Source organism: Microcaecilia unicolor, unplaced genomic scaffold, assembly GCF_901765095.1.
Source record: "Microcaecilia unicolor unplaced genomic scaffold, aMicUni1.1, whole genome shotgun sequence".
NCBI lineage: Eukaryota > Metazoa > Chordata > Amphibia > Gymnophiona > Siphonopidae > Microcaecilia > Microcaecilia unicolor.
Window position 1 is genome coordinate 19,241 of NW_021963046.1, and position 264,417 is coordinate 283,657.

The window sequence follows — 264,417 nt, forward strand, 5'->3', positions numbered from 1 at the left end:
GACAGATGCTGGATGGAAGGAAGACAGTGAAAGAAGATGAGGAGGAAAGCAGAAACCAGAGACAACAAACTGTAAATAAAATATATATTTTTATTTTTTGCTTTAGGATAAAGTATTATTGTAGTTGTGTTAATAAATGTTTATAAATAGAACATGTAAATAAGGTAATCTTTTTATTGGACTAATTTTAATACATTTTGACTAACTTTCGGAGAACAAAACCCCCTTCCTCAGGTCAGGATAGGATACTGTAACAGCACTATACTGTACTGACCCAAGGACGGAGGTTTTGGCCTCTGAAAGCTAAATGTATTAGTCCAATAAAATGGTATTATTTTATTTTCTGTATTTGTTTTATTTCTATTTGTTAATTTATAAAGTGGTGATTGGTATTTACTATTAGTTTTTTCAAATTTACATCCACTGTCTTTATATTTTGCACAGTACTAGGGGACAGTTTCTGTTTCTGTGGTGTTGCATTGTCTGCAGAGTCTGGCATCGGGGGTTCAGTTTAATTTTTGTCTAAATAGAAAGTTTATGATTACTTATTCTATAGTGGATTAGGGTGTATCTGTGTTTGAAAAAGACATGGCTTTCAATTGGCATTGACTGTGCAGGATTGACGATCTGTACTATTCTGTCTGGTTTCGCTTGGGGGGGGGGGGGGGGGGGGTGGTAAAAAAAGGTCGGGCCCGGGAGTCAAGTATGCTAGCTACGCCACTGGCAGGAGCAGCCAATGAAGGTTAGAGCTGGGTATGTGAGGAGCCAATGAGGGTTAGCGGTGGGTGTGTGATAAGCTAATGAGAAGTGTTTGCTCATGTTTATTAATGTGTCTCCTCTCTGCAGTAAATGTGACTCTGGATCCTGAAACTGCTGGTCCTGGTCTCGTCCTGTCTGAAGATCGGAAAAGTGTCAGAATGGGATACACAGGACAGAATGTGCCGGGACACTCCTCAGAGATTTAATAATGATCCCTGTGTGCTGGGGAGTGAGGGCTTCACCTCAGGGAGACATTACTGGGAGGTGGGGGTGGAGGTGGATTCTTTCTGGATATTGGGAGTGTGTAAAAACTCTGTGAGGAGGAAGGGGGGGATCACACTGTCACCTGGGGAAGGATTCTGGACTGTGAAGCTGTCCTATGTACATGGATACCTTGCCCTCACCTCGCCTGAGACCCAGCTCCCCCTGAGAAAGAGACTCCGGGCAGTGGGGATTCTGCTGGACTACGAGGCAGGAAAGGTCTCGTTTTATGATGCAGAGAATAAATCTCATCTCTTCACCTTCACCGACACCTTCACAGGGAAACTCCGACCCATCTTTGGGACTAATTCTAAATTTCCTCTGAGAATCCGCCTGGTACCAGATTAACGTTCCCAGAGTCTCTCTCTCTCCTACACACCTGTAAGAAATACTGGTCTTCAAAATAAAAATAATTCTTCAAAATTACTTGTCTTGCTATCTGATTGAGAAGGAGCACTGACAGCTCACAGGCTTGTAGATGCTTGTCTATCAGGTGTACTACTACTTAACATTTCTAGAGCGCTACTAGGGTTACGCAGCGCTGTACAGTTTAACAAAGAAGGACAGTCCCTGCTCAAAGGAGCTTACAATCTAAAGGACGAAATGTCAAGTTGGGGCAGTCTAGATTTCCTGAATAGAGGTAAAGTGGTTAGGTGCCGAAGGCAACATTGAAGAGGTGAGTTTTGAGTAAGGATTTGAAGATGGGCAGAGAGGGGGCCTGGCGTATGGGCTCAGGGAGTTTATTCCAAGCATGGGGTGAGGCGAGGCAGAAAGGGTGGAGCCTGGAGTTGGCGGTGGTGGAGAAGGGTACTGAAAGGATGGATTTGTCTTGAGAGCGGAAGTTACGGGTAGGAACGTAAGGGGAGATGAGAGTAGAGAGGTAAGGAGGGGCTGCAGATCGAGTGCATTTGTAGGTTAGTAGGAGAAGCTTGAACTGTATGCGGTACCTTACGGAAACCAGTGAAGTGACTTGAGGAGAGGGGTGATATGAGTATATCGGTCCAGGCGGGAAGATAAGGCGCGCAGCAGAGTTCTGAACGGATTGAAGGGGGGGGGATAGATGGCTAAGTAGGAGGCCAGTGAGGAGTAGGTTGCAGTAGTCAAGGCGAGAGGTAATGAGAGAGTGGATGAGAGTTCGGGTGGTGTGCTCAGAGAGGAAAGGGCGAATTTTGCTAATGTTATAGAGGAAGAAGCGACAAGTCTTGGCTATCTGCTGAATATGTGCAGAGAAGGAGAGGGAGGAGTCGAAGATGACTCCGAGGTTGCGGGCAGATGAGACGGGGACAATGAGGGTGTTATCAACTGAGATGGAGAGTGGAGGGAGAGGAGAAGTGGGTTTGGGAGGGAAGACAATAAGCTCGGTCTTGGCCATGTTCAGTTTCAGGTGGTGGTTGGACATCCAGGCAGCAATGTCGGATAAGCAGGCCAATACTTTGGCCTGGGTTTCCGTAGTGATGTGTGGTGTGGAGAGATAAAGCTGGGTGTTGTCAGCATAAAGATGATATTGGAAACCATGAGATGAGATCAGGGAGCCCAGGGAAGAGGTGTAGATTGAGAAGAGAAGGGGTCCAAGAACAGATCCCTGAGGAACTCCAACAGAGAGCGGGATGGGGGTGGAGGAAGAACCATGAGAATGTACTCTGAAGGTACGGTGGGAGAGATAAGAGGAGAACCAGGAGAGGACAGAGCCCTGGAACCCAGTGTGGCAAGAAGTAAATTGTGATTGACAGTGTCAAAAGCGGCGGATAGGTCGAGGAGGATGAGGATGGAATAGTGACCTTTGGATTTGGCAAGGAACAGGTCATTGCAGACTTTAGATAGTGCCGTTTCTGTCGCGTGTAGGGGGCGAAAGCCGGATTGAAGCGGATCGAGGATGGCATGAGAGGAGAGAAAATCAAGGCAACGGCTGTGAACGGCGCATTCAAGTATCTTGGAGAGGAAGGGTAGGAGGGAGATGGAGCGGTAGTTGGAGGGACAAGTAGGGACAAGTGGTGGTTTTTTGAGGAGTGTTGTGACAACAGCATGCTTGAAGGTGTCAGGGACAGTTGCAGTGGAGAGAGAGAGGTTGAGGATATGACAGATGGGGGGGGGGGAGGGTGACAGTAGGAGAGATGGTGTTAAGTAAGTTGGTGGGGATGGGGTCAGAGGGACAGGTGGTGCATTTCGAGGAGGAAAGAAGGTAGGTGGTTTCCTCTTCGGTGATGTCAGGAAAAGAGGAGAAGGAGGCCTGGGTTGGTTGATTGAGGGAGTGGGTTATAGGGTGAAGAGGAGGAGAAGTTTGGTGGTGAATTCGAGGTTGATCTTCTGCACCTTGTCGCGGAAGTAGTCAGACAGTGATTGAGGAGAGAGTGAGGGGGGGGGGTGCGAGCGGAGAGCACTTTGAGGAGGGAGTTAAGGGTGGCGAAGAGACGACGAGGGTTAGAGCTGAGGGAATTAGTCAATTGGGTGTAATAGTCCTGTTTGGCGAGAAATAGGGAGGACTGGAAGGAGGATAGCATGAATTTGTAATGAATGAAATCGGTATGGGTGCGAGATTTCCTCCAGAGGCGTTCAGCCGATCGGGCGCAGGAGCGAAGGTATCGGGTGCAAGTGGTTAGCCAGGGCTGGGGATTAGTACGCCTTGTGGGACGGGAGATAGATGGTGCAAGGGTGTCCAGAGCAGAGGAGAGAGTGGCATTGTAAGTGGAGACGGCTTTGTCGACAGACTCGGAGAACATGATGGAAGGGAGGAGATTAGAAATACTACAGGATAAAGTGGGAGAGTCGACAGCCTGGAGATTCCTGGAAGTAGTGGTTAGTGTTGGGCGGGACTGAGGGGGAGGGTGATGAAGTGTGAAGGTGATCAGGTGATGGTCAGAGAGAGGAAGAGCTGAGGCGCAGAAATTGGAGGGAGAGCAGGTAGAGGAGAGGACGAGGTCTAGACAGTGGCCAGATTGGTGAGTGGGGATGGTGGAACTCAGTTGGAGGTTGAAGGAGGAGGTTAGAGTGAGGAACTGAGAAGAGTATGAGTCGGATGGGTTATCAGTGTGTATGTTAAAGTCTCCAAGAATGAGGGATGGGGATGAGGGCTGAAGAAAAACGGAGAGCCAGGCATCGAAGTTGGTAAAGAAGGAAGCGAGAGACTTATCAGGGGGGCGGTAAATGACTGCAACTCTGAGTGGTAGCGGGTAGAATAGACGGATGGAGTGAACTTCAAAGGATGGGAAGCAGTGAGACTGCGGTAGGAGGAGAGGTTGAAAACTGCAGGAGGGCAAAAGTAGTAACCCGACGCCGCCACCACGGCCAGTTGGATGGGGAGAATGGGAGAAAAGATAACCTCCATTGCATAGGGCTGCGACTGAGGCAGAGTCATCAGGGGTGAGCCAGGTTTCAGTTAGGGCGAGCAGTTGAAGGGAACGGGAGATGAAGAGATCATGGGTGAAGGAAAGTTCGTTGCAGACCGAGCGGGCATTCCACAGGGCACACGAGAAGGGGAGGGAGGAGGGGAATAGAGATGAGATTGGAGACATCGTGGAAACGTTTGCATGGATAGGACGAGGACAGGTGTGGGGGACCTGGATTGGGATTGATGTCTCCGGCGGATAGCAGGAGAAGGAGCAGGAGGGTGCGGAGGAGGGTGGGGGAGGTAGGGCAATGAAGGCGACGAAGACGGGATGAGCTTAGTAGGAATGGGGATGGACTAATGGCAGGAAGGAAGTGTTGAAGGTTGAGGGCTAGGAGGCAGGGGGGGAGGTGAGATGGTGAGGGACGGGGGTGGGTAGGGTAATGCAATAGTGAGCAGAATGGGAGAGGACATGGATGGGCAATGAGTTCCTGCGGTAGACAGAGGTAGGGGGAGGGAGAAAAGATTAGGAAGGGACAGGGCAATGAAGAGAATGTGTATAGGGACCATGGTCAGGAGGCAGGCAGGTGATGGGTGGGTTGGTAGGCAGATGGGTTAATGGGCTGGTAGGCAGGCAAGCAGGTAGGCGGGGAGGGAGTTAGGTAGTTGTGCAGGCTAGAGGGCAAGCGGCAGGTGGGAGGGTAACTTACGTCAGAGGAGGGCGGGCCCAGGAAGAACAGAGGGACGTCGGAGAAGGCAGCACTGATCGCCGATCAGCAGTTCTTGCCCGTGCAGCGCCTTCACACAGAGGTGAGAGGTGCTGCGTGGGCCGGTAAAGCGGAGAGGGGTCCGGTAGAGGGGGGAGCGGCAGTGACAAGCTCAGGGGGCGGGGCACGGGGGCGGAGGATGGTGGGAGGCGGAGCTGTGGGAGAAGGAGAAAAACAGAGAGAGGAAGGGAGGGGGACCGGGCCTGCTAAACTTTGTTTTTTTTGTTTTTATTTATTATTTAATACGTGCATAAGAAGGGAGCAGCGGCGACCTCGGGGGGAGGGGGGGGCGGGGCAAGGCCGTCCATACAGGACGCTCCTGACGAGCGCCCGTGCCCCCTCCCAGTCCTTTTTTGATTTTGTTTTCATTTCATTTCTATTGTTTGCAGAGGGAAGCGGGGAGCCACATGTTTGTGTTCTTTATTTTGTTTTTCAACATGCCAGCTTGGAATTTTAAGGTGCAGGGGGAAGCGGGGAGATGAGAGCTCAGGCCTTTACGATTGCTCTGACCATACGTTTAATATGTCGCGGTAAATGATTCGGTGTAATCGTCGGTATTGTTAGTGCATCCCGAATCGTCCACATTACAATAGTAGTTACTCGTTTGTATTCCGTTTTCGTTAGCTGCCTGCTTCGTCGGAAAAAGGCCTTTAATGCAAGCAACGGTTAGGAATTTCTTCGTTAAAGAGTCGTTAAAGGGTTGTTTAGGTTTAGTGCATCTGGGCCTGAATCTGATATATAACTAATTATTCCAAACTATCAAATCCACTAATGTGTCCTTTGACTGTGATCTCGCTATACAGACACCTACTGTCAGTGTTAGGGGTCATTTTCATCCCTGTGATAGAGGAGACAATGTGTGTTTCCCCTGATCAGGGTCAGGGAGTGATCCCTCTGGTTCAGACCTGGCAAGTTTCCCACATTCCCAGGACTTTTCACCAAATAATACAGTACAGTTTGCTTCTGGAAACAGTCACCAAGAGGGGCATTTTCGAAAGGGACATCCAAGGTTTTATTTGGATATCCTTGCAAAATGTCCCCACCCGTATTTTCAAAACAAGATGGACGTTTGTTTCGATAATACGGTCAGGGATGTCCAAATCCTTAAATTTAGTCGTCCCTAGACTTGGTCATTTGTGATTTTCGGCGATAATGGAAACCAAGGACATTCATCTCAGAAATGACCAAATGCAAGCCATTTTGCGGCATCGCAAGAAGAGGAGGGAGACAGGCTACCCTCTCTCCTCCAACCCACAAGGTAGGGGGGAAGGGGAGACTGGATCACTGGACCATCAGGGACGCTTTGCTGGGGGACTATGGGGGCTGGAGACTTGAGGAGAGGGGTGATATTGTTGGAATGTATTGTATTTTACATGCATTGCCTGTCACCTATTATTTCTCTGTGATTACTCTGTGACCTCTGATGTGAATTACTTAGAGAGGTCACAGCTATGCAACTTCCTGTGGGGGTTAGACACAGCACATGGAGCTCATGATCTCTCCTAGCTGAGAGGATCTATGGTGGTGTGAGCATCCATTACCATCTAAGCACATGGAAAGAGCTGATAATCCAAATGTATAGTATTATGTATATATAAGCCTGTCTGAATATAATCTAACTACAAACTGTGAGTAAACAGATGTTTTGTTACTTCAACTTTAAAGTGACTCAGCAGTGAATTATTCTGGGGTGTATGAGAGAGATGAAGAAAAGAAATTAACATTTCTAAAGCTGAAGCTGTGTGTATAAAATCTGCTAATTATTTACTACAAATAATCCAACAAAAGGGTTATGGGCCCAGGGTCCAGGAATTGAAAAAGAAGAGAAATATTACCAGGCAGTAAAAAAGCCACATTTTTCTCTTAAGTTTTAAAAGAAAGATTCAGTCTGTCTCTCTCTCCCCCCACACACCAAACAGAAGGCTAAGAAAATGGCTGAGGGAGGAAATTCACCATTTTTCCACTCTCTCAAGGTGCCTAAATTAACTGAGTTTAATTATCAGCAGTGGGAACTAAGATTCATATGTCTCCTTCAAGCAAAGAAACTAAATATATGCTTAGACCAAAACAGAACAGCTGAAAATATGGCTGAGTGGGACAATGCAAACTATTATGTGAAGTGCATGTTTTTGGAAGCTCTCTCAGAGAAACAAGCCATATTAGTGGAGGGAAAAGATACACCAAAGGACATTTTATATAAACTGAGAACTATGTATGCAATGTTTAAATGCCCCCTCTTTTAGACCTCCTTCTGACTCTTTCCCACGGGGGGCTAAAGGTACTTATTTCATATAACAGGTTCTGTATAGTTTCTCTGACCTCCATTGTCACCCAATCACAAGGGGGTCTGTTCTGGGGTGACATTAGGAGCCGTAATTGAAAACTAATTCCCATAACTACTGCTTTCTGTCTTTCTGGATCTAGGTATACTCTGGGCCATTTATGTTCCCATATAAGACCTATTAAAAATCTGTCTAAGTTTCTCCAAAGACTGAGTGTCACTTGTATGTGATCTGCCTTGTAGGCTAAATAAATGTAAGGTAAAGAGAAGATAGAATCAATAAAAATAGAGGCAGAGATAGGTTTAGATAGATAGGTACATTTTATTTCTTACCCAAAGACAAGTCTTCAAGTTAGTACAAATACAGACATCAAACAGATTCTGGGTTCATCTGCACAGGGCCCTGCCGTCTGAGAGAAGCGTTGGGGAAGACTCCTACACTAAGGCAAAATCTCCCCTCTTTTATACACAAACCTCTCCATAGAAGTAAATGGTGAGATACCTTGCTCTCAATTTCTGAGATGATACTTTCCCACGCGGTCTTATCAGCATGTTTTGGGAACAAGTTCTTTTTCTCATCTCACGGTCGAGATGCCAGTTTCACATCTCCCTGTCGCAATACTTTTCACACCATCTTATGAACTCTGTATGACCTCTGTATTATTTTATACAAAAATTATAAGCTCCATTTTATTCATCTGATCCATCATTCTTTCATTACAAGTGCTGTATTTGATTTAAAAATTGTACCAATTTGTGGCAGGACTCATTGTTCAGACCTGCTTTTTTCAGATTCTCAAATATTAAATCATTTACTTGTTGTTTGGCCTAGTCAGTACTTTTTCAGTTGTTTTAGGCTGCATAGCTTTGGCCATCACTATTCCAGTGGTAGCCTTAAAGCCAGGCCATATATTAACAGCAACTACATATGCAAAACAGCAACCAATTTGGTTGGCAGAGTTGAATGAAACCAAATTAAGGGATAAAAGTAAATGTAATGATCACATTATGCATCTTATGTCTTCATTTCAAAAGTTAGAACTTTCTGGAATTCCCATGTGTGATGCATTGAAAAGAGCATTTCTTTTTACCTCACTATCAAAGAAGTTTGATGTTTTTAGGTCTGTGAATGAAGCCATTGAAGGGCAATCGTTTGAACAGGCAGCATCAAAACTGAGGCAGGAATGCATAATTAATGATTCTGAGGAGATGTGTTCTCAAAGACAGTCAGAGAGAAATGAAACAAATTTCTTGGCAAAGAATAGAGGAAGGCGGAGCTATGGGAAAACTCCACCCAAGGGCAAGCTGATTTGCTACTCATGTGGAAAGGAGGGACATGTATCTAAATGGTGTAAGGAAACACAAAACACTCCCTCTAGCTCACCTAAGCCAATGGAACTAAAGAATTTTCAAACCAGGAAATGTATGAAGGACAATAATAAACATAAGGGCTTTCTAATGGCAGAAAAATCTTTGACTATGGTAAATAATAATTCAAATGAAAGTACTTGGATTTTGGATTCGGGGAGCACATGCCATTTAACCAATTCTAAGGATTTCTTTCAGGAAATGTGTCCAGAAGAAGGTATTCTTATTCTCCGAGGACAAGCAGGCTGCTTGTTCTCACGACTGGGTTGACGTCCGCGGCAGCCCCCACCAACCGGAAGAAGCTTCGCGGGACGGTCGGCACGCAGGCCACGCCCACCGCGCATGCGCGGCCGCCTTCCCGCCCGTGCGCGACCGCTCCCGCCAGTTACTTTTTTTCCACGACTGAGAGAGTGGTGCGTTTGACCTCTCTCTCTGTTCAGCCGCCGGATTTTCGACCGCGTTTACGCGGATCGTCGCTTGGACCGTTCGGTTCCTTCTGTTTTTGTTTGTATTGTTTAAAAAAAAAAAAAAAAAAAAAAAAAAGAATTTTTTTTTGCGCGTGCTCCCCTTTTTCCCTCGCTTTCTAGCGGGGACGCCATGTTGCGGCCTAGTGGCCGCTCGGTCGGTTGATTTTTTCGTGGTGTGATTTTAGCCACCATTGCCGACTTTGACTTCGCCGACGCGATTTTTCCGTCGATGTCCTCGAAGGTCCCGAGTGGATTTAAGAAGTGTGGTCGCTGCGGCCGGCCGATCTCGCAGACCGACACCCACGCTTGGTGCCTCCAGTGCCTCGGGCCGGAGCACAATCTCAAGTCGTGCGCTTTGTGTCTCGGTCTCCGGAAACGGACTCAGGTTGCGAGGCAAGTTCTGCGGGACCGTCTTTTTGGAACTTGCGCCGGCCCCTCGACGTCGACCTCGACGGCATCGGTATCGAAGGCCGGTTCTTCGGTACCGGTATCGATGCCCGAGACATCGGCACCGATGGCAGCGACCCCAGGAGAACAGGTCCCGTTGGCCCGCCGGTCCGCCGGTGAGAGTGGTGAGAGGCCGCGTGGGCAGTCGGCCCCGGTCACTCCCTCAACTCGTGAGCCACGGGACCGAACCCTGTCGGACCCGGTACCTCGAGACCGAGGGGGATCGACCTCCTCCTCCTCCATGCCCTCCGGCACCGGTGACGTGCACCGGAAAAAAGATAAGAAGCGCCGTCACCGGGAGCCCTCGGTGCACCCTGAAGAGGAGTCGACGCCGAAGCGTCATCGCAGAGAGGAGAGATCTCCGTCGGTGGTGGAGGTACCGACGCGTCGGGGTTCCGGCACCTCGGTGCCGTCTCCTGGCCCCCAGCAGCTTCTGGCACCGACACCCTTACCGGCCCCACCGCCTTTCCCGGCAGCGGGCCTGGACGAGTGCCTCAGAGCCATCCTTCCGGGGATCCTGGAAGGGCTGATGCGCCAGGCTGTGCCGGCGTCGGGGGTGCTTGCGCCCCCGGCGCCGATGACTGTGGCGCCGGCGAGCTCTAGCCCGGCGCCGGGGCTGTCGACACCGCCGCCGCTTGCGGTGCCGGTCTCGACCGCCACGCAGGTGGAGTCCCCGTCGACGTCGATGGAGGGAGCTCCGTCCCCGCCGGCGCGGGAGTCCACCGCTCGACGACACCGAGACCTTGGTGCCTCGACGTCGAGCCGGGCCCGGTACCGGACTCAGCTACATGAGCTGCTCATGGTCCAGCTCCAAATGCTCCAGGCGCTGGGTTAGCGCCAGTTTCTGTTGGATGGCCATGCGGAGCAAAGAGTTGAGGGTCTTCTTCTCGTCTTCAGCTGCCGCCAGCTGTCGCTGCATTTCATCCAGTTGTGTGACGTACTCATCACATCTTGTAGCAAACATGGCTCTGAGTGAAGAGAATGTAGCAGCATCTTCTTTCAAGGCCTTCAGTTCATTGCGCAGCTTCATCATGGTCTCCGTCACCATCGCCTTCTCATTCTAATGTCCGATACCGAGGATGAGGACTCGTGGGGGGAAGAGGAGGACCCGAGATATTTCTCCTCAGAGGAGTCTACGGGCCTTCCCTCGGACCCCACGCCGTCACCGGAGAGGAAGCTCTCACCTCCTGAGAGTCTCTCCTTTGCCTCCTTTGTGCGGGATATGTCTATAAGCATTCCCTTTCCCGTGGTCTCTGTGGAAGAGCCGAGGGCCGAGATGCTCGAGGTCCTCGACTATCCATCACCACCTAGAGAGTCCTCCACGGTACCGCTGCACAATGTCCTGAAGGAGACGCTGCTTCGGAACTGGGTGCGACCACTAACTAACCCCACCATTCCCAAGAAAGCAGAGTCCCAGTACAGGATCCACTCTGACCCAGAGCTCATGCGGCCCCAGTTGCCCCATGACTCAGCGGTCGTGGATTCTGCTCTCAAGAGGGCACGGAGTTCGAGGGATACCGCCTCGGCGCCCCCGGGGCGGGAGTCTCGCACTCTGGACTCATTTGGGAGGAAGGCCTACCAATCCTCCATGCTCGTGACCCGCATCCAATCTTACCTGCTCTATATGAGCATCCACATGCGGACCAATGTGCAACAGCTGGCGGACCTGGTCGATAAGCTCCCGCCGGAGCAGTCCAGGCCTTATCAGGAGGTGGTCAGGCAGCTGAAGGCGTGCAGAAAGTTCCTGTCCAGGGGGATTTTTGACACCTGTGACGTGGCATCTCGTGCTGCGGCCCAAGGTATAGTGATGCGCAGGCTCTCATGGCTGCGCGCCTCTGACCTGGACAACCGCACCCAGCAGAGACTGGCTGACGTCCCTTGCCGGGGGGATAATATTTTTGGCGAGAAGGTCGAGCAGATGGTTGACCAACTGCATCAGCGGGAAACCGCTCTCGACAAGCTCTCCCACCGGGCGCCTTCAGCACCCGCCCCCGCGGGTGGGCGTTTTTCCCGGGCTCGGCAGGCTGCACCCTATTCTTTTGCGAAGCGTAGGTACAACCAGCCGGCCCGAAGGCCTCGTCAGGCACAGGGACAGCCCCAGCGCGCTCGTTCCCGTCAACAGCGTGCGCCTAAGCAGCCCCCTGCGCCTCCACAGCAAAAGCCGGGGACGGGCTTTTGACTGGATCCATGGGAACATAGCCGCCCTACAAGTGTCCGTACCGGACGACCTGCCGGTCGGAGGGAGGTTAAAAGTCTTTCACCAAAGGTGGCCTCTCATAACCTCCGACCAGTGGGTTCTCCAAATAGTGCGGTACGGATACGCCCTGAATTTGGCCTCCCTGCCTCCAAATTGTCCTCCGGGAGCTCAGTCTTTCAGCTCCCATCACAAGCAGGTACTTGCAGAGGAACTCTCCGCCCTTCTCAGCGCCAATGCGGTCGAGCCCGTACCACCCGGGCAGGAAGGGCAGGGATTCTATTCCAGGTACTTCCTTGTGGAAAAGAAAACAGGGGGGATGCGTCCCATCCTAGACCTGAGAGGCCTGAACAAATTCCTGGTCAAAGAAAAGTTCAGGATGCTTTCCTTGGGCACCCTTCTGCCAATGATTCAGAAAAACGATTGGCTATGTTCCCTGGATTTAAAGGACGCATACACTCACATCCCGATACTGCCAGCTCACAGACAGTATCTCAGATTCCGTCTGGGCGCACGGCACTTTCAGTATTGTGTGCTGCCCTTTGGGCTCGCCTCTGCCCCACGGGTGTTTACAAAGTGCCTCGTGGTGGTAGCGGCCTACCTACGCAAGCTGGGAGTGCACGTGTTCCCATATCTCGACGATTGGCTGGTCAAGAACACCTCGGAGGCCGGAGCCCTCCGGTCCATGCAGTGCACTATTCAACTTCTGGAGCTGCTGGGGTTTGTGATAAATTACCCAAAGTCCCATCTCCAGCCAACTCAGTCTCTGGAATTCATAGGAGCGCTGCTGAATTCCCAGACGGCTCAGGCCTACCTTCCCGAAGCGAGGGCCACCAATCTCTTGGCCCTGGCTTCGCAGACCAGAGCGTCTCAGCAGATCACAGCTCGGCAGATGTTGAGACTTCTGGGTCATATGGCCTCCACAGTTCATGTGACTCCCATGGCTCGTCTTCACATGAGATCTGCTCAATGGACCCTAGCTTCCCAGTGGTCCCAAGCCACCGGGAATCTAGAGGATGTCATCCGCCTCTCCACCAGTTGCCGCACTTCACTGCTCTGGTGGACCATACGGACCAATTTGACCCTGGGACGTCCATTCCAAATTCCGCAGCCCACGAAAGTGCTGACGACGGATGCATCTCGCCTGGGGTGGGGAGCCCATGTCGATGGGCTTCACACCCAGGGTCTGTGGTCCCTCCAGGAAAAGGATCTGCAGATCAACCTCCTGGAGCTCCGAGCGATCTGGAACGCACTGAAGGCTTTCAGAGATCGGCTGTCCTGCCAAATTATCCAAATTCGGACAGACAATCAGGTTGCAATGTATTACGTCAACAAGCAGGGGGGCACCGGATCTCGCCCCCTGTGTCAGGAAGCCGTCGGGATGTGGCGTTGGGCGTGTCGGTTCGGCATGCTTCTCCAAGCCACGTACCTGGCAGGCGTAAACAACAGTCTGGCTGACAGACTGAGCAGAGTCATGCAACCGCACGAGTGGTCGCTCCATTCCAGAGTGGTACGCAAGATCTTCCGAGAGTGGGGCACTCCCTCGGTGGACCTTTTCGCCTCTCAGACCAACCACAAGCTGCCTCTGTTCTGTTCCAGACTACAGGCACACGGCAGACTAGCGTCGGATGCCTTTCTCCTCCATTGGGGGACCGGCCTCCTGTATGCTTATCCTCCCATACCTTTGGTGGGGAAGACCTTACTGAAGCTCAAGCAAGACCGCGGCACCATGATTCTGATAGCGCCCTTTTGGCCCCGTCAGATCTGGTTCCCTCTTCTTCTGGAGTTGTCCTCCGAAGAACCGTGGAGATTGGAGTGTTTTCCGACTCTCATTTCGCAGAACGACGGAGCGTTGCTGCACCCCAACCTTCAATCCCTGGCTCTCACGGCCTGGATGTTGAGGGCGTAGACTTCGCTGCGTTGGGTTTGTCTGAGGGTGTCTCCCGGGTCTTGCTTGCCTCTAGGAAGGATTCCACTAAAAAGAGTTACTTTTTCAAGTGGAGGAGGTTTGTCGTTTGGTGTGAGAGCAAGGCCCTAGAACCTCGTTCTTGCCCTGCACAGAACCTGCTTGAATACCTTCTGCATTTATCAGAGTCTGGCCTCAAGACCAACTCAGTAAGGAATCACCTTAGTGCGATTAGTGCTTACCATTATCGTGTGGAAGGTAAAGCCATCTCTGGAGAGCCTTTAGTCGTTCGATTCATGAGAGGCTTGCTTTTGTCAAAGCCCCCTATCAAGCCTCCTACAGTGTCATGGGATCTCAACGTCATCCTCACCCAGCTGATGAAACCTCCTTTTGAGCCACTGAATACCTGCCATCTGAAGTACTTGACCTGGAAGGTCATTTTCTTGGTGGCAGTTACTTCAGCTCGTAGGGTCAGTGAGCTTCAAGCCCTAGTAGCTCATGCTCCATATACCAAATTTCATCACAACAGAGTAGTGCTCCGCACCCACCCAAAGTTCCTGCCGAAGGTGGTGTCGGAGTTCCATCTTAACCAGTCAATTGTCTTGCCAACATTCTTCCCCAGGCCGCATACCCGCCCTGCTGAACGTCAGTTGCACACATTGGACTGCAAGAGAGCATTGGCCTTCTACTTGGAGCGGACACAGCCCACCAGACAGTCCGCCCAATTGTTTGTTTCTTTCGACCCTAACAGGCTAGGGGTCGCTGTCAGGAAACGCACCATTTCTAATTGGCTAGCAGATTGCATTTCCTTCACTTACGCCCAGGCTGGGCTGACTCTTGAGGGTCATGTCACGGCTCATAGTGTTAGAGCCATGGCAGCGTCAGTGGCCCACTTGAAGTCAGCCACTATTGAAGAGATTTGCAAGGCTGCGACGTGGTCATCTGTCCACACATTCACATCACATTACTGCCTCCAGCAGGATACCCGACGCGACAGTCGGTTCGGGCAGTCGGTGCTGCAGAATCTGTTTGGGGTGTAAATCCAACTCCACCCTCCAGGACCCGAATTTATTCTGGTCAGGCTGCACTCTCAGTTAGTTGTTCTTCGTAGGTCAATTTCTGTTGTTTCCTCGCCGTTGCGAGGTTCAATTGACCTGGGTTATTGTTTTGAGTGAGCCTGAGAGCTAGGGATACCCCAGTCGTGAGAACAAGCAGCCTGCTTGTCCTCGGAGAAAGGGTATGATACATACCTGTAGCAGTTGTTCTCCGAGGACAGCAGGCTGATTGTTCTCACCTACCCTCCCTCCTCCCCTTTGGAGTTGTGTGTTTCATCTTTTGCTAGTCATTCAACTGGCGGGAGCGGTCGCGCACGGGCGGGAAGGCGGCCGCGCATGCGCGGTGGGCGTGGCCTGCGTGCCGACCGTCCCGCGAAGCTTCTTCCGGTTGGTGGGGGCTGCCGCGGACGTCAACCCAGTCGTGAGAACAATCAGCCTGCTGTCCTCAGAGAACAACTGCTACAGGTATGTATCATACCCTATACTGCAAACGCAGGGACTGCTAAGATCCAAGCAAAAGGCATTGGATTCTTAAAATGCAAAGTGTCTAATGAAGTTAAAGAAATTCCTGTAAGTGATGTCTTGTATATTCCCCAAGCAGTTTGCAATATGCTTAGTGTATCTACATTAGATAAGAAGGGATTTGTGATTCATTTTGAAAACAGTAAGTGCACAATCTCTAAAAATGATGAAGTGTATGCTGAAGCTTTTATGCATAATGATGTTTATAAACTGAGCATTTCAGGTGAAGCCTCACATATGGCGCAAGTAAGGAAGAATGATGGTAAATGTAGTCTGGAAATCTGGCATCGCCGCCTGGGACATCGTGATTTTAAGGTGATCCAGGATCTTCACAGTGGGCAACTAGCCACTGGCATTCAGATAAGTGCAGGTACTGGTAAAATGGAGAAATGCATAGACTGTGTTACTCAAAAAGGTGTAAGACCCTCATTTCCTGCATACACAGGAAATAGGAGTAATAAAGTACTGGACTTAATACACAGTGACTTATGTGGACCGTTTAATATCCCATCATTGGGAAATAACAGATTTGTGCTAATATTCTTGGATGATTTCTCTAGATACTGTGTGGCCTATTTGCTGAAAGAAAAAAGTCAAGTCACAGACATGCTGAAGAAATACGTAGCCATGGTGAGCAATAAATTTGAAAGAAAACCAAAGGTTCTTCAGACCGACAATGGTGGTGAGTTCACTTCACAAAGCATGCGCACATTTCTAGAACAAGAAGGCATTCAGCATATCACAACAGTAGCTTATACACCAGAGCAAAATTCTGTTGCAGAGAGAAAATTTAGGTCACTTGTGGAAATGACCAGGTGTATGCTGTCAGATAGCAATCTCCCTAAAAGACTATGGGGGGAAGCCATTCTCACAGCAGTGTACCTACAAAACAGAATGCCAACTAAAGGCGCTGAGCGCACACCACATGAGACATGGCATGGTAGGAAGCCAAACCTGTCACACATAAGAACATTTGGAAGTACAGCATATGCTCATGTACCAAAGCAAAGAAGGCATAAGCTGGATTCCACAACAGAAAGGGGCATTTTAGTTGGCTATGCTCCAAGACACAAAGGATATAGAATTTTGAATCTGAAAACTGGCATTGTTGGCATAAGACATGTTACATATTTTGATGAAAACAAAAGGGTTGATAAAGGCTGGATTATCCCAGATGAGCCTTATCATCCAGAATATGAAACTAGAACCATAATAGACATGCCAGTGTATATAAATGCCATACCAAGGCAGATGTCTGAAAGCAACTCATCTGTATCTAACGAGGAACAGGCAGAGGAAGCAGACACAGAAAGGATCATCGCAGGAGACAGTACAGTTGGAGAAGGGGAATCAATTGGAGAAGGACTCTCAGATTTAGAGGATGCAGAAAGGTCGGACCAACCTGTTGTCAGACGCTCATCCAGGGAAAACAAAGGTGTTCCACCCCCAAGACTGTCTTACCTAACAAAGTCAGCAGAAGCTCAAGAGCCCTTAACATGGGATGAGATTGAGAAAATGCCAGCAGAAGAAGCTGCTGAATGGCGTAAAGCTGCACAAGAAGAAATTGATGCATTGGATAAAAATAATACTTGGATTCTTACAAAATTACCTCCTGGCAAGAAAGCTATAGGATGCAAATGGGTATTCAAGTTAAAAAGGAATGCACAAGGAAAAGTGGAAAGGTATAAAGCCAGATTAGTCGCAAAGGGATATCTTCAAAAATATGGAGAAGATTTTGATGAAGTGTTTGCACCTGTAGTGAAACACACGACAATTAGAACACTTCTGAGCATTGCAGTCTCAAAAGGCATGCAAGTCAACCACATTGATGTGAAAACAGCGTTTCTTCATGGAGATATAACTGAAGACTTGTACATGGAACAGCCAACAGGTTTCATAAATACAAAACAAAGACAGCTAGTGTGTAAATTAAACAAAGGTCTTTATGGATTAAAGCAAAGTGCAAAATGTTGGAATGACAAATTGCATGAAATATTGACAAATTTAGGATTTAAGCAAGGTGAAGCAGATAAATGCTTGTACACTAGGTGCAGAAATGGACAATATGCATACATTTTAGCTTTTGTTGATGATCTGCTCATTGCAAGCGAAAGTGAGCAAGAGTACAAGGACATTGTAAAATATTTAAACCTGAATGTTGAGATAAAAGAACTTGGTAATGTGTCATACTATCTTGGTATAGAAATTGAGAAACAAAATGATGGTTCTTATCTTCTAAGCCAGAAGCAGAAAATAAATGAGCTTATTGAAAGTTTAGGTATGCAAGATGCCCAAGTTGTAAGCACTCCCATGATCACTGATTTTCTGAAGGATGAAACAGTAAGAGAACCTTTACCAGATAACATCCAATATAGATCAGCCATAGGTAAGCTTTTATATCTGACTACCACATACAGGGCTGATATAGCAAATGCAGTAGGAATTTTGAGCAGAAGGGTCAGCTCACCTACCAAATCAGATTGGACTGCAGTTAAAAGGATGGTAAGGTATTTAAAAGGTACCATTGATTGTAAATTAAAGATTTCAGCCAATAGTAATCCAAAACTAATATGTTACTGTGATTCAGATTGGGCAGGGGATCATTCTGATTATAAATCCACAAGTGGATATGTGTTTATGTATGGAAATGTACAAATTTCATGGGCCAGTCATAAACAAAGTATTGTGAGTCTGTCTTCTACAGAAGCTGAATATGTGGCCGTATCGGAAGCATGCAGAGAACTGATGTGGATTGAAAAACTTTTGCTAGATTTTGGAATAGCTGAACAGAGACCAATCCAGATAATGGAAGATAATCAGAGCTGCATCCGACTGTCACAGAATGACAAGGTTCAGTCACGCACCAAGCACATCGCAACGAAATACCACAACGTGCGAGAGCTGGCGAAAGAAGGGGTCATCAGTCTACACTATTGTCACACCAGTGAGATGACAGCTGACATCATGACCAAACCGTTACCCAGAGAACATTTTGTGAATCTGCGAATAAAGCTTGGACTTTGTATGAATAAATAATTGCATGACAGTTATGCATGAGAAGGGGTTTGTTGGAATGTATTGTATTTTACATGCATTGCCTGTCACCTATTATTTCTCTGTGATTACTCTGTGACTTCTGATGTGAATTACTTAGAGAGGTCACAGCTATGCAACTTCCTGTGGGGGTTAGACACAGCACATGGAGCTCATGATCTCTCCTAGCTGAGAGGATCTATGGTGGTGTGAGCATCCATTACCATCTAAGCACATGGAAAGAGCTGATAATCCAAATGTATAGTATTATGTATATATAAGCCTGTCTGATTATAATCTAACTACAAACTGTGAGTAAACAGATGTTTTGTTACTTCAACTTTAAAGTGACTCAGCAGTGAATTATTCTGGGGTATATGAGAGAGAGATGAAGAAAAGAAATTAACATTTCTAAAGCTGAAGCTGTGTGTATAAAATCTGCTAATTATTTACTACAAATAATCCAACAGATATGAGCATATCGGTCCAGGCGGAATATAAGATGTGCAGCAGAGTTCTGCACAGATTGAAGGGGGGATAGATGGTTAAGTGGGAGGCCAGTGAGGAGTAGGTTGCAGTAGTCAAGGCAAGAGGTAATGAGAGAGTGGACGAGAGTTCTGGTGGTGTGCTCAGAGAGGAAAGGGCGAATTTTGCTGATGTTAAAGAGAAAGAAGCGACAGGTCTTGGTTATCTGCTGGATATGCGCAGAGAAGGAGAGGGAGGAGTCGAAGATGACTCCGAGGTTGCAGGTAGATGAGACTGGGAGGATGAGGGTGTTATCGACTGAGATAGAGAGTGGAGGGAGAGGAGAAGTGGGTTTTGGTGGAAAGACGATAAGCTCGGTCTTGGCCATGTTCAGTTTTAGGTGGCGGTTGGACAACGAGGCAGCAATGTCGGATAAGCAGGCCGATACTTTGGCCTGGGTTTCCGCAGTGATGTCTGGTGTGGATAGATAAAGCTTACAGTTTCCCCAAACCCCCAGTTGTTGGCAGGTGGCTCCAGTGGACTTCATGGTAGTAAGTTATAGATTATTTTCTGTTCAGAGATTCACATGGTTTCGTTCCTTCCCATTTTCTTTCAAATTTTTGTTTTGCTGCTGTCTCTAGAGCTGACTTTGTAATACCATGCTATTTACTTCCCTTCAGTTAAGGGAAAGAAGCAATTAATGCTCTTCAGGTAGCTAGATTTTGGAAGGCCCTGTACAGATGGAAAAGGGTACCCTGGATGTTGTAGCAGAAACACAAACTGACCTCCTGCCCTTTCTTTTAGGATTTAGTAGGGGTGGACAGGTTTCTTGTCCACTAAAACAAGGCAGCAACTGTTCTACTTCTGTTTGTTGTCTTTCGTCCTTGCTCCTGTAGCAAGTGCCTTTAATGGTCAACCTGTGAAGGTATGAACCGGCTGATTCTTTCAGTTATGCTGCTGCTTCAGGCATATGTGAAGGGAACTCCCTGTAGTTGCAAGGTCAGAGGCGGAGAGATGGACCTAAAACAAAGTGGGATAGCATGGAGTGGGCTTATGTACTCAGAGTACTCCACTGTACTCCACTACTACTAGAACCTTCTCTCCCAATATGGCAAGGCCCTCCCAGGCTTCTATCAACTTCCAGCACCTTCTAAACTGTCTGTTCCAGAGATTTCCTATACTGGAACCTTCCTTAGACTAGCTGGAGCCATTGTGCAGGATGTACAGAGTTTAGCAAAAGTCCACAGCTTGAATAGCATAGTAACATAGTAGATGACGGCAGAAAAAGACCTGCATGGTCCATCCAGTCTGCCCAACAAGATAACTCATATTAGCTGCTTTTTGTGTATACCCTACTTTGATTTGTTCCTGTGCTCTTCAGGGCACAGACCGTAAAAGTCTGCCCAGCACTATCCCCGCCTCCCAACCACCAGCCCTGCCTCCCAACCACCAGCTCTGGCACAGACCGTACAAGTCTGTCCAGCACTATCCCTGCCTCCCAACCACCAGTTCCGCTGCCCACCACCGGCTCTGGCACAGACCGTATAAGTCTGCCCAGCACTATCCCCGCCTCCCAACCACCAGCCCCTCCTGCCAACCACCGGCTCTGGCACAGACCGTATAAGTCTGTCCAGCACTATCCCCGCCTCCCAACCACCAGCCCCGCCTCCCGATCTTGACTAAGCTCCTGAGGATCCATTCCTTCGGCACAGGATTCCTTTATGCTTATCCCACGCATGTTTGAATTCCGTTACCGTTTTCATTTCCACCACCTCCCGCGGGAGGGCATTCCAAGCATCCACTACTCTCTCCGTGAAAAAATACTTCCTGACATTTTTCTTGAGTCTGCCCCCCTTCAATCTCATTTCATGTCCTCTCGTTCTACCACCTTCCCATCTCCGGAAAAGGTTCGTTTGCGGATTAATACCTTTCAAATATTTGAACCTCTGTATCATATCACCCCTGTTTCTCCTTTCCTCCAGAGTATACATGGCCTCAGGAATGTGCTGGAATAAATTGCAGGTACCTCTCTCCTATTGGCTGGCTTATCTCTCCTTAGAACACTGACACCTAATGGACTTTTAAGGAACAGCAGTGAGAATTCAGGCAGATTTACCCTGCTGAATATCTCATAATGTTATACCGGCATAACTCAGGATTTCAAAGTTAAAGATTCCCATAAAACCAAGAGTATTTTCACGTTTTTTTCCAGCTCCCTTTTCTACCCTCCTTTCTCTCTACCCTCACCTAATCTCCTTCTCTCTACCCTTACCTAATCTCTGAACATTACTAATTGTAAATGATATCATGGATTAACTATGTCAGAATCCAAACTCTGTAAGCCACATTGAGTCTGCAAATAGGTGGGAAAATGTGGGATATAAGTACATAAGTACATAAGTAGTGCCATACTGGGAAAGACCAAAGGTCCATCTAGCCCAGCATCCTGTCACCGACAGTGGCCAATCCAGGTCAAGGGCACCTGGCACGCTCCCCCAACGTAAAAACATTCCAGACAAGTTATACCTAAAAATGCGGAATTTTTCCAAGTCCATTTAATAACGGTCTATGGACTTGTCCTTTAGGAATCTATCTAACCCCTTTTTAAACTCCGTCAAGCTAACCGCCCGTACCACGTTCTCCGGCAACGAATTCCAGAGTCTAATTACACGTTGGGTGAAGAAACATTTTCTCCGATTCGTTTTAAATTTACCACACTGTAGCTTCAACTCATGCCCTCTAGTCCTAGTATTTTTGGATAGCGTGAACAGTCGCTTCACATCCACCCGATCCATTCCACTCATTATTTTATACACTTCTATCATATCTCCCCTCAGCCGTCTCTTCTCCAAGCTGAAAAGCCCTAGCCTTCTCAGCCTCTCTTCATAGGAAAGTCGTCCCATCCCCACTATCATTTTCGTCGCCCTTCGCTGTACCTTTTCCAATTCTACTATATCTTTTTTGAGATACAGAGACCAGTACTGAACACAGTACAAATGCAATAAATAAATAAATAAATAAATAAATAGAGGTAAATAAAAACTGACAGACTGCAAATTGCCAGATTTTGGGGTCCTTTAACTGAAATGTGTTAGATTTTGCAGTTACTCTTGCTTAATGTAGAAATTTAACCCAGGGTAGCTGCTAAACTAAGGCAGCATATTTTTGTAGAGGACATGGGTTAAAATGGGAATCAGAACGTGGTCCTAAGGTGTTGCAGTTAGTGTGGAACCACTTAACACCTTCTATTTAATGGTCCGAAGTGCTGCAAAATGTCTTCCACGTCCATTCTCCACCGATCCCTGAGTAAAGGTAAAGTGAGCTGGAAGTGAAAGGAGTGGGATTTGTTCAAGAAAAATCTGAACACTAATTTCTTATTACTTGTGTGCTTTTTGAATGTTTTGCAATTAAGACTGTGTGAAACAGAATTATGTAGGATTGGACATTTATCATTTATTTTATCAGCTAGAAAGCCCCAGTACTCCCTGTGTGCTAGCTAGGGCTGTTCCTGATGTTAGACAGGAAGAAAGTTTCTCTTACCTCCTACCCTTCCTCTCCAAGATACTTGAACGCGCCGTTCACAGCCGCTGCCTTGATTTTCTCTCCTCTCATGCCATCCTCAATCCACTTCAATCCGGTTTTCGCCCTCTACACGCGATAGAAACGGCACTCTCTAAAGTCTGTAATGACCTGTTCCTTGCCAAATACAAAGGTCATTACTCCATCCTCATCCTCCTCGACCTATCCGCCGCTTTTGACACTGTCAATCATAATTTACTTCTTGGTACACTATCCTCATTTGGGTTCCAGGGCTCTGTCCTCTCCTGGTTCTCCTCTTATCTCTCCCACCGTACCTTCAGAGTACATTCTCATGGATCTTCCTCCACCCCATCCTGCTCTCTGTTGGAGTTCCTCAGGGATCAGTCCTTGGACCCCTTCTTTTTTCTATCTACACCTCTTCCCTGGGCTCGCTGATCTCATCGCATGGTTTCCAATATCATCTTTATGCTGATGACACCCAGAAAGAATCAATTCTTAAGACACACAATACAAAAGAAAGTTATAGCTATAGAGTAAGAGAAAGAAAATAAGATAATTTAGTCAATACTGATCTGATAGTTTCACTGTTGTTCCAGAACAGTATTATTGTACCTGTTAAAGAGATTATAACTGCTGGTTAATTTTCCACAACAAGAATTCTTTGAATATATGCTTATACAACAAAAGAACCAATTTTGTTAACACCATGTTTACTATACCCCAAATTGGGTTTAAAGTTTTTTAAAAAGTAACTTATTTTATTTATTTATTGCACTTGTATCCCACATTTTCCCACCTATTTGCAGGCTCAATGTAGCTTACAAAGATCTGTTATGGCAGCGCCGTAGCAGGGAAGAAATACAATTGGTGTTGCAAAGAGATGAAAGAACCAAGAGGATCTGGTTATGCATCTGTGCCGTGAGACCTTCTGAATGAAGGAGTGTAAGGGTTGTGTTCAAGTAGTTATGGGTTCTCATGGTAGGCTTTGCTAAAGAGAGTTGTTTTCAAAGCTTTGCGGAAGCTAATTAATTCGTTGATCATTTTCAGGTTAGTTGGTAGTGCATTACACATCTTCGTACTCATGTAGGAAAAGCTGGACGCATGTGTTAGTTTGTATTTGACCCCTTTACAGTTGGTAGGTTATACTTACCATCTGTCTGGTTACTGGGTCTTAAAATCCTTTTAGTTTCGATTCCTCTCCATAGTTTAGAACTTTGGAGACAAAGTTAGTTTAATTGTCTCTGAGCTCAGAGGTGAACTGTGAGCTTCAGGTATTTGATCTCTGAACTAAACACGAAGGGACTCGTCTTTCCTGACATAAGTACATAAGTACATAAGTAGTGCCATACTGGGAAAGACCAAAGGTCCATCTAGCCCAGCATCCTGTCACCGACAGTGGCCAATCCAGGTCAAGGGCACCTGGCACGCTCCCTAAACGTAAAAACATTCCAGACAAGTTATACCTAAAAATGCGGAATTTTTCCAAGTCCATTTAATAGCGGTCTATGGACTTGTCCTTTAGGAATCTATCTAACCCCTTTTTAAACTCCGTCAAGCTAACCGCCCGTACCACGTTCTCCGGCAACGAATTCCAGAGTCTAATTACACGTTGGGTGAAGAAAAATTTTCTCCGATTCGTTTTAAATTTACCACACTGTAGCTTCAACTCATGCCCTCTAGTCCTAGTATTTTTGGATAGCGTGAACAGTCGCTTCACATCCACCCGATCCATTCCACTCATTATTTTATACACTTCTATCATATCTCCCCTCAGCCGTCTCTTCTCCAAGCTGAAAAGCCCTAGCCTTCTCAGCCTCTCTTCATAGGAAAGTCGTCCCATCCCCACTATCATTTTCGTCGCCCTTCGCTGTACCTTTTCCAATTCTACTATATCTTTTTTGAGTTACGGAGACCAGTACTGAACACAATACTCCAGGTGCGGTCGCACCATGGAGCGATACAACGGCATTATAACATCCGCACACCTGGACTCCATACCCTTCCTAATAACACCCAACATTCTATTCGCTTTCCTAGTCGCAGCAGCACACTGAGCAGAAGGTTTCAGCGTATCATCGACGACGACACCCAGATCCCTTTCTTGATCCGTAACTCCTAACGTGGAACCTTGCAAGACGTAGCTATAATTCGGGTTCCTCTTACCCACATGCATCACTTTGCACTTGTCAACATTGAACTTCATCTGCCACTTGCACGCCCATTCTCCCAGTCTCGCAAGGTCCTCCTGTAATCGTTCACATTCCTCCTGCGACTTGACGACCCTGAATAATTTTGTGTCATCGGCGAATTTAATTACCTCACTAGTTATTCCCATCTCTAGGTCATTTATAAATACATTAAAAAGCAACGGACCCAGCACAGACCCCTGCGGGACCCCACTAACTACCCTCCTCCACTGAGAATACTGGCCACGCAATCCTACTCTCTGCTTCCTATCTTTCAACCAGTTCTTAATCCATAATAGTACCCTACCTCCGATTCCATGACTCTGCAATTTCTTCAGGAGTCTTTCGTGCACATATCGAGCACAACTTGCTTTGAACTTATACGGATTGCTATCCTATTTGATAGGAAAAGAAGTTTCGGTCTTGAAAAATACTAGACCCCCGACGCAGGTGCTAGGCGCCGAAACACAGCCCGTGTTGGGTCTATCTTGGAATATCAACAGTTGTTAATAAAGAATTGTGTCCCATTTTCTAAAGCTCTTGATGCTTTTGTGGTTTTCTGAGCTTGAGGTAATAATGCAATGCGGGGAGAGGGGGTGTAGAACAGTTGGACATATGTTCATGTAATGCACTCTTACAGGGCGCTTCTGGATTCAGAGCCTGACCTAACTGGAGCCTCCTGAGGGCAGTCTCTGTCTGTCCCTTATTCACTTGGCAACAGTGTCTAGGAAAGTGAAACCTGCTGATCTGGAAAGAGGTGTCTCTGTTCTAATGACTGTTCCGATTGTGCCCCTATGGCAATAATTCACTTGGCAAAATTCTTTCAGAACTTTCCAAACGTATATGGCAATCCAACTCTGACTCCTGATGAAGGTTTTAATGCTGAAACATGGCTTGTGTTGAGTCCTCTTGCCTGTCTACAACCCATTTTCTTGAACGTATGTGAATTGTGCATGACTGCTCAATAAAGGACATCTTTTGATAAATTCCTGGTTCACCCGTTTGGTCATTCACACTATGTTTTCTCTGCTTGCATTGGAGGCCATATTTTTTTGAAGTTCCCATGCAAGTATATGACCACATTTCAGAGTAATGAATGTATTCAGAGCTTCAACAATCTTCTTCCCCAAGGACTCCTGAGCTGTCCTTAGAAACAGGTCCCATCAGAGACCTGTGCAGCCAATCATAAGTACATAAGTAATGCCACACTGGGCAAAGACCAAGGGTCCATCGAGCCCAGCATTCTGTCCTCGACAAGGGCACCTGGCAAGCTTCCCAAATGTACAAACATTCTATACATGTTATTCCTGGAATTGTGGATTTTTCCCAAGTCCATTTAGTAGTGGTTTATGGACTTGTCCTTTAGGAAACCGTCCAACCCCTTTTTAAACTCTGCCAAGCTAACTGCCTTCACCATGTTCTCCGGCAACGAATTCCAGAGTTTAATTATGCGTTGGGTGAAGAAGTTTTTCTCCGATTTGTATTAAATTTACTACACTGTAGTTTCATCGCATGCCTCCTAGTCCTAGTATTTTTGGAAAGCATGAACAGACGCTTCACGTCCACCTGTTCCACTCCACTCATTATTTTATATATCTCTATCATGTCTCCCCTCAGCCGTCTCTTCTCCAAGCTGAAAAGCCCTAGCCTCCTTAGTCTTTCTTCATAGGGAAGTCGTACAATCCCAGCTATCATTTTGGTCGCCCTTCGCTGCACCTTTTCCAATTCTACTATATCTTTCCTGAGATGCGGCGACCAGAATTGAACACAATACTCAAGGTGCGGTCGCACCATGGAGCGATACAACGGCATTATAACATCCTCACACCTGTTTTCCATACCTTTCCTAATAATACCCAACATTCTATTCGCTTTCCTAGTCGCAGCAGCACACTGAGCAGAAGGTTTCAGTGTATTATCGACGACGACACCCAGATCCCTTTCTTGGTCCATAACTCCTAACGTGGAACCTTGCATGACGTAGCTATAATTCAGGTTCTTTTTTTCCACATGCATCACCTTGCACTTGCTCACATTAAACGTCATCTGCCATTTAGCCTCCCTGTCTCCCAGCCTCGTAAGGTCCTTCTGTAATTTTTCACAATCCTCTCGCGAGTTAATGACTTTGAATAACTTTGTGTCATCAGCAAATTTAATTACCTCGCTAGTTACTCCCATCTCTAAATCATTTATAATTATATTAAAAAGCAGCGGTCCTAGCATAGACCCCTGAGAAACCCCACTAGCTACCGTTCTCCATTGTGAATACTGCCCATTTAATCCCACTCTCTGTTTCCTATCCTTCAGCCAGTTTTTAATCCACAATAGGACATTTCCTCATATCCCATGACCCTCCAATTTCCTCTGTAACCTTTTATGAGGTACCTTGTCAAACGCATTTTGAAAATCCAGATACACAATATCAACCGGCTCCCCTTTGTCCACATGTTTGTTTATTCCTTCAAAGAATTGAAGTAAATTGGTCAGGCAAGATTTCCCCACACAAAAGCCATGCTGACTTGGTCTCAGTAATCCATGTCCTTGGATGTGCTCTGTAATTTTGTTTTTAATAATAGCCTCTACCATTTTCCCCGGCACCAACGTCAGACTCACCGGTCTATAATTTCCCGGATCTCCCCTGGAACCTTTTTTGAAAATTGGCGTTACATTGGCCACCCTCCAATCTTCTGGTACCACGCTCGATTTTTAAGGATAAATTACATATCACTGACAGTAGCTCTGCAAGCTCATTTTTCAGTTCTATCAGTACTCTAGGATGAATACCATCCAGTCAAGGAGATTTGCTACTCTTCAGTTTGCTGAACTGCCCCATTACATCCTCCTGGTTTACCATGAAGTCAGTAAGTTTCTCCGACTCGTCCACTTGAAATACCATTTCCGACACCAGTATCCCACCCAAATCTTCCTCAGTGAAGACCGAAGCAAAGAATTCATTCAATCTCTCCGCTACGTCTTTGTCTTCTTTGATTGCCCCTTTTACCCCTCGGTCATCCAGCGGCCCAACCGATTCTTTTGCCAGCTTCCTGCTTTTAATATACCGAAAAAAATTTTTACTATGTTTTTTTGCCTCTAATGCTATCTTTTTTTCGTAATCCCTCTTGACCTTCTTTATCTGCGCCTTGCATTTGCTTTGACACTCCTTATGCTTCTTCTTGTTATTTTCAGACGGTTCCTTCTTCCATTTTCTGAAGGCGTTTCTTTTAGCCCTAATAGCTTCCTTCACCTCACTTTTCAACCGCGCCGGCTGTCTTTTGGACTTCCGTCTTTCTTTTCTAATTTGCGGAATATGTTTGGCCCGGGCCTCCAGGATGGTATTTTTCAACAATGTCCATGCCTGTTGTACAGTTTTTACCCTCTCAGTTGCCCCCCTAAGTTTTTTTTTCACCGTTCTTCTCATTTTTTCATAGTCTCCTTTTTTAAATTTAAACGCTAACGTATTTGACTTCCTGTGTATAGTTACTTCAAGGTTGATATCAAAACTGATCATATTATGATCACTGTTATCAAGCGGCCCCAGTACCATAACGTCCCTCACGAGATCATGCGCTCCACTAAGGACCAAGTCTAGAATTTTTCCTTCTCTCGTTGGTTCCTGCACCAGCTGCTCCATAAAGCTGTCCTTGATTTCATCAAGGAATTGTACCTCTCTTGCATGTCCCGATGTTACATTTACCCAGTCTATATTTGGATATTTGAAGTCACACTGTGTCGAGGCACATGGCAGTGCTTATATGAAAGTTGTTATAGTGGAGGTTTTTTTCGAAGACGCATGATTGCAATGGTTCCCTCATTATACCAAAGGCGTGTCCTTTAAGAACGAGGAGGTTCCACATTTTCTGAAGTCTTTTTTTCTCCACTTTGTTCATTCTTTGCCTGCCATAGTTGCCCTCAAACACATTGTATATTGGGTAGGATAATTGAAGTCACCCATTATTATCACATTGCCCATTTTGTTTGCGTCTCTGATTTCTTTTATCATTTCTGTGTCTACCTGCTCATCCTGACAAGGCGGACGGTAGTACACTCCTATCACCATCCTTTTCCCTTTTATACATGGAATTTCGACCCACAATGATTCAAAGGTGTGATTTGTGTCCTGCTGAATTTGTAATCTATCTGAGTCAAGGCTCTCGTTAATATACAATGCTACCCCTCCACCAGACCGATCCACCCTATCACTATGATATACTTTGTACCCCGGCATGACAGTGTCCCACTGGTTATCCTCCTTCCACCAGGTCTCAGAAATGCCTATTATATCCAATTTTTCGTTAACTGCAATATATTCCAACTCTCCCATCTTATTTCTTAGACTCCTAGTATTTGCATATAGACATTTCAGAGTATGTTTGTTGTTCCTATTTGCATGATGCTTAGTACTTGACACTACTGATTTGCCATCTTTTGTCTGATCTTTAGTTGTATTTAAGGGCACCTGACCTACCACGGTCTGTTGTGCAATCTCACTATCCAGAAACCCTATTTTCCCTGTTTGTGAGGTATCCTTGCAAGATACCTTATCCTGAACTACGCGCTTTTGAGCAACTGTCGGCCTTCCCCCATTTCTAGTTTAAAACTGCTCTATCTCCTTTTTAAATGCCGACGCCAGCAGCCTGGTCCCACCCTGGTTAAGGTGGAGACCATCCTTTCTGAATAGGCTCCCCCTTCACCAGAATGTTGGCCAGTTCCTAACAAATCTAAAACCCTCCTCCCTGCACCATCATCTCATCCACGCATTGAGACTCTGGAGCTCTGTCTGTCTCTTGGGCACTGCGCGTGGAACAGGTAGAATTTCAGGAAATGCTACCCTAGAGGATCTGGATTTGAGCTTTCTACCTAAGAGCCTAAATTTGGCTTCCAGAACCTCTCTCCCACATTTTCCTATGTCATTGGTACCCACATGTACCAAGACAGCGGACTCCTCCCCAGCACTTTCTAAAATCCTATCTAGGTGACGTGTGAGGTCCGCCACCTTCACACCAGGCAGGCAAGTCACCAGGCGATCCTCACGTCCACCAGCCATCCAGCTATCTATATGCCTAATATATATAGTAACATAGTAGATGACGGCAGAAAAAGACCTGCACGGTCCATCCAGTCTGCCCAAGAAGATAAATTCATATGTGCTACTTTTTTTATTTGTACTGTCCTCTTCAGGGCACAGACCATATAAATCTGTCCAGCCCTATCCCCGCCTCCCAACCACCAACCCCGCCTCCCACCACCAGCTCTGGCACAGACCGTATAAATCTGCCCAGCACTAGCCCCGCTTCCCAACCACCAGCCCCGGCACAGACCGTATAAGTCTGCCCAGCACTAGCCCCGCCTCCCAACCACCAGCTCTGCCACCCATTCTAGGCTAAGCTCCTGAGGATCCCTTCCTTCTGCACAGGATTCCTTTTTGTTTATCCCACGCATGTTTGAATTCCGTTACCGTTTTCATCTCCACCACCTCCCGCGGGAGGGCATTCCAAGCATCCACCACCCTCTCCATGAAATAATACTTCCTGACATTCTTCTTGAGTCTCACCTTCTACCCCATTATCCTTGCTGTGATATTCTGAAAGGCTTGACGTCACCGCAAAATCTTAACTAGGAGGCCCAGACACACAAATAAAGGCACTCCAATCTGCAATATAGGAGGAGTGGCCTAGTGGTTAGGGTGGTGGACTCTGGTCCTGAGGAACTAAGTTCAATTCCCACTTCAGGCACAGGTATGTTTACCTTTTGGTTTTGTCTTCCATGTTGGATTTGGCCGACTGCATGCCTTGTTGTTTTCTAATTCTAATTCTTAAGAATTGTTTAGAAAATGCCTCTAATGATCGAATCACCAACTACAACAGCTGTCCTAACCTTTCCCTCCCGGGCAACACTCGGAGACATATCCTCGGTGCGAGAGGATAGTACATCCCCTGATGGGCAGGTCCTGTCTACAGGAGTACTTCCTACTTCACCAGGGTGATGCTCTCCTTCTAGGAGACCTCCCTCCTCCAAGGTAGCACAAGGGCTACCAGACTGGAAGTGGGACTTCTCTACAACATCCCTGTAGGTCTCCTCTATGTACCTCTCTGTCTCCCTGAGCTCCACTGGAATTCCATGACTGTACCTTGCCTGCACAAACCTCTGCATAGCTCAAAGCATTTATAAATTATACATTTTTCATATTAAAAAACCTCTCATCCTCCATCATGTTCCAGGGATGAGCTAAGAGGAATTATGTGAAAATTCAAATTTAAAATCCCAAATTACCCCAAAATGGGTAACCAACATTTTTCAGCTCAAACTAAACAGACACAAGACACAGTTCCTAGTTGTAACAGCTCCACATAACCACACAGTCTTCCCCAATATCACCATAGACGGTACCATAATTTTTGACGATGCTCTAGCATATATTTCGGCCCTGATTAATCTACCACTGAAGAACACAAAGAAGCGAGGAACTTCCTGACACTCCATTACCCCAGATGTCACAAACTCATCTATAAGTCGGTGCATGCAGTGAGTTTACATTACCAAAGCAAGTGGTGGAACTCAGTGCCCAGGTCAATAAGAACCCTGATCCCTTACATCAACTTTCAAAAACAACTCAAGACCTATTTGTTCAGGAAATTCTATCTCAAAGACGATAAAGGTAACAAAACACACCCATAACGATCCAACAACCGACCCTACTCGAAGTACCGACCGTCTCACCTTTAACCTTTATGCCATTTCACTGTTTCTTAACTTATCATCATATCTTGGCTCTCAAGTCCTCTGACCTAATCCCCTCATTGTATTATCTGTCCCCTATGCCACCCCCCTCTCGCTGTAAATCCACTAAGCCAAATCGTTTGTGATCAACAGAGACATACAGCTTTATGGTTTATAATGGGCTAGGAACCCCAGATTGAATATTTTAACACCCAACAGAAAGAACTTAACAAGGATCTGGGGTTCCTAACCCATTATAAACCATAAAGCTGTATTTCTCTGTTGATCACCCCACCCCTCACCTATCCACACCCATCCTGTTAGAATATCAATGATATGCTTTGATGTCCCCACGCATACCTCCTACCCACCCCCATCCTCCCACCCTGCCAGACTGTCATAGTAATGCTTGAATGTTTTCACTTATATACACTGTCAGCTAGCACATTTGCTTATTTCCGATCTGAGGAAGAAGGACAACCTTCGAAAGCTAATCAAGAAATGTATTAAGTTATGTCCAATAAAAAAGGTATCATCTTATTTTCTTTTCCATGTTTTATTTTGTTTGATTTCTATTGATAACCTTAAGAGTGGACTAACACGGCTACCACACTCCTTTACTATGGAACAAAACTTTATACCGTTCCCACATTCCTCTGAAGGGAACGCACATTGATCTTAAGTGAGCGACGCTCCTGATTTGTATGAGCAATCGCTCACGCGCTTACCTTAGATGGAACACTGATGATGAGTTCTAAGAGCAATAGCTCCATTGCTTGGGATTATGAAGTTTGTAATACAGAACTGAACCTTCAGGGTTAATGTAGAAATTTTGTCCAATCCTGTAGGGATTCCAGACCACTCCCATACAGAACAATTTGTTGAATGTTCATTTTAAGGTGGGGGAGGGAGGGCAGAAGAGGGGTATGCTGTGCAAAAATGTCATTGCAACTTGCCCCCTCCCATATCTATCTTGCCCTTCTGGATCCACCCCAAATATTTATGTCTACAGATGCCACTGATGAGAACAGGTCACTACTGCCCTCCCCTCAGCTCCCAGACCCCTGAATCTCTGTTACTGGGGGGGGAAAGGGAGAACTGGGAGACAGAAGGAGGACAGACTGCCAAGGAGTCTTCAAATTACACAAAGTCCCTGACAAACATCCTGTTCCACAGAGCCACTCCTTATTACAGTGTGAAACAGAAACAGAATTCCTGCTCTCATTTCCGGTAGGAATCATGGCTGCTGCATCTGCAAACCCTGCTGAGAGTCTGCGAGATGAAGCTTCTTGTTCTATCTGTCTGGATTATTTTACAGATCCAGTGACCATAGACTGTGGAGACAACTTCTGTCGCTCCTGTATCACTCAGAGCTGGGAGGGGAGAGACACAGACTTCCCCTGTCCCCAGTGCAGGGAAATGACTCAGCAGAGAAACCTCAGACCTAACAGGCAACTGGCAAACATAACAGAAAGGGTGAAAAATCTCTATCAGAATTTAGTGATACGAAATTTGTGTGAGAAGCATGAAGAGAAACTGAAGCTGTTTTGTCAAGAGGATCAGAAAGCAATCTGTTTGGTGTGTGACAAATCCCAGGATCACAGATCTCACACTGTGATCCCCATAGAGAAGGCTGTGCAGGAATACAAGGTATGTGTATTTAATTAAATTACTGAAAATGTACATTTTCATTCTCATAAAACTAAACGGAGTTGAATTAGCAGAGTTTTGAAACGTGAGCTGTAAGATCAATCATCAAAACTTCAACCCTGGCTGCTGTCTATTTGGGCATCTTCCATATACATTCAGGGGTCAATACTCAGCCTGTGAGTTGTGGCTCTCGGAAGGAATACAGGTATTGCTAATACTCCATGCTATACCCAAGTACCGAAACAAGTAAAGTTAGGGCAGCCTTATGCATGGTCCAGTTTACCTGGGTAGGTAATATGGGCACTGGAACTGAATATCACTGGTACCCACATATCTCCCAGTTCCATCCTGATTCTGCCCCAGATCCCTCCCCTGCCTGGACAGAACTTTTGCCAATATTCAGTGGCACTGTTGGGTTAAGTGCTGTTGGCTCATGGCCAGTTCAGCATGATTTAGCCAGGCAGGAGCCTATCCTGCTTAGTTATATCACTTTGAATATTGACCCATCAGAATTCAGTTATTTCAAAGAAACAATCTAAATTGGAGGGACATCTCACATTTACAGTCAAGTCCGAAATTGTGGTTATAAAAATAATCACATGCTAATTAATGGTGTTTAATGTTCACAGGAAAAACTTAAAATGCACCTGGAGCCTCTGAGAAAGGATCTGGAAGATCTGGAGAAGTTTAAATTTACTGAAGGGAGGAAAGCTGAAGAGCTGAAGGTGGGTGTCTGTGTCTCCTTCTGAGTCCGTTTCTGCAGGGGTTTTGTTCCTGTCACTACATTAATCCCCTGAATCACCTGAATAAGAGAATAATAAAATTCAATCTGCCTCGTTACTTATAGTATGGGAACTATTGGTTCCTTATTGGGTGAAAACAGGCAGGTTCTGAATCTGTATGTGGAACATTGTATTTCTTGCAGAGAGGTAGTGTGTTGTGGGCTGCAAAATGGGAAAGGAGAACTGGGCTCAGGCTTGATCCATTCCAGTAGTGTAGAGTGGGGGCCTCTGGGGCTGTTGTGGTGCCAAGGACAATGTCTGCAGGGCTGTGTTGCACTGGGGCCTGTTAGGTGGCAGGAACTGGAGCATTAGTATGGCTGTGGATTTCTGCAAGTGCCTGAAAGTGTCTCTGGTGAGGGGAAGCAGAGCGAGAAGTAGGCAGGAGCCTGCAAAAGAGAAAGTAGTACGTTCTAGGCCCACTGGGAAAAATATTGTCTCAATTCAGGGTCGTGCTGGGCTCCAAAGTGTGGCAGCTGTCTGGCCAGGTTGGAGTGGGTCTGGGAAACCAACTTGAGCACCAGTGGGCCCAAAGCAGGAGCCCTGACAAACTCAGAAGTGTGTGCATGGGTGCATGCATGTTCATGGGGTCACAGGTCTACACAGGGCCCATAAAGAAAGTGGAGCTTGGTGTGGAACAGAACCAGGACTGAGTGTGGAGGTGAGAAGTGAGAGTGGAGGAACAGAGGAGCAACAGCGGAGGTCTTTTAATGATTCTGAGTTGGTCATTGATGGAAGGTTGTGAGAGCTGAGTGTGGAGAGCAACTGCGATTTTAATTAAGCTCTCAAGTGAATCTAATTAATAACAGGCAAGAGAAATCTTTTGAAGTATTATCAGGTGGGGGATAACCGTATTTTATATACATTTATATAAAAAAAACATTTAAAAGACAGTTAAAGGTGTTAGTTAAAGATGTTATATTAGTTGAAAAGCAACTTTTTTTGCCTGATCAATGAGGAGGTGGGTGTTGTAAATCTTGCAGTTTGAGCTTTATACCAGCAATTTGCACTACTGAGATTGGAAGGAATTATCATTCAACACTCTGGTGTAGTTGATGTAATTCTGAAATTTGTGCCCCACAGTAGAATTTTGCCAGGTGTGAAGTTTTCTGACTGTGGTATAAAATACACATACTTGTTCCCCACCTGTCCCTGCTATTTTTGGGTCATGGACCATAGAAGTCTGCCTTGCACTGGCCTTCCTTCCCTACTACTGGACTTGCTGTCTAAGCATTGCTAAGTTTTGTTTTCATGTCATCCTCCTTCCATGTAGTGATTTCTTCTGTTTATCCAATGTAGTTTTGAATTTCATTACCATGTCTGTCTCCACCACTTCTCCCAGAAGGGCACTCCAGACATCCCCCACCCTCTTTGTGAAAAGTACTTCTTAACGTTGCTCCTAAGTCAACCACCTTGTAACCTCAGTTCATGTCGTCTAGGTCTAACACTTCCCTGTCTCTGGAAAAGATTTGTTTGCATATTAATACCTGTCAAGTATTTAATTGTCTGTATTATATCTCCTCTATCTCTCCTTTCCTCTAAACTAAACTTATTCTGTTCATCAGAACTAGAGTAAATGAACTGAGGTTACAGGGTGTTCGACTTAGGAGTAACATCAGGAAGTACTTTTTCACAGTGAGGGTGGCGGAGACTGAAAAAAACAAACTAAAAAGAGGTGAGTTAGGGTCTCAACAATATCAAATCAATTATATCCACTCAAAATGTAAATAGTCTTTCAACACTGAGTCATAATGAAGTATTTTTCAGTGTCTGTTTCAAGACTCTTCCCTGATTGAGTCTATCAAAACACTGGCCACTGTTGGAAGTTCGTTTGATGCATCTCAACCGCTAAGATAAGTGTTGAAACACAGACACACATGATAAAGATAGAGATAAAAATTTCTTGAAAACTTTTATGGAAGGTTTTTTAAAGCCAATGATTGTCTGGTGTCCGGCAAGTATTCTGAGGCTTATTCCTTCTTTTTTATCTTGGAGCTATTACATTTTGAGAACGTATAATTGATTGGAGACAAAAATGGTGACCAGAATTCAAAAATTTCAGTGAGAGGGGGCAGCTGAAAGCTGTTAGTTATTCACTGGAAATACATTCAGATCTCTGTGAAGGCAGGAAAAGCAGGAAAATGCCTGTTAGTAATTTACCAGCTGAGATATCAGAGAAAAAATAAGTTAGGACAAGAAGGAATTATATAGTCAATACTCAGGATCTTAATTCCTGAACAATTTACTCATCACACCTTTTGAGACTAAAATTAAAAAAAAAAAAGATAGGCTGAAGAGAGAGATTAAAAAGGTTGAGTAATAACTTGAAAATAGAATCATTTCTTCAATGGAAAAGTTAGGGATTATTGATTATATTTATATATAAAAAGATGCACAATAGAACATATAAAATAGATAGGATTTTGTATTTGTTGTAGATAGGCTAGTAGGGGGAGAATAACAGAAGACGACCCTTTCATACTTACCTGAGGAAGAGGAGGGGTATCTTTCAACACTGGCCCATGCAAGAAGGAGTTTCCTGGAAGACACTGAAAAATAAAAGAGGTAAATGACTGAGAAAAATACACAGACACTAGAGTGTGATGTAAAGAGAATTTACTTAAATCTGAGAATCTAAGATACATTAATACTTTATTGAGAAACACCCTGAGTGTAATGAGACCTGTTGGAGGAAGAAAATGCAAAAGAAAAGAAAAAACTTGTAAAGTATCTTGTTTATACCAAACTGATTTCAAAACAATTTAAGTGAAAGTTCAAGCAAAGAATACTGAAAAACTAAGAGTCCTGTTTACAAAGCTGTGCTGTAGGTGCGCAAACCTTTTAGCACACGCTAATGCTTGAGACACCCATTGGAATATAATAAAATTAGAGGGATTTGGCTGATAACATCTTCTTAGTTTTCTGCTCTTATTCTATAAGGCTTACGCTTGTCCTGAAATCATTAAATGCACCCCATTGTGGTACCTCTCTCTTGGCTGCGGATTATACAATTGCCCCTCAGTGCTTTCATCAGATAATTGCTGAAGTAATCTGCTCGGCGAACGATGACATTATAGTAACGTGTGATCTGGTGACACTCACTGATGCGTTATATGTAGGTTTCTGCTCATTCAGGGATAGGTCTGTCCTGATGCCTTTTTAACTGAGTTCCAGGATACAGATTTCAATCTGAAATAACTCCTGTGATGTGGAAGCTCAGTTTCATCTAATTTAATCATTTATAACCTGTAACTGTTGATTGGTTTTGAGAGCGCCACGATAGAGTTGCGGATTCTGGATCCTCTGGTGTCACAAAGCTCAGCAGAGCTGGTGTTAGGTGAACTCAGTGGTCCTCAGGAAAACGAGACTAGAAAGAGAGAACTGCAGGCTGGAGATTTTCAAGCTCTGTCATCTAGAAGTTCTGCACAGCCAGTGGGTGAAGTGAGGGTCCCATAACCACAGCTTCCTACCACTCCACCTTCTCTTTAGTGGCAGCACTGCAACTACATTTAAATCACAGGATGTGCTGCTCAGTGACCACTTACTTTGTTGGGTTTTTTTTTAATTTTTATAGTTTTTCAAAGCTTTATTCAAAATAGAGTCAAATGTAACAGTAGTAACCAGAAAACTAAGGGGCCCTTTTTCTAATCTGTGTTGGTGGCTATGTGCACCCAACGCACATCAATTTGGAGTTACCGCCCGGCTACCGTGTGGCCCGGGTGGTAATTTCATTTTTTACGCATATCCGTTACGTGCGCCAGAAAAATTTTTTTATTTTCCGGTGCACGGCGGAAACCAGGTGGTAATCGTCATTCTACACACATAGATGATCACTGCGTGGTTAACACGTTATACCTTACCATTAAGTCAATGGGTGGAAGTAAGGTCTCAGACCCAAAATGGACATGCGCCAATTTTATTTTGCCGCACGTCCATTTTCAGCAAAAATAAAAAAGGCCTTTTTTATAGGCTTGCTGAAAAATGGATCTGCACATGCCCAAACCACGCGCCTACACCAGCGCAGGCCATTTTTTAGCGCGCCTTGGTAAATGGGCCCCTAAGTCTTAAAGAATTGACACCCCTTCATCCCCTTCCATCAACACCCCCTTCCCCCTCTCCCTCCCTCCACCCCCTTTCCCCAACCGTGACCACTTATATTGAAAGTGCTTGCAGTGCTGTCATTGAAGAGAAGGTAGATCAGTGAAGAACCACCACTCAATAAAATGTTCAAAAGGGCAGGGCAAGATTGTGGATTAGGAAAGAGAAGGAAGCTGGGGCTAGATACTAGAAGGAGAACGAGAAGAATGAGATGCTAATGAACACTGAGGAAGGGAGAGAATGGGGAGATGCAGGGAGTAGATGATGGGGAAGAGTGAAATGGAGGCTGCTTGTAGTAAGGGGTAAGAATAGGAAAGAAGGGAGACCCCTCTGCTCACTTAGAAACAATATGGGGACAACAGTTCTACCGGGTTGGGTGCACATGAGGAGAGAGGCAGAGGGAGTTGGTAGGCAGGGAATGGAGGAGATTGTGAAAGGAGGATATGCTTCTGAGTATGGTGAGAGAGGAAGGCTGGGATAAGAGTGGGTGGTGAGAGGAGGAAGGCTATGCTGGAGTCACCACTGGTAAAGGAGGAAGTGCTGTATCAGAACTACCAGTGAGAGAAGGTAATTGAGCCACTGCAAGTATGGAATATGGGTTTGAGTGGGAGAAGGTACAAGTCTCAATTAATCTAGGGTGCTCAGTACACTTGTACTGGCCCTGCTGACAACACATGAGATTTCTTGTTGAATGGAGGATCTGAATCTAGAGCTCTGTGCAACAAAATCACTCTAGTGTTACTGAGAATGATCTCTCCGTGTTTAATCCAGAGTGAGACAGAGAGGAAAAGACAGAAAGTGGAGTCTGAATTTGAGGAGCTACACCAGTTTCTGAATACGGAGAAGCAGATCCTTCTCTTGAGACTGGAGGAGGCTGAGAAGAAGATTCTCCAGAGAATGAGGGAAAATGAGATGCAGCTAGAAGAGCAAAGTTCCTCCCTCATGCAGCTGATCTCCGAGATAGAAAAGAAAAGTCACCAGCCGGCCAACGAGTTACTGAAGGTGAGATTAACAAATCTTTTTTTACGGGGGTTACAGATCTTCCAGGAGGAATCAGGGAATTCAAGTAGCAGATCAAAATATCTTACATAAGGTCCTGTATAAGGGCTGATTTTTTAGCCAGCAGCTGCACTTACCAAATCAGAGCTTTTAAAATAATTTCATGGGACTTAATTAGCCAAATCCTCCTGCTCTGAAGAAGGTGTAAATTGTTGTCTGTGTTCTACACATGTACACACAAGTCATATGTTTTTAATGATTTATATTTGAGTTGTTGAGTGAAAAGGTACCAAACGTGGGTAACAAATAACAGAGATAAAGGCTTAAAAAGTTTGGAGGGCTAAATTGGGCAACTTTCATTTTGAAAGTATCACATCTCCACCTCTGCCCAAACTAGGCCCTTGAGAGCCTCTACATTCAGATCACGGATCAGAGCCACTAAGGAGGTTTCAGTACTGTGCCCCATCCAAAAGTCTGATTGATTGGCATGATGGACGTGTGTTTTATCTAAATACTAGAAATGGCATCAAAATTTTGTAGCTGTTATGTGATTGAGCAGAGCTGTGAGTAGAGTATCCTAATGTATAATGTGTTCTCATAAACTGTGAAATCTAACTAGAAATATTCTCTGTTTCATTTCCCTTTAGGACGTGAAGGATGCTCTGAGCAGGTACAAGTTAGTTTTCTGTCATTTTCTATGTGGCTGGATGGATTTTGAGTAAGAAAGAAGGGAATTAATTGATTGGTGATGATCTGAGAGAGGAAGATCTGAGGCGCAGAAATTGGAGGGTGAGCAGGCAGAGGAGAGGATGAGGTCAAGACAATGGCCAGTTCGGTGAGTGGGGGTGATGGAGCTCAGCTGGAGGTTGAAGGAGGATGTCACCATTGCTCATAAGTACATAAGTACATAAGTAGTGCCATACTGGGAAAGACCAAAGGTCCATCTAGCCCAGCATCCTGTCACCGACAGTGGCCAATCCAGGTCAAGGGCACCTGGCACGCTCCCCAAACGTAAAAACATTCCAGACAAGTTATACCTAAAAATGCGGAATTTTTCCAAGTCCATTTAATAGCGGTCTATGGACTTGTCCTTTAGGAATCTATCTAACCCCTTTTTAAACTCCGTCAAGCTAACCGCCCGTACCACGTTCTCCGGCAACGAATTCCAGAGTCTAATTACACGTTGGGTGAAGAAAAATTTTCTCCGATTCGTTTTAAATTTACCACACTGTAGCTTCAACTCATGCCCTCTAGTCCTAGTATTTTTGGATAGCGTGAACAGTCGCTTCACATCCACCCGATCCATTCCACTCATTATTTTATACACTTCTATCATATCTCCCCTCAGCCGTCTCTTCTCCAAGCTAAAAAGCCCTAGCCTTCTCAGCCTCTCTTCATAGGAAAGTCGTCCCATCCCCACTATCATTTTCGTCGCCCTTCGCTGTACCTTTTCCAATTCTACTATATCTTTTTTGAGATACGGAGACCAGTACTGAACACAATACTCCAGGTGCGGTCGCACTATGGAGCGATACAACGGCATTATAACATCCGCACACCTGGACTCCATACCCTTCCTAATAACACCCAACATTCTATTCGCTTTCCTAGCCGCAGCAGCACACTGAGCAGAAGGTTTCAGCGTATCATCGACGACGACACCCAGATCCCTTTCTTGATCCGTAACTCCTAACGCGGAACCTTGCAAGACGTAGCTATAATTCGGGTTCCTCTTACCCACATGCATCACTTTGCACTTGTCAACATTGAACTTCATCTGCCACTTGCACGCCCAATCTCCCAGTCTCGCAAGGTCCTCCTGTAATCGTTCACATTCCTCCTGCGACTTGACGACCCTGAATAATTTTGTGTCATCGGCGAATTTAATTACCTCACTAGTTATTCCCATCTCTAGGTCATTTATAAATACATTAAAAAGCAACGGACCCAGCACAGACCCCTGCGGGACCCCACTAACTACCCTCCTCCACTGAGAATACTGTCCACGCAATCCTACTCTCTGCTTCCTATCTTTCAACCAGTTCTTAATCCATAATAATACCCTACCTCCGATTCCATGACTCTGCAATTTCTTCAGGAGTCTTTCGTGCGGCACTTTGTCAAACGCCTTCTGAAAATCCAGATATACAATATCAACCGGCTCCCCATTGTCCACATGTTTGCTTACCCCCTCAAAAAAATGCATTAGATTGGTGAGGCAAGACTTCCCTTCACTAAATCCGTGCTGACTTTGTCTCATCAGTCCATGTTTTTGTATATGCTCTGCAATTTTATTCTTAATAATAGCCTCCACCATCTTGCCCGGCACCGACGTCAGACTCACCGGTCTATAATTTCCCGGATCTCCTCTGGAACCCTTCTTAAAAATCGGAGTAACATTGGCTACCCTCCAGTCTTCCGGTACTACACTCGATTTTAGGGACAGATTGCATATTTCTAACAGTAGCTCCGCAAGTTCATTTTTTAGTTCTATTAATACTCTGGGATGAATACCATCAGGTCCCGGTGATTTACTACTCTTCAGCTTGCTGAACTGACCCATTACATCCTCCAAGGTTACAGAGAATTCGTTTAGTTTCTCCGACTCCCCCGCTTCAAATATTCTTTCCGGCACCGGTGTCCCCCCCAAATCCTCCTCGGTGAAGACCGAAGCAAAGAATTCATTTAATTTCTCCGCTACGGCTTTGTCCTCCCTGATCGCCCCTTTAACACCATTTTCGTCCAGTGGCCCAACCGACTCTTTGGCCGGTTTCCTGCTTTTAATGTATCTAAAAAAATTTTTACTATGTATTTTTGCTCCCTTACCTTGTCTCCTGAGCCCCCCAAAACCCATCCAAAACCCACTACCCCCAACTGTACCCCCTCCTCTGCCTGCTCACCCTCCAATTTCTGCGCCTCAGATCTTCCTCTCTCAGATCATCACCTGATCACCTTCACACTTCATCACCCTCCCCCTCATCCCCGCCCTACACTAACCACTACTTTCAGGAATCTCCAGGCCGTTGACCCTTCCACCTTATCCTCTAGTATCTCTAATCTGCTCCCCTCCATCATGTCCTCCGAGTCTGTCGATAGGGCTGTCTCCGCTTATAATGCCACTCTCTCATCTGCTCTGGATACCCTAGCACCATCCATCTCCCGTCCCACAAGGCGAACTAATTCCCAGCCCTGGCTAAGCCCCTGCATCCGATACCTTCGCTCCTGCGCCCAATCTGCTGAACGCCTCTGGAGGAAATCTCGCACCCATTCAGACTTCATTCATTACAAATTCATGCTATCCTCCTTCCAGTCCTCCCTATTCCTTGCCAAACAGGACTATTACACCCAACTAACTAATTCCCTCAGCTCCAACCCTCGCAGTCTCTTTGCCACCCTTAACTCCCTCCTCAAAGTGCCCTCCGCTCCCAGCCCCCCCCCCCCTCACTCTCTCCTCAATCACTGGCTGACTACTTCCGTGATAAGGTACAGAAGATCAACCTCGAATTTACTACCAAACCAACTCCTCCTCTAACCCACTCCCTCAACCAACCAACCCAGGCCTCCTTCTCTTCTTTTCCTAATATCACCGAAGAGCAAACCGCCCGCCTTCTTTCCTCCTCGAAATGCACCACCTGTTCCTCTGACCCCCATCCCCACCAACTTACTTAACACCATCTCTCCTACCATCACCCCCTCCATCTGCCATATCCTCAACCTCTCTCTCTCCACTGCAACTGTCCCTGACACCTTCAAACATGCTGTAGTCACACCTCTCCTCAAAAAACCATCACTTGACCCTACCTGTCCCTCCAACTATCGCCCCATCTCCCTCCTACCCTTCCTCTCCAAGATACTTGAACGCGCCGTTCACAGCCGCTGCCTCGATTTTCTCTCCTCTCATGCCATCCTCGATCCGCTTCAATCTGGTTTTCGCCCTCTACACGTGACAGAAACGGCACTCACTAAAGTCTGTAATGACCTGTTCCTTGCCAAATCCAAAGGTCACTACTCCATCCTCATCCTCCTCGACCTATCCGCCGCTTTTTACACTGTCAATCATAACTTACTTCTTGCCACACTGTCTTCATTTGGGTTCCAGGGCTCTGTCCTCTCCTGGTTCTCCTCTTATCTCTCCCACCATACCTTCAGAGTACACTCTCATGGTTCTTCTTCCACCTCTATCCCGCTCTCTGTTGGAGTTCCTCAGGGATCTGTCCTTGGACCCCTTCTCTTTTCGATCTATACCTCTTCCCTGGGCTCGCTGATTTCATCCCATGGCTTCCAGTATTATCTCTACGCCGATGACACCCAGCTTTATCTCTCCACACCAGACATCACTGCGGAAACCCAAGCCAAAGTATCAGTCTGCTTATCCGACATTGCTGCATGGATGTCCAACCGCCACCTGAAACTGAACATGTCCAAGACAGAGCTTATTGTCTTTCCACCCAAACCCACCTCTCCCCTCCCTCCGCTCTCTATCTCAGTAAATGGCACCTTCATCCTCCCAGTCTCATCTGCCCGCAACCTCGGAGTCATCTTCGACTCCTCCCTCTTCTTCTCTGCACATATCCAGCAGATAGCCAAGACCTGTCGCTTCTTTCTCTATAACATCAGCAAAATTCACCCTTTCCTCTCTGAGCACACCACCCGAACTCTCGTCCACGCTCTCATTACCTCTCGCCTTGACTACTGCAACCTACTCCTCACTGGCCTCCAACTTAGCCATCTATCCCCCCTTCAATCCGTTCAGAACTCTGCTGCGCGTCTTATCTTCCGCCTAGACCAATATACTCATATCACCCCTCTCCTCAAGTCACTTCACTGGCTTCCGATCAGGTACCGCATACAGTTCAAGCTTCTCCTACTAACCTACAAATGCACTCAATATGCTCCTCCTACATCCCAATGGCTTGATTTTTTGTGTTTTGCTCTTGGACGATTTTTTTCCCCCCGAAAATGGACCAAATCACAAAACCTTGTTCAAAACAGTATTAAAAAAAAGATAGACATTTTGTTTCCTATTCAGATTCTCTATCTTTTTTGAGATACGGCTACCAGAACTGAACGAAATACTGAAGGTGCGGATGCAACATGGAGCGATAGAAAGGCATTATAATATTTTCGGTCTTATTCACCATCCCTTTCCTAATAATTCCTAGCATCCTAGGGTTTTTTTTGCTGCCGCTGCACACTGAGCAGAAGATTTCAGCGTATTAACTACAATGACACCCAGATCTTTTTCTTGAGAACTGACCCCCAAGATGGACCCTCGCATCAGGTAACTATGATTTGGATTATTCTTTCCAATGTGCATCATTTAGCATTCATCCACATTAAATTTCATCTGCCATTTGGACGCCCAGTCTTCCAATTTCAGAAGATCTTCCTAAAATATTTCACAGTCCGTATCATTTATAAATATGTTAATTAGTACCGGTCCCAGTACAGATCCCCAGTGGCACTCCACTGTTCACCCTCTGTTTTCTGTCCAATAACCAATTCCTAATCTACACTGGTTAAAAGATAGAAAACAGAGTAGGATTAAATGGTCAATATTCTCAATGGAGAAGGGTAAATAATGAGGTTCCTCAGGGTCTGTGCTGGGACCTCTACTTTTTAACTTGGTCATAAATGATTTAGAAATGGGAATAATAAGTGAGGTGATTAAATTTGCTGAAGACATAAAGTTATTCAAAGTTCTTAAAACAGAAGAGGATTGTGAAAAATTGCAAGACGACCTTAGACGACTGGGAGACAGAATACAACTGGCAGATGACATTTAGATCTAGATTCTATAAGTCTAAAACATCTAAGTGAAAAATGCACAAAATCAAGCCATTAGGACTTATATGGGCCAGCTTTCTTAGTTAACTGGCCACACAGATATCCCAGCAGAGCAGTGGGGCACCCTAGGGGGCGCTGCAGTTGACTTCACATAAAAGATCCCAGGTACACATCTTACCACTGCCCCATTATCTTGAATGGTGAGCCCCCCAAAACCCACCAAAATACTGCTGTACACAACTACAATAGCCCATATGGCTCCAGGTGTCACCTATATGTAGGTTCAGTAGCTTTTGGTAAGTTTTGGAGGGCTGACACTTTCCACCACAAGTGTAACAGATAGAGTGAGATATGGGTCTGGTCCATATCTTTGACCACTAGGCTACTCTAGGGACTTGCTTGCTGCTCTAATAGGACTGACCATAACATCTGGGGCTGTCATAGAAGCTGCTAGGTACTGGGGTTTTTTTTCACAATTTTTTTTGGGGGGGGGTCAGTAGCCACTAGGGGAGTAAGGGGGGGGGGGGGGGCACACCTTAATCCCTCCAGTAGTCATTTGGTCATTTAAGGCACCTTTTTGTGACTTAGTTGTGATAAAAACAAATCAAAACCAAAACATCTAAATTGTAGCCCTGGACATTTTTGTTTTGTTTCATTATGGCAGAAAAGCATCTGAGTGTTAGGAATGCACAAATCCTGCCCCTAACACACCCCCTTGTGATCTGAATGTATTGCTGACAAACTGCTTAAAAAATGGGTTTCAAAAATGAGTTCCATAATCACAAAAAACTGAGTGTTCATGGTATATTTCATTGCTTTCACTGTCACATCTCTATCCCCTGGGTGTGAACATCTCCCAGAATAATCACAGTGACTCTCTAACCTATAGGTGTCAGAAAAGGAAGTTTCCGGAACCAGAGGCTGTTTCTACTGATCTGAAAATGGGTTTCCAATTGGACTATCCTCAAGAACTGAAGAAATGGATTACAAAATTTGGAGGTGAGGGACGCAAACAAACTGGGCAACACAATAATAATGGGTGATTTCAATTACCCCAATATTGGCTGGGTAAATGTAACATCAGGGCATGCTAGGGAGGTAAGATTCCTTGACGAAATCAAGGACTGTTTTATGGAGCTGCTGGTACAGGAGCCGAAGAGAGACCTAGTCCTTAGTGGAGCGCATGATCTGGTGCGGGAGGTAATGGTGCTGGGGTTGCTTGATAGCTTTGAAGTAAGTATACACAGGAAATCCAATATGTTAGCGTTTAACTTAAAAAAAAGAGACTATGATAAAATGAGAAGAACGGTGAAAAAAAACTTAGAGGAGCGACTTCGAGGGTCAAAAATTTACATCAGGCGTGGATGCTGTTCAAAAACACCATCCTGGAAGCCCAGGCCAAATATGTTCCGTCTATTAAAAAAGGAGGACAGAAGACCAAACAACCACCGGTATGGTTAAAAAGTGAGATGAAGGAAGTTATCAGAGCTAAAAGAAAACCCTTCAGAAAGTGGAAGAAGGAACCGACTGAAAATAATAAGAAACAGCATAAGGAATGTCAAGTCAAATGCAAAACGCTGATAAGGAAGGCGAAGAGGGACTTTGAAAAAAGATTGCGTTGGAGGCAAAAACATATAGTAAATTTTTTTTTAGGTATATTAAAAGCAGGAAGCCGGAAAAAGAATCAGTTGGACCACTAGATGACTGAGGGGTAAAAGGGGCGATCAGGGAAGACAAAGCTGTAGTAGAGAGACTAAATTAATTCTTTGCTTCAGTCTTCACCGAGGAAGATTTGGGAGAGATACCGGTGCCAGAAATGGTATTCGAAGCTGACTGAATGAAATCTTTGTAAACCTGCATTGTCTATTGTCACTCCTATTTGAATACAACCTGAAGAAGGAATGGGTGATAAGGCAAAGCTTGTTTTATTTTGTTGCATTGCACCCTGGAAGTCATGTGTTTGCTATGTCATAAGCTTATTCCTGAGATAAACAGAAGAAAATCTGTTTTACTCTTTTGGGATCTTGCCAGGTACTTGTGACCTGGATTCACCACTGTTGGAAACAGGATACTGGGCTTGATGGACCTTCAGTCTTTCCCTGGATGGCAAAGCTTATGTATGAATGTACTTATGAGATCATTGAAGGACATTTTGATAATTCAAAATCTCTAACATTTCTCTTTCTTTTTTTTTTTTTACAAAATAAATCACATCCTGCAGGATTTGGTAAGTTTTATTCAGTTAGAAACATATATATTTTAGGGGTGGGCAATTAACACATTAATAACGCTATTAATGCATTAATCTTTTAACATTTACCTTGTTTTTTTGATGCTGCCTTTTTTTTTTAAATTCTGACCCACCCATTCCCCACGCTTACCTGTACAGCAGGGCTCAGGATTTTTTTCTCCTTCCTCGGAGCTGCCTCAAACTCCTCCTCTCCCTCTGCATGGTGCACAAAGTTAGGGAAGGTCTCTTGAGACTTGAAACCGCAAGATTTCCCTAACTTTCTGCACTGCGTGACTCAAGTATCTGTAGAGCCCGATCGCTGTGCAGGGAGAGACAAGGAGTGTGAGGCAACGCCAAGCTCGAACCCTGCTGAATGAAGGCTGGTCATTGGGGCATGAGAGAAACTGGGTGAAGGCTGTCTGAAACTTTATTCTTTAATGCCCAAAATGCTGTGATTAAAATTTTTCATCACACGATTAATCACAATTAAAATTGTTATTATTGTCCACCCCTAATATAATTTTTATATCATTGTATTTATTTCTCTTGTCTGAGATCTGATCATTGTTCATCTTTATTTTAATGCAGATTGGTGGGTGGAATGTGGCAGATACGCAGGTAACTGAATCTGATATACAAAAATTATACCAAACCACCAAGTTTCCTAGAGCGACCAAGATGCTAGGCACGTTAGCGTTTTTAATGTGTGTTAAATATGTACACGCATTAACCCTCTATGTGCCTACAATATCCCTATATGCGCTTACACGCTAATTGTGGGCTTGTTAAAAATGCTAACGCACCTTAGTAAACAGGGCCCTTAATCTGGTCAAGGTGGAATAAACATATTTAATCTGATGACCAGATTAAGACAAGAACTGTTTCCATCTGAATGATACAGTATAGATTACTTCTGCAAATGGCCACCAGGCATCCAGGGGGTGAGTTACAAGCTTCTTCATGTACCAATCGTAAGAGAAAGAAACATGTGATGTGTCTTAATGACAAAATAGGTGTGTCAGATAAGCTTCATTCTGGCATGTCTGTTTCTACCATTGGCCGCGAGTTAAAGTTTAATGAGTCACGGGGGGCGCTGTGGAGCTCGACTGAGATGGCCATAATCACTGTGCTCCAGCAAATAATTAGATTATCGGATTAATTTTAGCATAGAGGTACAATAAACTACTATAATCCTATTAACATCCATGGCGTCTGGGAAAAACACTAAAAGACATAGAGGAGAACCTTCCTCGCCGCAAAAAGCTCAAACAGGGAAGTCTGACGAGAATGAATCAGCGGCCATCTTGGCGGAGATCCATGCTTTAAAGGATTTAATAACCGAAACAAAAGATGGATGGATTCAACGATATAAAAGAGGATATTTATTTATTTATTGCATTTGTATCCCACATTTTCCCACCTCTTTGCAGGCTCAATATCTCCCTTATTAGAGCTGACTTATCTCTGCTTAACTCAAAAATACTCACGATGGAGCAGAAAATCGATGCAATGGATGTTCAACTTAAAACGATCCAAAAACAAGTAAAAAAAAATTTCCTTACTTGAAAAAGAAATTGAAGAAAATAATAACAGATCCAGACGGAATAATATACGGCTACTGGGCCTGCCAGAGAATCTAGAGGACTCTGACTCGGTACAATTCTTAGAAAAATTCATCCCTAGTATCCTTGGCATTCAGTTTAACAGAGCGTTTGAACTGGAGCGAGCCCACAGGCTTCCGACGCAACGTGGACCAAAAGACAAATATCCACGGCCCATTATAATGAAAGTATTACGCTTTCCACAAGTTATAGAAATTTTTCAGAGAGCACCTATTCGGTCCCCAGTGAAATATGAAGGTCAGGAACTACAATTCCTTCCCGACCTTTGCAAGACCACGGTCCAGGCTCGCAAACAGCTGCTGGCTTATCACCCCAAACTAAAGCAAATCAATGCCAGATACAGCATGCTCTATCCAGCAAAACTACGAGTAACTTACAATAACTCTACCAAGGATTTCACTAATCCTGAATCCTTGGCATCATACTTGGATGAAGTCGCTCCAAATACAATTGATACTCAGTGACTTACTGCGCTTTTCATGTAAGTACTATTTTCTTATCAAAGTTTCAGCACATGGCAAGGTAATAAATATGGATGCCAATCTCGGAAGTAGCTGTGCTTCAAGTCTCAATGCATGCACGTTGGAGTCATCCAATTACTCTTGTCAGTTAAAGACGGCTAAAATGGACGCTCTTCACAAATATAGAGCAAAAATGTTTAATAAGAGCGACTATAATAAATCATAGATAACCACGCCATGAGAGGTGACAAGCATTATTGGCAGCCGTAAAGCTATCGTAACCCAGCTACGAGGTCTGCACTAGCTCAAATACCCTGGCGACTTGTATAGATGAGGCTGTAAAACACTATCAATACTAGTGACATCTTATACTATTCTTCACAAATACAAACTTTATTCAGTCACATAGTACTCGATGAAGAGACACATAATGGACGCCTCAAAGGTTAGCAAATGTGTCATCAAGGTCTCTAACACACATGCTAGTGACGTCAATTCTGCTCCTAACTAAGGAAGTTATTAATGAAATCTTTTGGCAAGTGCGATGAACGGTCAGTCTACTGACAGCCTATGACGCTCCAAGCAATCCTGCTGAGCAGGTCATCCATATTAGAACTCCATGATAACTGCCCATCACATCCACCATATTTTCGCTAATAGTACATATCCATTACGTCCAAATTAGATGACCATGATGAACGACTGCCAAGATCATCACGCCTCAAAGGTTAACAAATGTGTCATCAAGATCTCGAACACACATGCTAGTGACGTCAATTCTGCTCCTAACTAAGTAAGTTCTTAATGACTAGTAAAAAAGGCCCGTTTCTGTATGAAAGGAAACAGGCGCTAGCAAGGTTTTCCTCCCCCCTCGCTCTCTCTGTGTGTCCAAGTCCCATGGCCCCCTTTCCTCGCTTCCCTCTGTCCCTCCGAGTCCCCCCTCGCTCCCCCCCAATCCCCCAACGCGGACGTCGCCCCCCTTCCAAAATCGCTGACCCCGGTCCCTCCCCCCCAGTCCCCCAACGCGGACGTCGCCAACCCCCCTCGAGCAGGCTCAGTGAGTCTGCTCCCTTCCCTGCTCTTCGCTCTGACTCTGGTCCCACCCTCATTTCCTGTTTCTGCAAGGGCGGGGCGGGACCAGAGCTCAGAGCAGGGAAGGCAGCAGTGACGTCAGTGATCTACTGCACCTAGCAGACCACCTCCGGCGGAAGCCACGGTTCCTGGCAGCGACAGAACGTTGGAGGTGAGATTTATTATGTAGGAAATCTTTTGGCAATTGCTTTGAACGGTCAAGTCTACTGACAGCCTATGATGCTCCAAGCAATCCCGCTGAGCAAGTCGTCCATATTAGAACTCCATGATAACCGCCCATCACATCCACCATATTTTCGCTAATAGTACATATCCATTACGTCCAAATTAGACGACCATGATGAACGACTGTCATCACGTCCATTATAGATGTCCATCATAGACGTCCATCACGTACGTCCATCGTGTCCACCATGGACGTCCATCGCGTCCACTATGGACATCCAACGTTTCCATCATAGTCGTCCTCCGCGTCCATCGTCCATCACATCTATGTTATCCGTCCATCATGGCCAGGTTAGATGTACATCATGGCCATATTAAACATCCATGAAAAGTATTTATGCCAAATTGATAAAGAGAATCCACAAAAAGTGGAGAACTCAATAGATCCCACGATGCGTGAAATGAAAAATAAAAAAGGTGGGAATATAAGCCAGGCTATCCAAAGAATGGAACCAAATAATGTTTAAAAAAACAAAGTTTAATAATTTCCAAGTAAATAATGATATAACTATACATAAAAAATGGATAGCCTGGCTTATATTCCCACCTTTTTTATTTTTTATTTTTCATGCCAAATTGATAAGACATAGATGTCCATGGTGAGAACTTATAATAAGCTGACAAGACATCCTAGAACTGCATGCAGGTTATGTTGAAATTGTAATTAACAAATGGAGAAAACTGTCTCTATCTAATACAGCTTACTTTAATGTAACTTAGAAGCATGAAATCGTATATTGACGTCTGCTTTCAAACAAACGCATAAAGTATTTAACAAGTATATGTCTGATGATAACATTCATATAATTGCCTTCTAAAATGTTTAAGTATAAAAATGAGAATCTATTCTTTTGTATTGTGTTGTGAAACAGTACCCAATTTGTGTCATTCATAATGATAATCTGAAACTCCACACATCATTACTATTCAGGGAGTCAGTGAGAGGTTGCTGACCATCCCGGCTCCCACAACTCATGGTTAAAACATACTATGTTAGTTGGTCATACATGGTTATGTTATTTGTTATTGTACGTAGCTCAGTAAATATGATTCATTCATTGCTTAATAGAGTCTACAGATCTAGTGGAGTATGTAAACTACTATCATACCTGATCTATTTATCTGGTGCAGTGTAATGCTTAACATAATATCCCTTAATGTTAAGGGCTTTAATAATCCAATCAAACGAAAAACAATCTTAAATTATTTAAATAAATATGTACCTAATATAATATTCTTTCAAGAAACACATTTATCTGATCGAGAATCAATCAAACTAAAAACGACATGGTCATTAACTCCTATGTTTTCTGCAGCAGATGGGAAACAAATGGTGTCACAATTCTTATAAGGAATCAAAATAACATTAAATTTATATCAGCAGATAATGATTCCCTAGGAAGATGGGTCAAAGTTAATATTACTGTAGATAATCACCCCCTGTATTTACTCAATATTTATGCCCCAAATACTGATTGCCATGAGTTCTTTCATACTATAGCTGACCTAATCACAACAGAAGGGGATAAGCCTATAATGATTGAAGGCGATTTTAATACAATCTTAAATCCTGAATTAGATAGAAAATCTAAATTCCCATTTTAAAAAACTAAAGCCTGGCTCATTCTGAGAGATTTGCCGCCTCATAATCGAAAGTGAAGGGCGGCCATCTTCCGACACAAACCGGGAGATGGCCGCCCTTCTCCCAAAACCGGCAAAATCGGTATAATCGAAAGCCGATTTTGGCTGACTTCAACTGCTTTCCATCGCGGAGACGAACAATGTGCAAGGGGGCGTGTCGGCAGGGGAGCGAAGGCGGGGCGTGGGCGTGCTTACGAGATGGCCGGCTTTACCTGACAATGGAAAAAAAAAAGGCGGACATGAAGAGAATTTGGTCCATTTAATTTGGACCCTTTTTTTTCAGGTCCAAGTCCCAAAAAAGTGCCCAAACTGACCAGATGACCACCGGAGGGAATCGGGGATGACCTTCCCTGACTCCCCCAGTGGTCACTAACCCCCTCCCACAAAAAAAAAAACAAATTTAAAATGGTGTAGAGTTGTGGGGAGTGGGTTTTGGGGGGGAATTTGGGGGGCTCAGCACCCAAGGTAAGGGAGCTATGCACCTGGGAGCTATCCTATATAATAAAACTCACCCTCAACGTTCTGAGGACACTGACGTCACTGTCAGGTCCTCCGGGCACTTCCTTCCGGTTCGAAGCCTTCATGGTGGTGAAGCCACCGAAAACACTGTGTTGGGGCCCCACCCTCGCGTCAAACGCGATGACGTCGAGGGCGGAGTAATGGCATCAGTGGCTTCACAACCAACGAATCAGCAGATTGAAGGTGGCGTGCCGAGGTCCGCAACAATGGCAGTCAGTGCCAACAGAACGCCGAAGGGGTGAGTAGGGAGGGGGGGAGGTTCGGAAGCAAAACCGTGCTAGCGCCCGTTTCATTTGCGGAAGAAACGGGCATGTTTTACTAGTTTTTATATATTTTTAAAATTTTTAGAAGTGCCCCTAGGGTGCCCGATTGGTGTCCTGGCATGTGAGGGGGACCAGTACACTACAAATCATGGCCCCTCCCATGACCAAAGGGCGTGGATTTGGTCGTTTCTGAGATGGCCGGCATTAGTTTCCATTATTGCTAAAAACAGAGGCTGCCCATCTGAAACCCGGCCAAATCCAAGGCATTTGCCCGGCACCAACCATATTATCGAAACAAAAGATGGCTAGCCATCTTTTTGGAAAATACGATTTGCTCCGCCCGTTAGCAGAGCAGTTCTGTAAGATGGGCGTCCTTAGAGATGGCCGCCCGCGTTCAATTATGCCCCTTCACATGTCACAACTTAAACTGTGTGATGTGTGGAGAATGTTACACAACAATGAAAGAGACTATACTTTTCATTCTTTACCACACAATTCATATTCTCGTATTGATTATTTCTTGATATCTGAGTCATTGTTTTGTTTTGGGGTTTTTTCAATTTATAAATTTTATTAAATAACAGTGTTTCACAACTGCGTTTCACCATGTCATTTCAATACATTTCAACTTATAACATTTCACCAAATTGTTTTAAACATTTTCTCCCCCCCCCCCCTTCCTTTATCCCTCGTCTCCTCTTCTTCCCCCCCCCTGACTCATTGTTATGTAAGGTAATTGATACACATATTGATACCATTAGACTATCTGATCATGCACATATCTCTCTTCAACTCTGATTTTTTGCCCAATAAACAGACAAAATCATGGCGTTTTAACTCTAAACTATTAACATATCCTGAATTCATAGCAGATATTAAGAAAGAAATTCTAGAATATTTCAAATTGAATACTCTAGAAGATACCAATTGGATTATACGCTGGGATGCTTTTAAATCATATATATGGGGATCAATAATACGTTTCACAGCTAAGCAAAAAAGAAAACATATGTATGAAATAACTGAACTGGAAAAATCAAGAACTCAGTTAGAAAAAATCCACCAACAAACACCTTCTAATCATAACATACTCTGCAAACTACAAAAGGAAAGATACAAATATAATTTGTTATTAGCTAACTCTGCAAACAAAGAAATATTAATGGAATCAGCTCAATATTATGCCAACAATAACAAATCTGGTCACTTGCTAGCCAATTATTTAAAAACTAGAGCGGAAAAAAATGATATATCAGTCATTAAAGATTCCAAGGATGATATAATAACTGATCATCAACAAATTCTTTCTTCTTTCCAGAAGTTTTATAGTGACTTATATAAATCTGAATATAATAATGATAACACAGATCTAACTTAAAAAAATATATATAAATCACCATACCAATGACAATAATGACAGTTTGATAATGTCTGGACCCATAACTGACCAGGATGTATCAACAGCTTTAAAATCCATGGCAAAAAAAAAGCACCGGGGCCAGATGGATTCACACTTGAATTCTATATGGCTTTTCTGGAAACACTCATACCCATTCTGAGCTCATTTTATAATTACTTAATCCAGTCAGGTAATGTATCAGGGACATTTACGGAAGCTACTACCACAGTTCTCCCAAAACCTGGTAAGGACCCCCAAAGAATACAAAATTATCGCCCCTTATCGCTTATAAACATTGATACAAAAATATATGCAAAAATATTAGCTGAAAGACTACAAACCATATTACCTAAAATAATAAATACTAACCAGACCGGTTTTATGCATGGTAGACATTCATATAATAATATCAGGCTGTTTACCAATCCTATATAATAAAACGCACCTCCAACGTTCTGAAGCTGGCAGCGTGGACAAAAACCTTGAAGCATTCGTGCTCCTGTATCCATCTCCTGACATGATGACATCTCGTACCCCCCGGTTGCGTCACAAACGACTGTGCCCAATAACAGCAAAGCAGCGCGGGTCAACTTCACCTACAACCAGTGTTGCCAGGTGGGCGGTTTTACTGCCCAATTGGGCGGTTTTCCGCGACCCGCCGCGGGAAATTTTTGCCCGCGGCGGGTTGCGGTTTTTTGGGCTGCTTTTTGGGCTTCAGGGCGGTTTTTTGGGCGGCTTTTTGCCTTTTTTTTCGGCCGCGGGGGGCGGGGTTAGTGACGTTTTTGGGCGGGGTTAGTGACGTTTTGGGCGGGGCCGATGACGTCGGAGGCGGGGCCGATGACGGGGAGGCGGGGCCGATGACGGGGGAGGCGGGGCCGGTGACGGGGGAGGCGGGGCCGGTGACGGGGGAGGCGGGGTTGATGACGGCGGGGGCGGGGGTGATGACGCGGGGGTGAGGGTGTCAGGGGCGGAGTTTGTGTTTGGGCGGGTTTTGGGCTGTTTTTTGGGCTGGATTGGGCGAGAAAAAAATTTTCCACCTGGCAACCCTGCCTACAACGGAAGTTTCACTTTTTCCTGCACCTATCTGAAGGGGGACGTGTGCTGCAGCCTCTCCCTTTCATTAATGCTGGCTGTTGTTAAAAACAGTGAAGGGGAGCACGGATGGATGCAGCTTCAGGCTGCCTTAACCTTTGCTTTGGCTTTTGTTTCAGCTGTTCCACAAACAGGAAATGAGGGCGGGACCAGAGGAACAGCTGAAACAAAAGCCAAAACAAAGGTTAAGGCAGCCTGAAGCTGCGTCCGTCAGTGCTCCCCTTCACTGTTTTTAATAAGAGCCAGCACTAATGAAGGGGAGCACGGGCTGAAGCAAACGTCCTGCTTGCAGTGCGAGGTCACAGAGACTGACAGTGGATGCATGGGACCAGAGAGAGGGGGGAAGGGGGTCCAGGGATGAGAGGGGGGAGGGGGTCCAGGGTTGAGAGGGGGGAGGGGGTCCAGGGATGAGAGATGGGGGGAGGGGGTCCTGAGACCAGTGAGGTGGGGGTGGAAGGGGGGTCCTGAGACCATAAGGGGGGGAAGGGGATACAGGACGAGGGGCAGCGGCGGCGACCCCGGGGGGGGTGTGGAGGGGGGAGCAGTGGCTACGACGACCTCGGGGGGGGGGGTTGAGGGGAGGAGCGCTGGCACCCTGGGGGGGGTGGAGGGTTGAGCGGCGGCGCTCTGACGAAAACCTTGCTAGCACCCGTTTCATTTGTGGCAGAAACGGGCCTTTTTTACTAGTGTTATAATACAAGCTCAATCCTCAATAACCCCATATGTAGCTATAATTATGCCTAGATGCCGAAAAGGCTTTTGATCGTGTGGAGTGGCCATATAGGTTCCAAACATTAAAGTGGTTTGGTTTCTCACAGGAAGCTATCAACATGATAAAAGTACTGTATAAATGTCCATTGACTAAATTATTTATCAGTGGCTAATACTCATGCACATTTCATCCAACAAGAGGCACCAGACAAGGTTGCCCTTTATCCCCGATGCTGCTAGCTATATTACAATCAGACCAAGTAGCTGGGGTTCAAATGGATAATTTGACAGCCCAATTGTCAGCTTATGCAGATGACTTCTTATTATATGCAACCCCTTCATCAATTCCTCACATAATAGAAATAATCAACAAATATTCCACAAAGATCAACAAATGTAAACTCCTCCACATACATCCAGAATTGTCTTGTTTTTCTATCATGCTTTATCATTATAATGTTACCCAAGATCCTCTGTAAGACTAAATGTCTATTTTCTTATATATTTCCATCATTCATGATGTATTGTAAGCCACATTGAGCCTGCAAATAGGTGGGGAAATGTGGGATACAAATGCAATAAATAAATAAATTTCAGGATATAAATGAAACCACACTAAAACAGAAATGATGCCGCTACGTAACGCTGCCACGTCATGTAATTACACACTGTCACCTTTTGGATTTAATTTATTTTTATTAGTTTTAAGTGTAACGTCCATCCAAATGCAGTACAAAGTACAAAGTAATTGCCATTCCATAAGAAGAACCATAAGATATCAAACATCTACAACACTGGTAAAGATCATAAAATCGAATTATGTATACAACAGGTATACAACAATGGAAGAGGCATAAAAATAAACGATAATTTGGAGGGAAACAATAAACAAAGGACAGAGGGAAAATGAAGAAAGGGGAAAAGGGGATCAGATGGTTGTGCTCCGCTCCATGGATAAATCCTTCTTATCTGTTCCCTTCTCCACTACTGCCAACTCCAGACTTCGCGCCTTCTGTCTCGCTGCACCCTATGCCTGGAATAAACTTCCTGAGCCCCTAAGTCTTGCCCCGTCCTTGGCCACCTTTAAATCTAGACTGAAAGCCCACCTCTTTAACATTGCTTTTCACTCGTAACCACTTGTAACCACTCGCCTCCACCTACCCTCCTCTCTTCCTTCCCGTTCGCATTAATTGATTTGATTTGCTTACTTATTTTTTTTTTGTCTATTAGATTGTAAGCTCTTTGAGCAGGGACTGTCTTTCTTCTATGTTTGTGCAGCGCTGCGTATGCCTTGTAGCGCTATAGAAATGCTAAATAGTAGTAGTAGTAGTAGTAGTAGTAGTAGACCGTATAAGTCTGCCCAGCACTGTCCCCACCTCCCAACCACCGGCTCTGGCACAGACCGTATAAGTCTGCCCAGCACTATCCCTGCCTCCCAACAACCAGCCCTGCCTCCCACCACCGGCTCTGCACCCTACGCCTGGAATAAACTTCCTGAGCCCCTACGTCTTGCCCCATCCTTGGCCACCTTTAAATCTAGACTGAAAGCCCACCTCTTTAACATTGCTTTTGACTCGTAACCACTCGCCTCCACCTACCCTCCTCTCTTCCTTCCCGTTCACATTAATTGATTTGATTTGCTTACTTTATATATTTTTTGTCTATTAGATTGTAAGCTCTTTGAGCAGGGACTGTCTTTCTTCTATGTTTGTGCAGCGCTGCGTACGCCTTGTAGCGCTATAGAAATGCTAAATAGTAGTAGTAGTAGTAGTAGATGACTACCTATCAGTATTTGATTCCAAATATTGCTGCAGTGTTAACCAAACTTTATGATTAGACATCTGGAAGTGACCAGTGTGGGCTGGACGATATTTATGAATTAGTAGAACATTATTCCACCAAAAATGAATATTGAGTTTTGAATTATTTGAAAGGGCTCATCGCTCACCGGGGAGAATTCATCCTGAAATGACAACACCGAGGCCAGCAGTGGCTAAATTGCTTAGATTTACTCAGACCTTACAAATTCTCACTGCAGCAAGATCGTCATCAATAATTCATGAAGGTGGGAAAATCCTTATTGTGGCAGATCTTTCTAAAACTTCAGCATTCAAACGAAAATAATTTCTAGCCCTGCGACCTCGCCTCACACTGTCACCTTTTAAATGGGCTCCCACAAACCTAAAATATCTGGGTGTTATGTTTGGTAATACTATACCTAATACTGTTAATCAAAATACTGTATACTTGTTGAAATGTATTACAGAAATGACCACCAAATGGTCCCCCCCTTAAATTGTCATGGTGGGGCAGATTAGATACGATAAAAATGATGATCACACCAAAGGTGCAAAGAAAAGCAACGAGAATGGTATGGGATTTGCGTTACAGGACGTATGAGGAGAGACTTGCTGAACTAAACATGTATACTCTGGAGGAAAGGAGAAACAGGGGTGATATGATACAGACGTTCAAATATTTGAAAGGTATTAATCCGCAAACGAACCTTTTCAGGAGATGGGAAGATGGTAGAATGAGAGGACATGAAATGAGATTGAAGGGGGGCAGACTCAAGAAAAATGTCAGGAAGTAATTTTTCATGGAGAGAGCAGTGGATGCTTGGAATGCCCTCCCGCGAGAGGTGGTGGAAATGAAAACGGTAACGGAATTCAAACATGCGTGGGATAAGCATAAAGGAATCCTGTGCTGAAGGAATGGATCCTCAGGAGCTTAGTCAAGATCGGGAGGCGGGGCTGGTGGTTGGGAGGCGGGGATAGTGCTGGGCAGACTTATACGGTCTGTGCCAGAGCCAGTGGTTGGGAGGCGGGGCTGGTGGTTGGGAGGCGGGGATACTGCTGGGCAGACTTATACGGTCTGTGCCAGAGCCGGTGGTTGGGAGGCGGGGCTGCTGGTTGGGAGGCGGGGATAGTGCTGGGCAGACTTATACGGTCTGTGCCAGAGCCGGTGGTTGGGAGGCGGGGCTGCTGGTTGGGAGGCGGGGATAGTGCTGGGCAGACTTATACGGTCTGTGCCAGAGCCGGTGGTTGGGAGGCGGGGCTGCTGGTTGGGAGGCGGGGATAGTGCTGGGCAGACTTATAAGGTCTGTGCCCTGAAGAGCACAGGTAGAAATCAAAGTAACAAATATGAGTTATCTTGTTGGGCAGACTGGATGGACCATGCAGGTCTTTTTCTGCCGTCATCTACTATGTATGTTACTATGTTAAGGTGAATTATATTCTCAGCATGCTACCTGTTATGTTGGACTTCAGTACTTATAAAAATATAGAACAAATATTATCAAAATTTCTATGGTCCAACAAACCTCCACGTATTGTACTGAAGTATCTTAAACCTTGTAAGGGGGCTGGAGAGTCCAAGCAGGGTAGGGTAAGGTATGGGGCCAGACTACTGTAAATATTTTAGGGTGCTATTTATTCCTCCCAGAGCAGTGGAAATGCCACTTCAATCAGAGAAATAAATAACATCCAAGGCTGTTTCTGATCTATTTACCTCGCTTGTCTGAACTCCTTAATTACCAGAGCTGTGCACTAGCTCCAAGGCAACCAAGAACACAGACCAAATATAATCAGAGGTATGAGAAGGTATCTTTTACTTCTTAAGCACCAGGTATAATTACAATTATCAGGTTCAAGTCAAATCAGTAGTTATCTGAGACGCCAAAGAATATACAAGCTTAGCCTAGTGGTTAGGGTGGTGGACTTTGGTCCTGAGGAACTGAGTTCGATTCCCACTTCAGGCACAGGCAGCTCCTTGTGACTCTGGGCAAGTCACTTAACCCTCCATTGCCCCATGTAAGCCGCATTGAGCCTACCATGAGTGGGAAAGCGCGGGGTACAAATGTAACAAAAATAAAATAGATACTATTGGAGATTCTACATGGAATGTTGCTATTCCAGTAGGAACATTCCTTGTAGAAGGCTGCGCAGGCTTCTGTTTCTGTGAGTCTGACATCCTGCACGTGCAGGACATCAGACTCACAGAAGCAGAAGCCTGCGCGGCCACATTGGTGATCTGCAAAGGCCGACTTCTACATGGAATGTTACTAGTGGAATAGCAACATTCCATGTAGAATCTCCAATAGTAGCAACAGTGGAGGAGTGGCCTAGTGGTTAGGGTGGTGGACTTTGGTCCTGGGGAACTGAGTTCAAATCCCACTTCAGGCACAGGCAGCTCCTTGTGACTCTGGGCAAGTCACTTAACCCTCCATTGCCCCATGTAAGCCGCATTGAGCCTGCCATGAGTGGGAAAGCGCGGGGTACAAATGTAACAAAAAAAAAAAATTGGTTGTGGGAATATAGTATCCCAGCGACACATAGGTGTTTTCTGGGCCTGAGTCTTTAATGTTATATTTTACCACTCTATGCCAATTAGTAGATATAACAGACTCAAAGCTTACTCATGAGAAAGCAATTACTTTGCCAATTCAGATACCGTGCTTTGGTTTCTCACTACATTCTCCACAAGACATTGGGAGAAGGCATCAAGTGGGGTATGATCAGTGGTGTGCTGGTAAATTTTTAACAACAGGCTCTCTCCCCGGTCCACCTCGGCGCCCCCCCCCCCCCCCCCCCGTCCACCTCGGCGCCCCCACATCCACCTCTGCGCCCCCCCCCCGTCCACCACTGCGCCCCCCACCCACCTCTGCGCCCCCCCCCAAAAAAAATTTGCAGAGCTGGCTATACCCCGGGGGGGGGGGGGGGGGCCAGCACATTACTCTCTCCAGGAAAAAAAAATTAAATGATCCCAGGTTCCAATCTAATTCATGTTTAATATGGGATAAAATGCCATAAATAAGTAAATAAACATAAACTTTTAACGTTCAGCACCTGATTCTCAAAGTGGACATATTCCAAACACTATAATGAAAATAAAATTATTTTTTTTCTACCTTTGTTGTCTGGTGACTTTGTTTCTCTGATCATGCTGGTCCAGTATCTGATTCTGCTGCTCTCTATCTGTTCCCTTGACTCCGTTTCCAGGGCTTCCTTTCCATTTATTTCTTTTCTTTCCTCCTTTCTTCTTCATTTCTGGTCCTCCGCAGACTTGACTGTACAGTGGATCCAGCTTCTGCCTATTTTCTCCATCCATGTGCAGTTTCTCTCCTCACTTCCTTTTCCCTCATCTAATCTCCTTCCTCTATCTTCCCTCCATGTCCAGCATTTCTTCTCTCTCCCTTCCCTCCCCTCCATCCATGTCCAGAATTTCTCTTGCCCTCCCCTCCATCCATGTCCTGAAACTCTCCTCTCTCCCCTGCCCCTCTCTATCCATCCATACCCAGCAATTCTCTTCTCTCCCCTGCCCCCTCTGCCCATCCATGCCCAGCAATTCTCTCCTCTGCCCATCCATGCCCAGCAATTCTCTCCCCTACTCCCCTCTGGCCATCCATGCCCAGCAGTTCTCTCCCCTGCCGCCCTCTGCCCATCCATGCCTAGCAGTTCTCTCCCCTGCCCCCCTCTGCCCAGCAATTCTCTCCCCTGCTGCCCTCTGCCCATCCATGCCTAGCAGTTCTCTCCCCTGCCCCCCTCTGCCCATCCATGACCAGCAATTCTCTCCCCTGCTGCCCTCTGCCCATCCATGCCCAGCAGTTCTCTCCCCTGCCGCCCTCTGCCCATCCATGCCTAGCAGTTCTCTCCCCTGCCCCCCTCTGCCCATTCATGCCCAGCAATTCTCTCCCCTGCCGCCCTCTGCCCATCCATGCCCAGCAATTCTCTCCCCTGCTTCCCTCTGCCCATCCATGCCCAGCAATTCTCTCCCCTGCCCCTCTGCCCATCCATGCCCTGCAATTCTCTCCACTGCCTCCCTCTGCCCATCCATGCCCAGCAATTCTCTCCCTTGCCTCCCTCTGCCTACCCATGCCCAGCAGTTCTCTCCCCTGCCCCCCCCTCTGCCCATCCATGCCCAGCAGTTCTCCTCCCTCCCCTGCCCTCCTGCTCCCATCCAGGTCTAGCGATGTCCTTCGCCCCCCATCCTCCCCTGCCGCTCCCATCCGTCCGTTTCAATTACCTGCCTTGAAGCGCCGCATTATCTAAAGCCTGCCTGCTACCCGTCTCCAGCTGCCTTCCCTGCTTGCTTCTCAGGAGTTGGTTCACGCCCTTAGTCCCACCGCAGGAAAAGGAAATGACGTCAGAATGACATCAGAAGGCGGGACTAAGGGCGCGAACCAACTCCTGAGAAGCAAGCAGGGAAGGCAGGCAGCTGGAGACGGGCAGCAGGCAGGCTTTAAATAATGCGGCGCTTCAAGGCAGGTAATTGAAACGGACGGATGGGAGCGGCAGGGGAGGATGGGGGGCGAAGGACATCGCTACACATGGATGGGAGCGGGAGGGGAGGAAAGCATGGTGCCCTCCTGCCATGCTTACCTCGTGCAGTGGAGCCGGCTCGCCCCCTACAACAACCGGCTCGCAAGAGCTGTCAAAATTTAACAAACGGCTCTTGCGAGCCGGTGCGAGCCGGCTCCAGCACACCACTGGGTATGATCAAAAACCTGCCAGGGACTCCACGTGGAAGGGAGGAAGGTAAAGATGGGAGAGAACACGAGACCAGGTGGTTTGAACTTTAGAACTGGGGTTTAAACGAAGAGTTTTTCTTTTGCTATGATTCTTTTTGGAACTGAATGGGACATTGCCTGTTTGAACTGAGTTTGTGTGTGTGTGTGTGGGGGGGAGGATAAACAGATTTATAAATACGTCACCCAGAGTCAGGTAAACGCAAGTTCTGGCTGCTTACGCGCTAAAAAGAGATATGCGCTTAAAAATGTAAGCCTTTGTGGCGAGGCAGGTTCAGCTGACAACAAAGCTGCAGAAGAATTTAAAACATCCCTGCTAAGTGTGATAGAAAAAAAGGGTTATGTGCCAGAGCAGGTCTTCAATGTTGATGAGACTGGCTTGTTTTACAAACAGGCTGGCAAATGGACAGATATAACGAAAATGGCAGCCAAAGCCCCTTTAAGGCATTTAAAGATCATGCCATCCTGTTATTGTTCACAAATGCCAAGGGTGATTTCAAATGCAAGCCTATGGTGTACAGAGCCCAAAATCCTTGTGCACTTAAAAGGAAAAAACCTGAATTACTTGCCAGTCCATTGGAGATGAAACTGCTAAGCTTGGATGACGTCCAACAACTGTTTCGTTCCAGAAGTTGAACGGTATCTCTACCGCAAGATCTTTGCCTTCAAGGTACTGCTGATTTTGGATAATGCACCAGTACACTGTCTTGCAGACCTAGAAAATGCAAAGCCCAATAATGAGGTTCTCTTCATTTCCCCAAACACATCCATCATCCAGACCCTCGATCAGGCAATAATAAAGGCTTTCCAGTGCCACTACATGCGGGAGCTTTACAGCAAGGCCTATGAAGCTGTAGATGCTGATGAGGAAACCACCATGCTGGACTTCTGAAAGACAGTGGCAATACGCAATGCAATCGACTACGTTGGGATAGCCTGGGATGGCGTCACACAGCCTACTATAAATAATTGTTGGGAATAAAAACTTGGTCAGACTGCATAATAAACTTTGAGGGATTTGAAGGTGTAGCAGAACACGAGTAGAAATGTGGAAAACATCATGCAATTTACACGAAAAGTCCCCGGAGAAGGGCTTGAGGACATGACATAAGAAGATGTTGAAATTTTGCCAGAGACTGCACTAGAGATCAGCAATGAAGACCTGGATGAGATGGGGCAACAAAGCCTCAGGGGCAGTGATAATGAAGAAGAGATGGCGGAGACTGCAAAAATCGTGCCTCTCATGTCTGCAAGAATAGCAGAGTGGGTGTCGACACTGGAAAAAACGTTCAGTGACATGAAGGAATGTTATCCTATGCTGCATCTCACAAACTCTGCATTTGCCCCTTACAGTGAAACACTTAAGAGTTTGAGAAGGAAAGCCAAGCAGACAAGGCTGACATAGTTTTTCAGTCATCGAGGCGCAAGACCCAGGCACCTGAGCTAGATCAAGTAGAAGTTGACCCCTCCTCCCTCCCAGGGTCTCCATCTTCATCATCTACTATCATTCTACAAGGCTGTCACTCTCCAGAGGTCGACCCACCTGATTTGACGTCCTCATCGTCTCCATCTTTGCAGGAGGAGTAAATCTCTCTGTCCCAGGTCTGCAGTTTCAAACACTGTTTTCATAATGTTGGTGGTTTAATGTTGACAAAACCAATACAGTACAGGCTTTTATTACTGTTGCATAAAGTTGTTTGTTTTTTCAAGCAGTGTTTCATAAGGCACAGAACCATTTCTGTAGCCCCCTGGTTCTGCAGCAATGTTTATCAAGCACTTTTTTCTTAAAGTGTTACCAACTGCAAGGACTGTATCTCATTCAGCAAATACAAATATATATTTTTACAACACACTATAGGCTCATTTTCAAAAGAGAAAAGTGTCCAAAAGACTTTTCTCACAAAAACATCCAAATCAGTATTTTTTAAACCAATTTTTAGACATTTTTCTATGAAGTCAGTAAGAAGTGCATTCAGATCACAAGGGGGCATGTTAAGAGTGGGATTTGGGCGTTCCTAACACATGGACCATTTTCTGCCATAATGGAACAAAACAAAAATGTCCAGGGCTATAATTTAGACATTTTGGTCTGTTTATTAATGAATAAGTCAAAAAAGTGCACTAAATGACCAACAGGCTCATTTTCAAAAGAGATGGATGTCCATCTTTTGACATAAATCGGAACTTGGACGTCCAAATCGGTATAATCGAAACCCGATTTTGGACGTCTCCAACTGCAGTCCGTCAGAAGGACATCCAAATCTCAAGGGAGCATGCCAGGAATGTGTTCAAGGCGGGACTTGAGCGCTCCTAAGACATGGATGTCTTTCAGTGATAATGGAACAAAACAAAGATGTCCAAAACTAAAACTTAGACGTTTTGAGCTAGACCTGTTTGTATAAACAAATAGCTGCAGTGAGAATTGAACCCACTTCCCCAGGATCAAAGTCTGCTGCATTAACCACTAAGCTACTCCTCTACTCCACACAAGAGTCCCCCAAATGACCAGATGACCACTGGAGGGACTCGGGGATCACCTCCCCTTAATCCTCCAAACACAAAACATTTTTCCAAACAGCACTTTCAAAAGGAAAAGATAAACATTTTTTTTTGTAGAAAATGACCTTTCCTGTTCTGATTTTGGATGTTCAAATTCAGACAGATGTCATATCCAAAAATGCCCTTTCTGTATTTCATTTGCCCAAAGTCTCAAGGAGCAGCAGTGCCAGGATCAAAGCCCCCTGAACTAACCAGTAAGCCACTCCTCCTCTGTTTTGGATGTCTTGCATGTGGAGGTTTTGTGTTCGAAAATGGACCAAAACCAAGGACGTCCAAATCACAAAGACGTCCAAATTACAGGACGTACTTGGCATTTTCAAAATGAAAGATGGCCATCCATCCTTTCACGAATATGACCTTCTCCCTGCCTCCGAATTTGGACATCTTTGTAAAACGTCCAAATTCCGACTTAGACGTTTCTTTCGAAAATGCCCCTCCAGGTGACCTCTGCAGGAATAAAGGGATGAAACCTCCTTTCTCCCCCAGTGATCACTGACCCCCTCCCATCCCCCCAAAGTGTAAAGGAAGCTGTATATACCAGCATCTATGACAGCTTCAGATGTTACGGCCAGTCCTATTAGAAAAGCAAGCGGGTCCCTGGAATAGCCTAGTGGTCAGTGCACTATAGAGAAGGGGACCCAGGCCCATAATCCACTCTATTACACTTGTTGTAGAAAGTGTCAGCCCCCCTAACCCCCACCCAAAAAACCTACTGTACCCACATATAGGTGACACCTGTAGCCATAAGGGCTATTGTAGTTGGGTACAGTAGGATTTTGGTGATTTTTAGGGCTTACCGTACAGTATAAGGAGTTAACAGTGAGATGCGTACCTGGGATCTTTTATGTGAAGTCCAGCGCAGTGCCCCCAGGGTGCCCCACGGCTCTGCTGGGATGTCTGTGTGGCCAGTCTACGAAGAATGTTAGTCACCGCGTCTCAAAAAAGATATAGTGGAATTAGAAAAGGTGCAGAGAAGGGTGATGAAAATAATAAAGAGGATGGGACAACTTCCCTAGGAGGAAAGGCTAAAGCAGCTAGGGCTCTTCAGCTTGGAGAAGAGACGGCAGAGGGGAAATATGATAGAGGTCTATAAAATAATGAGTGGAGTGGAACAGATAGACGTGAATCACTTGTTTACTTTTTCCAAAAATACTAGCACTAGGGGGCATGCGATGAAGCTACATAGTACATTTAAAACAAATCGGAGAAAATATTTCTTCACTCAACGTGTGATTAAACTCTGGAATTCGTTGCCAGAGAATGTAGTAAAAGCAGTTAGCTTAGCTGGGTTTAAAAAAGGTTTGGTAGCTTCCTAAAAGAAAAGTCCATAAGCTTGATGGACCTTGGGCCTGTCCCTGTGTGCCTTTTTTTTTTTAATGGTCTAAAAGGATAGATGCACTAAGTACAACAATGACTACGAAATGGCCATTTTCAAATAAAAGAGACATTTTTTTCTGGTTAGAAAATGGCCATTTTCACTACTTGATTTTTAGATGTTTTCAGTAACACGTCCAAAGTCGGATTTAGACGTCATATTGAAAATGCCCCTCTATGTTTCTCTGATTTTTGTTATGTGTTGTCCAATGCAGGACCCAAACCCTGGATTTTCTTCTATAGGGATATGCATTCACTTTTCACGGTTTTGAGGAAAAATTGTTATAGCTGGAACCTCAATTTCCCATAAGTACATTTTTTGGTATTTGAAAATTTGTGGTTTGCGATCTTTTTGTGAACCATACCATCGCAAATGCCGAGAATGGACTGTATATCCAAATTTAAAGCAAAATAAATGTTGTAAACAACAGACTGGTCTTAGCCTCCATCTTCTGGAAAATCCTGAAATTTAGAAACAGCTGGTGCAGTGGGCTGTGTCTTTTCTGGAATGGGATAACAACACTGGACCTGGGGGGTGGGGGTGGGGAGAAGAAGATGTGCTGGACCTGGGGTGAGGGAGATGGAGATATCATGGACCTGGGGGTGGGGGGTGAGGAGATGCACCTTTATTGGTGTTATATAGTCAGAGCTCTTTATTTTTATTCAATATTTTGGGTGGAAGAACAGTGGATGGAAGAAGTTATTTTTATTACTCAGGGGTTGATATTCAAAGCAATTTAACCAGGCAAAAATGGCTCCTGGCCAGTTAAATACTACTACTACTACTACTTAACATTTCTAGAGCGCTACTAGGGTTACGCAGCGCTGTACAATTTAACAAAGAGAGACAGTCCCTGCTCAAAGAGCTTACAATCTAATAGACAAGTGAACGGTCGGTCCGATAGCATTTGTTCATGCTAACTACTAATTTTCAGCAGTGCTAGGGTGTCCCTAGAACCGGCCCCTCGAAATGACACAGTGATTACAATTTATAACAAATTCTCTACCTATAAAAGGTTATTCCATAATTATACTTCCTGTGTGTACATCCATATGCTGCACAAGACGGCATGTTTGAGAATATAAGTGAGATTAAATGAAAATTCCACCAACAATAAAGAATGACAATGAGGATGCAGCAGCTCATATTTGCTTGCTTTGTTTTGAGAGTACAGGGTTGACGGCTGAGTGGGAGAAGGGAAACAGAGATTAACCTAATTGGCTGCAATGTTTTGACGTCATCCCATGTCCTGAGTCAAATCTATGAGGCAGGAAGGTGATAATAGCCGATAGCAGAGCTCCTGTCATAGAAAAAGTGATTGACTAAAGAACCAGCAAATGAGGGTTAGAGGTAGGTGCAGGAGCAGCCAATGAAGGTTAGAGCTGGGAGTGTGAGGAGCCAATGAGGGGTAGCGGTGGTTGTGTGATAAGCTAATGAGAAGTGTTTGCTCACGTTTATTAATGTGTCTCCTCTCTGCAGTAAATGTGACTCTGGATCCTGAAACTGCTGGTCCTGATCTCGTCCTGTCTGAAGATCGGAAAAGTGTCAGATGGAGAAACACAAGACGGAATGTGCCAGCCACTGCTGAGAGAATTGATACTTATCGCCATGTGCTGGGGAGTGAGGGCTTCACCTCAGGGAGACATTACTGGGAGGTGGAGCTGGGGGAGGAGGTGGAGCTGGGGGAAATGTTTCTAATGGGAGTGTGTAAAGAGCCTGTGAGGAGGAAGGTGGGGATCAAACCTGAGGAGGGATTCTGGACAGTGGAGCTGCGGAATGAAACCGGATGCTATGCCCTCACCTCCCCTGAGACCACGCTCCCCCTGATCCCCCGGGTAGTGGGGATTCTGCTGGACTATGAAGCAGGAAAGGTCTCGTTTTATGACGCAGAGAATAAATCTCATCTCTTCACCTTCACTGACTCCTTCACTGGGAAACTCCAACCCTTCTTTGAGACTCATTCTGAATTTCCTCTGAGAATCCGCCCAATACTAGATTAACATTCCCAGACTCTCTCGCTCTGCTTGACAATTTGGAGCCGTATGTTAGTACCTCGGTCATAGGCTGTCTTAGGTTGCAAGAGGGAAATGGGCACTTATTCTTACCTGTCCTGACCACACGACCTCTAGAGCACTAAAATGTAAGGGCACATAGAATAACTGTGGTCAGAATGTGCAGGTGATGGAAAATTGAAAACCATACCTCCCCCCTTGGATCTAGTATTAACTGTGGCTTACAAATTTCGCTTGGTGGCTAAGGGAAGGGACTATTTAGCAAGGGAAAGATAAGGCATATCCTAGGAACTACATAATAAAGAGTCCAAAATAACCAAAGCATAACATAATATGTATTATTCTAAACTTAAAATTCATATGTCTTATTTTTAAACTATAACATACTAAATTAAAAACTATTGCATCTATAATAACTCTAAAATAAACATGTTATATAATAAACTTATCCTAAAAATAATATGTTGTATAATAAAAGAGAAGAAATTATGCATTGATGCATAGGCGCCCCGTATAAGAGGCTTGGGGAGGCTTACCGTAACCTTCCTCCCCTTGCTGCACCCTCCCCCCCCCCCCCGCCTCCCAAACGCGGGGCTTCCTGGCACTGCAGCCAAGCAGCTCTGATCCTTCCCGCCCTCAGCTGAGCTTCCCGATAACAGCCCTCCTCTCTCTGTCCCCCCCCCCCCCCCCCCCCCGGCGCGTGTTTACCTGTTTTACTTTTAGTGGCAGCGAGTGGCGACAGCAGAGATAAAGAAGAAAGCACTACGGGATCTTCCAGCTTCTCTGTTCCCTTCCCTCACACGTGTCCTGCCTTCTGCGATGACGTATTTCCTGTTTCCACAAGTACAAACACAGCAACAACAATGAGTATAGTTGTAATAGCAGAGAGAAAGAAATGTTTCCATTTTCCAAAAGCACTGTCAAGCCACCCAGTCCAAGACGTGTCAACGCCAGAATTTTCTGCAAGTTCATTGGCAAGGGCAGTGAGACCTTCTAGAGTCCTGGTAATGGTACCATCGGGTGCTGTATTATTGGGAATGAAAGTACAACAGTGGGGGCCAATCAGGGCACAGACCCCACTTCTCAGCCAGCATCATATCAAGGACCATCCGATTCTCCCAGGCCATCAGGCTTGTGGCATCTAGCTGTTCAACGATACCCTTGACCGCATCTTGAGTGTGGTTAATGAAGCACTGCTGGTTATAGTAAATATAGTTAATCCAATCAACATTTTTGTTAATGGTCACCCACCAGAAAATGGACTCAAATCCCGATGCAATTCGGTTGTGGGCCTTATGCTCATCAGGTACCCCCCTTGGCACACCTATAGAGTCCACGTAAACTGCTTCATTGAATGAACCGGGAATCTCTTCCTTTTTTTGTCTGGGTTTGTTTCGACTTGGGATGGGTTGGCTCAGGATAGGTTTGTCACCACGTTGTAATGCAATGGCAATGGGAATTATCAACTGAATTAGGGCACACTGTCCTTGCCATCTTCGTGGCAAGGTCGAGAAAAGAGTTCTATTTGACTGCCCCAATTTGACTGCCCCTATCGAACTGACTATTCAGTTGTCCTTTAGATTGTAAGCTCTTTGAGCAGGGAATGTCCTTTTATGTTAAATTGTACAGCGCTGCATAACCCTGGTAGCGCTTTAGAAATGTCAAGTAGTAGTAGTAGTAGTAGTATTCCCGCAATACCACCACACATCCGCTCGTGGGCGTGTGAAGTCAGAGAAATCTAGATTGCCACTGGAAATAATGGAGGCATTACACAATAGATCTCCCACCAAGTAGGGGTTGTTAATCTTTTTTCTGCGAATGCAGGTTTGGAATGTGGTTCCTGGTATAGGTGGCTTGAATCTTAGGGGTACTCTCTGGCTGCTTCTGGGTATCTCTGGAAACATAAAACTGAGGGATTGACAAGATTCGTCAGTAGTCTTGGTACCGTTAACATGCATATAGCGCCTTTATAGTCATTATCAAAATTCAATAGAAAAGGGACAACTAGCGGTTCCGGGCAGGCAGAAGCACACACATAACAGTCAGTCACATTTAAACTCTTTGTGGTATATCGTACCCAATCTAACCACAAGTTTATATCACTATAGCCTGTCTTGATGGCAAAAGTTTCACTGAGGTCGGTGATATTTAGAATTTTAATTGGGACTTTAGCTTCCTCAGGGGCTTTGGGCACTAGGGAGTTTTTGGGATCTACTCCTGGTATCAAGGGACGGGGAGTGTAGGTTTGGCCATTGTAGGTTAAACGACTAAAACTCTAAAACGGCCCATGGGGTCTGCATTAGTGGCATCTATTCCAATAACATTTCTCTGTCTCTATCGGCCTTGTCATGATCAATCAGGTGGGTGGGTAACTGGTGTGACCTCTTGCTCATCAAGGGGAGTCTACTATGGTATGTCAGAGAGAAATAATGGTGGTAAGCCAGGGAGAATTGATGGGACATATGGAGGGGCATAATTGAACGAAAATGTCTATCTCCATGGGCGTTTATCTCCGAGAACGGGTCCGTGAAGGGGCAGACCGAACCGTATTAAAAAAAAAAAAAAATAGACGTCCATGTTTTATTCGACAATTTGTGAGCTGGACGTTTTTGTTTTTCAGCGATAATGGAAAATGAAAGCGCCCAGCTCAAAAACGAATAAATCCAAGGCATTTGTTCATGGGAGGGGCCAGGAGTCGTAGTGCACTGGTCCCCTTCACATGCCAGGACACCAACCGGGCACCCTAGGGGGCACTTTTACAAAAACAAAAAAAAAGGTAAAAGAGCTCCCAGGTGCATAGCACCCTTCCCTTGTGTGTTGAGCCCCCCAAATCCCCCTAAAACCCACTGCCCACAAGTCTACACCATTACTATAGCCCTAAGGGGTGAAGGGGGGCACCTACATGTGGGTACAGTGGGTTTGGGGGGGTTGGACGACTAAGCATTAAGCAGCACAATTGTAACAGGTAGGGGGGGGATGGGCCTGGGTCCACCTGCCTGAAGTCCACTGCACCCCCTAACAACTGCTCCAGGGAGGTGGGTATGACATTTGAGGGTGAAAATAAAAAGTTGTGAAACATCATTTTTTTGTGGTGGGAGGGGGTTAGTGACCACTGGGGGAGTCAGGGGAGGTCATCCCCGATTCCCTCTGGGGGTAATCTGGTCATTTAGGGCACTTTTTGGGGCCTTATTCATGAAAAAACAGGGTCCAGGAAAAGAGCCCTAAATTCTAGCTACAAACGCATACTTTTTTCCATTATCGGCGAAAGGCGCCCATCTCTGTTCAGGTGATAACCATGCCCCAGTCTCGCCTTCACCACGCCTCCGACATGCCCCCGTCAACTTTGTACGCTTCCGCGATGGAGTGCAGTTGAAAACGTCCAAGTTCGGTTTTCGATTATACCGCGTTATTTGTTTTTGTGAGATAAACGTCCATCTCCCGATTTAGGTCGGAACTTGGGCGTTTTTCTCGTTCGATTATAAGCAGGATGGTATCTGTCAGTTTCTATCTTATCAACAGCAGGATCTTGTTGCAATAACAGTATTAGGGTTAGTATGGTTGTGTCAATACATAATAACAAAACAATCATGTGTATTATGCTGTGACTATCAGTAACAAAATCACTTTAAAGATAAACAGAAAGCAATACAATACTAGTAATGTATATTCGGTGAAGATAAAATCAACAGTGCATATGAAAGTGCTCCCGATCAGGAGTCCTAAAATAGTAATGATAAAATCAAGAGTCAGTAATTCCAGGTTCTGTCCTTGAGGTGTACCCAGGAACTATGGTCTTGTAGCTTGACTGCTGTAGCTGACAGAGCTTCAGCTTTGAATGGATCAAAGTAAACATGATTCTTTCAGGTCTTATGGGTGCAGTATTTTCTGTGGACCAGGTCTGTTATTTTCAAGGCCTTGGGATTTTCTGAATTATTTATTTATTTATTGCATTTGTATCCCACATTTTCCCACCTATTTACGGGCTCAGTGTGGCTTACAATATCCAAACTATTCCCCCTTTCTGTCTGGCAATTTCCTTGGAAATTTAAGACAGAAATGTTGTAAGAGATTATAAATAGTACCAGTACACAGGGATGGGATAAAGAAACATCAAGGAATCTAGTACAAAGATAAGGCATGGGTAAAAGTAGAAAACTATATATATATATATATATATATATATATATATATATATATATATATATATATATATATATATATACATCCAGAAAAAAGTCCATAATATCTATGTATAAATGTAACTGTGGTCAGTGTTGGTTCTCCCCCAACTGCAGTCCGTCGCGGGGATGAACAAAGTTCACGGGGGCGTGTTGGAGACATAGCGAAGGCGGAACGGGGGCGTGTTTATCGGCCAAGGAGAGATGGGTGTCCTCAGCTGATAATGGAAAAAAGAAAGGCGTCCCTGGCGAGAATTTGGTCCGCTTTATTTGGTCCCTTTTTTTTCAGGTCCAAGTCCCAAAAAAGTGCCCGAACTGACCAGATGACCACCAGAGGGAATCGGGGATGACCTCCCCTGACTCCCCCAGTGGTCACTAACCCCCTCCCACCAAAAAAAAAAAAACTTTAAAAAACTTTTTTTGCCAGCCTCTCTGCCAACCTCAAATGTCATATTCCAGTCCATCGCAGCAGTATGCAGGTCCCTGGAGCAGTTTTAGTGGGTGCAGTGGACTTCAGGCAGGCAGACCCAGGCCCATCCCCCCATACCTGTTACACTTATGGTGGTAAATGTGAGCCCTTCAAAACCCACCCGAAACCCATTGTACCCACATGTAGGTGCCCCCTTTCACCCCTTAGGACTATGGTAGTGGTGTGTACTTGTGGGGAGTGGGTTTTGGGGGGGGGGCTCAGCACGCAAGGTAAGGGAGCTATGCACCCACCTTGGAGCAATTTCTGAAGTCCACTGTAGTGCCCCCTAGGGTGCCCGGTTGGTGTCCTGGCATGTGAGGGGGACCAGTGCACTACAAATCCTGGCCCCTCCCACGACCAAATGCTTTTGATTTGTTCGTTTTTGAGATGGGCGTCCTCCGTTTCCATTATCAGCGAAAACCGGGGATGACCAGCTATCTCTCGGGCCAGCTATCTCAGCATTTACTACTACTACTTATCATTTCTATAGCGCTACTAGATGTACGCAGCGCTGTACACTTGAACAAGAAGAGACAGTCCCTGCTCGACAGAGCTTACAATCTAATTAGGACAGACAAACAGGACAAACAAGAGATAATGGAATATTAATGTGAGGATGATAAAATAAGGGTTAGGAGTTAAAAGCAGCATAAAAAAGGTAGGCTTTTAGCTTAGATTTGAAGACGGCCAGAGATGGAGCTTGACGTACCGGCTCAGGAAGTCTATTCCAGGCATATGGTGCAGCGAGATAAAAGGAACGGAGTCTGGAGTTAGCGGTGGAGGAGAAGGGTGCAGGTAAGAGAGATTACATGTGAGGGTCTGTTGCGAGGCTGAAGGGTAACATCCGAAACTGATGTTTGCCCAACACTGCAAAGCGCAGAAAATGTTGATGCATGGGCCGTATTGAAATGTGCAGATAGGCCTTTGTAACATCTAGTGCAGTCAAAACTCTCCGTCCCGAACTGCTACTATGACCAAGCAAAGAGTATCCATATGAAAAGTGGATACTCAGACCCGATTGACCGCTCTGAGGTCCAGAATCAGTCTGAAAGATCCCTCTTTCTTTGGAACGACAAAGTAAATGAAATACCGACCCTGCTTGAGCTCTGAAGAGGGAACTGGACAAATAGCCTGAAGGTCGAGAATGTCCACCATCTCTAAAGTCAACCTAAATGTTGAGAGATGGGCGGGGCAACCCGTATAATCGAAAAGAAAGATGGGTGCCCTTCTCATTTCAATTATATGGGTTACCCCGCCCCTTCCCGAGGATGTCCTCAGAGATGGACGCCCTTAGAGATGGTCGTCCCCGTTCGATTATGCCCCTCCACGTAACACTTATAACTCATACAATCACTAAAAAACCTTGTATCTGTTATCAACCAACTGGGCAAACGCCTTGACAGTACTATGTAAGCCACATTGAGCCTGCAAATAGGTGGGAAAATGTGGGGTACAAATGCAAAAAATAAATAAATAAATATAAAGAATTTAGTTGTTAACAGTAAACCAAATAGCAGTATAAACAAACTGTTAACAGTTCACCGAATTTCACTTGTCAGCAGGGAGCCAATTAACATCTGCTGACCATCTGTCAATTTTGGAAGAACTGAAAATCAAAAGAATGGATCTAATTCAGATCCTCTGCTACCGTTATGTTTATTTACTTGTTCTATCTAACCCAGAGGAATACTCCACGCACTCCCGTGGTTAGGATGGAACAAATTAGATGCCACTAGATGTGATAAAATTTATCTTTGCTTTATTCACTTACCATATCAGAAAAACAGACAGGCAATATCAGTATAGTCTAAAGTTTTTCTAACGGGAGAGTACTCGGCTGCACACAGATACAATCTCGGAGCAATCTCTCCTCAGATATAGGATGTACATTCATTTTTATACCGAACCTTAACTTCTGCTTCTCTGCAAAAACTGATCAAGATTATTTTTAGGGTGGGCCACAGAAACCCAAGCCTGATAAGTTTGTTTTCTCCAGTAGCCTGCTATCTCATGTTTCCATCACCAATAGCCCCTTATCTTATGCCACCAGGGTGTAGGCTGCAGACTGCCCCTAACCACATTCATTTCCGCCCCTGGCTGGAACATTTTGCACCTGGTTCTACTGTTCTGCAAAGTCGCAGGACCAATTGTCAGTAAACACATTTCTGGGTCAGAAAGAGTTTATGATCTTAGTTTCAGATGTTAGCCTGACTCATAGGCCTTTGGTTCAGAGTAGGCCCAGACAGGTTCAGTATTATCAAGTTCCAGGATTTCTTTCTTTCCTTTATAGAAATGAAGCTTATTTCTTTCTATCCCAATGGATTAACACAGAAGCCAGAACAGTTTCAAACATGAGGGACAGAGATGGGACCAGAGCCTGTGAATGTGAGGAGGGGTTTCACTGACATATTGAAAGCAACAAATGGTATATTAAGTGAGACAGTAAGCTCAGTAGGGCAGGGACTCATTGTACTTCTATGTAACTTGTGTTCAATCTCACTGTCTTATGAGCCGTCATAAATAGTACATCAACAATACAAATGTTAGAAATAAATGGGGGGGGGGGGGGGGGAGGAGCAGCCTAATGGTTATTGTAGCAGGTTGCAGACCTGGGGAGCCAGGTTTAATTCCCTCTGCAGCTCCAGATATAATATATAACTTAGCTTTTGAGCCCAATGGGGACAGTGGATTTAGCCAGGGTCAGTTCAGCCCAACGCTTAGAGTGGTCAGGGATTCATTGTACCTTTGGAGGTAACTGGGCCTGTAGGCTAACTTTCAAAAGAAAAAGTCTGAGAGACTTTCCATGTTCTTAAAACAGGCCTCCTAGTGCCCAGGAAGTCCAGGAGAGAGGAGCAGGGTTGGCTTTGGTGAGAGCTGGGAACTAATCTGATGATGTAGCCAACCTACCTGTCCCCCCTCCCCCAATGATACAGCCCCCTATATAGTGGAGGATTCAAGTGCTCATGGCCCAACCCTCATGAAGCTCATTGAGGAAGGGAAGGGATTTTGCATTTAGCTCAAGGTGAGTTACATTTAGGTATTTTCCTGTCCCTGGAGGGGTTGTTACCATCTGAGGCAATGAACCCAGGATCACAAGAAGATACACACTGGTGTCCTGGGCAGTGACCCCTAGCGACAACCCTGAACACCAGCAAACTTTACAGATACAAAGAGGCAGATGCACTAAAGCTTAATGAGCCTTTAATGACCCTCCAACGAGGAAATTTTGATCCGTTGCATGCATCAAAGGGCTTTTACCGAGGAAGCTAGCAGCTAACGAAAACGGAATACAGATGAGCAATTTGTGTACAAACCCCATTGAAACGAGATGTACTAACCTTTTCCGATTGCCTTTACGCAGGAAATCTAATGACAAAATGAGAAAAATGGTGAAAAAAAGACTGAAAGGAGCAGCTCGCAGAGTAAAAAACTTGCATCAGGCGTGGATGCTGTTTAAAAACACCATCCTGGAGGTTCAGGACAAATATATTCCACGTATTAGAAAAAAGGGAAAAAAGACTAAACGTCAGCCGGCGTGGCTAAACAGTAAGATAAAGGAAATCATTAGAGCCAAAAAACAATCCTTCAGAAAGTGGAGAAGAGAACCAACTGAAAGTAACAGGATAGATCATAAGGAATGCCAAGCCAAATGCAAAGCGGAGATAAGGAGGGCAAAAAAGGACTTTGAGAAGAAATTAGCGTTGGAAGCAAAAATACATAGTAAAAATTTTTTTAGATACATTAAAAGCAGGAAACCGGCCAAAGAGTCGGTTGGGCCGCTGGACGAAAATGGTGTTAAAGGGGCGATCAAGGAGGACAAAGCCGTAGCGGAGAAATTAAATGAATTCTTTGCTTCGGTCTTCACCGAGGAGGATTTGGGGGGGACACCGGTGCCGGAAAGAATATTTGAAGCGGGGGAGTCGGAGAAACTAAACAAATTCTCTGTAACCTTGGAGGACGTAATGGGTCAGTTCAGCAAGCTGAAGAGTAGTAAATCACCGGGACCTGATGGTATTCATCCCAGAGTATTAATAGAACTAAAAAATGAACTTGCGGAGCTACTGTTAGAAATATGCAATCTGTCCCTAAAATCGAGTGTAATACCGGAAGACTGGAGGGTAGCCAATGTTACTCCGATTTTTAAGAAGGGTTCCAGAGGAGATCCGGGAAATTATAGACCGGTGAGTCTGACGTCGGTGCCGGGCAAGATGGTGGAGGCTATTATTAAGAATAAAATTGCAGAGCATATACAAAAACATGGACTGATGAGACAAAGTCAGCACGGATTTAGTGAAGGGAAGTCTTGCCTCACCAATCTAATGCATTTTTTTGAGGGGGTAAGCAAACATGTGGACAATGGGGAGCCGGTTGATATTGTATATCTGGATTTTCAGAAGGCATTTGACAAAGTGCCGCACGAAAGACTCCTGAAGAAATTGCAGAGTCATGGAATCGGAGGTAGGGTACTATTATGGATTAAGAACTGGTTGAAAGATAGGAAGCAGAGAGTAGGATTGCGTGGCCAGTATTCTCAGTGGAGGAGGGTAGTTAGTGGGGTCCCGCAGGGGTCTGTGCTGGGTCCGTTGCTTTTTAATGTATTTATAAATGACCTAGAGATGGGAATAACTAGTGAGGTAATTAAATTCGCCGATGACACAAAATTATTCAGGGTCGTCAAGTCGCAGGAGGAATGTGAACGATTACAGGAGGACCTTGCGAGACTGGGAGAATGGGCGTGCAAGTGGCAGATGAAGTTCAATGTTGACAAGTGCAAAGTGATGCATGTGGGTAAGAGGAACCCGAATTATAGCTACGTCTTGCAAGGTTCCACGTTAGGAGTTACGGATCAAGAAAGGGATCTGGGTGTCGTCGTCGATGATACGCTGAAACCTTCTGCTCAGTGTGCTGCTGCGGCTAGGAAAGCGAATAGAATGTTGGGTGTTATTAGGAAGGGTATGGAGTCCAGGTGTGCGGATGTTATAATGCCGTTGTATCGCTCCATGGTGCGACCGCACCTGGAGTATTGTGTTCAGTACTGGTCTCCGTATCTCAAAAAAGATATAGTAGAATTGGAAAAGGTACAGCGAAGGGCGACGAAAATGATAGTGGGGATGGGACGACTTTCCTATGAAGAGAGGCTGAGAAGGCTAGGGCTTTTCAGCTTGGAGAAGAGACGGCTGAGGGGAGATATGATAGAAGTGTATAAAATAATGAGTGGAATGGATCGGGTGGATGTGAAGCGACTGTTCACGCTATCCAAAAATACTAGGACTAGAGGGCATGAGTTGAAGCTACAGTGTGGTAAATTTAAAACGAATCGGAGAAAATTTTTCTTCACCCAACGTGTAATTAGACTCTGGAATTCGTTGCCGGAGAACGTGGTACGGGCGGTTAGCTTGACGGAGTTTAAAAAGGGGTTAGATAGATTCCTAAAGGACAAGTCCATAGACCGCTATTAAATGGACTTGGAAAAATTCCGCATTTTTAGGTATAACTTGTCTGGAATGTTTTTACGTTTAGGGAGCGTGCCAGGTGCCCTTGACCTGGATTGGCCACTGTCGGTGACAGGATGCTGGGCTAGATGGACCTTTGGTCTTTCCCAGTATGGCACTACTTATGTACTTATGTACCTCTCGTTAGGACAGCTCTGTGCCAGGAAAAATCGTAAAGTGAAAAAACAAACAAACTGTGAGCCAATCCCAGCGCATTAGCAGAGCTAAAAGCGCTGTGATTGGTCAAAAGGACTTAGCATTACATATGTCCAAAAGAGCTAAAGAAAACGTGTCATAAACCACATCAATGTAGTGTTTGCGTATCCAGAGCATGTTTGAGCCTTACCCAACAAAAATCAAAAAAAAGAATCGGGAGGGGGCAAAGGCGCTCGTGAGGAGCGTTTTGTATGGCCGTCCTTGCCCCCCCACCCCCCCGAGGTCCCCATTCCCCCCCCCCCCCCCCCCCGCTTCCCCCTGCATTATAAATTAAACAGCAACACATACCGTTAGCAGCCCCGGCCCCCCTCCCTTCCTCACTACTCTGTCTCCCCTCAGCTCCGCCTCCCGAAATCCTCCGCCCTGTGCCCCGCCCCCTCTTGGGGTCGTCGCCGCCATTCCTCCCTTGCACCGGGCCCCCCCTCCCTCTTACTGGGCCCGTGCAGCGCCTCTCTCCTCTGTCCGAAGGCGCTGCACGGGCAAGAAGAAAAGCTGATGCCTGTCCTCGCCCAGCTTCGGTCGCGCGTCTCTCTCTTCCTGGGCCCGCCCCTATCTGACGTCAGTAACCTACGTAGGTAAAGCCCTTTGATGCATGCAACGGATCAAAATTTCCTCGTAGGAGGGTCGTTAAATGCTCATTAAGGTTTAGTGCATCTGCCTCTCAAACCTTTTTTCCCAAGGGAAATATTCCGCAGCCTAGTACAATCAATGATACTAAGAGGCATATTTTCAAAGCACTTTGGGAGGCTAAGTTCCATATGTTTCTATGGAACTTTGGGAGGCTAAGTGCTTTGAAAATAAGCCTCTATGCCATCTAGATTACTGTAATGTCATTTATGCCTGATGCAAAGAACAAATCATTAAGAAGCTTCAAACCGCTCAAAACACAGCAGCCAGACTCATATTTGGAAAAACAAAATACGAAAGCGCCAAACCCCTAAGAGAAAAACTACACTGGCTCCCACTAAAAGAACAAATTGCGTTCAAAGTCTGCACCCTGGTCCACAAAATCGTCCGGTCCACCTCTACGCCCCCCCCCCCCCATCCACCTGTGCACCTCCCCTCAAAATTGGAGAGTTGGCTATAGCCGGGGAGAGAGCCTGGGGAGGGGGAGGGGGAGGCAAAGCATTACTCTCTCCAGGAAAAAAAACATTAAATGATCCCAGGTTCCAATCTAATTCATGTTTAATGTGGGATAAAATGCCATAAATAAGTAAATAAATACAAACTTTTAATGTTAAGCACCTGATTCTCAAAGTGAACATATTCCAAACACTATAATGAAAATAAAATGATTTTTTTCTACCTTTGTTGTCTGGTGACTTTGTTTTTCTGATCGTGCTGGCCCAGTATCTGATTCTGCTGCTATCTGTCCTCTTTACTCCGTTTCCAAGGCTTCCTTTCCATTTACTTCTTTACTTTGGCCTGAGTCGCGGAAACTCTCTTGTAGAACCACCGCTGTCCCTGGGCAACTTAAGCAAACTTGCCAACCTCCTTGGAGTATTCCTGGCTCCCAAGCCATGCTATTTATTGTAATCTGCCACGCCTCAGCACAGCCACCGGTAGTTCCAACCAAAGCAGTTCAAAGCAGTGCCGTAGCAAGGGCTAATGGCACCCGGGGCGGGTCGCAGCTGCGCACCCCCCCCCCGGGTGCAGCATGGCACAACCCCCCCCCCCTCTGCGGCACACCCCCTGGAGCGCAACCCCCCCCCCCCGGAGCGCATTCTTACCTGCAGGAGGGCCGATCCACCCCGAGTGCACGTCACTCGGAGCTGCGTCGGCCCCGTTGGTTCCCTGCTCTCTCTGCCCCGGAACAGGAATGTTCCGAGGCAGAGGGAGCAGGGAACCAGCGGGGCCGGCACCCCCCGAGCGCATGCACCCGGGGCGGACCGCCCCTCCCGACCCCTCCCTTCCTATGCCACTGGTTACATAGTAACATAGTAACATAGTAGATGACGGCAGAAAAAGACCTGCACGGTCCATCCAGTCTGCCCAACAAGATAACTCATATTTGCTGCTTTTTGTGTATACCCTACTTTGAGTTGTGCCTGTGCTCTTCAGGGCACAGACCGTATAAGTCTGCCCAACACTATCCCCGTCTCCCAACCACTTGCCCCTCCTCCCAACCACCGGCTCTGGCACAGACCGTATAAGTCTGCCCAGCACTATCCTCACCTCCCAACCACCAGCCCTGCCTCCCAACCACCGGCTCTGGCACAGACCGTACAAGTCTGTCCAGCACTATCCCCGCCTCCCAACCACCAGTCCCGCTGCCCACCACCGGCTCTGGCACAGACCGTATAAGTCTGCCTAGCACTATCCTCACCTCCCAACCACCAGCCCTGCCTCCCAACCACCGGCTCTGGCACAGACCGTACAAGTCTGTCCAGCACTATCCCCGCCTCCCAACCACCAGCCCCGCCTCCCGACCGCGACTAAGCTCCTGAGGATCCATTCCTTCGGCACAGGATTCCTTTATGCTTATCCCACGCATGTTTGAATTCCGTTACCGTTTTCATTTCCACCACCTCCCTCCCGCGGGAGGGCATTCCAAGCATCCACTACTCTCTCCGTGAAAAAATACTTCCTGACATTTTTCTTGAGTCTGCCCCCCTTCAATACTGCTTTCGGAACCTAACCTTTCGAACATATGGACTGCCCCAATCTGCCTGACCTATCAGATTGACTGTACATTTGTCTTTTAGATTGTAAGCTCCTTGAGCAGGGACTGTCCTTCCATGTTAAATTGTACAGCGCTACGTAACCCTAGTAGCGCTTTAGAAATGTTAAGCAGTAGTAGTAGTAGATGTGATTTTCTTAGTTGTAATCACACTTTTGTGTTCTGTCAGTAAGAGGACTTAGGGTCCACTCCACGTCCCATTTTCCATTGGGAGCCCTGGTGTGTAGACCCCAGCCAATGACTGTCACTACAAGTGTTAGGCTAAGTGAGTTGAAAAAGGATATAAAACAGTGATCACAGAAGGCAGTTCTGGTGAGGTTGGAAGACCAAAAGTCCGAAAGAGAAGTCGGACTTCTTTTCTTGACTGAACCAACAATTTATGAGCTGTAAGGCTTGAATTAGTTAGAATACATTTTCCTTTTTAAAAAGTGTTTTCAGCACATTTTATTTTTCTAGAAGTATGCGTTTTGAAAGGTGATTGAAGCCCAGCTCAGTAGCCCATCTGTGATGTAATAAATACTCATTCATTGACACGTGCGTTATGAATGCACTGCTGGACCAATCAGATTACTTCACAGGGTATTTTCTGATGAACTTCATAAATCAGCTTCCATTCAGCTAGAGCTGTCCGGAGGAGACAGGTAAATACATTCCCTGTCCTTTGCTGTATCTGCCCATCTCTTTCAGGATCCCCTATACAGCAGCCTCCTTCCTTCTCTTTTGCCTGTTGAAAATTCATGATTTCTCCTCTTCATGCAGACTTTTCTTTCTCTTCCCTCCTAATCTTCTCTCAATTTCCCAATACCTTCTACACTGTGCTGTTCTGCCTTTTCAGAAAGAAGTGAGCAGTACGTCATGCTGTCTGCCTCTGCCCACTGGCTTCAGTCTGCAGTTTGAATGTTTGGGGCCCCATATTCCTGCAGGACCTGCTGACACCAAGCATTCAAACTGGCAGAATGAAGCCAGCCAGAGAAGGAGAAGATGTGGGGAAAACTCTGTGTGGTGTGTGGGAGTGTGGGGAGGAAAGGAATCGTGAATTGGGGAGAAAAAATTGTACAGGTGTGCTGGGAATCAGAGGGGGAGAGGATTGTGGAAAAGCGGTGGGGGGGGGGGCAGTGGATGGCAGAGAGAGAGAGAGAGAGAGAGAGAGAGAGAGAAGATCATGTTGGGTGTGGAGGTGGGATAAGGATAGAGTGAAAATGCAATGTGCATTTGCTTTTAGCGAAGGATCTGGTTTCACTGTCTCCTTGAAGGGGAAGTTGGTGGTGTTTCCCTTAGATTTGCTGAGAGGTGTATGATATTAATTAATTAGTTTATTTATTTATTTATTTATTAGGATTTCTTTACCGCCTTTTTGAAAAATAATCACCCAACCTTCCCTCTCTTTACTCTGTTGGTCTCTGAGCTGGGTTTGAAAGTTCTGATCATCAATATGACCTCATCAGGTTCCATTAGAAGAATGGATCACAGAATCTTCAGGGTTACTGTGGAAATAAAAATCAGCAAACAACTTTAAAAGATGTCAGGTACGTGTTTATAGATTTTCTAACAGTTACCTCCAGTATCTAAATTCATCTGATATTCTGACTGTCTTCTTCAGTGAATTTTAAGGTTAGGTTTGAACTGATGTTTGGATTCTGTGCTTGACTGTGTTTTAAGGGAGTAGGTGATCATTTTCAGGAGGGGTTTTTGAGTTGTTCTTGAAGGGTTTATGGGTTTATTCTTTTAGGGTTTTGTTCTTGCTTTATTAATGGGGTTGTGGAGCTTCTATTGATAATATCCTGTTTAATTTTCTGTTTCACAGATCAGTTTTTACACATAGTTTTGTTCCTAGACTCAGCTGATCTGCATTGAACTCAGCTTCTTCTGAAATCCTTGTTGGATTAAGCTTTCAGGGCCATAGATCTCTGAAAAGATGGCCTTTTCACGTGGCACATTTACAGACTCTGTGCAGGTGAATGAAATACCTTCTACTACTGACGGGGGACTCAGGCAAGCACCTCCAACAGTGGCACTAGAATGGCTCAAGAGTTTACAGAAAATGGACTGGTATCCCAGGAAGATTCAGTGCTCCAGTCTAGAGATGCAGCTACTGAAGGCCCAGTGGAGAATGTACACAATCAAAACCAGCACCAGTGTTTACACCTTTGCTCCCTAATACATTTCCAGTTCCAGAATGTAACCGAACAGGATGACTTCCATTGTCTAATATTGGAGCCATTGTTACCAAGAGACTCCACAGAGCATGAGATTGCTGCGTCCAGTGTGTCTGATGTAGGCTGCACATGTGCTGAACCTGAGATCATTGAAATCGGAGGTCATCCAGCCATGCAGTGAGAATTCTACTGAATCTGCTGGAACCTCTTATCAACTGTCCACTCAGGAAGAAGGAGACACAAAAAGCAAAACCCTAAAAAGAAAGTCACAGATGCCTAGTGAGTACAGAACAGGAGGGGTAAAGTATCAAGAGGGTGGGTTTGGATGAATTTAACAATTAGGATTTTTAGGTGTATGTTTGGCAGGGCCGCCGAGATCCGGAGCCGGGCCTGGGACAAGGCTGCCCCCGGGCCCCCCCCCCCCCCACCCGAGATCGCCAGGCCCTGCCTACCCGAGGTCGCCACCCACCCAAGATTGCCGGGCCCCCCCCACCCACCACCCACCCACCTGAGGTCGCCGGGCCCCCCTCCACCCGAGGTCACCGCCCACCCGAGATCGCCGGGCCCTGCCCACCCGAGGTCGCCGCCCACCCAAGATTGCCGGGCCCCCCCGCCACCCACCCACCTGAGGTCGCCGGGCCCCCCTCCACCTGCTATCAGGCCGGGCCCTCGGAACTAACCTTAAGCACCCTTTCACTTCGCAGCGGCAGGGCAGACCTCTCCTCCTTCCTTCTGTGCCCCGCCCTCACAGACGTTACGTCAGGCGAGGGCGGGACATGGAAGGAAGGAGTGGCCTGACCTGCTGCTGCTTGCTGCGAAGTGAAAGGAGGCTTAAGGTTACTTCTGGGAGTGACGGAGGGCGGGCCAGGCGGCGGCGCTGGGCCCTCCTGGAGGCCTGGGCCCCGGGACTTTTGTCCCCCCCTGTCCCCCCCTCTCGGCGGCCCTGATGTTTGGTGAGAAGGTAGTGCTGTAACTAAGCATGTTAACCTCCAAGGCAGGCAAGAATACTTGTGCCCCACGTTTCTCACTCTGCTCTCACCCCCTTTTTCTTTAACTCCCTCCACTCTGATGCTCTGTCCTCTTCCCCACAACCTGAATGTTAGGAAGAGAAGTGTATTCATCCTAGCTTTTCATCTGCTGCCTGTCTACACTAGCATTTCAGTTTGTTTCCCGTCCTCAATGGACTTTGCACCCTGGATGGCTGCCCCTCTCTCTCATCCACCCCTAATTCTGGCCCTGTGAAAAGAGGAAGCAACAGGGGAAGCCAGGTATAGAACACAGAAACTTGGAAGAAAGTTAGAAAGATAAAAATGTGTCTCAAGACCTTTTCCTTGAAAGAAGCCATCAAGTTCAAACCTCTGCATTCTTTTTACTTTGATTTTCAGAAATCATAGAACAAATAAGCTTGTGTGATTTTTTTTAAATTCTGTTCTCTGCACAACTGGAAACCAGATTTAACACTACAATTATGATGGGATCAAATAATGGGGAAAACTGTACTAACAAATAAACTGAAATAAGGAATCTGTTTTACACTTTCCAATTTGCCCATTCATAAAATTTCAACACAGCTTAAAGAATTTGACAGTGGCCGTTCCAGTACAATGGACACTGCAAAGTTGAGATCGTAAGACACTAGGGGGGATGAGAATTGTGTACATCAGAATGGAAATTTTTGCCAGTAAGTGTAGGATAACTAATATATTCCCACTGCTGTCAAGGCCTGACTCATAAATTGAGGCAGAGGGTGAGAAAGAAAGAGCAAAGCATGAAGTCAACCTAGGATCAGCTGCATGACTAAGAGGGCCTGTGGTTGTCCAGTCCGCATGGACTGCCTCTCCGGTGCTGCATCTGCCAGAGCTGGGTCACACCCAGAGATGAATTTAAGGGGAGGTAGTTCTTTGGGAGCAGCAATGAGCTATGAGAGATTTAGTAGGATTTAGTGTTGTGATGTTGGAGTGTAGTTATAGCTGGTACAAATAGTATTTTTTATTTATTGTGAGGGATTGGTGTAGTCTTATGGTTAAGCACCCTCCTTTCTGCCTTAGTTAGAGGGAAAATGTTTGTTATATAATTCAAATTTAGTGAAAGTTTGATAGTTGCAAACAGTTTTATTGTAAATATCTTTATGTATTTTAAATTTTTATTAAATGTGGATATGTTTATTTTATTTCTTTTGCTTTATGTTATTAACTAATGCTATAAGTATTTTCTTTTGACATTATGGCCCTTATTTTAGAAGCTTTATTCTTGTTTTGGACATCTGAAAATTGGCATTTAGACATTCATATTGCATGGACATCCAAATCTCGTTTTTACAAAGCCTGGAATATGGAAGTCTAAAATTGCAGTATGTCCATATGGCAAAAGGTGTGGCCTGGACATGTTGTAGGTGGAATTAGTCAGGGGCCAAAATATGGACGCTGTTGCAGAAGGGGAAGGGGAGGTCCATGTCCATATTTAGACCTGGTACTTGGCATTTACAGGTTAAGGAAAGGTGCTCCGATTGAGCAGTTCTCAACTGGAAGAAGTAAGGAAAGTCATAGTAGGTAATTTTCTGTCCCTGGAAGATTCACGATTTTAAAAAGCCTCAGTAAGGATGTAAACCAGCATCCTCTGGTTCTCTGCACTGGTTCTCAGTCAGCTGCTCTAAACATTAGGCTACTCCTCTACACAGATGTCTATGTGGCCATTTTATAATGTGGACATTCCTGTGCTCCTAAACAGACTTCATATCCCTTGTTTTGCCCCACTCATAGTTTGGATGTTTTGGTTTATAAAATGGATGATCAAGATGGACGTATCCAGCACTTGGACATCCAATTCTCGTGTATTTTAGAGCGGGCTGTACGTTGGCAGATCCCGTTCTAAAGTACATGAGAAATGGACATCTATACTAGAGAGTTGCTCGGGGACAGAAATCCAACCTGTCCCCACTGGAATCTAACCCGTCCCCCTGTGGGTCTCTAACCTATCCCCGCCAGTCGCCGCTGCAAGTAATCTCCTCCACCAAGTCCTTGCTGTGCTGCAGTCACTTTGATGGAAGTCTCGGCAGCCATGTTAAATGAGCACAGAGGAGAAGATCAATGCTGCGGCAGCAGGCAGGAAAGAGTAGGAATCTTTCCTGCCCCGAGGAACCCATTAGACCACTAGGATGCATTGACAGGTGGACCCAGGCCCATACCTCCCTCTACCTGTTACACTTGTGGTGGAAACTGTGAGCCCTCGAAAACTCACCAGAAACCCACTGTACCCACATATAGGTGCCCCCTTCACCCATAAGGGCTATTGTAGTAGAGTACAGTTCGGGGGGGGGAATATGGGGGCTCAGCAAACAAGATAAGGGAGCCTTTTTGTGGTTTTTGCAACTACATTCAAAGCAGTTTACATATATTCAGGTACTTATTTTATACCTGGGGCAATGGAGGGTTAAGTGACTTGCCCAGGGTAACAAGGAGCTGCAGTGGGAGTCGAACTCAGTTCCCCAGGATCAAAGTCCACTGCACTAACCACTAGGCTACTCCTCCACTCTTCCCTTAGAAATGGTTAGAGTTATAGTTGTCAATCCTCGAAGGGCATTCCAGTGGCGTAGCCAGACATGACATTTTGGGTGGGCCCAGAGCTAATATGGGTGGGCACCAATGGGGTTGATATTCAACTGCTGGCAGGCTGTGCAGTTAAAGCCTGCTGCCAGTGCTGAACCAGGAAATTCAATGTTGCGCCCTATCCGGCAATCGGCATTGAATTTCTAGTTTTATTTTTGGCCGCTGGAACTTAAAACGGTTAACAGATATTCAGCGCTAAATGGTTAAGGTCCTATCTTTAGACAGGACTGCTATTTATGCAGTACTATTTAACTGCTTAACTCAGCACTGACCATCGGCACTAACTGGCTAAAACGGGCGACATAGCTGGTTAGCTGCTATGTGCTAGCCGCAAATATTTAGCGGAGATTACTGGCTATCTTCGGCTGAATATTTGCGGTTAGCCAGTTAAATGATATTTAAGTGGTCAGTGGATGTTGCTGACTGGTTAAATAGCACTGAATATTGGGGGGGGGGGGGTATGTATATATAAATTGGGGGGGGGGGTATGTATATATAAATAATGCCTTAGAATGCTCTTGATGATGGATATTGTAAGGAGGATGTAGAGGGAAAGCAGAGAAGAGCTGACAGGGGCAGTAAGCCAAGAAAGGAAGAGCACTCTCTGACGGAAGACTTGCAAGAAGGGAAGAGAACTACAGAACCCAACAGCACTTGCAAAGGAGGAGGGAACAAGAGAAACAGCACTACAACTGCCAGCAGGTAGTAAAGTCAGGAGGTGATTGGGAGATGGAGGATAATCAGGTGGAGGAGCAGCACCTGGGAGAGAGGGTGGGGGAAGACTCCATGGAGTGGGAGGAGATTGAATTAGGAGAGAAAAGTGAAAATGTGATGAAGGAGGCTGAGGTGGAGCAAATGGAGTTCTTTTGCTCAGGACAAAGGGAGATGGCAAAGGAAGAGACTGCAGAGGGAAGCCAGAGATGTGGGGCCGCTCAGTGACAATGTCTAGATGCGGTCTGGCTTCATGGAACTGTGGGGATTAATTACCTGAAGGAGGTCAGTCTGAACATTTGTGGGAGGTTGTCAGAGTGTTGGTGTCTGACAAGCGAGGGTGGGGAAAATGCCTCTATCTCCTAGGCAGTAAGAGAAAGGAGAAGAGGAATTGACTGAACCACAGGTTTTTATCCCAGTCATTAACTAATTCTAAAACTGAACGGTTATGGATCTTTGAGTGTGGGAGAAGTGAAACAAGGTACACAGTGACTAGCAGCTGTAATACAGCGGGCAGACTGGTTTTCTCTGATACCGTTGGGGAAATAGTACTGTGAATAATCACTTGTTACAAATAAGCAAAAGCAGTTCTCCTAAGGTGATGGATTAGCCCCAATTGTGTGGGTGAAAAAGGACAGCACGGAGAGGTGTCGAGGGGAGAGCGGACAGCACTGAGAGGTGTTGAGACAAGAGCGGACAGTACGAAGAGGTGCCTGCTGACAATATCTAAGTAAATAGTCTGCCCAACAGCTGTCCTGCATCAACATAAATAGAGAAGAGAAAGTGCCAACCAAGGGATATTTATGAAAAATATCAAAAACAAAGGTCAACTAAAATGATATACAGTCCATAGGATCTCTTTTTTAAAAAAAGGTATCAAGACTCGATGCAATCCTGTGTTTTGGTGCATGGGGCATCTGCCTCAGGAGTCTCAACTTTAGTCGGACGTGTAAGTCCTTTGTACTGTTAAAGGACAGATATGAACACAACACAATCAAACAGCCACCCACACTATTAGGCTGTTTAGGCCAGTTACAGAATAAATGACCCAAAATTAGAAATTGACCTGTAGCCTGGCATAAACAGTGGCCTTCCCTTCCCTACTCCCCCATCCCTCCCTATAACCCAACATCAACACTGCCCTTCCCTACTCCCTCATCCCTCCCTATAACCCAACATCAACACTGCCCTTCCCTACTCCCCCATCCCTCCCTATAACCCAACATCAACACTGCCCTTCCCTACTCCCCCATCCCTCCCTATAACCCAACATCAACACTGCCCTTCCCTACTCCCCCATCCCTCCCTATAACCCAACATCAACACTGCCCTTCCCTACTCCCCCATCCCTCCCTATAACCCAACATCAACACTGCCCTTCCCTACTCCCCCATCCCTCCCTATAACCCAACATCAACACTGCCCTTCCCTACTCCTCATCCCTCCCTATAACCCAACATCAACACTGCCCTTCCCTACTCCCTCATCCCTCCCTATAACCCAACATCAACACTGCCCTTCCCTACTCCCCCATCCCTCCCTATAACCCAACATCAACACTGCCCTTCCCTACTCCCTCATCCCTCCCTATAACCCAACATCAACACTGCCCTTCCCTACTCCCCCATCCCTCCCTATAACCCAACATCAACACTGCCCTTCCCTACTCCCCCATCCCTCCCTATAACCCAACATCAACACTGCCCTTCCCTACTCCCTCATCCCTCCCTATAACCCAACATCAATACTGCCCTTCCCTACTCCCCCATCCCTCCCTGTAGCCTGGCATCAGTACCCTTTCCTACCCCACACCACTCCCTGTAGTCCAGCATCAGCCCTGCTCTTTCCAATCTCCCACCCTCAACTAGAAACACATCAGCATGAAATTATAAAAAAATGTTTTTAACCTGGGGATTGCAGAGCCCAAGCCCACCAAAATGAAACTATAAAACTTTTTTTTTAAATCACCATTATACATACAACTGTTTTGTTTAACCTGACCAGTGCAAAGCCCTCCCCAACCAACCCCCCACCCCAGCAATCCAACTTTACACAGAAACTTTTTTTTTAACCTGGGTAGCACTTTCAGTTTTTCAAGTTGTTCCTTGCCCCATTTTAGGACCGAACATAAACTTTTTGTGTGGATTCCACGCCAATTTACGCAAGTAAATAATGATTAAATCTAATTAGTGCCAATAATTGCTTGTTAAAAAGCCAATTATTGGCATTAATTGGCTTGTTGTTCACTTAAATTATGCACATAAATTGAATATGTGCCCATAATTGTGTGCGCAATTTATGGCCACTTTTATAGAATTAGGGGGGATAATAGCTAATAAGAACACATTTGTCATATGAAACATTGAATTTTGAAATCTTTTGTATTCTCTCGTGTTTTACAGATTCTTTTTTTTTTTTTTTTGGATGAATTCCGGGAATGGTTTGAAGAATTGAAAGCAGATTTGGCGGCTGCCAGAGCTGATATCGTGACCTTTTGGACAGACCTGTGTACCGATATGCAGATCAAGCATGCACACAGACCTCTTGGTGCCATGTCATTTACAGCTAATGAGATGAACTAAGCCATCTCATTACAGAAGCTTAGGAAACTGGAGATAATAGGAGATATTATTGGCAAGCTGAGAAAGGAGCAGAGCTGAGCTTTGGAGTACACGGAAAAAACTGTTGAGTGTCCACAAGGAAGTCTTGCAGACCCTGGGAAGCTGATCATCGGAGGAAATCATGGAAGAGGCCCCAAAAATGAAAGAGATAACACCACAATGGCAAAGGGTCAACACCAGGAAAGTCCACCTCCTGCAGACAACCTAAACAACCCCCCTACGGGAGACGCGAGGGGTTAAATGAACTGCCAACAGGCATTCATTTACAGTTGATCATATGGCATATCATGTCCTTATGCTCCTTCAGATCATATCGCAACAGAGGGGGTATTGATGTTTTTTTTATACTAATTCATAGTGATCACATTTTGCATAATTTATGCTGATTAGTTTGAGCCTGTATTGTTTAGGGTACCTGGTTATGATTTGGATTGAATGATATTACTAGGTGCCAGGGGGGAGGGGGGGTGTGGAGTCCTTCCTCTTATTCCCATTCATCAAATTTAGCTGGGTGAGAACTGAGCCAGGGGGATGAGTGGGGTGGAAGGGATTGGGAAGGGTTGAAGGAAGTGGGTTTTACAGAGGGAAAGAGGAGATGTGCAGGAGGGTAGGAGGATGTTTCTAAGGATGATGTACTTGATGCTAATATGTACTTATTTCAAATGTTTATGGTTCTCTTAGCTTTTTCCTTACTTAATAGGAGAGAGTAAGGTGATGACAATGAATGTAAAAGGTCTTAATTCCCCATATAAGAAGCAATGTCTGTTTAAAGAGATTTCCAGGTTGTCCATTTCCATATGCTTAATTCAGGTAACCCACTTTAGAAAGGATGAGAAAATGCTATATCTTAAGAACTATCCATAACTATCCATTTTGGTTTTTTTTGATTCTCTTCCTAAGAAAAAGCCCAAGGGGTGGGAATATTGATATTTTAATTTAACCCTTCTCCCAAAGTTGGAAAATACATCTAAAATCCATTATAGCAGGAAGGTAAGCTTTATTAAATAAATTCTCACATAAATTATTTCAACACTTTAACTTCTCAAACTCTGTTCAGTCATGTACAAAATGGTTAAATTCCTAGACCTCACCTGTGTGGGCTGTGCCTGTGCCTCTATGCCAGCTTCCAAGATGGCTCCTGCTTGTCTGTCCTGTGGGCTCACTTCCTATGTGTCTCAAGCCTCTCTTTGGGGTCAGGGTACTTCCTGCTTCTGTCCTGCTGCTGGTGACTCATCAGTGAGAGCCTTCATAAGGAAGTGCTGTGCTTGCAGTTAGGGCCTTTGCATGGTGTTATGCCTTTAGGCCAGGTCAGGTTAGTGAGTGCTCTGCTGCGCTGCTACTTAGCCTTTCTTTGGGGCTTTGCCCATCTGCTACCTTGTGTCTGTGGACTGTTCCGCCCTGCTTCTTGTGTTTGTGGACTATTAGTCCTTCTAGTGCTTGCTCTGTGTTTGGAGCCTGAAGCTCAACCCCTGTTTATTTCTCTATTTGTGTTTCACAGGCTGCTAGTCCTTCTGCATTACTCTGGGTTTGGAGCTTGAAGCTCAACCCTTGTTTTTCTCCCTTGGTGTTTGTAGCCACTGTAGCTCAGCCCTGGTTTATTTCCCTGTCTGTGGTTGTAGCTTAGCCATTGTTTAGTTTCCTATGTTTGGAGCTACTCTAGCTCTACCTAAGACTCTGCTTGTAACTGGGTTTATTCTGTTGTTTGCAGCCTGCCCTCAGACTCTGCTTGTATTCAGGTTTACTCTTTCAGCTGTGTTTATCCTGAACCCTGTCTCTACCTAGCTAGTATCTCCTGAGTGTATATCCTGAGTCCTGTTTCTGCCAAGCTCGCTGGGATATCCTGAGCCCTGTTTCTGCCAAGCTTGTAGGTATATCCTGAACCTGTATATCCTGAACCCTGTTTCTAACAAGCTTGTATGTATTCCCAAGCCCCTGTTTCTGCCTAGCCTTTGTGTGTACCCTGTCTGCTTAGTCTGTCTTGTGTTTCTAGCTTAGTGGCTGCATGCAGCTTTCAGTCCTAGTCTAGTTCCGTGCCCTGCCTCCTCATGTATCCCAGACCCTGGGTGGGTCCTCTGGATCTCCAATTCCTGCCTTATCCTGCAAGTCCTGCCGGCCACCCGCACTTCAGAGCTCAACTCCGGAGGAACGGTGGCTAAGTGCAGGTGAAGCTGTTCCTGTTTCGTCTGTTCTAGTTGCCTGCCTTTGTACTACTCCAGTCCAGAGTTCCAGTCCTGCTCTTCTGTGTATCCAGTTCCAAGGTGGTCTTGCCTGCCACTGCCGCTCCTCAGCGGTGGCCCAAGGGTTCACAAACTCCAGTCCTGCTTCGAGGACCTGACAGAATGCAAAGGCCCTCGAGAACGCGACAGAAAATGCACTATCCATGCTAAATATCATAGCGTAACATCAGCAAAACATGCCATGCTCCAAATAGCAGTCACACAAATAAGTTAACAAGACACCTCCCTGGCATAAAAAGGCAGCAGCTTTATAAACAACTTTGCATAATTAACAAATATATTAATTTAAACACCATAAGGTACCAGAAAACCCAAATCCTAGAGAGGCTTTTCTATTCTCTTCAAAAATGAAGCCAGTCATTGCCAAACTGGCCTCAACAAACACTTAGCCTTCCTCCCATGCAATCCCAGAAGTCTGCGGTAATGCAGGACTTGGCAAAATAATTTACAAAATGGCTCCCCAACAGTTTCACCAACCCCCAAATGTTTGCCTCACCAAGCTGCGAACAACTACCCAAAAACACCCTGCCCACAACCCACTAAGAAAAACTCTACAAAACAAACACCAGTAACAAATCCCTAAACCCACCAGTTCCTCTACCTCGCACACAAAACACCTTATGCCCACCGAAAATCCCCACAACAAGCCCACCAACCCCCTGCCCCCTAGCAACCTATCAAACCAATCAGAAACATTCCAATACACACTAACTTACCTAACCCATATCACTCACCCTACCTTCTTTGTCCTTCCTTCTTTCCTAACACAAGCCCCTAACCACCCCCCCCCCCCCCAAATAAATAACCTCAGCAAGGCATAGGCTCAGCTGATGTTACCAGCTCACAACTTTAAGGTTGAGAGCTCCTTAACATCAGCATTCACATCACACCATGCTCCACATAGCAATCACAAAAATAAATTAATAGAACAGACATTTGGCATAAAATGGGCCACAGCTTTATCAACAATTTAAATCCTAGAGATGCCTTTCAATTATTTTCAAAAATGAAGCCAGTCGGTGCTGAATTACCCACAGCAAGCACTTTGCCTTACCCTCATCCAAACCAAAAAGTCCACAGTAACGCAGTACTTGGCAAAATAATCGTGGTGGTGACACACATGATGTACCAAATCATTATTTTTGTTCATTTCCATACTTTACAAGTTTAATCAACCCCAAAAATTTTGCGACAAACGGTGACAGCCTAGTTTGTCACTGTTCTCTCCCCCCCCCCACCCCCCCCCCCCCCCACACACACATACATAAGCTGGTGCCTCATCAGCCACCCAACATGGCCTCCAAAATATCATGAATACTGTTAATGAAAATATCCTGCCCATTTCAGAAAAGTGGACTCCATCTGACCGATCAGGACCTACCAACTCTCCAACATGAAAAGCGCCAATGAAACAAACTGTAAATGCCAACTGAAAAAGAACCATCTCAAAATATGAATGACAAACCTACCTCATTACCCCAAAGAAAGCTGCCACATCATCATACCGAAGGGGTAACCTCACTGATTTTGCAGCTATAAGTTGTGGCCGCCTAGGTATACCCATCAATTAATTTCTTAAGAAAATCATCAGAAGGATCAGGAAAACCTCGAATATGTGAGAAAAAGGTCAGACTAATCAATGCCCAATGCAGCAGCCCTGCTGACCAACCCTGGGCCTCAGCAAAAATAATAAACTCCACTAACAGAAAGACTGGCACAGAAAAGTCACAAGAGAGACTCCGAAGAGACAAAAATCCCCAAACTCTTTGCCATTCTGACATATAGGACTTCCATATACTCTGTGCTGATGATCTCCTCAGCAGCGCTCTGGCAACTCCAGGAAGCTGGGCCACAGTTCCTCCGTAATAATTGTAGGCAAACGATGTGAAGATGGAGCTAAGGCTCAAAAACGGGCCCACTGTAACCAGGAAACATCAGCAGCAGCATCGTTAAAAACTTCCGGAACATTTCTGGCTGATAAAGAAATATTATAGTCCAAACAACGTAAAACAATGAAACGTAGACCAGCCACCAGCAAAGGACAAAGAGCAGTGAGAGAATGAATCACTTGCACCACCACTTCATTATCCAAAAATAAAATCACCCTTCTATTTGCCAAATTAACACACTATATCTCCAATACAACTAAGGAAGGGACCAACTCAAGGAAAGTAATATTGGTACACAACCCACGTTCCCTCCACCACCCTGGCCATGAGAGCGCATATCACGTCCCACCAAAATAAACGCCAAATCCCACATACCCAGAGGCATCTGTAAATAAGCCCAAATTAACATTAGGCAAGGGATCCCCTTGCCACATCCTAACCCTATTGAATGACACAAAAATTGACCCCAAAGTAAATACATCGTTGCACACTACTCAAGGCAGGTGAACTCATTGATATTTCTTCCACAAACCCCGAGACAGAAATGCCAAATGCTGGGTAAAAATGTGTCCCATGAACATAATATGTGCTGCGAAATTGAACTGCCCAACCAATACTTGAATATCATGCAAAGTCAGCTTAGAATGGGCACAAGCCTCATCAATAGCAGCCATCAATGCTTCAACCTTCACCAAAGAAAGTCGAAACTCCATTCGAATTCAATCAAGCTGAAATGAAGACTCAATATCCACCTTGGCCATAAAAGCCCCAGGACCCAAGCGGCGTAGCATGTCCACTGCCCGATCGAACGAGGCATATTGGACTGAAGAAAGCTCCGAAACAATGAAGGAATTAACATTGTTTCCTGGAGGGTAAGACAAATTATGCATCAAATGATACTTGCTCGGCTCCTTCTTTGATACAATACCCAATGGTGGCAGAACCAAGTCAGAAAAAGGAGTAGACAAAAAGGGGCCAGCAATCTTACCCATCCTCAACAACTTCCCCAACTTTTCAGACACATCAGAATGCAGCTGATTAACAGAGGGTGAATTCCAACAAACATGAGTCAAATGAGAGCCAGGAAAGGGAATAACAAAGCCCAAAGAAAACCTATCCCAAACTAACTGAGTGGATGTACAATCAGTATACACCTGCAAACATAAATGCCATGCAAACAACTTAATGGGTGAAGGTGCCTTGATCAAACACTGTGCCCACCCGTGTCCCTCCACCCTTGCCAAATTGTCCACGACCTCTCTGTCTGGAATCGAAACTTCTGAAAGCCGGGTGTGAACCTTCACAGTGGCTACAACTATGTCAGTTATGACATCCTGTTATTATGGTGAATAACATAAGGGCAACCACCCCCCCCCCTCCTCACTGTGCAGCAGATGAAGCCATCCCAATACGAAATGAGTAAGTCCCAAAATGGAACGGCTCAAAACCCAAATAACGCAGATCCACCCATAAAACAGCAGCAAACTGAAAATGAGTCAAAGGACTCCAGTTCTCATATACCAGCCAAAGTAAACCACCAGGCAGACGTATCTAGACATAAGCCACAGCACAACGTACTGTGCAAGCCACCAATCAAGCAGACGTTCACAGATGTACCCAGGTACCCCTAAGCGCCTGGTCTGCCTTAGAACGTTGAAGCTTCAAACAAAGTCCTAGGCCAGTGATGGCGAACCTATGGCACGTGTACCAGAGAGGGAATGCAGAGCCCTCTCTGTTGGCACGCGTGCCCTCGCCTCAGCCAGAGTCGTACTGCCACTCATAGGCGCCGACTCCGTGGGTGCTGTGGGTGCTCGAGAACCCCCAATATTCACCCACCGGAAGTTTGCTTCCTCCCTCCCTCCGAGTTCCAGGGTTGTTGTCCGTCCGTCCCTCCCAGTTTCAGGGTCCTCCCGCCCAGTTCAAGGTCCCCCCTCCCTCCGAGTTTCAGGGTCATCGTCCATCCCTTCCAGTTCCAGGCCCCCTCCCTTTGAATTTTAAAAATCATCTTGACTTACCTCATCGGGGTTACAGTGGCTGGCAGCAGCGGTAAGAGGCGTGCAGGCTCGACCCTTCTCTCTCTCTCGCACCTCTGGTCCCGCCCTTGCGGAAACAGGAAATGAGGGCGGGACCAGAGCTGTGAGAGAGAGAAGGGCCAAGTCTGCACGCCTCTTACCGCTGCCGGCCGCCATAACCCCGACAAGATAAGTCAAGATGATTTTTAAAATTCGAAGGGAGGGGGCCTGGAACTGGAAGGGAGGGAGGAAGGGAAGGATGACCACCCTGGAACTCGGAGGGAGGGGGAGGGAAGGGAGGGAGAGAGGGAAGGGAAGGATGACGACCCTGGAACTCGGAGGGAGGGGGAGGGAAGGGAGGGACTGGAACTGGGAGGGAGGGAGGAAGGGAGAGACGACGACCCTGGAACTCGGAGGGAGGGGGAGGGAAGGGAGGGAGAGAGGGAAGGGAAGGATGACGACCCTGGAACTCGGAGGGAGGGGGAGGGAAGGGAGGGAGAGAGGGAAGGGAGGGAAGGGAGGGAGTGAGGGACTGGAACTGGGAGGGAGGGAGGAAGGGAGAGACGACGACCCTGGAACTCGGAGGGAGGGGGAGGGAAAGGATATAGAGAGGGAAGGGAGGGAGGGAGGGGGACCTGGAACTCAAAGGGAGGGAAGGGGACCTGGAACTGGGAAGGACTGGAACTGGGAGGGAGGGAGGGAGTAAGGGAGGGACAACGACCCTGGAACTGGGAGGGAGGACCCTGAAACTGAAAGGGAGGGAGGGATGGACGACGACCCTAGAACTCGGAGGGAGGGAGGCAACTAACTTCCAGTGAATATTGGGGGTGCTCACTGAGCCACCACTCCCCTAAAGCTCCTAAGGCAGATCCTGAATGAAAGGAGCCGACCTTCGAGGAGGTTATTTCCATGATCCATAGGTCAATATCACGAAAACCCAATGCTCAGCCTGGTCCTTGGTCAAACTACACCGAAAATGCTCAACATAATTGATGAAAGACCGTCCACCATTTGTACGATATGCACGCAAAATTAAATCAGAATACTTCAACAACTGAGGATAAAGCACGGGCCAAGCCTCCCCTAGCACACACTGGCATAAATATGAAAAGCCAGCATCCAATTGAGTAATATAACAAGCATAGAATCAATAGAACATTGCATGTAACCCAAATAATGGTGGGAATGACAGCAGCTCAAATGTCGAATAACATAAGGGCAAACTTTCCCCCCTCACTGTGCGGCAAATGAAGCCATCCCAATACGAAATGAGTAAGTCCCAAAATGGGAAGGCTCAAAACCCAAATGACGAAGATCCACCCGTAAAACAGCAGCAAACTGAAAATGAGTCAAAGGTCTCCAGTTCTCATATACCAGCCAAAGTAAACCACCAGGCGGACGTATCTAGACATAAGCCACAGCACAACGTACTGTGCAAGCCACCAACCCAGCAGAAGTTCACAGATGTACCCAGGTACCCCTAAGCGCCTGGTCTGCCTTAGAACGTTGAAGCTTCAAACATAAACTCCTAGGCCAGTGATGGCGAACCTATGGAACGCGTGCTAGAGAGGGAATGCAGAGCCCTCTCTGTTGGCACGCGCGCCCTCGCCTCAGCCAGAGTCGTACTGCCGCTCATAGGCGCCGCCTCCGTGGGTGCTGTGGGTGCTCGAGAACCCCCAATATTCACCCACCGGAAGTTCGCTTCCTCCCTCCCTCCGAGTTCCAGGGTTGTTGTCCGTCCGTCCCTCCCAGTTTCAGGGTCCTCCCGCCCAGTTCAAGGTCCCCCCTCCCTCCGAGTTCCAGGGTCATCGTCCCTCTCTTCCAGTTCCAGGCCCCCTCCCTTTGAATTTTAAAAATCATCTTGACTTACCTCGTCGGGGTTACAGTGGCCGGCAGCAGCGGTAAGAGGCGTGCAGGCTCGGCCCTTCTCTCTCTCTCGCACCTCTGGTCCCACCCTTGCGGAAACAGGAAATGAGGGTGGGACCAGAGCTGAGAGAGAGAGAAGGGCCAAGTCTGCATGCCTCTTACCGCTGCTGCTGCCGGCCGCCATAACCCCGACAAGATAAGTCAAGATGATATTTAAAATTCGAAGGGAGGGGGCCTGGAACTGGAAGGGAGGGAGGAAGGGAAGGATGACCACCCTGGAACTCGGAGGGAGGGGGAGGGAATGGAGGGAGAGAGGGAAGGGAAGGATGACCACCCTGGAACTCGGAGGGAGGGGGAGGGAAGGGAGGGAGTGAGGGACTGGAACTGGGAGGGAGGGAGGAAGGGAGAGACGACGACCCTGGAACTCGGAGGGAGGAGGAGGGAAAGGATATAGAGAGGGAAGAGAGGGAGGGAGGGGGGCCTGGAACTCAAAGGGAGGGAAGGGGACCTGGAACTGGGAAGGACTGGAACTGGAAGGGAGGGAGTAAGGGAGGGACAACGACCCTGGAACTGGGAGGGAGGACCCTGAAACTGAAAGGGAGGGAGGGATGAACGATGACCCTAGAACTCGGAGGGAGGGAGGCAACTAACTTCCAGTGAATATTGGGGGTGCTCAAGCACCCACAGCACCCACGGAGTCGGCACCTATGAGCGGCAGTACGACTCTGGCTGAGGCGACGGCGCGCGTGCCAACAGAGATGGCTCTCCGTGCCCTCTCTGGCACGCGTGCCATAGGTTCACCATCACTGGCCTAGTCTGAGGCGATGGTGCGTGTGCCAACAGCAAATCAGTGGATCCATCTGCACGCTTTGAAGGAGCTATCAACTCTCCAACATGCAAAATGCCAAAGAAACAAACTGTAAATGCCAACTGAAAAAGAACCATCTCAAAATATGAATGACAAACCTAGCTTTGTATCTGGAATGGAAACATCTGAAAGCCAGGTGTGAACCTCCACAGTGGCTACAACCATGTCTGTAATGACATCCTGTTCAATCACAATGCCCTGCACTGAAATGGAAACAAAAATTGCCTCCTTCCCCACTAGCTCTGGAGGGTAATGGAAAGGAAGAACTTGATCCATGCAGTGATCTGGACATAGGACGTCCCAAGGAGAACCCAGAAATCGCTCACTGAACCGCCACTCCCCAAAAGCTCCTAAGGCAGATCCTGAATGAAAGGAGCCGACCTTCGAGGAGGTTATTTCCACGATCCATAGGTCAATATCACGAAAACCCAATGCTCAGACTGGTCCTTGGTCAAACTACACCGAAAATGCTCAACATAATTGATGAAAGACCATCCACCATTTGTACGATATGCACGCAAAATTAAATCAGAATACTTCAACAACTGAGGATAAAGCACGGGCCAAGCCTCCCCTAGCACACACTGGCATAAATATGAAAAGCCAGCATCCAATTGAGTAATTTAACAAGCATAGAATCAATAGAACATTGCATGTAACCCAAATAATGGTGGGAATGACAGCAGCTCAAATGTCGAATAACATAAGGGCAAACTTTCCCCCCTCACTGTGCGGCAAATGAAGCCATGCCAATACGAAATGAGTAAGTCCCAAAATGGGAAGGCTCAAAACCCAAATGACGAAGATCCACCCGTAAAACAGCAGCAAACTGAAAATGAGTCAAAGGTCTCCAGTTCTCATATACCAGCCAAAGTAAACCACCAGGCAGATGTATCTAGACATAAGCCACAGCACAACGTACTGTGCAAGCCACCAACCCAGCAGAAGTTCACAGATGTACCCAGGTACCCCTAAGCGCCTGGTCTGCCTTAGAACGTTGAAGCTTCAAACACAAACTCCTAGGCCAGTGATGGCGAACCTATGGCACGCGTGCTAGAGAGGGAATGCAGAGCCCTCTCTGTTGGCACGCGCGCCCTCGCCTCAGCCAGAGTCGTACTGCCGCACATAGGTGCCGCCTCCGTGGGTGCTGTGGGTGCTGGAGAACCCCCAATATTCACCCACCGGAAGTTCGCTTCCTCCCTCCCTCCGAGTTCCAGGGTTGTTGTCCGTCCGTCCCTCCCAGTTTCAGGGTCCTCCCGCCCAGTTCAATGTCCCCCCTCCCTCCGAGTTCCAGGGTCATCGTCCCTCTCTTCCAGTTCCAGGCCCCCTCCCTTTGAATTTTAAAAATCATCTTGACTTACCTCATCGGGGTTACAGTGGCCGGCAGCAGCGGTAAGAGGTGTGCAGGCTCGGCCCTTCTCTCTCTCTCGCACCTCTGGTCCCACCCTTGCGGAAACAGGAAATGAGGACGGGACCAGAGCTGAGAGAGAGAGAAGGGCCAAGTCTGCACGCCTCTTACCGCTGCTGCTGCCGGCCGCCATAACCCCGACAAGATAAGTCAAGATGATTTTTAAAATTCGAAGGGAGGGGGCCTGGAACTGGAAGGGAGGGAGGAAGGGAAGGATGACCACCCTGGAACTCGGAGGGAGGGGGAGGGAAGGGAGGGAGAGAGGGAAGGGAAGGATGACGACCCTGGAACTCGGAGGGAGAGGGAGGGAAGGGAGGGAGTGAGGGACTGGAACTGGGAGGGAGGGAGGAAGGGAGAGACGACGACCCTGGAACTCGGAGGGAGGGGGAGGGAAAGGATATAGAGAGGGAAGGGAGGGAGGGAGGGGGACCTGGAACTCAAAGGGAGGGAAGGGGACCTGGAACTGGGAAGGACTGGAACTGGGAGGGAGGGAGGGAGTAAGGGAGGGACAACGACCCTGGAACTGGGAGGGAGGACCCTGAAACTGAAAGGGAGGGACGGATGGACGACGACCCTAGAACTCGGAGGGAGGGAGGCAACTAACTTCCAGTGAATATTGGGGGTGCTCAAGCACCCACAGCACCCACGGAGTCGGCACCTATGAGCGGCAGTACGACTCTGGCTGAGGCGACGGCGCGCGTGCCAACAGAGACGGCTCTCCGTGCCCTCTCTGGCACGCGTGCCATAGGTTCACCATCACTGGCCTAGTCTGAGGCGATGGCGCGTGTGCCAACAGCAAATCAGTGATCCATCTGCACGCTTTGAAGGAGCTACCAACTATCCAACATGAAAAACGGCAAAGAAACAAACTGTAAATGCCAACTGAAAAAGAACCATCTCAAAATATGAATGACAAACCTACCTTTCTATCTGGAATGGAAACATCTGAAAGCCGGGTGTGAACCTCCACAGTGGCTACAACCATGTCAGTAATGACATCCTGTTCAATCACAATGCCCTGCACTGAAATGGAAACAAAAATAGTCTCCTTCCCCACTAGCTCTGGAGGGTAATGGAAAGGAAGAACTTGATCCATGCAGTGATCTGGACATAGGACGTCCCAAGGAGAACCCAGAAATCGCTCACTGAGCCACCACTCCCCTAAAGCTCCTAAGGCAGATCCTGAATGAAAGGAGCCGACCTTCGAGGAGGTTATTTCCATGATCCATAGGTCAATATCACGAAAACCCAATGCTCAGCCTGGTCCTTGGTCAAACTACACCGAAAATGCTCAACATAATTGATGAAAGACCATCCACCATTTGTACGATATGCACGCAAAATTAAATCAGAATACTTCAACAACTGAGGATAAAACATGGGCCAAGCCTCCCCTAGCACACACTGGCATAAATATGAAAAGCCAGCATCCAATTGAGTAATTTAACAAGCATAGAATCAATAGAACATTGCATGTAACCCAAATAATGGTGGGAATGACAGCAGCTCAAATGTCGAATAACATAAGGGCAAACTTTCCCCCCTCACTGTGCGGCAAATGAAGCCATCCCAATACGAAATGAGTAAGTCCCAAAATGGGAAGGCTCAAAACCCAAATGACGAAGATCCACCCGTAAAACAGCAGCAAACTGAAAATGAGTCAAAGGTCTCCAGTTCTCATATACCAGCCAAAGTAAACCACCAGGCGGACGTATCTAGACAAAAGCCACAGCACAATGTACTGTGCAAGCCACCAACCCAGCAGAAGTTCACAGATGTACCCAGGTACCCCTAAGCGCCTGGTCTGCCTTAGAACGTTGAAGCTTCAAACACAAACTCCTAGGCCAGTGATGGCGAACCTATGGCACGCGTGCTAGAGAGGGAATGCAGAGCCCTCTCTGTTGGCACGCGCGCCCTCGCCTCAGCCAGAGTCGTACTGCCGCTCATAGGCGCCGCCTCCGTGGGTGCTGTGGGTGCTCGAGAACACCCAATATTCACCCACCGGAAGTTTGCTTCCCCCCTCCCTCCGAGTTCCAGGGTTGTTGTCCGTCCGTCCCTCCCAGTTTCAGGGTCCTCCCGCCCAGTTCAAGGTCCCCCCTCCCTCCGAGTTCCAGGGTCATCGTCCCTCTCTTCCAGTTCCAGGCCCCCTCCCTTTGAATTTTAAAAATCATCTTGACTTACCTCGTCGGGGTTACAGTGGCCGGCAGCAGCGGTAAGAGGCGTGCAGGCTCGGCCCTTCTCTCTCTCTCGCACCTCTGGTCCCACCCTTGCGGAAACAGGAAATGAGGGCGGGACCAGAGCTGAGAGAGAGAGAAGGGCCAAGTCTGCACGCCTCTTACCGCTGCTGCTGCTGCTGCCGGCCGCCATAACCCCGACAAGATAAGTCAAGATGATTTTTAAAATTCGAAGGGAGGGGGCCTGGAACTGGAAGGGAGGGAGGAAGGGAAGGATGACCACCCTGGAACTCGGAGGGAGGGGGAGGGAAGGGAGGGAGAGAGGGAAGGGAAGGATGACGACCCTGGAACTCGGAGGGAGGGGGAGGGAAGGGAGGGAGTGAGGGACTGGAACTGGGAGGAAGGGAGAGACGACGACCCTGGAACTCGGAGGGAGGGGGAGGGAAAAGATATAGAGAGGGAAGGGAGGGAGGGAGGGGGACCTGGAACTCAAAGGGAGGGAAGGGGACCTGGAACTGGGAAGGACTGGAACTGGAAGGGAGGGAGTAAGGGAGGGACAACGAGCCTGGAACTGGGAGGGAGGACCCTGAAACTGAAAGGGAGGGAGGGATGGACGACGACCCTAGAACTGGGAGGGAGGGAGGCAACTAACTTCCAGTGAATATTGGGGGTGCTCAAGCACCCACAGCACCCACGGAGTCGGCGCCTATGAGCGGCAGTACGACTCTGGCTGAGGCGACGGCGCGCGTGCCAACAGAGACGGCTCTCCGTGCCCTCTCTGGCACGCGTGCCATAGGTTCACCATCACTGGCCTAGTCTGAGGCGATGGCACGTGTGCCAACAGCAAATCAGTGATCCATCTGCACGCTTTGAAGGAGCTACCAACTCTCCAACATGAAAAATGCCAAAGAAACAAACTGTAAATGCCAACTGAAAAAGAACCATCTCAAAATATGAATGACAAACCTACCTTTCTATCTGGAATGGAAACATCTGAAAGCCGGGTGTGAACCTCCACAGTGGCTACAACCATGTCAGTAATGACATCCTGTTCAATCACAATGCCCTGCACTGAAATGGAAACAAAAATTGCCTCCTTCCCCACTAGCTCTGGAGGGTAATGGAAAGGAAGAACTTGATCCATGCAGTGATCTGGACATAGGACGTCCCAAGGAGAACCCAGAAATCGCTCACTGAGCCACCACTCCCAAAAAGCTCCTAAGGCAGATCCTGAATGAAAGGAGCCGACCTTTGAGGAGGTTATTTCCATGATCCATAGGTCAATATCACAAAAACCCAATGCTCAGCCTGGTCCTTGGTCAAACTACACCGAAAATGCTCAACATAATTGATGAAAGACCATCCACCATTTGTACGATATGCAGGCAAAATTAAATCAGAATACTTCAACAACTGAGGATAAAACACGGGCCAAGCCTCCCCTAGCACACACTGGCATAAATATGAAAAGCCAGCATCCAATTGAGTAATTTAACAAGCATAGAATCAATAGAACATTGCATGTAACCCAAATAATGGTGGGAATGACAGCAGCTCAAATGTCGAATAACATAAGGGCAAACTTTCCCCCCTCACTGTGCGGCAAATGAAGCCATCCCAATACGAAATGAGTAAGTCCCAAAATGGGAAGGCTCAAAACCCAAATGACGAAGATCCACCCGTAAAACAGCAGCAAACTGAAAATGAGTCAAAGGTCTCCAGTTCTCATATACCAGCCAAAGTAAACCACCAGGCGGACGTATCTAGACATAAGCCACAGCACAACGTACTGTGCAAGCCACCAACCCAGCAGAAGTTCACAGATGTACCCAGGTACCCCTAAGCGCCTGGTCTGCCTTAGAACGTTGAAGCTTCAAACACAAACTCCTAGGCCAGTGATGGCGAACCTATGGAACGCGTGCTAGAGAGGGAATGCAGAGCCCTCTCTGTTGGCACGCGCGCCCTCGCCTCAGCCAGAGTCGTACTGCCGCTCATAGGCGCCGCCTCCGTGGGTGCTGTGGGTGCTCGAGAACCCCCAATATTCACCCACCGGAAGTTCGCTTCCTCCCTCCCTCCGAGTTCCAGGGTTGTTGTCCGTCCGTCCCACCCAGTTTCAGGGTCCTCCCGCCCAGTTCAAGGTCCCCCCTCCCTCCGAGTTCCAGGGTCATCGTCCCTCTCTTCCAGTTCCAGGCCCCCTCCCTTTGAATTTTAAAAATCATCTTGACTTACCTCGTCGGGGTTACAGTGGCCGGCAGCAGCGGTAAGAGGCGTGCAGGCTCGGCCCTTCTCTCTCTCTCGCACCTCTGGTCCCACCCTTGCGGAAACAGGAAATGAGGGCGGGACCAGAGCTGAGAGAGAGAGAAGGGCCAAGTCTGCATGCCTCTTACCGCTGCTGCTGCTGCTGCTGCCGGCCGCCATAACCCCGACAAGATAAGTCAAGATGATTTTTAAAATTCGAAGGGAGGGGGCCTGGAACTGGAAGGGAGGGAGGAAGGGAAGGATGACGACCCTGGAACTCGGAGGGAGGGGGAGGGAAGGGAGGGAGAGAGGGAAGGGAAGGATGACGACCCTGGAACTCGGAGGGAGGGGGAGGGAAGGGAGGGAGTGAGGGACTGGAACTGGGAGGAAGGGAGAGACGACGACCCTGGAACTCGGAGGGAGGGGGAGGGAAAGGATATAGAGAGGGAAGGGAGGGAGGGAGGGGGACCTGGAACTCAAAGGGAGGGAAGGGGACCTGGAACTGGGAAGGACTGGAACTGGGAGGGAGGGAGTAAGGGAGGGACAACGACCTTGGAACTGGGAGGGAGGACCCTGAAACTGAAAGGGAGGGAGGGATGGACGACGACCCTAGAACTCGGAGGGAGGGAGGCAACTAACTTCCAGTGAATATTGGGGTGCTCAAGCACCCACAGCACCCACGGAGTCGGCGCCTATGAGCGGCAGTACGACTCTGGCTGAGGCGACGGCGCGCGTGCCAACAGAGACGGCTCTCCGTGCCCTCTCTGGCACGCGTGCCATAGGTTCACCATCACTGGCCTAGTCTGAGGCGGTGGTGCGTGTGCCAACAGCAAATCAGTGATCCATCTGCACGCTTTGAAGGAGCTACCAACTCTCCAACATGAAAAACGCCAAAGAAACAAACTGTAAATGCCAACTGAAAAAGAACCATCTCAAAATATGAATGACAAACCTACCTCTGTATCTGGAATGGAAACATCTGAAAGCCGGGTGTGAACCTCCACAGTGGCTACAACCATGTCTGTAATGACATCCTGTTCAATCACAATGCCCTGCACTGAAATGGAAACAAAAATTGCCTCCTTCCCCACTAGCTCTGGAGGGTAATGGAAAGGAAGAACTTGATCCATGCAGTGATCTGGACATAGGACGTCCCAAGGAGAACCCAGAAATCGCTCACTGAGCCACCACTCCCCAAAAGCTCCTAAGGCAGATCCTGAATGAAAGGAGCCGACCTTTGAGGAGGTTATTTCCATGATCCATAGGTCAATATCACGAAAACCCAATGCTCAGCCTGGTCCTTGGTCAAACTACACCGAAAATGCTCAACATAATTGATCAAAGACCATCCACCATTTGTACGATATGCACGCAAAATTAAATCAGAATACTTCAACAACTGAGGATAAAGCACGGGCCAAGCCTCCCCTAACACACACTGGCATAAATATGAAAAACCTCGCTTTCCTTTCCTTACCCTCATACTTAGAACTATCCCACTTTTTTATCAGACCCTTCCTGCTCCCTAGACAAGGAAAATATATCAACATATTTCTCCCTTAAAATCTTCCGACACAATTTTTGAGACAGCTGACAATCCAAGGGTGCTATTGTACATAGTGTATGACCCTGGTGTGATACTGGAGCCACTAGGAACAATGCGATGCTACACGAGGCAAATCCTGAGAAGATGATGAAGAAGAGGACTCCAAAGACAATTCCCTCGAGTCTGAGGACTCCCTCACATGCATAGGTTCTTCACCCTACCCCCTCCTCTGCCACTTCTCACAATCCAAATGACTCTTCACATGCCTCGACTGGTGCATAAATTTTTTATCCTTAAATGCTTACCCAGAGACCACCAGGTTTGGCTCCCCACATGGCGACTCACATTATCCCTTGAAACAGCTCCACCACCCTCCGCCATTATCCCAGAACCCAAAACAGAGGTACACCAATTCACCAGCAACAGTAAGAGACATTGATGAAGCGGAGGTGACAGGAACATCATCTGCAAGACTCTCAGCTGAGACAGCAGCAGCAGGAACAGGATGATATGACGTCCCCTTTGCCACTCCTCTCTGCCTCGCGGTTATCACCCGAGAAGTCCCAGTACCACACTTCTTATTACTTGGCACTACCCCTTGACCCAAACCCCCTTTCTTAGAAACACCTTTACCAGCAGCCCGAACAACACCTGCCCTTCCTTTGCCTCCAGTACCCCTATTAGCCAGCTTATCATCACAAAAAGAATAAAACCCCAAACTTACCTCTACCCATAGCAACACCATCAGTCAATAAAATCAAACACACTATTATTTCCCCCTTTTCGTTATTTTTACAGCTCAAACTCAGAGGACATTAGGACCCAACCTGCACCAGCTCACACACCGACTTGTCCCAGCACTCACCAAGAGAAGAAACCAGAAGCAATCCAACCACTTCAATAGAGCAGGCTACTATACACAAATTCTACAGTCAAAAAATACATGGCAAGCGCTATCAATGTGATAGCATGCTGACAGACTGTTAACAAAAAACACCACTGCCACTCCACACAAGCTCGGAACTGCTGACAATAGGCTCCACTGCACTTCTAGCACCACAATCTGCCAACCACCATCCGACACACAAAGGAATCTTCATCCACCGCAAAAGGCACTTCTCTGTCTACCTAAACTCAACCCGCTCCATTCCTCTACCTCTCACCCAAAACAAATTTTGCCTGCTGAAAATTCCCACAGCAAACTCACCCCTATCTCCCTATTGCCCTATCAAACCCCCTTATCCCCTAGCAACCTATCAAAACAATCGGAAACCTTCCAATACAGCCTAACTTACCTAACCCTTACCGCTCACCCTACCTTCTTTGTCCTTTCCTACCTGAAGCCGCTCCCCTCCCCTGAACTAACCTCAGCATGGCATAGGCTCAGCTGATATTATTAGTTTGTGAGCTACCTTAAACTCCTTTGGCTGGAATACAACAGGGCATACCAAATTCACCACCATCAACGAAGACAGCGACTCGCTTTTCTTCAGCTCCCACACACCACTGTAACCCTGAGTCCCTTAACAACATACTCCAATACATCTTGCAAATTGCTCAAGAAAAGATTTAATCCAATGTCTGAGAGGTGGACCCCATCAGACAAATATAGGCCAGGATAATCAACAGTTATCAAATCATGGTGCACCACAGAACCTCCCATTAGCAATACCAACCTACCCTTCTCAGAATTCACCCTTTTTCTCAAATGCTCTATAGCTTTCATCATATGCACACCTATCCGAACTCCCCTCGGAATACTATTAGACCAAACAAGGATTATATTAAGAAACATATCATAAATCTCTAATATATCCATCTTCATCTGTCTAATAAGGTCCACTCCCTTGACATTATATAAATCATTACCTCCCCCCCCCCCAACCAAGTGCAACAACAAAGCATTAGGCTCAGTCAAACATCTTCTAGCTTGCCACAGGGAAGGCAGCAACTGGTCCCAGAACATTCCTTGTAGTCCAAGCCAATAAATCCAGAATCCCATGAAAGCCAATCCCACATACATTCCGTTGGATGACTTCTTCAAAGACTTCTCATCCCAGAAAACTCAGCAATGGCCACAAATGCAAAGAACAGTCTCCTCACTCCGAAGCACTGTAATGGAGACTACAAAACATTAATGATATTAACAGCAAAGAATGCTAGCACAGATAACACTTATAGCTGGATGACCGCCATCGGCCAATCTTTTGAGTATCAGCTGTAGACATCCCTTGCACGGCTGCAGATGAAGCTGCTCCAATCCTAAAATAATGCATTCTAAATCTTGACAGATTCAAACCAACCAATTTCAAAGATAATTTCAAAACAGCATTTAACCAATCAAAGGACTCAAATAATCATATATGGACCAATAAACTCTCCCAGTTTTCCTTTCCTTCATAAAAACTTCACCTGCGTACACTGGACAAGTGACCAATCCTTTTACTCTCCTTAACATAACACAAAAACACCTTTTCCCAACTGACCTGTCTTACATGTCCTAATTGACAAAACAACTTTGTCAGAAGGAATTGTATTTGTTTTGTTCATGTTCACTCGAAAATTTCAATACCGTAAGGGAAGCAAACCACAGTTTAACATCATCCACTCAAAGACCCCTCATGGACATGTCTGTCTTTGAATTTGCAACTTATTCACTAGCTGTAAATGCACCACAATATTCCCATGAAAATGGAGCTTGAAACAATTACCAACTCATACTCCAAAAAACAAATTTTCTGGAGCACAACATGACATAGGCAAACATGCCTTAGCACCATTAACTTTCAAAACAGAGACACACCAGACATGAACGTGTAGGATCTTTAAACCCAGTACAATTACAGTAAAAGGCTACCCTGACTTTGACCAAAACACACCCACCACCTTCACAATGAATTGGGTTATCACATTTTTTCCACCAGGGGCACCAGGAATAAACTTCCAATATCCTACTGCCACCCCAAATTTTTTCAAAGCAGCAGAGTAAGACTTCAAAATATTGGCAGATAAAGATTCAGATAATACCTTCTCCACTAATGCAGGAAAGGTACCCAAAATTCCTCTGGCATTCTTGTTGTACTTCTTTCCGCATCCGGAGCAAGCCGCCAAAAACGAGACCACTGAAACTGAGACAATGAATTAGCCAATACATTATTATATCCAGGAATATGACAAGCTTTCAGCAAAACATTCAAATGCAAACATCTCAAAATAATCATATGCAACACAAAGTCAGCTCACAGTGTACAAACTGTCTATTAATAGCGAAAACAACAGCCATATTATCAGATCTAATCACCAATTTTCAGTTTCATAATCTATCACTCCACAACATTAAAGCCACCCAAAGAGGAAATAATTCCAAAAAGGCTAAATTGCTAGTCCAACCTCATTGAAACCACAAGAAAATCATCCAAATAATAAATGATATTAACATCACCTGAAACCTTCTCTACCACCCAATGAATAAAAGTAGAGAATGCTTCAAAACGAGAACAGGAAATAGAACATTTCATTTGCATATTATCAAAGCAAAACAAAGACTGGAACTTAAAACCAAGCAGGTGAAATGACTCGATATCTGCCTTCACCATTAATGCCCCCTTACCACAGTGCTGCAACAGTGACACTGCTTGATCCAGTGAGGCGTACCAAACCGAACAATTATCAGGATCAATAAAAGCATTAACCCCAACTTGAATAGGACATGAAAGATTATATATTAACCAATTTGCTATTTTCTTTTTTAAGCACCACACCCAAGGGTGAAATCATCAAATTGCTAAAAAGAGAAGAAAAAGGATCTGTCATCCTTCCCAAATCTAATTCCTTACATGACTTTTCAACCACCATTTCACTGTGTAACGTAACACATGAAGCATTGTGCGCCTCATGACTAACACAGACCCACAAAAGGGGACCTTGAAACCTTTCTTAAATCCTTCTTGCAACAAATCCACATCATTCTTTTTCTGGTAAAAATTCAACTATTCTTTCAAAATAATCACATCAATTGGTGATGGGACCTTGCATGAACACTTGCAAGGGGCATTGGTTTTGGACCAGGGCCCTTGGAAGCTGCGCCTCCTTTGAACTGACAATGGAAGGCTGCATGACTTCCCCCACAGACGGAATATCTGTGCCTAAATTTACAAAATTGACAGGAACATTGCCCTGAGTTAAAATGGAAACAGACATTGTCAATTCCAACCCCTCTACCCCAAACTCCTGCTCCTTACATACTGGGACCTGTACCCGATGACCCTCCTTGAAAAATTCCCGAACCACTGCTGCCCAATTGGCTAACCCCCCTGTTCCCAAGAATCCCAACATTCCAACTTGTTGACCGTATCCACGAAAGGACCAAGGCAGTAATGGAGTCATCTCTGTAAGCCAAATGTCCATACCTTGAAATCACCACGCATCCGACTTATCTTTTGCCAAACGGTTCCTAAAAATTAACGTCATAGTTTAACTATGACCAATCACCATATGTGTTCTGTACATGCAAAATCATGTTAGAATTCCTCAAAAAGGAGGGCTACAGATCAGATTTAGCCTCTCCTAAAACAGCCGCATAAATGTTAAAACCCAATAACCAACTATGAATAGACTTAGAGACTTTAACACTTTTCTTTTTAATTACCTTCCTCATTTTATCTAGAATCATAATCTTACTCAAAACTTTCCTTTCTACTTTCAGCGAGACATGAGTTCCTAGCAGAGCTAAAGCACTAAAAGTATACTCACTCTTATTCCAAGCCTTATCCAAATTGCCTATTCGAGCTCTAGAATTCCCAACTGACTTGCTAGTTCCTAAAACCTCACCCTCATCAGAATCACTCCCAAAAGATGATGAAGAAGATTCAAACAAGTCCAAAGATTCAGAAGACTCCCAAGCATGAGCTGCACTCTTCCCAATCTCCCTCCGCTTACGTTTTTCACTATCCAACCTCTCTTCACCATGTTGCAAATTCCACCCTCTCTCTGCAGTTCAATCACATCTGATTACCACCAAACCCCCTGAGCATTTTATTGGCTCCCACATAGCCAATCACAGGACGCCAACCAGCTGTTTCACAATAAACAGGTAATGGGGGTGGGGAGGGGGCTGATCTTGCCCACATTATCGTGCCTCAGTTAAATCTGTGGCTTATTTTTGTCTATGTACATTTGTTTTTTGCCAGTCATCTATTTCTTTGATAACCTTTTGCTTAAACGTCTGCAGAATAAAATCGATTGGCCTAGGTGGAATCCAATGAGATTTAGGTTTTATGAAGGTTCTATCAAAACCTTGTGCCTTTCCTAAAGTTAATTTGAGCGCTAGATCCCAGAATATATTGCTCATGTTAATAAGCCAGTGCTGAGAAAGGACTTTGATAAGGTTGAGTGGGCCCTCCTGCATCACTTATTGGCCCTTAAGGAGTTAGTATTAATTTTAGAAAGTGGATTTCTACTCTGTAGTCCTTGCCAAAAGCCAGAGAAAGGATGAATGGAGGTTACTCTGATGTGTTTCCATTCTCGAGGGGAATGCATCAAGGATGCCCTTTATTCCCATTACTGTTTGCCCTGGTAATGGAACTGTTGGCGGATAGGATTCGGTCATATGCAGGCGTCAGGAGTTTTCAGGTAGGCCAAGAAGAATTTAAGTTATCCCTGTTTGTGGATGATATTTTGCGGACAGCAAGTGTCCCAAGTCCCTGTTTAGTACTTTTGGAAGTGCGCAGGGAATATGGTAAAATATCAGGATTTAAAATGAATGCATCAAAATATGAACTTCTGAATATAAATCTTCACCCTACAGTGGTGCAGGAGCTCATAACTAAGCTTCCTTTTGGATGGACGAATGATTAAGCATAATTTTTGGGAGTGAAATATCTGCAAACTCTCATCAGCTTTTTGCATTGAATTTTGTAAAAGTATTTGCAGACATTTCAGTGGATCCGCATTGATGGCACTGCCTACATCAGGTTGGGAAGAATGATGGTCCTTTTTAGATTTTTATGTCTTTGTCAGACGTTGCTGATTGCTGTCCCCAATGCCACTTTTGTCTCCTATAGAGGAACGTTTTCTCCTTTATTTGGAAGAAACGCCCACCAAGGGTATCTAAGATGGTGATGATGCAGAGACAGGACTTCAATGGGTTGGGAGTCCCAGATTTTAATAAATATTATTGGACTGCTCACATCAGACCTTTAGTTCAGTGGTACGAAGATAAACCCAATGTATGGGTTTGCATTAAGAGACGGGATATGTCAGGTCCAGTCAGTGATCTAACTTACAATGGACACCACTTATTTATACAATTCAACTGCAGCCTGGTAATCTTGATTAATGCATACAATGTTCTTATGTGCTAGAATATGACCACAGTAGCTGGGCCTGAAACAGTCCTCTATGGTGGCCCCAATTCGAGCCTTTCTGGTGTTTGCCCCACACTGGGACACTGCATGTATAGCTCAGTGGGAGTTTTATGGATTGTTTAGAGTTGGCCAATTTTGCTCAGACAAAGTGCTCCACTAGTTCTCACATCTGAGAGAAATGGTTGGGGTGCCGTCCTCTGACATTTATTTCTACTTAAAATTACGTCACCTACTTCAAGATAAATTGGTTGGGAAATGGGCTGGAGGAAATTAGACTTCTACAGAATAACTTTTCTATCGTGGTGCATCCCAAGAGAAATTGATTTCTAATGTTTATACTTTGCTGTTAGGAGGGGAATCTCTCAAATCCAGGTACCAGCAACAATGGCAAATTATTTGGCATATCTCTGCTAATTTTTTATATTATATTGATGGTATCTCCCTCCCAAATGTTCTGGCCTCTGTTGGAGGGATTATGGCACTCCAGGCACTTACTTTCACATCTGGTGGGGAGAGCCACAGCTTTAAAATCTTTTTGAAGACCTTTTGAAGTTATATTGCTTCTAGACCCTAAAACTTTTCTGCTGCAGTGGCAGCCACCTGGGCTGGATATGTCATAGCCTCACCCCTCACGTCTTCCATTCCCACGTTGGTTCCCTGCAGAAGGAGGGGGGGGGTCACATCTGTCACACAGCCACCAGCAACTGACCCCGTCCAGAAACCCGCTTGACGGTGGGCCAAAGGTGCATGTTCAATCGCTTGCATTTCATGAAGAACAGAGGAAAGTGCCACTGAATGATGCCACTACGTGGGTTCTATTTCAGACACCCAGTACCACAACTTGTTGCCTACCACACCTCGTTGCCTTTACTTCACTTCTCTCCTCTTCCCTGCCAAGTATCATCACATCCAAGTTCCATTTCCTACCAAGCTACAGCCAAGCCAGGTCCTGCCAAGCTCCAGTTCCTGCCAGGCTCCAGCCAAGCCACTTCCTGTCAAGCTTCAGGTCCTGCCAAGCTCCAGTTCCTGCCAATCTCCAGCCATGCTGGGTCTTGTCAAGCTCCAGCCAAGCCAGATCCTGCCAAGCTCCAGCTTGTCCCAAGCTCCAGCTAAACCAGGTCCTGCCAAGCTCCAATTCCTGCCAAGCTTAAGTTAAGCCAGTTACTGCCAAGCTCCAATTCCTGCCAAGCTTCAGTCAAGCCAGTTCCTGCTAAGCTCTAGCCAAACTCCAGATTCTGCCAAGCTCCAGCCAAGCCAGGTCCTGCCAAGCTTCAGCCAAGCCAGATCCTGCAAATCTCCAGCCAAGCCAGGTCCTGCCAAGCTCCAGTTCCTGCCAATCTCCAGCCCTGTCAGGTCTTGTCAAGCTCCAGCCAAGCCAGGTTCTGCCAAGCTCCAGCTCCTCCCAAGCTCCAGCTCCAGCCAAGCCAGGTCCTGCCAAGCTCCAGTTCCTGCCAAGCTTAAGTCAAGCCAGTTACTGCCAAGCTCCAGCCAAACTTCAGACCCTGTCAAGTTCAAGCCAAGCCAGTTCCTGCCAAAATCCAGATTCTGCCAAGCTCCAGCCAATCCAGGTTCAGGGCTTGGCAAGATCTAGCAAAGCCAGGTCCTGCCAAGCTTCAGGTCTTGCCAAGATCCAGCCAAGCCAAGTCCTGCAAATCTCCAGCCAGGCAAGCTCCTGCCAAGCTCCAGCTAAGCAAAGTTCTGCCAAGCTCCAATTCCTGCCAAGCTTCAGTCAAGCCAGTTCCTGCTAAGCTCTAGCCAAATTTCAGTTCCTGTCAAGTTCAAGCCAAGCCAGTTCCTGCCAAACTCCAGATTCTGCCAAGCTCCAGCCAAGCCAGGTCCTGCCAAGCTCCAGCCAAGCCAGATCCTGCAAATCTCCAGCCAAGCCAGGTCCTGCCAAGCTCCAGTTCCTGCCAATCTCCAGCCCTGTCAGGTCTTGTCAAGCTCCAGCCAAGCCAGATCCTGCCAAGCTCCAACTTGTCCCAAGCTCCAGCTAAACCAGGTCCTGCCAAGCTTAAGTCAAGCCAGTTACTGCCAAGCTCCAATTCCTGCCAAGCTTCAGTCAAGCCAGTTCCTGCTAAGCTCTAGCCAAATTTCAGTTCCTGTCAAGTTCAAGCCAAGCCAGTTCCTGCCAAACTCCAGATTCTGCCAAGCTCCAGCCAAGCCAGGTCCTGCCAAGCTCCAGCCAAGCCAGATCCTGCAAATCTCCAGCCAAGCCAGGTCCTGCCAAGCTCCAGTTCCTGCCAATCTCCAGCCCTGTCATGTCTTGACAAGCTCCAGCCAAGCCAGGTTCTGCCAAGCTCCAGCTCCTCCCAAGCTCCAGCTCCAGCCAAGCCAGGTCCTGCCAAGCTTAAGTCAAGCCAGCTACTGCCAAGCTCCAGTTCATGCCAAGCTCCAGCCAAACTTCAGACCCTGTCAAGTTCAAGCCAAGCCAGTTCCTGCCAAAATCCAGATTCTGCCAAGCTCCAGCCAAGCCAAGTCCTGCAAATCTCCAGCCAGGCCAGCTCCTGCCAAGCTCCAGCTAAGCAAAGTTCTGCCAAGCCTCAGGTCTTGGAAAGCTCCAGTCAAGCCAGGTCATGCCAATCTCTAGTTCCTGCCAAGCTCTAGCCCTGCCAAGTTCCATTTCCTGCCAAGCTCCAGCCAAACTTCAGTTCCTGTCAAGTTCAAGCCAAGCCAGTTCTTGCCAAACTCCACATTCTGCCAAGCTGCAGCCAAGCCAGGTCCTGCCAATCTCTAGTTCCTGCCAAGGTCCAGCCAAGTTCTGCCAAGCTTCAGGTCATGGCAAGCTGCAGCCAAGCTAGGTCCTGCCAAGCTCCTTCTACATCTTATATATTAAGGGGGTAATTTTATAAAGAATTGTTCATGCTTACATGCCAGTATACATGAGTAAAATGCTTCTTATAAAATTAAGCCCTCCCTCCATGTACAACTACACGTGCTGGCACATAGGCATGTACCTGTATCTGATCCAGATCTGGAGGTGTTCAGAGGATTAGTTTGGGTGGAGTGATAAAGTACACTTGTAGGTTATAAAATGCACACCCAGTATAAAGGCTTTTGTACTTTGATCTATTGTCATGGCAAAGACTACCATACTTATGGAGTGGCTTTCCACTTACAGACCCTCTATACATCAATGGAGAGCACAAATGATACCCCTCTTGTGAATGGAAAGACATGGAATCAAAGATATTTCTTCTTCTATTTTGGGACATGTTATCACCAATAGCAGGCAGTCGACTGCTGAATTTGTAATATGTAGAAATTAGTATGTTTTGCTTAGATGAGCTATAACTCAGTAGAATGAAAAGGACAGGGGAGTGGGAGAGGGGAAGGTGGATATTGGGAGATAGACCTTGGTTTGTTTAAAATGAGTGTTACCTATTAATGCATTGTCTCCTATGTTTCTGTTGAATAAAAATGAATTTAAACTTAAAATGCACGCCTATGCCTGTACTTCATCCAGACCCAAGCTCCTATAAATATATACACAGCTGCATTTTAACCATAATTTCAACTGCTTCTATGGGGAAAATTTTAAGAAGACACACAGAGGGGCATTTTCAAAAAAATGTCTGAATGGAGATGTCCTGCTCATACAAAAACATCTCTCTCACAACCATTTTCAAACAACAGAAACGTCCAGATTTTCAGTTTGAAAATGGCTGTGAGATTGATGTTTTTGTGCTGAGAACGTAGAAAATGAATAGCCATTTTCCAAAATGAAACGTCCAATTTTGAGCTGCAAAAGACCAGGGAAAGGGGATGGATGTCTGGCATCATTTTGAGAAAAACAGCCATATGGATGTCGGGCAGAGCATGAGGTCCCAGCCAAGGGACCTGGGTTCAAGTCCATTTTGTTTTGCATTTGTGAGCCCTCCAGGAACATGAAAATACCTACTGAACATACAGCACTTCAATAGTCTTCGAGCTTGCAGCAGTGGCCAGGGTCGTGCTAACCCGGTAAGCGAGGTAAGCATGGCAGGGGGGCGCTTCCCTCTGGGGGGTGCCGCCGCACCATGCTCACCTCGCTCGCCCTCCCGCAACATCCCTTTTATTTTTTTTCTTTTTAAATTTACCTCCGTGGTGGCGGTTCCGGCAGCGCAGCGTCAGGGAAGGAGGCGGCGCTCCCGACGTCTCTAGCCTTCCCTTCGCTGTGTTCCGCCTTCTTCTGACGTCAAGGATGACGTCAGAAGAAGGCGGAACACAGCGAAGGGAAGGCTAGACGTCGGGAGCGCCGCCTCCCTCCCTGATGCTGCGCTGCCGGAACCGCCACGGAGGTAAATTTAAAAAGAAAAAAAAAGAAAAGGGATGTTGGGGGGAGAGAAGAGGGTGGGCAGTTGAAAAATGGGAGCGGGAGGGCAGGGGAGAAACGACAGCATGGATGCGAAGGGGGGGAGGCATGGATGCGAAGGGGGGTAGAAGAGGGCGGGCCAGGCTGGGACATGGGAAAGAGAGGAGCATGGATGCGAGGGGGGGTCATGGAAGGGAGAGAGGGGATTTGCTGGAAAAGGATGAATGGAGGGGGCAGGGGACAGAGGAGCATGGATGGGCATGGATTGGGAGGGCAGGGCTCAGGGAGAGAGGGGAATTGCTGGATAGGGATGAATGGAGGGGGCAGGGGACAGAGGAGCATGGATGGGCATGGATTGGGAGGGCAGGGCTCAGGGAGAGAGGGGAATTGCTGGAAAAGGATGAATGGAGGGGGCAGGGGACAGAGGAGCATGGATGGGCATGGATTGGGAGGGCAGGGCTCAGGGAGAGAGGGGAATTGCTGGATAGGGATGAATGGAGGGGGCAGGGGACAGAGGAGCATGGATGGGCATGGATTGGGAGGGCAGGGCTCAGGGAGAGAGGGGAATTGCTGGAAAAGGATGAATGGAGGGGACAGAGGAGCATGGATGGGCATGGATTGGGAGGGCAGGGCTCAGGGAGAGAGGGGAATTGCTGGATAGGGATGAATGGAGGGGGCAGGGGACAGAGGAGCATGGATGGGCATGGATTGGGAGGGCAGGGCTCAGGGAGAGAGGGGAATTGCTGGAAAGGGATGAATGGAGGGGGCAGGGGACAGAGGAGCATGGATGGGCATGGATTGGGAGGACAGGGCTCAGGGAGAGAGGGGAATTGCTGGATAGGGATGAATGGAGGGGGCAGGGGACAGAGGAGCATGGATGGGCATGGATTGGGAGGGCAGGGCTCAGGGAGAGAGGGGAATTGCTGGAAAAGGATGAATGGAGGAGGCAGGGGACAGAGGAGCATGGATGGGCATGGATGGGAGGGCAGGGCTCATGGAGAGAGGAGAAATTGCTGGACATAGAGGGGAGGGAAGAGAGATGAAGGAGATGAAATGAGGGAAAAGGAAGAGAGGAGAAAAACTGCACATGGATGAAGAAAATAGGCAGAAGCTGAGGACCAGAAATGAAGAAGAAAGGAGGAAGGGAAAGAAATTAATGGAAAGGAAGCCCTGGAAACGGAGTTAAGAGGACAGATAGCAGCAGAATCAGATACTGGGCCAGCATGATCAGAAAAAGAAAGTCACCAGACAACAAAGGTAGAAAAAAAATCATTTTATTTTCATTTTAGTGTTTGGAATATGTCCACTTTGAGAATTTACATCTGCTATCTTATTTTGCAATGTATAGCAATTTCTTTCTAAGAATATTGCTGACGATTCCTGTCAGTGTGGCAAGTGGTGAGCGATCATTTTCACGGGGGGGGGGGGGGGGGGGGGCGCCGCCGCCAACTGATAGTCTGCAGGGGGGGCGCCAACTGATAGGCTGCAGGGGGGTGCCAGAGACCCTAGGCACGGCCCTGGCAGTGGCGTAGCCACAGGTGGGCCTGGATGGGCCAGGGCCCACCCACTTACGGCTCAGGCCCACCCAACAGCAGCACACATTTAGTGGTAGCTGGTGGGGATCCCAAGCTCCGCCAGCTGAAGACCTCTTCCTGATGGTGCTGAAAACGTTGCTCTCCACTTCAGAAGTCTGAGCTTCCTAAGCTGCCGATACTGGCAACTGCGCATGCTCAGTTTTCAGCGCATGCCTGCTGCAGGCTGCCAAGGTAGAGAGCAGTGTTTTCCTGCCAGCTGAGATATTTTTTAAGCTGGTGGGGGAGGGGGGAGAACACTTGTGCCCACCCACTTCTTGTCTAGGCCCACCCAGAATCTGCTGTCTGGCTACGCCCCTGGCTTGCAGATAGCTTATATAGGGGCCCTTTTACAATGCCGAGGTAGAGGTACTGCAGCACTGGCATACGGCAATCCTGTTCGATAGCAACATAACAGGTAACCTGATTGTTTCAGTGGCTACCTCACCAGCATTTCCCAACCGTTAATTATCTTGTTCAGCTACTGTAGTGTTTGAATTTTAATTTTTCTTGCTCTTTTAATATGAGTTCAGATGAGGGATTGGATATCAGTATGTCACTGACTGAATATAAGTATGTTAGTAATAAGGAAATGAAGCTCATATTGATAATTAGACTTCAAAGATTTTTGACACTACAAGGACCGTCATGACGTTATTTTATAATATCGTATTCATGTTAAAATAATCTTTTGGATCGCTTACAATATAAAAGTGCTTTCTGAATGATTCATTTTGAAATTATTATTATTATTAACATTGTATAGCGCTACCAGACGCACGCAGCACTGAACACCTGACATAGACAGTACCTGCTCTATAGAGCTTACAATCTAAAAATACAGACAGACAAGACAATTAAGGGCGAGGGAAGTACTGGGTGAGAGGGAACAAGGGGAGGCAATTGAGTAGTAGCTAGGAGCCAAAAGCAGTGGTGAAAAGGTGGGTTTTCAGCATAGATTTGAAAACAGGTAGAGATGGAGCTAGGGTGGTGGGGGGAGCTTCGAGTGGAGGTGCTGCCCGACAGTATGGCTAGTATGCATGGGGTGGGTGGCTCCCCCCTGGTAGGTATTGGCGGTGTCGCCTATGCAGTATGGATTGTGGGGCGTTTCTTTGGAGGTCAGACATTATTCCCAGGCCGGCGTGCCTGCCGGCCCGTAGGGGGTAGCGGGGCTTGAGCAAGATAAACTGGCAAGTAGGCATTTGGGTGATGGCTCAAGGGGGTTATCAAATAAAGCACGAGTGGGTGGACACTTTGTGTTTGGGACTCTGTGCCAGAGACAGGGTGCACTTGTCCGAGGTGGGGCTGGACTTGTTCTTGTTGGATATACAGGACTGTTTGGAATTACACTGGGGGAAAGGGAGGAATAGGCCGCAGCTTCTTTTGGGGGGGGGGGGTGGAGGAGCCTTTGCAGGTGCAAGGCCCTCCCCCTGTAGCAAAAAGAAGAACACAACAAATCCCAAGGTACAAGTGATATGGCTCATGGGGGGGGGGGGGGGGTCTGAGCCAGAGCATGAACGGCGGGTCGGGTGACCCGGGAGACCGTTGTAGAGGTCCACATGGAGCGGGGCCCTTGCTGTTATGGTGGGGCCTGGATGGTGGCGACAGGATGGCGAGATTGCCGTTTTGCTGAGATGGCGAGCAGCGGATGGGGGGGGGGGGGGTCCTGGATGACGTCAAGTCTGGACACTTGTAGCTCGGAGCCGTGGGGGTTCTGTGTGTTCAAGTTCATCAACGATGAATAGTTAATAAAGCAAGCTGCGGCCTATGTTTACCCAATATTGGTTCTGAGAGAGTTATTGAAAAGGGGGGGGGGGGGGGGGGGGAACAGGGAGAGAACGGGTCCCAGCTCCAAGGTTTATAACATCCAAATGCTGTTTTATGACATTTTTTAGATGTTTTTTGAAAATCAGTCCCAAAATGTCCATCACAAAGCACATGTTCCAGTGCATTTCACCCTTCCTCTGCCCATGGCAATGGTGGGGCCAGATAAAATGACCGGTATTGTACCTTTTAGAGCGATGGAAGCTTTACTCACAACAAGGTTAATTTTTAGCTTCTGATCTTCTCCTGGTAAAATCTTTTGAAAACTGACCCCTTAGGGACTACAGATACCAGAACCTACCGAGGACTGTCACTGAGGCCAGCGTTGTAATCTGTAAATGCCGACCTGTCGCCATTTCCCCTTGTGCCTCCTCATAATCCACAGAACCTGTGACCTCTCCCACCCTATTCATGCCAGTCTCTTCTCCACATGCACAGAAACAAAAATGACTGAAATTCCCCTTTACTAGTGTAACCCCCCTAAGGGGTTAAAATATGTTTTGTTTTAACCTGGGGCAACCGTCTGGCAGGTTTTTGGGGAGATCCAAGGGTCTCTAACTTTTTGGAACATTTTAGGGCTATTTCCAGCTTTTAAAAGTTATCAACAGAAATCAAACAAAATAAAACATGGAAAAGAAAATAAGATGATACCTTTTTTATTGGACATAACTTAATACATTTCTTGATTAGCTTTCGAAGGTTGCCCTTCTTCGTCAGATCGGGAATAAGCAAATGTGCTAGCTGATAGTATATATAAGTGAAGCTTTCAAGCATTTCATTGACAGTCTGACAGGGGTGGGAATGGGTAGGAGGTATGCATGGTGACATCAAAGCAGCTCATTGATATTCTAACAGGATGGGTGTGGGTAGGTGAGAGGCGGGTGATAGAAATACAGCTTTATGATTTATAATGGGCTAGAAAACCCAGATCTTTGTTAAGTACTGTCTGTTGGGTGTCAAAATATTCAATCATTTTGACTTCAAAGGTCTTACGTTCCTGTATTGTTTTAAAGTAACCTTTCAGGATTCTTACTATGAAATCACTGTTACAGTGTTCTGGTCTTGTAAAGTGTTGGCCCATGTTAACCTTCTTCCTCATCTCTTTCAGTGCTCCCCATCCTCCTTGGGATCACATATCTCCCTGGCCTGCTCTCACGGTCCATCCTCCAGCAGCTCCAAGGAGGTTTAATAGACAGGAGATCAAGTGACGTCAAAATGTTGAAACTGATTAGGCCAGTCTCAGTTTCCCCTCCCCCTCACAGCTATCATCATCGTACTCTCAAAACAAAGCAAGCAAACCTATGAGTTGCTTCTTCCATGTTGTCACTCTTTATTGTCGGTAGGGTAGCATTTGTATTTAATCTCACTTATAGTTTCAAACATGCTGATTTGTGCAGTATACGGATGTACCCTGAAGTATAATAACAGAATAACTTTTCATAGGAAGAGTAATACTTTGTTATAAATCGTAATCAGTGTGTCATTTGGAGGGACTGGTTATAGGGACACTCTAGCATGTGTTACATTCGTGCAGAGATTTTTTTTCTCCTGCTACAAGGCCACTAAAACAGACATCATATTATGAGAATCAGGTGCTCAGCATTCAGTTTTTCTATTTATTTAATACTAGTAAAAAAGGCCCGTTTCTGGCACAAATGAAACGGGCGCTAGCAAGGTTTTCCTCGGAGTGTGTATGTTTGAGAGAGTGTATGTACGAGTGTGTGTGTGTGTGAGAGAGAGAGAGTGTGTCTGTGAGAGAGAGTGTGTGTGTGAATGAGAGTGTGTGCAAGTGCTTATGTGAGACACTGAGAGAGAGTGTGTTTCACACAGATACAATGTGTGCAAGAGAGAGAGAGTGTGTGAGACACAGACTCTCTGTGAGACTGAGTGTATGAGACCAAGAGAGTGTGTGAGTGACTGTGTGACACATAGAGAGTGAATGTGATACAGTGAGAGAGAGAGAAAGACATTGACTGTGATTGACTGTGAGAGAGAGAGTGTGTGTGTGACAGAGATACTCCCCCCCTCTCTGGTGTCAGCCCCCTCCTCTCGCTCTCTGGTGTCTGAGCGTTACTGTGCAGGACGCTGAGCTCTGGCTGTGCTTCAAGGAACTGACCAATCCTATTTAATAGAATGCACCTCCAACATTCTGAAGCCGAGAAACCTCATGTGGCTGGTCACTTCTGCTTGTGACGAACCAGGACGTACTCGAGGGCGGAGCTTACAGAGATGGAGCCTGAGCTTCAGAAGCTTCAAACCCTTCACTGAAGCCACGGAGTCAGCTTCAGAATGTTGAGGTTGTTTTTTATTATATAGGATTACATTTATACCCCACATTAAACATGAATTGGGTTAAAACCTAGGAGCATTTTAAATCTTTTTTTTTTCCTGTGCTTACATCAAAAGAAAAAGATGGTCCAGAGTCAGTCTAAATGTGCCAACATTGTCCAGTTCAGCACACTATTAGCCACCAAGTTCATACAACGTTAATTATGTTCAGTGGAAAATAAATCTGTCTGCCTGCTATGTGAATATTTCATCATTGTTTCATTATTTCTACCACGTATTACATATGGGCATTTGCTTTAAACTTTGATTGTTTTAATTTGTTTATCTAGACCTTACATACACATGGTTTGCTTTTTAAAGCCAAAGGTGAATCCTAAGGGTGGTTGAACAACTAGGTATAAACTGTGTTGTTTCTGACTTTACTTGTTTTGGCTCCTGCTGATCTGTACATGTGCTGTCTGGAATTTTGGAAGATGGGAATAAGGAAATAAAAATTAAATGTTGGATGTTCTCCATAGAAGTTGTTATTTACTTTTGCAATGTGATGGATGCTTGTTCTGGTGTCTGCATGTGATAATCTTTGAATAACTGTCTTTACTTATGGCTATGATTTCTGAATATGTGGTATCAATAAAGTACAAACGTTTAAATGCCCAGTTGGGTATATATGCTAATCTCAACTTTGTTAAATGTTTCAGACATATCCATCTATTTATTCCCACGATATAACTAAATTCTATTATTCTGTCTCACTGTATTTTCAAATGTAAGTCACACTGAATCCGACTTTGCTTGGGATAATGTGTGATATAAATGTAAAAAAAAAACCCCACAAACAAACCCTTTATCCTCCACTTTTTAAGACACTGCCTATCCTGCTGGATAGTGATGGCACAAGGAAAACAAGTTTGGTCCAGTGAAGACTAACTCAAAATAATTTGTTCCTTAGCTGGGCCCTAGTATTACCATATTAAAAATGCAACCATACCATGCCTCTGTGGCTATGTTCCACTAATGTTAAACAATTAACTGGATTTCCTACCTCTCCCTCCGCACCTTTAGTGTTCACTCTGGTGGATCCTCTTCTACTTCTATCGCTCTGCCTGTCGGCGTACCTCAGGGTTCTGTTCTTGGTCCCCTCCTCTTTTCTATCTACACTTCTTCCCTTGGTTCATTAATCTCATCCCATGGCTTTTCCTACCATCTCTATGCTGATGACTCCCAAATCTACCTTTCTACCCCTGATATCTCACCTTGCATCCAAACCAAAGTTTCAGCGTGCTTGTCTGACATTGCTGTCTGGATGTCTCAACGCCACCTGAAATTAAATATGACCAAAACTGAGCTTCTCATTTCCCCCCCCCCCAAACCCACCTCCTCGCTCCCCCCCCGTTTTCTATTTCTGTTGATGGCTCTCTCATTCTCCCTGTCTCCTCCGCTCGAAACCTTGGGGTCATCTTTGACTCTTCTCTCTCCTTCTCTGATCATATCCAGCAGATTGCCAAGACCTGTCGTTTCTTTCTTTACAACATCCGTAAAATCCGCCCCTTTCTTTCCGAGCACTCTACCAAAACCCTCATCCACACCCTTGTCCCCTCTCGTTTAGACTACTGCAATCTGCTTCTTGCTGGCCTCCCACTTAGTCACCTCTCCCCTCTCCAGTCGGTTCAAAACTCTGCTGCCCGTCTCATCTTCCGCCAGGGTCGCTTTACTCATACTACCCCTCTCCTCAAGACCCTTCACTGGCTCCCTATCCGTTTTCGCATCCTGTTCAAACTTCTTCTACTAACCTATAAATGTACTCACTCTGCTGCTCCCCAGTATCTCTCCACACTCGTCCTTCCCTACACCCCTTCCCGTGCACTCCGCTCCATGGATAAATCCTTCTTATATGTTCCCTTCTCCACTACTGCCTCCAGACTTCGCGCCTTCTGTCTCGCTGCACCCTACGCCTGGAATAAACTTCCTGAGCCCCTACGTCTTGCCTCATCCTTGGCCACCTTTAAATCTAGACTGAAAGCCCACCTCTTTAACATTGCTATTGACTCGTAACCACTCGCCTCCACCTACCCTCCTCTCTTCCCTCCCGTTCACATTAATTGATTTGCTTACTTTATTTTTTGTCTATTAGATTGTAAGCTCTTTGAGCAGGGACTGTCTTTCTTCTATGTTTGTGCAGCGCTGCGTACGCCTTGTAGCGCTATAGAAATGCTAAATAGTAGTAGTAGTAGATTATATAAACATAGGATGCAAGACTAGGGACACAAACATACACTTATTTATTCAGTATCACAATTCCTCATGTACAGCCACAAAATAACTTTTTTAGGATGGATAGTGTTCCTTTTATTATCGACCAGAGATAAGCGTTTTCAGTTTTGGCACAGTATAAGTCATCATAAGAACAAAATATAAGAAACTCAATGCACTGCATTAGGGGCTTATAACCAATTTACGCTTAAACAAAAGAGATCCGCATGAAACAAAATATTTAATTTTATTTTGACTTATGTTGAGATTGACTTATAAAAGCACTTGCCCCTGAAACATGTTCAAAACAGAACAATCCATTTGTGTATCTAAAAGGTAAACTTCTACAAAACAGATGAAGTGAAAGGAGAGTTTAATAATTTCAGTATATTCTATCATCTTTATAACAATATTATTCTCAAGGCAGATTACAACAGTTAAGATGAACCCATCAGGAAACAGGATATCCTCACTGAAATCTGGACATCTGTACAGAAGAACAGTGAAGGAAAATGAACACAAACTATAGAGTTTATAATTGCAGTTTCTACCAGCTACAATAATTTTTGAAGCTTTTAAGGCACTGCCTATCCAACTGAAACAGCTTTAGCCTTGTTACAGATGCAGCAACAATAAAGAATGACAAAGTGTATGCAGCAGCTCATAAATTTGCTTGCTTTGTTTTGTGTGAACTTTACTGAAAGGCAACGACAGCTGCACTGGAGGAGGTGGAAACAGATTAACCAAATTGGCTTCCTTGCTTACAGTGGACTAGATAGGCTCACTTCCATTCTACTACTACTACTACTACTTGACATTTCTAAAGCGCTACCAGGGTTACGCATCGCTGTACAATTTAACATAGAAGGACAGTCCCTGCTCTAGGAGTTTACAATCTAAAAGACAATCTAAAAGACAGGTGTACAATCTAAAACAAGTATAGAGTATAGAGTCCGTCTGATAGGAATACTATAATTCACAAAGGTTAGGTGCCGAAAGCAGCATTGAAGAGGTGAGTTTTAAGCAGAGATTTGAAAATGGGTAGGGAGGGGGCTTGGCGTAGGGGTTGAGGAAGATTGTTCCATGCAAAGGGTGAGGCAAGGCAGAATGAGCGGAGCCTGGAGTTGGCAGTGGTGGAGAAGGGAACTGAGAGGAGGGATTTGTCCTGTGAGCGGAGGTTACGGGTGGGAACATAGGGGAAGATGAGGGAGGAGAGGTAGTGAGGAGCCGCAGACCGGGTGCATTTGTAGGTAAGGAGGAGAATCTTGAATTGTATGCTGTATCTGATCGGAAGCCAGTGAAGTGACTTGAGGAGAGGGGTGATGTGAGTATATCGGTTCTGGCGGAATATTAGACATGCGGCAGCGTTCTGGACGGATTGAAGGGGGGATAGATGGCTAAGTGGGAGGCCGGTGAGGAGTAAGTTGCAGTAGTCAAGGCGAGAGTAATGAGAGCATGCACGAAAGTTTGTGTGGTGTGCTCAGATAGGAAAGGGCGAATTTTGCTGATGTTGAAGAGGAAGAAGCGACAGGTCTTGGCAGTCTGCTGGATATGCGCAGAGAAGGAGAGGGAGGAGTCGAAGATGACTCCGAGGTTGCATGCAGATGGGACGGGGAGGATGAGGGTGTTATCAACTGAGATGGAGAGTGGAGGATGAGGAGAGGCGGGTTTAGGTGGAAAGACGAGGAGCTCGGTTTTGGACATGTTCAGCTTCAGGTGGCGGTTGGACATCCAGGCAGCAATGTCGGATAACCAGGCCGATACCTTGGCCTGGGTCTCCGCAGTGATGTCTGGTGTGGTCTGGGTGTCATCAGCATAAAGATGATACTGAAAACCATGAGATGAGATCAGTGAGCCTAGGGAGGAGGTGTAGATTGAGAAGAGAAGGGGTCCCAAGGACAGATCCCTGGGGAACTCCAACAGATAGTGGGATGGGAGTGGAGGAAGATCCATGGGAGTGTACTCTGAAGGTGCGGTGGGAGAGATAAGAGGAGAACCAGGAGAGTACAGAGCCCTGGAACCCAAAAGAAGACAATGTGGCAAGAAGTAGATCATGATTGACAGTGTCAAACGCAGCGGATAGATCGAGGAGGATGAGGATGGAATAGTGGCCTCTGGATTTGGCGAGGAGCAGGTCGTTGCAGACTTTAGAGAGTGCTGTCTCTGTCGAGTGTAGAGGGCGAAAGCCGGATTGAAGTGGATCTAGGATGGCATGAGAGGAGAGAAAATCAAGGCAGCGACTGTGAACGGCGCGTGTCAAGTATTTTGGAGAGGAAGGGGAGGAGAGAGATGGGTGGTAATTGGAGGGGCAGGTAGGGTCAAGTGATGGTTTTTTTAGGAGAGGTCTATTAAACCTCCTTGGGCAGCTCTTTCTCCCTTCTCCACCCCCCCCCCCCCCCCCCCCCCCCCCCCACCCCCCCCCCCCCCCCCCCCCGTTTTGCAATCTTCCCCCTTCTGCCCGCTCTCTCCCGTCCACGTGGTCGTTTTTACTGCCCGAAGCATGAACCAATATTTGTGAGGAGGGCACTTAGGTGTGTGAACTGGAGAAGGGGCTGAAATGCCCATATCATGTACCTAATGCAGTGGACTTGGCATGGACTGCATGATTGTTCTTGGGGGACAGGGGTAAGAAGCTTAAAACTAATTGAAGAGGGCACAAGGCTGAAGGTTTATCTCGGGCACCTGATAGTCTTGCATTGGTCCTGGGAATATCAAGTCTGCACAGAGGTAGGCTGTGTCATCGATGTGGCAGATTCAAATAGCAGAGGGAATTCTATAGGATGGCATGAGAATGTGGGGGAGAGGGAGGGGGGAGAGGGGGGTGCCACGGAGACCATTTTCACACACAGACGCTCTCTGACAGACGCTCTCTCTCTCTCTCAGAAACACACTGTCTCTCAGGCAGAGCTCTCTCTCTCAGAAACACACTCTCTCTCAGGCACACTCTCTCTCTCTGACAGACGCTCTCTCTCTCTCTCTCAGACAGACTCTCTCTCTTTCTCTCTCACACACAGACGCTCTCTGACAGACGCTCTCTCTCTCAGGCAGACGCTCTCTCTCTCAGAAACACACTCTCTCTCAGGCAGACGCTCTCTGAATCTCAGTCAGACGCTCTCTCTCTCTCAGACAGACGCTCTCTCTGTCTCTCTTTCTCTCTCTCTCTCTCTCTCAGACAGATGCTCTCTCTCTCTCTCACACACTCTTTGAACAATAAGTGATATGGGGAAACCACATACAGTAAGTTCAACAATAACAAGGTTCAAATTCTGAAGGATCTATGCTTGTTTACACAAAGAACATAGTATAACACCCTCTCTCTCTCTCAGACAGACCCTCTCTCCTCTCTTTCAGACAGACTCTCTCTCACACAGACACTCTCTGACAGATGATTTCTGCAGGTTATAACAAGTTACGCCAACCTAGAATCTTTTGAACTTCTTTCCTTTTCCCAACATGCAGCTGTAGTGGAGATGGAAGTCACTGCTGTCCCTCCCTGGTACATTTTTTTTGTAATTAAAATTACCACTGTGCTACAGCTTATGACCGTGGCTAGCAAGGGCACATCAGGAAGCTAGTGGTGTTGGTTGAGGTGGTGATGGTGACACAAAAAATAACTTTTTGACAATGGCATTTATAGGAAGGGTCTCAGGCAGGTACTTGGGGGAGTTGCAGGGCTTCATAGGTGACAACTGTGGGTGCAGTGGATTCTTGAGCACCCCCAGAATTGAGCAAATCCTTCACTCTGTCTAGTAAAGGGGAATTTCAATCATTTTGTTTCTGTGCATGTGGAGAAGAGACTGGTCTGAGTAGGGTGGGAGAGGTCACAGGTTCTGTGGATTATGAGGAACACAAGGGATAATGGTAACAGGTTGGCATTTACAGATTACAACGCTGGCTCAGTGACAGTCCTCGGTAGGTTCTGGTATCTGTAGTCCCTAAGGGATCCGTTTTCAAAGATTTTACCAGGAGAAGATCAGAAGCTTAAAATTGACCTTCTTGTGAGTAAGGTTCCCTCGCTCTAAAAGGTACAATACCGGTAATTTTATCTGGCCCCACCATTGCATGGGAGAGGAAGGGTGAAATGCACTGGAACATGTGCTTTGTGATGAACACTTTGGGGCTCATTTTCAAAAGCATCTAAAAAATGTCATAAAAGAGCATTGGGATGTTATTCTCATAAAAAATCCAAATCAGTATTTTCAAAACACATTTTCCAGACGTTTTCCTATGTTGTTCAAAATCTCAAGCGGGTGTGTTGGGGGTGTGTTTAAGGGCGGGATTTGAGTGTTCCTAAGACTTGGATGTTTTCAGCCATAATGGAACAAACAAAACCTCCAGGACTAAGAGTTTGGAGCTAGACCTGTTTTAGCAATGACCAGATAACGCTGGAGGAATAAAGGAATGCACCCCCCTTACTTCCCCAGTGGCAACTGACCCCCTCCCATCCCACAAAGATGTGAAGGAATAAAGGAATGAAACCTCCCTCTTACTCCCCCAGTGTCAACTGACCCCCTCCCATCCCACAAAGATGTGAAGAAGGAATAAAGGAATGACACCCCCTCTTACTACCCCAGTGGCAACTGACCCCCCTCCCATCCCACAAAGATGTGAGAAAGAAACAGTACATACCAGCCTCTAGGCCAGAGTTATGGCCAGTCCTATTAGGAGTAAGAAGGGGACCCAGGACCATATCCCTCTCTTGTGTGAAAGTGTGATCACTCCAAAACCACCAAACACCTACTGTACCCACACATAAGTCATACCTGCAGCCATAACAGCTGTTTTAGTGGGTACAGTTGGGTACAGTAGGTTTTTGGGGGGTTTGGAGGGCTCACTATATAATACAAGGGGGTGACACTTAGAAGTAGCCTAATGGTTAGGCAGCAGGCCTTGATCCTGGCAAACTGGGTTCAATTCCTAGTGCAACTCCTTGTATATTTATGATAATGTATTGTTAAAATTGGATTCTTAAGACAAATACTTTCTTATTTATGATTCTTTGTTATGTATCCTATACTGTTTATTGTTACACCACATTGAACTCAACCTTATTGGGATTAATGTGGGATATAAATGCACAAATAAATAAATCAATAAATCCCACTAGCATGCCTTAATAAAAGGGACTCTAAGTTAGGGTGGCCTTGTTATTAACTTTATGCGTACGTAGCCAGTTAGCAGGCTGAAAATGACGCTAATGGCTAAGTTTGCGTTTCAACCATGTCTCGCCCTTACCCTATCCGGTTAGGGGATGGCTGATTAATGGGAGATTCAGTAGCACTAATCAGTTAAGCCAGGATAGCCTCGGGCAAGTCATTTAAACCGTCAGGAGCCTCTCCTTGCCATTTAAATCGCTTTGAATATAAGGCTCAATATTAATATTACTCTGCCCATAAAGGATTGTATGTGGACATATGAGTATGGTGTTTGCCCTCAGACAGAGGGGATCTCCCAGGAAACATCTGTGGAACTATGAAGAGTGACAGAAAATCAAATGGAAAATAGCTTTTATTTATTTGTTTTATTTCAGTGCTTTATATACTGCAAGTGATCCCTGAGGTGACTGCGATTTACAATTTCTATTGCAGGTACTTTGCACTGTCCCTAGCGGGCTCACAATCTAAGTTGTACACTTTTCCTGGGCCAACAGAGCTGCAGAGGGAATTGAACCCAGTTCCCCGGGATCAGAACCCATTGCTGACCATCAGTATTTATGACAGATCATAAAAGACAGAATACATAGAAGTACAATGAGTCCCTGCCCTACTGAGCTTACAGTCTCACTTAATATCTCAAGATTATTCACAATATCTTATACCAACTGTTGCTTTCACTATGTCATTGAAACCCCTCTTTACATTCATAGGCTCTAATCCCATCTCTTACTGTGTTACTGAGACCCCTCCTCACATTCACATGCTCTAATCCCATCTCTGTCACTCTTACTGTGCCATTGAGGTCTCTCCTCGCATTCATGAGCTCTAGTCCAATCTCTGTCTCTCATATTATACTACTAGTGCAACAAAGCCCGTTTCGTCAAAAATGAAATGGGCGCTAGCAAGATTATAATGTAATGGCGATTATGTTTTTAAGGAAACCGTTAGGACAAATGTGCTATAATGATAAGGAATAATTGGGAAGGGTGTAGAATGAGGAATATGATGTGTGGGTAGGGGATGTGGATTGTTTTCTCGAAGGTGTTGGAAGTGGGGTTTTTTTGTGATGTACAGTACGGAGTGTCCCTCTGCTTCTCATCTGTCCCTCCCCTGCATGTCTAGTGATTTTTCCCTCCCCTCCCATCTGTGTCCAGTGATTCTCCTCTGCCCTGCCCTCCCCTCCATGTCCTGTGAACCTGGGCTCCCCTCGTATACCGCTTTAGATTTACAGCCTACTTCACTGACAGAGACTACTCAATAATTACTGTGGATTCTTTTGGATTTGTATTAGAGTAAATGAGACCTCTATTAGAGGTGCTAAAATCTACAATGATTAAGCTACATACACACACTGATCAAATCATATAACTAAAAGAAAGCTATAAGATATACAGCTAGGGAAAATTACAGAATGCTTAAGAATAAGTAAACAAGCCATACTGTGGGAATGTGGTCACATGCTTCCAAGTCCAGGTGGCCAGTCTGAACTCAAAAACAAGCGCCATCTCCCTCTTCACATACCAAATTAATTAGAGCTACATTCTACATTCCAACTTATTTTCACACAAAGTTAAAAAGAATTACTTCTAATTAAAAATACAGACCCCAAGTGCACTGGTGGTCAAGGCAGAGTTGAAAAACAATCTTTACAATGCACTTCCACTACACCTCGATGCCCAGGGATTCTCCTCTGCCCTGCCCTCCCCTCAGATCCGTGTCCCGTGATTCTCCCCTCCCATCTCATCAATATCCAGAGATTCGTCTCTGCCATGTCCTCCTATCGTTTGTAATGTACAGTGCATTGGAGTGTCCCTCTGCTTCTCCTCTCTCCCCTGCCCTCCTCTCCATATCCAGCAATTCTTCCCTCCACTCCCGTTCCATCTATGTGCAGCAATTCTTCTCTGCCCTACTGTCCTCTCCTCTCTCCTCCGTGTCTCGCGATTTTGGCCTCCCCTCCATGTCCAGTGATTCTCCCCTGCCTCCCATCCCATTGATATCCAGCGATTCCCTTCTGCCCTGCCCTCCCAACCCATCCATGTACAGCAATTCTCCTGTGCCCTGCCCTCCCATCCCATCCATGTACAGTGATTCTCCCCTCCCCTCCATTGGCAGTGACTCTGTCCTTCCTGCCGCCCTGCCTGTAAGCCATCTAACTTACCTCAGATCGCAGCGGCGTCAGGCAGGTTGGTCTGGTGTCGTCTCCAGCGTTCCCTGCAGGCAGATTGGGCTCACATTGCCTCCAGCGTTCCATTGCCTTCACTTGAGTTCATAACATCCAGACGTCAGCTCGCCTCCAGCGTTCTCTTCCCTCACAGTGTCCCCCTCCTCTGACGTCATTTCATCTTTACGCGAGGGCGGGACAGTGAGAGGGAAGGGAACGCTGGAGGCAAGCTGACGTCAGGATGTTACAAACCCAGTCAGCCAGCCAGCCAGCCAGACAACCTTGAGGTACAAATTATTATATAGATAATTTCATGTTTCAAACTCTGAAAGATGGTTTCCATCTTTACAGGAAAGAACGAAATCCTCAAACTTTAATATTTCTGTGGCAGTGATCGATTTGAACATGTTTAACACAAATGTGAAAAATCTTCCACCTCTCACAATCCTGCCAGAGACTTCAGATTAAGGGGTCCTTTTACTAAGCTGCGTAAAAAGTGGCCTGAGTTTTGGGCACGCGCAGAATTATTTTTCAGTGCACCTACAAAAAAATGCATTTTTAAAATTTTTGCAGAAAATGGACATGCGGCAAAATCAAAATTGCTGTGCATCCATTTTGGGTCTCAGACCTTACCACCTGTTCTGTTCCCTGACAGCCTTGCACTAGTTCATAACGTGATCCTAAAATGTGAGTAATGTCTTTACTGTTATTCTCATTTCTAAGAACTTTCGCTGCTGCAGTCTCTCATTGTAAAGATATATGAGCAAGGCACTGTGGTTAATGTAGTTCACAGGCAGTGCAGCCACACTTGCTTGGTTGTGCAAGAGTTGTTACCACTGGTTGTAAGGCTGCCTGGACCTCCCCTCTCTCTCTCTGCCAAACTTGGCACCTCTGTCTCCCTGCTACCATTTCCTGTTCAGCCTTACTATCTCTGTCCTAAGAGGTCAGCCAGGTATGACCTTTCGTTCTATCTCTAGGACCACCCCTTGCCACCCGATGGCAAGCTCTGTTCCCATTGCCTCTATCTGCACCCCCCCCCCCCCGAGCCTGTAAAAAGCCCATCACCTCTTTGTCCTTGCAGCCATGAGGTATGCTAACACCATCAGCCAGGGGCATGGAGATGACCCCATCTCGCTCCAGACAGCTCTGTCCGGCTGAAAATCCCTGTAACGAACCTGGATTTTTTACCCTGTAAATATCTTCCAAATGAGATATCGCACATCCAGTCACCCAGCTTTGGACTATTTCTACCTGTTCACTACTTTCCCCTTCCCTGCAATACAACTACCTCTCTTCAGATCTCCACCTCCCACAGCTCCAGATTAAGAAGTCTCTGTATCCTGAACATCTATCTGTGAGTAAATTATCTGTGATTTATTCAATAAAAGAGACTTTATAAAATAATAGAGACTTCAGGTGATTGCTGCGCCAGGGTTATGCTCCATGATATTGGGGCTTCTTAGTACCAAGCCCCAAGAGTCATGACACCACCAGCCATAGACCTAGCGGTAAAAATTTGGGCGTCAGATGTCACTTGGTGTGCGTCCGCTATGCATGTCCAAAAATAACAAATATTTCCATTTTGGTCCATTTTGGTGCACGTTGTGCACGTGTAGACGCTTACGCGGCTTAGTAAAAGGGCCCTTGGGAAATAAATCAGGAAAGCAGCTGGATTTTATTAAATCATAAGGAAGAGCAGCAGAGCTTCCCAGATTTATTTGTATTTTCTGATGACTGTATATAAGAATTTGGTAACATAACTACAAATTGTCAAGCAGAGAGAGAGAGACTCTGGCAATATTAATCTGAGTCCTGCTGTTTAATTCCAGGCTGGTACCTGGCGGATTCTCAGAGGAATTTCAGAATTAGTCCAGAAGAAAGGTTGGAGTTTCCCTGTGAAGGAGTCAGTGAAGGTGAAGAGATGAGATTTATATTTGCATAAAACGAGACCTTTCCTGCCTCATAGTCCAGCAGAACCCCCACTGCCCGGGGATCTCACTCAGGGGGAGCTGGGTCTTAGGGGAGGTGAGGGCAGCATCCCTTTCATACCACAGCCCAGAGTCCAGAGATCCTCCCAGGTGACAGTGTGATCTCCCCTTCCTCCTCACAGAGTCTTTACACACTCCCAATAGACAGAAAGGATCTCACCTCCACCTCCAACTCCACCTCCACCTCCCAGTAATGTCTCCCTGAGGTGAAGCCCTCACCCCAGCACAATGGGATAAGTAAAAATCTCTGAGAAGTGTCCGGCACATTCCGTCCTGTGTACTTCCATCTGAAACTTTTCCCATCTTCAGACAGGACAAGACCAGACCAGCAGTTTCAGGATCCAGAGTCAGATTTACTGCAGAGAGGAAACATATTAATAAACATGAGCAGACACTTCTCATTAGCTTATCACACCCACCGCTAACCCTCATTAGCTCCTCAGACACCAGCTCTAACCTTCATTGGCTTCTCCTGCACCTACCTCTAACCCTCATTTCCTGGTTCTTCAGTCAATCACTTTTTCTATGACAGGAGCTCTGCTATTGGATTCACCTTCCTGCCTCATAGATTTGACTCACCTTATTGGATATGAGCTTTCAGTGTTCCCTATTGGAATGAGTCTATTCATACCAAGGAGGTTGGATAAAACAGGAGATGGGATGACGTCAAAACTTTGAAGCCACTTAGCTTAATGTACGTTTCCTTCCCCCACTCAGTCATCATCCCCGTACTCTTAAAACAAAGCAAATATGAGGCTGCTGCATCCTCCTTGTCATTCTTTATTGGTGGCATTTTTATTTAATCTCACTTAGATTTTCAAACTAGGAAAAAAGGCCCCGTTTCTGAAACCAATGAAACGGCCGCTAGCAAGATATTGGCTTCCTGCCAATTATGTTTTGAAAGGGATTGTTAGGAGAATGTGTTGTCATGCTAATGAATAATTTACATTGTTGTATTATGTGTAATATTTTTTTTTGTGTTTTTCTGGGTTTTTTTCTTGTGTTGGTTGTGTGTGTGGGTGTGAGTGAGTGAGAGATGCTGATTCTGCATGTTAGAGCTTGGTGTATTTATTGGGTGGGGGGAGTGTGTGAGTGAGAGACAGCGATCTTTATTCACCATGGCAGTTTGTGTAATGATTGTTGTGGTGGTGGTTGGGGGAATGTGTGTGTGAGTGTGTGTCTTAGTGAGAGAGAGAGATTCTTGATTTTCCATTTTACAGTTTGTGTATTAAAGGGGGTGGGAGGGGAGTGTGTGGGTGTGAGTGAGAGAGAGAGATGCTGTTTCTCCATGGCACAGTGTGTCTATGATGTTGGGGGGAGGGGGGTGGAAGGAATGTGTCTCTGTGTCAGAGAGGAAAGATGGTGATTGTCCCTTGGAGAGTTTGTGTATGATTCACATTGTGTGCATGAGTGAGAGGACAGCTGCAATGGGGTGGGGGGGGTGTAGTATGTGTGACACAGAGAGTGATAGAATCAGTGAAGTTTCACAGTCTGAGTGTCAGAGAGCTGGTAAGACACAAATGATTGAGAGACAGCTCCAAATGGGGGTGGGAGGGGGGGTGGGAATAGTATGTGTTGATAGAGAGAGAGAGAGAGAGAGAGGAGAGAGAATGCGACTGTTTCACAGACTGAGTGTCTGTCAGAGAGTTGAAGTCAGAAATACACAGTGTATGAGTGAGATACAGCTTTTTTTTTTTTTTTTTGGGGGGGGGGTACACTCTGTCACCCTGAGACAGATTCAGAGTTTTTTGACAGACTGATGGTATGTCTGTGAGAGACAGAAAGTGATATGTGTGACAGTGATAGTGTCTATGTGAGAAGAAACAGAGAATGTGAATGTGTGAGTGAGAGTATGTTGACCTGTGGACGTGATAATGAGTATTTACGATAGTGAGAGAGACAGGTCGAGGGGGAGGGGGGTAGTATTTGTGACACAGAGAGAGGAAGAATCAGAGTGTTTGACAGACTGAGTGTGTGTCAGAGATTAGAAGACAGAGATTCACATTGTGTGCGTGTGTATGAGTGAGAGACAGCTGCAATGGGGGGGGGGGGGGGTGCGTTTCTTCGACTGAGTGTATGTCAGTTGAAGACAGATGCCCTTTTCCTGAAATCAACTCTGCCTATTCCCCACACCACTGCAGCCCAGCACCTTACCACCTCGTGTACCCACAGTGATGGAGCCTGGAGTAGTGTAGGAGACTTTAATACATGCGAGGCAACGCAGCACAGGGGTCAGATGTTATTCTTCAGCAGCTGTGCTGGTGTAGTGACGGCCAGTGTGTTTGCAGGTGGAGTTCTGTCAGAGCAGTTTTGTCCAGTTAGGAGTTCTGCGTGAGGAAAGCGAGTGAGGCGTCAGGTTTTAAGCGGGAGGAGGATTTCAGCGCGAGGGACAGATTTGGGCGGTTGTTTGTTGAGACGCACGAGGAACTGAGTGAGAGGCGGCTCTTTGTTGTGTTCAGGAGGGCTCGGAGTGCGGTAGGGACACGGCGCGAGGGGTGGGAGGGCGGAACACCGCGCGAGCCTGATCAGCTGTGCTCCAAGGGCGGGGCTATGTCAGCGAGTGGAGCGATTCCTGTTGAGGGCGGAGGGCAGAGCTATTACGACAGCCTACGAACACTTCAGAGCTTCAGGCTTCACTGCAACGCTGCCGGCTTCAGAACGTTGGAGGTGCTTTTTATTGTATAGGATATGCCGGCTTGTGCAGCATATGGATGTACACAGAGGAAGTATAATAACGGAATAACTTTTCATAGGTAAAGTAGTAATTTCTTATAAATTGTAATCAGTGTGTCATTTGGAGGAGCACAGAGGGGCATTTTCGATATGATGTCTAAATCCAACTTTGGACATTTTACTGAAAACATCTAAAAAATCGAGAAGTGAAAATGGCCATTTTCAAACCAGAAAAAGACTATCTTTTTTATTTGAAAATGGCTATTTCCTACACATTGTTGGATGTATGGGGGCCAACATTCTTAGTAGGACTGGCCAAACAGACATCCAAATGGGGCACCCTGGGGCTGCTGCAGTGGACTTCACATAAAAGGTCCCAGGTACACATCTCACTGTTACCCACTTATACTGTACAGTGAGCCCTTGCAAAATCACCAAAAGCCTACTGTACCCAACTACAATAGCCCTTATGGCTGCAGGTGTCACCTATATCTGGGTACAGTAGGATTTTCGGGTGGGGGTTGGGGGGCTGACACTTTCCACCACGAGTGTAATACTTAGTAGTGAATTATGGGTCTTGGTCACCTTCTCCACAGTGCATTGCACTGACCACTAGGCTTCTCCAGGGACCTGCTTGCTGCTCTACTAGGACTGGCCATAACATCTGACGCTGTGTGGGGATAAAGATATCTTCAGTGCCTGCATGTCCTTGTTTTCAGTGGGTAGAAGCTTTCTCCTGCATCTGAGAAATCAGCTGGATGTGTTCAATCGCTCTTGTTACGAGTTATTGGGTATCATTCTAATGACTTTTTAAATATTTTATAGCATTGTTACTGTCAGAGAGAATGATGCAAACACATGCGCTGAACAATCTCTCTGACAGTAGACAATGCTATAGAATATTTTAAAAAGCCATTAGAATGATACCCAAAGTTAAAACAAATGCTGTAATGGGAAACCTCCATTAAAAAAAAAAAAAAAAAACCGATCAGGTGTGGCATTAAAGCCATATGAGCCAATAGGGTTTACATTGTTAATGCCATAGATGCGTTCTACCATCACGGATTTTCTCAGTTTAAGGAAGACTAACAGCTATACTTCTCTTGACTAAGCCATCAGCCAGACACAAGAGATTTAACAGACCCCTGATGCAGGCCTTGGAGCCGAAACACGACTGTTTTTTTTTAGCTGTTATACATCTTGAGCATTCTTTTCCTCAAATTCACATTTATTTGTTTTTTTTTCTCTCTCTCTCATTTGTCTTTTGATAGCTAGTCTCTTCTGTGTACAGTCCTTTGTTTTTCTCCTGTTTGTATGATCCAGAGTCATTTACCTTTTCTCTCTTCTGAAGACCTTTTTCACCTGTTTTTAGATATAGAATGTTTTCTTCAGTAGTATTTTTTTCCCTTTCTCTCTATCCTGCTTTTTCATCCTCTTACCCTGAGTAGTGGTTTGGGGACACCTCTTGATATTCCCTGACATGTATTCTGAGCTGCCCAGACATGGTAAAGGGCTCCTGCAATATATCTTTAATTTCTTAGCTATGATCTACCCTGCACTTCTTTATTCCCTTGATAACCTATTACTACTACAAATCATTTCTATAGCATTACTAGTCGTATGCAGCGCTTCACAATTGAACATGAAGAAAAGACAGTCCCTGCTCAAAAGAGCTTACAATCTAAATTGCAGTATTCCTTGGTTTGTCTGTTATAAATGTTCTGTTACACTGCTGTTTTTATTTTGCTAAGACAAAAGATAGTTCCCCAGACTATTCTGGTGCACCAAACCCCAGACATGTTGCAATCAGTAGTAACCTCAGTTTACGTGATATTTCATTGCCTCTTCCTGGGATTCATGATCTTCTATTTGATCTGGTTTACTTCTATGATGTTATTGAACACCTAAGTTCTTTTTGTTGTCTCCATAATCTTTCTTAGTTGTACAGCCCTATGAGGTCTTAAATATCCTGATGAAGAAGGCCAACAGCCAGTATACGTTTCTTTTATTTTTGAATTTTTTGATTCCAAGTATATTTATAGTTAGTTTTAGGATATAAATCCAGATTGCTTATAAGATTTGTTCATCTATGATGAAGCCAACCTGTTACCTTTGTTTGATATCTTCTAACCATTCTCTCATGTTATTCTCAGTAATCCACTTTTTGCCTACCCTTGTTGGCTGGTCCTTCTCTCTCCTCACATCCTGTGCTTCACTTCTCCCCTCCACCACACCCTATCACAGAAGAACGGAACTGATATGGCTTTTTTTGCTAGAGAGAGGAGGAGATGTGGGGAACTTGGGGGTCTCAGGACCCCTAATGTTTGTATTTTCAGGGCACTCCTCTGGATAATAAAACAAGGGTTACCTGTAAGATTTATTTCATCCCCCTAATTATTCTGTGTGCTGATTTCAAGCCTTGCTAGCTAGATCAGACCTTTTGAAATCGTGCAAGGACACCCATGTGACCACACTCCTAACTAAATGGACCCCAAAACATGTTTATTCATTTAGTGTGATTTGTTGGGCAAGCAATGGGAGAAGGGGAAGTGGACCTTTTTACTGAGATAGATGTGAGTGGCTGAGAGACGGTTATACAAGATCTGGGGGAGAGAGAGTGTGTCACAAGAATGGAAAAAAATACCCTGTTTTTTTCTATATTTTTGCTGACCAGTGTTAAGGTCAAGTCTAGGGCAAGATACTGTACCAGGCAGCTTAAGAATTTATTAATTCTTGGGTCAAGATTTCCTGTGTTTCATACAGTTTGAAACCACATTGTATCTGGATAGTGAAAAGGGGAAGTTGGGAACAGTCTGCTAGCTTAACCACAAGGTCAGGTGGTATATAGGTTGGATATATGATATAAAAAAACTGCTGAAGTAGCCTGAGGAGGTGGGCTTGGAATTTGTGACAGAAAGTATAGTGGGAGAGAAGTTACTAGTAGGTGGGTGAAGATGGCTTTGTGACTCAGATCAGGTGGAGTGGAGTAAATGCTATCTAGGAATTAGGGTAGGATAGAAGTCAGATGTGTTGGATTAGGAAAGTAGATGATTAGTTAGTGGGATGTGCTAAAATGGCAATTAGTTTCCGGATTATTGTATAACATGTACTAAATCATTGTATAAAATGAGGGAAATCTATGTAGGTTGGGCTTCCTTGTTTCCAGGGCAGTGAACTGGAGTGGACCCAAGGAAGTCTAATAATTTCTTTTCTGTATTTCAGACTTGCTATAAGGCTCTGCTTGAGCTACAATTTACTTGTTTCCAGAATAAACTTTTCTTTTTATTTCACTTCTGAGTGAGTAAGTACTATTTGTTTTATTAGTGTATTAGCGTAAGAAACAAATCGAAGAACGTGGGTGTTCTAGCAGTAACCAGTTGGGGTTTGGCTAAGGTGGGTGCAGACCCCAACACAAGACAGCCAGAACTAGCAGAAAAGGGTTTCACGCTTTCTCTGTTTGGCTTTCATCCTCACAGCAATGCTGTCCACAGTGCTTTTTGTTTTTTTAATCCACAATTTGCATTATCCACAAATTTAACCACTTTTCCATCTTTTCTACTGACTCATCACGAAGCACAGATGTTGTTTTGGAATTTGCTGGTTCTGCTTCACGAACAGACCACTGAAGCTTATCCAACACACCTATTTTGTCACTAGGACACTTCATATGTTTCTTTCTCTTACGATTGGTACGTGTAGCTTGTAACTCACCCACTGGATGCTTGGTGGCCATTTCCAGAAGCAAACTATACTGTATCATTCAGGTGAAAACAGTTCTTATCTTAATCTGGTCATCAGATTAAATATGTTTATTCCATTTTCCAAGCAGTTTTTGGAGGCAATTATAAAAAGCTATTTACTGTATCCCTCTTGACCACTCTAGGACAGTTGGTGACTATTTCCAGAAGCAAACTGTACTGTATCATTTGGTGAAAAGTCCTGGGACTGTCACAGACTGCTGAGTGGGAGTCATTCACTCCCTTATGGAAGTTTTGGAGATAACCTGAGAAAACGGGAGTCTCCCAATGAATGTGGAACTTACCAGGTCTGAACCCGAGGGATCACTCCCTGACCTGATCAGGGGAAACACACATTGTCTTCTCTATCACAGGGGTGAAAATGATCCCTAACACTGGCTGTAGGTGTCTGTATAGCGAGATCACAGTGAAAGGACACAATAGTGGATTTGATGGTTTGGTATAATTAATTGTATATCAGATTCAGTTACCTGTATAGCTGCCACATTTCATCCACCAATCTGCATTAAAATAAAGATGAACAATGATCAGATCTCAGAGAAGAGAAATAAGTACAATGATATAAAAAATATATTAGAGGTGGACAATGATGAAAAATTTTAATAGTGATTAATCATGTGATTAAAATTTTTAATCATGCAATTAAGCATGCTTCATCACAGCATTTTGGGCATTAAAGAAAAAACAGCCTTGACCCAGTTTCTCTCATGCCCCAATGCACAGCTTTCACCCAGTTTCTCTTCCCCACCCCCTACATTTACTTGTACAGCAGGGCTCAGGCTCAGAGTTGCCTCAAACTCCTTGTCTCGCCCTGTACGGTGATTGGGCTCTGCAGATACTTCAGTCACGCAGTGCAGGAAGTTGGGGAAGTATCTGCAGAGTCTGTCCCTGCAGGGGGAGAGAAGGAGTTTGAGGCAGCTCTGAGGAAGGAGAAAAAATCCCGAGCCCTGCTATAGAGGAAAGCGTGGGGGAGGGGTGGGTCAGCATTAAAAAACAGGGCAGCATCAAACAACATGGTATGCGTAAATATTAATTGAATAAAACTTACCAATTCCTGCAGGATGTGATTTTATTTTGTAAAAAAACAATAAAGAGAGAGAGAAATGTTAGAGATTTTGAATTACAGAAATGTCCTTCAATGATCTTATAAGTACATTCATACATAAGAATTGCCATCCAGGGAAAGACTGAAGGTCCATCAAGCCCAGTATCCTGTTTCCAACAGTGGTGAATCCAGGTCACAAGTACCTGGCAAAATCCCAAAAGAGTAAAACAGATTTTTCTGCCGCTTATTCCAGGAATAAGCTTATGACATAGTAAACACATGACTTCCAGGGTGCAATGCAACAAAATAAAACAAGCTTTGCCTTATCACCCATTCCTTCTTCAGGTTATACTCAAATAGGAGTGACAGTAGACAACGCAAGGTCATTGTTGCTTTGGGCAGAACTGATGGTACAGCTGTTAAAAAGTATGAACGTGACATTATCCAGCCCATATTCATCCCACGGCAGTCAGCAGTTTTTATGTTTAAATTATTTCGTATTAATTTTAATGCAAAATCCACAAAAACATATGAATCCAGTCATATAAACAACCATATTCCCACCCACCCCAAAACATTCCTTTTTTCGCTCCCCCCACCCTTTAAGTAACCATAAGAATGAGAAAAAGACCACATAATTAGTGTGATATTGACTGGATAATACGCTAGTTTTTTGTGTTTTTTATATGAGATATGTACTTTTCATTAGTTGCCAATTTGTGCCATTATGTGACATCAGCCTTATGCATTATTTATTATGTGACGGGTGCTGTTATTTTCCCATTTGTCCATTTTTTCTAAATAGCAGTGTTCCCAGATGTTCCTTTGAAGTTTAAGTGTTGGAGGGAGAGTGTGTTTTCTTTTGTGAGTGTGCAAATAGCTGAGGCTCCGTGAATTATATGTCCTGATCTTCCCAGGTACTGTTTAGGCAGTATACAGATGTTTAGTTAGTGTTATAATTAATCAATATTTCAGTTACCTGTTATTGTTTGCTATTTGCACTATTTTGTTCCACTGTTCACTGTTTTTAAGAGAATAAACCTAATTGTTTGTTTGCCCTATTTGTGTGGACTGATAAAGAATGCTGGTGGTTTATGTGTTGGGTCTGTGAGTGCTTTCTGGGAACTGTGGTACCACTGGGACTGTGGCCCAAGTAACCTAGAAATCACTGGGGATAACTTGAGAGCGGGAGACTCGCCCAGAGGCGGTTATGACCCAGTGTGTGGGAGGAGGGTGCTAGTGTAGAGCACAAGCAGCAGTTGAAGGCAGACCTGAGCTTTGTTGGGGATAGACCCTTTAAGTTGCTCCAGGATAACCCTGGATGGGTGGCTAAGTGTTTCGTGACAACCTTGTGTCTTTGAATTTGGTTAAATGTTACTTTAGTGCATCAGTATGATTCTGGGCATAGCAGAATGTTTTGGGGTGGGAATATGGTTGTTTATGTGACTGGATTCATATGTTTTTGTGGATTTTTGTGGGAGAGTATGTGTTGTTTATGACATCTTCTAGTTAGTACTGTGATTTTGGATGTACCATTCTTACTATCTGCAAGTATTGTTTGATTTAGTTGTTCATAAAGGACCCCTTTTACCAAGCTGAGGCAAAAGGGGGCCTGCACTGGTGTAAAAGGGTAAGTCTTTCTTTCCTGCAGGAAATGGCCATGCGGCAAGTAAAGCCAGTGTGGTCTTATGTTCGATTATTAATTTGTTTTATAGCACCAAGATTTCTTCATACTCTTTTTAAAGGTTTGTGATGGCTTCTTTTCATTTTTCACACTTGAATTATAGGGGTTTTTTTTATCACTTTCTTTACGCGTTATTCACTCTGGTGCTCTAGTTACTCTTTATCACTGATTCTCAACATTCACCCTCCTTTTACCAAGGTGAGGGAAAAAGTGGCCTATGGCAGTACGAGTATGTGAAAGTTAAGCGGTATAAAAAATGTTAATAAGCATAAAGATAAACCAAGCTGAGGAAATAGTTTTTCATGGAAAGGAAGATGGATCTGTGGAAGACAAAAGAATCTCTCAGGGTTTGCAAAATGATGGTTGAAGATCTGTGGAAAGTGAGATGGGCAGACTGGATGGGGCTTATGGACTCCATCTACCGAGATGTTCAGTCTTTCTCTCTGTGGTCAGAATTCTCTCAGATTTTCACCAATAGATAGTAACATAGTAACATAGTAGATGACGGCAGAAATAGACCTGCATGGTCCATCCAGTCTGCCCAAGACAAACTCATATGTGTATACCTTAACTTGAATTTGTACCTGTCCTTTTCAGGGCACAGACCATATAAGTCTGACCAGCAGTATTTCCCGCCTACCAACCACCAGTCCCGCCTCCCATCAGCGGCTCTGGTACAGACCGTATAAGTCTGCCCTCCCCTATCCTCGCCTCCCAACCACCACCCCCTCTTCCCCCCAACTGCTCCGCCACCCAATTTCAGCTAAGCTTCTGAGGATCCATTCCTTCTGCACAGGATTCCTCTATGCATATCCCATGCATATTTGAACTCCGTTACCGTTTTCATCTCCACCACCTCCCGCGGGAGGGCATTCCAAGCGTCCAACCACCCTCTCCGTGAAAAAATACTTCCTGACATCTTTCCTGAGTCTGCCCCCCTTCAATCTCATTTCATGTCCTCTCATTCTACCGCCTTCCCATCTCCGGAAAAGATTCGTTTGCGGATTAATACCTTTCAAATATTTGAACGTCTGTATCATATCACCCCTGTTCCTCCTTTCCTCCAGGGTGTACATGTTCAGGTCAGCAAGCCTCTCTTCATACGTCTTGGAACGTAAATCCCATACCATCCTCGTAGCTTTTCTTTGCACCGCTTCCATTTTTTTAACATCCTTTGCAAGATACGGCCTCCAAAACTGAACACAATACTCCAGGTGGGGCCTCACCAACGTCTTATACAGGGGCATTAAAACCTCCTTTCTTCTGCTGGTCACTCCTCTCTCTATACAGCCTAGCAATCTTCTAGCTACTGCCACCACCTTGTCGCACTGTTTCGTCACCTTCAGGTCCTCAGATACTATCACCCCAAGATCCCTCTCCCCGTCCGTGCCTATCAGACTCTCCCCGCCTAACACATACGTCTCCCTTGGATTTCTACTCCCCAAGTGCATCACTTTGCATTTCTTCGCATTGAATTTTAATTGCCAAACGTTAGACCATTCTTCTAGTTTCTTCAGATCTTTTTTCATGTTTTCCACACCCTCCGGGGTGTCCACTCTGTTGGAAATCTTGGTGTCATCCGCAAAAAGGCAAACCTTACCTTGTAACCCCTCGGCAATGTCACTCACAAATATATTGAACAGAATCGGCCCAAGCACCGATCCCTGAGGCACTCCACTACTCACCTTTCCCTCCTCCGAGCGAACTCCATTCACCACCACTCTCTGGCGTCTGTCTGTCAACCAGTTCCTAATCCAGTTCACCACTTCGGGTCCTATCTTCAGGCTGTCTAGTTTATTTAAGAGCCTCCTGTGGGGAACCGTGTCGAAAGCCTTGCTGAAATCTAAGTAGATGACATCCATAGCACGTCCTTGATTTAATTCTCCTGTCACCCAGTCAAAGAATTCAATGAGATTCGTTTGGCACGATTTCCCTTTGGTGAAACCATGTTGTCTCGGATCTTGCAACTTATTGGCTTCCAGGAAATTCACTATCCTTTCCTTCAGCATGGCTTCCATTACTTTTCCAATAACCGAAGTGAGGCTTACCGGCCTGTAGTTTCCAGCTTCTTCCCTATCCCCACTTCTGTGAAGAGGGACCACCTCCGCCGTTCTCCAATCCCTCGGAACCTCTCCCGTCTCCAAGGATTTATTAAACAAGTCTTTAAGAGGACCCGCCAGAACCTCTCTATTCTCAGTATTCTGGGGTGGATCCCGTCCGGCCCCATGGCTTTGTCCACCTTCAGCTTTCCAAGTTGTTGATACACACTCTCTTCTGTGAATGGCGCTCTATCCACCTCATTCTCAGGTGTACTTTTGCTAGTCCCTCTCGGTCCTTCCCCAAGGTTTTCTTCAGTGAAAACAGAACAAAAGTATCTATTTAGCAAATTGGCTTTTTCTTCATCATTTTCTACATAGCGTTTTGTTGTATCTTTTAGTCTCACAATTCCCTTTATAGTCTTTTTCCTTTCACTAATATACCTGAAGAAGTTTTTGTTTCCGCTCCTTACATTTCTAGCCATTTGTTCTTCCGCTTGCGCCTTCGCCAGACGTACCTCTCTCTTGGCTTCTTTCAGTTTCATCCGGTATTCCTCCCCGTGTTTCTTGGTACGTTACCCCGTCACTATACTGGAACAACTCTGAGCAGTCTATCCTTCCACTGCCCACACTAAACTTGCTAATCTCAGGGTCAATAATAGCGCTGAAATTTGGACAGTCTGTCTTGGCCTTTTCGACACAGTGCCAGGATGGTTTGGAGGTTCAGAATCGGAAGAGTCAGAAGTTACCTCATTAGTGCCAAGATTCAGTCTAGTGACTGGGTAACTATCTGGATAAAGTTAGGACAACAAAAGGGATGTGGTAACTTTATCTGGGTTATTATTCGGTACCCGTCAGAATATTGCCAGTCAATGTAATTTATTTATTTATTGCATTTGTATCCCACATTTTCCCACCTATTTGCAGGCTCAATGTGGCTTACAATGTATTGTTATTTGTGAATAAAGATTGGAAGATGACAGTTTATATTGCGTACAAGTCGTGAATAATATAATCAAGCATATAAGCAAGCAGTTATACTAAAGTATATCCATATACGCAGTATCTAGGTACAGCCCAGCACTGAAAATCTCAGATTTATACTTTTATTTCTGCACATTTTTACTGGATTCATCCAGAGCATTTGAAAAGAAGACAAACCAAATTAAAAGAGATCAATTCCTCACCTCCAAATTTTGTAATCCATTTCTTCAGCTGCTGAGGGAAGCTCAATTGGAAATCCATTTTCAGATCAGTAGAAACAGCCTCTGGTTCTGGAAACTTCATTTCCTGACACCTATAGGTTAGAGAGTCACTGGGATTATTCTGGGAGATGTTCACACCCAGGGGACAGAGAGTGGAAGGAATGAAATATACCATGAACACTCAGTTTTCTGTGATTATGGGACTGATTTTTGAAATAGGAAAACATTTAAAAAAGTGACACAAAATGGCATTTGGAAATTGCTAATGCAAGGGAGTGTGTTAGGGGCGGGATTTGGGCATTCCTAACACTCAGATGTTTTTCTGCTGCAATGGAACAAAACAAAAATATCCAGGGCTACAATTTAGATGTTTCGTTTTTATCACAACTAAGTCACAACAAGGTGCCTTAAATGACCAATCGACTACTGAAGGGATTAAGGCATGACCCCCACCTTACTCCCCTAGTGGTCACTGACCCCCTCCCGCTCATTAAAGATGTGAAAGAAACAGTATATAGCAGCCTCTATGACAGCCTCAGATGTTATGGTCCATCCTATTACAGCAGCAATCAGGTCCCTGGAGTAGCCTAGTGGTCAGTGCAGTGTACTGTAGAAAAGGGGACCAGGCCCAAATCTCACTCTATCTGTTACACTTGTGGTGGAAAGTGTCAGCCCTCCAAAACATACCAAAAGCCTACTGTACCTACATATAGGTGAGACCTGCAGCCATAAGGGCTATTGTAGTTGTGTACAGCACAGATCTTGAGGAACCCCATTATTTACCCTTCTCCATTGAGAATATTGATCATTTAACCCTACTCTGTTTTCTATCTTTTAACCAGTTCTTAATCCACAAGAGGACACTGTCTCTTATCCCATGACGTTTGTGTTTCTTCATGAGAAATTCAAGGGGAACTTTATCAAATGTCTTCTGAAAATCCAGATAAACAATATTGACTGGCTCACAATTATCCATATGTTTATTTACCATCCAAACAAATATAAACACATTTTTTATGGAATTACTCTCTTATGGACAGCGTCAGAACAGAGACCATCACCAGCACCTCCTTCTGCACTAGGGTTAGGGGGCAGCACCACTGGCAGGGTACAGGGTGGAGTTTGGTGGGGAATGAAGAGAGGATTCATGAAGGGCCACATAGGTGAGGACAGGAAGAAGGGAAATATCAGGGAGGTTGATGGGAGAGAAGTTCTGTCAGTTCAGGGATGAAAAAGGGAGAGTCAGGGGGAAGAGGGTTAGTCTGTAATTCTCCTCATCTCTCCCCCATCCCCTTCATTTCTCAGTGCTTCCTCCACACCTTAACTCTTCCTCTCCTCACTCAATCCCACCACCCTCTCTCCTATTCTCAATCTCAATTCTCTCTCCTTCTCACCAATCGATTAATTCCCTTCTTCCTCACTCAAACCCATCCAGTCACATAGAAAATGGCAGAAAACTAACTTGTACCTGCTCAGAGCATCCTTCACGTCCTAAAGGGAAATGAGACAGAAAATATTTCTAGTTAGATTTCACAGTTTATGAGAACACATTATATTATTATTATTATTTGTAGCATTTGTATCCCACATTTTCCCTCCAATTTGCAGGCTCAATGTGGCTTACATTTGCCGTAATGGTGGTTGCCATTTCCGGGCAACAGAATTACAAATGGTATTGCGTTAAAGTGCAAGCATACATGGTAACATGCATGGAACATACATGGAGCAGACATGAAACATAACATATATGGAACAGATTATGGTATATATATATATATACCATAATATATATTATATATATATATATATATATACATATATATATACATATATACCATGTGCATACATACATGGTAAGGAAGGATACATTATGGTATTGTATTCCTGAGTAATAAACTGGATTGTAACATGCATTAGGTCATCGACTATAGAGAGACCCTATTCGATACAAGGTTTAAAGTGGTAGTGCTTGATTATTCATAGCAAAGAGGTCAGTCATGTGATAGGAGTTCGGTTTTGTATAGATCATGTACAATGTTATTATTTAGTGCTTAAGATGAATGTTTATGGTTTGCCTTCTTGAAAAGATCTGTTTTCAGTAGCCTTCGGAAGATGGTTAGGACTTGCATTGTTTTTATGACCTTCGGTAGTGCGTTTCATAGCTGCGTGCAGATGTATGAGAAACTGGTCGCGTGTATAGATTTATATTTTAGTCCTTAACAATTAGGATAGTGGAGATTGAGTAATGTGTGTGATGATCTGTTTGCGTTCCTAATAGGCAAGTCTATCAGATCTGACATGTAGGTCAGGGCTTCCCCGTAGACGATTTTGTGGACCAGGGTGCAGACTTTGAACACAATTCGTTCTTTTAGTGGGAGCCAGTGTAGTTTTTCTCTTAAGGGTTTGGAGCTTTCGTATTTTGTTTTTCCAAATATGAGTCTGGATGCTGTGTTTTGAGCGGTTTGAAGCTTCTTAATGATTTGTTCTTTGCATCAGCAAACACATTCCACAGGTAACGTTTGCTAAATAGATACTTTTGTTCTGTTTTCACAGAAGAAAATCCTGGAGCAGGACTGCAATAGACTGGCAAAAGTACATGTGAGAATGGAACGGATATAGCACCGTTCACAGAAGAGAGTGTGTATGAACAACTTAAAAATCTAAAGGTGGACAAAGCAGTGGAATCGGATGGGATCCACCCCAGGATTTTGAGGGAGCTCAGCGAGGTTCTGGCGGGTCCTCTTAAAGATTTGTTTAATAAATCCTTGGAGACAAGAGAGGTTCCGTGGGATTGCAGAAAGGTGGAGGTGGTCCCTCTTCACAAAAGTGGTGATAGGGAAGAAGCTGGAAACTACAGGCCAGTAAGCCTCACTTCAATTATTGGAAAAATAATGGAAGCGATGCTGAAGGAAAGGATAGTGAATTTCTTGGAAGCAAATAAGTTGCAAGATCCACGACAACATGTTTTACCAAAGGGAAATCATGCCAAACGAATCTCATTGAATTCTTTGACTGGGTGACCTGAGAATTAAATCAAGGACGTGCTATGGACGTAATCTACTTGGATTTCAGTAAAGCTTTTGACACGGTTCCCCACAGGAGGCTCTTGAATAAACTAGATGGGTTGAAGATAGGACCCGAAGTGGTGAACTGGATTAGGAACTGGTTGACTGGCAGACGTCAGAGGGTGGTGGTAAATGGAGTTTTCTCGGAGGAGAGAAAGGTCAGTAGTGGAGTGCCTCAGGGATCGGTGCTGGGGCCAATTCTATTCAATATATTTGTGAGTGATATTGCCAAAGGGTTAGAAGGTAAAGTTTGCCTTTTTGCGGATGACACCAAGATTTGCAACAGAGTGGACACTCCGGAGGGAGTGGAAAGCATGAAAAAAGATCTGCGGAAGCTAGAAGCATGGTCTAACATTTGGCAATTAAAAATCAATGCGAAGAAATGCAAAGTGATGCACTTAGGGAGTAGAAATCCACGGGAGACGTATGTGTTAGGCTGGGAGAGTCTGATATGTACGGACGGGGGATCTTGGGGTGATAGTATCTGAGGACCTGAAGGCGATGAAACAGTGTGACAAGGCGGTGGCCGTAGCTAGAAGATTGCTAGGCTGTATAGAGAGAGGTGTGACCAGCAGAAGAAAAGAGGTTTTAATACCCCTGTATAAGACGTTGGTGAGGCCCCACCTGGAGTATTGTGTTCAGTTTTGGAGGCCGTATCTTGTGAAGGATGTTAAAAAATGGAAGCGGTGCAAAGAAAAGCTACGAGAATGGTATGGGATTTGCGTTACAAGACGTATGAGGAGAGACTTGTTGACCTGAACATGTATACCCTGGAGGAAAGGAGAAACAGGGGTGATATGATACAGACGTTCAAATATTTGAAAGATATTAATCCGCAAACGAACCTTTTCTGGAGATGGGAAGGTGGTAGAACGAGAGGACATGAAATGAGATTGAAGGGGGACAGACTCAAGAAAAATGTCAGGAAGTATTTTTTCATGGAGAGAGTAGTGGATGCTTAGAATGCCCTCCCGCGGGAGGTGGTGGAGATTAAAACGGTAACGGAATTCAAACATGCGTGGGATAAACATAAAGGAATCCTGCTCAGAAGGAAGGGATCCCCAGAAGCTTAGCCGGTGGTAGGAGGCGGGGCTGGTGGTTGGGAGGCGGAGATAGTGCTGGGCAGACTTATACGGTCTGTGTCCTGAAAAAGACAGGTACAAATCAAGGTAAGGTTTGAGTCTTTTAAGTTTCCACACTGAGTAGAACATTTTCTTTGCTGTATTTTTCGCATGATCTTCAAGTGTGAGATTTCGGTCGATAGTGACTCCCAATATTTTCAGGCTGTCTGAGACCGGAAGTGTGTAATCTGGAGTGTTTATGGTATTGGTTTTGTTTGTGTTGTATTGTGAGGACAGGATGAGACATTGTGTTTTTTCTGCGTTTAGCTTTAGTTGGAAGGCGTCCGCCCATGAGTTCATTATTTGGAGGCTGTGTGTGATTTCATTTGTGATTTCGGTTATGTCTTGCTTGAACGGGATGTATATCGTGACATCGTCTGCATAGATGTATGGGTTGAGTCCTTGGCTGGATAGCGATTTGGCTAGAGGTGTCATCATTAAATTAAAAAGCGTTGGTGAGAGCGGTGATCCTTGTGGTACTCCACATTCAGGTTTCCATGGTGTTGACGTTTTTGAGTTTTAAATCACTTGATAAGTTCTTGCTATTAAGAAGCCTTTAAACCATCTTAGTACGTTTCTTCCGATCCCAAAGTAGTCTAGGATATTCAGGAGTATTTGGTGGCTGATCATGTCGAACGCGCTGGACATATCAAATTGTAGGAGTAGCACATTGTTTCCAGTTGCGATTAGTTGTTTAAATTTGGTTAAGAGTGTGGTTAACACTGTTTCAGTACTATGGTTGGCTCGAAATCCTGACTGTGATTCGTGTAGTATCGTGAATTTGTTTAGGTAGTTGGTAAATTGAATGGTTACCATACTTTCCATTAGTTTTACTATCAAGGGGATGGATGCTACTGGTCGATAGTTGGTTGTGTCGTTTAATTTTTTCTTTAAGTCTTTGGGTTTGGGTGTAAGTAATATATTTCCTTTGTCCTTGTGGAAAAGTCCGTGTTGTAGCATATACAGTGGTGGAAATAAGTATTTGATCCCTTGCTGATTTTGTAAGTTTGCCCACTGACAAAGACATGAGCAGCCCATAATTGAAGGGTAGGTTATTGGTAACAGTGAGAGATAGCACATCACAAATTAAATCCGGAAAATCACATTGTGGAAAGTATATGAATTTATTTGCATTCTGCAGAGGGAAATAAGTATTTAATCCCTCTGGCAAACAAGACCTAATACTTGGTGGCAAAACCCTTGTTGGCAAGCACAGCGGTCAGACGTCTTCTGTAGTTGATGATGAGGTTTGCACACATGTCAGGAGGAATTTTGGTCCACTCCTCTTTGCAGATCATCTCTAAATCATTAAGAGTTCTGGGCTGTCGCTTGGCAACTCGCAGCTTCAGCTCCCTCCATAAGTTTTCAATGGGATTAAGGTCTGGTGACTGGCTAGGCCACTCCATGACCCTAATGTGCTTCTTCCTGAGCCACTCCTTTGTTGCCTTGGCTGTATGTTTTGGGTCATTGTCGTGCTGGAAGACCCAGCCACGACCCATTTTTAAGGCCCTGGCAGAGGGAAGGAGGTTGTCACTCAGAATTGTACGGTACATGGCCCCATCCATTCTCCCATTGATGCGGTGAAGTAGTCCTGTGCCCTTAGCAGAGAAACACCCCCAAAACATAACATTTCCACCTCCATGCTTGACAGTGGGGACGGTGTTCTTTGGGTCATAGGCAGCATTTCTCTTCCTCCAAACACGGCGAGTTGAGTTCATGCCAAAGAGCTCAATTTTTGTCTCATCTGACCACAGCACCTTCTCCCAATCACTCTCGGCATCATCCAGGTGTTCACTGGCAAACTTCAGACGGGCCGTCACATGTGCCTTCCGGAGCAGGGGGACCTTGCGGGCACTGCAGGATTGCAATCCGTTATGTCGTAATGTGTTACCAATGGTTTTCGTGGTGACAGTGGTCCCAGCTGCCTTGAGATCATTGACAAGTTCCCCCCTTGTAGTTGTAGGCTGATTTCTAACCTTCCTCATGATCAAGGATACCCCACGAGGTGAGATTTTGCGTGGAGCCCCAGATCTTTGTCGATTGACAGTCATTTTGTACTTCTTCCATTTTCTTACTATGGCACCAACAGTTGTCTCCTTCTCGCCCAGCGTCTTACTGATGGTTTTGTAGCCCATTCCAGCCTTGTGCAGGTGTATGATCTTGTCCCTGACATCCTTAGACAGCTCCTTGCTCTTGGCCATTTTGTAGAGGTTAGAGTCTGACTGATTCACTGAGTCTGTGGACAGGTGTCTTTCATACAGGTGACCATTGCCGACAGCTGTCTGTCATGCAGGTAACGAGTTGATTTGGAGCATCTACCTGGTCTGTAGGGGCCAGATCTCTTACTGGTAGGTGGGGGATCAAATACTTATTTCCCTCTGCAGAATGCAAATAAATTCATATACTTTCCACAATGTGATTTTCCGGATTTAATTTGTGATGTGCTATCTCTCACTGTTACCAATAACCTACCCTTCAATTATGGGCTGCTCATGTCTTTGTCAGTGGGCAAACTTACAAAATCAGCAAGGGATCAAATACTTATTTCCACCACTGTAGTTCAGGTGTGACATAAGCTCTGCTCAATCACATAACAGCTACAAAATTTTGAAGCCATTTCTATGATCAGCATCCAAAAATCTATAAGAAACATCCAATCTCATTATGGAAATAAAAATTGTGTTGTCCAGTGTATCAGCCTGTTTCAAACCTACCATTTATGTCCTAAGTTCTAATTGATACTTGAGCAACTTTTCAAGTGTGAGGATGTTATAATGCCGTTGTATCGCTCCATGGTGCGACCACACCTTGAGTATTGTGTGAAGTTCTGGTCGCCGCAACTCAAGAAAGATATAGTAGAACTGGAAAAGGTGCAGCGAAGGGCGACGAAAATGATAGTGGGGATGGGACGACTTCCCTATGAGGAAAGACTAAGGAGGCTAGGACATTTTAGCCTAGAGAAGAGACGGCTGAGGGGAGATATGATAAAGGTATATAAAATAATGAGTGGAGTGGAACAGGTGGATGTGAAGCAACTGTTCACACTTTCCAGAAATACTAGTACATTTAAAACAAATAGAAGAAAATGTTTCTTCACCCAATGTGTAATTAGACTCTGGAATTCGTTGCCAGAGAACGTGGTGAAGGCGGTTAGCTTGGCAGAGTTCTAGTTTCCACATAGCGTTTCTGCACCACTGGATCTAAGAATGGCCGCATTGCGTTTTCTGATCTTAAATTCCTTTTTGGATGGTAGAGAGGTGTGGTAGCCTTAAAGGTTATCAATAGAAATCAAACAAAATAAAACATGGAAAAGAAAATAAGATGATACCTTTTTTATTGGACATAACTTAATACATTTCTTGATTAGCTTTCGAAGGTTGCCCTTCTTCCTCAGATCGGAAATAAGCAAATGTGATAGCAGATAGTATATATGAGAGAAACATCAAAGCATTACTATGACAGTCTGACAGAGTGGGAGGGCGGGGGTATGCATGGGGACATCAAAGCATTTCATTGATATTCTAACCCCCTCCCTGCCCATCTTCAAGTCTTTGCTTAAAGCCCACCTCTTACCTTTCAGGAATTCCAGACTGCCCCAATTTGTCTGCCCCTATCGGTCTGACTGTTCACGTGTCCTTTAGATTGTAAGCTCTTTGAGCAGGGATTGTCCTTCTATGTTAAATTGTACAGCGCTGCGTAACCCTAGTAGCGCTTTAGAAATGTTAAGTAGTAGTAGTAGTAGTAGTAGGTGAGAGGAGAGTAATAAACAGAGAAATAAACAGAGAAATACAGCTTTATGTACAGCCATTATAAACCATAAAGCTGTATTTCTCTGTTTATTTCTCTGGTTATTACCTTCCTCTCACCTACCAACACCCATTCTGTTAGAATATCAATGAAATGCTTTGATGTCCCCATGCATACCCCCACCCTCCCACCCTGTCAGACTGTCAAAGTAATGCTTTGATGTTTCTCTTATCCTATATAATAATTCTCACCTCCAACGTTCTAATGTGCCTGGTACCATGGCTCCCTCGGAGGTGGTCTGCTAGGCAGTTTAGAATGCACTGACCTCAGTGATGTCACTGACAGCTCATTCCAAGGCAAGGGGTGTTTCCCTACTCCTCCCCCTGCCTGGGAAACAGCTCAGTGCCCCTCCCTCGGCGCAACACCCAAGCCCCTGCCCTGCAAAACCACGAGCCAGGCAGGGGGAGGAGTAGGGAAACACGCTCCGCCTACCAATCAGCTCTCAGTGCCCCCCCTCGGCGCAACACCCAAGCTCCTCCGCCCCGGCGCAGCACCCTACCCCCCCTCGACGCATCACCCAAGCCCCTCCCCCCTGGCGCATCACCAAAGCCCCTACCCCCCCTTTTGGGCACATCAACTCCCTCGCCACCCGCAGCTGCCAATACTAACGCTGTCCGGCCGCTGCTGCTTCTCCTGTGGAGCAGCAGCGGCCGGTACAAAAAGAAAAAAGCCAAAAAAAGATTTTTAACCTGAAACGCTGCTCCATAGACAGCCATCTGGCATTGGCTGTCGTCACTGTGTAATGGTATCAGTTTATTACTGAAATATGTAGCATGTTTGCTGGATTATATATACACCAATATATTTGTGTATCTTTTGAAGATATATGTTTGTGCAGCTTTTGGAGAATAGTTTCATTTCAAGCCTCTCTCTCTCCATTCCTTTTTAACTACACACACTTAACAAACACAAAAGAGCTTCCTCTGCCCTCCCACCTAACAAAAGATGGACTAAGGTGGGCACCTGAATAAAACAAAGGACTCAGAGGAAGCATAAACAGGACATTTGCCTGTCATCAGAGGTATACCTGCCCCTCCCATCAGCTTCCAGACATGTGCAGAAAGGAAGGACTTGTAATGTGTATCTGCCCCAGAGACTGAACAGGACATCAAAAGACATTTGCCAGCAAAATCCAGACTAAGTCTCGTGATGTCATAAGACATGAGACCAACTCAGGGGTCGTGTGCAGACATGAGACTACATTAACCAAAATGCCTTGCAAAATATCCAAGACATGCACACACCATGCTTCTCTGCTAACATTATAAAAGGCCTGGAAACAGCCCAGCTCGCTCTCTTGGAACCTGCTCCTCTTGGAACCTGCCTCTCTTGGAACCTGCCTCCTCTGGAAACCTGCCTCTCTTGGAAACTGCTGCTCTCTTTGGGGTCCGCTGATGCCTTGCTCCTAAAACATGTGCTTACCTAATGCTGTTCATACTGTGTAACAAGGACTTGTAAGTAACATAACTTTTGATCTACCTGCTACTTTGTTCTATTTTACGCACAGATTACCTGTAAAGATTCCTTTTAAAACCTACCTCTCGTGTGCAATTGTATATTAAATCAATTTTTTTGAAGCTAAAAATATGGTCTCTTTGTGTTCTTAAATATATATACTTAATATATTTAATTTATTGCAATTATCACCTTTGGTGATTGGTGGAGAAATTAATATCCTAAAACTTATAAATACAGCGCTTGCTCTTAAATTATAAACAGTAGCGAGTTGCTCTCGAGCTATTTTCCCCAAAATAAATCGTTTCTTCCAACATACTAATTGCTGGAGAAGTGGGTAGAATTTCTTGTAACATATTAATTGGTGCAGAACGTGGGCAGGTATTCTTTGTGAGTAGAATGAGGTAAATAGGTAAATTATATTTTTGTATTTTGCTGCTTTATAGAGAACTGAGTATCAGGTTTCATTAATTAAATTTCCGATTGATAAACTGATAAGGTTTTCAGGTATTCAGAATGCTGTGCTGGATGGATGTTTGGTCTTGTTTAGGTACTTATGCACTCATGTACTTTATGTATTTCATAATCAAATCTTTAGGCATGCTCTGGCATAAAATAAAAAACAATTTTGCAGTTTCTTTTGAGGAGGACATAGATAACCCCACTTTGCCTAAGCAATGCGTAGAATCCTCTGGCCCTAATCCTTGGACCCATAATGTAACTGACGATATTTCCATCCCCTCTGATATTGAAACAAAATGTGATTTATATTCAATTAAGGAAGGGAGCAAGAGGAATTCTGCCTGTCTTTGGTTAATGTGGACCATATATAAGAAAGCCTTAAGGGAACATGCAGAATTGAATGAGAAATTACTAGCCAAAGAGAGAGAATGTATGCAGATAGAGAATGAAAAGGAGTTCTTAATCACAATGACTAGTTGCTTAAGTTATCAAGTAGATTCTCTTAAACAGCAAGTCCAACAGCAGGTAGCCCAAGAAAATCAGATGCAGACCCAAATTTCAGCCTTAGAAATACAAGCCAGCCAGGTCCCAGACTTGAAGCATTTAGTCAGAGAGTTATCACTGCAGACTCCCACTCTAGGTGAAGAGCATGCACATTGTCACAGGGAGATACAAACCTTAAAACAAAAGCTACAGGATTCTCGCTTGCAGGTTTCAGCCATTACGGATCTCCCATGTGCTCCTCCAGACCCAAATACAGCTACAGCCATGCCTGTTTCAGCTATGGTAACAGTATCACAGTCCACACCCGTAGCAGGAGGTTCAACTAGAACCACTAGTTCCCAGGCCCCCTCACAGCATCCAAAACCTCAGCACATATATGCACAACCTGTTCTGCAGTCTAATTTAAATGCTCATGATTCAGCTCCTCAGCACACTGGGCTGCATTCTGATCTAAGCTCCCATAGAAGGGAATCTCTAATAAAGAAATCAGCTCCTAAGTATGTAGCTACTGAAAACCACAAGCAAGCATGTGACATTTTAAACTCTCATGTAGCCTTGCAGATATTGCAGATAGCTAACAATAAAAAGAGAAATTTGCCGCCAGATAAACAGAAACTTTTAACTGCAAGTCCTGCTGGACCAGAAACTGACATTCTGTCAGCTCTTCCTGCAATTTAATTCCTAATAAACATGAGGAGATGCATCCAGCCTGGACTAGACTTCTCCACAGCATGACCCACTCTGCAGATGGCAGGGAAATCCAGGTGCTTAATTTGTAAAAATAGGGCGGACAGGAAAATAGAAAATGTTTTTGCTATTAACCCTTTGTAACACTGTTAAGAATTAAAGATGTAGCTTCTATTGTTCTTTTAATTTTAAATGTAGCTTTTATTGTTCTCTTGATTTAAAATGTAGCTTCTATTGTTCTTTTGAACATTTAAGATTTAGTAATGTCTCTTTGCAATAAGTCAGATTTAAAATGTCTCTCTGTGATAGCTTCTGTTGTAATTTGTTTTTGATATAATATTGTTTAAGGATTTAGAAATGTCTTTTTTCAGATGAGTGACTCCCACTGGAGTTGAAAGTAAAATACTGGGTAAGAAGTTTTAAAATGCCTCCTTATAATAGGTAACTCCCGCTGGAGCTGAAACTTAATATTGTGCTTTAATGTGAATTAACAAGATATGCTTATTTTTATAGAAAAGAAACTAAAGCTTAAGAAAGTAAAGCCTGTCTGCACTGCACGCTGCTGCTCGCATACAATGATATAAGATTATGGGAAGGAACTGTGAACAAGAGAGGGATCCCCCCCTCCCCCACCAGAACCGGAGAGCCATGTGACCTGCTAAATTAATGTATAATGTGTTTTTCTGTCTTTTTCAGAGTTCGAGTGTAAATCTAAGATTAAATCTAAGATTTAATGGTGCTAGTAACTAATATATATATGGCTATCTCAGATATATTTCTAAATAAATAGATCCGATCCTGTTCTACTTATATTTTAAAAATAAACGGATCTATGCTGTTCTACTTGAGATAAAAACCATATATAATTTTGCTAATTGTTGCTTATTTCTAAATGAATGAGACTGCGGTGGTAATCCAGATGGATGCCGCAGGTGCTGCTTTTTGGTGCTTTATTAATTTTGCTAATTGTTGCTTAGTTCTAAATGAATGAAAATGCTTTGGCAAATCCAAGATGGATGCCGCGTACGTTGCTTTTGTGTTCTACTTGCAGGTTAAGCTCAATCCTGGATCTGGAATAGACGATCGGAGACCTAAAGGCCTAATAGAGCTCTTTGTTTGTTTGTCATGTGGTCTCCATGTTTATATGTTTGTTCTATGTTATGGGGTGCCCAGAGAACTATAAACAGACATTCATAGACCCTCCCTACTAACAGTCCTTCCATTAGTTCACATTGTACCATGTCCTTGCCCAAGAAAAAAAAAAGAGAGACCATTTTCACTGGCAGGCAAGCTATAGAAAAGAATCATTCAAGCTATGGCTCACGTATAATAAGTTCTACTAATTGCTATATATTTGAAAATATGAGCGAAGGTTTCTCTTTACATGATCTATTAGGTACAATCAGTACAGGGAATGTTTCTGACCTTTTTAGTTTATTCTGCATTACAGCCAGTACGCGCAAAATGCTCTCTCTGGAATGAAATATTGGCTGTGTGCAAAGAAAAATTAACATATCTTTTCTAAATTCTTTACAATATTAAACACATGAGTATTGTCTATTAATTTGCTACATTAAACACTGCTAAAGCAGATAGATATGGTAACCTTTTACCACACTCATTACCCATAAAAGGTTTCTCTCTGAAAAATAAAAAGTTTCTCTCTGAAAGGTAGTTCATGGCACTATACCATGACTCTGTTTTTGTTTATTTGGTTAATGAGTAAGTAAATATTATTGCATAGAATTGATAGGAATAATTGTTTTGTGTGTAATAGTAACCTAGGAAATTATTATAATTGCATACATATGTCTTTCTTGTTTCTAATGAAACAGTAGTATAATAGCTCCACATTTACACTCTTGCTTATGTATTAGATCACTGATGTGAATACCTCAGTTAGCCTCTGAAATAGAAAATATAGGGAAACATTCACAGTGTTAGGAAACATTCATAGAATATTTTTCCTTGGAATGTCAAATGCTGAAAATATGACTGAATAGATTGTTCCACCCCATTGCGGTGGTAAATTGGTCAATTGTGCACTCTCATGCTATTGATCTGGCTAGCATACTGGGTAAGATATCCTGTGGCATAAACTTGGGAGCAGCCTATGCCCCTGAGCAGGTGACACAAAAAGAGGTGGTCTCTGGAAATAGAGCAAAATTACGCTTGTGTGGCTGAAGTCATATAAAGTGTACTTGCAATCCTATTTTAAACCAGAGCAAAGCCATACTCTGCCACCTGACTGAATGGAAGTCTAATGAAACTGACCACAGAAAACTTAACCCTAGCAGCCTAAATGTAAGTCATGAGTAAACAAAAGTAATAATGATGAGTCTTTTTGCTTTATAACAGTCATATTCCAGCTAAGGACATATTCCAAGATTCATAGTGATGTGACATAGTAGATGACGGCAGGAAAATACCTGCATGGCCCAGTCTGTTCAATGTCCATTATTAAAAGATTCACCTCTTCCAGTACACATGCCCATGTAAACAGTTCAGTACCTTTGCTATTATGCTACTGTACTAGATTAGAGTTGTTTTTTTTTTAATTTTAGGTTTTATAGTTCATTTTATGGCTCCTCATTCCAATATATTAAAAATTTATTTTTACTCGGAGCCAAGAGAGGGAATGTAATGGTATCAGTTTATTACTGAAATATGTAGCATGTTTGCTGGATTATATATACACCAATATATTTGTGTATCTTTTGAAGATATATGTTTGTGCAGCTTTTGGAGAATAGTTTCATTTCAAGCCTCTCTCTCTCCATTCCTTTTTAACTACACACACTTAACAAACACAAAAGAGCTTCCTCTGCCCTCCCACCTAACAAAAGATGGACTAAGGTGGGCACCTGAATAAAACAAAGGACTCAGAGGAAGCATAAACAGGACATTTGCCTGTCATCAGAGGTATACCTGCCCCTCCCATCAGCTTCCAGACATGTGCAGAAAGGAAGGACTTGTAATGTGTATCTGCCCCAGAGACTGAACAGGACATCAAAAGACATTTGCCAGCAAAATCCAGACTAAGTCTCGTGATGTCATAAGACATGAGACCAACTCAGGGGTCGTGTGCAGACATAAGACTACATTAACCATAATGCCTTGCAAAATATCCAAGACATGCACACACCATGCTTCTCTGCTAACATTATAAAAGGCCTGGAAACAGCCCAGCTCGCTCTCTTGGAACCTGCTCCTCTTGGAACCTGCCTCTCTTGGAACCTGCCTCCTCTGGAAACCTGCCTCTCTTGGAAACTGCTGCTCTCTTTGGGGTCCGCTGATGCCTTGCTCCTAAAACATGTGCTTACCTAATGCTGTTCATACTGTGTAACAAGGACTTGTAAGTAACATAACTTTTGATCTACCTGCTACTTTGTTCTATTTTACGCACAGATTACCTGTAAAGATTCCTTTTAAAACCTACCTCTCGTGTGCAATTGTATATTAAATCAATTTTTTTGAAGCTAAAAATATAGTCTCTTTGTGTTCTTAAATATATATACTTAATATATTTAATTTATTGCAATTATCACCTTTGGTGATTGGTGGAGAAATTAATATCCTAAAACTTATAAATACAGCGCTTGCTCTTAAATTATAAACAGTAGCGAGTTGCTCTCGAGCTATTTTCCCCAAAATAAATCGTTTCTTCCAACATACTAATTGCTGGAGAAGTGGGTAGAATTTCTTGTAACAACTGCAGCCGCTCCTCCTCTCCCCTCCACGTCACTGCCCCTGCAGGAAGACCCCGGAGGAGCGCAGCGACGTCAGAGGGGAGAGGAGGAGCGGCTGCAGAGATGACAGCCAATGCCAGATGGCTGTCTACGGAGCCGTGTTTCAGGTTTAAAATCTATTTTTGGCTTTTTTCTTTTTGTACCGGCCGCTGCTGCTCAACAGGAGACGCAGCAGCGGCCGGACAGCGTTAGTATTGGCGGCTGCGGGTGGCGAGGGGGTTGATGTGCCCGAGGGGGGGGGGGGTAGGGGCTTGGGTGATGCGCTGGGGGAGGTAGGGGTTTGGGTGATGCGCCGAGGGGGGAGGGGAGGGTCGCTGGACATGGGTGGCTGGAGGGGGGCAGGGGGAGGGGAGGGTCGCTGGACATGGATGGCTGTGGGGGGGGGGGCAGGAAAGAGGGAAGTGGGGAGGGGGTCCTGAGACCAGATGGGTGGCTGCAGGGGAGGGCAGGGGAGACAGAAGGGACGCTGCAGGGGGGCAGGAGGAGAGGAGGGTCACTGGACATGGGTGGCTGCAGGGGTGGCAGGGGAGATAGGTGGGTTGCTGGACATGGGTGGCTACAGGGGGGGCAAGGGGAAAGGAGAGGAGGGTTGTTGGACATGGGTGGCTGCAGGGGGCAAGGGAGAGGAGGGTCACTGGACATGGGTAGCTGCAGGGGGAGAGGAGGGTTGGTGGACATGGGTGGCTGCGGGGGGGGGGGGCAGGGGGAGAGGAGAGTCGCTGGACATGGGTGGCTGCAGGGGGAGCAGGGGAGAGAGGAGGGCCGCTGCACATGCGTGGCTGCAGGGGCCGAGGAGGGTTGGTGGGGAGGGGGTCCTGAGACCAGATTGGTGGCTGCAGGGGGGGGCAGGGGAGACAGGAAGGACGCTGCGGGGGGGGGGGATTACCTTGCTAGCGCCCTTTTCATTGCCTACCAAAACGAGCCTTTTATACTAGTATATACTATTTGCTACCACATTTGCTTATTTCCGATCTGCTACTTGAATTCCCTGATTCCTCCTGGCAGATCTGTAACTTCCTTAGAAATAGATTTGCTAATCTCACCTTCAGTAACTTGATGGCAGGCTGCTGACTCTTCTCCTCTATCTCGGAGATCAGCTGCATGAGGGAGGAACTTTGCTCTTCTAGCTGGGTCTCATTTTCCCTCATTCTCTGGAGAATCTTCTTCTCTTCCTCCTCCAGTTTCGAGAGAATAATCTGTTTCTCCTTATTCAGAAACTGTTGTAACTCCTCAAACTCAGACTCCACTTTCTGTCGTTTGATCTGTGTCTCACTCTGGATTAAACACAGAGACATAATTCTCAGTAACACTAGAGTGATTTTGTTGCAGTGGCGCCATTACCCTCCTCTCAGTGGTGGCTCTAGTACAGAACTTCCTCCTTGAACAATAGTGACTCCAGCACAGCCTTCCTCCTCTCACCAATCACTCTTTTCCCAGTCTTCCTCTCTCACCATACCCAGAAGCTTAACCCCCTTTCATAATCTCCTCCATCCCCTGCCCAAAACTCCCTCTGCCTCTCTTCCCATGTGAACTGTACCCATCCCAGTACCACTGTTGTCCCCATATAGTGTCTAAGTGAGCAGAAGAGGGGTCTCCCTCCTTTCCTGTTCTTACCCCTTACCACAAGCAGCCTACATTTCACTTTCCCCAGCATCTACTCCCTGCATCTCCCCATTCTCTCCCTTCCTCAGTATTCATTAGCATCTTCTTCTCCTCTCTCTTCTAGTGCAGCAATGCAATTCTGGGTTTGTCGGGGCTCCTACTTTGGACCCATTGATGCTTAAGTTGGTTTCCCAGGCTCACTCCAGTATTTCCAGAGAAGAGCCACACTTTGGAGCCCAGCAGGGCCCTGAATCAGGCCAATGTTTTCCCCAGTGGGCCTAGAACTTTCTCTTTCTCTTTTGCAGGCTCCTGTCTACCTCTCGCTCTGCTTCCCTACACCAGAGACCCTTTCAGTTCTCACGACCAGGCTACTGCTCCAATTCCTGCCCCCTAACAGGCCCCAGTGCAACACAGCCCTGCAGCCATCCTTCCTGGCACCACAACAGCCCCAGAGATCCCCAGTCTACACTCCCTCAAGCCTGAGCCCAGTGCTCCTTTCCCATTTTACAGGCCACACCACACTACCTCTCTGCAATAAATACAATTTTCCATTGTTCCACATACAGATTCAGAATCTGCCTGTTTTCAGCCAATAAGGAACCAAAATAGTTTCCATATTATAAGTAATGAGGCAGATTGAATTCTATTATTCTCTTATTTAGGTGATTCAGGGGATTCATGTAGTGAGAGGAACAAAAACCCTGCAGAAACTGGCTCAGAAGGAGACACAGACACCCACCTTCAGCTCTTCAGCTTTCTTCCCTTCAGTAGATTTAAACTTCTCCAGATCTTCCAGATTCTTTTTCAGATGCTTCAGGTGCATTTTAAGCTTTTTCTGTGAATAATAAAACATCCTTGATTAGCATGTGATTATTTCTATAACCACAATTTCAGACTCAACAGTAAATGTGAGATGTTCCTTTAACCTGAGATTATTTCTTTAAGATAATTGAATTCTGAGAGGTCAATATTCAAAGTGATATAACCAGGCAGGGTAGGTTCCTGCCTGGTTACATCATGCTGAACTGGCCATGAGCCAATATTCAGCAGCCCTTAACTGGACATTGCCCCTGAATTTTGGCAGAAACCTCCACAGCTATGTCCAGGCAGTGGAGGGCTGATTCAGGAGCAGCGTGAAGATGGAACTGGAGTTGTAAAAGGCACAGAAAGGCAATATATAGTCCCATTCCCTTTCCCCCATAACCAGGTAAAATGCACAAGGTGCTCTAACGTTACTAGGGTTACCATATTTGCTCCTCCAAAAAAGAGGACACATGCCCCGCCCCAACACACCCCCAGCCTGCCCCCACCACACCCCTGCCCGTCTCACCCTACCCCACCCCATCACATACTGCCCCCGCCCCATCTCACACACACCCCTGCCGCCACCCGTTGCATACCTCTAAGAGTGTCCTCCCCTCCCCTTACCTTACTATACTGCCCTGGTGGTCTAGTGACCTCTTCAGGGCAGGAAAGAGCCCCTTCTTTCCTGCCCCCAGCACCTGCATGCTAGTCCTTTCTGACTCCAGTCCCGACACCGATTCAAAATGGCCACCGAGAGTTGAAGCGGCCTCGCAAGACTTCAATTCTCGGTGGCCATTTTGAATCTGCGCCGGTACCTGAGTCAGAAAGAAAAAGCATGCAGGCGCTGGGGGCAGGAAAGAGGGGGCTCTTTCCTGCCCCAAAGAGGTCACTAGACCACCAGGGCAGTATAGTAAGGTAAGGGGAGTGGTAGACACCACTAGGCCCTCCCAACCGCCCGTCAGCTTGTCTGGAAATCCGGACAAACGGGCAGGCTGGGAAAACCCGCCCAGTTGCCCCGGTAAAACTGGACATATGGAGGGGCATAATTGAACGAAAATGCCTATCTCCATGGGCGTTTATCTCCGAGAACGGGTCCGTGAAGGGGCGGACCGAACCATATTTTCGAAAAAAATAGACGCCCATGTTTTATTCAACAATGTGTGAGCTGGGCGTTTTTGTTTTTCAGCGATAATGGAAAATGAAAGCGCCCAGCTCAAAAACAAATAAATCCAAGACATTTATTCGTGGGAGGGGCCAGGATTCGTAGTGCACTGGTCCCCCTCACATGCCAGGACATCAACCGGGCACCCTAGGGGGCACTTTTACAAAACCAAAAAAACAGGTAAAAGAGCTCCCAGGTGCATAGCACCCTTCCCTTGTGTGTGAGCCCCCCAAATCCCCCTCAAAACCCACTGCCCACAAGTCTACACCATTACTATAGCCCTAAGGGGTGAAGGGGGGCACCTACATGTGGGTACAGTGGGTTTGGGGGGGTTGGACGACTAATAAGCATTAAGCAGCACAATTGTAACAGGTAGGGGGGATGGGCCTGGGTCCACCTGCCTGAAGCCCTCTGCACCCCCTAACAACTCCTCCAGTGACCTGCATACTGCTGCCAGGGAGCTGGGTATGACATTTGAGGGTGAAAATAAAAAGTTGTGAAACATCATTTTTTTGTGGTGGGAGGGGGTTAGTGACCACTTGGGGAGTCAGGGGAGGTCATCCCCGATTCCCTCCAGTGGTCATCTGGTCATTTAGGGCACTTTTTGGGGCCTTATTCGTGAAAAATCAGGGTCCAGGAAAAGTGTCCTAAATTCTAGCTAAAAACGCATACTTTTTTCCCATTATCGGTGAAATGCGCCCATCTTTGTTCGGCAGATAGCCACGCCCCAGTTCCGCCTTCGCCACACCTCTGACACGCCCCCATCAACTTTGTCCGCATCTGCGACGGAGTGCAGTTGAAAACGTCCAAAAATCGGCTTTCGATTATACCGCTTTATTCATTTTTGTGAGATAAACGTCCATCTCCCGATTTAGGTCGGAACTTGGGCGTTTTTCTCGTTCGATTATAAGCAGGATGGTAACTCCAAACTTTACCTGTTTAGGTACTTGGGTATAGCATGGAGTAAGGGAAAGGGAATGGGACTTGATATACCACCTTTCAGTGTTTTTTGCAATTACCTTCAAAGCAGTTTACTTAGTACAGGTACTTATTTTCTACCTGGGGCAATGGAGGGTTAAGTGACTTGCCCAGAGTCGCAAGGAGCTGCAGTGAGAATCAAGCCCAGTTCACCAGGATCAGAGTCCGCTGCACTAACCACTAGGCTACTCCTCTATATCTGTATTCCTTCTGGGAGCCACAACTCACATTGACCCCTGAATGTATATGGAAGATGCCTAAATAGACAGCAGCCATGGTTCAAGTTTTGATGATTGATCTTACTGCTCAGGTTTTTAAACTCTGCTAATTCAACTCCATTTAGTTTCATTAAATACACACACCTTGTAGTCCTGCGCAGCCTCCTCTATGGGGATCACGGTGTGAGATTTGTGATCTCTGGACTCTCTACAAATAAGGCAGATTGCTCTCAGATCCTCTTCACAAAGCAGCTTCAGTTTCTCTTCATGTTCCTCACACAGATTCTCCTCTTTGGGTCTCACTGAACACTGACTGAGCTTTTTCACCATTTCTATCACTTTTGCCAGCTGCCTGTTAGATCTGAGATTCCTCTGCTGAGATGTTTCCCTGCACTGGGGACAAGGGAAGTTTGTGTCTCTCCCCTCCCAGCTCTGAGTGATACAGGAGCGGCAGAAGTTGTGTCCACAGTCTGTAGTTACTGGATCTGTGAAATAATCCAGACAGATTGAACAAGAAGCTTCATGTCGCAGACTCTCAGATGGGTTTGCAGCAGCCATGATTCTTACAGGAAATGAGAGCAGGAATTCAGTTTCTGTTTCACATTATAACTTGTATTTGCTTTGAAAATAAGGGAGTGTCTCTCTGAGGTAGGACCTTTGTCAGGGACTTTCTGTAATTTGAGGACAGCAAGGCTGTGTGCCCTCCTTCCGGTCTCTAACGTTGCCAATTGGGCTGTTTCCCGTAACCGCCTGTGGGTTTTGGGCGCTTTTTAGCCCTTGGCTGCGGGTTGGGTGCTTTTTCGCTGCCTCCTTAGCCACGTTTTAAGAAGTGCTGCACACGGTGACCAATTTCCTTAAACTCTCCTCGCAAATTCTCAATGTCGGAATTCATGCGAGCTAAATCTTTGCGGAGGTCCCGAAGCACTTTGGTAAATTGAGCGTCTTTACTTATTACAGCGTCTTCATCTGAATGAGCTGATTCAAAATCTGAGGCCTCCTCTTCACGAGAGGAAGCATGGCCACCAACAGTTTAGCGGTACGACGGCTTCCCCGCATACCTCCTTTAGCCACTGCAACTGTCCCTACTGCCTTTAAACATGCTGTGGTCACACCTCTCCTTAAGAAGCCTTCACTTGACCCTACTTGTCCCTCTAATTACCGACCCATCTCCCTCCTCCCTTTTCTCTCCAAATTACTAATGATGCTAATCTGTGCAGCTGCAGCAGTCCCTGAGCTTCCCTCTCTCCTATTGGTCCTAATTGAACCAATAGGAGGGCGAGGGAGCTGACATCCATGAAATTTGATTTGTGCGCCTTTTCTGTGTCACTCTCTGTCTCTCTCACTCCACAGTGCCAGTGGTGGTAGCTATGCCCCCCTAGCACCCCTGATTATGGCTCCGCCATGTGGCCTGTGCCTTGGCTGCACCTCGCCCTGGCTGCGGCGTGGAGACAGACACCTCTTTACATGAGCCCCCAGCGCTATAAAATTGCCCCGCATTACCACCTTAAGTCCCTCCCACAATATTCCAGGAGAAACCTCCCCATTGTCATTAAATTCAAGATATTCCTTTATCTGTTTTTCAATTTGAGAAACATGCCCCAGATCCGCTAGAAGCGCATCATCTAAACGCCATCTCGGGGGCGGCCCAGATTCCACACTAATATCGAGTTGTAGCCAGACTAGGGCATGGTCTGACCACGTATGAGCCTCTATATGTTGGCCTCTTACCTTGTTGATCATCGCGGCATCCCCCAACCAGAGGTCTATACGGGAGGAAGGGGAGGGAGGGAGGGGAAGGAGCCGGAGAGCGGAGCGGATATAACCTGCTGCAACCACGTTGTCATGCTTAATTGTTGTTGGCATTTTTATTTAATCTCACTTATATTTTCAACCACTGCCGTTGCTGCCAAACTTCTGCAGCATAGCAGCATAGCAGCACAATTCGTTGCATCTTCCATTCCCCACCCACTACAGGAGGGAGAATAAGAGGCTGGAGCACAGAAGGAGTGGTAAGAAAAGAGGGTGAGGGTCTGGAATACGTGGAGGGGGGATGTGAAGTGAGGATGAGGTGAAAGACCATGTGGGGTGGGGTGAAGAGAGTTGAGGAGCTGGTCCACAGAGAAGGTTACATGAAGACAGTGTGAGGTTCTGGACCATAAGGGAGAAGAGAAGGTGAGGTTCTGGAAAGGGCCATGCTAGACTTAATGAAGGGGTCTAAGCCCATTAATTTCTCAGTGTCAATCCTCTAAATGGGAAGGGCTTCTTGGTGTTTCATATGATCATGCTCAATGGGAGAAAGTGTTTCGATCCCTACTCAGGGTCTCAGTCTCATCTGCGCTGGTGGAGAATGGTTATAAAATATTGTACAGCTGGTACTACACACCCCAACGTTTGGCAAAAATGTTTAACTTAAGTTCTGCCTTATGTTGGCATAACTATGGATCAGTGGGGGATATGTACCATATTTGGTGGACATGTCCTCAAGCCCAAATATATTGGTCTCAAGTACTGAAATGTGTTTGCAGTCTTATAAAAATTTTGTGTCCTTTGAAAGCAGAACACTGTCTTCTTCATGTTAAACCATATGGAGTGAAACCAAATGTACACCAGCTGGCCACTCAGGTGTTTATGGCAAGCAAACTAGTTCTTGCTACGGCAAGAAAGCAACAGACTCTTCCTGGATTGGGCACAGTGAGGCGCCGACTGGACTATTTACAACTGATGTCGAAATTAACGGCTATGTGTAATGGACATATTATAATGTAAACCCCCTGGTGGCAGAGCAAGGTATTACAATGATGGTACCAAATATGTCACAGTGTTTCCCCAAAATGACTCAACACCAGCCAGGGAGTTTAACAATAAAAAGAAAATATTTTGTATTATTTGAATTATATTTAAATGCTAATGAAATCTTACCAACCTGCAAATTTAACATATGTATTTCAACCACAGGTTTGCAACACAAATCAGCCTAGTCTCTAGAAACATTGAGAGCATTTTCAGATAAGTATAAATATTAGTTACATAAATCATTTAAGTACATTCAATTTTACAAAACACTAGATTCTTTAAACTTTCTTTTCTCCTGTCTTTCAGATTTCCAGAGACCTTCAAGGATCTCAACATATAAGTTTTTCTCTACTCTTTTCCCCCCTTCTTAGTTATCTCTCACTTATTGTTCAGGTTTCCTTTACTATTTTCTCTTATGTACACTTTTTTAAATAGTTTCAGTCACTTAGCTGCTCTCTTTGTTTTCTCTCTCTGGCTCTCTTGAACGGTGGGCACCTTTTCTTTCAGGTGATGATCTCCAGCATCAACTTTCTTCCAGTCTTTTCCTAGTACCATGCTCTCACCAATGCAGCTCCGTCCCAACTGCCAGCCTGAGCTGTTTGTCAGTCTCCTGAGAGTTCCATCAGCATGCGGAACACTCAGCCCATGCACACAGACTACTCAGTTTCACTGCACTGCTCACTATCTCTACACCAGATCCAGAATGAGCCAGGTAATCTTTTAAAATTTAACCCATAGGGTTACAATAACCTATCATCGGATATAGGATCCATATGTTAAATGGTCTGCACAACCTGACACTGTAGGGCTAGATTTATAAAAGAAGGAGGGGGTTGGGGCAGGGGGAGGTGGGTTTGTGTAATATGAGGGGTTGATATGAGTGGTTTAAGGTGTTGTATCTGTTATATGCTTTACACAGATGATTGATGTGTATTTTTCTGAGGTGTGAATTGCTCCTGTTATTTTATAAACCCAATTAAAAAAATGTCCTTTATTGAATAAATATAGATAATTTACTGGTGTGCTGGTAAATGTTTAACAACAGGCTCTCTCCCCGGTCCACCTCTGCACTCACCCCCCCCAAATTGTAGAGCTGGCTATAGCCGGGGAGAGGGGGGGGGGGGGCAATGCATTACTCCAGGAAAAAAAAATTAAATGATCCCAGGTTCCAATCTAATTCATGTTTAATGTGGGATAAAATGCCATAAATAATAAGTAAATAAATATAAACTTTTAATGTTGAGCACCTGATTCTCAAAGTGGACATATTCCAAACACTATAATGAAAATAAAATGATCTTTTCTACCTTTGTTGTCTGGTGACTTTGTTTTTCTGATCATGCTGGCCCAGTATTTTTATTTTTGTTACATTTGTACCTCACGCTTTCCCACTCATGGCAGGCTCAATGTGGCTTACATATTATATACAGGTACTTATTTGTACCTGGGGCAATGGAGGGTTAAGTGACTTGCCCAGAGTCACAAGGAGCTGCCTGTGCCTGAAGTGGGAATTTAACTCAGCTCCCCAGGACCAGAGTCCACCACCCTAACCACTAGGCCACTCCTGCTGCTATCTGTCCTCTTAACTCCGTTTCCAGGGCTTCCTTTCCATTTATTTCTTTACTTTCCACCTTTCTTCTTCATTTCGTGCCCTATATCCATAAGTAAAAGCTGGGTCCTCCACAGACTTGACCATCCAGTGGATCCAGCTTCTGCCTATTTTCTTCATCCATGTGCAGTTTTTCTCCTCTCTTCCTTTTCCCTCATCTCCTTCCTCACTCTTCCCTCCCTTCCATCCATGTCCAGCATTCCTTCTCTCCCTTCCCTCTCCTCCACCCATATCCAGCAACCCTCCCCTCTCCCCTGCCCTCCCTTCACCCATGTCCAGCAACCCTCCTCTCCCCTGCCCTCCTTCCATCCACCAATATCAGCGATTCTCTTCTCTCCGCTGCCCCCCTCTATCCATCCATACCTAGCAATTCTCTTCTCTCCCCACCCCCCCTCCAGCCACCCCTACCCAGTGATTCTCTTCTCTCCCCTACTCTCCCTCCAGCCATCCCTACCCAGTGATTCTCTTCTCTGCCCCCCTCCAGCCACCCATACCCAGCGATTCTCTTCTCTGCCCTGCCACCCATACCCAGTGATTCTCCTCGCTCCCATGCCCCCCCTCCAGCCGGGCGCGGCCGGATGGAGGTAATAAAAAAGTTTTAACCCCCCCCCCCCAGGGTGGCGCAGGCAAACGAGGCTGAAATTAGAGTCACTTTCCTCGCTCTCGGGAACCTTCCAGGCCGGACACTTGCAGCAGTTTTCTCTTCGGCGTTTTGGCAGAGCAAATGTTGTGATCAGGAGTGGAGTCGATATTTAAAAGCAAACAATTTTCTGTGACTTAAGTGATCTGTGATTTTTGTTTAAAGTGTGACCGACAGCTATAAAATTAGTTTCAAGTACAGAATCCTCCCACTTAAGCTGGTGCCTGCCAAAACTGCAGACTTGCTAATGAACTGTCAATCTGTAGAACACACTTAAAACAAGTCTTTAGCTAATGCAAGTAGATCGCTTCCAGTTCCGGGTGTAAATAAATTTGGTCAGACCATTGGCCTTTGTCGTAAGTGTTACTAGGCAGTGGTGAAAAAACAAGGGCGTTTTGCTTAAAGAAATAAGCCCAGAACAAGTGATTTCAGTTCATAAACAAGTCCTTTTTTACATGAAGTTTAATGATATGCTTAAATACTGTTTTCAACGTTGCCAGAGAATGTACTACTACTACTACTAATAGCATTTATATAGCGCTACCAGACGCACGCAGTGCTGAACATTTGACATAGAGAGACAGTCCCTGCTCAAGGAGCTTACAATCTAGGTAAAACAGACAGACAAGACATTACGGGCAAGGGAATTACAGGGTAAAGAGGACAAATGGGTAGTGGCTAGGAGCCAAAGGCAGCAGTGAAAAGGTGAGCCTTCAGCATAGATTTAAAAACAGGTAGAGATGGAGCTAGACGTATGGGCTTGGGAAGACGGTTCCAGGCACAAGGTGCAGCAAGATGAAAGGAACGAAGTCTAGAGTTAGCGGTGGAGGAGAAGGGGGACGACAAGAGAGACTTGCTCAGAGAGCGGAGTTCACGGGGAGGAATGTAGGGAGAAATGAGAGAGGAGAGGTAGTGAGGGGTCATAGAGTGGATGCATTTAAAGGTATACGGTAGCGGACAGGGAGCCAGTGAAGTGACTTGAGAAGTGGGCTAGTGTGGGCATAACGATTCTGGCGGAAAATAAGTCAAGCTGCAGAATTCTGGACAGATTGGAGAGGAGAAAGATGATTGAGCGGAAGACCAGTGAGAAGTAAATTGCAATAGTCCAAGCGAGAAGTAACAAGGGTGTGAATAAGGGTTTTGGTGGCGTGTTCAGAAAGGAAGGGGCGAATTTTGCTAATGTTGAAGATAAAGAAGCGACAGGTTTTGGCGATTTGTTGAATATGAGCAGAGAAGGAGAGAGAACAGTCGAAGACGACTCCAAGGTTACGAGCTGAGGAGACAGGAAGGATATAAGAGCCATTAACAGAGATAGAGAATGGGGGAAGAGGAGAGGAGGGTTTAGGGGGAAAAATGAGAAGTTCAGTTTTAGCCATGTTTAATTTGAGATGGCATTGAGACATCCAGGCAGCAATGTCAGACAAGCAGGCAGAGATTTTGTCTTGGATTAAGGTTGAGATTTCAGGGGTGGGAGATGTACATCTGAGAGTCATTAGCGTAAAGATGGTAATGAAAACCATGGGATGAGATCAGGGCACCAAGGGAAGAAGTATAGAGAGTGGTCTAAGGACAGAACCCTGTGGCACACCTACTGAAAGCACACCTACCGTGTCTCACCTATCCACCCCCATCCTGTTAGACTGTCACTGAAATGCTCTGACGAAGAAGGGCAACCTTCGAAACAGTGGCGTAGCCAGACCTGGCATTTTGGGTGGGCCCAGAGCTAATATGGGTGGGCACTAGGTGTGAGTAGTGTTTCTTGGGATACTCCTTAATAATGCCTTAGAGTGCACTTGATGATGGATTTCTAAGCAAACAGTCTGTGCAACAGCTCTCCTGCATTAACACAAACCACATACCTGGTTCATGGAACACCATTTAAATATAGTGATTTTATCCCATATCTTATATGTTTCGAGCAGGGGAGGAAACGGGTTGGTGATGAACAGCGATAATAGTCAACTGATAAAGGCACAGCTTCAGCACCTCTAGTTCATCCTACACACAAACATACCAGGCTGAAGCACAAAGAGTGTCTGATTTTTAATTACAAAGAGAAAAATGTGCTTAAAAAGGGTGAGCCCTGCACATTAAGCAAATCCCTTTGTTTGAACAAGGCTTGATGCTGAAGGGAGACCAGCTGAAGAATGTTCAATGAATTTATTTCAAACTGAATCTCTTAAGCAGCAGTGAAGTTAACAGTCAGCGTATCAGATACACCTGTTTCATTCAGATTCTTCAATTAGCCACAGAAGGGGGAGGGGAGCTGTATTTCATATTCACAGTGCCCTTGGATTTCTTAAAGCAGGAGCATCTCCCCTTCTCCCATCTGATCTGAGCCCCCCTGCCCGACGCAGTCCCCACCTGTGACTTGCCTACCAGCTCATCGACGAGCAGACGATGACCCTCTTCTAGACTGCCACCAGCCAGCCTTAAAAAAAAACCCCTGAGTGAAACGCCTCACGCGAGTCGCATCTGCTCTGCTGTGCAGCAAATCTCTTCGTCGCGTCAGCCCTCCAATCACTGTGTCCCGCCCTCACGGAAATAGGAAGTCAGAGGGCGGGACACAGTGATTGGAGGGCTGACGCGACGAAGAGATTTGCTGCACAGCAGAGCAGATGCGACTCGCGTGAGGCGTGTCACTCGGGGTTTTTTTTAAGACTGGCTGGTGGCAGTCTAGAAGAGGATCGTCTGCTCGTCGATGAGTGTAGGCAGCTGGTGAGTGCGGCGCCGCGGTTCCCCTCCCTCCGGGGCGGACATTGGCTGGGCGGGCCTGGAGGCAAAGTGGCTGGGCCTGGGCCCGTCTAGGCCCGCCCGTGGCTACGCCCCTGCTTCGAAAGCTAATCAAGAAATGTATTAAGTTATGTCCAATAAAAAAGGTATCATCTTATTTTCTTTTCCATGTTTTATTTTGTTTTATTTCTATTGATTATCTAGAAGTGAAAATGGCCATTTTTAAACCAGAAAAAGACTATCTTTTTTATTTGAAAATGGCTATTTCCTACACATTGTTGGGATGTATAGGGGGGCCAACATTCGTAGTAGACTGGCCAGACATCCCAGTAGAACAATGGGGCACCAGGTACGCATCTAACCATTACCCCCTCATACTGTACAGTGAGCCCTCCAAAATCACCAAAAATGTGGTAAAGGTGGCTAGCTTAACAGAGTTTTAAAAAGGAGTCCTAAAGGAAAAGTCCATAGACCGTTATTAAATGGACTTGGGGAAAAGCAGTATAAAATGTTTTGTACTTTTTTGGGATCTTGCCAGGTATTTGTGACCTGGATTGGCCACTGTTGGAAACAGGATGCTGGGCTCGATGGACCTTTGGTCTTGCCCAGTATGGCAATACTTATGTACTAACGTTAAATATGTTGATATGACCATAACTCAAGTACATTAATCGCACATCTTCAGCCGAGGCCAATCTGATGGTGAGGTTACGTATTTTTCATTTTAAATGCCAGGTGTTTTTTTTTTATTTGTCTGCTTTCTTGTTGATAATGTCTTCTGTTCATTCAATGTGTGTGTGTGTGGGGGGGGGGGGGGGGGGGAGGTTAAATTGTACGGCGCCTTAGTTTTACTGTTAAAGAAGAGGTGGTAGATCAAGCACAATAAACATATCAGAAAGAACATCCCCCCCCCCCCCCCGTTACCCATCACAAAACACCTAGTTAAAAACGTTCGAAACAGAAACTGAACCGGGCTGTTACTAGGACCTCACGGACGCCTTGCTCAAGTCGACAATCAGAAACAGCTCCCAAAATCCAACACAGCATGACAGCGCTGCCATGGAGAAGAGAAGAAGTTAGAACACCGACCGCACCGGAAGAGGGGTTGGTGGTTGGGAGGCGAAGAAAGTGGAGGGCAGACTTATACGGTCTGTGCCAGAGCCGATGATGGGAGGCGGGATTGGTGGTTGAGAGGCGGGGATAGTGCTGGTCAGACTTATACGGTCTGTGCCAGAGCTGGTGATGGGAGGCGGGACTGGTAGTTGGGAGGCGAGGAAAGTGGAGGGGTTATACGGTCTGTGCCAGAGCCGGTGATGGGAGGCGGGACTGGTGGTTGGGAGGCGGGAAATACTGCTGGGCAGACTTATACGGTCTGTGCCAGAGCTGGTGATGGGAGGCGGGACTGGTAGTTGGGAGGCGAGGAAAGTGGAGGGCAGACTTATACGGTCTGTGCCAGAGCCGATGATGGGAGGCGGGATTGGTGGTTGAGAGGCGGGGATAGTGCTGGTCAGACTTATACGGTCTGTGCCAGAGCTGGTGATGGGAGGCGGGACTGGTAGTTGGGAGGCGAGGAAAGTGGAGGGGTTATACGGTCTGTGCCAGAGCCAGTGATGGGAGGCGGGACTGGTGGTTGGGAGGCAGGAAATACTGCTGGGCAGACTTGTACGGTCTGTGCCCTGAATAAGGCAGGTACAAATCAAGGTAAGGTATACACATATGAGTTGTCTTGTTGGGCAGACTGGATGGACCATGCAGGTCTTTTTCTGCCGTTATCTACTATGTTACTATGTTACTATATCAGAAAGAACATTCCCCCCCCCCCCCCCCCCCCCCCCCCCCCGTTACCCATCACAAAACACCTAGTTAAAAACGTTCGAAACAGAAACTGAACCGGGCTGTTACTAGGACCTCACGGACGCCTTGCTCAAGTCGGCAATCAGAAACAGCTCCCAAAATCCAACATCAGTGTTGCCAGGTGGGCGGTTTTCCCGCCCAATTGGGCGGTTTTCTGCGACACGCCGCGGGTAAGTTTTGCCCGCGGCAGGTTGCAGTTTTTTGGGCTTGTTTTGGAGTCTTTCAGCGGTTTTTTAAGTGGTTTTTCGGGCCATGGGGGCGGGGCTAGTGGCGTTTTGGGCAGGGTTAGTGACATTTTGGGTGGGGCCGATGACGGGGAGGCGGGGTTGATGACGGCGGGGGTGGGAGTGTCAGGGGCGGGGTTTGACTTTGGGCGGGTTTTGGGCTGGTTTGGGTGGGGAAAAAATTTTCCACCTGGCAACCCTGTCCAACATACACAGCGCTGCCATGGAGAAGTTAGAACACCGAACGCACCGTCTTTCAATGTTCTTCTAAGTGCAGATGGTTAATAAAGAGAACAACAGCGACAAATAGGTCCCTTTTTTCAGTGGTGGGAGGGGAGGTAAATGGGGCGCCCTCCTGCCATGCACATCACCACCTATTCCTCCAGACCCTCTTCACTACTTCTGTGCTCCAGCAGCAGTTCATATCTGCTTCTACTACTATTTAGCATTTCTATAGCGCTACAAGGCGTACGCAGCGCTGCACAAACATAGAAGAAAGACAGTCCCTGCTCAAAGAGCTTACAATCTGCTCCCCTCCCTCCATCCTGGACTCACGTTTTCTTGTGCGACTCTGAGAACAGATCAGGAGGGGAGTGAGGACCCACCACCAGAGCCCCATTGTCCGTGTCCGTCTCCGTGCTGCAGCCGGGGCGCGGCACAGGCCACGGGGTGGGGGTGGGGGGGACCATAGTCCACCACTGTGACTCAGAAAAGATGTCCAGCCCAAATCAAATTTCATGGATGCCGCCAATAGGAGAGAGGGAAGCTCAGGGACTGCTGAAACGCGGCTACGGGGGCAGCGAAAAAACACCCAACCTATGACCAAGGGCTAAAAAGCAGCACCTAAAAACTTAAAACCTTTTGGCTTTCTCAGAAATCCTGCAGGCAGTTGTGGTATTCTCGCCAGCATGGCAACTTTAGAGAGAGCACACAGCCCTGGTGTCTTGAAAGGTCCAACCTCAGAGAGACACTCCCTTATTTTCAAAGTAAATACAAGTTAAAATGTGAAACAGAAACTAAATTCCTGCTCTCATTTCCTGTAAGAATCATGGCTGATGCAAACCCTGTTGAGAGTCTGCGAGATGAAGCTTCTTGTTCTATCTGTCTGGATTATTTCACAGATCCAGTAACTACGGACTGTGGACACAACTTCTGCCGCTCCTGTATCACTCAGAGCTGGGAGGGGAGAGACACAGACTTCCCCTGTCCCCAGTGCAGGGAAACATCTCAGCAGAGGAACCTCAGACCAAACAGGCAGCTGGTAAATATTACAGAAATGGTGAAAAAGCTCAGTCACTGTTCAGTGACACCCCAAGAGGAAAATCTGTGCGAGAAGCATGAAGAGAAGCTTAAGTTGTTTTGTCAAGAGGATCAGAAAGCAATCTGTTTGGTGTGTGACAAATCCCAGGATCACAGATCTCACACCGTGATCCCCATAGAGGAGGCTCTGCAGGAATACAAGGTGTGTGTATTTAATGAAATTAGGAGTTGATTTAGCACAGTTTGAAACTTGAGCAGTAAGATCAATCATCAAAACTTGAACCCTGGCTGCTATTTGTGCATTTTCCATATACATTCACTGGGCAGTTTTCAGCTTGTGAGTTGTGGCTTCTGGAAGGAATACAGGTATTGCCAATACTCCTGTACCCGAGTACCTAAACAGGTAAAGTTAGGGCACCTTGTGCATAGTGCAGTTTGCCTGATTAGGGGTGAAAAGGAATGGGATGATATACTGCCTTTTACAGCTACCTGTACCTGGTGCAATAGAGGGTTAAGTGACTTGCCCAGAAGGAGCTCCAGTGGGAATCAAACCCAGTTCCCCAAGATCAAAGTCCACTGCACTAACTATTAGGCTACTCCTCCACTCCATATCTGTCACTAGAACTGAATATCACTGGTACCCATATATCTCCTAGTTCCACTCTGACTCTGGTCCTGAATCACCCTCCTCTGCTTGGACAGAGCTGTGGAGGTCTCTGCCAAAATTCAGTGGCAAAATCCGATTAAGGGCTTCTGAATACTGGCTCATGGCCAGTTCAGCACAATTTAACTAGGGAGAAACCTACCTTGCCTGGTTATATCACTTTGAATATTGACCCTTCAGAATTCAATTATCTTAAAGAAATGATCTAAAGTGGAAGGAATGTCTCATATCTACTGTTGAGTTTGAAATTGTGGTTATAAAAATAATTACATGCTAATCAAGGATGTTTTAATATTCACAGGAAAAGCTTAAAGTGCACCTGGAGCCTCTGAGAAAGGATCTGGAAGATCTTCTGAACTTTCAGTCGACTGAAGAGAAGAAGGCTGAAGAGCTGAGGGTGGGTGTCCTTCTGAGCCAGTTTCTGTAGGATTTTTGCTCTTCTCGCTACATCAATCCCCTTAATCACCTGAATAAGAGAATTCAATCAGCCTCATTACTAATAGTATGTTTTCAGCCAATAAGGAACCAATACTATAAGTATTGCTTCCTTATTGGCTGAAAACAGGCAGATTCTGAATCTGTATGCAGGGCCGGTGCTTGGGTCTCTGGCCCCCCTCCCCCCATCCAGCATCTCCGTTCTCTCTTCTCCCTCCCCCTTCTCACACCCTGTGCCCTTTTTCAGCCCAGTGCCTTAAAAGGTGAAGAACAAAAGTTTTTTGTTTCTTTGCTTTTTCTACTTGACAGCTTTTTAATTTGTTTGAAAGCTTCCCATATCCTATATAATAATTCTCACCTCCAACATTCTGAGGCTGCCTGGAACTGTGGATCATGTTGGAGTCAGTGTTGCTATATAAAAAAAAAAAATTCCCACCCAAAACAGCCCAAAAACCGCACACACCCCACCCCCGACGTCATCACCCCCGCCCCTTCCGTCATCACCCCCCGTCCCTTCGTCATCAGCCCCGCCCCCACCGGCACAGCCCCGCCCAATACGTCACATTGCCCGCCCAATACATCACCAAACCCCGCCTCTGTCGCCATTAGCCCCACCCCCGCCGGCCGAAAAACCGCCCAAAACGCCGCACAGAAAAAAAAACAAGCCCAAAAAACCGCAACCCACCACGGGCAAAAGTTTCCCGCGGCGGGTTGCGGAAAACCGCCCAGTTGGGCGGGAAAACCGCCCATCTGGCAACCCTGGTTGGAGTAGATAATAGTGATGTCACACAACCCACACCAGATTGGCCAGTAGAAGGGAGAGGGGCGGAGCCACGATACAGGGAGCAGCGAATCAGCACAACACGGGGAATGCACAGCAGCAGGAACAGAAGCCTCTCTCACACAGTCACTCTCACATACACTCTCTCAAACATACACACTCAGAGGAAAACCTTGCTAGGGCCATTTTTACTAGTCCTATATAATAATTCTCACCTCCAACATTCTGAGGCTGCCTGGAACCGTGGATCCCTTGGAGGTGGTCTGGAGTTGGAGTAGATAATAGTGACGTCACACAACCCACACTAGATTGGCCAGTAGAAGGGAGAGGGGCGGAGCTACGATACAGGGAGCAGCGAATCAGCACAACACGGGGAAAGCACAGCAGCAGGAACAGAAGCCTCTCTGACACAGTCACTCTCTCAAACATACACACTCAGAGGAAAACCTTGCTAGCGCCCCTTTCCTTTCAAACAGAAACGGGCCTTTTTTACTAGTGTAGAAATAAATATCATCAAATTCCAAAAACCAGTTTGCACTTGGGCCGTTTCTCTCACAGTGCAATTATGAAATTGTGGTTATCAAAGTGACGGACCTCAAAGCTTCCTAGTGAGACAATTCTTTTATGAATAGTTGCTCCCGTATTGGCTGCTCCTCAGCTGTCTTTGGAGCAGATTATTATCATTGGTCCATATAATATTAATAAAAAGGGTAAAAAAAGAACCAATGAAAAAAACTCCCACTACAGAGAAAAATCATTGGTTCCTCAAAAAAACCCTTTTAAATGAAAACAATGACTGTGAGGACAAAACTCACAAAAAGAAATCTGCAATCCAATTCTAACTAACAAATCTGAGCAAGCAAGGATTTTTTTATATAACCCCCCTCCCCCCTCCGAATTGTTCACCACTACACTTATAACAGCCTTTCGGTCATTGTTCTCAGTTGTCTCTGGTCGTTGCCTGTATTCAAATAATGTATTCAATAACCCAATCTTCTACAAGAGCACCTTGTTTCACCAAAGCTCGCTGCTTCAGGAAAACAAGACTAGAAAGGGAGAATTGCAGACATAAAATTTTCAAGCTCTGTCAGCTGGAGATCGTGTACAGCCAGTGGGTGAAGTGAGGGTCCCGTAACCACAGCTTCCTACCACTCCACCTTCTCTTTAGTGGCAGCACTGCAACTACATTCAAATCACAGGCATTCTGAGATAACATCAGGATGTGCTGGTCTGTGACCATTTATTTTTATTTATTTATTTATTTTATTTTATTTATTTGTAGCATTTGTATCCCATGTTTTCCCACCAATTTGCAGGCTCATTTTGAATGTGCTCAAAGCGCTGCCATTGAAGAGAAGGTAGATCAGTGGAAAACCACCACTCAACAAAATGTTCAAAACGGCAGGGCCAGATTATGGGGTAAGAAAGAGAAGGAAGCAGGGACTAGACACTAGAAGAAGAGAGAGGAGAACGAGATGCTAATGAATACTGAGGAATGGGGAGATGCAGGGGGTAGATGATGGGGAAGAGAGAAATGGAGGCTGCTCGTGGTAAGGGGTAAGAATAGCAAAGGAGGGAGACGTCTCTTCTGCTCACTTAGAAACAATATGGGGACAACAGTGGTACTGGGATGGGTTCAGTTCACATGAGGACAGGGGGAGTTGCTGGGCAGGGGATGGAGGAGATTGTGAAAGGAGGATATGCTTCTGAGTATGGTGAGAGAGGAAAGCTGGGTTGTGAGAGGAGGAAGCCTGTGCTGAAGTCGCCACTGGTAAAGGAGGAAGTGCTGTACCAGAGCCATCATTGATAAGAGGTTAATAGAGCCACTGCAAGTCTGGAATATGGGTTTGGGTCATAAAAGGTACAAGTCTCGATTAATCTAGGGTGCTCATTACACTTGTACTGGCCCCTGCTGACAACAAAACAGATTTCTTGTTCATTGAAAGATCTGAATCCAGAGCTCTGTGCAACAAAATCACTCTAGTGTTACTGAGAATTATCTCTCTTTGTTTAATCCAGACTGAGACAAAGAGGAAAAGACAGATAGTTGAGTCCGAGTTTGAAGAGTTGCACCAGTTTCTGAATAAGGAAAAGCAGATCTTTCTCTTGAGACTGGAGGAGGAAGAGAAGAAGATTCTCCAGAGAATGAGGGAAAATATGACCCAGCTAGAACAGCAAAGCTTCGCCCTCAAGCAGCTGATTACCGAGATAGAAGAGAAAAGTCAGCAGCCGGCCACCGAGTTACTGAAGGTGAGATTAACAAATATATTTCTAAGGAGATTACAGATCTTCCAGGAGGAATCAAGGAATTCAAGTAGCAGATCAAAACATTTTAAAATAATGAGGGCTGATTTTTCAAAGCCCTTATGCAACCAGCAGCTGCACTTAGTACATCAAATGCTCAATATTGTTTATTTTTTAATTCTATTTTTTTTTGTGTTTCTGCTCGTTGAAATTCTAATAAAATTTCATGAGAAAAAAATAATTTCATGGGGGTTAAATGGCCGAATCCTCCTGCTCTGAAGAAGGTGTAAATTGCTGTATGTGCTCTACACATAAGTCATGTATGTTTAATGATCTATATTTGATTCACTGAGTGAAAAGGTATCAAACGTGGGATTACAAATGTACTGGGCATTTCTGGGTTTGGGGTTCGACCCAGTTGGAGCCTCCGCCAAGGGCAGTCTCAGTCAGACCCTCACTGTCCTTGCGCTCGGTGCCTCCAAATGGTAAAATAAGGGTTAGCAGGTGGGATGAATCTCTTCTCTCCCAGGAAAATCCCCCCCCCCCCCCAAAAAAAAAAAAAAAAAAAAATCAAGTGTACTTAACCTGTGCAGAACAAGGCTGGCTGTGAAATTCGTAATCTTAATAAATACGTTATAATCTTGTAAGTTCAATGAGCACTTGGGAGTCAGCAGTTCATGCAAACTCAACTGTTTATCCTTCAACTCTGCAAAACAGAAACTTCCAACTGTGTGAACTATTCAACTCTGGATGGAAGTCTTCTAAAACCACAATCCTTCTGGCATTCCCCAGGGGAACTCCTGTATTCCTGGATTTATTTGCAGAAGCTCTTCAGCAGGACTATATACACTTCTAAAGTGCTTCTGTCCATGCCTATCCCCGAGAATAAGACTCCAAAAGACTGTTCTCCTCTCGGTTGTATAGATCCAGATCCTATGTGGCCTGCCCTCCCTGAAGGGTGACCCTTTGCGTTGGCACCACCCTGATCCTTGGATAGACAATCTCTGGCTCTCATCCCTTGCTCCTGGGCTGGGTCTCTCCGCTACCCACCCATAGCTCTCCTTCTTCATAGTTGGTGCTTTGCTGAGCCACAACTCTCCTTTTACAGCTAGTGGTCTACTTCTCTTAATTGAGATGCTCCTCCAGGTCAGAGGTAGGGGACCATCAGGCAACCAAAGACCCCCCCCTAAAGGGCAAACACTATCTCCTTCTAATCTTCCTCTCTCCCCCCCCCCCCCCCCGTGAGTCTTCAATACAAGGGCACTCTCTCTCTGCATTTTGTTTCAAAACTATTTTCCTTGGGCTGGGCTTCCTTCCACCCAGAGACCTCCCAGTCTCTCCCTCCAGTGACTCTCTACAGGGACTTACTCTCCTAATAATCCCAAACTAATGAGATTATACTCTCTCCAAAGCCATCAATCCCTTGCCTTCAAATGGTTTCTCTAAGTTTACCTGGAACAACACAAACTCTACATAACATCATTTCAATATCGTCAATCCTCATAATGAACATCATCTTCGTACAACCCTTCCTCTATAGACACTTTATACTCATCAGTGGTAAGGGCCATGAGGCAACCAAAGAACCCCCCCCCCCCCAAAGGGCAAATACTCTTCTTTATCTACTTCTAATCCCTCCCCACCCCCCCCCATCGCTCTTCAGTACCAAGGCATTTCTCCCCTTGGGCTGGGCTTCCTCTCACCCAGGGACCTCCCAGTCACTCCCTCCAGTGGCGTAGGAAGGGGGGGGGGCGGTGGGACGGTCCGCCCCAGGTGCACGCGCTGGGGGGGTGTCGGCTCGCTGGTTCCCTGCTCTTTTCTGCCCCGGAACAGGTTACTTCCTGTTCCGGGGCAGAGAAAGCAGGGAAGCAGCAGAGCCGATGCAGCTCCCAGTGACGTGCACTGGGGGCGGATCGGCCCTCCCGCCTGCCCCCCGCTGCAAGGTAGGCTTCATTTCGGGGGGAGGGTGCGTTTGGGGGGGCGTGCGCTCCGGAGGGGGGGCGCCGTGCCTGCACCCGGGGGGGGGGGGCGCAGCTGCGACCCGCCCCGGGTGTCAGGCACCCGCGCTACGGCACCGACTTCCCCCCCCCAGTGACTCTCTACAGGAACTTACTCTCCTGTTCAAGGGCGGACTGACCATTTGGTCTACTGGGCAGTGCATGAGGGCCCAGAGGCTCCAGGGAGCCCAGAGGCTCTGCCTGTTTGCCCGCCGCCACTGGCAGTCCTACCTTGAAAGGCCCTGGTTGTCTGGTGGTATCTTCGGGGGCATCCAGGCAAGAAAGAATCACACTCTTTTCTGCCCACTGCCGCTAGTGTGCCTGGGGCTGGTGCCAGTGTGTTTTAAAAATGGCTGCTGAGATTGCCGAGAAGCTTGAGACTGCCGCGGGAAATCTCAGAAGCCATTTTGAAAACTCACCGGTGCTGGGCCCGGACACACTAGTAACAGCTGCCCCCGAAGAAGCCACTAGACCACCAGGGCCCTTTAAGATAGGACGCAATTGCAGGGGTCATAAGTACATAAATATTGCCACACTGGAACAGACCAAAGGTCCATCAAGCCCATCATCCTGTTTCCAGCAGTGGTCAATCCACATCACAAATACCTGGCAAGATCCTGAAAAAGTTGAATACATTTTATGCTGCTTATCCCAGAAATAAGTAATGGATTTTCCCCAAGTCAATTTAATAATGGTCCGTGGACTTTTCCTTTAGGAAGCCATCCAGACCTTTTTTTAAACCCCGCTAAAGCTAGCCACCTTTACCACATTCTCTGGCAACGAATTCCAGAGTTTAATTACATGTTGAGTGAAGAAACATTTTCTCCGATTTGTATTAAATTTACTAGTTTGTTTCTTCATCACATGCCCCCTATTCCTAGTAATTTTTTAAAGAGTGAACAAACGAATTTCAAGGGGGGGAAAATTGGGGGAAGATAAGTTGAAGATACATTTTATGGTTGTCACGATCTAGAATATTTAGGCATATATTATGTTATTTCAGTTTAAGAGGGAATGTTGTGGTATTGTGGTAGTATTGTTAATGGACTGTGGAACCAAAAGAGAGGGATGGGTGGGGGGGGGGGGGGGGGGGAGAGGGGTAAATGTTAATAGTTTGATGACGGAATGTAGTCAATTGATTTAATAGATAACTTTACCATATTTGAGCTTCTGTATATCTAGACTGCGAAATGTATGTCTTTTGAATTGTCATCAATAAAAAACGTTGAAACATAAAGAGTAAACAAACGATTCACGTCTACCCATTCCACTCCACTCATTATTTTATAGACCTCTATCATATCTACCATCTGCCTTCTTTTCTCCAAGCTAAAGATCTCTAGACACTTCAGCCTTTCCTTATAGGGAAGCCGTCCCATCCCCTTTATCATTTTTGTTGCCCTTCTCTGTACCTATTCATATTCCACTATTTTTTGAGATACGGTGACCAGAATTGCACACAATATTCGAGGTGTGGTCGCACCATGGAGCGATACAAAGGCATTATAACATCCTCACTTTTGTTTTCCATTCCTTTCCATATAATACCTAACATTCTATTTGCTTTCCTAGCCGCCGTAGCACACTGAGCAGAGGGTTTCAATATATCATCAACAACGACACTGAGATCCCTTTCTCGGTCGGTGACTCCTAATGTGGAACCTTGCATTATGTAGCTACATTTTGGGTTCCTCTTTCCCACATGCATTACTTTGCACTTGCTTACATTAAACGTCATCTGCCTTTTAGACTCCCAGTCTCGTAAGGTCCTCTTGTAATTTTTCACAGTCCTCTCGCGATTTAACAACTTTGAATAACTTTGTGTCATCAGCAAATTTAATTACCTCACTAGTTACTCCCATCTCTAGGTCATTTATAAATATGTTAAAAAGCAGCGGTCCCAGCACAGACCCCTGAGGAACCCCACTATCTACTCTCCTCCATTGAGAATACTGACTATTTAACCCTACCCTCTGTTTTCTATCCTTTATCCAGTTTTTAATCCACAATAGGACACTGCCTCCTATCCCATGACTTTCCAATTTCTTCTGGAGCCTTTCATGAGGCACTTTGTCAAATGCCTTTTGAAAATCCAGATACACAATATCAACCGGCTCGCCTTTATCCACATGTTTGTTCACCCCTTCAAAGAAATGTAGTAGATTGTTGAGGCAAGATTTCCCTTCACTAAATCCATGTTGGCTTTTTCTCATTAATCCATGCTTTTGAATAAGCTCTGTAATTTTGTTCTTAATAATAGTCTCTATCATTTTGCCCGGCACCAACATCAGACTCACCAGTCTATAATTTCCCGGATCCCCTCTGGAACCTTTTAATTAATTAATTTATTTTTTTAATTAGCATTTAAACATAATACATTCAAAATATTAAATGTATAGAAATCAGGCAATACACTCAGGCAAATATACCATCCATTACATTCTCATGGATTTTCTGAAAATTTCTTATATACTTAGTCCACTAATAAACATGATCAAGATACAAAGAAATAATTCAGTCAAAATTATAAGATTATTCTTATAAACATAAGAAGGAAGGGAACACAATCATTACCAGCGGTTTTATCTACCTATTGGAGTCATCAAGGATTGAACTTCCCTACTTTCCTTACTAATTAACAGACACTTCAGTTTTTCTGGGTCGAAAAATACATAATGAACATTTTCAAAAGAAATGAGGCATCTACATAGAAATTTTAATTTAAATGTTCCTCCTAAAGAGAGAATTCGAGATCTAAAGCCCAAAAACTCTCGACTTTTTTTTTGTGTAGATTTACTGACATCAGGAAATATCTGTATCCTCGAGCCATAGAACTGAGCCGCCATAGCTTTAAAGTAAAGTCTTAAAATATTATTTTGATCAGTCTCGAACGCAAAAGACACTAGGAGAGTAGTACGTTCAGTAATAGTCTCTAGTGATGTTTCAAGAAATTGAGTTAAATTTAACCCTGGAGCCTCCTCCAAGTTCGATCTGATTCCGGTAATATAGTAGGCCTTAACAACCGGTGGAAAAGTTTCTTTTGGAATCCTAAGAACTTCCAGGAAATATTTCTGTAACATCTCAGTAGGAGGTATTAAAGGGCTTTTGGGAAAGTTTAAAAAACGTAAGTTGTTTCATCTAATCTGATTATCAAGAAATTCTACTTTCCTTTGTTCCCTTTCTTTCTCCATAAGGACATTCTCCACTAGAGTTTGTAATTTTTTAATTGCGAGAGAATTTGACTCACTTTTCTCCTCTTGTTTTGCTGTTCTTGACTCAATCAACTGTTGGGAATTTTGAATTGCCTTTACTTCAGCAGTCAATGTAGATGATATCTTTTGTAGGGAAAAGTTCATTGCCTGCATGACATCCCAGAGGGATTCCAAAGTTACAATTGCTGGCCGTTTTAATTCGCCGATTCCCGCTGGTGGAGGCGTCTGGTTGGAAGGGGGCACAGTCTCCACTCCCTCCATTCTACGCTCAGGCGCCGTCGCGTCTGGCGTCGAAAAGCCCACAGGACCGCTTCGAACCTCAAAACTTTCCGAAAGAAGTTCACCTGCGGGGTCCGTCTCTCCTCCCGGTCTCAGCGGCGCAACTCTGCAAGGCGGACTCAACGATGCTGCCTCTTCGCCAAGATCCCTGGTAAATTGTTGTTCCGGGGGGTCCAACCTGGATAAAAGATTGTGGTCCCAGCGTTTGGAGCCCGAAGACTTCTAAGGTAGGCTGTCGTTGCGGTAAGATATTCCCGGTGCTAGAAGCAGCTTTAGCACCTGCCTTTCCCTTCCTTTTAACCATAATATGGACAAGGTAGGGTAAGAGACGCTGGGAGAACCCACTCGTATCTCAGAACTTCAATTTGCTGCTCCTTCCACGGACGCCATCTTGATCTCTCTGGAACCTTTTTTAAATATCGGCATTACATTGGCTACCCTCCTATCTTCCGGTACCACGCTCGATTTTAAAGATAAATTACATATTACTAACAATAGTTCCGCCAGTTCATTTTTTAATTCTATCAGTACTCTGGGATGAATACCATCTGGTCCAGGAGATTTGCTACTCTTCAATTTGTCAAATTTTCCCGTTACATCCTCTAGGTTTATTTATTTATTTGTTACATTTGTATCCCACCTTTTCCCACGTATTAGTAGGCTCAAAGTGGCTTACATAGTTCCGGAGAGGTGGTTACAGACTCCTGTGTAAAAACAAATACAGTAGGGGTACAATTACATTGACAAATACAGTGAAGAATAGAGATTTCATTCAGTTTCTCTGACTTGTCAGCTTTGAATACCATTTCTGGCACTGGATCTCTCCCAAATCTTCCTCAGTGAAGACCGAAACAAAGAATTCATCTAATCTCTCCGCTATGGCTTTGTCTTCCCTGATCGCCCCTTTTATCTCTCGGTCATCTAGTGGTCCAACCGATTCTTTTGCTGGCTTCTTGCTTTTAATGTACCTAAAAAAAAATTTTACTATGTGTTTTTGCCTCCAACACAATTTTTTTTTCAAAGTCCCTCTTCGCCTTCCTTATCAGCGTTTTGCATTTGACTTGACATTCCTTATGCTGTTTCTTATTATTTTCAGTCGGTTCCTTCTTCCATTTTCTGAAGGATTTTCTTTTAGCTCTAATAGCTTCCTTCACCTCACTTTTTTATGTTTCAACGATTTTATTAAGATCAAGATAACACAATGCAAACAACTTAAACCATTTGGAAGAAACCAATATGAGTACAGGATAAGTTCACACCTACAAATACAATTCTATAACAAAAAGAGATTTTATGTTTTTAATCCCCCCCAACCCCTCCCCCCAACCCTCGACATATCCACCCCCATCTAAACATGTATTCCTAAACATTCTCCACATTCTTCCTATCCCACACCCAGAATGAACATTCCCTCCCCCCCTCCCCCTTCCTTTGTATTAAAGTCTCAAAGAATACACAGGTTATAATTGTATAGTCAATCTCTCCAAGCTTTATACACCATGGGGCCAGCAAACCCCTGTCACAATATTGATCGTTAGAGGACCCAAGTGAAACATCTTAATCAAATGAGAGGGTTTTATCTGATCACCTCCCATTCTCCTATTAAGCCCTATGCTAGAGCCACGAGGAACCCACTCAGGTCCCCATACCAACTATCGGTAGCTTAGCCCCTTGTGAAAGAAGGAGAAGAGACAGAGAGAAGAAAGAGAGAAAAAAAAATTATAAACCATTTAATACTAAACTTCGCGCATGTGAAGACAGGGACTGGATATAAGGTCCCCAGAACTCCAAAAAGCGTGTTCTGTTCTTCGGAGAGGGTCCCACCACCCGGCGTTCATGCAGCAATAGGTCATGAAATCTATTCCTCCAGTGCCAAAAATCTGGTGGATCTACAGTCAACCACCCATTCATGATCACTTTCTTCCCCATCAGGCACTTTTAACCATGTCGGCTGTCGTTTGGTCTTTCTCCCTCCTTTTTTAATACACGGAATATATTTGGCCTGGGCTTCCAGGATGGTGTTTTTGAACAGCATCCATGCCTGATGTAAATTTTTGACCCTCGCAGCCGCTCCTCTAAGTTTTTTTTTTTCACCGTTCTTCTCATTTTATCATAGTCTCCTTTTTTAAAGTTAAACACTAACGTATTTGATTTCCTTTATATACTTACTTCAAAGCTAATATCAAATCTGATCATATTATGATCACTGTTATCAAGCGGCCCCAGCACCATTACCTCCCGCAGCAGATCATGTGCTCCACTAAGGACTAGGTCTAGAATTTTTCCTTCTCTTGTCGGCTCCTGTACCAGCTGCTCCATAAAGCTGTCCTTGATTTCGTCAAGGAATCTTACCTCCCTAGCATGCCCTGATGTTACATTTACCCACTCAATATCACGGTAATTGAAATCATTCATTATTATCGTGTTGCCCAGTTTGTTTGCATCCCTAATTTCCTTTCTTCCCCCCCCTTAGGCCGCGCCAGTCGCGCCAATAGACGTCCCATTTTGTTTCCATGCTTATATAGCTTGTATTTGTAATAAGCTAGTGATTTAGTGGCTCTTTGATGTAATAGCTCGTTGAGCGCCATGTGTCTGCCCAAAAAGTTTCCGGGCTTTGCACATTTGGGAACTCAATCTCAAAATCTCTCTCTTGCGCGCTGTGCGAACAAAGTGTGTGTAACTGATTATATCACCACAGAGTACCGCTTTCGCGGCTTCCCAGTATAGTATCGGATTATCGTCTCGCCAGCACTCAACAAGTTTTTCCCTAAAGCCCATATCCCCATACAATTCAACCAGGAACCTCCAAGAACTATGCTTATGAGACCCTGGGCCCACTTCCCAGTCCATACACACCCAGGCATGATCTGAGATCACATAAGGTCCAATCTCCACCTTGAGTATGCTACCAAACAATTCATTTGACGTTAGAATATAATCGATGCGTGCCTGGGTGAGATGTGCCCAGTAAAGGTGTGTATAGTCCCTTTCCATAGGGTGTAGAATATGCCAGGCATCAACTAAGTCTAACTTCCTTAAGTGCAAAGGCATAAAATACAAAGTACTGCATGCCTCAACCTTCTCTTATATGAGCACGCAATTCTGGAATACACTACCACGCAACCTGAAAACGATCTACGAATTAACCGACTTCCACAAACTATTGAAGACTCATCTCTTTGAGAAAATTTACTGCAAGGATCAAAACACATGAAATCCATACACACTAATAGAAATGCACCAATACACTCTCTCTGAATTCTCTTCCCCCATACTTTCACCACACTTAAAACTCTACCCACAGATAAAATTGTTATACTCTAATGTTCTCTTGCTATTGTTCTATCGCCCTATCATTTCCCCATTGTTACATTCCACTGCTCTATTCCCCATATGACTTTTTGACTTTGTCTTCCCATAACTCTTCATAATGTAACCCATAATCGAACTGCAACAAATTGTATTGCCATCATTCACAATGTATTGTAAGCCACACTGAGCCCGCAAATAGGTGGGAAAATGTGGAATACAAATACAATAAATAAATAGGAGTCCCCCCATTCTTTTCAAGCCACTATTGGAAGCCCCCAGATCTCGCCGGTCCCCTTGTGAACTATCAATATGAGGATCCCACACCGTATTGAAATCTCCCCCCCACCGCCAAAGGGGCCCCCGAGGAATCAATTGGGTGTCTTATCACTTCCTTGTAGAACTTTTTGTCATACTGGTTAGGTGCATATATATTACACAACAAGATTTTTTGACCCTTACTTTCCACTTCTACCAGTACATATCTACCCCCTCCATCTATATATATATGGGTTTGATTGCCGCTACCACCCCTTTGTGGAATAATACTGCCACCCCTCCTTTTACCCCTTGGGCTGCCGCCACACACTCCCCCACCCACCACGTTTTCAACTTGGCATGCTCCGCTTCATTAAGATGAGTTTCTTGTAGTAAGGCAATGTCAAATTTGTGTCTCTGTAGGTGCTGTAATATTTTCGTCCTTTTTATCGAGGAACTGATTCCCCCGACATTCCAAGTTTCCAACTTTACCATTCTCTATATATTGTTATTGTGTTTCGTATGCCATTATCCCCCTGAATGCGCCCAGGCAAGCATCCCAGCTCCCGCCTCCCTGAGTCAGACCCACTCTCACCAATCATATTCCATTCACTCTTAAGCAGCCGCCCAGTTTGTTCTGCCCCCAAGCTCTTACTTCCAGTTGTTAACCTACCCCCTATAGCTCCACTTTCCCCCCATCCCCCTCCCCCCTTCCCTCCCCCCTCCTTTCCAATGCCACCTTACCTCACACTTTGGAGGAAAAGGTGGCCTGTCACGTATTAACACCATCCCGCTTCCTCCTCCAGCAATCTACTCGCTTCCATGATCGCGGCCTCTACCCTTCACAAAAACATAACTCATATCTTAACATGACTAAGTCACTCTTAGCCCAAATTACTGGTTCCTAATCATTTCCCCCCCAACATATGAAAGCGCACATCCAGGTTTAAGTCCTTGCAAAACGCTTACTTACATATGTCCCTATCTCTATGTCAGCCTTCAGCCGCTTTATTACCAGTCCATGTCCCATCACTCTTCCAGATTGATTGCCAATTCTGGAGAGGATCCCATCCTGTAAACTCCCTCCCCAAGCAACAACCCTCGGGGATTTCTAAACCAGTCTCTTCATCGTTCCCACTCAACTCGATATCACTCAACTCGGATCTGCAGCTGTTTCCACCATTATCTGATCCACGTAGCCTTGCGCTTCCTTCACTGACTCGAACGAATGAACCGTTCCCCCGTGGGTGATCTTCAGCACAGCAGGATACAGCAGGGTGAAGCGGACTTTCCCCAAGAATAGCTTGGCGCACAACGGTGAGAAGGCGCACCTCCGTCCCGCCACTCCTGCCGAATAATCCTGAAAGCAGAGGATCATTTTGCCTTCAAACAGTAACAGCTTCTCCATACGTGAGGACTTCAGAATGTACTGTTTATGTGTGAAGTTTAGCACTCGTAGAATAAATGCTCTGGGTTTGTTAGAGTTGGTGCGGCGGGGCCCCAGCCTGTGAGCCCTCTCCACTCGCAACGGCCCCAGGTCCGCAGGGAAGGCAAGTATCTTTGTGAGCCAGTTTTCCAACAGGCTGGCCAGATCCCTCTCACCTGCATTCTCCGGGCGCCCGATCAAACGCAAATTGTTCCTCCTGGAACGATTTTCCAAATCTTCCACTTTTTGCTCTAGAAGCTCCAGCTTTTTCCCAAGAGTTTTCTGTGTGTCCTCCACTTCAGTCACCCGGTCGTCGACTTCGCTCATTCGGGTTTGAAAATTCACACACTTGTGGGTCAGCTCTTCCATCCGCGTCTGCAGCTGTTCTAACTTAGTATCTATGGGCGTCAATCGCCTCTCTAACAACTCCTCCAGCACTGCGGTCATTTCTGTAGTTATTTCTGCAACCCATGCAGATGAGACTGACGGGCCCGCAGAGCTTGACTATGACGCCATCTTGGATTCCGCCGTTCTACTCCGAGGTTTGTCTTTATGTGCAGATTTTGTTGCCGTCGCGGCCCCAGAGCATATAAAGTGAAGTGCCCAGCCTTACTGTTTGCTTCCAGTCACCGTAACAGGCATTGAAAGGGTCCGATAATCAATTTGAATCGCTGGGAAAGGGAGCAGGAGCTAGAGAGCTGATCGGCTGCGACTGCTGTCCCGCATGGCGTCACGTGACCCCCCCCCCAATTTCCGTTAACATTTCTGCATCCGTCTGTTCATCCTGGCCAGGCGGACTGTAGTACACTCCTATCACTATCCTTTTCCCCTTTACACATGGAATTTCAATCCATACTGATTCCAAGATGTGTGTTGTTTTCTGCAGAATTTTCAATCTATTTGATTCAAGGCTCTCGTTAATATACAATGCTACCCCTCCACCAATTCAATCCATCGTATCACTACGATATAATCTGTACTCCGGTATGACAGTGTCCCACTGGTTATCCTCCTTCCACCAGGTCTCAGAGATGCCTATTATATCTAATTTTTAATTTAGTGCAATATATTCTAACTCTCCCATCTTATATCTTAGGCTCCTGGCATTCGCATATAGACATTTCAAACTGTGTTTGTTGTTCCTATTTACATCATACTCAGTACTTGACAGTATTAATTTGCAATCTTTTGTCTGATTTTTATTTTTATTTAAGGACACCTGATCTACTATGGTCTCTTTTGCAACCTCACTATCAGGATACCCTATCTTCCCTGTTTTGGTGATATCTTTGAAAGATACCTTATCCCGAACAACGCACTTTTGAGCAACTGTCGGCCTTCCCCCAGTCTGTAATTTAAAAGCTGCTCTATCTCCTTTTTAAACGCCGATGCCAGCAGCCTGGTCCCACCCTGGTTAAGGTGGAACCCATTCTTTCGGAATAGGCTCCCCCTTCCCCAGAATGTTGCCTAGTACCTAACAAATCTGAGACCCTCCTCCCTGCATCATCATCTCATCCACACATTGAGACTCCAGAGTTCTGCCTGTCTCTTGGGCCCTGTGCGTGGAACGGGTAGCATTTCAGAAATTGCTACCCTAGAGGTTTTGGATTTGAACTTTCTACCTAAGAGCCTAAATTTGGCTTCCAGAACCACTCTCCCACATTTTCCTATGTCATTGGTACCCACATGTACAAAGACATCCGGCTCCTCCCCAGCACTTATCTTATCTAGCTGACACGTGAAGATGTGTAGTGTGTGGGAGGGAGGGAGCAGCAATTACAGCAGTGTGTGTGTGGGGGGGGGGCTATGAATTGCATGAGGGAGGTGGTGGGAGCAGTGGCTGGAGGTGCCCTGATGACCCTTACTGCCCGGGGGTCCCGACAACTGTCAGTCTGCCCCTGCTGCTATTAATTCCAAACTGTCAGGGGTTTACATAAAAAACAGACATGAAGGCTATAAATGTTTGGTGGATTAAATTGGGCAACTTTCATTTTTGAATGTTTTGTATACTGTAGGGTCAGTAGAGATAGACTATGCAACTTTTTCACAATGTTGGTGTTTTTCATGTTCTACAGCCTAAAAACTGTGAGGTATGTGATTTCTGGGGTTAATTACTTTTTTTTTTTTAATTGATAAACGTTTCTCATTTTTTAAAGATGTAGTTAGTCCATTCCTGAGGTTGAAATTTTGCAGGATTATACAGTTGATATCCCTCTGTCCTCTGGTAAAAATAATTCACTCCGCCTTTGATACCTTTTCACCCAGTGGGTCACATATGCAGACATCACAACCTCCATCTCCATTCTCCAAAACCAGGCCCTTGAGATTGTTTACATGCAGATCATGGATCAGAGCCACTAAGGAGGTTTCAGTACTGTGCCCCATCCAAAAGTCTGATTGATTGGTATGAAGGACGTGTGTTTTATCTAAATACTTGAAAAGTTGCCCAAGTATCTCTACAACTTAGGAGAAAAATGGTAAGTTTGAAAAAGGCTGATACACTGGGCAACATAATTTTTATTTCCATAATGAGATTGGGTGTTTCTTATAGATTTTTGGGCGCTGATCATAGAAATGGCATCAAAATTTTGTAGCTGTTATGTAATTGAGCAGAGCTGTGAGTAGAGTATCCTAATGTATAATGTGTTCTCATAAACTGTGAAATCTAACTAGAAATATTTTCTGTCTCATTTCCCTTTAGGACGTGAAGGATGCTCTGAGCAGGTACAAGTTAGTTTTCTGTCCTTTGCTATGTGGCTGGATGGGTTTGAGTGAGGAAGAAGGGAATTGAGATTGAGAACGAGGGAGGTGGGATTGAATGAGGACAGGGAGAGTTAAGGTGTGGAGGAAGCACTGAGAAATGAAGGGGAAGAGATGGAGGAGAGGGGAGGAGAATTACAGACCTTCCCTCCCTTCCCCCTGACTCTCCCTTTTTCATCCCTGTACTGCCAGAACTTCTCTCCCACCAACCTCCCTGATATCTCCCCTCTTCCTGTCCGCACCTATTTGGCTCTCCAAGAATCCTCTCTTCAATCCCCACCAAACTCCACCCTGTGAATCTCCTTTCCACCTCTACCCTGCCAGTGGTGCTGCCTCGCAACCCTAGTGCAGAAGGAGGTGCTGGTGATGGTCTCTGCTCTGACGCTGTCCATAACAAAGTAATTCTATAAAATGTGTTTATATTTCTTTGGATGGTAAATTAGCATATGGATAATTGTGAGCCAGAGATTTGTGCAAAGTAAAATGTCCAAATGCCACTTTGTGCCACTTTTTGAATGTTTTCCTGTTTCAAAAATGAGTCCCATAATCACAGAAAACTGAGTGTTCATGGTATATTTCATTCCTTCCGCTGTTCATATCTCTATCCCCTGGGTGTGAACATCTCCCAGAATAATCCCAGTAACTCTCTAACCCATAGGTGTCAGAAAATGAAGTTTCCAGAACCAGAGGCTGTTTCTACTGATCTGAAACTGGGTTTCCAATTGAGCTTCCCTCAGCAACTGAAGAAATGGATTACAAAATTTGAAAGTGAGGAATTGATGTCTTTTTAATTTGGTTTGTCATAAGAACATAAGAGTAGCCATTCTGAGTCAGACCAATGGTCCATCTATCCCAGTTTCCTGTTTTCCAAAAAGTGGCCAAGCCAGGTCACAAGTACCTGGCAGAAACCCAAATCGTGGCAACTATCCATACTCCAAATCCCAGGGCAAGCAGTTGCTTCCCATGTCTGTCTTAATAGCTGACTATGGACTTTTCCTCCAGGAATTTCTCCAAACCTTTTTTAAACCCAGATACAGTAACTGCTGTTACCACCTCCTCTGGCAACGAGTTCCAGAGCTTAAGTATTCGTTGAGTGAAAAATTATTTCCTCTTATTTGTTTTAAAAGTATTTCCATGTTACTTAGAGTGCCCCCTAGTCTTTGTACTTTTGAAACAAGTAAAAAAAATTGATTTACTTCTACTCATTCTACACCACTCAGGATTTTGTAGACCGCAATCATATCTCCCCTCATCCATCTCTTTTCTAAGCTGAAGAGCCCTAACCTCTTTAGCCTTTCCTCATACGAGAGGAGTTCCATCCCCTTTATCATTTTGGTCGCTTTTCTTTGAACCTTTTCTAATTCCGCTATATCTTTTTTGAGGTACGGCGACCAGAATTGAACGCAATACTCAAAAGTGTGGACGCACCATGGAGCAATACAAAGGCATCATAGTATTTTCGGTCTTATTCACCATCCCTTTCCTAATGATTCCTAGCATCCTGTTTGCTTTTTGGGCTGCTGCTGCACACTGAGCAGAAGATTTCAGTGTATTATCTACGACAACACCCAGATCTTTTTCTTGAGCACTGACCGCCAAGGTGGACCATGGATGATTCCAATAAAAATGTGTAGAAATAAAAGTATAAATGTGAGAAACAGACACCGCAGTAAAACGCAGTGTTACATTGTTTAGCTCATATATAGCAAAACAGCGATGATGACTCAAAAATAAGTGGATGGAGCTCCAGATAATAAAACAGTTTATTAAAAGATGAACGAGACTCAACAGAGCTGTGTTTCGGCCGACTAGGCCTGCATCAGGAATCTATTGAAATCAACATAAAAATAAAAAGAATAATACACAAATTCAAAACAGCTTAAAACAATTTAAGAATAATTCACAGATAATAAAGGATAAAAGATAAAAACAAACCTTTTTTTATATAAGGCACATACATAGAAATAAAAAGAGCATCTAAATACCTCTTGTATCAAATAAGATTATCCACTTGAAATATCTAATTAGAAGGTATGACAAAAGTCTGATTTGTGAGAGAGTAATTGTCCTAATATATATGGGGGAATTTTGGTGTCTCATGAACGTAATGACATTTTGTGTACAGGCAAGAGATGAATTTTAATGTGGATTTCAGAAGAACCTACTGAAAAAGGCATAGTGTAAATTTCTAGGAGCATCTTTCAACAGAGGGTTTCTGTATAACAAAACAACAATGCTTAGTCTGCTTGTATCATGTATTATAAATAATTATAAAGAATATATATTAAAAAGGCAAAAGGTCTAACTCCGCTTTGAGCCCATAAGGGGTGACCGTATTCAATTTAAAGATAAAGTGTTTGTTCTTCCCTAAGCAACATATTCTCCATATCTCCTCCTCTCCACCTGGCTTTCACCTGTTTGATTACAACAAACTTAAGATCTTCAATAGTGTTATGTGTCAATTGTTCATGATCACTTTGCGATTCTAGAACCGGAAGAATTTTAAAGTACAAATCAAATCCAGAATATCTCTATAGGGTCATTTTACAAAGGTGCGCTGAAAAATGGCTTGCAGTAGTGTAGGCGCGGGTTTGGGATGCACATAGAATTATTTTTCAGCGCACCTACAAAAAATGCCTTTTTTTGCCAAAAATGGACGTGCGGTAAAATCAAAATTGCCGCACCTCCATTTTGGGTCTGCGACCTTACCACCAGCCATAGACCTAATGGTAAAGAATTTGGGTGGTAATGAACTACGTGCGTCAGATGCCCGGATGCGTACCTAGAAATAAAAAAATATTTTTCAGATGTGTGTAGTGGATGCATGCCAAAATTGAAATTACTGCAAGGGCCACGTGGTAACCAGGTGGTAACTCCATTTTGCGTGCGTTGTAATGCAAAAAATGGCTTTTTTTCCCAGACGGGGTAAAAAGTGGTCCAGCACGCACCAAAAAGATGCACCCACATTACCACAGGCCACTTTTTCCTGCGCCTTGGAAAAAAATGAAGGAAAGGAAACCTCTGTGTGACCAACGGCTATTTAAAATTAAATATTAGATACAGACACCTGAATTGAATTTACAAGATTTATCAGCATTACTAGAGGAATCTATATCAGAAGTATCAATGCGAAGGACTCTTTTGGTATCATTCGTTTTTGAGCAGGATATGAATGCCTTATTAAGACTTTACTTTAAGAACTCAAATAAAGAATTTTGTGGTCATAAAATCTGGATCTTTCCAGATGTGGTTACATCCACACAAGATCGTAGAAAAGCATTTCTTGCCTACAGAGAGGAGGTTAAAGCATTGGGAGCTTCCTTTGTATTGGCTTATCCATGCAAATGTTGTATTACATACCTGGGAAATAAGTACATCTTTTTTGAACCAGGTCAGCTTAAAACGTTTATAGACAGTAAGAAACTGTCCAGATAGTGATTGATGAGTATTAAGAAATAGTATATAAAGCTGGGGGTATACGAGCCAGGCCATTTACGTTAATGTATTACTTTCATGTTTCTCCTTTAACTAGATGTCTCCTCTCCCTACACAATTGTGGTCTAAGAAAGCGATTTATCTTTTCTTTTTTGTTTACTTTGCCTATTTTTAGAGCAAGCATAATAGTTGTGGAGATTAACATTTTTTTTTTCCTTTTTGGATATGGATGAATGATGCTATTTCTCTAATTACTTTGCTGTAATTCCGATTTATAAGTATTATCTTGTAAATTTTGAAAACTTAATAAAGAAATTCAATGACATAAATATTATTTATTCTGAATTGTACAACACCCAGTGTTTCACATCTACAATACCACAAATTAGAAATATCAATCCATTATCAGTATTAAAGGTGAATTTTATAACAAGCTGAATTAAAATAAGCTAAATTGAAAATCAAATTATTATGCTGAACATTGAAAATCAGTGATAAAGAGTAACTAGAGCACCAGAGTGAATAAAGTGTAATGACAGTGATCAAAAATAATGCCAGAGTAATTCATGTGTGAAAAATGAAAAGAAGCCGTCACAAACCTTTAAAAAGAGTATGAAGAAATCTTGGTGCTATAAAACAAATTAATAATCAAACATAAGACCACACTGGCTTATAAATAATGAAAATTATGATTGAGAGTTGAAAAAACTCATAAGGACAACCAACATAAGCATCAATATAAAACAGCTGGTGATCCAAACCTTATAGAACTGTGATAAAACAACCTTGTGCCAAATAATTTAATGAAAACCAAATCAAACACCACTTGCAAATGGTAAGAATAGTAAAAAATCATGGTACAACCAAAATCAGAGAACTAACTAGAAGATGTCAAAAACAGCACATACTCTCCCACCAATAATTAAAAGCAAAGAAACATTTATGGAGAGAACTGTTAATACAGAACAAATGGCAGATGTAATCTATTAAAGGATGTATAGTTTAAGCTCGCTTCAAATGGAAAAAAGACATCAAATGGCGATGCAATATGCCTGTTGGATGAAACACACTAACTGTGTTTGTTTGTCCGTGAATATATACATAAAACAGATTGTGAAAGAGACAAACAGCATATATTGAAGCAGGAAAACCATAATATAAAAAATAATACAAAATGTGAAAGGCACTAAGGCGGCTGGACAAAAAATGACATGTTGCCAACAAACCATCAAACCAAACAAATATAGGGGTCCTTGTACAAAGGCACTAAAATAAAGGCCTGCGGTAGTGTAGACGCGTGTTTTGGATGCACGCAGAATCAATTTTCAGCACACCTCTAAATAATGCGTTTTAAAAATTTTTTACCAAAAATAGATGAGCAAAAATGACCCAGTGCTAAAGTCTCATGAGGTAACCGGGCAGTAATGACCTACATGCATCAAATGCCACTTGGCGCGTGTCCGAAAATAAAAATTATTTTTTGGATGCGCTCCAAAAATGAAATTACCACAAGAGCCACACAGTTGCTGGGTGGTAACTCCATTTTGGCGTTTGTTGGGTGCGCATAGACACTTACGCAGTTTAGTAAAAGGGCTCCATAGTGAGTAGCAGGATATAACTTAAATTACAAGATCTGCTACATCTAAACAGAAGTGGTGCTGCAAATAAGACAAATAGTACATCAGATGGAATTAGAGAGAAAATACAAATGAAGCATAAATTTAACCTGCTACGCCAGAATCATATTGATGCACTAAAGTAACATATAACCAAAATCAAAGACAAAGGGTTGCCACGAAATACTGAGCCACCTGCCTAGGGTTACCCCACAGCCACTTAAAGGGTCTATCCCCAGCACAGCTCAGGTCTGCCTGCACCTGCTGCTTGTGCTCTACACGAACACCTTCCTCCCACCGACTGCGTCACAACCGCCTCTGGGTGGGTCTCCCGCTCTCAAGTTATCCCCAGTGATTTCTAGGTTACTTGAGGCCACAGTTCCCAGAAAGCACTCACAGACCCAACACACAAACCACCAGGATTCTTTAATAGTCTGGACAAACAGGGTGAACAAACAATTATGTTTATTCTCTTTAAAATATTGAACAGTGGAACAAAATAGTGCAAATAGCAAACAATAACAGGTAACTGAAATATGGATCAATTTGTATAGTGCCTAGGACATATAATTCACCTCAGTAAAGAGACATTACATAAGCATTGCCATGCTGGGACAGACCAAGGGTCCATTGAGCCCAGCACCCTGTCACCGACAGCAGCCAAAAGAACAAGCAATTTGTCCCGCCCATCCTAGAAATACTGTATTATTCCCTCGTCCATTCAATAACATTCTATGTCTTTTTCCTCCAGGAAGCCATCCAACCCCTTTTTGAAGTCCGCTAAGTTAACAGCCTTTTCCGGCAGCGAATTCCAGAGTTTAACTACTCGTTGAGTGAAGAAACATTTCCTCCGATTCGTTTTAAATTTTCCACACTGCAGCTTCATCGCATGCCCCCTTGTCCTAGTATTTTTGGAAAGCGTAAACAGACGCTCCACATCGACTCGTTCCATTCCACTCATTATCTTATAGATCTCTATCATATCTCCCCTCAGTCGCCTTTTCTCCAGGTTGAAGAGCCCCAGCCTCTTCAGCCTATTTTGATAGGGAAGTCTTCCCATCCGCTGTATTATCTTGGTCGCCCTTCTCTGCACCTTTTCCAATTCTACTATGTCTTTTTTGAGGTGCGGCGACCAGAATTGAACACAATACTCGAGGTGTGGTCGCACCATGGAGCGATACAACGGCAGAATAATATCCTTATTTTTGTTTTCAATCCCTTTCCTAATGATACCCAACATTCTATTCGCTTTCCTAGCCGCAGCAGCACATTGAGCAGAAGTTTTCAACGTATCAACAACGACGACACCTAGATCCCTTTCTTGGTCCATGACTCCCAACGCTGAACCTTGCATGACGTAGTTATAGTTTGGGTTCCTTTTTCCCACATGCATCACTTTGCACTTGTTCACATTAAACGTCATCTGCCATTTAGACTCCCAGTCTCGTAAGGTCCTCTTGTAGTTTTTCACAATCTTCCCGCGATTTGACTACTTTGAATAACTTTGTGTCATCGGCAAATTTGATTACCTCACTAGTTACCCCCATCTCTAGGTCATTAATGAATATGTCAAAAAGCAGAGGTCCCGGTACCAATCCCTGAGGGACCCCGCTAACTACCCTTCTCCATTGTGAATATTGCCCTTTTAATCCTACTCTCTGTTCCCTATCTTTCAACCAGTTTTTAATCCACAGTAAGACCTGCCTCTCTTTCTCCCAGACTAAGACTGAAGCAACAGCCAGCAACAACTGCTGGGTAATTTCAAACTCCAGGCCAATCAGAGCCCAGTCTTCAAGTTTTAAAAGTATACTGTTGCTTGCTTCCTGCTTGTGTTAAAGAAAAAGAACATTCATTTCCCTATAACAGCTTTACAGCAAAGAAACACCACCTGCTGGCAAAATGGGAGAAATACACTTCAGGACATAATTAAAACAGAAAAATAGCCAATACTTTTTTCAAGCTTAAAGTAGACTCATGCACCCCCAACATACTCTCCCGCCAACACTTGAATTAGAAAAATCATCTATAAGACACCGCTGCTATAAAAAGACAAACAGCATGAATAAGACTGATGTCACATCATAGTGCTAATAAGCTAACAGATTGAAAATAATATGCTCATTGTATATAACAACTTAAAACAACAAGCAGGTGGGGGGTCACGTGATGCTGTGAATAACAGCAGACGCACCTGGGATTGCTGCGAGGCCCGAACTCCCCCAAACACCTTGAAATTCGACTTTTAATACCCAGATCGAGAAAGAAAAAGGTGCAGAACGGTCCGAGAATATATGGACAAATTTCTGACTAACTCGCAAACGCTGATGGCTGCTAAACCTCCTCGCAGAGGCGCGGACAAGGCAAAATCGGGAGAAGACAAAATGGCGCCTAACTCACCGCCCCGGTCGGCCCAGGCAAATTTAACGGCGGAACTGACGGAAGCTGTAGTTAAAGCATTAGACCCCCGACTGCAGCAGCTTTCTGAACAAATAGCAGGAATTGCGCAGTCCACAACAGATCTACAACGGCGCACCGGAGAGATCGAGTGCAGAGTTTCGGATGTGGAAGACACGCTGCAGGAGTACAAGGATAAAGTGGACAGTATGGAGGCCATAATTAAAACACAACACGACAAACTGGAGGAGCTGGAAAACAGAGCGAGGAGGGACAATCTCAGGTTTGTTGGCTTCCCTGAGTCGTTAGCGGAGACATCGCTGGCAAAGACCCTGGAAACCTGGCTAATTGCGCATTTCCCTGAGGTGGCCATTCAAGGGGAGATAACAATGGACAGAGTACACCGGGTGGGCCCAGCGAGATCGGATGCCACGAAACCCAGAGTTATAATAGCAAAATTTCATAGATATGCTCAAAAGGCACAGCTCTTAAGTTCTTTTAAAAATAAGCGAGAGTCTGTGAAATACGAGGGGCAACAAATCAGGATGTTCCAGGACTACTCGGCGGAATTAGCATCCAAAAGGAGGGCCTTTTCAACCATATGCTCTCATCTAGTAGAAAAGAAATATCGTTTTATGGTACAATTTCCAGCCATTCTAAAGATCCAGCATTTGAACCGCTGGCATGCATTTACAGAGGCAACAGAGGCAGAAGAATGGGTGAAATCTCTGGAACCTGTGTGAAGGCAGTATTTATTGCAGGTGTGTAATGGGGGTCAGCCGGGAATGGAATTTTTGGTTATAAGTTGGATGGTTTAAGCATAAATGTTACATGAGGGAGAAGTCAATTGATGGGGGGGAGACGGCTCTCAAACACCAGGTGAAGACCCGGATAGGCTAATCCCTCAGAGAGAGAGGGGAGCCCAGAGCGAGACTGGGGAGGGGAGGGGAGAGTTATGGGGGGGGGGGAAGGGGAGGGGGGAGGGAGCAAGGAAGAAGAACATTGAGAGTTGTAGTCAAAATAGTAAACAGTCAACACACATTGCGAATTAAGAGACAGAGAAAGGATAGGGTAGAACCACAGGGGATGGGCTGGGCCCCTGGGGCAACTTATCAAAAGGGATCAAGGGAGGATACAGAGAAAGAGCTAGACACATAAGTCCACTTTAAGAGTAATCTCGTGGAATGTTTCGGGCATAACATCTCCCGTCAAGAGGACCAAGATTTTAAATCAGCTTAAGCATCATAAGGCCTCGATAGCCTGCATACAGGAGACTAAATTAACAGACATAGAACATGAAAAGCTAAAACAAAAATGGGTGGGAGAATGCTATTACTCGTCTTCGGGGGCTAAAAGAAGTGGGGTGGCGATTCTAATTAAAAAAGGCTTGATGTGTGGCTCTAAACTGATATATAAAGATGGGGAGGGAAGAGTGGTACTGTTGAGTTTAAACATACAGGGACTGCGGGTTTACCTGTGCGCGGTATATGCCCCCAACTCCCATGCAAACACGTTTTACCAAAAGTTAATTTCTCTGGGCCTCCAATACACGGACGCGCCATGGATATGGGCAGGCGATTTTAATAAAGTCCTGGACCCACAATTAGACAGGTCGGGAAAGAGAGAACTTGAGGAGAGGGCTAGTTTGCAAGAGCTGGGAACAGAGTTGGGATTGGTGGACCCCTGGAGGTTACTGCACCCAACCACCTTAGATTACACGCACCAATCAAAAGCCCATGGGACGTGGTCCAGGCTGGATTATATTCTAGTGGACCAGTCATTATTTTTTAGAATTGAACGAGCAGAGATAGGCCCAGTGGAAGTGTCAGACCACTCACTAATTTGGATAGATGTGGTGCATGACATCCCTGGAGAGAAGGGCTATGCATGGAGCTTTCCCTCCTTCCTGTATAAAGATGAAAGATTTGCCATATACATTAGAGAGCAATGGGACCAGTACATAGCCACGAACGCAGGAACATGCACATCCCCAATTATACTATGGGAGGCCTCCAAAGCCGTAGTCAGAGGGGGGATAATAGCCTATATGAGTGCTAGAGGGAAGCGGATAGCGGCGGGCATAATCAACCTGGAGCATGAGCTGAAGAGGGTAAAACATAAATACATACAGCACCCAACAACTGAAAACCGAGATGCCTTAACGGCCACAACGGTGGCACTTAACTCCCTTATACATGACAAAACCCAAAAACAGATGACAGGGAGCCGGTTATATTTTCATAGGTTTGGGAATAAGGCGGGTAGACTGTTAGCCAAAGTGGCGCAAACGCAGAGGCCTAAGAAACTGGTAGCCTCCATTCTCCCTAGGAGGGGCCCACGGGTTCATAGTATAGAGGGAATCACAGAGGCCTTCCATAAGCATTTCACGGAGATGTATTCTAGGGGCGATAGCCCAGAGGAGCAATTAACCATTGACTACATAGTAGACTCCGGAATGCCGAAATTGACACAGACGGAGCGAGATTTGCTCTCCTCACCAATACAGGCCCAAGAGATTCAAAAGGTGCTCAAAACCCTCCCTCTGGGTTCAACACCGGGCCCAGACGGATTTTCAGCTGAATATTATAAGATTTTGCCGATACAATTTTGTGGGCCATTGGTTGAGTATTATGAAGCGGTGGTGCAGAGGGGCTTCTTTACCCCTGGAGAAAATGAAGCAATGATAACACTAATCCCCAAGCCGGGTAAACCGGAGGATCGAGTTGAGTCATACCGCCCAATATCACTTATCAATGTAGATTTAAAAATTTTGGCCCGAATACTGGCAGAACGGTTAGCACCGCGACTAAAGGAGTTGATAGGGGAACATCAAGTGGGCTTTATAAGGGGTAGACACTCAGGAATTAATGTGAGGAAGGTCCTTATGTCAATTGCCCAGAGTAAAGACACAAAGACCAGGATGCTGATGGCTAGTCTCGATGCAGAAAAAGCTTTTGATAAAGTTAATTGGGAATATCTGTTTCGAGTGCTAACATATGTGGGGGGAGATGACTGGTTTTTAAGAGCAGTTAAAACTTTATATGAAGGCCCCTCTGCGAAGATTTTAGTAAATGGGGTCAAGTCCCCAAAAATTGAGATACAGGCGGGCACAAGGCAGGGATGCCCGTTATCCCCACTATTGTTTTTGATTTACTTAGAGCCTCTGTTGCGCACGATTGCAGTGGACCCGGACATAGAAGGGGTTCAGTTTCCGGGGCAGGTGGTGAAGGTACTAGCCTTTGCGGATGATCTATTTCTAACTTTGACAAAGCCACAATCATCATTACCGAGGCTGTTAATGACAATAGAGGAGTTTGGGTTCCACTCAGGGTTTACTTTGAACACCCAGAAATCCGTAGCCCTTCCTGTAGGCCCAGAATTAGTAACAGAATGGGAGGGAACGTTTCCACTACAATGGGCACAAGGGGCGGTGACATACTTAGGGGTCCAAGTCCCGGCTGACCTTAAAACACTGTATACCTTAAATATGGCCAAAATGAAGGACAGAGTGGGGAAAACACTTCACAACTGGCAAGCACTGCCCATCTCATTAATGGGACGAGTGGCTCTCTATAACATGATCCTATTTCCGACATGGATTTATGCGTTTCAAATGTTGCCAATGTATCTGAGTGGGAAAGATGAGAGATGGTTACATCAACAACTCAATAAATTCCTGTGGCAAGGCAAACGAGCGCGAATGTCCATTCAGCGAGTCATGCTTCCGCGAGATAAAGGAGGATTGGGCCTTTTGGATTTGAGGCTCTTTTCAACAGCAAGCTCAATGCGACACCTCTCTGACTGGTTTCGGAGCAAAGAATATTTTACAAACACACAAACAGAGACACAATGGTTTCGACACCAGCACTTTGCCAGCTGGTTACACATGCCCTCCAACACCAAAAAGACTGTGGGGGCGGCGGCTCCAATCTTCAGACCGTTGCAAAGGACGTGGAGATGGCTGACAAAGCATTACGAGCTGAGCACGGCGTCCTCACCATTATTGCCAATCAGAGGCAATCCAGCATTCCCTGTGGGGGACACATCCAAGATATTCAAGAACTGGGAAGACCATGGAGTTAGATATCTGTTCCACGTGGTGACGGAGCAAGGTACGATAAAGCCATTCGAAGATTTGTGCACGGAATTCAAGCTGGACAAGAAAGATGCATTTGCATTTATGCAACTACGGCACTATATCCAGTCACTTCCTAGCTCATCGCTTAGTGTGGGAAGCTGGGAGACATATAACGCAATGTTGGGTCTGGACGATCAAACACGGATACCACTTAAATGCTTCCACTGCCTTCTCCGGGAACGGACAAAGAAATATGATTATGAGAAAGAAGCGGGACAATGGACGGCAGATTTGGGAGTACCCGTTACAGCGGAACAGCTGGGAAATTGTGTGCAGCGAACCTATAAATTGACTGAGAATGCGTGCTGGCAAGAAACGCAATATAGGTTTATCCTGCGCCTTTATGTATCACCACGCAGGGCCTATAGAGCGACACTAAGAGACAATGATGACTGTGCAAAATGTGGGTTAGCGAATGCTCACTTAGGCCATATGTTTTGGTCGTGCCAAAAGGTACATAAATTCTGGAAATCCCTGGCAGAACAGGTGTCAGACATGTGGAATGTAAAGTGGCACCACTCCCCGAGACAATTATTTCATAGATTTACAATACAAAGTCATAAACCGGCTGGCATGGAAACCTTTTTACAGAGGTCAGTCTTAATGGGGAAAAAGGCGATCTTGCAAGTTTGGCTGTCTACAGAAAGTCCAACGATAGCCCAGTGGAGAGCACTTATGATCCACATGTGTTCCCTAGAACGGAAGAGAATTACAGACTTAGCTTCCCAAAAGGGAGATGACTATTGTAAAATATGGGCCCCATTTTGGGAGACTTTGACTGCAACGACAAAAAGTAGAATATTAAACTCTTGAAATAAAGGAAGGGAGGGAGGAGAGGGGGGGATAGAGGGAGGGGAGATATCAAAGGGGGGAAGGGGGGGAATAAAAAATGGAAATAAAGGGAACAGTTTTGGTTGTAAGGACTGTTATTAATATTGTAACCTACATGTATGTTTTAAGTTCCTTTGTGCACTGATGTGAATAAACAAGATTTATAAAAAAAAAAAAAAAAAACAACAAGCAGGTGTCTTGTCCCACCAATTTCGGCACCGAGTACAAATGATGAATATGTATAAACAGTGTATATCCTATATAATAATTCTCACCTCCGACATTCTAATGTGCCTGGGACTGTGGATCCCTCGGAGGTGGTCTGCTAGGCAGGCACGCACTGACGTCAGTGACAGCTGATTCCAAGGCAAGGGGAGGAGTGTTTCCCTACTCCGCCCCCTGCCTGGGAATCAGCTGTCGGTGCGCTACTCCCTGCCACTTCGGAGCAACAGAGACCCCCCCCCGCCGCATCACCAACCCACCCCCCCACCCGATGAGCATGAACACCCCGTGTCCCCTCACGCACCTCCCACCGAGTTCCCCCTCCCCCCGCGTTACGGCCCCTTGGACCCCCTTCCCGCCGAAAACCATCCCCCGCCGCCGTCGAGTACCTGTGCTGACGGGGGACCCCAACCCCCGTCAGCCGAAGTCCTGGCCTTCGCAGCGTTGCTTCCTGAATGATCTTCTGTTCAAGTTCCTCTGCATGCGTCTGACGTCAGACGCACGCACAGAAACTTGAAAAGAAGATCATTCAGGAAGCAACGCCGCAAAGGCCAGAACAGATTATTATGTGAACTACATAAAAAGAGGAATGAAAAACAAAATGAAAAATAAATGGGATGTAAAACAATGCAAAAAAAGCAATTACAAAATAAATGGAATTTAAAAAACATCAAAAATTACACCAAGTGCTGAAGTGAAAGTCCCACTTTTACCAGCTACTTGCACACTCACAAAAGAAAATATACTCTCGTTCCAACACTAAAACTTCAAAGGAACATCTGGGAACACTGCTATTTCGAAAAGAAATGGACAAATGGGAAAAGAGCAGCACTTGTCACAAAAAAATAGCACATATCGCATATAAAAAACAAAAAGCTAGCGTATTTTCCAGTCAATATCACACTAATTATGCAGTCTTTTTCTCGTTATTATGGTTGCTTAAAGGGTGGGGGGAGTGTAAAAGGGAATGGTTTGGAGTGGGAACATGGTTGTTGTTTATATGACTGGATTCATATTTTTTTGTGGATTTTGCATTACAATTAATACAAAATGATTTAAACATATAAAAAATGCTGACTGCCGTGGGATGAATATGGGCTGGATAATGTCACGTTCTTACTTTATACCAGCTGTACCATCAGTTCTGCCCAAAGCAACAATGACCTTGTGTTGTCTATTGTCCCTCCTATTTGAGTATAACCTGAAGAAGGAATACGTGAAAAGGCAAAGCTTGTTTTATTTTGCTGCATTGCACCCTGGAAGTCATGTGTTTACTATGTCATAAGCTTATTCCTGGGATAAGTGGCAGAAAATGTGTTTTACTCTTTTGGGATCTTGCCAGGTACTTATGACCTGGATTCACCACTGTTGGAAACAGGATATTAGGCTTGAAGGACCTTCAGTCTTTCCCTGGATGGCAATTCTTATATATGAATGTAATTATAAGATCATTGAAGGACATTTCTGTAATTCAAAATCTCTAACATTTCTCTCTCTCTTTATTGTTGTTTTTGTTTTACAAAATAAAATCACATCCTGCAGGATTTGGTAAGTTTTATTTAGTTAGAAACATATATATTTTAGGGATGGGCAATTAACACATTAATGTATTAATCTTTGAATGCATACCATGTTTTTTGATGCTGCCTGTTTTTTTGAATGTTGGCCCACCCCTCCCCTACGCTTACCTCTACAGCAGGGCTCAGGATTTTTCTCCTTCCTCGGAGCTTCCTCAAACTCCTTCTCTCCCCCTGCACGGACAGGCTCTGCAGATACTTGAGCTGCATGGTGTCATGCACACTGAGTACACTCCAGGGAATTATGTACCAAAAATTTTAAAATAATACAATATACTAAAGAGAATAGTATCTGCAGTATTGTTTGGAGGTAGTTTAACATTTGGCTCTTGGTCAGTCCAAGCTCCTCAGTCTAGCATATTCCTATTGGCCATGTGAACAGTGATGTATTCTAAAATAAAAATAAATTTCTTTTTATTTGCCTTTTGTTGTCTGGCCAATTTTTCTCATATGGTCAGTTCCAGTTCTTAGTTTCTACTTTCCCTTGTCTTCTCTTAGCTCTCTTTACAGGGTTTTTGTCTCTGTTTGTTATTTCTCTCTCTCCTTCTGTCATCTTCTTTTCCTCTAATAGATCTGTCTCCAACATTGATTTTTTTTTCCTATCCGCTTTATTCTATTTAATTTTCCACCTCTCTGTCCAAATTTCTTTTATTCTTACTATTCAATTTCTCTCTTTTACTGCATCTACCTACAGCTTTCTAACTCTTTCCCTCAGCCCAGTTCTTCTATTCCCCTTCCTCGTATTCTCCAGTCTTTCACTAATTCTATCCTCTCCCCCTCCCATGCAATATCTCCCTTCTCTACCATTTTCCATCTGGCATCTCTCCATCTTCCATTCCTTTCAGCCAGTATTTCTCCTCTCTTCCCTCCAGCATCCCTCCATTCTCCTCATTTCAATGCAGCATTTCCCCCTCTTTCTCCACCCTTCCCAGCCAGTGCCTCCCTCTCTCTCTACCCCTTTCCTGACAAAATGTCTTCTCTCTTCCATCTTTCATCCAGCAACTCCCCTCTATTTCCCCCTTTTCATGCAGCATATCCCTTTTTCTCTCCACCTTTTGTGTTCAGTGTTTCTCCCACCTACCTTTTCAGCCACAATGTCCCTCTTCTCTGTATCCTCTTACAGCTAGCCTCTTCTTTCTCCAACTCCCCCCTACACACACACACAGAATCGCCCTCTTTCAACCAGCACCTCTACTCTCTCTCTCTGAACTCCCTTCCCCTTCCTGACGACCCTTCTGCTTCTCAAAAGAACAGCACTGCAGCAGCAATTTAAAAAAACAAAAAAACTGGGGAACCTCTACTTTCATAGGTGTGGCTGGCGGCTCTCTGCTAGTCCTTCCCCCTCTGGAACAGGAAATTGATGTCAGAGGGAGTGTGACCAGCAGAGCCGGCAGCCATGCCTATGAAAGCAGAGGCTCTCTCCCTCCTGTTGCCATTTCTGCCTTGCTAATTATAGAGCAAAGCTCTGTGGGACTGTGGGTCTCTGCACGCTGCAGCTACCACTTCTAGCTCACCCCGCCTCCACTGCTATAAGTTCCTCTTTCAGAGGAGGTCAGTCGAAAGATGAGTCTGCAGCGTCAGGGTCCCGCACAGCTTTGCTTTATAATTAGTACTGTACGAACGGCAGTGGTAGAAACAGGAGTCAGGGAAGGAAAACGTCTACAGCCTAAGGCAGGAGGTGGGGCGGGGGGAATGAGAGGGGCAATACTAGGAAGAAATCAGGCGTGGAAGGTCGGGCTAGGGAGGCTAACCAGCTTATTTTCGAAAGAGAAAAACATCTATAGTGCGACCTAAATTGGGAGATAGACGTTTGTTTCGCAAAGGCGCCCAATTTTATAATGGAAAGCCGATTTTGGGCGTTTCCAACTGCACTCTGTCGCGGAAACGAATAAAGCTGACGGGGGCGTGTCGGAGGCGTGGTGGAGGCGGAACTGGGGCGTGGTTATCAGCCGAGGAGAGATGGGCGTCTTTAGCAGATAATCGAAAAAAAAAAAAAAGCATTGTGACCGCGATTTTGGGTCACTTTTTTTGGACCCTTTTTTTTCACGAACAAGTCCCAAAAAAAGTGCTCCAACTGCCCCACTAGAGGGAATCGGGGATGACCTCCCCAGACTCCCCCAGTGGTCAATAACCCCCTCCCACCAAAGAAAACCCCCACTTTAAAAAACTTTTTTCCCAGCCTGTATGCCAGCCTCAAATGCCGTACCCACCTCCATTACAGCAGAATGTGTTCGATCCTCTCACAGCCTTTCCCTGGGTCAGATGTGGCTCTCGGGTGCACTACAGGGTCACATCAGCATTGCATTGTGGTGGGTGTAGGCATAGGCGTAGACTGGGGGGGGCGCAGAGGGAAGGAGCAAGAGATGGATGGGACTGGGAGGGGTGGGTGGGGAGCAGAGGGAAGGACCAGGAATTGGATGGGACTGGGAGGGGTGGGAAGCAGAGGGAAGGAGCAAGAGATGGATGGGACTGGGAGGGGTGGGTGGGGAGCAGAGGGAAGGACCAGGAATTGGATTGGACTGGACTGGGAAAGGAGGTCAGAGGGAAGGAACAGCAGATGGATGGGACTGGGAGGGGTGGGAAGCAGAGGGAAGGAGCAAGAGATGGATGGGACTGGGAGGGGTGGGTGGGTGGGTGGGGAGCAGAGGGAAGGAGTAAGAGATGGATGGGACTGGGAGGGGTGGGTGGGGAGCAGAGGGAAGGACTAGGAATTGGATTGGACTGGACTGGGAAAGGAGGTCAGAGGGAAGGAGCAGGAGATGGATGGGACTGGGAGGGGTGGGAAGCAGAGGGAAGGACCAGGAATTGGATTGGACTGGACTGGGAAAGGAGGTCAGAGGGAAGGAGCAAGAGATGGATGGGACTGGGAGGGGTGGGTGGGGAGCAGAGGGAAGGACCAGGAATTGGATTGGACTGGACTGGGAAAGGAGGTCAGAGGGAAGGAGCAGGAGATGGATGGGACTGGGAGGGGTGGGAAGCAGAGGGAAGGAGCAAGAGATGGATGGGACTGGGAGGGTGGGAAGCAGAGGGAAGGAGCAGGAGATGGATGGGACTGGGAGGGTGGGAAGCAGAGGGAAGGAGCAAGAGATGGATGGGACTGGGAGGGTGGGAAGCAGAGGGAAGGAGCAGGAGATGGATGGGACTGGGAGGGTGGGAAGCAGTGGGAAGGAGCAGGAGATGGATGGGACTGGGAGGGGTGGGAAGCAGAGGGAAGGAGCAAGAGATGGATGGGACTGGGAGGGGTGGGTGGGGAGCAGAGGGAAGGACCAGGAATTGGATGGGACTGGGAGGGGTGGAAAGCAGAGGGAAGGAGCAAGAGATGGATGGGACTGGGAGGGGTGGGTGGGGAGCAGAGGGAAGGACCAGGAATTGGATTGGACTGGACTGGGAAAGGAGGTCAGAGGGAAGGAGCAGGAGATGGATGGGACTGGGAGGGGGGGGAAGCAGAGGGAAGGAGCAAGAGATGGATGGGACTGGGAGGGGTGGGTGGGTGGGTGGGGAGCAGAGGGAAGGAGTAAGAGATGGATGGGACTGGGAGGGGTGGGTGGGGAGCAGAGGGAAGGACCAGGAATTGGATTGGACTGGGAAAGGAGGTGAGCAGAGGGAAGGAGCAAGAGATGGATGGGACTGCGAGGGGTGGGGAGCAGAGGGATGGACCAGGAGATGGATGGGATTTGGAGAGGTCAGGCACAGCAGAGGGAAGGAGCAAGAGATGGATGGGACGGAGGGATGGTGAGCAGAGGGAAGGAACAGAAGATGGATGGGACTGGGAGGGGTGGGGAGCAGCGGGAAGGAGCAAGAGATGGTTGGGACTGGGAGGGGTGGGGAGCAGAGGGAAGGAGCAAGAGATGGATGGGACTGGGAGGGTGGGGAGCAGAGGGAAGCCTACTGGAAAGAAGACACTGCATAAAACAGAAGACACTGGGATCAAAGCGAATAGAAAAACTAAATGATCAGACAACAAAGGTAAATAAAAGTTTATTTTATTCATAATTTATTAATTGAAATGTGTCAGCTTTTTGAAATGTGCATCTGTGATATTTTGCCTGTAAATTTCATTTCCTTCCTCCATATTAGCATATTCATTTGCATATGTATATATGCAAATGATATGCTAATATGCTCCGCCCATTCTTTGCCCCCCCCCCCCTCCCAAATGAAACAGTCAAACTACGCCTATGGGTGTAGGGTATTGTGTTAGCTTGTGTTATAGTCTCACGATGTTGGTAGTTGGTAGGCTCTTCTCCCATGGTGCTTTTCCCCCTGCCTACTGGGTCAGAGTGTGCCCTGTTGTGTTTCCATGCGGTAGTGGCCATTTTTGTAAGCCAGTTTTAGTTCCCTTTCCTGTGTTAGCCACGTTAGACAACTTAGTTCTTCCCTTGAATGTGGCTGAAAGACAGCATTGTACAGCATTCTGCCAGCTCTGACCTACTGCTCATCTCAGTACCAGGGAGACTCGTTGCCAGTGGGGCACAACCTCTGATCTGCAGTTAACTGTTAATAAAGATGGTTATTCCAATAAAGGATGTTTTCGGAGAGATTAGTCTTCAGGTGTCAACTGGTGTGCCAATGTTATATAGCAGCAACCAGTACTAGAGGCCTGCGTGTATGCAGGTCCCTGGAGCACTTTTAGTGGGTACCACAGTGCACTTCAGCCAGGTGGCCCCAGGCCCATCCCCCCCCTACCTGTAACACTTGTGCTGGTAAATGGGAGGCCTCCAAAACCCACTGTACCCACATGTAGGTGCCCCCTTCACCCCTAAGAGCTATGGTAGTGTTGTACATTTGTGGGTAGTGGGTTTTGGGGGAGGGGAGTTGGGAGCTCAGCAACCGTGGTAAGGGAGCTATGCATGTGGGAGCTTTTTCTGAAGTCCACCGCACTGACCTAGGGTGCCCAGTTGGTGTCCTGACATATCAGGGGGGCGAGTGTACTACGAATCCTGGTCCCTCCCATGACCAAATGGCTCGGATTAGGACGTTTTTGAGCTGGGCGTTTTTAGTTTCCATTATCGCTAAAAAAAACAAACGCCCAGCTCAAAAACGTCCATTTTTTCGAAAATACGGTTCAGCCCGCCCCTTCATGGACCCGTTCTCGGAGATAAACGCCCATGGAGATAGGCGTTTCCGTTCGATTATGCCCCTCTAAGCCTCCCCAAGCCTCTTATACCGGGCACCTATGGCCCTAGCCCTAAGAGAAACTGAATGAAAGCTGGGCATTGGGGCATGAGAGAAACTGGGGGAGAGAAACAGAGAGAAGCTGCGGAAGGGGGCATGAGAAAAACTGGGTGAAGGCTGTTTGAAACCTTATTCTTTAATGGCCAAAATGCATGCTGTAATTAAGCATGCTTAATTGCATGAATAAAATTTTTAATCTCACAATTTAAATTTTTAATCATTGTCCACCCCTAATATATTTTTTATATCATTGTACTTATTTCTCTTGTCTGAGATCTGATCATTGTTCATCTTTATTTTAATGCAGATTGGTGGATGGAATGTGGCAGATATACAGGTAACTGAATCTGATATATAACTAATTATACCAAACCATCAAATCCACTAATGTGTCCTTTGACTGTGATCTCGCTATACAGACACCTACAGCCAGTGTTAGGGATCCTTTTCACCCCTGTGATAGAGAAGACAATCCAGCTTATTTTCGAAAGAGAAAAACGCCTATAATGCGACCTAAATTGGGAGATAGACGTTTGTCTCGCAAAGGCGCCCAAATCGGTATAATCGAAAGCCGATTTTGGGCGTTTCCAACTGCACTCCGTCGCGGAAACGAATAAAGTTGTCGGAGGCGTGGTGGAGGCGGAACTGGGGCGTGGTTATCAGCCGAGGAGAGATGGGCGTCTTTAGCAGATAATCAGAAAAAAAAGGCGTCTTGACCGCGATTTTGGGTCACTTTTTTTGGACCTTTTTTTTCACGAACAAATCCCAAAAAAGTGTTCCAACTGCCCAGATGACCACTGGAGGGAATCGGGGATGACCTCCCCGGACTCCCCCAGTGGTCACTAACCCCCTCCCACTAAAAACCCCCCCACTTTAAAAACTTTTTTTCCAGCCTGTATGCCAGCCTCAAATGCCGTACCCACCTCCATTACAGCAGAATGTGTTCGATCCTCTCACAGCCTTTCCCTGGGTCAGATGTGGCTCTCGGGTGCACTACAGGGTCACATCAGCATTGCATTGTGGTGGGTGTAGGGTATTGTGTTAGCTTGTGTTACAGTCTCACGATGTTGGTAGTTGGTAGGCTCTTCTCCCATGGTGCTTTTCCCCCTGCCTACTGGGTCAGAGTGTGCCCTGTTGTGTTTCCTGTTGTAGTCCATGCGGTAGTGGCCATTTTTGTAAGCCAGTTTTAGTTCCCTTTCCTGTGTTAGCCACGTTAGACAACTTAGTTCTTCCCTTGAATGTGGCTGAAAGAGGGCATTGTACAGCATTCTGCCAGCTCTGACCTACTGCTCATCTCAGTACCAGGGAGACTCGTTGCCAGTGGGGCACAACCTCTGATCTGCAGTTAACTGTTAATAAAGATGGTTATTCCAATAAAGGATGTTTTCAGAGAGATTAGTCTTCAGGTGTCAACTGGTGTGCCAATGTTATATAGCAGCAACCAGTACTAGAGGCCTGCGTGTATGCAGGTCCCTGGAGCACTTTTAGTGGGTACCACAGTGCACTTCAGCCAGGTGGCCCCAGGCCCATCCCCCCCCTACCTGTAACACTTGTGCTGGTAAATGGGAGGCCTCCAAAACCCACTGTACCCACATGTAGGTGCCCCCTTCACCCCTAAGAGCTATGGTAGTGTTGTACATTTGTGGGTAGTGGGTTTTGGGGGAGGGGAGTTGGGAGCTCAGCAACCGTGGTAAGGGAGCTATGCATGTGGGAGCTTTTTCTGAAGTCCACCGCACTGACCTAGGGTGCCCAGTTGGTGTCCTGGCATATCAGGGGGGCGAGTGTACTATGAATTGTGGCCCCTCCCACGACCAAATGGCTCGGATTAGGACGTTTTTGACCTGGGCGTTTTTAGTTTCCATTATCGCTAAAAAAAACAAACGCCCAGCTCAAAAACGTCCATTTTTTCGAAAATACGGTTCAGCCCGCCCCTTCACGGACCCGTTCTCGGAGATAAACGCCCATGGAGATAGGCGTTTCCGTTCGATTATGCCCCTCTAAGCCTCCCCAAGCCTCTTATACCGGGCACCTATGGCCCTAGCCCTAAGAGAAACTGAATGAAAGCTGGGCATTGGGGCATGAGAGAAACTGGGGGAGAGAAACAGAGAGAAGCTGCGGAAGGGGGCATGAGAAAAACTGGGTGAAGGCTGTTTGAAACCTTATTCTTTAATGGCCAAAATGCATGCTGTAATTAAGCATGCTTAATTGCATGAATAAAATTTTTAATCTCACAATTAAAATTTTTAATCATTGTCCACCCCTAATATATTTTTTATATCATTGTACTTATTTCTCTTGTCTGAGATCTGATCATTGTTCATCTTTATTTTAATGCAGATTGGTGGATGGAATGTGGCAGATATACAGGTAACTGAATCTGATATATAACTAATTATACCAAACCATCAAATCCACTAATGTGTCCTTTGACTGTGATCTCGCTATACAGACACCTACAGCCAGTGTTAGGGATCCTTTTCACCCCTGTGATAGAGAAGACAATCCAGCTTATTTTCGAAAGAGAAAAACGCCTATAATGCGACCTAAATTGGGAGATAGACGTTTGTCTCGCAAAGGCGCCCAAATCGGTATAATTGAAAGCCGATTTTGGGCGTTTCCAACTGCACTCCGTCGCGAAAACGAATAAAGTTGTCGGAGGCGTGGTGGAGGCGGAACTGGGGCGTGGTTATCAGCCGAGGAGAGATGGGCGTCTTTAGCAGATAATCAGAAAAAAAAGGCGTCTTGACCGCGATTTTGGGTCACTTTTTTTGGACCCTTTTTTTTCACGAACAAGTCCCAAAAAAGTGTTCCAACTGCCCAGATGACCACTGGAGGGAATCGGGGATGACCTCCCCGGACTCCCCCAGTGGTCACTAACCCCCTCCCACTAAAAACCCCCCCACTTTAAAAACTTTTTTTCCAGCCTGTATGCCAGCCTCAAATGCCGTACCCACCTCCATTACAGCAGAATGTGTTCGATCCTCTCACAGCCTTTCCCTGGGTCAGATGTGGCTCTCGGGTGCACTACAGGGTCACATCAGCATTGCATTGTGGTGGGTGTAGGGTATTGTGTTAGCTTGTGTTACAGTCTCACGATGTTGGTAGTTGGTAGGCTCTTCTCCCATGGTGCTTTTCCCCCTGCTTACTGGGTCAGAGTGTGCCCTGTTGTGTTTCCTGTTGTAGTCCATGCGGTAGTGGCCATTTTTGTAAGCCAGTTTTAGTTCCCTTTCCTGTGTTAGCCACGTTACAGAACTTAGTTCTTACCTTGAATGTGGCTGAAAGAGGGCATTTTACAGCATTCTGCCAGCTCTGACCTACTGCTCATCTCAGTACCAGGGAGACTCGTTGCCAGTGGGGCACAACCTCTGATCTGCAGTTAACTGTGAGTAAACATGTTTATTCCAATAAAGGACATTTTCGGAGCGATTAGTCTTCAGGTGTCAACTGGTGTGCCAATGTTATATAGCAGCAACCAGTACTAGAGGCCTGCGTGTATGCAGGTCCCTGGAGCACTTTTAGTGGGTACCACAGTGCACTTCAGCCAGGTGGCCCCAGGCCCTTCCCCCCCCTACCTGTAACACTTGTGCTGGTAAATGGGAGGCCTCCAAAACCCACTGTACCCACATGTAGGTGCCCCCTTCACCCCTAAGAGCTATGGTAGTGTTGTACATTTGTGGGTAGTGGGTTTTGGGGGAGGGGGGTTGGGTGTTCAGCCCCCTTGGTAAGGGAGCTATGCATGTGGGAGCTTTTTCTGAAGTCCACCGCACTGACCTAGGGTGCCCAGTTGGTGTCCTGGCATATCAGGGGGGCGAGTGTACTACTAATCATGGCCCCTCCCACGACCAAATGGCTCGGATTAGGACGTTTTTGAGCTGGACGTTTTTAGTTTCCATTATCGCTAAAAAAAACAAACGCCCAGCTCAAAAACGTCCATTTTTTCGAAAATACGGTTCGGCCCGCCCCTTCACGGACCCGTTCTCGGAGATAAACGCCCATGGAGATAGGCGTTTCCGTTCGATTATGCCCCTCAATGTGTGTTTCCCCTAATCAGGGTCAGGGAGTGAGCCCTCTGGTTCAGACCTGGCAAATTTCCCCACATTCATTGGGAGACTCCAGTTTTCTCAGGTTATCTCTGAAACTTCCACAAGTGAATGACTCCCACTCAGCAGTCTGTGGCAGTCCCAGGACATTTCACCAAATAATACAGTACAGTTTGCTTCTGGAAAAAGTCACGTGGAGGGGCATAATCGAAAGGGACGTCCAAGTTTTCATGAGGACGTCCTCGCAGAACATCGCCATCCGGGGGCGGGGAAACCTGTATTTTCAAAACAAGATGGACGTCCATCTTTTGTTTCGATAATATGGTCAGTGACGTCCAAATCATGAAATTTGGTCGTCCCTAGACTTGTTTGTTTCTGATTTTCGCCGATAATGGACTGGTCCCCCTGACATGCCAGGATACCAACCTGGCACCCTAGGGGGTACTGCAGTGGACTTCAGAAATTGCTCCTAGGTACATAGCTCCCTTACCGTGTGTGTTGAGCCCGCCAAATCCCATTACCCCCAACTGTACACCACTACCATAGCACTTATGGGTGAAGGGGGGCACCTAGATGTGGGTACAGTGGATTTGTGTTTTGGAGGGCTCGCTGTTTCCTCCACAAACGTAACAGGTAGGGGGGATGGGGCTGGGTCCGCCTGCCTGAAGTGCACTGCACCCACTAAAACTGCTCCAGAGATCTGCATACTGCTGTGATGGACCTGAGTATGACATGTGAGGCTGGCATAGAGGCTGGCACGACATATTTTGAAAGTTGTTTTTTTGAGGGTGGGAGGGGGTTAGTAACCACTGGGGGAGTAAGGGGAGGTCACCCCCAATTTCGTCCGGTGGTCATCTGGTCACTTCAGGCACCTTTTTGTGGCTTGGTCTTAAGAAAAACACGAACAGGTAAAGTCGTCCAAGTGTTCGTCAAGGACGTCCTTTTTTTTTCCATTATGGGTCAAGGACATCCAAGTGTTAGGCATGCCCAAGTCCCGCCTTCGACATGCCCCTGTGAACTTTGGCTGTCCCTGCGACGGAAAGCAGTTGGAGACATCCAAAATTGGCTTTCGATTATACAGATTTGGACGACCCTGTGAGAAGGATGTCCATCTTCGATTTGTGTCAACAAATGGGCGTCCTTCTCTTTCGAAAATAAGCCTGCAAGTGTCCTAGAGTGGCCAAGAGGTTTTTTTTTAAGGCATGTTAACTATGTACGAGCGTTACCTGTGTACGCACCTACAATATCCCTATAGGCGCCTACACGCTTAGTGCACATTCTAATTGTGGGCGTGTTAAAAATGCTAATGCACCTTAGTAAAGAGGGCCTTAATCTCATGACCAGATTAAGACAAGAACTGTTTCCATCTGATTGATACAGCATAATTTGCTTCTGGAAATGGCCACCAAGCATCCAGGGGGTGAGTTACAAGCTACAGGTACCAATCGTAAGAGAAAGAAACATGTGATGTGTCTTAGTGACAAAATAGGTGTGTTAGAGAAGCTTCACAAGGAGCTGCAGTTCTTTGTGACTCTGGGCAAGTCACATAACCCTCCATTGCCCCTGGAACACATAAGTACCTGAATATACTATGTAAACCGCTTTGAATGTAGTTGCAAAAACCACAGAAAGGCAGTATATCAGGTCCCATTTCCCTTTCCCTTTCATTACATAGTAACATAGTAAAGTTTAATGAATCAACAATGCAATCCATCCAGCAAAAAAAGGAAGAGATTCAGTGGTCTGTTCATGAAGCAGAACCAGAAAGTTCCAAAACAACATCTGTGCTTCGTGATGAGTCAGTAGAAAAGATGGAAAAGCGGTTAAATTTGTGGATTATGCAAATGGTTGATTAAAAAAAGCACTGTGGACAGCATTGCCCTGGGGATGAAAGCCAAACAGATTTATAAACACGTCACCCAGGGTCAGGAAAACATGAAACCCTTTTCTGCTAGTTGGCTTAAAAATGTATGTCTTTGTGGTGAGGCAGGTTCAGCTGACAACAAAGTTGCAGAAGAATTTAAAACATTCCTGCTAAGTGTGATAGAAAAAAGGGTTATGTGCCAGAGCAGGTCTTCAATATTGATGAGACTGGATTGTTTTACAAACAAGCTGACAAATGGACATATATAATGAAAATGGCAGCCAAAGCCCCTGATTTTAAGGCATTTAAAGATCATGTTACCCTCATAGGCGTAGTTTGACTGTTTCATTTGCGGGGGGCAAAGAATGGGCGGAGCATATTAGCATATCATTTGCATATATACATATGCAAATGAATATGCTAATATGGAGGAAGGAAATGAAGTATACAGGCAAAATATCACAGATGCACATTTCAAAAAGCTGATACATTTCAATTAATAAATTATGAATAAAATACTTTTATTTACCTTTGTTGTCTGATCATTTAGTTTTTCTATTCGCTTTGATCCCAGTGTCTTCTGTTTTATGCAGTGTCTTCTTTCCAGTAGGCTTCCCTCTGCTCCCCACCCTCCCAGTCCCATCTATCTCTTGCTCCTTCCCTCTGCTCCCCACCCCTCCCAGTCCCATGCATCTTCTGTTCCTTCCCTCTGCTCACCATCCCTTCCAGTCCCAACCATCTCTTGCTCCTTCCCTCTGCTCCCCACCCCTCCCAGTCCCATCCATCTCTTGCTCCTTCCCTCTGCTCCCCACCCCTCCCAGTCCCAACCATCTCTTGCTCCTTCTCTCTGCTCCCCACCCCTCCCAGTCCCATCCATCTTCTGTTCCTTCCCTCTGCTCACCATCCCTCCGTCCCATCCATCTTCCCTCTGCTCCCCCCCCCCCCCCCCGCAAGGTCCAAGATGGTGACTCCATTTACCTCCTCTCTTCCTCCCTCCCTCCAGCGCAGGCAGCAGTCTTTTCCAGCGTTCCTGGCAGCGGTAGCGATGTACACGCTGCCTTCGGTCTGCCCCGGAAGTCTTCTCTTCAAGTTCCTGTTCCCACCTGGGAACAGGAACTTGAAGAGAAGGCTTCGGGGCAGAGCCAAAGGCAGCGTGTACAACGCTACCGCTGCCAGGAACGCTGGAAAAGACTGCTGCCTGCGCCGGAGGGAGGGAGGAAGAGAGAGGGGTAGACGGACACGCTCCTCTCCGTCCACTTGGCTTCCCTGCCCTCTCTGTCTGCGTCCCGCCCGAAAGGAAATGACGTCAGAGGAAGGCGGGACGCAGATAGAGAGGGCAGGGAAGCCAAGCGGATGGAGAGGAGCGCGTGCCTGCATGTGTTTTTTTTTTTAAACTAATGGCGCGGTGGCGCCTCGCGTCGTTTGGGGGGGCATTGCCCCCCCTCACCCCCCCCAGTCTACGCCTATGGTTACCCTGTTGTTGTGCACCAGTGCCAAGGGTAATTTCAAATTCAAGCCTCTTATGGTGTATAGAGCCCCAAATCCTCATGCACAAAGGAAAGAACCTGAATTACATGCCAGTCCATTGGAGATGAAACTGGAAAGCTTGGATGACGTCCAACAACTGTTTTGTTCCAGAAGTTGAATGGTATGTCCACCATAAGAACCTTGCCTTTATGGTACTGCTGATTTTGGATAATGCGCCAGTTCACTGTCGTGCAGACCTGGAAAATGCACAGCCCAACGTTGAGGTTCTGTTCATTCCCCCAAACACATCCATCACCCAACCCCTTGATCAGGGAATAATAAAGGCTTTCAAGGGCCACTACATGTGGGAACTTTTCAGCAAGGCCTGTGAAGCTCTGGATGCCAATCATGAAATTATCATGCTAGACTACTGGAAGACAGTGACAATACGCAATGCAATTGACTACGTTGCGATAGCCTGGGACGGCGTCACACAGCCTTCTATAAATAATTGTTGGAAAAAAACTTGGCCGGACTGTTTAATGAACTTTGAGGGATTTGAAGGTGTAACAGAACACATGAGTAGAAATATGGAAAACATCATGCAATTTGCACGAAAAGTCCCTGGAGAAGGGCTTGAGGACATGACATAAGAAGATGTTGACATTTTGGCAGACACTGCACTAGAGCCCAGCAATGAAGATCTGGATGAGATGGGGCAACAAAGCCTCAGGGGCAGTGATAACAAAGAAGAGACGGCTGAGACTCCAAAAATTGTGCCTCTCATGTCTGCAAGAATAGCAGAGTGGGTGTCGACACTGGAAAAAATGACATGGAGGAATGTGATCCTATGCTGGAGCGCAGCTCTGTGTTTGCCCCTTACAGTGAAACACTTAAGGACTTGAGAAGGAAAGCCAAGCAGACACGGCTGACACAGTTTTTTCAGTCAATGAGGCACGAGACCCAGGCACATGACCTAGATCAAGCAGAAGTTGTCACCCCCCAGATTTGCCATCTTCATCATCTACTATCATTCTCCAAGGCTGTCACTCTCCAGAGGTCGACCCGCTTGATTTGACATCCTCATCGTCTCCATCTGTGCAGGAGGAGCAAATCTCTCTGTCCCAGATCTGCAGGTTCAAACACTTTTCATAATGTTGGTGATTTAATGTTGACAAAACCAGTCCAGTACAGCACTTTATTACTGTTCTTTTCAAGCAATGTCTTCATATAGTACAGAACCATTTCTGTAGCCCTCTGGTTATGCAGCAATGTTTATCAAGCACTTTGTTCTTAAAGTGTTACCAACTGCAAGGACTGTAAAATATGGTGACATTTAAGAGAGTTACTACAGGACTGTAACTCATTCAGCAACTAAACATATATTTTTTGCAACACACTATGGGGCTCATATTCAAAAGAGAAACACGTCCAAAATGTTTTTCTCACAAAAACATCCAAATTGGTATTTTCAAAACCAATTTTTAGACGTTTTTCTATGAAGTCCGTACGAAGTACATTCAGATCACAAGGGGACGTGTTAGGGGCATGTTAAGAGCAGAATTTGGCCATTCCTAACACATGGACAATTTTCTGCCATAATGGAACAAAACAAAAATGTCCAGGGCTAGACGTTTTGGTCTAGACCATTGATGGCAAACCTATGGCACGCGTGCCAGAGAAGGCACGCAGAGCCCTCTCTATTGGCACATGCGCCATCGCCTCAGCCAGTTCCAGCCCCCCTCTGAAATTTAAAAGTCATACCTGGTCAGGGTTAAGGCGGCATCAGCAGCACTGCAGCAGTGAAAAGCGTGCTGGCTCGGCGCGCCTTCAGCCTTCCCTTCTGTCTCTCAAGCTCTGGTCCCACCCTCATTTCTTGTTTCCGCAAGGGCGGGACCAGAGCTTGAGAGACAGAAGGGAAGGCTGAAGGTGCGTCGAGCTAGCATGCTTTTCACTGTTGCAGTGCTGCCGACGCCGCCTTAACCCCGCCCAGGTATGACTTTTACATTTCGGAGGGGGGGCCCTGGTGCTGGGTGGGAAGGAGGGATGCCTGCCTGCCTGCCTGATGCTGGGAGGGAGGGATGGATGGATGCCTGGTGCTAGGTGGGAGGGAGGGATGCTTGGTTGCTTGGTGCCTCTTTAACATTGCTTTTGACAGGTAACCACTTGTAACCTCTCGCTTCTACCTACTCTCCTCTCCCCTTCCTCTACACATTGATTTGCTTGCTTTATTATTATTATTATTATTATTTTTTTTTGTCTATTAGATTGCAAGCTCTTTGAGCAGGGACTGTCTTTCTTCTATGTTTGTGCAGCGCTGCATACGCTTTGTAGCACTATATAAATGCTAAATAGTAGTAGTAGTAGTAGCCTGGTGCTGAGTGGGAGGGAGGCCTGCCTGGTGCTGGGTGGGAGGGAGGCTGGCTGGCCTGCCTGCCTGCCTGTCTGGTGCTGGGTGGGTGGGATGCCTGGTGCTGAGTGGGAGGGAGGCCTGCCTGCCTGCCTGCCTGCCGCTGAGAGGGAGGGAGGGCGGGCAGGGGGGAGAGGAGGGTGGCTGGACATGGGTGGCTGGAGGGGAGAGGAGGGTTGCTGGACATGGGTGGATGGAGGGGAGGGCAGGGGGGAGAAAAACTGCACATGGATGGAGAAAATAGGCAAAAGCTGGATCCACATTATACCTCCTCCAGTCAATTCCACAGAGGAGGACCCAACTTTTACTTATGGATGGAGGGCAAGAAATGAAGGAGGAAATTAAAGAAATAAATGGAAAGGAAGCCCTGGAAACGGAGTTAAGAGAACAGATAGAGAGCAGCAGAATCAGAGACTAGGACCAATATGGATAGAAAAACAAAATCACCAGACAACAAAGGTAGAAAAAAATCATTTTATTTTCATTTTAGTGTTTGGAATTTGTCTTATTTTGCACTGGGTATACTGGAGCTGTAACAGCTTACAGAAATGATTTATAATGAAAAAAAAATCATGTTATTTTTTTCTCCTATACTAGTCTAATATTTTCAATGATGTCTGTTTATATGCCAAACAAAAAAAACAGCACCACGGGCCTTTAAAAATGGAACACAGTTCTTTAATGAATGAGCCTTGACAAAAAAGACCCGACACGGGCCGTGTTTCGGTGACTAGCACCTGCGTCAGGGGTCACAGTGATGACGTGGAAAACTTGGGGAATAACTCGAATATCCATTTGATATTTGATTTGATTTGTAGCTTTTACTACATGAGACGTGGGGTAAGGAATAATATATTGTAGAGGAATATATTCGAGTTATTCCCCAAGTTTTCCACGTCATCACTGTGACCCCTGACGCAGGTGCTAGTCACCGAAACACGGCCCGTGTCGGGTCTTTTTTGTCAAGGCTCATTCATTAAAGAACTGTGTTCCATTTTTAAAGGCCCGTGGTGCTGTTTTTTTTGTTTGGACTTTAGTTTGTACTTCGTTCCCTCTCTTTTGTAATGTCTGTTTATATGCGCCATGGCTGGTGTAAGGGGTGTGGCTATCATAGGGGTGGAGTCATATGTGGTGACCCTGCCCATAATGGGTACCGGCACCTGTTATTCAGGTTAAATTGCCCTGTTTGGGTTGCTGTTTGTTTGGTCTCTGAAAGGTTCACCATCATTGGTCTAGACCAAACCATCGTGAATGCTGAGAATGGACTGTACATCCAAATTTAAAGCAAAATAAATGTTGTAAACAACAGACTGGTCTCAGCCTCCATCTTCTGGAAAATTCTGAAACTTTGAAACACCTGGCGCAGTGGGCTGTGTCTCTTCTGGAATGGGATAACAACACTGGACCTGGGGGGTAGGGAGAAGAAGATGTGCTGGACCTGGGGTGAGGGAGATGGAGATATCATTAGGGTTACCATATGGCTCCAGAAAAAGGAGGACAGATTGAGCCAGTCTGGGTTTTACTTCCATTGCTTTCAGTGAATTACTCAGATTTTTGTTTTCGAAACAGTCAGGGGTTGATATTCAAAGCAATTTAACCGGCCAAAAATGGCTCCTGGCCAGTTAAATCATTTGTTTGTGCTAACCACTAATTTTTAGGAGAATCCGCCTGAGGCAGAGAACTCAAATGCCCCACGGAAAATCACAGAATTGTGAAGAGAAAGAGTGGGAGGTTGACCACAGATACGAAATACTGGAGAGATGAATACTTCTAATCAACCGTTTATTGATAAAAAAGACTCTTTATGAACAGGGAGCATCTGATGTGTTGATGTTGTGAAACGCAGAATTATTCGTGTACGTGTGGTAATGTGCAGTCTTTTGTTAAGAAAGGTTGAAATAGGTGGTCTTTAAAAAGACCATTGTTCAAACCTGAGGAGGAAGTCAGAGTTCCTTGAAAATGCCTCTCGAGGCAATAATTTACGTTTTATTAATTTTCCTTTTAATTCTCTGATTTCCCCAAGGGAAATGTTGAAGCTCTACTGTAAAGAAATTCTAAATATAAATGAAGATCTTACTCCTCCAGTGACACAGGCTTTCTATATTCCTATAAAGGCTGAAAAGAACTTACAGGTACAAGGAAATAATCAGCCCTTAGATATTTCGGCTTTTTTAGAAACATCTGACTCAGAACAAGTTACACCATCTACCTTAATAGTGACTTTTGTATTACTTACAGATAAGGTCTGGATACTAAAAAAAATTTTTCAAGTAAGAGAAAAATTGTTTAAAGGATTACTAGTTCGGATATTTCCAGACTTGGCACGAGAGACACAAAAACGTAGACAGAAATTCATGCAAATGAAACAGGAAATATTACAAATGGGCGCAACTTTTTATTTAAAATATCCCTGCAAGTGTTTGATTTCATATCAATCTGTAAAATATGTATATTTTGATCCCTCGCAGCTGACCCTATTTATAACATCTCAAAACAAGAAAAAAGCCTCTTAAAGATATAAATATAACAAGCTTGTAAACGTTTACGTCTTGATCTAAATGAATAGATTGTTTTTCTCTTTTCCTTTCGATCTCCATAGTTGGATCTTTGGACTCCTAAATTGTGGACTTTTATGATGCTAATAAGGAACTTTCAAATTTATATGTGTTAAATTTCCTAAGAGATATTGGTTGTATTAGCATTATTTTCTTGTCAAGTGATTTAACTTGTAACTATATAATATAAATGCATAAATAAAAAAAATTAAAAAAAAGACCATTGTTCGAAAAGATGTGCTTGCCAGTAAAGTTGGTTTTGAGCGTAACCTTAACTTTTCATAACAAAAAACTGCACATTACCACACATACATGAATAATTCTGCATTTCACAACATCAATGCATCAGATGTTCCCTGTCCATAAAGAGTCTACTTTACTGGCAAGCACATCAAGGAGGATGCATCAGCTCATTGTTTGCTTTGTTGTGAGAGTATGGGGATGACGGCTGCGTGGGGGAGGGGAAACAGATTAACCTAATTGGCTTCAATGTTTTGACGTCATCCCAGGTCAAATCTATGAGGCAGGAAGGTGATAATAGCCAATAGCAGAGCTCCTGTCATAGAAAAAGTGATTGACTGAAGAATGAGCAAATGAGGGTTAGAGGTAGGTGCAGGAGCAGCCAATAAAGGTTACAGCTGGGTGTGTGAGGAGCCAATGAGGGTTAGCGGTGGGTGTGTGATAAGCTAATGAGAAATGTTTGCTCATGTTTATTAATATGTCTTCTCTCTGCAGTAAATATGACTCTGGATCCTGAAACTGCTCATCCTTATCTCGTCCTGTCTGAAGATGGGAAAAGTGTCAGAAGGGGAAACACAAGACAGAATGTGCCAAACACTCCTCAGAGATTTGATCCTTATTTCTGTGTGCTGGGGAGAGAGGGCTTCACCTCAGGGAGACATTACTGGGAGGTGGAGGTGAGGGATGTGAGTTACTGGATATTGGGAGTGTGTAAAGACTCTGTGAGGAGGAAGGGGAGGATCAGACTGTCACCTGAGGAAGGATTTTGGACAGTGAGGCTGTGGAATAAACAGGAATTCTGTGCCCTCACCTCCCCTGAGACCCAGCTCCCCCTGAGTGAGTTCCCCCAGGCAGTGGGGATTCTGCTGGACTATGAGGCAGGAAAGGTCTCGTTTTATGATGCAGATAATAAATCTCATCTCTTCACCTTCACTGCCTCCTTCACAGGGAAACTCCAACCTTTCTTCAGGACTTATTCTGAAATTCCTCTGAGAATCCGTCAGGTACCAGCCTGGAATTAAACAGCAGGACTCAGGATTAACATTCCCAGACTCTCTCTCTCTCTCTGCTTGACAATTTGTAGTTACATTACCAAATTCCTATATACAGTCATCAGAAAATATGAATAAATCTGGGAAGCTCTGCTGCTCTTCCTTATGATTTCATTAGAAATCAAACAAAATAAAACATGGAAAAGAAAATAAGATGATACCTTTTTTATTGGACATAACTTAATACATTTCTTGATTAGCTTTCGAAGGTTGCCCTTCTTCCTCAGATCGGAAATAAGCAAATGAGGTAGCAGATAGTATATATGAGAGAAAGATCAAAGCATTACTTTGACTGTCTGACAGAGTGGGAGGGTGGGGGTGGGTAGGAGGTATGCATGGGGACATCAAAGTATATCTTTGGTATTCTAACAGGGTGGGTGTGGACACCTGTCCACACCCACCCTGTTAGAATACCAAAGATATACTTTGATGTCCCCATGCATACTTCCTACCCACCCCCATCCTCCCACCCTGTCAGACTGTCATAGCAATGCTTGAATGTTTTTCACTTATATACACTGTCAGCTAGCACATTTGCTTATTTCCGATCTGACGAAGAAGGGCAACCTTCGAAAGCTAATCAAGAAATGTATTAAGTTATGTCCAATAAAAAAGGTATCATCTTATTTTCTTTTCCATGTTTTATTTTGTTTGATTTCTATTGATAACCTTAAGAGTGGACTAACACGGCTACCACACTCCTCTACTTATGATTTCATAAAATCCAGCTTCTTTCCTGATATATTTCCTTAATCTCAAGTCTCTGGTAGGATTGTGAGAGGTAGAAGATTTTACAGATTTGTGTTAAACATGTTCAAACCAATCATTGCTACGGAAATATTATAGTTTGAGGGTTTCTTTCTTTACCATACAAAGCCTATAAATGTAAAGAGGGGTTTCAATGACATAGTGAAAGCAACAGATGCTATAAGATATTGTGCATAAATAGTGAATAGCACAAAAATCTACTGATCTATCAATAACCATGAGGTATATTAAGTGAGACAGTAAGCTCAGTAGGGCAGGGACTCATTGTACTTCTATGTAATTTGTGTTAAATCTCAGTGTCCTTTATGATCCGTCATAAATACTACAATGACAATAAAAATATTAGAAATAATTGAGGGGAGGAGCTGCCTAATGGTTGGTGCAGCAGGTTGCGGGCCTGGGGAACTACTACTACTACTACCAGGTTTGATTCCAGTGGGTTGAGATCCTAAGGAACCAGGTTCAATTCCCTCTGCAGCTCCATGTTACCCTGGTAAGTCACCTAGCCCTAAATGCTGAGATGTTCGTCAGCATTTATCATATGCTAAATCTGTTAGCTGCCTTAGTAAAAGGGGCCCTTCAGGGTCGTGCCGACACGGTAAGTGAGGTAAGCAACGCAGGGGGGGCACCGACCTCTAGAGGGCGCCACTCACTTGCAAAATCTTTTACCTGAAGTTGTGATTCTCCTCTCTCCCCTGCCTTTCCCGCATCAGGAAGTGAAGGTAGCCCAGCAGAGATGAGACAGACATGCTGCTCTGCTAAAGCTGCTTCAAAGAGTACAACCAGCAGCTATTTATGGCTTTGGTGTGTGAACAACTTTCATTCAGGGTGAGCTGGAACAACATTCAAATTAAAGAGAACAGGTTTGGAGGCAGGTGTGCAAGTGAGACTGGGAAGAAATAAAAAATAAATAGTGTAATTGTTATCTGTAAGTGGTTCAAAGTTTTTGTTTTTTGAGCATGTACACTGAGAGGAGGGCATGACTGCAATGATGTGTACATAATTATCATAGCTACAGCTAAAATCCATTTAATTGGCTGAGGTTCAAAGAGGAAGTTTAGCTGACGTATAGTGTAGAATAGCTAGTAAGTAAAAATCTGATTGCTTTTTTTGTGTGTTTGTTTTTATATAAAACATTCTGCTTGGATAGGGAGAGTTTGTGATATTTGAAAATACATTTTGCTTTAATGAAATTGCTAAACTTTAGAGTCAGAGACTTATCAATGAGGGATACATACAGTGGAAAGGAAGCCCTGGAAACAGAGTTAAGAGGACAGATACCAGCAACAGAATCAGATACTGGGCCAGCATGATCAGAAAAAGAAAGTCACCAGCCAACAAAGGTAGAAAAAAATCATTTTATTTTCATTTTAGTGTTTGGAATATGTCCACTTTGAGAATTTACATCTGCTATCTTATTTTGCAATGTATAGCAGTCTCCAAGAGACTGGGCTCCCAGTGAGCCAGGGAGGTCAGACTGTGTAAATGAGATGAAGAGACCCCCCCCCCCCCCCCACACTGTAACAAAGACAGGAACATGCATAATCAAAGCTTAGGTCTCTGCAGTTACAAGCGCTGGCCATTCCTAATTATGCTAATAGTTTTTAATAGGCAAAGTCCCACTGAAAAGCCTCTTTATAAAGGCAGTGCTTTCTCTGGAGAGCAGGGTTAAGAAACAGCAGGAATTGTGTTTATTTTTTTAAACTGCTTTTCTGTGTAAGCTAATTTACAGTTTTCTAGTATATGCTTGACATTGAAGGGTGTGGTAGACCCTTTTGTCAGGTCTGGCTGGGCCTGTAGTTTCAGTCTAAAGGAAAGACAGGTAGCAATGGAGAAACATCTAATGAAGAAGCGAGACAGGGGGGGGCACCAACTGATAGTCTGCAGGGGGGCACCAGAGACCCTTGGCACGGCCCTGGGGCCCTTAATGTGGTGAAGTTAACCATGTGCTGGTCTGAATATTGGTCGGCACCCAATTAACTTCCAGATTTTCAATGCCGGGGTCAGGACAACCCAAAGCTTAGAGCGGCTCAGATACAGTTTACCACCACCAGCAGAATATTGGGCAGATAAATTTTAATGTCTTTTAGTCAGGGATTCATTGTACTTTTGAAGGACACTTCTATGGGGCCTGCAAGCTATAATTCAAAAGAAAACTTCTGATAAACTTTTCATCTTCGCCAGTGGACAGGAAGTCCGGGGAAGGGGAGTGACCACTAATGACAACCCTGAGCACCAGCAAACTCAGAGGTACAAAGTGTCCATCACATTAAATGCAGGTACTTTCTCTGACCCTACAGGGCTCACAATCTAAGCTTTTTTTGTAGCTGGGTCAATGGAGGGTAAAATTTCCTACTTGGTAGCTTCATTGCCTGCCCCACTCCACTCAGTAACCCAGCAGTAACGATTAGCACAAGGCAAGCCCCCAGCGCTGAAAAACTAAAAGTGGGCAAACGGGGAAGTCACCACAAAATGCTTTAATGCTTTTTCTGGTGTTTCCTCGAAAAAGAGGGAAAGTCATCCTCCTACTGCAGGAAATGAGGAGGGGGCCGGCGCACCATCATTGAGAGGGTCGCCCTTGAACTCCAGGCCTTGAGCCAGCTGCTGCGGAACGTTTGTCCGAGCGAAAGGAGTTCCTCTGCTGAAAACGGGCACAAGAAGTTAACCCAGCAGAACACCCCGGGCGGTACCTTCTAGCTTCACGGAAGCGAGGTCTATAAGAGGAGTGAACCGCCTGACCCTTGGAGGGAGGCCGAGGCCTATCCTCGGGGTAAGCGCTGGGGTTTAGCATCCCCCAGGCCTTTCACAATTTTCTCCAACTCCTCACCAAACAGGAGAAGGCCTTGAAAGGGCAACTTCACCAACCTTTGCTTAGAGGCCATGTCCGCCGCCCAGTGTCGTAGCCAAAGAAGACGGCGAGCCGCCACTGCTACTGCCATTTGTTTAGCCGAAGCTTTGACAATATCATAAAGGGCGTCAGCCAAAAAGGACAAGGCCGACTCCATCCGCGGAGCCACATCAGAGAAGGGCTCCGCACCATCACCGGGCTGTTCAACTGCCTGTTGTAACCACACTAGGCAGGCTCTCGCAGCATAACAACTGCATGCAGATGCCCGAATAGTAAGACCTGCAATGTCAAAGGACCGCTTCAGCGCTTATTCCAGCCGGTGGTCTTGTATGTCCTTCAGGGCAACACCTCCTTCAACCAGAAGGGTAGTTTGTTTTGTCACAGCTGTGACTAGGGCATCCACTTTTGGCATTGCAAAGCGAGCCAAATTTTCCTCACGTAGAGGATATAATTGCCCCATAGCCCTGGAAATTTTCAAAGGCCCCTCGGGGTCAGCCCATTGAGCTGAAATAAGCTCTTGGATGGAGTCATGCAAAGGAAAGGCTCGAGCAGGCTTTTTGGTACTTGCCATCCTCAGATTTCCAGAGGAGGCCACGCCACTCCCAGGATCTTCAATAGAGAGGACCTGTAAGGCATCTGAAATAAGCGCTGGCAGCTCCTCGCGGTGGAAAATCCTCACCGCGGACGGATCATCTGGATCCAGTGGCCCTTCTGCACCTTCCTCTGGTTCCTCTGGCCACGAGAGCCTGCCAGACCCCTCAGGGTCCCACATCCCGACCACAGGGGGAAAAAGGGGGGTGCGCCACTCTCTGAAGAGGAATTTACCCTTCTGCGCTTCTCTTGCGGCCAGCTATCAGGGAAAAACGCCTCAGAGGGCAATCCCAGGCCTGCATCCACCGGAGGGGCAGTAAGGGGGGACCGTAGAAAACCCCTGTGGCTGAGCTCTTTTAATCATATATGCATTATGAAGCAATAATACAAAATCAGGGGAGAAAAACTCACCCTGGGCACCCGGGTTCAGTCCGGGGCTAGTAGCTCTTTGGCCAGCCTCAATTCGAGGGCCCCCTCTGGTCTCCAGACCTTCCACCTCAGCAGGGGTCGCGCCATGTGGCGCTTTCAAAATGGCGCCTGCTGCCAGCTCCACCGAGCGGGAAGAATCATCGCTTGCCATGCTCAGGCCGGCTCTTACGCCTGAACAGCACGTTTTACAGAGCCCCGCTGCTGATTTGCGCTTGCCACAATTAGAACAGCGCTTTACAACCTCCGCAGCCATCGCCGAAAAATGGCGGAAAATTCAAAATGGCAGCTTCGCGCCAAAAACGTCCCATCGCAGGCCCTCCCCAGAGGAGTCAGAAAACACTCTTACCTCACTGGACCTAGTATACAAGTTCCCGTCACCCTGTAGAAACTGAAGAAAACCTCTTTCTCTCTCTTTTTTTTTTTTAACGCTGTGAGGAAAGTAGAGGAAACAGCAAAAGCGCCAATCAAATCAACTCCGGAGGTACAGAACAATGGGAAAGGCAGGGAAAGGCGAACCAATGTGCCTGCATCCAACAAGTATAGAGTGGGAAACAGCAGGGAAAAGCGAAACTAATGTGCTCACATCCACATTGGGGGATGGGTGAGACAGGGAAAGGGCTAACCTATGTGCCTATAAAGTGAAGCTACAATACCCTCAACACCCCTGGCAAAGCACAGGAGCACCCCCAGGCAGAATTTTGAAGGAGCTTGTGTCCTGTTTCGGTTACTGGTGAGCCCTTAGGTTCCCTGAGGCCCGGTAAGACCTCCGAGGACCGCCACGCACCCCGAATCTTCACCCGCGGCGACCGCCGTTCACCGAGGGTTGAGCCCCCAGCTGCAGGCGGCCAGCAGGACTGCTGGAACCGCGGGGTGACGGTCGGCCTGGCTGGTAGTCAGCAACTCAGTCTCTAAAGGGCCGCTAGCAAGGACGGCTAGCGCAGAAAAGGAACACAGCCTCTGAAGGTGGCTAGCAAGGAAGGCTAGCTGAAGAGGACACAGTCTCTGAAGGTGGCTAGCAAGGAAGGCTAGCTGAAGAGGACACAGTCTCTGGAGGTGGCTAGCAAGGACGGCTAGCTGAAGAGGACACAGTCTCTGAAGGTGGCTAGCAAGGACAGCTAGCTGAAGAGGACACAGTCTCTGGAGGTGGCTAGCAAGGACAGCTAGCTGAAGAGGACACAGTCTGGAGGTGGCTAGCAAGGACGGCTAGCTGAAGAGGACACAGTCTCTGGAGGTGGCTAGCAAGGACGGCTAGCTGAAGAGGACACAGTCTCTGAAGGTGGCTAGCAAGGAAGGCTAGCTGAAGAGGACACAGTCTCTGGAGGTGGCTAGCAAGGACAGCTAGCTGAAGAGGACACAGTCTCTGAAGGTGGCTAGCAAGGAAGGCTAGCTGAAGAGGACACAGTCTCTGAAGGTGGCTAGCAAGGAAGGCTAGCTGAAGAGGACACAGTCTCTGAAGGTGGCTAGCAAGGACGGCTAGCTGAAGAGGACACAGTCTCTGGAGGTGGCTAGCAAGGACGGCTAGCTGAAGAGGACACAGTCTCTGGAGGTGGCTAGCAAGGACGGCTAGCTGAAGAGGACACAGTCTCTGAAGGTGGCTAGCAAGGACAGCTAGCTGAAGAGGACACAGTCTCTGGAGGTGGCTAGCAAGGACAGCTAGCTGAAGAGGACACAGTCTCTGGAGGTGGCTAGCAAGGACGGCTAGCTGAAGAGGACACAGTCTCTGGAGGTGGCTAGCAAGGAAGGCTAGCTGAAGAGGACACAGTCTCTGAAGGTGGCTAGCAAGGACGGCTAGCTGAAGAGGACACAGTCTCTGAAGGTGGCTAGCAAGGACAGCTAGCTGAAGAGGACACAGTCTCTGAAGGTGGCTAGCAAGGACAGCTAGCTGAAGAGGACACAGTCTCTGGAGGTGGCTAGCAAGGACGGCTAGCTGAAGAGGACACAGTCTCTGAAGGTGGCTAGCAAGGACAGCTAGCTGAAGAGGACACAGTCTCTGGAGGTGGCTAGCAAGGACAGCTAGCTGAAGAGGACACAGTCTCTGGAGGTGGCTAGCAAGGACGGCTAGCTGAAGAGGACACTGGGGGGGATGGGTGAGACAGGGAAAGGGCTAACCTATGTGCCTTTAAAGTGAAGCTGCAATAGCCTCAACACAGCACAGGAGCACCCCCAGGCAGAATTTTGAAGGAGCTAGAACAAGCTCCAAACACCCTGCTTGGGGAGATAGAGAATACTGAAGAGGCAGTGGAGCTAGCTGGCCATGAGGCACTGTGGTTTTTGAGTGCTCTCTATCTCCCCCTGCTGGTTGATGGACACGACCCATACGTATGGATTCATCAGCTTGATGACAAGGAAGGTAAGGTTTCAGGGCCCCAGAGAGCAGGAGAACATGTCTCTCTCTCTCTCTCTCTCTCTCTCTCTATAGCATCACGTGACTCCCCTCTATTATTTTTAAATTTTTACAAAATGCAAATATTAATAGTTTTAGTTCATTCTTTTATATATTTTTCATTATTCTATCATTTCCAAAAGCAGCCTCTCGTAATCCCTCCAAAAAAAAAGTAGCACTGATCTCTGCGGCTTCATTAGGAGTCTCATTTCAATACGGACATAGTTACTACTACTACTTATCATTTCTATAGCGCTACCAGACGTACGCAGCGCTTTACACTTGAACATGGATATACAGTCCCTGCTCGACAGAGCTTATAATCTAATTGCAGTCTGTTGCAATCTGCGATGGAAAACACTCTATTGTCATGCTGCAAATGAACAGTTAACTACTTATAACCATCATACTTACGAATTCAAAGGACTGAATTCAGCTCCGTTTTGGCTGCATCCCAAAATGGTGCTGATATTTAAGCTAAACGCCCACAGATGCGCTATGACCATTACTTCTTTATCTATAAGGTTGCATATCTTGACATCATAAGAAATGTCATTCAAAAGAGGAATATTGTGAAGAAATGCCTAGCTACCCACCTGGGGTTACCCCGTTGACACTTAGAGGGTCTATCCCCAGCACACCTCAGGTCCGCCTGCACACCGACTGGGTCACAACCGCCTCTAGGCAAATCTCCCATGCTCAAATTACCCCCGCCCCCCCTCCCCGTGATTTCTAGGTTACCAGGGCCACATTCCCAGTGGTCCCACAGTTCCCAGAAAGCACTCACAGACCCAACACACAAACCACCAGGATTCTTTATCAGTCCAGGCAGGCAGAACTTGGAACAGTGGACAAAAATGTGAAATTGGCAAACAATAACAGGTAACTGAAATATTGATCAATTATAACACTAACTAAACATTTGCATACTGGCTAAACAGTACCTGTGAAGATCACCGAGCCTCAGCAAAGAGATCTGTCTCTCTTTCTTCCTGGCTAAGACTGAAGGCAAAATCAGTACATTCTCAAGGAAATGAGCTCCTAGACCAATCAGAGTCCAGTTAACAAGATTTGAAAGTACACTGCTGCTTGCTTATTCAGAACTTTCAGTTCCCTATAATAACTTTACAGCAAAGAAACACCACCTGCTGGCCAAATAGGAGAAATACACTTCAGAACATAATTAAAACAGGAAAATATCTAGTACTTTTTACAGGCTTAAAATACACTGTTTCTTCACACATATCAAATATAATTTCTAACAGCTAGTGCATTCATAAAAAAGTAATCCATTCAATTTGATTATTCAGTCCCAAAAGCTTCAGTGTTTGTAACCTATAAATCCAATGTGATTCTTTTTTATTTCATTTATATATATATATATATTTTTTTTTTTTTACAATATTTGCTAACACGCACAATCCCAAAATGTTTTTGGTGGTGAACAATAAAAACATAAATAATTCTGTAAAACATACACAAAAATTATATCATACCAAAATCAAGAATCAACAGATATCAACATAAAAACAAACCAATCTTCCTCTATCCTAAAGCTGAGGATAAAAATATATTTTCACTGTTTAAATATATGATGACAAGCACTGGGATAAAATTCTAATACACCGTAAGCTTTGATACTCTCAATATTGTCCTGCGATATTCTACTAATCTCACTTCACATGGACTAATGTATGTACTGCAGCGCTGTAGCGAGGGCTAATGACACCCGGGGCGGGTCACCGCTGCGCACCCTCCCCCCCGGGTGCAGCACGGCGCGACCCCTCCCCCTCTGCGGCACACACCCCCGGACCGCATTCTTACCTGCGGGAGGGCCAATCCGCCCCGAGTGCACGTCACTCGGAGCTGCGTCGGCCAGGCTGGTTCCCTGCTCTCTCTCTGCCCCGGAACAGGAAGTAACCTGTTCCGGGGCAGAGGGAGCAGGGAACCAGCGGGGCTGGCACCCCCCGAGCGCGTGCACCCGGGGCGGACCGCCCCTCCTGCCCCCCCTTCCTACGCCACTGATGTACTGTTATACATGAACTTATTTTGGAATAAAAAACAGAAGAGGGGAGATATGACAGAGACTTTTAAATTCAGATTTACCACAAGGGGCAAGCGGTGGCTGGACGGTAATGATTTGGCACGCACTGGACGTGCCTTTGTAAAAGAGCCCCTTAAGGAAATACTTCATGAAAAGGGTGGTGAATTCATGGAACAGCCTCCCAATGGAGGTGGAGGAGATGAAGATTGTATCTGAATTCAAGAAAGCTTGAGACAAGTATACTACTACTACTTAACATTTCTAAAGCGCTACTAGGGTTACGCAGCGCTGTACAGTTTAACATAGAAGGACAGTCCCTGCTCAAAGAGCTTACAATCTAAAGGACATGTGAACAGTCAGTCTCATAGGGGCAGTCTGGATTTCCTGAAAGAGTTAGGTGCCGAACGCAGCATTGAAGAGGTGGGCTTTAAGCAAAGACTTGAAGATGGACAGGGAGGGGGCTTGGCGTAAGGGCTCGGGAAGGTTGTTCCAAGCATAGGGTGAGGCGAGGCAGAATAAGCGGAGCCTGGAGTTGGCGGTGGTGGAGAAGGGTAATGAGAGGAGGGATTTGTCCTGTGAACAGAGGTTTCGGGCGGGAACGTAAGGGGAGATGAGGGTAGAGAGGTAGTGAGGGGCAGCAGACTGAGTGCATTTGTAGGTAAGAAGGAGAAGCTTGAACTGAATGCGGTATCTGATTGGAAGCCAGTGAAGTGACCTGAGGAGAGGGGTGATATGAGTATATCGGTTCTGGCAGAATATAAGACATGCAGCAGAGTTCTGAACAGATTGAAGGGGGGATAGGTGTCTAAGTGGGAGGCTGGTGAGGAGTAAGTTGCAGTAATCAAGGCGAGAGGTAATGAGAGCGTGGACGAGAGTTCGGGTGGTGTGTTCAGTGATGTCTGATGTGGAGAGATTGTATAAAAATGCTACAGCTATGAGCCTTGGTCCCCTAAATTAAAACAAGATAAAGCTGGGTGTCATCAGCATAGAGATGATACTGGAAACCATGAGATGAGATCAGGGAGCCCAGGGAAGAGGTGTAGATTGAGAAGAGAAGGGGTCCAAGGACAGATCCCTGGGGAACACCAACAGATAGCGGGATGGGGGTGGAGGAGGATCCATGAGAGTGGACTATGAAGGTGCAGTGGGAGAGATAGGAGGAGAACCAGGAGAGGACAGAGCCCTGGAACCCAAATGAGGACAGTGTGGCAAGAAGTAAATCATGATTGACAGTGTCAAAAGCGGCGGATAGATCGAGGAGGATGAGGATGGAGTAGTGGCCTCTGGATTTGGCAATGAACAGGTCATTACAGACTTTAGAGAGTGCTGTTTCTGTCGAGTGTAGAAGGCGAAAACCGGATTGAAGTGGATCAAGGATAGCATGAGAGGAGAGAAAATCAAGGCAGCGGCTGTGAACGGCGCGCTCAAGTATTTTGGAGAGGAAGGGTAGGAGGGAGATGGGGCGATCGTTGGAAGGACAGGTAGGGTCAAGTGAAGGTTTTTTGAGGAGAGGTGTGACTACGGCGTGCTTGAACGTGTCAGGGACAATTGCAGTGGAGAGAGAGAGGTTGAGGATATGACAGATGGCGGGGGTGACAGTATGAGAGATGATGTTAAGTAGGTTGGTGGGGATGGGATCAGAAGAGCAGGTGGTGCATTTCGAGGAGGAAAGAAGGCGAGCGGTTTCCTCCTCGGTGATGTCGGGAAAGGAGGAGAAGGAGGCCTGGGTTGATTGGTTGAGGGAGAGGGTTGAAGGGTGAAGAGGAGGAGATGGCTTGGTAGTGAACTCAAGGTTGATCTTTCGCACCTTGTCGCGGAAGTAATCGGCCAGTGATTGAGGAGAGAGCGAGGGGGGGTGGGAGTGGAGGGCACTTTGAGGAGGGAGTCAAGGGTGTCGAAGAGACGGCGGGGGTTGGAGCTGAGAGAATTGGTCAATTGGGTGTAATAATCCTGTTTGCAAGGAATAGGGAGGAGTGGAAGGAGGATAGCATGAATTTGTAGTGAAGGAAATCTGAATGAGTGCAGGATTTCCTCCAGAGGCGTTCAGCAGAACGGGCGCAGGAGCGAAGGTAATGGATGCAAGGGGTCAGCCATGGCTGGGGAATAGTACGCTTAGTGGGACGGGAGGTGGATGGTGCGAGGGTGTCCAGAGCAGAGGAGAGAGTGGCACTGTAAGCGGAGACAGCCTTGTCGACAGACTCGGAGGACATGATGGAGGGGAGGAGATTAGAAATACTAGAGGATAGGGTGGGAGGGTCAATAGCCTGGAGATTCCTGGAGATACTGGTTAGAGTTGGACGGGGCTGATGGGGGGTTGGGGGTGAAGAAGTGTGAAGGTGATCAGGTGATGATCGGAGAGAGGAAGAGCTGAAGCGTGGAAATTGGAGGGAGAGCCGGAAGAGGAGAGGACGAGGTCAAGACAATGGCTGTCTCGGTAAGTAGGGGTGGTGGAGCATAGCTGGAGGTTGAAGGAGGATGTTAGAGTGAGGAACTGAGAAGCGTGAGGGTCGGATTGGTCATCAACGTGTATGTTAAAGTCTCCGAGAATGAGGGACAGAGATGAGGGTTTGAGAAAAACAGAAAGCCAGGCATCAAAGTCGGTGAGGAAGGAAGAGAGGGATTTATTAGGGGGGCAGTAAATGACTGCCACTCTGAGTGGCAATGGGTAGAATAGCCGGATGGAGTGAGCTTCAAAGGATGAGAAGCAGTGAGACTGCAGTAGGAGGAGGGGTTGGAAACCACAGGAGGGCGAGAGTAGAAGCCCGATGCCTCCACCGCGGCCAGCTGGGCGGGGAGTGTGGGAGAAGAGATAACCTCCATGGCAGAGGGCCGCTACTGAGGCAGAGTCATCAGGGGAGAGCCAGGTTTCAGTTAGGGCGAGCAGTTGAAGGGAACGAGAGATGAAGAGATCGTGGGTGAAGGGCAGTTTGTTGCAGACCGAGTGGGCATTCCATAGGGCACATGAGAAGGGGAGGGAGGAGGGGGGAAAGAGGGGAATAGAGACGAGATTGGAGACATCACGGAATCATTTGCATGGATAGGAGGAGGACAGGTGAGGGGGGCCTGGATTAGGATTAATGTCTCGAGCGGATAGCAAGAGGAGGAGCAAGAGAGTGCGGAGGAGGGTGGGGGAGGTCAGGCGACGAAGACGGGATGCACTTAGGAGGAATGGTGATGGGTTAATGGCAGGAAGGAAGTGTTGAAGGTTAAGAGCTAGGAAGGAGGAGGGGGACAAGAGAGAGGGTGAGGTGGTGAGGGATGGGGGTGAATAGGGTATTGCCGTAGCGAGCAGGACGGGAGGGAACATGGGTGGGCAATGATTTCCAGCGGTAGACAGCGGTAGGGGGAGGGGGAAAAGATTAGGAAGGGACAGGGCAAGGAAGAGAATGTGGACAGGGGCCATAAGTAGTGATTGAGGTGTAACAGGTGTATGTGTAGTGACAGGGGTGTGAGGCAGATAGAGCAGAAAAGCCGGATTGGAGGCTTGGAATTGGTGGAATTGATGGACTAAAAAGCAGGTAAGTCAATGGCTGACAAGCTGGCAGGCAGGCTGGAACAAGCTGGTGCAGATGGACAGGAACGAGCAGGGAGAATTGATGGACTGGAGAGCAGGTAAGTCAATGGCTGACAAGTTAGCAGGCAGGTAAGTCAATGGCTGACAAGCTAGCAGGCGGGCTGGAACAAGCTGGTGCAGATGGACAGGAACGAACAGGGAGAAGCTGGATCAGGCGGGCCGGAATAAGCCGGATCAGGTGGGCTGCAACAACTGGAGCGGAGGGATTGGAACAAGCCGGTGCAGATGGACAGGAACGAGTAAGGAGAAGCTGGATCCGACGGACTGTGGCAAGCTGGAGCAGGTAGCTGATCAGGCGGGCTGGAACAAGCTGGTGCAGATGGACAGGAACGTGCAGGGAGAAGCTGGATCTGACGGACTGTGGCAAGCTGGAGTAGGTAGCTGAACAGGCGGGATGGAGCAAGCTGGTGCAGATGGACTGGAACAAGCAGGGAGAAGCTGAGAGAGGCTGGATCCGACGGACTGCGGCAAGCTGGAGCAGGTAGTTGATCAGGCAGGCTGGAACAAGTTGGAGCAGATGACTGGAACAGGCAGGGATAAGCTGGATCCGACGGACTGGGACAAGCTGGAGCAGGTAGCTGGAACAAGCAGGGAGAGGCTGAATCAGGTGGACTGGAACAAGCTGGATCAGGAGAGGCTGAATTAGGTGGGCTGGAACAAGCTGGATCAGGCGGGCTGGCACAGCTGAAGCAGAAGGACTGGAGCAAACAGGGAGAAGCTGAGCAGGCGGGTTGGAATAAGCTGGATCAGGTGGGCTGGAAGAAGCTGGAGCAGATGGCTGGCACAAACAGGGAGGAGCTGGATCAGGCGGACTGGAACAGGCTTGTGCAGATGGACTGGGACGAGCTGGATGAGGTGGATCAGGTGGGCTGGAATAAGCTGGAGTAGATGGCTGGAACAAGCAGGGAGAACTGGATCCGACGGACTGCAGCAAGCTGAAGCAGGTAGCTGGAACAAGCAGGGAGAGGCTGGAGCAGGTAGCTGGAACATGCAGGGAGAGGCCGGACGAGCTGGATCAGGCGGGCTGGAGCAAGCTGGGGCAGATGGCTGGAACAAGCAGGGAGAATCTGGATCCGACGGACTGGGACAAGCTGGAGCAGATGACTGGAACAAGCAGGGAGAAGCTGGATCCGACGGACTGGGACAAGCTGGAGCAGGTAGTTGGAACATGCAGGGAGAGGCTGGATCCGGTGGGCTGGATGGGCTGGCTGGAACAGCAGGGAGGAATTGGGTCAGGTGGCCAGGAACACTCCGAACAGATGTACCGGAACAGGCAGGTGGGTTGGAACAGGCAGGGAAAAGTTGGGTCTGCAGACTGGAACAAGCTGGGGCCGGTGGACACTGCTTCTGTCGGCCCGACGCAAAGGGCGCTGGACACAGCCAGATGCAGGCTGGGGCTGATGGACTTTGCCTCCCACTGTTCATGGTCGCGCCCCGAAGCCACCGCGTGGTCAGCAACTGCAATTCGCACCTAGGCCGTTCCGGCCGGGGAGCACGGCGGCAGTGCACGGGACTACGGGCGCGACCGGTGCGGCAGACTACGACCCGCCCGGCCCCTCCGCGCAGAGACCCCGAGCCCGGGCTCCCCCGGAGTGCACGGGGCAAGGCAGAGAGGCTGCGGGAGCCGGACGACAGTGGGGGAAGGTCGCAGCCACGCGGCAGGCAGGCGGCAGATAGCCGCAGTCAACTCCAGGCCGCACGCCCGCGTCGGAGACTAAGGAAGCCACCGCAGATCTCGCCCGATGGCTCCCCCGATGTCCGCTCCTCTCCTCTTCCCCCCTGATCGATCCGGGAGGGTCTAGGACAGCACGGGTAAGTCCTAATCCTTAGGGCCCCCAGACTCGTCATGGAGCTTCCTACCTGGTGGCCATCTTGGTTCTCATGTGCAGCATTCTCTCCTTCGGTTTAGCTTGTTGTCCCGGATGGTACTTGCAGCGTGTACTGGATCGCTGTTGTTAGTCCAGCGCTGCCGCTGTTGTGGGGAGTTCCGATGTTCGGTTTCGCTGGTTTCCACACTGCAGCTCCGCTGGTCTTGTTCGTCGGATCGGCAGAAGCTGAAAAGTGGCTTTGTTTCAGCTGGGCCACGTGGCTGCGCCCACTAGCTCCAGATCCCCGCGCCAGAATCTGCCTTCGTCTCCTTGCCCTGGGTCGTCTCCTCTGCCTCCGCTGCAGTGTAGTAAGGTGCTGTGCAGTAGGGTTGTGGGGAGTGACGTCCTAGCTCCCTTCGCCGTTCGCCGCTCGTTCTTTGCTCAACTTCGCAAGCCCGGATGGCCGGGGTGGGAGGATGTGGACAGGGTGGGGGTGCTGGTCCGGGTCTGTAGCCGCAGCTCGGTTGTCTGCCTCTGTCCGGATTCGTACTCCCAGGTGGTTGGCCTTCTCCACTTGTTTCGTGGATCACCGTTCGTCTCCGCCGCGACAGGCAATGGGTGGCCTGGGATGGTGCTGCGAGGGGTCGGGAAAGCCCGGGGTGCGACTGATTGCCTGAACTCAGCACGAGTGCTAGCCTCGTGGGAGAGGTTCGATTAGTATATAGGATCTGTAAGGGAGAGGAAGGGATAGTAGACGATACGGAAGGGCAGTTGGATAGGCCATATGAAGGGGCATAATCGAACGCAAACGCCCATCTCCATGGGCGTCTATCTCCGAGAACGGGTACGTGAAGGGGCAGGACAGACCGTATTTTCGAAAAAGATGGGCGTCCATCTTTTTTTTCGATAATACAATTTGTGCCAGGCAAATGCATCGGATTTGTGCGGATTTGAGCTGGGTGGTATCGTTTTTCAGCGATAATAGAAACTGAAGGCATCCAGCTCAAAAGTGAACAAATCCAAGGTCATGGGAGGGGCCAGGATTCATAGTGCACTGGTCCCCCTCACATGCCAGGACACCAAATGGGCACCCTAGGGGACACTTGTAACAATTAAAAAAAAATTTTTAAATACCTCTCAAGTCCACAGCTCCATTCCCTTGGGTGCTGAGCCCCCCCCCAAAACCCACTCCATTACCATAGCACTTATGGCTGAAGGGGGGCACCTAGTTGTGGGTACAGTGGGTTTTGGGGGCGGTTTGGAGGGCTCCCATTTACCACCACAAGTGTAACAGGTAGGGGGGTGGGCCTGGGTCCACCTGGCTGAAGTCCACTGCACCCACTAACAACTGCTCCAGGGACCTGCATACTGCTGTGATGGAGCTGGGTTTGACATTTGAGGCTGGCATACAGGCTGGAAAGTTCTTTTTTTTGGGTGGGAGGGGGTTAGTGACCACTGGGGGAGTCAGGGGAGGTCATCCCTGATTCCCTCCGGTGGTCATCTGGGCAGTTGGGGCACTTTTGGGGGACTTGTTCGTGAAAAAAAAGGGTCCAGAAAAAGTGACCCAAATTCTCGCTTCTAGCGCTCTTCTTTTTTCCATTATCGGCCGAGCGCGCCCATCTCTCCTTGGCCGATAAACACGCCCCAGTCCCACCTTCACCACGCCTATGACACACCCCTGTCAACTTTGTCCGTTCCCGCGACAGATTGCAGTTGGAGACGCCTAAAATCGGCTTTCGATTATACCAATGTGGGCGCCTACGAGAGAAAGGCGCCCATCTCCCGATTTGGGTCGAAATATGGATGTCTTTCTCTTTCGAAAATAAGCTGGATGGTTTTTACCTGCCTTTATTTTTCTCTGTTACATCTTACCTTATGCCCCTCCTCTGTCCTGCCCCTAAAGATAACTGTAGTGATAGCAGAGGGCAGGCTTTAGCACTTGCAAGCAACATTGGTGGTGGTGGGGGGGGGGGGGGGGGGGGAGGTTGTACTGTTCAGCCCTCGTTTACAGTTCCTTTCTTCGTTTCCAAACAATACGCTCTCCCAAGGTTTAAATTCAAAAATATATTTTGCATACACTCCCCGCCCCCCTCCCCAACTAGGTTTGCAGAGCAGAGCTACGACATTACCCCAAAAAGCCAGCTCCAGAAACCTGGAAATTCAACTCTGAAGCCAGAGAAAACACCAGCAGAAGTCAGCAAAACGCTGAGAAGAGTCGGCTGAATATTGACCTCCTTGTTTCTTCCTTTGTTGTCTGATCATTTTATTTCTCTAACTGTCTTGGATCCAGGTTCTGGTTTCTCTTTTTGTTTGTGTTTTCTTAACTATCTTTCCAGAGTCATCTCTCTTCCAACCTTTACTTCCTCCCCCGCTTCCATCTCTAGTATTGATCTTTTCCTTTCAGTTTTCTATCATTTATTTTCTGCTTCTTTATTCAGATTTCTCTCCTCGTTATTACTAGTCCTCAGTCTCCTTTTTTATTGTTACTGCATCTACCTATTGATTTCCATCTCTTTCATTTACCTCACACTCCCATTCATCTGTTTCCCTCTCACTTATCATCCAACATTGCCCCCACCGGTGTCCTTTTTCTACCTCCCTCCAACCCTACCATGTCCAGCATCTCCCATCTATGACCCTATTCCCTCTTTCCCAGGTGTGTCCCTATTCTCCATCCCATAACCTTACTATGCTCAGCAGACCCCCTCCAACCTCTCCCCTTCCTCTCAAGTGTCCCTATCATAGCCCCATTATGTACAGCATGCTTCTCCAGCCCCCAAAGTCCAGGATCTTCCCATTTATGTCCCTATTGTCCTGCCAAGTTCAGTATCTCCTCCTATGGCCTCCATCATTTCATTTATTACCATTTATATACCGCCCTTATCCAGAAGGGTGTACAAATCAAACATACATAATGAAAAGTTACAAAAACATCTAATACAACACAAACTCAATAAGGACCTGACAAGTAACCAGACTGCCCAGACCACTGTCTAGCCTGTACCAACAAGAGCTGTTTCAACAGTTTCTTAATTCTTCTGTGTCCTGAGAGTTCCAGGCAATTTGTTCCACTCCATCGGTCCGGCGACAGAAAAGATGCACCTCCTTATCTCACACTTGTCCCTTACAAACGAAAATCTGGCACTGTCAACGGACATATTGTCCGATCGGAGCACCCGCTGTCGGCAACATGGATGAAGACAGTCTGATAAATACTGGGATGAGTCATGATACACAGAGTAATGAACCATCATCAGCAACTTGTATTTAATTCAATATTGCATAGTTAACCAGTTTAATTTCTGATAACATGTTCATATTTTGACAGCCCATACAACAAACATACGGTCGAATTCAGTAGTACCTGCAATGCCTGTATACGTACAGCAGGCAGACTCACATATCAAACAGTGCAGTAATCCAAGCCAGACAAAAACAAACTCTGTAATGTCCTACGAAAGTCATTCTGAGAAATTAACAGGCATAGACCCCTTCCTTAAGCCCAGCCTGACCCTTTTGAGAACCTCACCCTCTCTTCTCCCTTATGGTCCAGAACCTCATCCGGTCTTCATTCACCCTATCCTGTGGACCAGTTCCTCAACTCTCTTCACCCCATCCCACATGGTGTTCCACCTCACCCTCTCTTCACATCCCCCCCCCCCCCCCCACGTATTCCAGACCCTCACCCTCTTTTCATACCACTCCTTCTGTGCTCCAGCCTCTTATTCTCTCTCCTGTAGGGGGTGGGGAATGGAAGATGCAGCAAATTGTGCTGGTAGTAAAATGCTGCTATGACTGCAGAATTTGGCAGCAACGGCAGTGGTTGAAAATATAAGTGAGATTAAATAAAAATGCCAACAACAATTAAGCACGACAACGTGGTTGCAGCAGCTCATATCTGCTCCGCTCTCCAGCTCCCTCTCCTCCCTCCCACCGGTGCCTGTGTCCGCGCCGCAGCTGGGGTGCGGTGCAGCCAAAGCACAGGCCACATGGAGGAGGTAAGATCGTGGGGGCACATATACCAGCACTGGCACTGTGGAGTGAGAGAGACAGAGAGTGACACAGAAAAGGTGCACAAATAAAATTTCATGGATGCTCGGGGACTGCTGCAGCTGCACAGACTAGCATCTAGCGGTGCTTCTTAAAATGTGGCTATGGGGGCAGCGAAAAAGCACCCAACCTGCAGCCAAAGGCTAAAAAGTGCCCAAAACCCCGCAACTTGCGGTTACGGGAAACAGCCCAATTGGCAACTTGAGACAGGAAGGGTGTCCTCAAATTACAGAAAGTCCCTGACAAAGGTCCTACCTCAGAGAGACACTCCCTTATTTTCAAAGTAAATGCAAGTTATAATGTGAAACAGAAACTGAATTTCTGCTCTCATTTCCTGTAAGAATCATGGCTGATGCAAACCTAGCTGAGAGTCTGCGACATGAAGCTTCTTGTTCTATCTGTCTGGATTATTTTACAGATCCAGTGATGACAGTCTGTGGACACAATTTCTGCCGATCCTGTATCACTCAGAGCTGGGAGGGGAGAGACACAAACTTCCCCTGTCCCCAGTGCAGAAAAAGATCCAGGCAGAGGAATCTCAGACCAAACAGGCAGCTGGCAAATATGACAGAAATGTTGAAAAAGCTCAGTCAGACTTCAGTGAGACCCAAAGAGGAGAATTGGTGTGAGAAGCATGAAGAGAAACTGAAGCTGTTTTGTCAAGAGGATCAGAAAATTATCTGCCTTATTTGTGAGTCCAGAGATCACAAATCTTATACTGTGATCCCCATAGAGGAGGCTGTGCAGGAATACAAGGTATGTGTATTTAATGAAACTAAATGGAGTTGAATTAGCAGAGTTTGAAACATGAGCAGGAAGATCAATCATCAAAACTTGAACCCTGGCTGCTGTCTATTTGAGCATCTTCCATATACATTCAGGGGTCAATATTCAGCCTGTGAGTTATGGCTCCCAGAAGGAATACAGGTATTGCCACTACTCCATGTTGTACCAGAGTACCGAAACAGGTAATGTTAGGGCACCTTGTTCAGTTTACCTGGTTAGGGAGGAAAGGGGATGGGACCATATACTGCCTTTCTGTGCCTTTTACAACTCCAGTTCCACCCTGACTCTGCTCCCGGATCAGCCCTCTACTGCCTGGACACAGCTGTGGAGGTCTCTGCCAAATGCCCAGTTAATGGCTGCTGAATGTTGGCTCATGGCCAATTCAGTGCAATTGAACCAGGCAGGAACCTACCCTGCCTGGTTATATCACTTTGAATATTGACCCCTCAGAATTCACTTATCTTAAACTTATCAATAGAAATCAAACAAAATAAAACATGGAAAAGAAAATAAGATGATACCTTTTTTATTGGACATAACTTAATACATTTCTTGATTAGCTTTCGAAGGTTGCCCTTCTTCGTCAGATCGGAAATCTTATCTTAAAGAAATGATCTAAAGTGGAACGAACATCTCATATTTACTGTTGAGTCTGAAACTGTGCTTATAAAATAATCACATGCTAATTAAGCATGGGCGCCTGGTATAAGAGGCTTGGACAGGCTAAGCCTCCCCCCTGCTGTGCTCTGAGAGGTTTAAATTGTTCCTCACAGCAAGAGCTGCAGTGAAAGCCCTCTAGCCTTGTAGAAATTGGTTTATGGTTTGTTTATCTTACTGCTGGGAGAGCTGGGGGGGGGGGGGGGGGGGTGTTGGCTGACTTCCTGACCTGCACTGAGCACAGATAGCAACAGAATCGGATACTGGACCAGCATGATCAGAAAAGTCACCAGACTGCAAATGTAGAAAAGATCATTTATTTTCATTATAGTGTTTGGAATATGTCCACTTTGAGAATCAGGAGCTCAACATTAAAAGTTTATATTTATTTACTTATTTATGACATTTTATCCCACATTAAACATGAATTAGGGTGTTTTGTGGATCTACATGAGAATTGTGATATTATGATCCCTTGTTTCAATATTGTTGACGGTCTGCATTTTCCGTATGGGTGGTATATTGGTGTATTAGGTTCTGCCCAGTGTAATATTTATGGTACAGTAAGGTTCTGAGTGTGTTTTTGCACAAAGTTGTGCATAGTGTTTTGCAGTTGAGTGATTGTGGTTAGAATATGCTTTGAGAAACCACTTTATTCTTTGACATATGATACATAGCTAATATCTAAATTTAATAAAAGCTATTGTGACTTTTATTTTTATTTATTTATTTATTTATTCTGTGTGTTATCAATTATGGATTTAAGCTCCACCCCTGGCCCCACCCTAACCCCGCCCCCTTTAGCCTCACCAAACAGTTGGGCCACCGACCGCCTATGTAATCAAGGATGTTTTAATATTCACAGGAAAAGCTTAAAATACACCTGAAAAAGAATCTGGAAGATCTGGAGAAGTTTAAATCTACTGCAGGGAAGAAAGCTGAAGAGTTGAAGGTGGGTGCCTGTGTCTCCTTCTGAGCCAGTTTCTGCAGGGTTTTTGTTCCTCTGAATCACCTGTCTAAGAGAACAATAGAATTAAATCTGCCTCGTTACTTATAGTATCGAAACTATTGGTTCCTTATTGGCTGAGAACAGGCAGGTTCTGAATCTGTTTATGGAACAAAGGAAAATGTTAACATTGTATTTCTTGTAGAGAGGTAGTGTGTTGTGGGCAGCAAAATGGGAATGGAGCACTGGGCTCAGGCTTGATCCAGTCCAGCCGTGTAGAGTGGGGGTCTCTGGGGCTGTTGTGGTGCCAGGAAGGATGGCTGCAGGGCTGTGTTGCATTGGGGCCTGTTAGGGGGCAGGAATTGGAGCAGTAGCCTGGTTGTGAGAACTGAAAGGGTCTCTGGGGTGGGGAAGCAGAGCGATAGGTAGGCAGGGGAAAGAAGTACGTTCTAGTCCCACTGGGATAAACATTGACCTGATTCAGGGCCATGCTGGGCTCTGAAGTGTGGCTGTTCTCTGCCAATATTGGAGTGAGCCTGGGAAATCAACATATAATATGTTTTCAGCCAATAAGGAACCAAAAAATAGGTTTTATACTATAAGCATTGGTTCCTTATTGGCTGAGAACAGGCAGGTTCTGAATCTGTAAGTGGAACAAAGGAAAATTGTAACATTGTATTAAACCTTGGAGCAGGGACCCGTTCTACCAGGCATGTCCCCACTTCCCCCTGTACTCTTTCAATCAATAACTCTTTTGCACACAATTGTGGGATACATAGGCGCCGACTCCGTGGGTGCTATGGGTGCTTGAGCACCCCCAATAAAACCTGCCCTCCTTGCTTTCCTGCAGCTCAGCCAGCACTTAAAACTGATTTTACCTGAACACAGCATTGAAAGCAAAACACAGCAGGCTGCCTCTCTGAGTGTTCCGCCCTCATTTCCTGTTTACACAAGGGCGGGAGGCTGAGAGAGATAAGGAGAGAAGACAAGAGGTAGCCTGCTGTGCACAGCCCTTTAGAGGCAGATGCAGCAACCAAACGTAAAAAAAAATCTAAATCGTTAAAGTCCCTAACGATTTTAAAATAACGAAAAATGCACCAAAAAAAAAAAGTCACACATGCTGAGATCGGTATTGAAACGTACAATGTATCAAAGAATCACAATACACATCGTTAATCGGCCCCCAAATCATGCGCAGAGCAGCCAAGCGTTATGTTAGCTGCTCTGCACATGCCACAAACAGTCAAAACACAGTCAAATCACAAGCACATGGCTCCCAAATCAAAACAAAAATAAAAAAAAAAGGGTCGGGAGGGGGCAAGGGCGCTCATCAGGAGAAAGACGCGCCATCGAAGCTGGGCGAAGGCAGGCATCAGCTTTCTTCTTGCCCGTGCAGCGCCTTCGGACAGAGGAGAGAGGCGCTGCACGGGCCCGGTAAGAGGGAGGGGGGCCCGATGGAGGAGGGGAATGGCGGCGACGACCCCAAAAGGGGGCGGGGCACAAGACGGAGGATGTCGGGAGGCGGAGCTGAGGTGAGAGAGTAGTGAGGAAGGGAGGGGGGCAGGGGCTGCTTGAATTTTGCTTTTTCGGGGTGGGGGGAGCGGCGGAAAGTGGGGAGCAGCGGGGGGGGGGGGGCAAGGCCGTCCGTACAGGACGCTCCTGATGAGCGCCCTTGCCCCCTCCCGATCCTTTTTTATTTGTATTTATTTATGTGTTTTCTGACGTCCTTTGGACCAATCACAGCGCTTTTAGCTCTGCTAATGCGCTGGGATTGGCTCAAAGTTTGTTTATTTTTTCACTTAATGATTTTTCCTGGCACAGAGCTGTCCTAACGAGTGGTCCAGACCTCTCGTTAGATTTCCTGCCTTTTTCCTGCGTAAAGGCAATCGGAAAAGATTAGTGCATGTCGTTTCAATGGGGTTTTCACACTAATTGCTCATCTCCATTCCGTTTTCCTTAGCTGCTGGCTTCCTCGGTAAAAGCCCTTTGATGCATGCAACGGATCAAATTTTCCTCGTTGGAGGGTCATTAAAGGCTCATTTAGCTTTAGTGCATCTGCCTCAGGTAAATCAAAGCAATAGATTTTAAACTAACAGGAGGTAGAAAAAAGTTTAATTTGTGTTGTCCTCTTATTTCATGAAAAAATGTTTCTTTGAAAGTGAGACTAAAGTGCCCTAAGGGCTCATGTTTAGGGTTATTTTTTTCTTTTCAGTTAATGGCTATGATTTGTCTTAATATTTATAATAAATTTCTCCTGCCTACACCCCTCAAACAGACTGCAAGCACTGAGTCTTTCCCCATTAAATGGTGCTCTGTTTTATCTCTGGCTGCTGTTACAAATGTTTAAAATGTCATTTGAACCTTAAACTGCTGTTACACATAACTGATGAGAAACCAAAAGGAGATTGTGCAATGGCCAGAGAATGTAGAAAACTCACTTTGTATTTTGAAAAGAAGTAGCCTGTTCAGAAGTTTGGGCAGACATTAACAAGGATCTGGGCAGAGTTAGTGTCTTTGTGCTGCACTTTTAATAGGAGTGGTATGTTAAGCCTTATTCGTTTACTATTGGAACCAGCTGCTCCTGAGCTTTGTGTAGTAGACTATACATTGTATTCTGAGCATAATTTGAAGAATGGTGGTTGCACCAGGGAACTATCCATAAATAATAAAATATGCACAGTGTTTCCTTTGAAATACAATCTCAAATGAGAAAAGGGTGAAATGTAGAATAAAAAGCACTGGATTTATTGCTCCTCAAAGAGCCTCAGTGCTGCTTTATGTCTTGGAACATGGTATGTGGAGAAAGTGCCCTGCAAAATCAGACAGGGTTCTGTATAACTGTTGGATTATTTGTAGTAAATAATTAGCAGATTTTTATACACACAGCTTCAGCTTTAGAAATGTTAATTTCTTTTCTTCATCTCTCTCACATACACCCCAGAATAATTCAATGCTGAGTCAGTTAAAGTTGAAGTAACAAAACATCTGTTTACTCACAGTTTGTAGTTAGATATATATTCAGCAGGCTTATATATACATAATATAATACATTTGGTTTATCAGCTCTTTCCATGTGCTTAGATGGTAATGGATGCTCACACCATAGATCCTCAGGTTAGGGAGACCATGAGCTCCATGTGCTGTGCTGTTTCTAACCCCCACAGGAAGTTGCATGGGTGTGACCTCTCTAGGCAATTCACATCAGAGGCCACAGAGTAATCACAGAGAAAGAAAAAAAAACATTGCTGACAGACAATGCATGTAAAACACAATACATTATTCCAACAATAACAGCCATCGGGATGCTCGAGCCCAGCCAATTTCTGCAACCTGCCTCCACCTGATCCGGCTTCACCCTGCGTGTTCCAGTCCACCTGATCCGGCTTCACCCTGCGTGTCCAGTCCGCCTGATCCGGCTTCTCCCTGCGTATTCCAGTCCGCCTGATCCGGCTTCTCCCTGCGTGTTCCAGTCCCCCTGATCCGGCTTCTCCCTGCGTGTTCCAGTCCGCCTGATCCGGCTTCTCTCTGCCTGCTCCAGTCCGCCTGAACCAGCTTCTTCCTGCTTGCTCCAGTCTGCTTGATCCAGCTTCTTCCTGCTTGCTCCAGTCTGCCTGATCCTGCTTCTTCCTGCCTGCTCCAGTCCGCCTGATGCAGCTTCCTCCTGCCTGCTCCAGTCCGCCTGATGCAGCTTCCTCCTGCCTGCTCCAGTCCGCCAGGTTCAGCTTCTTCCTGCCTGCTCCAGTCCGCCTGCTCCAGCATCTCCCTGCCTACTCCAGTTCGCCTGATCCAGCTTCTTCCTGTCTGCTCCAGTCCGCCTGATCCAGCTTCCTGCTTGCTCGTTCCAGTTCACCTGATCCAGCTGTTCCAGTCCGCCCGATCCTGCTCTCCCTGCTTGCTCCAGTCCATCTGCCTCAACCTGTTCCAGTCTACTTGATCCAGCGTGTTACAGCCTGCCTGCTCCAGCTACTCCCTTACTCCAGGCCCTCTACTCCAGCCAGCTTACTCCAGTCTGCCTGATACAGCCTGTCCCAGTCCATCTGCTTCAGCTTGTCCCAGCCTGTTCCAGTCTGTCTGCATCAGCTTGTCCTAGTCCGCCAGCTCCTGCTTCAAACCACTCCAGCCTGCCACTCAACCTGACTACTAGCCAATCATTGACTTACCACCAATCACCTGACTGTCTACCACCCACCCTGAAACCCGCCTGCCTCCCAGCCCATCTTCCTACCAGCTCATCACTCTCCTGCCCGACTGCTTACCCTCACCTGCCTGGCTCCCAGCCCACCTACCTTCTCTTTGAACACCTCAGTCACTACCCATGGCCCCCATTCACATCCTATTCCTTGCCCTGTCCCTCCCTAATCTTTTCCCCCTCTCACCGCTGTCTTCCACACGATCTCACTACCCATCCCTGTCCTCTCCCGTCCTCCCCTACCTACCCCTGTCCCCCACCACCTCACCATCCCTACTGTCTTCCTCCTCCTTCCTAGCTCTCAACCTTCAACACCTCCTTCCTGCCATGAACCCTTCCCCTTTCCTCCTAAGCGCATCCCGTCTTCGTCGCCTTCGTCGCCCTTCCTCACCCACCCTTCTCTGCACTCTCTTGCTCCTTCTCCTGCTATCCGCGGGTGACATCAATCCCAACCCAGGTCCCCCACACCTGTCCTCGTCCTCATCCCATCTATGCAAACGATCCCGCGATATCTCCAATCTCATCCCTATTCCCCTCCTCCCCCCCTCCTCCCTCCCCTTCTCGTGTGCCCTGTGGAACGCCCACTCAATCTGCAACAAACTTCCCTTCACCCACGATCTCTTCATCTCCCATTCCCTTCATTTGCTCGCCCTAACTGAAACCTGGCTCACCCCGGACAACTCTGCCTCAATTGCAGCCCTATGCCACGGAGGTTATCTTTTCTCCCATTCGCCCCGCCCAGTCGGCCGCGGTGGCGGCGTCGGACTACTACTTTCGCCGCCTGCAGCTTCCAACCTCTCCACCTACCTCAGTCTCACAGCTTCTCATCCTTTGAAGTTCACTCCATCCGTCTATTCCACCCACTGCCACTCAGAGTTGCAGTCATTTACCGCCCCCCTGATAAATCCCTCCCATCCTTCCTTACCGACTTCGATGCCTGGCTCTCCGTCTTTCTTGAGCCCTTATCCCCTTCCCTCATTCCAACATCCACACTGATAACCCTTCCGATTCATATGTTTCTCAGTTCCTCACTCTTACCTCCTCCTTCAACCTCCAACTGAGCCCTACCACCCCTACTCACAAATCTGGCCACTGTCTTGATCTCGTCCTCTCTTCTACTTGCTCACCCTCCACTTTCTGTGTTTCACCTCTTCCTCTCCTCCGACCACCACCTTATCACATTCACACTTCAGCACCCTCCCCCTCAATCTCGCCCAACACTAACTAACTATGTCCAGAAATCTCCAGGCTGTTGACCCCTCCACCTTATCCTCTACTATCTCTGATCTCCTCCCTTCCATCTTGTCCTCCACATCCGTTGACAAAGCTGTCTCCACTTACAATGCCACTCTTCTTCCTCTGCTCTAGACACCCTTGCACCATCCACCTCCCGGCCCCACAAGACGTACCAATCCCCAGCCCTGGCTGACCCCTTGCACCCGATACCTTCGCTCCTGCGCCCGTTCGGCTGAACGCCTCTGGAGGAAATCTCGCACCCTTACTGATTTCATTCACTTCAAATTCATGCTATCCTCCTTCCAATCCTCCCTATTCCTCGCTAAGCAGGACTATTATATCCAATTGACCAATTCCCTCAGCTCTAACCCTCGTCGTCTATTCGCCACCCTCAACTCCCTCCTCAAAGTGCCCTCTGCTCCCACCCCCCTTCACTTTCTCCTCAATCTCTGGCCCACTACTTCTGTGACAAGGTCCAGAAGATCAACCTCGAATTCACCACTACTCCCTCTCCTCCTCTTCAGCCTATATCTCACTCTCTCATCCAACCTACCCAGGCCTCCTTCTCCTCCTTTCCTGCTATCACCGAAGAGGAAATCACCCATCTCCTCTCCTCCTCGAAAGCCACCACTTGTTCCTCTGACCCCATCCCCACTAACCTACTCAACACCATCACTCCTACCATCACCCCCACCATCTGTCATATCCTTAACCTCTCTCTCTCCACTGCATCTGTCCCGGACACCTTCAAGCATGCTGTGGTCACTCCACTCCTCAAAAAACCATCACTTGACCCTACCTGTCCCTCCAACTACTGCCCCATTTCCCTCCTACCCTTCCTCTCCAAGATACTTGAACGCGCCCTTCACAGCCGCTGTATTGATTTTCTCTCCTCTCATGCCATCCTCGATCCGCTTCAATCCGGCTTTCGCCCCCTACACTCAACAGAAACGGCACTATCTAAAGTCTGCAATGACCTATTCCTCGCCAAATCCAAAGGTCACTACTCCATCCTCATCCTCCTTGACCTCTCCGCCGCTTTTGACACTGTCAATCACAACCTACTTCTTGACACACTGTCCTCCCTTGGGTTCCAGGGCTCTGTCCTCTCCTGGTTCTCCTCTTCTCTCTCCCATCGTACCTTCAGAGTACACTCTCATGGTTCGTCCTCCTCCCCTATCCCGCTCTCTGTTGGAGTTCCTCAGGGATCTGTCCTTGGGCCCCTTCTTTTTTCAATCTACACCTCTTCCTTAGGCTCCCTGATTTCTTCTCATGGTTTCCACTATCATCTTTATGCCGACGACACCCAGCTTTATCTCTCCACCCCAGAAATCACTGCGGATACCCAGGCCAAAGTCTCGGCCTGCTTATCCGACATTGCTGCCTGGATGTCCAACCGCCACCTGAAACTGAATATGTCTAAGACTGAACTTATTGTTTTCCCACCCAAACCCACTTCCCCTCTCCCTTCACTCTCTATCTCAATTGATAACACCCTCATCGTCCCCGTCTCATCTGCCCGCAACCTCGGTGTCATCTTCGACTCCTCCATCTCCTTTTCTGCGCACATCCAGCAGATAGCCAAGGACCTGTCGCTTCTTCCGCTATAACATTAGGCAAAATTCGACCCTTCCTCTCCGAGCACAGCCACCCGAACTCTCATCCACTCTCTCATTACCTCTCGCCTTGACTACTGCAACCTACTCCTGAACCGGCCTCCCACGTAGCCATCTATCCCCCCTTCAGTCCATCCAGAATTCTGCCGCACGTCTTATCTTCCGCCTTAACTGATATACTCATATCACCCCTCTCCTCAAGTCACTTCACTGGCTCCCAATCAGATACCGCATACAGTTCAAAGCTTCTCTTACTCACCTACAAATGCACTCGATCTGCGGCCCTCCGTACCTCTCTACCCAGCATCTCCCCTTACGTCCTACCCGTACCTCTGCTCTCAGGAACAATCCCTCCTTTCAGTACCCTTCTCCACCACCTCCAACTCCAGGCTCCGACCCTTCTGTCTCGCCTCACCCCATGCCTGGAACAAACTCCCTGAGCCCATACGCCGTGCCCCCTCCCTACCCATCTTCAAATCAATGCTCAAAGCCCACCTCTTCAATGTCGCCTTCGGCACCTAATCACTACACCTCTTCTCAGGAAAACTTATCTACCCCAACTTGACATTTCGTCCTTTAGATTGTAAGCTCTTCCGAGCAGGGACCGTCCTTAATTGTTAATTTGTACAGCGCTGCGTAACCCTAGTAGCGCTCTAGAAATGTTAAGTAGTAGTAGTAGTAGTTGTATAAATGTGTGGTATGGTTACTCTTCACCTGTGCCACACTGCAGTGAACACAGAATGATGGATGCATCTGGTTCTAGATTGTAAGCGCTTTGAGCAGGGACTGTCTTTTTGTGTATAGTGTGCAGCGCTGCGTATGCCTTGTAGCGCTATAGAAATGATAAGTAGTAGTAGTAGTATGGATGGGAGGGCAGGAGAGAGAGGAGAATTACTGGATATGGATGGGGGGAGAGGGCAGGGGACAGAGGTGAAAAACTACACATGGATGGAGAAAATAGACACTGGATGGAAAGAGGGAAGAGAGAGGGGCAGATGCTGGATGGAAAGGGAGAAGAGAGGGGGCAGATGGTGGAAGGAAAGAGGGGAAGAGAGGGGGCAGTTGGTGGAAGAAAAGAGGGGAGAGAGGGGGGAGACGCTGGATGGAAAGGGGGGGGAAAGTTAAAGATCGAGGAAAGAAGAAACAAGAGACTGGGAGCAAAACAATTAGAAACAGTAAATGGCCAGACCACAAAGGTAGGAAAAAATAAAATTTATTTTTAGTTTAGGATAAAGTAGTGTGGTAGCTGTGTTATAAATACAGAAAATGGAAGTAAGGTGATACCTTTACTGGACAAATTTTAATACATTTTTGACTTATGTTTGGAGACCAAACCCCTCCTTTTCTTGTGTCAGACAGAATACCATAACAGCCAGTATACTGTCCTGATCTGAGGAAAGAGGTTTTGGCCTTTGAAAGCTAATTGAAAAATGTATTTAGTCCACTAAAATGATATAATATTTTCCATTTTTGTTTTATTTGTATTTGTTTAATTTACAGTATAGTGATTGAAATATGTCAGTTTTTGAAATTTGCATCTCTTTATATTTGCCACAGTACAGGGGGACTGAGGGGTGGGACTGTTCAGGGAAGAAGTCCTGTGCAGGTTGCAGGCAGCCTATAAGTGGTGCTGCTACTGCCCAGGGAAGACTGCAGTAGACAGAATTTTAAGATGTGGGGGGGGGGGGTGGGGGGGGGGGAAGAGCAGAGAGGAGACGCCCCACTGCCTGTAAAAAAAAAGAAAAAAAATTTCAGCACCCCCATCATTTGAAAAGTTGGCTCCTTGGTGGGGATAACCATAGGCCGCGCTTGATTATTAACATTTAAACGTCCAATAACATCCGTATAGGATACCCCCACACCCCGAGCTACAGTTGTCATAACAAAAACACAAACAGTTGGCCCCTCTCCGCCGCTCGCCATGATAGCAAAGCAGCAATTCAACTTCCGGCTGTCACCGCAACCTTCACCTTTCCGACTCTGCCTTCACAGCAAGAGCCCTGGCCTGTGTGGACCTCCACACATTCTTCCGGGTCACCCAACCCATCTTAATGAGCTGGCTCAGCCCCCCCATGAGCCATTGCTCCTGTAGCTCGGGTTTTTTTGCCACGGGGGGGAGGGGCCGTGCACCTGCAAAGGCCCCCTCCCAACCCCCCCCACCCCCCCAAAAGAAAGCTGCGGCCTACTGAGACCCTGCAATGCAATGCTGCTCCAAGAATGCATGTACAATTATTTAGAATAGATCTAGACCCCCCATCAGCCAGGTGTACTCTATCCCATGCAAAAGCCCCTCACACTGAGTCCACCCAGTTTGTGTTGAATTTGGAAACCTCCCATCGTTTCTTACCCATACTCAGACCTGTTGATTGACCTTGCTCAACCCCTCTGCCACTTGCGCACGGGTAGGCGGGGCAGGTCTGGGGATAATATCCAACCACCAATTTTGTACCAGGAAACCAGGCCATTACCAATTTCGAGTCCCCCTTTATAGTGTCAATGAGTCCTCTACCCGTCCACCGTCCACATCGTTCCCCTCCAACGAACAAGAACCTCTGAGGGTGTCACGGTCTGTCACGCAGCTGATACAGAAGGGGGCAAGAGTGGACTCCTCTGCATGCCCCTCTCCCTAGTCAGGCTATCTGGGTCCCGCTTCGTGGACAATCCTAGGTAAAATCCCCCAGGATGTCTCGCCACTCTGCTACCAGCCCCATGGATGCAGGAGTGTCCGACAATCCAGGCTGCGTAGATCGAACCAGCAGCATCTAAAGGGGGGGCACCACAAGCTAGAAGAGCGAGTACCCACACAGACAGCCCCTTCAAGAGACCAAACCGCCAGAATGCCAGGCAAAAGGCAACAGCATAGAATTAACCAGGATAGAGCACCCCACCCTTCAGTACTGGCCCTGTACTAGGCTCCCTCAGGAGGTCCTAATATACCCACGGTACGCCCCGGAAGACCACCCTGAGTGCCATCCGCATGTACTAATAAGGAATGAGGGTCATGTGGGCGGACCACAGGTAGGCCTCCAACCAGACATGGGGTAGAGGATCATGCCCGGGACTCTCACACCAACTATGGCGCCCCCGCACCCCTCTGATCGTTTTTGTGCACACAGCTTAATGCGCAATCCTCCATTCTGGCTACCAACATTCTCCGTAACAACCCAGATGACCTGCAATCGACCTGTGGCTCTCTACAAGCTCACCTACCCAAAAGGTCCCATAAGATGCCAACGCGAAGGGCCACATGAAGAGGCGCATCTCGCATGCTGAATAAGTTTCACACTCAACAGCCTGCAAAGGGCACATCAAAGGTCATGAGTAATCGTCACGACGCGCCTCCTGCCCGAATGTAGATGAGCGGCTCCGACCCTTCAAGGCCCTGCTCACCCGAAAACTACAGCTCGGCAAACCTCACCCAAATGCTTCGCTGAAAAGGAGAAACCACAGCAGATGATGCGCGACTGCACTTCGAGAAATACCACCGTGCCTTGGCATGAACAATGTAGGCTGATAACAGCTCGTCTGATGCCCCACCCGCTGTCCAGCCTTCGTCCCAAAAATAACTAGTCACTCGTCATATCCACAGGCATACGCCGACCGTGTGGCAGGTGCAATCGAGGCTCTCAGCAGCTCCCACACCTCCGGTCTCCTAGCCGCCGAACCTGCCCAGGCATTGGCTGCCCTGCCGCATCTGCCTCCTGTGCCAAAGCCAGGAAAGCCTGAAATTGAAAACGAGAAAGTGCATCGTCCCTACGATTGGCCATTCTCTGCACGTGCCTAGCCCGGCTGTGTATATGTAATCGCACACAGCGCAGAACCAATTCCCCGATCAAGGAGTTCGCCAGCAAGCATGCGCAACCTGCCTATTCACCACCTCTACCACCCCCTGATTGTCGCACCACACCAGGATACTTTTACTTTGCAACTTCCCTGGCCGCAACTCGCAGGCCACTACAAACGGACATAGCTCCAAGAAGGTAATGTTCTTTGTAAAACCCGCCACTATTCAGCTGTCCGGCCACGGTGCAGCGCACCACCCGCCCGCACAGTACACCCCGAACCCAATCCTCCTGCTGCATCCGTAAACATGTCGAGACCCGCATTAGACACCACCTCGCTCTGCAACGTTAATGACCCGACATGCAAAATTAAGGCTCCACACCCGGGACTGAATGGTACGCAATGTGGCCTTAGGGGCCTGTAACCCTGCCAGAATCTGCTCCTCCAACTGAGTCATCTTTTCCCGTGGCAAACGGGTAACCATCCGTATTCTGTCAGTTTCAATGCCGAGGTCTGTGAGGACCGTGGCTGGGCCCTCAGTTTTGTCGGTAGCCCAGGGGATGCCAAAGTCTTCCGCAACCGCCCGAAAGACTGTCAGCAAATGCCCACAGTCCCCGCCCACAACCTCCCCATAACAAGAAAATCGTCTAAATAGCGCACTATACTTTCAAGCTTGGTCCTCTGCGCAGTCACCCAGAGTATGTATGAGCTGAACTGTTCCAAGTAAGTGCAGGAAACTGAACAACCCATTGGCCTTCCGATCCCCGTAAAATGACTCTTCAAAGTGGAAGCCCAGCAACGGAAACGCAGAAGGGTGAATGGGTGACAGCCTGAATGCCGTCTCGATATCGACCTCAGCCATCCGTGCCCCTACCCCACTTTGGCATATCAACCGTACCGCCAGTGAACTGACGTGTACTGCACCAAGCAGAAGTCTCTGGGAATGCCCTCCTTTATGTAACCACCTACTGGGTACGAGAGTTTGTGCATGAGCCGGAATTTTCCTGGCGCTTTCTTTTTGGTAGAACCGCACCAGGAGATATCACAAAGGACTGGAAGGACAACAATCAAACGGACCGGCGATCCTGCCCAACGCAATCTCCTCCGCTAACTCATTCCTCACCACCTCCCGCAGCCGCGTGGTGGACCCAAGTTCCGCCCCCAGTTATTGCCCAGCTGACCTTGAAAAGGAATGCCAAACCCCTCCGTGAAACCCCTCCCTAATGCCTCCACAGCCTCCCTGACTGGATATCGATGGAGCCCTGGCAGTATCGCATCGACCCTCACGGCGTAGGGGCAGACCTCTAAGGATGATCCTGATCCGGCTCCCGAGACAACACCTCCCGCGCTCGTGGCCCGAAAGGACCGACCAGAGCCGCCTGGGCCAACCCCTTTTTGCCCGTCCCCCACCTCTACCGGTGCTGCCCTAGGAGCCATGTGACCCAACCATAAATTGATATCTTGTGATGTCGTAGCTCAACCAGGACCCCCCGAAACGCTGAAAGGCGTCCAACACCGAGTCTGAGTACGCTAACAGAAGACTATCCTGGCCGGGGTCAAGACACCCCCATTCACTGTCATGCGCAGAAAGGACTGAACCCAATTAACTGCTGTTTTGGCGCCCTTGCGCTTCCTCGGACCCTCTGCCTTTGTCCTCTCCTTCTTCTCAGCCGTAACGAGCGCAGCACCTGCTCCCAAAGCTCTGACAAAGCCACTAAGGCGGCGGTCCTCGGGCCCCTTCCCTGGCACCCGACGCCTTGCCCACCTGCCAAGTCCTGCCCCCTGCCTGAGAAGCTGCACAGCTCGCCTCTGCAAAACTGCCTCTGAGGATCAGACAACGCCCTGAGCCTCAGAGGAAGCAGAGTCCTTATTCCCTTTCCACTGCCCCCGCCCCCTGGCAACCTATTCTCCACTCAGCTGCCTGTATTGTGTCTGGGCTGTCAGCTTCTATTGAGCTGACCAATCCCAGCTGCCCTCGTGCTCTCCATCCAAACACAACCCCCCACCCCCATAACCACACGCTCTTCTCCCCCACCTCCCCCGTCCTCAGAGCCTTCCCGAACGGGCCCAGCCCTCGTTTAACTGGGCCCGTCGAGACAAGCTCTCGGGCCTTTTATTCTTGCAGAGAGGTAGTGTGGTGTGGGCTGCAAAATGGGAAAGGAGCAAAGGGCTCAGGCTTGAGAGAGTCCAGCAGTGTAGAGTGGGGTCTCTGGGGCTGTTGTGGTGCCAGGAAGGATGGCTGCAGGGCTGTGTTGCACTGGGGCCTGTTAGGGGGCAGGAATTGGAGCAGTAGCATGGTCATGAGAGATATAGGCAGGAGTCTGCGGAAGAGAAAGTAGTAAGTTCTAGGCCCACTGGGTAAAACCAATGAATTCCGAGGAAGGGAGAGAATGGGGAGATGCTGGGAAGAGTGAAATGGAGGTTGCTTGTGATAAGGGGTAAGAATAGGAAAGGAGGGAGGGTCTCTCTTCTACTTACTTAGACAACAGTGTTACCGGGATGGGTACATTGCACATGGTGTCACTGACCCCTCCCACCACCACCACTTCATAGCTGCTGGTGTCTCTGATCCCTCTTCCCAGAGCTGCTGAAGTTGCTGGGACCCTCCTGAAAGTAAGTATCGCTGTTGGAATCCCCTCAGAGCCTCTGGTAAGAGTTAGAAAATCATCAGACACAAGCAGCTATGCTTACTCAGTACCCTCACTTATTGCCCTATCCTTTATCCTCACCTCTTTATTCCCCTACCCTTAATTGTTCTGTCTGTCTCATGTCTTATCTAGATTGTAAGCTCTTGAGCAGGGACTGTCTTTTTTTGTGTATGGTGTGCAGCGCTGCATATGCCTTGTAGCGCTATAGAAATGATAAGTAGTAGTAGTAGTAGTTGCTGGGCAAGGGATGGAGGAGATTATGAAAGGGGATAAGCGTCTAAGTATGGTGAGAGAGGAAGGCTGGGAAAAGAGTGGCTGGTGAGAGGAGGAAGGCTGTGCTGGAGTCACCACTGTTAAAGGAGAAAGTGCTGTACTAGAGCCACCACTGAGAGGAGGGTAATGGAGACACTGGAACTCTGGAATATGGGTTTGGGTGCATAGGCGGTCGGTGGCCCAACTGTTTGGGGAGGCTAAAGGGGGCGGGTTAGGGGTGGGGCCAGGGGTGGAGTTTAAATCCATAACACACAGAAAAAATAAAAATAAAAATAAAAGTCACAATTAATACATTTTATTAAATTTAGATATTAGATATGTATCATATGTCAAAGAATAAAGTGGTTGCTCAAAGCATATATACAAACCACAATCGCTCAACTGCAAAACACTATGCACACTTTGTGCAAAAACACACTCGATCCTTACTGTACCATAAATATTACACTGGGCAGAACCTACACCAGTATACCACCCATACGGAAAATGCAGACCGTCAACAATATGAAACAAGGGATTATATCATCACAATTCTCATGTAGAGCCACAAAACACCCTAATTCATGTTAATGTGGGATAAAATGCCATAAATAAGTAAATAATAAACTTTATTCTCCGAGGACAAGCAGGCTGCTTGTTCTCACTGATGGGTGACGTCCACGGCAGCCCCCTCCAATCGGAAAACTTCACTAGCAAAGGCCTTTGCTAGTCCTCGCGCGCCCATGCGCACCGCGCATGCGCGGCCATCTTCCCGCCTGAACCGGCTCGTGTTCGTCAGTCTTCTTTTGTCCGCGCTCGGTACGGTCGTGTTTTCACCATGTCGTGCCCCGCAAAGTCGACCTCGCGCGTCCTCTTCGCTTTGTTTAAAAAAAAAAAAAAAAAATCATTCTGTGTGTGGAAGGAGACTCTTCGGTCTCTTTCCCCCCGCTATTTCCAGCTTTTTCGCCCCGGTAAGTTTTCTTCGTCGTCGGGGTAGGCCGCTTTTCGGCCTCGGGTCGATGTTTTCTTCCCTTGTTTTTCTGGTGCCCTTTCCGCCATTTCGTCTTTTGATCTCGCCGGCGTGATTTTTCCGCCCATGACATCGAAGTCTTCCAGCGGCTTCAAGAAGTGCACCCAGTGCGCCCGGGTCATCTCGCTCACTGACAGGCACGCGTCATGTCTTCAGTGTTTGGGGGCTGGGCACCGCCCGCAGGCCTGTAGTCTGTGTTCCCTTTTGCAAAAGCGGACTCAGGTAGCGAGATTGGCCCAGTGGAACGTTTTGTTCTCGGGCTCTTCGTCGGCATCGGCACCGGGGGTATCGAGTGCATCGACGTCTTCAGTGTCCAGACCTTCATCGGCCGCCAGTGCATCGAGTGCATCGAGGCATCGGCCCTCTGCATCGGCGCTGAGACATCGGACAGCTGCATCGACGTCGGTGGTACGGGACTCGTCTGCTGATGTCGTCCGACGGTGGTGCTTCGTCTGGAGTGCAGGTGAGGGCTGTCCATTCCCCTGCTGGTGGCGGTGAGCCCTCGGGTGGGTCTCCCCTACCTGAGGGCTCCTGCGGTACAGCCCCCCCGAGACCGACCCTCTTCGGCCTCGGCCCCGAGGAAGCGACGGCTGGATTCTACGTCCTCCTCGTCGGTGCCGGGAAGCTCCGGTGACATGCTTCGTTCCAAGAAGTCGAAGAAGCATTGTCATCGGTCCCC

General features: G+C 46.2%; 3 protein-coding genes and 1 long non-coding RNA gene across 6 annotated transcripts in view; 3 read left to right on the forward strand and 1 right to left on the reverse strand.

Moving 5' to 3' along the window:
• LOC115458832 overlaps positions 1-947 on the forward strand; it is an 8,099-nt gene extending 7,152 nt beyond the window's left edge. Inside the window, exon 4 of the long non-coding RNA XR_003940154.1 lies at positions 847-947. This is a non-coding gene — a long non-coding RNA (uncharacterized LOC115458832). The remainder of the gene's footprint in view (positions 1-846) is intronic.
• A 31,582-nt stretch (positions 948-32,529) lies between these two features.
• LOC115458833 (E3 ubiquitin-protein ligase TRIM39-like) lies at positions 32,530-68,708 on the forward strand. The gene is made up of 8 exons (XM_030188656.1): positions 32,530-32,940; positions 33,570-33,665; positions 38,589-38,819; positions 39,464-39,486; positions 45,493-45,602; positions 46,825-46,830; positions 47,422-47,451; positions 67,798-68,708. Exons 1-8 carry the CDS (start codon positions 32,530-32,532, stop codon positions 68,316-68,318), a joined length of 1,428 nt encoding a protein of 475 aa, XP_030044516.1. The 3' UTR covers positions 68,319-68,708.
• A 26,595-nt stretch (positions 68,709-95,303) lies between these two features.
• On the reverse strand, positions 95,304-167,164 carry LOC115458834 (E3 ubiquitin-protein ligase TRIM39-like). The gene is made up of 9 exons (XM_030188657.1): positions 166,751-167,164; positions 164,184-164,279; positions 162,886-163,116; positions 148,461-148,483; positions 146,975-147,084; positions 142,071-142,076; positions 141,493-141,522; positions 134,873-134,947; positions 95,304-95,449 (listed from the first exon to the last, which is right to left on the reverse strand). Exons 1-9 carry the CDS (start codon positions 167,162-167,164, stop codon positions 95,304-95,306), a joined length of 1,131 nt encoding a protein of 376 aa, XP_030044517.1.
• A 10,307-nt stretch (positions 167,165-177,471) lies between these two features.
• Positions 177,472-228,269, forward strand: LOC115458831 (E3 ubiquitin-protein ligase TRIM39-like). Of its 3 annotated transcripts, XM_030188655.1 has the most exons (9): positions 177,472-177,921; positions 178,685-178,780; positions 181,619-181,849; positions 195,026-195,048; positions 195,743-195,852; positions 209,263-209,268; positions 214,780-214,809; positions 216,810-216,839; positions 227,544-228,269. In XM_030188655.1, the coding sequence occupies exons 1-9, from the start codon at positions 177,508-177,510 to the stop codon at positions 228,068-228,070; spliced, it is 1,467 nt and encodes a 488-aa protein (XP_030044515.1). In that variant the 5' UTR covers positions 177,472-177,507; the 3' UTR covers positions 228,071-228,269. The 3 variants fall into 3 exon arrangements, with proteins under 3 accessions (XP_030044515.1, XP_030044513.1, XP_030044514.1); XM_030188653.1 differs by lacking the exon at positions 216,810-216,839 and having other exon boundaries at positions 177,508-177,921; XM_030188654.1 differs by lacking the exon at positions 214,780-214,809 and having other exon boundaries at positions 177,508-177,921.
• The last annotated feature ends 36,148 nt before the right edge of the window (positions 228,270-264,417 follow it).

Excerpts from the sequence above, each read along its gene's own strand:
- LOC115458831 (XM_030188655.1), top strand. The coding sequence starts at position 177,508 with ATGGCTGATGCAAACCCTGTTGAGAGTCTGCGAGATGAAGCTTCTTGT. Across the intron at positions 178,781-181,618 it reads AGAAGGCTGAAGAGCTGAGG|ACTGAGACAAAGAGGAAAAG; the intron begins GTGGGTGTCCTT and ends TGTTTAATCCAG. Across the intron at positions 181,850-195,025 it reads CGGCCACCGAGTTACTGAAG|GACGTGAAGGATGCTCTGAG; the intron begins GTGAGATTAACA and ends ATTTCCCTTTAG.
- LOC115458834 (XM_030188657.1), bottom strand. The coding sequence starts at position 167,164 with ATGGCTGCTGCAAACCCATCTGAGAGTCTGCGACATGAAGCTTCTTGT. Across the intron at positions 163,117-164,183 it reads AGAAAGCTGAAGAGCTGAAG|AGTGAGACACAGATCAAACG; the intron begins GTGGGTGTCTGT and ends TGTTTAATCCAG. Across the intron at positions 134,948-141,492 it reads GAAATGTGGCAGCTATACAG|TAAATCTGACTCTGGATCCT; the intron begins GTAACTGAATCT and ends TCCTCTCTGCAG.
- LOC115458833 (XM_030188656.1), top strand. The coding sequence starts at position 32,530 with ATGGCTGCTGCATCTGCAAACCCTGCTGAGAGTCTGCGAGATGAAGCT. Across the intron at positions 32,941-33,569 it reads AGGCTGTGCAGGAATACAAG|GAAAAACTTAAAATGCACCT; the intron begins GTATGTGTATTT and ends TAATGTTCACAG. Across the intron at positions 47,452-67,797 it reads GGAATGTGGCAGATACGCAG|TAAATGTGACTCTGGATCCT; the intron begins GTAACTGAATCT and ends TCCTCTCTGCAG.